This window comes from Urocampus carinirostris, chromosome 11, assembly GCF_059441175.1.
Source record: "Urocampus carinirostris isolate Australia breed hairy pipefish chromosome 11, RoL_Ucar_1.0, whole genome shotgun sequence".
NCBI classification, from domain to species: Eukaryota; Metazoa; Chordata; class Actinopteri; order Syngnathiformes; family Syngnathidae; genus Urocampus; species Urocampus carinirostris.
This window is the reverse complement of record NC_142359.1, coordinates 5,542,265-5,814,199: the sequence shown is the minus strand read 5'-3', so window position 1 is coordinate 5,814,199 and position 271,935 is coordinate 5,542,265. Positions and strand designations below refer to the sequence as shown.

The 271,935-nt window shown below is 41.5% G+C and overlaps 5 protein-coding genes across 15 annotated transcripts; all 5 read right to left on the bottom strand.

Moving 5' to 3' along the window:
• Window positions 1–4,571: 4,571 nt before the first annotated feature.
• ipo8 (importin 8) lies at window positions 4,572–40,864 on the bottom strand. 2 transcript variants are annotated; one of them, XM_088347820.1, is made up of 25 exons: window positions 40,522–40,864; window positions 38,715–38,796; window positions 36,657–36,813; window positions 36,427–36,585; window positions 33,211–33,367; window positions 33,051–33,140; window positions 32,891–32,985; window positions 30,609–30,693; window positions 30,397–30,531; window positions 28,848–28,947; window positions 28,700–28,776; window positions 27,861–27,977; window positions 27,434–27,523; window positions 26,217–26,382; window positions 24,073–24,233; window positions 22,546–22,671; window positions 19,950–20,016; window positions 19,755–19,880; window positions 19,593–19,690; window positions 18,442–18,537; window positions 16,031–16,251; window positions 12,789–12,991; window positions 10,275–10,493; window positions 6,684–6,858; window positions 4,572–4,981 (listed from the first exon to the last, which is right to left on the bottom strand). In XM_088347820.1, exons 1-24 carry the CDS (start codon window positions 40,603–40,605, stop codon window positions 6,728–6,730), a joined length of 3,042 nt encoding a protein of 1,013 aa, XP_088203946.1. In that variant the 5' UTR covers window positions 40,606–40,864; the 3' UTR covers window positions 4,572–4,981; window positions 6,684–6,727. The 2 variants fall into 2 exon arrangements, with proteins under 2 accessions (XP_088203946.1, XP_088203945.1); XM_088347819.1 differs by having other exon boundaries at window positions 19,755–20,016.
• Window positions 40,865–43,630: 2,766 nt separating this feature from the next.
• Window positions 43,631–68,227, bottom strand: caprin2 (caprin family member 2). Of its 4 annotated transcripts, none has more exons than XM_088348286.1 (19): window positions 68,005–68,227; window positions 67,868–67,930; window positions 65,815–65,901; window positions 65,507–65,745; window positions 63,193–63,275; window positions 63,055–63,132; window positions 61,624–61,661; window positions 59,991–60,134; window positions 59,877–59,909; window positions 57,526–57,687; window positions 57,370–57,454; window positions 54,576–54,616; window positions 51,075–51,173; window positions 50,925–51,002; window positions 50,673–50,849; window positions 49,157–49,244; window positions 46,771–46,832; window positions 46,610–46,664; window positions 43,631–44,495 (listed from the first exon to the last, which is right to left on the bottom strand). In XM_088348286.1, exons 1-19 carry the CDS (start codon window positions 68,224–68,226, stop codon window positions 43,921–43,923), a joined length of 2,409 nt encoding a protein of 802 aa, XP_088204412.1. In that variant the 5' UTR covers window position 68,227; the 3' UTR covers window positions 43,631–43,920. The 4 variants fall into 4 exon arrangements, with proteins under 4 accessions (XP_088204412.1, XP_088204413.1, XP_088204414.1 ...); XM_088348287.1 differs by having other exon boundaries at window positions 50,673–50,846; XM_088348288.1 differs by having other exon boundaries at window positions 50,673–50,843.
• An 8,097-nt stretch (window positions 68,228–76,324) lies between these two features.
• ndufa5 (NADH:ubiquinone oxidoreductase subunit A5) lies at window positions 76,325–84,595 on the bottom strand. Its single transcript, XM_088347402.1, has 5 exons — window positions 84,506–84,595; window positions 83,678–83,722; window positions 80,989–81,105; window positions 78,926–78,991; window positions 76,325–76,484 (listed from the first exon to the last, which is right to left on the bottom strand). Exons 1-5 carry the CDS (start codon window positions 84,524–84,526, stop codon window positions 76,383–76,385), a joined length of 351 nt encoding a protein of 116 aa, XP_088203528.1. The 5' UTR covers window positions 84,527–84,595; the 3' UTR covers window positions 76,325–76,382.
• A 6,629-nt stretch (window positions 84,596–91,224) lies between these two features.
• LOC148356277 (zinc finger protein aebp2-like) lies at window positions 91,225–115,519 on the bottom strand. The gene is made up of 8 exons (XM_088348173.1): window positions 114,965–115,519; window positions 109,497–109,719; window positions 104,981–105,088; window positions 101,312–101,498; window positions 99,345–99,469; window positions 94,980–95,047; window positions 92,255–92,368; window positions 91,225–92,177 (listed from the first exon to the last, which is right to left on the bottom strand). The coding sequence occupies exons 1-8, from the start codon at window positions 115,435–115,437 to the stop codon at window positions 92,165–92,167; spliced, it is 1,311 nt and encodes a 436-aa protein (XP_088204299.1). The 5' UTR covers window positions 115,438–115,519; the 3' UTR covers window positions 91,225–92,164.
• Window positions 115,520–119,594: 4,075 nt separating this feature from the next.
• On the bottom strand, window positions 119,595–265,258 carry LOC148356276 (pleckstrin homology domain-containing family A member 5-like). 7 transcript variants are annotated; one of them, XM_088346691.1, is made up of 32 exons: window positions 265,099–265,258; window positions 264,923–264,999; window positions 263,388–263,445; window positions 206,332–206,415; window positions 204,200–204,253; window positions 197,501–197,657; window positions 191,318–191,422; window positions 191,167–191,239; window positions 189,605–189,705; window positions 187,505–187,650; window positions 183,632–184,594; window positions 175,349–175,620; window positions 171,725–171,945; window positions 170,136–170,219; window positions 167,609–167,728; window positions 163,217–163,270; window positions 160,499–160,579; window positions 159,997–160,053; window positions 156,447–156,527; window positions 156,221–156,373; window positions 153,883–153,984; window positions 149,247–149,352; window positions 149,130–149,173; window positions 147,501–147,698; window positions 145,057–145,198; window positions 141,853–141,977; window positions 141,594–141,788; window positions 135,602–135,712; window positions 133,427–133,513; window positions 130,945–131,090; window positions 127,302–127,438; window positions 119,595–123,295 (listed from the first exon to the last, which is right to left on the bottom strand). In XM_088346691.1, exons 1-32 carry the CDS (start codon window positions 265,188–265,190, stop codon window positions 123,261–123,263), a joined length of 4,461 nt encoding a protein of 1,486 aa, XP_088202817.1. In that variant the 5' UTR covers window positions 265,191–265,258; the 3' UTR covers window positions 119,595–123,260. The 7 variants fall into 7 exon arrangements, with proteins under 7 accessions (XP_088202817.1, XP_088202822.1, XP_088202820.1 ...); XM_088346696.1 differs by lacking the exon at window positions 147,501–147,698; XM_088346694.1 differs by lacking the exon at window positions 160,499–160,579.
• Between the last annotated feature and the right edge of the window lie 6,677 nt (window positions 265,259–271,935).

Below are 271,935 nucleotides of genomic sequence, written 5' to 3'. Positions count from 1 at the left end.
GAAAAAGGGATAAAGAAATCAGAGAAAGAGGGAGGGAAAAGAAGAGAGGGCAGGACAAAGAAAGAGAGAGACAGAGAGGGAGAAAAAAAAGACAAAAATTCGTGAGAGAGGGGGAAAAGAAAGGGAGAGAAAGAAAGAAATCAAAAGAGAAATAGAAAGAGAGAAGGGGAGAAAAGAAAGCGTGAAGGGTATGAAGAAAGAAAGAGAGAAAGAAAGAGAGAAAGAAAGAGAGAAAGAAAGAGAGAAAGAAAGAGAGAAAGAAAGAGAGAAAGAGAGAGAGAAAGAAAGAAAGAAAGAGAGAGAGAGATAGATAAATAAATACAAGTACAGTGTCTCTGTGAGAGGCACCTGGCTTTGGCAACCTCAAGTTGACATATTTCAACCTGCTGCTTGTTTTTCTCTTGTGCTTCTCTGAGGGCCGGATTCAATCCCTCAGCGGGCCTGACTTGGCCCGCGGGCCGCCTGTTTGACACCTGTGCCTTATTACATCGAGTTTTCCAATGCAAATGATCAAATTTAGTGCTAAAAAAGGGAGGTATTATTTTGTTATTGCTCTTAAAGTTTTTTATTTGTCTCATCTCATCTCATTAGCTACACCGCTTATCCTCAGTAGGGTCGCGGGGGTGCTGGAGCCCATTTGTAAATTGATTTAATTATTTTTATATTTAGTGTGTTTTAAAACCAGTTGGGGGAAATGGTCCCATTATAAACAAAGAGACATTAAAACACAACTTGTGCACGCGTGAAAACAGTTCTTTGAAGGGTCTAAAGTTCTCTCTGATGGTGTTTGGTTGTCACTGATGCCTAGAAGTTTCCTGTAGCGTGGCATCTCCATGGTCTGGATTTTTTTCCAGTTTGGCTGTGAAAGTCCATGTTCTGCAAATGTAGAGAAAGCTATAAGTCTTGCATAAGTCTGATCTTTGATTTCACTGCTATGTTCTTGTCCCTCCAGATGGGTTTAGGTCAGGGGTGTCAAACTCATTTTAACTCGGGGGCCACACCATGGAACAAACATTCTCTCGGGGGCCGGACTAGAAGTTTAGAGAGAAAAAAAGGGAGAGAAAGAAATAAGAGGGAGAGGGGGAGAGAAAAAGAGAGGGGGTGGGACAAAGAAAGAGAGGAAGGGAGAAAGAGAGAGTGAGAATGTGAGACACAAAAGAGATAAAAGATAAATAGTGAAAGAGGGGCAAAGAAAGAAATCCAAAGAGAAATGGAGAGAAAGAGAGAGGGAGAGAGCGACAGAAGACAGAGAAAGGAAAAAAAGGAAGAGAGCAAAAGAATGTAAAAAGGCAGAGAGAGAGAGGGGGGAGGGAGGGAGAGAGAGAGAGAGACAGAAGACGGAGAAAAGAAAAAAAGGAAGAGAGCAAAAGAATGTTAAAAGGCAGAGAGAGAGAGAGACACAGAGAGAGAGACAGAGAAAAGAAAAAAAGGAAGAGAGAGACAGAAGACAGAGAAAAGAAAAAAAGGAGAGGGAGAGAGCGAGAGAGAGATACACAGCTTTTGAGAAGATAGACAGAGAGAGAGAAGAAAAAAAGGAAGAGAGCAAAAGAATGTAAAAAGACAGAGAGAGAGAGAGACACAGAAGACAGAGAAAAGAAAAAAAGGAAGAGAGAGAGAGAGAGATACACAGTTTTTGCGAGAGGCACCTGGCTTTGGCAACATCAAGTGGATGTATTTCAACCTGCAGCTCGTTTTTCTCTTGCGCTTCCCTCAGCGTTGTCTCACGGGCCGGATCCAATCCCTCAGCGGGCCTGATTTGGCCCGCGGGCCGCCTGTTTGACACCCTGGGTTTAGGTCTACTGTGGTTTGAGCTATCCTGGCCATAATTTCTGGTTCTGACCCCTCTTCAGTTATGGTGACAGGTTCTAGGTCTCTGTGGTTGATGGCGATACCTTGGGGATTTTTGGTCAAGACTTTAGCTTTTTCTGTGCTGATTTCCATCCCATACTGGCTTGAAGCTTAGTCCAGGCGATTGTCCAGATGAGTTCCTGTTCTTCTCCTGCCCATCCAGCAATATCATCAGCAAAACAGGTCCTTTAATACTGACTGTACCTTCATTTTGTTCCGGAGCTTCGGAATGGATCTTCTCCAGGAGGATGTTGAATAAAGTTGGATAAAGAATACAGGCTCGCCTCACACCGTCTGAGGTTCACTGTCGGCATTGGCACACAGTTGGTCAATGGTCTGGACTAGTTTCTGTCCCATGTTGTACTTCCGTGTGGTGGCCCACAGAGCAGATTGCTACACTCTGTCAAACGCCTTCTTGAAATCAACAAAAACGTGATAAAGGTTTCTCTGGTGTTGTCGAAACTTCTCACTTCAGGTTAAAAATCTGTTCTGTGGCGCTCATTCCCTCCCTGAAACCTGCATGTTATTCGGCTAAGATGTTTTCAGCCTGTGGTTTCAGTCTGATTAGTAGGACCTCAAGCATAACTTTACTGACATTGCTGAAGATACTGATGGTTTCTATAGTTGGTTTCCTTTCTTTGGTAGCATATTTGCTGGCGATTTTGTCCATGCCAATCTTTGTCAAAATCTCAATCGTTTGCTTACCACAGTTTCCTATGATATCTGATGGGATCTTGTGGATTCCTGGAGATTTTCCGTTCTTCAGTGAGTAATTGCTGCCTCCACCTCTTCTCTGAGGATAACGAAGTCATCACTTTCCACAGAGCCGAAATTTTTAAGGACAACGTGGTCTCTGTAAAGTAGGTTTAAACGTATTTGCTCAAGGTGTGCATGTCTAAACAGTTGATGTTCCTTTTGGCCGTCTCTTAGTCTTCCTGTCTTTGTTTAAAGGTGTCGGTGCTTCTCCATGGGGGCGGTCTTTTGTCTCGGTTTCAACATACCAGTACTTTTCCTATGTCTTGTGGTTTCAATAAAACACAAAGGCTGACGGGGGGTGACCCAGAGTGAGTGAGTGTGGACGAGCGAGTTGCTTGTCTTCCAGCTAGTCTCCCCGCTGCAGCTGGTTAAAAACATAAGTCTTTGCCTGATATTTCTTCCACCATTAGACAATTTATAGCTGTCCCACACGTCAGTGGTCTACTTCTTAGACCCCACAGTCTCTTTGTTTCAGGTGGTTGTAGAGTTTTGAGCAGTGTTCTGTCCATCTATTCATGATCTCTTCTTAAGTTCTTATTCTCTGCATGATCCTGAATGCTGCAGATTTTTGTTTGCGGGAGGTCTTTTACAATCTGGAATGCTTTCAAATTGTTCTTGTTGAGGCACTCTTCGAACTCCGAGCATTAGTCTTCGATCCATTTCTCCTTTGCTTCTCTCAAGCTTTTTCTAATTTCTTGTAGGCTGCTTTATACTTGGCTGCTCCTCCTGGGTTGTTTCCTCTCTTCTTTTTTTACTTTTACTTTTCGCACTGTTGGAGAATTTCGTTTGGAACCCAAGGCTTTATCTACTTTGAAGCAGCAAAATTTTTTTAGAAAACACAGTCATCGTCTCCGAGAACTTTGTGGTCAGGATTTCGACATCCATCACTATATACAGAAAAAATAAATACTGTATTTTCCGCACTATAAGGCGCACCTAAAAGTCTTAATTTTTTTCAAAAGCTGACCATGCGGCTTATAATACAGTGCGCCTTATATATGGATCAATATTAAGTCGCAAAGTCTTGCAACTAATGCAAAGCAGCCGCCGACTAGATTTTCCCCCGAAGGCGAAGTAGTCCGCGGTGTATGCTGGGATTTATATACCGGCGTTTCATTTCCTAACCAATGCGTCAATCATCATTTGAATCGATCACTATTGGCTAAAGTTATTCGGAGGTAAAGAGGGCGGATCCTTTTTATCATTTACAGGCTAGCATAGGCTAAAGGGGCAAAACAAAGCCAGCAATTGGCCGAAAAAGATGAATGTGAATAGCATGTTGGGTTGACGGCATAGAGAAAACAGTATTTTACTATTCTGTAGTGTATTTGTAAATATTTTACTCTCCTGGATTAACTACACTCACGGATATAAGAGGACCAGGGTTGCACATTATTATTAAACACAACGACTTCGGTGAGCTACTCCGGCTATATATTTTCCCAGTATCTTGTTTCAGAGTGATATCGATGTTTCTGTGATGGGTCTTTTTTTAAATTAAACTCAATTTCAAGTGTTTATTGTCATATGCACAGTAAAGTTGCGAGCGAAAAAGAAAATAGAAACTAAAGAATGGTTGGCATTTCTTGAATCCCAAGACTTTAACCTTCCGAATGATATTTGGAACGATGCATTTGAGTGACATCGTACGGACACAGCATCCGCACGTGTCTGAGACACGTATTTGCTTCTTTGCAAGCTTTCGGAATGTTAAGGGGGTAATAAGTTGGACTGAACTATCTGACTGTTTTGTTGACGTTCCCATTGTAGCGCCTTATAATCCGGTGCGCCTTATGTATGGAAGATATAGGACCAAAAACTATTTTTTGGGGGTGCGCCCTATAACCCGGTGCAACCATTTTTTTTCTCCGTCCCGGCAACAGCGCACATTTTTTGAAACCAATGCAGCAGGCGACTCAAAACAATAGCCGATTTCTGATCGAAACAGTCAAAAATTGGACAAAAAGAGGTGTTACCATTTTATGATTCACGATTGTTACGAGAAAACTTTTTTTAGTACACAAAACGAGAAACTTCAAACCAACGTTCGGTTTCCTCTTAGCAACGTCATCGTCGGACTGCAGACCTTTCTAAACCTATTTTGCCGACTAAAATCTTGACGGCTCAAATTGTAGACGATGGTATTCTTTTCAACGCCGACAGAGATCATAGGACACGCCAAGACATATTTCTGTACGTCACACACGCAAACACAGCAATTTGCTAACAATAAGAGAACGACTTTTTTTGAAATGTTCACAAAATAATATAAATACGGTCTGTCCTGGTGCATCGTCTAAATTGCATCATGTCCAGTTTTGATGAAGTCAGGACCAGATCTTCTTATCTAAAACACCTCCGATACTTCCTTGGAACTCTAAAAAAAGACAAAAAGTTTATCACCAGTGACACCTAAAACAAAGTACAGAAATCCCTCATTTTGGCGGTTTATTTTTGTTTCTGCAGCAGACAACACACAGCAAATGCTTTCACTAAGGCAGGTTGCGGGGGATGTGTGTGTGTTGAGTGGGCGTGACTGTGTGCTCGGCTGTGATAGGCTGGAGAGTCAAACAGCCAAAGTGTGCGAGTAAATGTACTCACCCGAAAAACTGCAATAGTATTTGAGCAGCTTGATACATTGAAAAAAAACCCTCATCATTTAAGTCAGACTGAAGAAAGTCAGAAGCGCGCAAAGAAATGCTGATCACCACCAGGTGCTCCGTGGATTGTTATTGGGTCCGGGAAGTGACAGAGGCGGCGTCAGGAGAGGAAGTAAAAGTGGGGTTGCAGGTCCGGCCTAATGCTGCGGCTAGGCTATTTTACAACTCTCACAAAAGCCACCCCTGCCAAGCAGATCCATTACCCAAGAAACGGGGGAAATATTTGTGACTGTTGTATTTTATTCATCACGGCCATGTGGCTCAATCAGAGGATCCTCGATGCAGCTAACCTGCTGCTCTCTACATTGCTGTCTTACACTGAAAGGAGAAGCCGTTCAATTTCATTACACTTTTGTATATCGACAATCTACAAGACCCCATTCATTTAACTGAAATTCTGTGTTTTTAATCGTAGATCTATAATTGCGAAGGACTTTATATTTTGTACGATCAAATACAAATTACATTTAATGCAAAAGATATTCACTGGCTGAGCTGTGGGGCAGGTCATTGCGACCTAGTGGAGGATGATTTTTTTCAACAGCAGGAACTGGGACAAGGGCTGACGCAAGAGAAGCCTCTGTGACGCAGGAAGGCAGCCATAGTTTGGAGAAGTTGTTCTGATAAGCTCTGCTGATATGAGTTTTTTAGACATAGCGACGCCCTTTGGCGAGGAGGTGGTGAAACTGGCACCTGGCGCGCCCATGGGAAGAGCCGACACGCCAGCTTGGGAGAGAGGCGTGGGCAGAGGAAGAACTTCAGAAGATCGAGGGACAATCGAGAGAGGAGGCTCGACGAAGACTAATTTGATGGAATTCACTTCGTTTATTATTTAAGAATTTAAATCTGCCCCCTAGTGGCCTTGGGGGTATGGCTGGGAGGTTGTGGTTCAAGCCTCGGCCGAGTCATACCTAAGACTTAAACCTTGGTACCCGTTGCCTCCCTGCTTTGCGTTCAGCATTAGGGGTTGGAATTGGGGGGTTTGGTCACCTAATGACTTTCAACACCTCAGTTGGGTTGAGCGAGGGGGCTGGGAATCCCCTCCTCTGAATCAATGTCCCAAAAAGAGTCAGAAATGACTCTAGCCACCTCCCAGTAGGGGGATATGGCTGTGGTATATATATATATATATATATATATATATATATATATATAAATATAAATCTGCCCCCGTGTGGAAATGCCGGTGTCTTGTTCATTTTTCCATAAAGAAACGAGCATACATTGTTAGGCGAATGTAAGTTGTGTTTGGTTAATGGAGTCAGATAACTAATTCGAACAATTTGGTAAACGCTACATTTTTAATAGTTTATTTCCTAACAATTGTTATTTTGTTACGGTCGTATATATTATCGGTCAAAGATATCTAATAATTAAATAAATGCAGGATTTCTTGCGAAAAACGAAGGATGACTGTACCTTGAAGTATGCAACAAGGTAACAGTGAGGTGAGATCTTCTTGACTATTTCCCCTTGGTGGCCGTGCTCCTCCTCTGCTGAGACACACTGTAAATCTCCTGAAGCTGCGATTTTTGGTCATCACTCAGAGGACCTGTCAAACGCTGGTACCAAGCCACATCTGTATTTTGGACCCCTAACAGGAAGCAGGAAAAAATGGATTTGCATTAAGAGAAACATGGTTGATGACCCTCAATTCCAGACTAAAGCAGCCGATTAAAAGCCGCAATCGCAAATATAAGGGAGAAACAGAACTTGTTTTTTGTATAAGCCGCACCAGATTATAAGCCGCAGTCTTAAACAGAAATAAAATTAGACGATTCACGTCCGTTTCTTACATTTTTTAAAAATCAGCGGGAAAATGTCTGGTCATGGGCAAATTCAAGCACTTTCAAGGCCGATCTTACAAATTTTCCAGTACCTTTAAAGGAAGAAATCCAGCCATGGTAGAAATACAGTTTTTTTGTTCTTGACTTTGCTTCTAGTATATTCTTTGTGCTATTTCTAAATGTTCTTATTTATGATCTTTTTGTGTCAACGGGCTGCTATAAACTGACATGAATTCTGCTACGTCACACTTGTTCACAAACACAAAAAGGCTCAATGGGTGTTGGGTAAAAATGGGATTCAATATAGAAAATGGTGTACTCATTTTAATGATATTGCTCCAAAGCAGAGCACATTTTATCTTTCGATCGAATCTTGATATTTTGCTTTTTTCATACTTATTGTAATCTCTATTGTTTGCCCATTTTTGGAGGATCTATGTCCGAATTCTAAATAGTTATTTTTTTGTGCATGTTATCATTTATCAATAGCACTGAAGAGTTAATATTTTTAATCTATATTTTATTGCTTGCAATTTCAGGGATTTTGTATTGTTTGTGTTGCTCAGTGTGTAAAAGCTAAAATTCTTTTGTATTTTAATCAACAATATATGTATTTACTGTATATTTCATTTGTTTTTATTAGGGACCCTCTCCAAATCTTTAAAATACTAATTGCTAAAAAAAAATGATGGATAATGTTTCATTAATATCGATAATAGTTAAAAAAAAAGTGAGAAGACGAAAGACCCAGCTCTCTCATTGAGCTGAACCAAAAAAGCGAGTGTTCTAAAAAGAGCTGTCCTCTTGGGTGTGACGAGTAGGGGGCAGTGATAGCCTCATTTTCACACACTTTAAAAAAAAATGTCATTATGTATTCCTTGGTCTAGAAAGTCAGACTGCCAAGAAACGCGGCAATGGCCACAATTTTAAGCACTTCACCAGAAATTCAAACATTTTCCTGACCTTGAAAACACAACATTAAAATGGAAGCATTTCAAAGATGTCACGCCCCTAAACAAACCCCGTCTAGTTCAGAAAAGTAACACATAGAGCTGTTTTTCAGACCGCTTCTGCAGCTGTCAATCTTGACATCAACCAGCGCAGAAATCTCAGAAGCCTGTACAATCACAACAGCCTGTACTCATGCTGAGCCATCGATCTTAAGCTCTCCCATCCCTCGCGCATGTGACAGAAGTGATAGAGGAGACGAAGTGTTCCTACATAAATAATCATTTTACACTAATGCTTGGAATCATTCTAACAAGTGGTGTCGGCTGATTGAGTGTTAGTGTGGTTGCAACTGTATTTTTCAGGTATGTTTTTCCTATCTGGGGGAAACCGGTGACATCATATGAGATAGATATATATAGATAGATAGAGATATATAGATAGAGAGAGAGGGATAGAGAGAGATAGAGAGACATATGAATAGAGATAGATAGATAGAGATAGAGAGAGAGCAATATAGATAGATAGAGACATAGAGATAGAAAGATAGATAGAGATAGAGGAATAGATATAGAGAGATAGAGCAAGAGAGAGAGAAAGATAGATAGAGATTAAGGGGGAAAGAGAGAGACAGATAGATAGAAAGAGATAGATAGATAGAGATGGATAGATAGATAGATAGAGAGAGAGATAGATAGAGATATATAGATAGGGATAGAGAGATAGAGATAGCTAGACAGATAGATACTTTATTTATCCCGTAGGGAAATCCACACTTCCAGCAGTATACTTGTCTAGAAAAAAAAATAATAAAATAAAAAATATAGAATACAAAAATACCCAATATAACGTGTTTATATAGAGTATTTCAATAGTGCTACGGAAAATACACACTGTCATAAAAATAGGGTAATACGCAAATGTGGGGGTGGGGTTGAATGTGGGCTTTTACTCGCCCGGGTGGAGTTAAAGAGCCTCATGGCATGAGGAAGAAATGATCTCCTCAGTCTGTCCATGGGACTGTTATACTGTTATCAGTCTGATGATTATGTGGTACCCCCTTCCTTATTAGCAACTAGTGTCTGCATGTATGATGACTTTTTTATGTAGTAGTAGCAATGGTTGGTCTCCTCTCTATAACTGTCATGTGTGCAAGGGATGGGAGAGCTTAAAATCAGACGCACGACTCAGTATGTGTACAGGGTGTTTTGATTGGACAGACTTTTTAATGTTAGTCAGAACAGTGCATTGAGTTTTGTTTTAAGAATGTTGTTGTCACACTCCTGCGTATCAAAGCGGCGCTGCCACGAGCGGCTGCCTTTTCCAGCAGCTGCCCTATTGTTTTATTGTCTGCTCCAACCTTCGGTGTTTTTTCTTCCCGTTTTGACAACTACACTATGGATTACTTTTATCCTATGGACATGGGTTTTAGCGCACAAAAATGCGTCTAATCAAGGAATCAACTCCTTGCCCTGAAGAATTCTCGTGCCGGCGTGATGAAGGGGCCTATCGTGGAAGAAGAGCCGGAGCTAGCTAAGCGGCTAGCGGCGTTATAAGTCTTCGGTACCATCCGTAATCATGGTAAATGCGAACTCACCACCAAATAAGATCATCGAGTGCTGGTGGAAAACATCGAAGCGCACAGGGAGCGCAGTTGCTGTGTTTTGCGGAAACGTGGCTCACGTTTAGCATTCCGGACGCTAACGTGTAGCCACCCGGAGCTATCCGGCTTCAACGCCGCTATACAGAGACACGAAAGCTGGGGGGAATCGGAGAGGAGGCGGACTTGCTAACACGAGGTGGTGTATCCCTGGATTTTCACAAAGAAAAGATTTCCATCTGCCACAGGGATGTTGAACTTTTGGACTAGCGTGACGTCATCCACTCCGCTACAAGCACCCCTAGGGCATCATGTTAATCTGTTAATAAACAACGGGGTAGACTGCTGGAAGTGTGAATTTCCCTACGGGGATGAATAAAGTATCTATCTATCTATCTATGTAAATCTATCCAATATTGACTGCTGCGTAATTGATTAAGATTGTCCTCTGCCGACAGATCCTGTAAACGAATGTCTTAATCATGGCACGACAAAATGTGTCACTTTTCTGTATTTGACGTTTCCCCGCTGATCAAAAATGTGAAAAAATGGATATAAATGAGGTCTTTTTTTGCTGTTCAAGCCAGAGGCTTAGAATCCGGGGTTGAAATTTGCGCATGCGGACGGAATTGGTATGACAAGCATAGAAAAAGAAAATTGAAAAATTGGACTCACTGAGTAGGGCAGCTGCAAAGAACTGATATTCATCGATGCCGTTGTCGTAATCCAGGGGTGTGCTGTACTCTTCCAGGGGTGTCCCTTCCAACCAATTCTCATCGTCCCAGTCGTCGTCTTCGTCGGTGCTCTCGTCTCCCTGGCCCATCGGTACGCCGGCTTGCTGCTGCTCGTGGCCGCGTTTCTCGTCCACCTCGTCCTCGTCACTCGGAATCTCCTCTGCGATTGCACAACAGTAGGGATTTGATGACGATGGCGGCGCGCACGGACGCAGAGGCTCACAGCTCTTCAGCTAATGTTCTGTTTATTACCGTTCTCTTGTACTTTGTGCTTTCTTTTCTGGACACGTTTGGCCAATAATACCGAGAGTCGGGAGGAACTTATAAAATTGGGTCTTCGTCTAAATGGACTTTTTGGGCACTTTTTATACCACCTTTGATATCCCGCAAGAAACACAAAGGCTTGCGGGATGTCCGTGGGTGGCCGACCCACTTACGGATCGGCGTAGGGATCGCAAACAAAAGCGGGGCTGTGGCTCAGGTCACGGTGCTAGGTCAAGGGAGCTACATCGGCGAAATGGCAGAGAAGTACACGAAGATGATGGAATTGTGTCTAATTCCACCAATATTTCTTCATCGATCTTGCCAGTCAATTGACGCCTGAGACTCAACACGCCCGAACGGCGACATCTTGTGACGATCTCTACAAAGACTTCAGCTAAGTTACCCCGATTTTAGCTAACCTGCATTGGCTCCCTGTTAGCTTAAGATGTGATTTGAAGGTTCTGTTGGTAGTAAACCAAATCATGCATGGAATTGCTCCCTCATTTCATTTACCCCTATGTTCCAGTCCGGAGCCTTCGCTCTGAAAACGCTGGTCTACTAGGGTATCCCAAGAGTCAAGAAGAGATCTTACATGAGTGTAATTTCCATTGAGAGTCGCTCAGGTGCAATAGTAAGTCTGTATCGTAAACATATGGCGCTTTTCCACCTTTCGCCTTGCCATTTTCGGTTTTCCATTATGAAAAAGTACCTAGTTCTAACTCCTCAGGTTTACGACCTTTATCGAGGCCCCAGGGGCTAAAACGTCACACGGGTCACTGTCGACCTTCCATTTGTCAGAAAGCATCTTCCCCGAGACCAGATCCAAAACAAATCGCCACCATTGTGTCGCGTTTCACCGTGACAAAAACGACTTTTCCGAGTTGTAACGACCTGTAATTCTACAGTTGGCGAGCTGCAGTCGATGGAACTAAATTGTAATGGTTCTGACTGCTGGGTATTAAGCTATAGGATAAGCTAACGTCCGTAGCCAATATAAGCATGTGTGCTCATCGATGGTAGACCATGAAAAAAAAAAAAATCACATAGCTGGTCTTGAAAATCAGCTTTTTGGTAAATTTAGGAAAGAAAAAATCTGATGAGCTGCAACTCGGGACTATTCGAAATCGAAAATAGTCGCTAGTTGCGGCTATGCACAACAGCAAGGAATCCGAAATGATGGATTGTTCCGTGCACATCAAACACATGGTAAGATGATGATTGCAAAACACCCTTTTAGAAATGCCTAGGGTACAGTGCTCTCTTTTTGTATTCTACAAACTCAAAATACGTTATATGTCGAAGTGTCCTTGGGCAAGACACTGAATCCCTAAGGCCCCCAATAAGCAGGTCGGCGCCTTGAATGGCTAACGCCCTATTGGTGTGTGAGTGTGTGTGTGAATGGGTAAGTGTGAAGCACATAGTAAAGCACTTCGGGAGGTCTTCATTGACTTGACAAGCGCTATAGAAATGCAGACCCTTTACCATTTCATTGTAATTGTGCAGTTTGTATTCTTCCTTGCTGTTGTACAGTGTGATGCTCAACAAACTAATTGTTCCCCAGTGATTAAGGATCTTGTATCAGATTGGTCACAGAAACGCTGCTCCCCGTCATTGCCGACGTCCGGCTCATCTACGAAGAGCGGGATGACGCTGTACACCGAAAAACAACGGCGACCAGACGATAAAGGTGCTGTATCTTCTCAAAGTTTCTTCATTTTCCTCATGTTGAGGTTTTTGAGTTTTTCCTTGCCCTCAAGTAGGTTTTAGATCAGGGGATGGTGTCATAATAGTCTGTAATAGTAGTGATTTGCAATAATCTGTGCAGCCCTTTCAGACTCTTTGTGATTAAGGGCTATACAAATAAACTTGACTTGTATCTCATTCAGATCAGGAGGCATCTCCTGCTAATGGAATGCATGGAAAACAGTACTATCTGCTACATGTGGGGGGAGCAACCCCCTAACCAAAAAACAGGCTGGAGACAGATGGGTGTACTTGCCCAAGACACACCACAGGAAGTGGCACCCCCCCCAATGACCCTGGCGGTTAAGGGATCTGTGAGCTTTGTAGCGCTTATATTTTGGCTGCACTACACAATATAACAACATCGCGTAGTCATTTATTACACAGTGTCTCTTTAAACTATCGTATTACGGCGAGGGCACCAAACTATCGACCGAGGGCAACTGACCGTTTTGATCCACGTCCGAGCCTTTGGTGTTGGCCAGTAGGTCGGGTTTGTTGTGATGGGAAGCGGAAAGGTGCTTCAGACCCAAGAAGAGAAGCAGAACAGAAGGAAGGATTTGGGCGGCCACGTCCTCCAGGGCTGCCGGCCGGTTCGGAAGCTCCATCAGCACGCTGAGGCCGATGATGCACATCTTGCGGTCGTGGATCCTAGAATTCAAAAATGGAAGAAAAGGGCAGGATTTCACTCAAGCTGCAACGATGAGTCAACTTTTCATGAATTCCATTGTCGACTGGGCACGTTTTCCCCACTGAGTAAGGCATCTCTGCTGAGAGTCAATCATGCGCAATAGTTTTACGAGTATACAGAAATGACGGTGTCAAAATCAAGTACTGTTGTGGATGGAGTCGCCTTGCATAAGGAACGCATTAGGATACAAAGAGGGTAAATTCCAGCTTGTTTATCCCGAGTGCAAATGTCGGCGAATGTTATTAATGATCGCCCTGGCCGGACAAAAGAATGGCGTTCGTCCTGCCAAGTTTTCTTGGCAGGGAACATGCCAGGTCGAACCGACACCAGCAACAACAGTTCCTAGAAATGTGGAGTCGAAGATTACAGAACATCTGTCCGGTAGCGTGCATGTACACGTGCAAGGGGGACGGGAAAAAGTAATACTCATGTTGTATTAGGATATAAAAAGCCACCTGTCTCTGAAGATGAAGAGAGACTTCGAGATTTGCTGACGAAGTTAAATAAACGAACTCTCCCTCCCACGCCAAGACTCCGTTGCACCTTGTTGTTCAAGTATTATGGGGCACATTGCTCGGGCTGTTTCCACAATAGTACGTGTACCAAAACTTCTAAAGTTTGGGAGCATTTTAGCCTTGACACACCCAATAAAAATAACTTCCAGCAAAGTTTGCAAAGCAGATGTTGCGTATTATGGCAGTACCTCAGTGACACACCAATATCAGACAGTTCAAAAAAGGAGTCTGACTCGCCTCGGTAAGATTCAAGTGACATTCAGGCCAATACGGTTTGGACGACATGCATTGTAAATTGTATACGGGTAAATTTGGTTATTAATGATAGCTTGAGCTTTAGGTCAGATTGTGCCTGATAAACATCCATCCATTCATTATCTGTATCACTTATCCTCAGTAGGGGGTGCTGGAGCCCATCCCAGCTATCTTAGGGCAGTGTGTAGGGGACACACTGAACAGGAATTTGATTTAAACCCATGACCTCAGAACTGTTCTGTGACTGTGCTAACCACTCATCTGCCGTGCCGCTCCCGTGACAAACATGTTTAAAATGAAATGCATGTAATATTTCGCTTTAATCAGATGCTGAAACGTTATAAAAAACGACAAACTTCAGTTGTTAAAGGCCTTCAATTTGCTGAGAATCGTTAGTTTTTTTTACAGGGTTTGCAGTTGACCACTAAATGTACTTTACAAAACGCATGTATTTGTTTCCCTACTGCCTTACTGCAGCCTATACTTGGTTTGCGACAGGAATCGAACCGGGATCGTGACAGGGAGGGCTCCTACACGATCCACATGACCACTAGTCACACAGATGACATAAGAGGCAATAGCGCTCATGTTATTATCACATTCACAACAGTGTGGTCTAATGTCTATACGTATGAAAAAGAGCCTGCATACTATTTTGTTGAAAGACTTTCTGTTTTGTTTCTGTCTTTCGCAAAATTATTGAGGTTCATGTGAAGAAGTGGAGAGACTGTTTAAGCCCAGGGTGTCAAACAGGCGGCCCGCGGGCCAAATCAGGCCCGCTGAGGGATTGAATCCGGCCCGTGAGACAACGCTGAGGGAAGCGCAAGAGAAAAACGAGCTGCAGGTTGAAATACGTCCACTTGATGTTGCCAAAGCCAGGTGCCTCTCGCAAAAACTGTGTATCTCTCTCTCTCTCTTCCTTTTTTTCTTTTCTCTGTCTTGTCTCTCTCTCTTCCTTTTTTTCTTTTCTCTGTCTTCTGTCTCTCTCTCTGTCTTTTTACATTCTTTTGCTCTCTTCCTTTTTTTCTTCTCTCTCTCTGTGTATCTTCTCAAAAGCTGTGTATCTCTCTCGCTCTCTCCCTCTCCTTTTTTTCTTTTCTCTGTCTTCTGTCTCTCTCTCTCTTCCTTTTTTTCTTTTCTCTGTCTTCTGTCTCTCTCTCTCTGTCTCTCTGCCTTTTGACATTCTTTTGCTCTCTTCCTTTTTTTCTTTTCTCCGTCTTCTGTCTCTCTCTCTCTCTCTCTCTCTCCCTCCCTCCCCCCTCTCTCTCTCTGCCTTTTTACATTCTTTTGCTCTCTTCCTTTTTTTCCTTTCTCTGTCTTCTGTCGCTCTCTCCCTCTCTCTCTCTTTCTCTCCATTTTGGATTTCTTTCTCTGCCCCTTTTTCACTATTTATCTTTTATCTCTTTTGTGTCTCACATTCTCGCTCTCTCTTTCTCCCTTCCTCTCTTTCTTTGTCCCACCCATTTTCTTTATCTCTCCCCCTCTCTCTTATTTCTTTCTCTCCCTTTTTTTCTCTCTAATCTTCTAGTCCGGCCCCCGAGAGAATGTTCGTTCCATGGTGTGGCCCCAGAGTTAAAATGAGTTTGACACCCGTGGTTTAAGCTATCAGAACGTACTATGCAAATCACAGAGTAAAAAGTGAGATAATGAGATAAGCTCTAGTGCCTTTTAGTACGTCACCCGTAACAATGGATGTCTAGTGGAAAAGTGTAGGTGCACTCACCACCACGATCGAGTTCCAATCCCTTCGCATAGAATAATGTTGAATTGATCAATCATGACTCAAATATTGTAACGCACACCTATGAATACTGTGTGCATTTCTGATCCTATCTATGAAATGATCTGCATTTCTATATCGCTTTTCAAGTCAATGACTTCCCAAAAGCGCTTTACAACCTGCTCCACATTTCCCAATAGCGGCCTTCTATTGCAGCCATGTAAGACGCTAACCTGCTTATTGGGGGTATTAGGGGTTCAGTGTCTTACCCAAGGACACTTTGACATGTGACACGGACGAGCCAGGATTCGAACTGGGATCCCTTGATCCCAAGACAAGCGCTCTACCTCCTGAGCTACTGCCGCCCCCTACTGTATTCTGCGGTATACAAGGCGCAATTTAAAATTTCTGGCCAAGAAAGTCGGCGAGGAGTCCACTATTGAGACAGCCCGACTATTCATACGGTTCACAATCGGGCACGCAAACACAAAAACGCTGTTGTTCCTGACCCGAGGAAGAACTCTGTGTCGTTCATCCACTGGTTGATGAAGTGTGCGGCGATGGTGTGCGGCTTGTTGGGGAATCGAACGTTGTCCAAGGTGTGCATGAGGACGGCCGGACTGTAGAAGAGGGCGGCGATGGCCACCTCCAAGCACATAACGCGAAGCTTGTTGGATTTGACGCCCCGAGTCAAACGCTCCAGCGCCGCCTCCACAAACAGAGGGATGCACTGCAGTTGGGACACGCAATAGCACAACCGACAGAGTCTTAAAGTCTCAAATAAATAAAAGGACAGATGATATTCAATTCTTTGATCTTAGTTTTTCCCTTTCAAGTCTTTCTTACATGGTTTACTCTTGCATACAATGGTTCACTACGTTGATATCAATGACAATAAAGACAATTCCATCCATCCATCATCTTGTTAGGAATTACCGTATTTTCCGCACTATAAGGCGCACCTAAAAGCCTTTATTTTTTTCAAAAGCTGACCGTGCGCCTTATAATACAGTGCGCCTTATATATGGATCAATATTAAGTCGCAAAGTCTTGCAACTAATGCAGGCAGCCGCCAACTAGATTTTCCCCCGAACGCGAAGTAGTCTGCGGTGTATGCTGGGATTTATATACCGGCGTTTCATTGGCTGGCCGATGTGTCAATCATCAGTTGAATCGATCACTATTGGCTAAAGTTATTCGAAGGTAAAGGGGGCGGATCCTTTTTATCATTTACAGGCTCGCATAGGCTGAAGGGGCAAAACAAAGCCTGCAATTGGCCGAAAAAGATGAATATGAATAGCTTGTTAGGTCGAACTACGGCATAAAGGAAACAGTATTTTACTATTCTGAACTGTATTTGTAAATATTTTACTCTCCTGGATTTACTACACTCACGGATATAAGAGGACCATGGTTGCACATTATTATTGAACACAACGACTTCGGTGAGGTACTCCGGCTATATATTTTCCCAGTATCTTGTTTCAGACTGAACTCGATGTTTCTGTGATAAGCGGTGCAGATAATGGATGGAATGGAGTGTCTACGTTTAAATTAAACTCAATTCCAAGTGTTTATTGTCATATGCACAGTAAAGTTGCGAGCGAAAAAGAAAATAGAAACTAAGGAATGGTTGGCATTTCTTGAATCCCAAGACTTTAACCTTCCGAATGATATTTGGAACGATGCATTTGAGTGATTGGTGACATCGTACAGACACTGTGTCCGTACATGTGTGAAACACGTATTTGCTTCTTTGCAAGCTTTGGGAATGTTAAGGGGGTAATAAGTTGGACTGAACTATCTGACTGTTTTGTCGACGTTCCCATTGTAGCGCCTTATAATCCGGTGCGCCATATGTATGTCAAATATAGGACCAAAAACTATTTTTTCGGGGTGCGCCTATAACCCAGTGCGCCTTATAGTGCGGAAAATTGTTCGAATTAGTTACCTGAATCCATTAACCAAACACAATCTAAATTCTCCTAACAATGCGTGCTCATTTCTTGATGGGAAAAGATGGACAAGAATAGCAGACAATTTCACACGGGGGCAGATTTAATCTCTTAAATAATTTAGCTAAGTGAACTCCATCGAATATATGGCCGAATTAGTGTCGCTCGAGTCTCTGTCAAGCCTCCTCTCTCGATCTTCTTTTTTTTCCCCCTGTGTCCACGTTTTTTTCCGCAAGCTGGTGTGCCGGCTTCTCCCATGGGCTTGCCAGGAAAGCCCCCTCGCCTCGATGTCTGAAATGGTCAAAACATCCCCGAGCGTTTCTACGTCACCAGGGCCGTCTGCGTCGAGAAGTGCTGATTATCTTATCAGCCCTTTGTCCCAGTTCCCCGTTGTTCCTGTAAACATCATTCTCTACTAGGTTGCTCAGCCAGTGAATATCTTTTGCATTTAAATGTAATTTGTATTTGATCGTACAAAATCCTTTATAGTCAAATGTATAAAATCCTTCACTATCCATCCATCATCTGCACCGCTTTTCCTCAGTAGGGTCGCGGGGGGGCTGGAGCCCATTCCAGCCATCTTTGGGCAGTGGTCTGGGGACACCCTGAACTGGTTGCCAGCCAGTCGCAGGGCACACAGAGACATACAACCCGCTCGCTAATTCACACATAGGGACAATTTGGAGCGTCCAATTGACCTGATATGCATGTTTTTGGAATGTGGGAGGAAACCCACACAAGCACTGGGAGAACATGCAAACTCCACACAGGAAAGTTCGATCTCATGACCGCAGAACTGTGCCGCACATGCGCTAACCACTGCTCCGCCGTGCTGCCCAATAAAGACAATTCCATTCACATCAAATTAACTCATCAGGTAACACTATTCAAAACACCAGGCTGTATTTCATTTGTGGAGTTCTCACAGCCTTTGGCGGTACTTTCAACACAGAAATGGTTCTGACCTGATCAATTCCTCGGTCTTTGCACTGCAGTATGATGACCTCCAGCAGTTTGGCGGCCTGACACTCTGCTTCTTCTCCGGAATCTGAGGTCAGCACCTGCCGAAGATCGACAGTTTTGCCGGAGTTTAAAGCCAGGAGAGAAAGCTTACCACGTGTTGTGGGTCATCATTTTATTCATATTTAGTTTATTTTGTCTTTTATTAGCATATTTGCTATTGGAGTAATCCAAAAGTAATTGAAAGTTATCAAGTTAAAGTAACCCTACCCAACCCTGAATATACGCATACAAAATGCATGTCATTAAAACCGTATTGAATGTTACTTACATTTTACTGAGGCGAGTCAGACTCTGTTTCAAACATTTGTGCATCGTGGAGGTACTGTCATGATACGCAAGATTTGCTTAGCAAACTTCGTCCAATTTCGTTGTCACAATATGTTAAACCCATTTTGTAACAATGATAATAAAGGTATATTCTATTCTAAGTGGTCTTATTTAATCGCCGTATCCAGGCTAAAATGCGCCCAAACCTTACAAATTTTGCTACGCGCACTTGATGTTGACGCCGTCATTTCTGTATGATACCGCTTGAGACAGCAACGCGCAAGAGCAACTCTCAGCAGAGATTATATCCATGACAAGATGCCTCACTCAGTCGGAAAAATGTGTCTAGCTACAATATGGCCATTAGACTGTTAAATGGTCAATCTCACACATAGTAAGCCTACACAGCTGCTAATCTGTACATCTATTTGTTTTTTTTGCACTACTGGCAGTTCTCTTATACCTAGCCACTCCTTTGCACATCTGTTCTCCTCTGCACTATCGTACTCCAGTGTTATTGTTATTGTATAGTGACTTGTTCACCTGACTGCCCATTTTGCACATCTGGTTAGCTGCTCCTCTTGCACTCTTTGCACTACTGTATAATACTATACATAGCTATAATTATTTAGTATATTATTAGTACTTCAATACTCCAACTCAATACAACATTTTATTTATATCTGTACATTCAAGGAAACTGTGCGGGTCAGATGTATCGACATTTCGTTCTGTATACACGTCTACAAGAATGACAATAAAGTATATCTGAATCTGAATATTCGACTATTTCTATCATCTATTTTTGCCGAAAACATCTAAAAACCTTTTTGCACATGTTGAAGATGATCTCCAGGTTTTTGGGGTTGGATAGGAAGACATCCGTATCCACGGTGACGTAGTTGTGCAAAAGCGGCATCATATCTGCACCACAAAATTAGGAGTTGGAAACAGGAACACTTAGGAGGTTTTTTCAGGTGAGTCCCACCTGTAAAATAGTCGAAGCAGTCGTGCTGAAAGACGTCATAGAGGACGCTCAGCAGCTGCCACATCTGAGGCGAGATGCTCTGGCATGTAAGCCCGAATGCTAGCGAGAGAATCTCCTCATAGAATTCTGGGAAAAGAATGAAAGAGTGAGTTAGCCAAACGGCAGAATGCTTTCTTGCTTGTGCAGCGAATCTACCTATGATGGGTTTCTGCAGGACCAGCCCGATCACCTGCAAACAAATGCCCTCCAGCTGTTGTGTGATCTGAAAGAGAAGATACAAATCTTGTTCCGTGGACAGACTGAGGAGATCATTTCTTCCTCATGCCATGAGGCTCTTTAACTCCACTCGGGGGATTAAAAGCCCACATTTGCATATTACCCTATTTTTATTACAGTGTGTATTTTCCATAGCACCATTTAAATATTCTATATCGACACGTTATATTGGGTATTTTTCTATCCTATATCTTCTATTTTATTATTTTATTTTTCAACACAAGAATACTGCTGGAAGTGTGAATTTCCCTACGGGGATGAATAAAGTATCTATCTATCTATCTCAAGAAGTCCATAACAGTCATCTAAGTCTTCAGCATCATATACAGTGATCCTTAGAGTTGACTGTCTGAAACAGGGGTGGGCAAAGTACTGTCCATGGGGCACAAATGCGGCCTATCAGGCTTTTGTATCCGGCCCGCCGAACTAAAATGTCATGACGATATACAAATTAGTATATAAAATACTACAAATGAAACAAGTTTTGAAGTTTGTTTTATGCTAGCTTTGACACTTAGTGTGTTCTACAAAAATATGACTCTAGAAATGCTTCAAAATGATTAAAAAACTAAATTAAGTTCCCCGAAACAGGGACCTTATATTTAAATGTGCCTTGATTCTGAAGAGAAATACTGCAGACAGACGGACAGACTGAGGAGATCATTTCTTCCTCATGCCATGAGGCTCTTTAACCCCACCCGGGGTAGTAAAAGCCCACATTAAACTCCACCCCTACACTTGCATATTACCCTATTTTTATTACACTGTGTATTTTCCGTAGCACTATTTAAATACTCAAAACGTCATATCGGGTATTTTTGTATTCTTTATCTTTTATTTTATTATTTTATTTTTCAACACAAGGATACTGCTGGAAGTGTGAATTTCCCTACGGGGATGAATAAAGTATCTATCTATCATCTATCTATCCACAGAAATGCTGGGAAAATACTACTATAATAGAAATATAATATAAAAATATTACTACAGAAATAACAATACAGAAATACTTTACCAGTAATACAAAAATACCACGAAATACGACTACAGCAATACTACAAAAATACTATAGAAATGTTACCGCAGAAACATTATTTGATGCCTTGTGGAGGGAATACCGTACTGTATATCCTGACCACTGAACCGAATTGCCCCGTTTTATTTTATTTTGTAAATTTGGAATAAAAGTCCTCAACTGAACTGCATTCTCCAGCTTCTTTGTCCGAATCCCAGAGGTTGAACACGTGGCGAGACACGGAATGTTAACGCCAACAATTACCGTATTTTCCGCACTATAAGGCGCACCGGGTTATAGGGCGCACCCCGAAAAAATAATTTTTGGTCCTATTTTTGACATACATAAGACGCACCGGATTATAAGGCGCTACAATGGGAACGTCGACAAAACAGTCAGATAGTTCAGTCCAACTTATTACCCCCTTAACATTCCCAAAGCTTGCAAAGACGCAAATATGTGTCGAGAACACGTGCGGATGCGGTGTCCGTACGATGTCACTCAAATGCATCGTTCCATCAATCGGAAGGTAAAAGTCTTAGGATTCAAGAAATGCCAACCATTCCTTAGTTTCTATTTTCTTTTTCGCTCGCAACTTTACTGTGCATATGACAATAAACACTTGGAATTGAGTTTAATTTAAAAATAGACACTCCATTCCATCCATTATCTGCACCGCTTATCACAGAAACATCGAGTTCAGTCTGAAACAAGATACAGGGACAATATAAAACCCGGAGTAGCTCACCGAAGTCGTTGTGTTCATAATAATGTGCAGCCAATGTCCTCTTATATCCGTGAGGGTAGTAAATCCAGGAGAATAAAATATTTACAAATACAGAATAGAAAAAAATGCTTTCTCTATGCCGTCAGCCACGTGCTATACACATTCATCTTTTTCGGCCAATTGCAGGCTTTGTTTTGACGTTTAAGCCAATGCCAGCCTGTAATTGATAAAAAGGATCCGCCCCTTGACCTCCGAATAACTTTAGCCAATAGTGATCGATTCAACTGATGAGTGACACATCTTTTTCGGCCAATTGCAGGCTGTTTTGCCGTTTAAGCCAATGCCAGCCTGTAAATGATAAAAAGGATCCGCCCCTTGACCTCCAAATAACTTTAGCCAATAGTGATCGATTCAAATGATGATTCACACATTGGTTAGCCAACGAAACACCGGTAAATAAATCCCAGCATACACCGCGTACTACTTGGCGTTCGGGGGAAAATCTAGTCCGCGGCTGCAAGTTAGTTGGAAAACTTTGCGATTTAATATTGAGCCATAAATAAGGCGCACTGTATTATAAGGCGCATGGTCCGCTTTTGAAAAAAATAAAGGCTTTTAGGTGCGCCTTATAGTGCGGAAAATACGGTACTATGTTTAGGCACTACAGGGGCGGAATAGCTAAGTTGACCGCAAATAATGTCTAACACAGCAACATCCTCCCCATGTGACTTCACCCTTGAGAAAATGGAGAAAAGTGTGAGGGCACGGGTCACCTCCTTGTGGTCCTCCATGACGGTAAGGATGGTGTCGATGGTGCTCAGGATGCCGAGCGCCATCACGGTCTTGTCCTCGTTCTCCTCGTATTCTTCGCTCTGAAGGACCCTGGTAAAGATTTCCGCCTGGAAAAGACACACAGTGCACTCACTGCACAATTATTACTCAATACTTTACTAGCCGTTAGTGAGTTAAAGCTTTAAAGCTGGTTTGAGTTAACACAACAGAACATGAAGGTTAACTTTACCGTAGGCCCTTTTCGGTCAGTTTAGACTATTTTTATCGTGTAAGCAGTGTCTGAAACTGAAAGTTAGCGGACACCCATTTTTCCCAACTTGAAACACAATAAGACGACTCATCGCAAAAAGAAAAAAAAAAAACATTGTTGCAAAGTATGAAGGATTGATAATCAGAATATATAACAGAACGACACTTTAAAATTAATTTTATCATAAATCTACTTTGAACATTCATTGCATGTATATGACATCACTATTTTCCATCTGCCATCAGTATGTACCTGTGTTGACTCATCTTCATTCATGAAATGTTTGCATTGCGTCGTCTGCTACAAGCCACGTGAACGCCTCTTCCCACCATGCTTTTAATATACGTTTACGTTTTGTAGCGACATCAATTTTGTTAGCTTCTTTTGAATCTTTCTTCTGGGGCTGAGGTTTTGGCTTGATTCCTAACCACTTATCGATTTTTCTCGTGTTCTCTGTGCGTCTACTTTGGAAAATGATATGCGAATGCGCGACCTGATAACGCTCGGGAAAGTCCGGAAGCACGAAGTTATTTGATGCGGGTTGCTGATTGGCTGCTGAGTATGCAAATTGCCAAACCCACCGAAATTCCGAAATCGAACGAAGATTTCGAAATCGGAATAAAGCAAACGTTTGATTTGGGAAAAAAATAGATAAAAACGAAATATTTTTTTTTTCTTTCTTGAAAAAGTTGTCGGCAGAGACATTGTGCAAATTGTACGCCCAAGGTAAAAGATGCACGCCCCGGGCGTCCGGGCAGACTTTATTTCAGACACTGGTGTAAGGCATTTTCCATGTTCGGGGCGGCATTTGTCTCCGTCTTGGGATCAAGAGATCGCAGGTTCAATTCCCGGCTCCTCCGTGTTATATGTCGAAGTGTCCTTGGGCAAGACACTGAATCCCTAAATGCCCCCAATAAGCAGGTCAGCGCCTTGCATGGCCGCTATTGGTGTGTGTGTGTGTGTGTGTGTGAATGGGTAAGTGTGAAGCACATTGTCAAGCGCTTTGGGAGGTCTTCATTGACTTGAAAAGCGCTATAGAAATGCAGTCCATTTACCATTTAGCATCTTGATTATCCTCAAAACGTTTGGAGGCTGACTACCTATTAGGCCTTTTAGTGTGTGTGTGAATGGGTAAGTGTGAAGTACATTATAAAGCGCATTGGGAGGTCTTCACTGACTTGAAAAGCGCTATATAAATGCAGACCATTTACCATGTTCCAAAATGGAAACGGAGTCCATTTGCGTCTGGGTGCCTTACCAGGTTCTGGGTCATGTCGACCGCGATGACGGCGACTTCTTCGTTGTACTCGCAGATCATTTTCTGGATGACGTTGGTCAAGTCGTCGTTTTCCGTCTCTTTGACCACGTGGAGCAGCTGCAGCATGACGGGGCGAATGTGCGGTCTGATGTACAGCTTTGCTGCAGGACACACGCAAAATACAAATGAAATGTTTACTTGATGACTTGATTCCCTCCAACCAAAACATATTCAGTGTTTCCCAAGTATAGGAAGAGTTCTGGTGGTCCGCCAGGGTTTCGTTGCTCCCGCCAGAGTCTCCTCTTTTTCTAGTGGGTAAGGTTTCAAAATACCTTTTAAAAATATATTTTCATATTTATATAAATGTGAAGTTACAGGGACAGTGTGTATCATTTAGGGAAAATAAGCGTCTGCTTCTTAATACCCCTTTTCGAACATGTTATGTTCATATTATTTTGTTGTTGAGTCAAAAGCCTGCAGCTGGTACAAAATTCTGCAGCGAGGCTTTTAACTAAGACAGTTTGATCACATGACCCTGATTTTAGCTAACTAGCATTGGCTCCTTGCTCAAGATGTGATTTTAAGGTTCTGTTGGTAGTATGCAAAATCATGCATGGACTTGCTCCCTCGTATCTTTCAGATTGAATTTCCCCCTATGGTCCGGTCCGGAGCCTTCGCTCTGAAAATGCTGGTCTACTAGTCATACCAAGAGCCAAGAAGAAATCTGCAGGTCAGAGTGTCTCCATTGGGTCCTGGTGCTGTAGAATTCTCTGAATTCTGATATTTGATCTGCAATCTCGGTGGAAATGTTTAAATCTATGCTTAAAACACACTTCTATTCTATAGCATATGAATAACCTATATTTTATGTTGACAATACCTGTGTATTATTTGCCCTGATGTAGGTTTTAGATCAGGGGATGGTGATCTAAATAGTCTGATCTGTGCAGCCCTTTGAGACTCTTTTGTTATTAAGGACGTCACAAATAAACATGACTTGACTTCAGTCATTGTTTTTGTCCTGTTTTTATTGTCTAATGTTCGAAATAAAGTTCAATTATATTTAGCGCCTCCTGGTGGTAAAAAAAACGTCATTTATGAAAACAAAACCAATACTGATTTCCTATAATGAATTCTTTGAAATACTTGGCGGTCGAGAAATTAGCATTTATTTGACATAAGAGGATCCTCAACTCAAGGGATCGGCCATGATCAGCCATCCAAGGCTACCCTCAAAAAAGTTTTTTTTTCAGTTTCTTTTGCACATATTTTTAATCATCCGGATTTTTTTTCCCCCAAAAAAGAGGAAAACAGTAAAAAAAACGTTCTCATGTAAGAACTTTTTTTTAAAACAAATTTTAAGTATTATTTTTGTTATTTTTCCTTTTCCCATTTTTCTGGCTTTTTTTATTCTCCTTTTAATTGTTTTTCTTTTTTTTAATTCAATTTTTCTCTTTTTTTGCTGTTTTTCCCTCTCCTTTTCCGTTTTTCATAGTTTTCTTTCTCTTTTCACCCATTCCTTTTCTTTAATCCTTTAGTTTAGCTTCATATTTTCTTCTTTTATACCTTATTTCCTTTTCGATTTTCCTTTTTTTCCTCCTTTGCAAAAGGCCCGGCAAAACAGTGAGGGAAAATAATTTTGTTGAGTCTCTGTCGTTTGTATTCTTTGTGCTTTCTCGCACTATTTTTCGGTAGCACAAAACCATAGAGAGACATCTAGTGGTCGGATAATACACACCCTACCTTTAATCAAAATTACTTCTTGATTACCTGTTAGATGGCAAACACCACAGTGTGTATTTATGCTTCTTAACTCTGTCAGTCAGAAGGAGTCTTGGTCAGTCAACCCCTGTAAGCTTCTCCATCCCTTGCTGTGTTATTGCCTTTCATAATTAGTGAATTCATGATTCGATCATTTACAAAGGCATACATTCATCATTGATTTTGCTCTAAAAACGCACCGGATCGATATGAATATATGAATTTAAATTGTACACCATTTTCCTCCAGGGGAGCATGCCCCCGAACCCACCTAGATTGTCCACCCGCAACATTCGAAGGGGAACACTGCAGTTGCATAGAAAACACTTTGCAACCTAAAGACAAACGGCATCTATATCAAGCGGTCACAATGGTCAACGTACCCTCTTCCTGATTGCTGACTAACATTTGCAAAGCGATGGCCGCCTCCACCTTGACCGGCATCTCGGTGTCCTCGACCAGGTCCTTCTTGACCAACTCTACCGCGTTCCTCAAAGCCAAAACGTCGCGGAAATGCAGCTGACTGAAGCAGTGGAGGACCCAGCATGACTGGTAGGAACACAAAAGCAGTCCAGTTGAATTGCTTTGGTCTTCACGGCAGGGGTCGGGAACCTAGATACGGCTCTTTTCATGAGTACATCTGGCTCAGAGATAAAATCGAGGCAACGGTTCTCTCTATAACTTTCCAATTTTAATGTATGTGAATCCAAAGCAATACAGCGAGCTGGTCGCTCGGTCCAGAATATATGGGACAAAATTTTAACTACAGTTTGGATTCGCAATGTTACACCAAAATCCCCTGATTTGGCTGCGTATCTCTATGGAATCCTTAATATGGAAGCTCATTAAACAAGCTATTTTCACTGTTGAGACACTTTATAATAAAAACCCACAGAACGAACGGTAAATACCGAAAAAACAGCCAAGCACCCAGAGCAATCGGTAGGAGTGGGTGGATCTTTGCACATATAGTGCACACCTTAAATATATGTGTATCCTTCCCATTTGCAGTTGTTGTGGACTGTGGATAATAACTAATGATAAGTATGTAGGCATCTGGTGAAGGTCGTGGGATAACGTTGTTGCAAGAGGTCACAAGCTGGTATAAGGAGGAAGACCTTCAGGAGATAGCTTAACTTTATTCAAGAACACTATAAAAAGCCAATGTTGGAACTTTGAACGTGTCCCGAATGCAATCAAGCGCGTTCCCTTTTCGCCATATCTCCTCTCTGCGTATTTTTTGGGGGGACGCCCAACGACGTTCTCTCCAAAACTGTAAACCTTATATGAATGCATTATCTGCTGATATCTTGGCTGGAATTAAAAAAAAACAGAAAAGAGCAAATTATGAGTGGAGATCTCTGAATTATTAGGGGGAACCAGTGACCATTTCACAATGTTTCAAATATTGCACCAGAAATTCCCACCGTTTCTGACAGTAATTAACCAAATTGCATAACAACATATACTTTTTTAAATCTCATCTTACATTTTGAATGAAAAAAATACAAAAATGCAGCACAGTTGTAGTGGTTGGAACTAAAATATTAAGAATTGACTTAGTTATCACACTCGAAGCACAATACCACCAGCCACTTACCCTTGCCCGCAAGTAACCCAATCGGGAGTTGAGCAAAGGGAAGACGTAGTTTTGCAGCATCAGCTCCATCTGTTCCATGTAAATCCGCTTCTGTGGATAAGACCAAAGAAAAGGAGATGTTCTACGTATAAGATTATACAGGTAACATACAACTAATGACCAGGATGGATTCCTGCCAATGTCCGTAAAGTCATTACAATGGCGCCAACTACTGTCCAGATTGTATCTACAGTAGTTACTGTACTAAATCTAGGGGTAAATTACTGTGGCCAGACATTAAATTTAATAAATGAGCATATGCTAGCTGCAGTCTTAAGCAGTGTTGAAACTAACGCGTTCCTTCGTAAAGCGTTTGCCGAACAGAATGACTTTTCTCTGTAACGAGTACCGTATCGCGTGACGTGGAAGCGTGGTTAAACAGAAATACCTTTAGAAGAAGCTCAGCCAGCGTTCCAATGCAGTGCAGCGCTCCATCTTTCTTTCGCGAGTCTGATGTTGGATCCACCAGAATCTGATGGCAGAACTCCATCATTTGAGGGAGAACCTTTGTGCCACAAAAGAATATTGATCGGATCAACTTCACAAATCAAACCCTAAAAAACAACATCGTTGTCAATCGAACGTTGACAAACAGAAGTGGAAAATGTAGTATTTTAAATAAAGTTGAAAGTTTGACCACATGACCCTGATTTTAGCTAAGCTGCATTGGCTCCCTGTTAGCTTAAGATGTGATTTTAAGGTTCTGTTGGTAGTATACAAAATCATGCATGGACTTGCTCCTTCATATTTTCCAGATTTAATTTCCCCCTATGTTTCGGTCCGGAGCCTTTGCTCTGAAAACACTGGTCTACTAGTGATCCCAAGAGCCAAGAAGAAATCCACAGGCTCAAGAGATTTCTCCATTCGGGCCCTGGTGCTGTGGAATGCTCTTCCCCCTATGATTCGATCTGCAACCTCAGTGGGAATGTTTAAATCTGGGCTTAAAACACACTTCTATTTGATACCTTATGAATTACCTATATTTTATGTTGATAATACCTGTGTATTAGTTCCCCTCACGTAGGTTTTAGATCAGGGGAAGGTGTCATAATAGTTCTGTAGTCTGCAATAGTCTTTGATCTGTGCAGCCCTTTGAGACTCTTTGTGATTAAGGGCTATACAAATAAACATGACTTGACTTGACTTCTTGCAGAATGACTAAATAAAAACCACGCATTACCCCCCCAAAAAAACAGTTTTTGAAAAAAAAAAGGCCCAGACAGTCACCTCCTTTCTCTTCCGCGCGGCGTTGCACAAAAGGCTCTGTGCAGCGGTTGCCGGAAGAGCGTGATCGTCATAAAGGTCTGTGGAGAAAAAGGAAAGTATCATTCGGAAAACCTTCCCTGACGGAAGAACGATGTTTCGGAATACACACAAAACTTCATGCGGATGTATTCAAAGGGGTCTTCCTGCCACAGACGCTCGTCCTCATCTTTGTAACACATGAGGGGGAAGATCACCTCCTGACAAAGGGTCTGCGAGGGACCAAAGGTAAATCACACAAAAACAAAGCAGTTCAGGGTTTTTTCTTTGCTTTGATGATAAGTCACAGTCTTGTTCCACGGACACTCAGGAGATCATTTCTTCCTCATGCCATGAGGCTCTTTAACTCCACCCGGGGGAGTAAAAGCCCACATTAAACCCCATCCCCACATTTGCATGTTACCCTATTCTTATTACAGTGTGTATTTTCCGTAGCACTATTTAAATACTCTATATCAACACGTTATATTGGGTATTTTTGTATTCTATATCTTTTATTTTATTATTTTATTTTTCAACACAAGGATACTGCTGGAAGTGTGAATTTCCCTACGGGGATGAATAAAGTATCTATCTATCTATCTATCTATCTATCTAAATCAATCAGACTGCTGAAGTGCTACTTAAAGGTGGGGTGCGTAGTTTGAGGTGTCCTTCGAACGTTTGAAATAAAATGTTCTTTCTTCTATTCCCAAATGAGTTCAAAGAGCCTTCATATTTTTTAGCTACTTTTTTTATACTCCTATCAATATTCTAGCCGCCGAGACTTGAGGAAAAGAGGCGGGTATTGAGAGTAAAACCCCGCGCGTGCTCGGGGTTTTCCTGAGCTGTAGGATGAAAATGGTGAAAATAAGAAAAGGACCGTTTCAATGACAGTCCAAACGCCGACCGGAAATTCCCCCACCCAAAAAAAGGATGAAAAATTTGCTTATCTGCTTTTTTATCTTACTTTCACTGTTCAGGGCGGAATACAGGAGAAAGGACGACGGGGGGATTGTGGTGAAGAGTGACTTCATGCTTGTCCTCACTTATTTTTTTGTTTCCATTTATTTGTGTACGACAAATGATTCATCAATTGCTCTTTATCATTGCACTCTTAAGTTATAACTTAGGCCAGTCTCTAAGCATTCATTTGTAAATACATATTGCCTATTTATCGTGACAGGGTCATTTGATTGTAAAAGCTGTAGGAAAACAATCATTTTATAGTAAAACATTCAGTTTCCCCAGATAGTTAGCGTAATTCATGTAAGCACTACAAAAAATACCCATATACCAGTAGTGCAGTAACACGTGCATTATTAGACTGAGCGAAAATGATGAAAATAAGAAAGCGATTTAATAAAATAGCAAGTATCTTATTTTGTAGGAGTTATATGCCAACTGGCCTTTGCACTTAGTAGCAATGCTGCTAGTTGTTTGTCAACATCAACGAATTTGCGGGCTCATCGTGAATGAGTTGACAGGGGCTGCAATGACGACAGCAACCAGGAGGTGGCGGCCAAGAGTAAAAACCTTTTCAAATTCCCAAAATTGACCAAACATTTGCACTCAACAGCATGCGAAGCACAACTGCGTGTTTGTGAGTTAAATTTAATGTGTCATGCTTTTGCTTTGAAAATTCCAAACCGCGTGGCGTCCGACCTGACGAGTCCCCCCACCTGCATGTGAGGTTTCATGTGTTTCCACGTGAGCGAATGGGAAAGTCCCTGGTTGAGGTAGTTGAGACACTGCTGCAGAACGCGAGGAGTCACGTACTGCTTGCGTCTGTGTTGGTCCACCACCTTCAACAGGACCTGGCCAGACAGAGACCACCAAAACAGAAGTCAGAGCGATATGGCTCACAGCTTAGATCCGTGGCCCCAAAACTTACTTGCTGTAACCCCACCGCGTAGGTCTTTAAGAAGAAATCAGCAAATTCCAAGTACTCTTTTGTCACGTTGCCTGGGCTCCCATATCTATAAGGGGAAAAAATGAATGGTAATACATAGGCTCTGAAAAAAACAGCTGAGGTACAGAAATTTGAGTTTTAAGTTTGAATTGAAAAAACACTAAACAATTCAACTTATGGTCAGGAGGGGAGACAAAACTTCACATTCTCCTTACTACACAGTGCTTAGCAAAGGTTTCCTCCCAATAACCTTTTGTCAGGATTCCAACTTAAAGCTAAAATATTTTCAAAGGATCAACAACATGCGAGACTCAATTGTAAAGTGGAACCAAAATATTTACAACAAAAAACTTAAAAGATGTTGAAAAAAAAACCCCGTTCCCTTGTTCACTTAGCGCAACTGACTTACTCCAGAAGCACCCAAATGACTTCTGAATGATCCAATGTAGACCAAAATGACTAACAGTTTAAATGCACCTTTTCTGTGATGGGTTCTGAGGTCAGAGAAAGCAAACACTGGAGAACAGACAGCATTATGAAGACAAAGAACACACCGGGCAGGTCAGGGAAAACTTCTAGGAAAGGTTTACAGCAGGAATGGCATACAAAAAAAATAAATGGAGAGAGAATAAATCCACTGAAAACCATCAAGACCTGGCCGTCCCTCTAATGTTTGGGCCAAAACAAGGAGAAAACCAATCAGAGAAAGAACTAATAGGCCCATGATCACATTGGAAGACCTGCAGGCATACACAGTTGAGATGGGATCGTCTGTGCATAAGACAACTATTAATCATACACAGAATGCATCTGCCCTATAAGGAAGAGTGGCAAGAAGAAAACCCTTTCTGGTCAGATGAGACGAAAATTGAGCTGAAAACAAAGCGTTATGATTGGCGTAAGAGTAACGCTGAACATCACCCTGAAAACACCATCCTCACTGTTAAACATGGTGGTGGGAGCATCATACTTTGGGGTTGCTTTTCTTCATCAAGGACTGGGGAGATGGCTAAATTGGTGGAAACAAATACAGGGTGATTCTTGCAGAACATCTGAGACCTAAAAATAGGGAACAGGTTCGCCTTTCTACAGGACAACGACTAAATATAAAGCAAAAGATACAACGGAATAGTTTAAAACTAAAAATATAAAGGTGTTAGAATGGCCAAGCCAAAGTCCTGACCTCAATTCTAAAAGCAGGGGCCTGGTACCTGTTTGACCCAAAGAGCCATAAAAGCCAGAATATTTAGATTTTCTTTTGGAGAGAACACACCATATATTTCAATACAAAATTTACCAAAACTACCAAACCTGTACTTGACAAAAGCCAATTCTTCTGAACATTTTCTTTCACTGTATGTGATGATTTGGTAAAATATAATAAATAATATTGCCAGAGCCTCTGTCCCATCCATCCATTATCCGCAATCTTCAGGCAGTGGGCAGGGGACACCCTGAACTGGTTGCCGGCCAGTCGCAGGGCACACAGGGACAGACAACTCGCTCATTCACACCTAGAGACAATTTGGATCGTCCAACTGACGTGCATGTTTTTGGAATGTGGGAGGAATAAACCCACGCTAGCATGGTGAGGACATGCACAGGAAGGCTGGTAACTGGATTTGAACCCATGACCCTAGACCAGTGCCGAAGACGAGCTACCCACTCAGCTGCGCTGCAGCCCGGTGTTCCATATGGATGGTAATATCTCATTATCTCATCTCATTAGCTGCTATCCTCAGTAGGGTCGCGGGGGGGGCTGCAGCCCATCCCAGCAATCATCGGGCAGTGAGCAGGGGACACCCTGAACTGGTTGCCAGCCAATCGCAGGGCACACAGGTACAGACAACTCGCTCGCTCATTCACACCTAGGGACAATTTGGACCGGCCAATAAACCGGAAATGCATGTCTTTGGAATGTGGGAGGAAACCGAAGTGCCCGGAGGAAACCCACGCAAGCACGGGGAGAACATGCAAACTCCGCACAGGAAGGCTGGTGGCTGGATTTGAACCCATGACCCTAGACCAGTGCCGAAGATGAGCTACCCCCCCAGCTGCCTTGCAGCCCGGTGTTCCATATGGATAGTAATATACCACTTCAAATTAATCTACCTACCGCAAAGCCTGTTGAGGCTCATTTTTGTCCGAAATAATGGGTGAGGAGTGCGAGGCACTGTAATAGGAGACATGTAGACTAGTGGTCCCTAAACTACGGTCCTCACAAAAGTAGGGTACAAGCGTTGCAAGAAATGGCCCAATCTCACCGCTTAAACATCCTGGTTATGATGCGCAGCGCCCACTTCTTGCACTTCCACCACGAGAGCTCAGGACGCTCGTCCTCATCCACCTCCAAAGTCTCCTAAAAATCAAAAGTATATGAATTACAACCCAAAACATCATGGAGCCGCGAGCGAGCCGTCTTACGGCAGGGACGTCCCGGTCCATGATGGAGCGAAAGATTTCCATCCATTGGGTCATCACCGTGGTGTTGATCAGCTGCAGCGGAAGGGAATACTGCGAGGAGAAGATAGGGATGGACATCAGCAGCAAGGAGAGAAGCTGAAGGCAAAGTCGGCCAAAGTACCAGGATGAGAGAGTGGAAGATCTTCAGGATCTGTTTCTGGATGAGGACCGACAAGACCGTGGCGTCGTTCAACAGCTGCATGATGAGCTGCTGAATCCTGGGCAGGAAAATTTGCATGGCGGCCAGAAGGGGCTCCCTCTCGTCCGCCTTCCTGTACCTGAAAGCAAATGCGGCATCAATCGCAGCACAAATAAATAAATACCGTAAATGCCAGACTACAAGGGGTACCTGCTCCATGCTCAAATATAAGAGCGAAACTCAATTTGGAGTTTGTATAAGCGACCTTGGATTTTAAGCCGTAGGCCCAAACAAGGTAAGAATGAACTCATTTACGTCAATTTCTTACTGTACCTGTAAAATTGGCCTCGAATCCCAATCCAAGATACTAAACATTCCATTTTACACATTTTACTAAGGATAGGTCTAGGCGTTTTCAAAAAGTGGCCATTTGAAAACTACCAGTTTACAGCCCTAAAAACTCTGCATTCATGTATCTTACTTTGGTTGATGTTTAGACATTGCAAAGGAGTTGTAAATGTTTGACTTCCCTTTCTAGATGTGAATCCATGATTGTGCACACTCGCGCGAAATAATGGTGCATAAAAATAAATCACGATTGGCTTTGCGCTCCTTTACCTTCGGCCCTGATTTGAATACACACAGTAAATGCGTACATATTTAGCCGAATTGGTCATGACGCTTTTTTTTTAATCCAGGCCCTCATAGGTGGTCACAGGCTTAGAACCATAAAAAAAGCTTGAAATTGGTAAAACGTGGTGTCAATCAAGAGGTCAGTGCCTAACGAAAGTATTGAAAATAATCTGACGAGTCTGTTTATTTTTAAAGGGGAGTCATGGAGCTAAACAGACGGATTTCAACAAAGATTGTCAAACAATGCAGGAATGCTTTTAGGCAGATTTTTTTTGTATATGTTGGAATTAAGGTGTGTTTTCGGTTAGTTTGAAATAGTCATAGTAACTTGAATCCCAAGAATTTAAGCTTTCCAATGATGTATAGCATGTTGTATTTCGGTGATTGGTGGTATTGTAAAGATACGAGGGGCTGGCAAAACATTGATAAACAAAGTTAAGGGGTCAAGCACCTATTTACTACTGCGCCACAAGTAAGTGAGAATGAGGGCTGTGTCGGGTAAAATGTGAGCCCTATAGACAACAGTGCCAGTGCCCTATAACATTCATTGCATGTAGATGACATGGCTGTTTTCCATCAGCCGTCAGTATGTACTCGTATTGACTCACCTTCATTCATGCCATGTTTGCGTTGCGTCGTCTGCTACAAGCCACGTGAACTCCTCTTTCCACGATTCTTTTAATGTACCGTTACGTTTTGTAGCATCATCAATTTTGTTGGCTTCTTTTGAATATTTCTTCTGGGGCTGAGGTTTTGGCTTGATTCTTAACCACTTCTCCATTTATCTTGTGTTCTCTGTGCGTCTACTTTGGAAAATGATATGCAAATGCACGACCTTATAAGGCTTAAGAAAGTCCGGAAGCACGAAGTTATTCGATGCAGGCTTCCGATTGGCTGCCGAGTATGCAAATTGCCAAATGAGATTTCCGAAATTTCGAAATGTCCACGCCGAACAAAGATTTCGAAATCGGAATAAAGCAAACGTTCGTTTTGAAAAGTTGTACGCCCGACGTAAAAGATGCACGCCCTATCGCTCAAGATTCAGGCCCCGGTGCTGTGGAATGCACTGCCCTCTGAGATAAGATCTGCAACTTCAGTAAAAATGTTTGAATCGAAACTTCTGACACACTTCTATTGAATAGCCTATGATCGATGCCAACCTCATATGTTTTCCGGTCTTTTCCGGCTGACTGGCTGGTGGCGGAGTGAGGGAGAAGGACTAACCGGAATGAGTCAGCGGACCAGAACCAAAACCTGACCTGAGACCAATGTTCCCTCTAATTTCCCAGGGGTCTGAGCGTTCACACAGCAGTTGGTTGAGAACCGGCTTCTTCAGCTCGGCTCACTAAAAGGAACCGGCTCTTTCGGGTCCTAAACGGCTCTTCGGGTTGTTTTTGCTTCTTTAATCCCAACATGACCAAATATTATGTAAAACTATGCACAAAATGACTTAAAAGAAGGGAGGAATAGAACAGCGCTTGAAACAACAGTGAGCAAACATAATCCCAAGTGTGGCAAGATAATTAATTATCAAACATATCCAAAACTTGACATCAAGTTACAGTTTCCGGCAATGAAAAAATATTTTTCTCTTTTGAATGAATTGACTCGTGTACTATTGCAAAGGTTGTACAGCCTAAAAATGTCGTTTGTTCTTACAATTCTTTCACAAGATACCCATTTTTAATTTCCTGATATATTTTGTCGCATAATATTAACATTTTGGGGGGCTTATTGAGTCGCTTGTAAGATACAGAACTGTACTTAATCACATTTTTTAGTGGAAGTACAATGTTGGCAACAAGATTGACTTGATAGAATTGGAAATTATTTGAATGCAACACAAACTTTTTTTTCTTTTCTACGTGTTTTTTTTCTACTTTTTTTTAAATACCTTTAAAAAAAAATCTCATTGTGTTTATTTTTTCCGAGCTGTTACTTTTTTGTTTTTGTTCTCTGTTTACTTTTTTCTTTTCTTTTTTTCTGGCTTTTTTTCTAAATTTTTCCTTCTTTTTTTCCTCTTCCTTTTGTTTCTTTTTTTTCTCAGCTTTTCACTACTTTTTCATTTTGGTATTTTTTTTGGTTCTATTTACCCCTTCTTTTAAGTCATTTTGTGCATAATTTTACTTAATATTTGGTCATGTTGGGATTAAAGAAGCAAAAACAACCTGAAGAGCCGTTTAGCACCCGAAAGAGCCGGTTCCTTTTAGTGAGCCGAGCCGAAGAAGCCGGTTCTCAACCAACTCTACTAACTTTACTCAACTTCATTCTACTCTGCTTCGACTTCAAAATACCGCATTTAGGACACGTCAGGGGAACCCTTGTATTTTGACCTTCATGCACTGTAACTTTGACTTGAGTTGCTTCTTAATTAGTAATTTTGAGCCCCCATTTTTGTGTGCTGGCTAGATTTTCTTGTGCGCAGAGAATATGCTTAGAGGGACCACTGCCTGAGACATGTCGCTTTATTAGACTTCTAAAAACAGTTTTACTGTTTATTGCTGATGATGACTTCATTTTTTTTTTATTACCAGAGTTCTTGTTAAACAACGATGGCCGACTTACTCGTAGGTTTTGACGAGTTGGTAGAGAGCCAGCAGGCTGCCGTACCAGCTGGCGCTGTTGTCGGACCGCAAGTACAAGCTCAGCTCGTCCACGATGGCCGTCCAACGTCCGGGGAAGTCGTACTTGATGATCGTTCGGAGACACACGGTGAGCTGGGCTCTGCGAGACATCCGGGGTTATTACGGCGTCGTATCTTTAAAATCGGGTTCGGAAGGCGAGAACGGTCGCACCGTATGGTCTCGGGACAGCGGATCACGGCCTCGGCGATGTGGCTTCGGATCTGCTGCCGGTCGATTTCATGAATGTTGAAGGGGAACGCCGCTTTTCCGACCGACGGCTCCCTGTCCTGCCAATACTGGCCGATCATGTTCTTTAGGTAGATTGCCGCTGTGGCCGTGTACATGCAAACAGAAAAGAAGATGGACGATGGGGCAACAAATACAGATTTATCTTAGCATACTGATATAAAGTAAAAAGAATCAGATAACATGTAGACCCTTGTTTGATAACTACTACAAAGAAAATAAGTGGAGTGATTTTTGGAGCAGTTTCGGACTTTTCTTTTGAATCATATTCTAAATCGATTTTTTCTACGAATTAAATATGAATGCTCTTGTTGGTGATAGAAAGGAGTGGAGAGGTGTTGTGAAAGGATAGTGGGTTTGTGGACGCGTTCTTAAGGATGGGCTGGGCACCCGTACGATGCGGCAGGGGTAAACCAGTGAAAGCTGTCGGACCCTGCTGTTGAACAAAAGAGTGTGTTGTGTCACCCCGACCCGAGTGACATGGCCGCTTTTCTTGTGCCCCTTTTCATCTGGAGGGACGAAAGCATGACCAACTTAGGTGCCGAGGTGCCTAACTTGTTTGGGTGTTTGGGCAATTGGGTTGGCCATGGTCCAAAAATCTTTGTGTGTGTTATTTTGCTATTTTTTCCCTTTTATTGTCTTTGTTATTGTATGTGTTTGTCTTGCTATCGGTCACCTCTCTTGAGGGATATGACCAAGGTAAATAGATGGATAGAAATATGAATGCATCCTTCCGATCTCCTCTTTCTTCCACTCAGTCGCTTTACTTCCACATCCTCTCACATTTAGTGACCCTATAACTAGGGTTTGCGAGACATTGGGCAGGGCACCCGTATGATGCGGCAGGGGTAAACCAGTGAAAGCTGTCGGGCCCTGCTGTTGAACAGAACAGTGTGTTGTGTCACCCTGACCCGAGTGACATGGCCGCTTTCTTGTGTCCCGTTTCATCTGGAGGGACGAAAGCATGACCGACTTGGGTGCCGAGGTGCTTCACTTGTTTGGGTTTTTGGGCATTTGGGTTGGCCATGGTCCAAAAAAATTTGTGTGTGTTTTTTTTGCTATTTTTTCCCTTTTATTGTCTTTGTTATTGTATGTGTTTGTCTTGCTATCGGTCACCTCTCTTGAGGGATATGACCAAGGTAAATAGATGGATAGAAATATGAATGCATCCTTCCGATCTCCTCTTTCTTCCACTCAGTCGCTTTACTTCCACATCCTCTCACATTTAGTGACCCTATAACTAGGGTTTGCGAGACATTGGGCAGGGCACCCGTATGATGCGGCAGGGGTAAACCAGTGAAAGCTGTCGGGCACTGCTGTTGAACAGAACAGTGTGTTGTGTCACCCTGACCCGAGTGACATGGCCGCTTTCTTGTGTCCCGTTTCATCTGGAGGGACGAAAGCATGACCGACTTGGGTGCCGAGGTGCTTCACTTGTTTGGGTTTTTGGGCATTTGGGTTGGCCATGGTCCAAAAAATTGTGTGTGTGTTTTTTGCTACTTTTTCCCTTTTTTAATTATTTTTTATTTTTGTGTATGTTTGTCTTGCTGTTTTAAGGGATATGACCAGGGTAGATAGAATGCTGATCAAAGGTGAGTTCATTGTCCAGTGTTACTCCTAAATATTCAATAACTACAATAATACCAATGCGTTCTTTTTCAAAGCGCTTTTCAGGACACCCAAGGTCACTGTACATAGAGTACAAAACAACAATAAAACCAGAAAAAAACAAGCAAAAGATAAATAGCAAATAAAAACAAAGAGTTAAAAAGGGTTGGTATGTGAAGCAGATGATCATGAATAGGCAAGGTGTCCACTGTTTCAACTGTTGGGGTAAAGAGGGGGGTTTTAACTAGATTTATTTTGTTTTACTGACATTAATTTCGAGGTGCGGGATTCTGTGAAATGTTATGGTAGTCCAATATGGATATGGAGTGTAACTTGGTCACTGAGACAACACCTGGATGTCCGAATTCAGCATACCTGCCTGCCGGACCGGGAACTCCACCTGCTCGGATACGATGATCTGAAGCAAAGTCGGTGCAAAGTTGATGATCTTGTAGGACTAAAACGGAAAAGAGCAGCCCGTCAGTCGATCTACAACCTGAAGTAGAATTTAGTTTTGTTAAAAGTCTTAAGTACACCGAGCTCCATGAACCAGACCCCTTGTGGACAACTTTATATCAAAAGGTCTTTACGCGCCCCTTAAAAAACCTTCAGAACTGTACAGAATTTGGAACTTTGTGACTCTCTGTTGCCATTTTTTTCATCATTGCAGCTTATGTCGAATTGTGTGTGCAAGTACTTACACATGCTCAAAAAAACTTTTTTCATTTTGCTTAGGATTCGGTCTCAACTTGAAGCAGACCTTTTTCTACATTTGTTATTCAGATGCTACACTGACAAATGGAAAACAAAACCTGCAGGGAAGAGCATGGCATTACACTCCAAGACTTCCATTGTCATACTTGTCAACCTGTACGTTTTTGCCGTGCATTATGCATATTAAGACGTGTACAAGAAAATCTGTACGGAAAAACGCAAATTTGTCAATTATGGGTACCATCCGGTATACACAGACTATCACGAAACGGCATATCAATCAAGTCAAACGAGTTTGCCGCGGTAGCCTCTATCTCGGTATCATTTTTGTTGTTGCAAACGAAGTGAGCGTTTGATGCTACTGTGCGCATGCATCTGCCGCCTCAGATTTCATGTGGTAGTTATGAAGTGAGAGGAAGTCCGTCTCTTTTAACCGGATTTTTCGGCTGAACTCATTAAAGAGAGCCGTCTCTCAAACGGCTCACTTGCTTTGATGCATTATATTACAAATGATGATGTAGCATAAAAAAGTTAAGAAAAAAGGAAGTATAAAAGGAGAAAATGAAATAAGGTTTGTGGTTATCCCTTTAATCAGTATATTACCAACAATACTTTAATGCAGAAAATGAATTCATAATTTGAATAAGAAAATTCTACTTAATTCTATTTGCATGTATTTTTTCCTTCTACAGTGAACGTCCAAGCTACTTCATTTTTGAACTTTTTTTTAATAATAAACCTCATTCATGTCGAGCAACTCGGTATCTCACAACAAAATGTTAACAATATATATGATATAACAAAACACATGTACAATAAAACATGTTAAACTACATAAATGAACACGTTTGAAAAAAAAATATGGTGTAAGATTATTTTGTATTTTGTAAGGGAAAAAACGGCAGTTTGTAAGGGCACGGAGCCCTGGAGCTTGACAGGTATGCATTGTCAAACCTAACTTGCTCCGCCCCAAACAGCTCTGCTAAAATAAAGATAAAGCAGATAGGCGCATTGGGAAATAAAACCAAAGGGCTCTTTGACCTGGCAGCACGGCGGAGCGGTGGATAGCACGTGTGCGGCACAGTTCTGAGGTAATGGGTTCGAATCCAACGACCAACCTTCCTGTGCGGAGTTTGCATGTTCTCCCTTTGCGTGGGTTTCCTCCCACATTCCAAAAACATTCATGTCAGGTTAATTGACCGGTCCAAATGGTCCCTAGGTGTGAATGAGTGAGCGAATTGTCTGTCCCCGTGTGCCCTGCGACTGGCTGGCAACCAGTTGAGGGTGTCCCCTGCCCACTGCCCGAAGATGGCTGGGATGGGCTCCAGCACCCCCGCGACCCTACTGAGGATAAGCGGTGCAGCTAATGAGATGAGATTTACCATTCAAATTTTAAAGAGAACTTTAAAGAATCACCCCACCTTTCACCTCTAATATTGCAACGAGGAGGAATAGTCTCAGCACCCACCTGATTGAGTTCATCTTCAGCCGCTCTTCTCAAATTTGGATCGATGGTCCCTCTCAGAGCTTGAATGATCCTGTTAGGATCCATCACTTTCACTTCCTTCCAAATCCGCTACATGCAAACAACATTGACGCTACACATTCTTTCAAAGGCCGTTGTAAATGTCCGTTAAATGTTGCTGGAGCCGTGACGAAATGTCACCCTTTGAACCGAAACCCGATGAAATACTTCTTTCGGCAAGAACGACTTTTGAGGATTCAGAAACGGAGCAATATCGTCGAGTTTTTCGGTTCCATTAAACGTTTTAACAACAAATCTTTGCCGGTGAGCAGATCGGCATGAAGGTACGGACAAATCACGACAGAAAAACCCGTTCTACGGCAGCTCCAATGTGCGGCTTTGGAAGTTTACTGCCATCTAGCGTCTTGGTGAGTTCCTACAAGAACTCGTTTATTTGATCGGTTTCCACTGTGAGTAAACATAACATCAATACAGTAATCCCTCGGTTGTCGCGGTTAGTGGGGCCCAAAACCACCCGCAAAAAGTGAAAATCCGCGAAGTAGCGACGCACCTTCAAAATGCTTAAAAAATATATATATATTTATTTTTATTATTTTATTTTATTATTTTTCAGACCCGGTTGATGGGTACCAAAACCACCCGCGAAAAGTGAAAATCTGCAAAGTAGCGACGCCCCTTCAAAAATGCTTGAAAAATATTTTTATTTTAAATTATTTTATTTCATTATTATTTTTTAGACCCGCAAAGCTCTGAACCCGCGACCGTGGAACCGCGAAGTAGCGAGGTCCCACTGTATATTTAAGAGTTTTAACAAAACAAGGTTTTGTACAAAAAGAGCACAATAGATGGAGGAAACAAAATAGCAGTTTCTGTCAGGCTCCGCCTATTGCTCCTTATTTATTGCAATAATAAAACTTGCAAAGATAATTCAGCACCTATTTACTCAAATTAGAACGGATTATGTCGAGTAAAAACAAAGACTTTGTGTAAACAAGATTGCTTACTAAATTAAACCAAAACTTAGCATTTTTACAGGATTTGTCTCCCTGTAAACCTCAGTGGAAATGTTTAAACCTAAGCCTAAAACACACTTCTATTCTATAGCATATGAATAACCTATATTTTATGTTGACAATATCTGTGTATTATTTGTCCTCATGTAGGTTTTAGATCAGGGGATAGTGTCATAATAGTCTGTGGTTTGCAATAATCTGTGGTCTGTGCAGCCCTTTGAGACTCTTTGTGATTAAGGGCCAAACAAATCAACATGACTTGACTCATCCTGAGGTTTTTGAGTTTTTCCTTACCCTCATGAAGGTTTTAGATCAGGGGATGGTGTCATAATAGTCTGGTTTGCAATAATCTGTGCAGCCCTTTGAGACTTTGTGATTAAGGGCCAAACAAATAAACATAACGACTTTTCCGGTATAAAATTGTTACACGGCGTACAGAATTTAAATGATCAAAGATCGTATGCAAAACGGGGAAACGTAACGATATACGTAATTTACGATTCAAACCAAATTTGATGTGAACAGAACAAAGTAGGGATGGCTGCAACAGAAACCAAATAATAGTGTGTTAAGGTTACTTCCTCCTACTTAATGCTTTCAAATTACCCATTTCTTTAAATTCAGGATTCTAACACTATATTTAGAAAAAAGGCCATGAAGTATACCTTTTGTGGCCAATGATATTCTAAAATCAGATTTTAATCAAAAAAGGCAGTTTTAATTTTTGAAAAGCTGGGCAGCTCCAAGTTCTGTGTTTTTCATAATAAAAAGGCTGTAGGAATTTATAATGCCTGAATTATTTTGAGTGTGTGGGTCATTTAGTCTCAGTATGACCCACACACAATGTACCATTTGATGTAAAGAATAGGCCGATAGTTTGTGTGCTTAACTGCCCACTACCGTATAGGACACGGACACATAAATATGGAAGCTGGATAAATTATTTTAAAATGCATTACTTTGATTGTAGCACAATTGCACTCAAATACTTGGTTCCCAGTCATGTTTGAGGTGACTTGTTATAAGAAAAATCCAATAAATTCATGTTTTTTTTTTTTTTTTTAATCATTTCAGTCTCGACATAATAGGTGTGCCTTACCTCACGTCAATTTCAGTTTTTAGTGTATTTTTATTGTTATCTCTTACATATGTCGTGTCCCAGTGTGAACCGTCCCCCTTTACTCTCCAAGTTCTATAGAAAACATGATGGCTTTTGATTTAGGCACTTAACTCTAATGTAACAAAATATTTGGAGGAAACCTATTCAAGGAGATAAGAGTGGGTACCACTCTAGAATCAACCTTATTTCCTTTAGTATGATCCATAACGTCTATCCCCTTGTGCTTATTTATAGTGGGAACCAATTTGTTGTCATTTTAATAATGTGGTTAATGAACATGTTCAAAATCTTAAACAATCATCGAATACGAGCTTTTTTTTTTTTTTTTAATTAATAATGACTGATTTAAGCTCTGTAACAGGGGACAGGTTTAGCCCTATGTCATGTGTGAAGTAATTCAAAAAATGTTTCAAAATTCTATCCTGAGCTACATTTCTTCATCCATTATCTGCACTACTTATCCCGAGTAGGGTTGCGCAAGGGCTGGAGCCCATCCCAGCTATCCTCGGGCAGTGGCCAGGGGACACCCTGAACTGGTTGCCAGCCAATCGCAGGGAACACAGGGACAGACAACTCACTCGCTAGGGACAATTTAAACAGACCAATTAACCCGACATGCATGTTTTTGAACATGGGAGGACACCAGAGTGCCCTTGAGGTAACCCACGCAAGCACGGGGAGAACATGTAAACTCCGCACAGCAGGTTCGATCTCATGACCTCAGAACTGTTGCGCACACACACTAACCACTGTGCCGCCTGAGTACATCACTTGTAGTATTTAATTCCCCGTTTCAGATGACATGTTGAAAACATTGAATATATACATTTTTTTAGAGTAAAGGTTACCATGTTGAAATGGAACCTAGTATGAAGTTTGACCCTTATAACAAAGTTTAAAATCAAAACATAATTATGACAATATAAACAGCCTCTAAATAAAATAAACAACACAAATATCACTGCTGATGCTTTATTAAGCCGTGTGAATAGACCAAACAGACCTTTTGAGTTTGGCTATTAGCCAAACATACCGGCCATTTGTGTTCATCACCATACCCACCACCAAGGCAGTATGCCTTCCATCAAAGCAAGTTTGATAGTGCACCCTTTATTGCTGCAGATATCGTCATTACGTTGTACAGAGGACAGTAAATCTGAATTTTACTGGTTTAAAGTGCCTTTGAAGGTGTGCAATCCGTAATATTTTTGCAGTGTGAGGGGAAAAAAATCTGCCGTTGCTCAACGCTCAGTCCTGGTAAAGCAGAAAGCCGGAAAAGGTGCTGTACTTCCAGGTGCTCCCATAAATGGCGCCGCGATGCAACCTGAGCCACACCTGATCTCCTTGAAAGAGAGGTAAAATAGCGTGGTTGCTCGCCGTCTCGTGGTCCGGCGCTCCGTCGTTGGCGTACGCAGACACCGTCACCTCCTCGTTGCACATGAGGTTGATGTAAAGCGGCACGTTGATGGCCAACTTAAGGATGTGGAACATGAAGACATAAACCCCGTTGACGGGGCAGGTAAAGCGGCCGATGTGGGTGTCGAACATCTCTCCGAGGTTGCTGTGCAACTGATCGAAAACGATGGGTTGGTCCAGGTTTCCCGGTGCGAAGTTAACGGTGCGGGAGGCGGTGAACGCCACCCGGAGCGGTTGGGACAGCGGGTAGAGTTGCATGGGGAGGAGAGAACCGTGATGGTGGTGGGATTGGGGGCTGTGGGAGACGTCCACCATGGAGACGGCTAGGGAATCGCCGTGGCCGGAATCCACCATCGTGAATTCGTCGGCGCGCTCTGGGCTGCTGACTCGGGACGACTCGCGCCAGGCTGAGGCGGAGACAGAAAAATATTTCAACGTTAGTATTTGGGCTGCAACGATTTGCCGATGTTGTGGGTGAAAATATTGGTAATAGAAATCTCATCTCTTTAGCTGCACCGCTTATCCTCAGTAGGGTCACAGGGGGTGCTGAAGCCCATCCCAGCAATCATCGGGCAGTGAGCAGGGGACACCCTGAACTGGTTGCCAGCCAATCGCAGGGCACACAGGGACAGACAACTCACTCATTGACACCTAGGGACAATTTGGACCGGCCAATCCACCTGAAATGCATGTCTTTGGAATGTGGGAGGAAACCGGAGTGCCTGGAGGGAACCCACGCAAGCACGGGGAGAACATACAAACTCCGCACAGGAAGTCCGGTAGCTGGATTTGAACCCACACAAGATGTTCCCAAGACCTTAGAACTGTGCCTGCACACGCGTTAACCACTGTGCCGCCGTGCTGCCCGTAATAGAAATAGTCGACGATAAATTCCGTTGTCAACTATTGTCGCCAGACACGTTTTTTCCAACATAGTTGTGAATTGTTAAGTATTTTCGTTACAGACTTGGCAGTTGACCACTGAGCACACTCGGGACATATCCTTACCAGGAATCGAGCCAAAACCTCAGCCCCAGAAGAAATATTCAAAAGAAGCTAACAAAATTGATGACGCTCCAAAACGTAAGTGTACATTAAAAGCATCGTGGAAAGAGGAGTTCACGTGGCTTGTAGCAGACGACGCAAACATTGCACGAATGAAGATGAGTAAATACAGTGGAAACTTGGTTTTCGAACGCCTCTCAGTTCGAACAAATCGGAGTTCGACCAAAAATTGAGAAATTCTTGCTTCGCTGTTGGGTCAAAAATTCGGAGTTCGAACGCCGGTAATGCGTGAGTGCGTACGCTAGGGTTTGATGCTGAGCGGCGTACGGGTGTAGATCGCCCCCACCCCTCGCGACCAACTGTTATCACATGCGCACTTGCCTCTTTGCTTTCGCTTTTAATATCAGTGAACGGAGTGTTTTAGCCCCTAACTATGCCTCCGAAGAAGGTCGGTGCAAGCAGGACAGGTGAAAAAAGAAAAGTTGTTCGTACAACTATTGCCTTTAAGAAAGACATAATAACTAAATATGAAAGAGGTGTGCGAGTTTCCGATCTTGCTAGGGAATACAGCAAGCGCCTTCTGCTGACCACCACAAAGGTAAGAAATCCTATTCATAATTCTTTTCTTTATCTTTTTTTTTTTTTTTACACGTTCGCGTTAGCATAATAATAATAATAATAATAATAATTTCCTTTGTATTGTCATTCTTTGTAACAATGTACACAGAACGAAATGTCGTTACACCTGACCCGTTGTAGCGAGTCGGTGCAGCCGCAGCCAGAGGGCGCCGCCATTATCTTTCGGACGGAAGATTACGATAACGCGAACGTACGATTAGCTTTATGATTACGTTGAACATTCAGGTAAACATTCAGGGTGTTGGAACTGAGCCCCCTTTCTAATGAAGCGCTAGGCACTTGTGGTGCTAAATGACTTGTAAACGACCTGATTTTTTTATTCTTACACGTTCATGTTAGCGTAACCTTTCGTACGGAAGATTACGATAACGCGAACGTACGATTAGCCTGGGTTAGCTTCATGTTTACGTTAAACATTCGTGGTAAACATTCAGGGTGTTGGAACGAATTAAAACGATTTACATCATTTCTAATGAGAAAAATGATTTCGGTGATTGAACAAATCGGTTCTCGAACGGATTATGGTCGAGAACCGAGGTTCCACTGTACAGGTACATACGGATGGAAAACAGCGATGTCATGTACATGCAATGAATGTTATAAGTAGATTTTTAACAAACTTAATTTTAAAGTGTTGTTCTGTTATATATTCTGATTATCAGTGATTAATACTTTGCAACAATGTTTTTTTTTTTTAGATGAGTCGTCTTATTGTGTTTCAAGTTGTGAAAAATGGGGCAGGCAACTTTATGCTGCTGTCCGCTAACTTTTTCTCACGAGTTTCAGAGAAAAATAGTCTTTAGTAGGAGCCCTAGTTCGTATTGAGACTGGGGATAAGGGTTGGGCACAAAAGGGAAGGAAAGAAAAAAAACCTTACCACCAAGATGATGCTGCTGCCCTCCACATGCACACACGTGTTGTGATCCAGAGTACTGCAAACACACAGAAACGGAGGTTTTATATTTCTCCAAAATCCAATTAGGTGAACATTGTGTATACAAGTAATGTTCAACTATGATCTCTTCGAGATTTACTTACTCTTGGAGCATCTAAGACAGGGCAGTAGTCCTTGAAATGATTCTGGAAAATGCATGTGCTGCCTGCCAAACAAATACCATGTGTTCGTATCAAATTTTCCTAAAGCGATAGAAGTACTTATTGAAAAAAGCTTTACTAAATATTTTTAGCAGTTTTGATTTTACAGGTAAAAAAACCTGAATATAAAAACACCAAAATATTTCTGAATCGCAAAATATAATATTCTGCATAGCAGAAAAAAATTGTGAAGGCACACATTTGTCCCGTAATTTCCGGACTATAAGCCGCTACTTTTTCCCCAAACTTTCAACCCTGCGGCTTATTCAGTGATGCGGCCAATTTATGTCATTTTTCTAACGGCCGCCAGCGGCGCTTGAGTACAAAAGGTAAGATTTAGACCGGTGGAATTTATGCGCCGAGGAAGACTGCAACTTCTTAGCTTGTGCACAAATTAAATTAGCGTAGACATATCCTCATCATGCAAATTGCAAAAAGAAAGGCACACGATGCAACTTTCAAGCTAAACTCAATCGAGCAGTCCGATAAAGAAGGAAACAGAGCTACTGCACGTAAATTTTACTTTGCGGGGGTGTTGCTAGCGTGTTTTGGGATAAGGGAGCGTGGGACGACGTCTATACGACAAAGTCTCTTTCCCATACTGAAGGAAGACGACTTTGAAGACGTCAGTTATAAGGTGGAAGAGATGAGGACGGTTTACCGTGGTTTCTTCATGTACGGTATGTTTTTTTAACAGATCCGTTTACTGTGTTGCTAGTAGCCTTTTGCTACCCTTCACAGGCACGGTTTGGGATGAAAGTTATAATAGTATTATTAAAGCTTTGAAAACTCTCTCGGTGTACCGTCTTTCTTTGTAAATATGTGTAACCATATATAATATGCATTTGTATATTTTTGTAATGCATTTATTTTAGAAACTTATTCTGATACGTATTGCATGAGCAAATGAGAAAGAAGGGGCGGGGCAAACGCGGGCTGACGGGAAGTGGAGTAAAGGTGAGACGTGTTTGTGGACGCGGCGGACAATAGTGGATATATATTTTTCCCACCCTTACCTTTGCAAATATACACTTTTTTCCTTGGATTACTCTTAACGGGCAACCGGACTCAGCAGGTCTGCATCAAACCTTAAGTACCGGTATCATTTTCCATTCATTATGCCGGCTGTTATTTTTGGACTGTGCTGTGTAAATATGCTTAATTGCCGTTAAGATTGTCGAGAAAAATTGTTCAAACCTCTCATTGTTTAGTTGCCGTTAGTAGTGTCAATAAAATTGTTCAAACCAAAAAAGATTTCGTGTTTGTGTTCCATTTTTTAATGTGGGCGCATGCGGCTAATATACAGGTGCGGCTTGTGTATGTACAAAATCGGTTTTCCTCCCGAAATGTGGTGGGTGCGGCTTATAGTCAGGTGCCCTCTATAGTCCGGAATTTACGGTAAGTACGATTGAATTCTTGTTAAAGACCGGGGTAAAAAGTAAATAAAATGCTGAAAAAAATGTTTGAAATATTTGCATTAAAAATAGCTATATTATTCTGTTTTTAAGATTAGACATCCACAAAAAGCAGATCGCATAAGATGCCAGTTCGTTATTCTGACTACTATTGCTTGATGTTAATTTGTGCTTTGACTATTATGTACTGTTTACATTCTTCCCCCTAACCGATTTTTACACCCTATACAGCAGATTTGCTTTTCTAAACTAGGACAGAGGTGTCAAACTCTTTAGCTTTGGGGCCACATGGTAGAAAAACAGACTCACGGAAGCCAGACTAATAGATTGAAAAGAGACTGAGTCAGAGAGAAGACTTAAAAAAAAAATGGACAAAGACAGAACTTAAGCGAAAAAGAGAAGGAGAGTGAGAACTAGAGAATTGGAAAGAGACAGAATGAGAGAGCGAGAACAAGAGAGTAAAAGAGAAGAAGAGAGAGAAAAGAAAAAGGGAAAAACAAAGAAATATGAAAGTAATATAGCCCCAGTTGCTTTGCGAGTGGAGCCTCGCCTTGTCAACATCAAGTGGACACATTTCAAACTGCAGCTCATTTTTCCCTTGTGCTTTTTTGGGTGTCGTCTCGCAGGTCGGATTCAATCCCTTGGCAAGCCTGATCCGGCCTACAAGCCGCATGTTTGACACCTGTGACCTTGGAGGTTTAGTAAAAAGGGTGCAGGGGAATGTTTTGCAATTTCTTATCTGAGGTTTGGCCTTCCCCCTGTTATCCTTGCAAGTTCAAAACCCATTGATGTCTCCTCTCCTGATTTCGATTGTTCTAAACTCTAGACTCATCAAAAAAGGTATGTGCAATAAACGAAAACAAACGGTGCGAACGCGGTTTTAGTTTCTTTTTTACAGGGCAGCATCGGCGTACCGGATGCGTGCGATCCGTCTTCGCAAGGTGCAAACTCGGGAGGCGTTTGTGTGCTGGAATTGCTGAACTTGTCGTCCCGGTTGAAGGCCTGCAAGAAGAACGCATTTTGCATTAGACTGAAACGCCGGATCGGATTTTCCATTTTGATGTCTACGTGACAGCAGCTGATTCTGGCAACACCACGACCAAAATTGCAGAGGTCATCATCGAAGCTGCAAAAAAAAAGCCCAAAATGGAAGTTTGGGGCGGGGGCTATAAGCTCTCACTTGGTCTTGTACGGCTCTCGTAACGCCCTCTTTGGTTCATGTCCAGAGATTGGAAATACTGCGTTTACAGCTATGGTTAACTTTGTTGTTATTGTTGCTATTCTTATATCATAACTGTTATTATTAATATTATTACTATTCAGGGTTGGGTAGGGTTACTTTAACTGGATTACTTTCAATTACTTTTGGATGACTCCAATACCAAATATGCTAAAAAAAAGACAAAAGAAACTAAATATGAATAAAATGATGACTCACAACACGTGGTAAGCTTTCTTTACTGGCTTTGATCTCCGGGAAAAACTAACATAAAATGCAACAGAAACAAAATGAAAATAAATCCAAACAGCTCGCTCCATGTATTCCGTTACTCCCCAAGCCTGCACAAAATTTAGTCATTTTATTCATATTTAGTTTCTTTTATTAGCATATTTGGTATTGGAGTAATCCAAAAGTAATTGAAAGTAATCCAGTTAAAGTAACTTTACCCAACCCTGTTACTATTGTTATTATCATTGGTGTATTTAATAGGGAAGATGTAGGAGTAGGGAATATAAGCATCTGCTTCTTACTGCCCTTTTTCGAACATATTATGTAACGTTATTTTGTTGTTGAGTTATTGTTTTTGTTCTGTTTTTATTTTGATGTTCGAATAAAGTTTTTCATAATTTGTTTATGTGATTGATAAACGTTTTGTGGACAGGTAAGACTTTGGCTTCAACTTCGGGTGATTTGTTCATTTTGCCATGTGATGTCTTTTGCAACATGATCGAAAAGGAAACGATAAACAGGGATGTGATTGAGGTGAGGAGAAAAAGTCTGAAACCTAGCCGGGGGTTTGGGGGCCCAGGGCAGAGCCCAGTGGGGGGGGGGCGATGCCCCCCCGAAGCTCCTGGGTTTTAAGCAATTTACTTGTCCAAAACCATGCTTAAATTAATAATTTAACATCTTTAGAAGATTTAAATAACAAAATAATTTGCCCACATACCTGATTTTTTTTGTAAATACTGCAAGGTCAGTTCAAATGCAGTTCAGACCCTGCAGCTTGTGCAAGGATGTGGCCAATTTATGGCCAATTTATGCAATTTTTCTAACGGCCACCAGGGTGCGCCAGAGCAATAAAGGAAAGAGTGAGACAGTCTGATTTGTTTGCTACGCAAGTGAAAAAGTCGGAATTCCGACTAAAAATCACATCCCTGGATAAACCAGCAAAGAAATGTTCCCGCTCAAGAAATAGTTGAAAGACTTACCGATGGGATCTCGTGAAACTGCACGGAGGTGACGGTTTGCCTCGCAGGCGGCGTTGGAAACGAGGGTTTCGGTGAGGGAATGGAGATGCCGCGCGTTACCCCGTTACAGGGGGACATTTTGCCCGCTTCGGCGGCCGGTGCCTTCGGAGCCACAAAAACACATTCACAGGACTGCTTCTTGGAATTTAGGAAAGAAGCACATATTAAAAGCGGAGCAAATGGATTAGCGGCATTTCTTTGATATGAACTCACACTGACGGAGACTGCAGACTTGGGCGTGCCGAACAACGGGGAAGAAAATGTCTTCGGCTCAGTCAAATGCAGAGGCTCCTGTGGAAATAAAAATACTAAAAGTTGCCATTTCAATAGAAGATGCAGCCAAACTGTCGTGCAGGATCTTACATTTGAGGAAAGGTCAAGCGGTCCAAAGTTTTGGAGGCAATCATCGGCGTTGCTCTGTCCAGTATTGCATTCCAGGAGTCTGTTAGGCAGTGGGGTGGACTGGAGGTGCAAAACATACATTCTATCCATCTATCTACTTTGGTCATATCCCTCGAGAGGGGTGACCGACAGCAAGACAAACACATACAAAAAAGAAAAGAAAAAAAGGGAAAAAGTAGCAAAAAACACACACAACATTTTTGGGGACCATGGCCAACCCAATTGCCCAAAAACCCAAACAAGAGAAGCATCTCGGCACCCAAGTTGGTCATGCTTTCGTCCCTCCAGATGAAATGGGACACCAGAAAGTGGCCATGTCACTCGGGTCAGGGTGACACAACACACTGTTCTGTTCAACAGCAGAGCCCGACAGCTTTCGCTGGTTTACCCCTGCCGCATCATACAGGTGCCCTGCCCATCCCTTAGAAAATCCCTTGGTCCTGTGGTGAGGGGCCCAGTGTTCTTGTTTGCCCGCGTCCCAGACGCATTATTTTTGCTGGGGACGCATCGTGTCAAATCAACGTGCGTCCCCGGTACGCAACTTTTTTGACACGAAATTGTCATTATCATTTTTTAACAAAGATTTACCGCACTCCAAACTTTGTCAGGCAGATCCGCCATTGTTGTTTTGGTCTCGCGGTTCGAGTTTTCGTCTGCACGCCGATCTCGAGTTGTGTAGTGAAAGTCCGTCTCTTTTTAGAGAACCGGCTTTTTCGGCCCAACTCATTAAAGAGCCGTCTCTCAAACGGCTCACTTGCTTTGATGCATTATATTACGAATGATGATGTTGTATAAAGAAGTTAAGAAAAAAAAGGAAGTATTAAAGGAAAAAAAAGACAGGTTTGTGGTGATCCCTTTTAATCAGTATATTACCAACAATATTTTAATGCAGAAAATGAATTCATAATTTGAATAAGAATATGTATTATTCTATTTAATTCTATTTGCATGTATTTTTTCCTTCTACAGTGAACGTCCAAGCTTTTTTATAATAAACCTCATTCATGTCGAGCAACTCAGTGTCTCACAACAAAATGTTCATTAACAATATATATGATATAAGGAAACACGTGTACAATATAACATGTTAAACTACATAAATAAAGATGTTTGAAAAAAAATAATAATATTTTTGTTGTATTTTGTAAGGGGAAAATACGACAGTTTGTAAGGGCACGGAGCACACTACATTTTGGGAAGCCATAGATCTCTGTTGGGACCCATCACTTTTCAGAAGTAAAATGAACACTGGGGGCCCTCTCCCTCTTGGGAGGTGTGAAAATTCTCCCACCGTGGTCCGCTGCGTGTCGTAAGAGGCGACTAAAATCCCCAATTTCCACGCTCCCTCCATCTCTACTCCCTAAGAAACAGCAAGGCAAAGAAAGGGGGGGCGGGAGATCTAAAGGTCTCGCAAACCCTAGTTATAGGGTCACTAAATGTGAGAGGATGTGGAAGTAAAGCGACTGAGTGGAAGAAAGAGGAGATCGGAAGGATGATGACGAAAAGGAAGGTTGATGTTTAGCCTTGAGTGAAACAAAACATACATGCAACATAGAAAAATTGGCATATTTTCTCATTTGGGCATATTTCTGAGGTACAAGACAAGACGCAGTTCAAAAGGACCACAGGACACATTTGCCCAACACGCCTTTTTTGAACATACTGCAGAGACAGAATTTTCACATAACCTCTCAATGAATCCAATCAAATATTTGTTTAAATGGTGAAAAAAAAACTTATTAACACCAGAAAAATCTTAAAACACAGTACGCACACCTTTAATGGCCAAATTCAAGCACCTTTTTAGGACTTAAGGCCAATTTCTCCAGTAACATTAAAAGAAGAAACTTGGTATGACTTGCACCGAGAGAGCTAACTGTGGTCATTGTGCTTGCTGTTTACGTTCCACCGGATGCTAACGTTAGCATAGCGCTAAATCTCCTGCCTGCTGCTATCAATAAACAGCAGCTTGCACACCCCAACGGAGCTTTTATCGTCGCCGGCGACTTTAATCGGGCATGTTTATGGACTGTACTTCCCAAATCCAGTCAATACGTGGACTGAGCAATTAGGGAAAAAAAAACACTGGACCGTGTGTACAGTAAGATCAAACATCTAGTTGGATCCGGCCATCTATGTCCCTCACCCCCTCCCTCCGGAGGAAAACAGCCTATACAACAAGGACAGTACAAACATCTTCTTTGTTCCTTCATCTCTTTGTTTTCCTTATATCCTCACTGTAAAATGTGGACCTGGAGTGCCACGTCCAATTTCGTTGTCACAATATATCCCATGTTGTAACAATGACAAAAGGTATATTCTATTCTATTTAGCAGATCCACAACTGTATCTGATTTACATACAACAATTTTAATCTTGCATCAAGACATATGATTTTAAGATCATGGGTAAATCGCAAATATATTTGTTTTTGAGACAATCTCGCTCGTTCTAGGGGTTGGGTATCAATGACATAATATGTAGCTTCAATTTTCAGGTTGCAGAACATTATTCCCATTACAATTTAACACTGGGAAAAGCTACCTCGATATTTTGCATAGCCCATAATAAATGTCCATCCTAATACACGTTACATAGAGCCCTGTCCCATAGGGGGCAGTGACACTTGATGGGATATCCATCCATTATCTGCACCGCTTATCCTCAGTAGGGTTGCGAGGGGGCTGGAGCCCATCCCAGCTATCTTCGGACAGTGGGCAAGGGACACCCTGAACTGGTTGCCAGCCAATCCACACCTAGGGACCATTTGGACCGGCCAATTCACCTAACATGCATGTTTTTGGAAAGTGGGAGGAAATCGGAGTGCTCGGAGGAAACCCACGCAAGCACGGGGAGAACATACAAACTCCACACAGGAAGTCCGGTAGCTGGATTTGAACCCGTGACCTCAGAACTGTGCCACACACGCGGTAACCACTGCGCCGCCGTGCTGCACTTGATAGAATTCTATACAAACTAATGCTAGCTGCCGTTAATGACGAGGGAAGAAATGCAATAGCATATAAAACCACCAGAGAGCAGTGTCAGTCATTTTTATGCAGACTTGTTGAGAACCGTTGGGACAGACTGAGGAGATCATTTCTTCCTCATGCCATGAGGCTCTTTAACTCCACCCGGGGGAGTAAAAGCCCAAATTTGCATATCGCCCTGTGTATTTTCCGTAGCACTATTGAAATGCTCTATAGCAAAACGTACTATTGGGTATTTTTGTATTCTATAGCTTTATTATTTTATTTTTCAACTCAAGGATAGTGCTGGAAGTGTGAATTTCCCTACGGGGATCATTTACAAGCACTTTACCCAAACATTTGAAGCACTTTTCCAATTCTTAATATCTCAATTCATGCATTTTCAAGGATTTCAAGCACCCGCAAGAACCCTGTAAAAAGGATGCAGTATGATTGTATAGTGTTAGTGTGTGAAGACAAAATGCGAGCTTACATGCATTTCTTTTGGGAGGGGGTCACTCGAGTTGCTGACAGCTGTTAGAAGAAATGATGATACAGTAGTCAATATTTGAGGGGGGGTGTAATGGGAAATGATGCTCTCAAACACTAAAAGGAGCAATTCCGTTTTAACATCTTATTTACGTTCAAGGCAGCTGAAAGAAGGCGTACGATTCTCCATCGAAAAGTATTTTTTTTTAAGAAAAAAAATAAGAAAATGACCTCATTGATCATTATTAAATGATCTCTCCTTGTTGACCATGTTATTTTATAACAATCTGTATCAATATCAATGTTAGAACGCAACTCCAATCCACGCTTAATATGTGGTATTAAAAAAAAAAAAGGGACAGTGGGTATTATTTAGAACACAGGTGTCAACAGGCGGCCCGCGAGCCAGATCGGGTCCGCTAAGGGATTGAATCCGGCCCGCGAGACAACACCCAGAGAAGTGCAAGAGAAAAACAAGCTGCAGGTTGAAATATGTCCACTTGATGTTGCCAAAGCCAGGTGCCTCTCACAAAGACACTGTACTTGTATTTATTTCTCTCTCTCTTTTCCACCAATTTTCTCCCACTCTGTCTCTTTTTCTCTTCCTTTGTTGCTCTTTGTCTCTTTTAACCTCTTTTGCTCCAACTTCCTTTTTTTCCTTTTCCATCTTCCTACCCTTTGCGCTCTTTTCTCTCCTTCTGTCTTTCTATTTCTCTTTGGATTTCTTTCTTCCTCTTCCTTTCTTTTCCCCCTCTCTCACAACTTTTAATATTTTGTTTCTCACGCCCCCAACCCCCTCTCTCCTTTCTTGGTCCTGCCCTCTCTCTTTCACTTATTTCTTTATCCCTTTAATCTACTAGTCCGGCCCCTGACAATGTTTGTTTTATTGTGTGGCCCCTGAGTTCAAATGAGTTTGACACCCCTGACTTAGAACTTCCAAGTGGTGAAAAATCCCACACACACGATAGAACAAACATTCTCTCGGGGGCCGGACGAGATTAGAGCAAAAGAAAGAGAGAAATAAATAAGAGAAAAAGAGATGGGGTGGGACAAAGAAAGAAATGTAATGTGAGAAACAAAAGATAAAAAGAAATAGTGAGGGAGGGGAAAAAAAAAGATAAAAGATATACAAAGAGCAACAGAAAGAGAAAAATGAGAGAAAATGAGATGGGGAGAAAGTGAGAAGAGGTAAGCGAGAGAGCGTGAGGGAAAAGGAAAAAAAGGAAGGGAAAGCAAAGGTTAAAAAGAGAGACAAAGAGGAACAGAGAAAAAGAGAGACAGAGGGTAAAATAGAGAGTGAGTGAGAGAAAAAGGGAGGGAGAGAGAGAAGGTGATAATCAGAAGAGATAGAGAAATAATGAGAGGAGGAAGAAAGAGAAAAAGAAAGAAATCCAAAGAGAAAGAGAGAAAGAGAAGAGAATGTGAGAAAGAGAAAATAATGAAGAGAAAGCAAAAGAAGGTAAAAGACAGAGAGAGAAAGAGACATAGAGGAACAAAGAAAGAGAGAGAAAGAGAAAGAAATATGAGTACATCGTTTGTGAGAGGTACCTGGATTTGGCAACATCAAGTGTACATATTTCAACCTGCAGCTCGTTTTTCTCTTTCGCTTCACTGAGCATTGTCTCGCGGGCCGGATTCAATCTCTTAGCAGGCCTGATCCGGCCCGCGGGCCACCTGTTTGACACCCCTGCCCTAGAAGGTGCTAGAATAATTGCTGCTACCGTAACCCAAACCTTGCAAATTGCATTATGACAAAAAAATATTGTACTAGACTCAATATTACAAAACTGAATTCATTCAGTTTTGAGAAAGTAATGATAGAAATAAAAAAAACATTTTTATTGAGGAAAATTTTGGCACCGCCCCACTGCCAATTTGCTCTACTTTTTGTCATATTTTAAATTAATATTCTAGAAAAAAAAAAAGAGTCATAAAAAAATGATCCTTCAAACTAAAAGATCTGCCATCGGACTTGTCATTTTTACTATAATTTTAAAAAAAAAAAATTCCCCTGGGAAAATGTCTTTAAATTAGTTTATGGTAAGAATTTTGTAATTTTGCTAATTTAAAGGATTTTTTATTATTTTATATTTTTCTTGTCCAGAGAAATCAAAAAATATTCTTTAATATAGGAGATCACTCATTTAGCGAAAAGACTTAATTTATACTAAAATTAGAATAAGTTATAATTAGATAAATTAAGGGAGAACTTCAGAAGATCGGAGAACGAGAGGGAAAAACGAGAGAAGAGGCTCGACGAAGACTTGAGCGACACTAATTCAGCTAATTCGATGGAATTCACTTAGTTTGTTATTTAAGAATTAAATCTGCCCCCGCGTGGAAATGCCGGTCTCTTGTCAGTCTTTTCACAAAAAGAAATGAGCATGCATTGTTAGGTGAATGAAGTCAGATAACTAATTCGAACAATTTGGTAAACGATACATTTTTTCATAGTTTATTTCCTAACGAGGGACATGTGAAGATCCTGGACGATATATCCATTGCCAGAAGTGATGGGCGAAAAAATATACGGTGCGGTTTGGTCACTGGGTTTCTGCAGTTTGTATTCTTCTCTGTGCTTTCTAGCGATCATTTTCAGTGGCACTACACAATCTAGTCTTCAAATCTACACCGTTCCTTTAAATACAGAACAACATCTCCAAGACAATGACATTGGTTTAATAGCCATTTTCCTTTCCCATTTTCTAGTTTAGAATTGCAATTAATAAACTACCAAAAGAGCTAGGAATTCCATTGGCACTTGGAGACTATCGTGGACATCATTCTGAATTCCTTACCCAGAGGTGATGACAAATCGAACGACCCCCTTTGAGAGCCGGGGCGTCCATTCCTCGGGGAGGACGCGACATCTAGAAGAGAATCCTGGACACGATTGTCAAAACTTAAAGCAGAATCCGTCGACGCTCGTTTCGGGTCCGATGGCTAAAACCCACCTGCATAAAGTTGAAGGTGCCGTGAATTTTGGCCATGAATTCTTCTAAGTGTTTTTTCCTTTTCGCGGGGTCTTTGGGCAAAGTCGGGGTGTCGAACTTCTCTTCAGGTAGAAGCTGCACAACGTCCTGCCGACCGGGCGTAGTGTTTAACTTTTTTTTCTCCTGTTTCCGGAAAAAAATGTACCATAGTTATACTGGAACAGGGGTGTGAAACTCAATATACAGAGGGCCAGAAGTCAAACCACACCTGGATATTTATTGAATACACTTTCCTTTTTAAAAATAAATACAAATAAATATGAATTTAAAACAGTCGGAAATATTATTCTAGAATAATCAAACTTAAACATGAAAAGTATTAAAAAACGGTGCTCTCCATAAAAATAACTAAATGAAAATATGAAAAAACTGAAAATATAAATAAAATTTGTGCTTTTCACTTTGGGAATTTGCTTTAGTGAAAAACATCTTCATATTCTTCTTGAACTCTTCAACTTTCTGTATCTTTTCTCTGGATTCAAGGTTTTTCAGCTTACTCTTAAGTTGTCTTGTAATGCTGTTTTACATAAAAAATTTTAATTACGGCCACAAAATCTCCACAAATAAGACACACGGGTTTACCGGCAATGTCAGTTAACATACTTTTCTCGGCCATTGTGGTTTATAGTATCCGAGTATAATTCGAAAGTTATCAGGGTTTCATAGACCCGGGCCATTATAGTAGATGTATATCAAAGGATTTCACGGGCCGGATATGATTGTACGCCGGGCCGGATGTGGCCCTCGGGCCGTGAGTTTGACACATGTGTACTAGAAGATGCATTTTATATATAAGACGTACTGGACTATAGGGTGAATGACATTTACTATAGTAAGTTCTACTGGACGTGTTTGTGTATAACCATTGCCCATTTTATACACTTACTGTATATATATTAGTGCAACGATGTTGCTGACCACAATCACATTGCATGCAAAGGGAATAGAACCCGGGTCGCGGCAGTGAGGGTGCCGAAATCTAACCGTGAGTTATTATCACACTATTTTTAGTCAGTTATGGTACCAGGGCCAAAATGTTAAAGACTGGAGAAAAACATTTTTATATTTAGTTTCTTTTGTCTTTTATTAGCATATTTGGCATTGGAGTAATCCAAAAGTACCGTATTTTCCGCACTATAAGGCGCAACCCAAAAAAATAGTTTTTGGTCCTATTTTTGACATACATAAGACGCACCGGATTATAAGGCGCTACAATGGGAACGTCGACAAAACAGTCAGATAGTTCAGTCCAACTGATTACCCCCTTAACATTCCCAAAGCTTGCAAAGACGCAAATACGTGTCGAGAACACGTGCGGATGCGGTGTCCGTACGATGTCACTCAAATGCATCGTTCCATCAAAGTCTTGGGATTCAAGAAATGCCAACCATTCCTTAGTTTCTATTTTCTTTTTCGCTCGCAACTTTACTGTATATATGACAATATACACTTGGAATTGAGTTTAATTTAAAAATAGACACTCCATTCCATCCATTATCTGCACCGCTTATCACAGAAACATCGAGTTCAGTCTGAAACAAGATACAGGGATAATATATATAGCCGGAGTAGCTCACCGAAGTCGTTGTGTTCATAATAATGTGCAGCCTTGGTCCTCTTATATCCGTGAGTTTAGTAAATTCAGGACAAATAAAATATTTACAAATACAAAATAGTAAAAAAATGCTTTCTGTATGCCGTCAGCCACGTGCTATACTCATTCATCTTTTTCGGCCAATTGCAGGCTTTGTTTTGCCGTTTAAGCCAATACCAGCTTGTAAATGATAAAAAGGATCCGCCCCTTGACCTCCGAATAACTTTAGCCAATAGTGATCGATTCAACTGATGATTGACACGTCTTTTTTGGCCAATTGCAGGCTTTGTTTTGCCGTTCAAGTCAATGCCAGCCTGTAAATGATAAAAAGGATCCTCCCCTTGACCTCCGAATAACTTTAGCCAATAGTGATCCATTCAAATGATGATTGACACATTGGTTAGCCAATGAAACGCCGGTAAATAAATCCCAGCATACACCGCGGACTACTTGGCCTTCGGGGGAAAATCGAGTCGGCGGCTGCAAGTTAGTTGGAAGACTTTGCGAATTAATATTGATCCATAAATAAGGCGCACTGTATTATAAGGCGCATGGTCAGCTTTTGAAAAAAATAAAGGCTTTTAGGTGCGCCTTATAGTGCGGAAAATACGGTAATTGAAAGTAATCCAGTTAAAGTAAACCTACCCAACCCTGTTTCCACTCTTGTACACCGTATTTTGTGGTATACAAAAGGCGCACCGGAAATTATGGTACTCACATTTTGCACTCGCTTAGCTTTCCTCTGGATTGCCTGCAAACAAATGAAACGTTTTAGCGATGTGGTCATGTAAAGTTGCATCCGGTTAGCTTTATCTTAAGTTCATTAGCTGACCTTCGCAGTTGCTGGTCTTTTGGCTGTCTTTTGTCCTTTAGGCATGAAAGCAGCTTGACGCAAGATGCCGCCATCTGAAGACTCCAGATCCCACCAGTCCAGAGGCTCATCCGCCCTTCCGACCCTCAAATCGTCATTACATTTCTAAGTGGACAAAAAAAAAAAAAAAAAGTCTCAGCAGTGGAAAAATAAAACCATGGAATTATAGAGCTCAAAGAAGGGTTGCAACCAAGCTGCGTGTATGCGCAATTGCGCACTGCCCTGAGCTTTTCCGCGCACAAGAAAATCTAGCCAGCTCACAAAAATCAGGGCTCGAAATTGCTAATTAAGAAGCCAATTAAGTCAAAGGAACAGTGCATGAAGGTAAAAATACAGGGGTTCCCCTGACACTGTGTTCCAAATGCGGTATTTTGAAGTCAAGGTCGAAGTAGAACAAAGTTGAGTAAAGTCAGTAGAGTTTTTCGAGAACCGGCTTTTTCGGCTCGACTCACTAAAAAGAACCGGCTCTTCAGGTTGTTTTTCTTCTTTAATCCCAACATGACCAAATATTAAGTAAAATTATACACAAAATGACTTAAAGGAAGGGGGGGAAATAGAGCAAAAAATAAAAATATACCAAAATGTGAAACTAGTGAAAAGTTAGAGAAAAAAAAGAGCAGGAAATATTCAGAAAAAAGCCAGAAGAAACGAAAGAAGGTAATAGAGAAAAAAAAAAAAAGAAAAAAAAAAGGAACAGCTCGGAAAAAATAAACACAACGACATGTTTTTAAAGGAATTAAAAAAAGGAAAGAAAAAGTTTGTGTTGCATTCAAATAATTTCCAATCAAGTCAATCTTGTTGCCAACATTGTACTCCCCCTAAAGAAATGTAATTAAATACAGTTCTGTATTGTGCAACCGACTAATTGCTCAGTCCACGTATTGACTGGATTTGGGAAGTACAGTCCATAAACATGCCCGATTAAAGTCGCCGGCGACTAAATAACCCCCTAAAAATGTTTGTAGACAAAAGATACCAGGAAAAAAAAAAGAAATGTAAATCTTGTGAAAGAATTGTAAGAAGAAATGACGTTAGTAGGCCGAACAACCTTTAGTACTAATAGTTCATGAGTCAATTCATTTAAAAGTGAAAAATGATTTTGCATTGCCGGAAACTCGGCAAAATGTAACTTGATGTCAAGTTTTGGACATGTTCGATATTGATTTAGTTGCCACACTTGGGATTGCTGTTGCTCACTGTTGTTTCAAGCGTTGCTCACCGACTTTGTGTGAACGCTCAGACTTGTGGAAAATTACAGGGAACATTGGTTGCAACTCACGATTATTTTAATAAATGAATCAGTGTTTTTTTTTTAATTTTTAATGTATTTCTTTATTCAGATATTGGCATTTTAGACAAATAGAAAATAGTGTACAAGACTATACAATATTTTATCATAAAAGACAAAAACGAAAAATCTAAGTGTTGGTCAAATAGTCCAAACAAATATCAGTCGTATTGGTTCACAATTTTCAAACTTTCGAAATTTAGGACATTTTAAAGCCAAATAACGCTTTAATTCAGGAATTTTCAAATTTGACTATAAAACTTAATTGGGACTTTTTAAAAAGCAGTATTCGGGATGAATCCTTACCACTGTTAAATCTTGCGAGTGCTTCAACTTGGATTTCGCTACCAAAGGGGAAAAAAAAAAACATGTCAGAAAATCTTCATAGTGAAGGATTTTATACATTTGACCACAAGGGAATTTGTACGATCAAATACAAATTACATCTATTGAATGCAATGAAGATGTTCACAGAGAAGGCTTAAGTTCAATGACAGGTCACGCCGTTCCGAATGCGAATGTTTTGCTTAGTTCTGTTGATAACAGGACTCTGACGGAGAAGGCCAGACGCCAGGCACTGATTTGATAAAAGTTCGGGGTTCAGACATCGAGGAGACGAGGTGGAGCCCACGTGGGGAGTCTGGCCCGCCCATGGGAGGAAAAAGCCGTGGGCCGGGAGAACTTCAGAAGATCGAGGGAGACTCGAGAGACACTAATTCGATGGAGTTCACCTAGTTAAATTATTCAAGAAATTAAATCTGCCCCTCGTGTGAAAATGCCGGTCCCTTGTCAGTCTTTCCGCAAAAAGAAACGAGCACGAATTGTTAGGACAGAATGCATGTTGTTTTTGGTTAATGGAGTCAGATAACTACCGTAAAATCCGGACTATAGAACGCACCTGATCCTAAGCCGCACGCACTACATATTACAGGCTTTACTGGTTTTGTCCTTACACAAGCCGCACCTCTATATAGGCCGCATGAGCCCACATTGAAAGAAGTAACACAGTCACAAGTTTATCCCGAATCTGGCTTGAGGTGCCGCGATCGTGACTACAGATATAGTACACAATGCAATCACCGCAGTCGGCAACATGAACAGAAAATGATACCGGTAGTTACAATTTAACGCAGACCTTTAAAGTCCGGGTCCTGTTAAAAGTAATCCAATGAAAAAAATGAATATTTCCAAAGTTAAGGGTGGGAAAAATAAATATCCATTATTGTCCGCTGTAACAACAAACAGATTTAACTCAGCTTCACCCCACTTCCCGTCAGCCCGCGTCTGCTCCGCCCCTTCTTTTTGATTCGACGGTAGAAAACATCACACCAAGTCTCTAAAATAAATACATGACAAAAATATACAGTTGCAAATACATATTATACATGGAAAAGCCGTGCCGCAATTGCGAAATTCACTGTAAACCGTCCTCATCTTTCTCCTTACAACTGTCGCCATCAAGGGCGTCTTCCTCATAGGAAAGAACCTTTGTCATACGTACAATTCGAACGTAAACTATGAGGATGCAGTCTACCTCGGCGCACTTATTCCACCGGTCTAAATCTTACCTTTAGAAAAATTTCATAAATCGGCCGCTTCACTGAATAAGCCGCAGGGCTGAACATTTGGGGGAAAAAGTAGCGGCTTATAGTCCGGAATTTACGGTAATTTGAACAATTTGGTAAACGACACATTATAACATTTATTCCCTAACATAGCAAAAGCATTTCAACGTACCAGGAATCGGTTTGGAGGAAAGACAAGAGAAGTACTTGCAGCTCAGTAACTTGCCGAGTTGTTCTTTAAGCAATTTGACTGAAAAACAGAAATAAAATGTCAATATCGGAGCTCCGGAGTCATTTCCATCGCACGTACACGTTGATCCGGCCACCGCTTTGTCTTCTCCCTCCAGGAGGTCCATGTAGATCCCGGACGCTTGCTCCGTCTGCTGCTCTAAACTTCAACACGAGTAAAACAAAAGCAAAACTTTGATCTACTCGAAGAATACCAAAATATACTACCATTCAAAAGTTTAGGGTTGCTTAGAAAGTTCCTTTGAAGGAAAACAGCATTCCTTTTCGATGAACAGAACATGAAAGTAATAAAAATACATTGTTTAGCTGAAAATGTCCGGGGGTTTTAGTGGGCTTCTTTGACGAAAGCAAAGTTTAGAGAAAATCATTTTTTTTTTTTCAAACAAGTAATAAAATTCTAATCACATGATGCCATGAGGCTCTTTAACTCCACCCGGGGGAGTAAAAGCCCACATTAAACCCCATCCCCACATTTGCATATTACCCTATTTCTATTACAGTGTGTATTTTCCGTAGCACTATTTAAATACTTTATATCAACACATATTGGGTATTTTTGTAATCTATATCTTTTATTATTTTATTTATCAACACAAGGATACTGCTGGAAGTGTGAATTTCCCCACAGGGATGAATTAAGCAGGGTTGGGTAGGGTTACTTTAACTGGATTCCTTTTAATTACTTTTGGATTACTCCTATACCAAATATGCTAATAAAAGACCAAAGAAACTAATTATGAATAAAATGATGACTCACAACACGTGGTAAGCCTTCTCTCCTGGCTTTGATCTCTTGCAAAACGAACATAAAATGCGACCAGGGTTGGGTAGGGTTACTTTAACTGGATTACTTTCAATGACTTTTGGATGACTCCAATACCAAATATGCTAATAAAAGACAAAAGAAACTAATTATGAATAAAATGATGACTCACAACACGTGGTAAGCTTTCTCTCCTGGCTTTGATCTCTTTGATCTCCGTCAAAACTAACATAAAATGTGACAGAAACAAAATGAGAATATATCCAAACAGCTTGCCGACATCATTTTTGCCGTCCCATGTGTTCCGTTACTCCCCAAGCCTGCACAAAATTGAGTCATTTTATTCATATTTAGTTTCTTTTGTCTTTTATTAGCATATTTGGTATTGGAGTCATCCAAAAGTAATTTAAGGTAATCCAGTTAAAGTAACCCTACCCAACCCTGGAATTAAGTATCTATCTAATCTTCTCAATGTCTTGACTATACTTTCCATTTATTTTGCGACTCAGTTAAATAAAAGTGTGACTTCTCACGGAAACTGCAAAATTGTCTGGGCGCCCATAAACTTATAAATGGTAGTTTGTCAATCAGAGGTAAGATCTTAAGCCTGAGCCCGACCGGACCCAAATGCAGAAAGGAGTTGGGCCTGCAATGTCAATCATTACGTTCGGGTTCTCTTTTCTTGTAAAAATGAATATATGTTGTATACTTGTGGAAACTAAAACGATCAAATAAAAAGCATTTAACAGGCAGTCATTGTTTTTCTCTGTCACTGCCTCTCTCTCAGTCCAAGTGCTGTGCTAGATTCTTAACGATTCCCCGCTGCGATCGTTTCTGGTCAAAATGACAGAGGGGCTTTAAATTTCCCGTCTACTCTTTAAAATTGACGGTTATTATAACCTCTGCAGATAAAGAAATAGAAAGATGTAAATCTTGTTTGAATTAGATTTGGTTTGTTGGAGTCTGCTCGACATAAGGAGAACGCATTAGGATATAAAAAGGGAAATTCCTGGCTTGTTTCTCCCAAGTGTAAATGTCAACGATTGTTATTAATGATCGCCTTGGGCTGCCAAGGAATGCCGTTCTTCTTTGCCAAGTCTTCTTGGTGGGGAACAAGCGGTCGAGCCTACCTCAGTTCTTGGAAATTGGGAGCCGAAAGAGGACAAAACATTCCGTCTGGTAGCGTGCATTTTGAGATAAACACGTGCATCATCGCGACGGGGACGGGCGAAAGTAATACGTCTAAGTAATAATCTTGTTTACATATTTTGGGGTATATTGCTCTGGCTGCTCCACGATAGCTTCCAAAAGACAGGCTTTATTTGGTTATCATGAATCGCCTCTCTTCTGGTGATTGGACCAGCTCAGTGGAGTTAAGGTTGAGGGCCTGCCCTGCGCTTAAGAGGTCACGGGTTTGATCCTTGGCCGAGTCAACCCTACCCATAGGACTTGCAGCATCTGTAACCATTTCCTCCCTGTTTGGTATTAGGAAGTCTGGCCACCTCAAGACTCTGGCTTTAATACCTGTGGACCTGGGTCCGGTCGGATTGCATTTTTCTCAGGCCTGATCTTAAACCTCTAACGACAATACGGCATTTTATTCCCTCTAAACCTGAGTGCGTGGTCCTGCCCCTCCTCGAGCAAAGCGGCCAGCCGGCTCAAACTGTCGAGGCTGTGCACGGGCAGGTAGGGCGCCTGGTTGAGACCGTGGAGCAGGTCTTTCCGAACCTGGACCTGTTGTAGACTCGCCAGGAGGCGCTGGACCTGGAGCACGGTGCTTAGCCGCTTCCTTTCCGCCTCCATCCTGACCGCCCGTTCCTTCTCGACCGCCTTCTTCTGCGACTTCAGCAGCTGCGTCGTGGTGGAGGGTCGAAAAAGAGTTTACTCTCCGGTCCCCAAAGGCAGGCGGACGGAACTTACGTTTTGCGTCAAGCCGTTTAGGGTTTTGTGGAGCTCCTTGGCCAACTCCAGGTGATGCACCACTTGCTCATAATTGTCGGTAGCAGCCTGAAGAAAGAAAAAAACAACACCTAGTCATGGGAGCTCCACGGACTTCAAATTCAGGGTTCAGACACATTTTTCATGGCCACGTTCAAGGCCAATTTGTCAATTCTTCCAGTATCTTCTGAGAAAGAAATCCAGCACTGACCAAAAGAACATTTGTTTTGTTGACTTATTGTGGAAAGTAGAAGCATTTGGAAGGTACGTGACTGACAGGACTTTGGCCGGGTCAGGACGTCTCCAACTATTTGCTTAACCAATAAGAATTTTACTGGGTCGGGGCGACTCTAATCAAGCGCTAAATGCCACTGTCGCCCAAACAAACTTTGGGACACGACTGAATGTTTGGATGAAATAAACGACGTGCTTCCCCTCTCATTTCGACTCTCTCTGCTCTCTAGTGTATGTTTTGGGGTGGTGCCGATATACGTCCTGCTCCAAGAGACTTTGATGAAGTCGCTATTAGGGCCATGAGCTAATTGCTCGCCATCTTGCTGCAAAACCATTGAAAGGCTTGGCAAGTAAATGGGAGGTATAATTGTGCATTTTGGTCACTTGGAGCCTCCATAGTTCAGATTCCAATTAGCACTGCACAATACAGCAACATCTAGAGGTTAAACAATACACGATGCCCCTTTAATGTAAATGCAAATTACGGATTAATTTATACTTCTTCACAGTAATTAATTTATAGTTTCACATTCATTATTAATGTTTTTTCATAGATTTTATTTTTTGTAGAAAAATTAAAAATATATTTCAACAACAGTAGAGTAGCAGTAGTTTTTTTATTAGAGGTTCTCTTGTGGAAAACCGGATTTGGCCCAGTTTCACCCGGACCCTGGCTCCAGAGCAGTTCTAGGAATTAAACGGACTGAACAATTTCAAGGCAGTGGGGTATTTCAAACGCTGCATTGTTTTGTTTTCCTTTTTTATCTCTCCTTTTTTTCATTTAACCTAATCCTGGTATCCATTAGATTTCTGTTGATTGTGCAGCCCTTGTCGCCATCTTGCTGCTAGCACATACTTTGAGCTGTTCCTATCTATAGTCATTTTTTGTGTATATTTTTGCCAGATTGAGCTCAAAACAGTCATTTTTGTATATATGTTTGCAATTATTTGATCTTTTTGTGTCAATAAGCTGCTATAAACTGACATGAATTCTGCCTCAACAATACTCGCGCAGCTTGGCTACGTCACACTTGTTCACAAAGAGAATGTGCTCTATAAGAGTTGGGTAGTAATTGAATTCATGTACAAAAAAAACCCAAAATGGAGCTAAATTTTGACTCATTTTAAGGCTTTTGATTGCTCTGAAGCAGATTGCGTTCAATATTTTTATCTTAATAACTGTTTTTTGTTTTACCAATTTTAATTTATCATTTTTTTGTGTGTTTTTCAGAAGATCAGTGTCTAAATGGGTTAGAATATGTTTGCATTTTCAGGGATGCTGTGTTTGACTTCAAATCTGGCCAGTGTGTCAAAAGCTACACTAGTTTTATTATTTTGCAAAAACTTTGGTAGATCTGTAAATATTTTAATTTATTTTACATGCATTTTTCTGGATAGCCTCAGGAAAAAAATGGATAATGTTCGATTATTATTGATAATATAATTATAATAAAAAATAAATCTGAGGAGCCGTTTGAGAGACGAAAAGTGCCTTCTCAGTGAGCTGAACCAAAAGAGCCAGTTTTCTAAATAAAGGTGTCCTCTTGGGTGCGACGAGTAAGGGGCGGTTGACGTGACAACACCATGACAGAGAGCGAGCGTGTGGGGGTCATTTCCACGCAAAATGTCTTCATTTATCGCGTGGTCTCAGACTGCTAAGAAAAAATAACAATGGCAACAATTTTAAGCAATTCACCCAAATTTCAAGCAATTTTCCTGACTTTAAAAAAACCCACATAAAATTCAAGCCTTTTCAAGGATATCAAGCACCCGTACAGGTATATGGAAAAGATGGGCTCACCTTTTGGTCCTTGTTCAAGGCCTCGCCCAAATCCAGGCATCTTTTATAGTGTTCCAGTTTCAGCTACAGCAAGGGAGTCCGAAAAACAAAAAACAAAAAAACTCATCGACCACCTTTCCACATTTTCCTCATCCTACCTTCTTTTTCTCCAAGTTGCGAACTTTGTGTTTGAGGCAGATCAGTCCGTCTTCGATATAGGTTTCGTAGTCGTGATAGGACGAGGGCAGGTCGGAAGAGCTCACGGCCGAGTCCCCGTTCGGGGTCCCGACGATCAAAACCGCCGTCGTCTTTTCTTTGCCCTCCGATTGGCTGCCGGAGAAGGTCACGCCCATCGTGGAGGGAGGCGGAAGTTGCACCATTGCAGAGGTCTGAAACCATCGATTATTTGAAGGTTCCAGCCCATCGCACGGTATACGGTTTAAAGCAGAGATGTCAAACTCAATTGCGCAAGGGGCCAAAATTCAAAACACACTTAAGGTCCCAGGCCAACCAGAATAAACATTTATTGAACACACTTAAACTGAATGTTTTTGGAGCATAAATATGAATAAAAACAGACAAGAATATTCAATTTAAACCTTAAATCACTTATACAGTATTTATTATTTTGCTGTAAATAAAAATATCTTGTTAAATTATACAACTTAGAACTTACCGTATTTTTCGCACTATAAGGCGCACCGGGTTATAGGGCGCACCCCCAAAAAATTGTTTTTGGTCCTATATTTTCCATACATAAGGCGCACCGGATTATAAGGCGCTACAATGGGAACGTGGACAAAACAGTCAGATAGTTCAGTCAAACTGATTACCCCCTTAACATTCCCAAAGCTTGCAAAGACGCAAATACGTGTCGAGAACACGTGCGGATGCGGTGTCCGTACGATGTCACTCAAATGCATCGTTCCATCATTCGGAAGGTTAAAGTCTTGGGATTCAAGAAATGCCAACCATTCCTTAGTTTCCATTTTCTTTTTCGCTCGCAACTTTACTGTGCATATGACAATAAACACTTGGAATTGAGTTGAATTTAAAAATAGACACTCCATTCCATCCATTATCTGCACCGCTTATCACAGAAACATCGAGTTCAGTCTGAAACAAGATACAGGGAAAATATATATAGCCAGAGTAGCTCACCGAAGTCGTTGTGTTCAATAATAATGTGCAGCCGTGGTCCTCTTATATCCGTGAGTTTAGTAAATCCAGGAGAATAAAATATTTACAAATACAGAATATTAAAAAAATACTTTCTGTATGCCGTCAACCACGTGCAATACGCATTCATCTTTTTCGGCCAATTGCAGGCTTTGTTTTGCCACTTCAGCCAATGCCAGCCTGTAAATGATAAAAAGGATCCGCCCCTTGACGTCCGAATAACTTTAGCCAATAGCGATCGATTTAAATGATGATTGACACATTGGTTAGCCAATGAAACGCCGGTAAATAAATCCCAGCATACACTGCGGACTACATGGCGTTCGGGGGAAATTCTAGTCGGCGGCTGCAAGTAAGTTGGAAGACTTTGCGATTTAATATTGATCCATAAATAAGGCGCACTGTATTATAAGGCGCATGGTCAGCTTTTGAAAAAAAATAAGACTTTTAGGTGCGCCTTATAGTGCGGAAAATACGGTAATTTAAACAACTTAGCATTGAAATAACATTCAAATTCCTTTGCTCCTATGTCAATGTATATGTTAAAAAAAACTTAAATATCCCAAAAGATTTTGCTCATCTTAATATATCTCCTGTCAAAAGTAGAAATATGAAAATGCTACACAAATTATTTTGTATAAACGTCACAACATTCTGAGAACAGGGAGCCTGATGTGCTTACCTTTGGCGCAGACGGAGTAGGGCGAGAGTTGGGAGGGAGTGCTAACACTTTTTGCATAGCTCCACCCATCCCTCCCACTCACCCAATCAAATAACAATTTGTTCCGTGGATTCATCAAAAAGTATCTGAACACAGATTATATGGTGAGCTTTTATATAAAGGATTCTTTAGCGTTGTACAGCCAAAACAAGTTTTTTTTTTATGTGACACCTTGACTGTAAATTGTAGTGAAAACGTGCCCAACATATTCTGAAAAGTACTGCTTTTTGGTTTGGCTTTGCGTGTATCTGAACAGGATCGATTGCTCAAGTTTTGAACGAGATGGAGAAAATTTGCATGCAATTAAATTTGTCTCTGAGCCATAGGTACTCATAGAAAGAGCCATATATGGCTCGCGAGCCATAGGTTCCCAACCCCTGGTGTATAGTATAGTATACGTCATATATGAAGGAATAGGTACAGTGACTAAAACGTCAGAATATGATGTCCAGGGATGAGAAGGCGTTGTTCATATTGACGGGCCATTAATAATAATGTAAAATGGTCTTGCGGGCCGGATATGATTACACGGCGGGCCGGACGTGGCCCGCGGGCCGGGAGTTTGACACATGTGGTTTAAACGGATTTCGAAAGAATGGAACGATCGTATAAAGTGGTAGACCCTTGAAACAACCTCTAAACACAAACAAAACGAAGGAAAATCCAGTTCATTAGCGATTCCAGAGACAGAGAAGGTGAGAGAGACAGAAACATGGAGAACAAATGAGGGAAAGAGAGATAGACAGACAGACGCGATAGACAGAAAGTGAGAAAAGAGGAGAGAAAGGAAAAAAAAAAGGAAAAAGACAGAAAAGAAAATTAAAGAGGAAAAATATGAGAAAGATCAAAAGAACAAGAAAAGGAGAAAAAGATGAAGAAAAAAAAGAGAATAATAGTGAGCATTAGGTAGAGAGTGAGGAAGAGTGAGACAAATTGAGAAAAAATAAGGAAAGAGCAAAATAGAAAAAAATGAGAAAAAGCGAGAGGGTGAGAAGAGAAAGTTAGAGAGAGAGAAAGAGAAAAACAAAGAGCAAGACAGAGAAAAACAACAGAGAAAAAAATGAGAGCGAGAGAAGATAATGAGGGAAAGAGAGTAAGAAGGAAAGAAAAAAAGCAAGAAAAGTAGAGCAAGATAGAGAAAGAAAAAAATGACAAAAATAAGAGAAATACTACTACAGATGCTTTGCTATTCAAACTACAGCTCATTTTTCTCTTGCGCTTCGCTCAGTGTCGTGTAGCGGGCCGGATTAAAATCCTCGGCGGGCCTGATTCGGCCCACGGGCCGCCTGTTTGACACTGTGACTTAAAGTCAAATTATTTTTTTTTAACCAGCCAGACACTCTCAACCTAAAATCGCCCCTGATCGAAATTCAAATTAAATGTTAATTTTTGTTTTGATAAAATCATTTTTATTCCCCTTTTTAATAGTTCTGGACATAGTGACTGTCAGTCTGTTTTTGACGTTCGAACCGTGAACTTTCAAACAGCCTGCAAAAAACACACCTAAGGATAAAACCCAGCCTTAAAATCTGAAGCACGTGCTCTTGCTTTTTAATCGTTTTCGTCAATTAACTCGCTTTAATCGCAGCGAAACGGGACGTAAACAACCTATCGCCGACAAACGACCTTTGACACAATTACAAACATCGAATTCCACCATTTTATGAAGGAGGATCAAATAATAAACTAAGTACTGACCTTGTAGTTGCGGTTGAGGACTAAAATCCCAAAATTGACGCTTCGACTCACTGACAGTTGGTAACTAGTTAGTGGTTAGTTAGCCTCAGTTAGCAGGGGACGCCTCCGAGGCCGCTTTGGATTTATAAGGCGCGCCCTTTCAAGCACTTCCGGGTCAATCGCAGGTAGACGCAGAATTGCACAGGGTCTAGAAATCAGTGGTGGGCCGCCAGGGCCTGCAAAGCCTTCTCTGCTGGCCTAAGAATACTTTGAATGAATGAAAACTTTATTTCGAATATTAAAATAAAAACGGGACAAAACAATGACTCAACAACAACATAATGTTATCATAGGGCTCCATGCCCTTACAAACTGTCGTATTTTCCCTTCAAAATACAAAAAATCTTACACCATGTTTTTTTTTCAAACGTGTTTATTTATGTAGATTAACATGTTATATTGTACATGTGTTTCCTTATACTATATATATTGCTAATTAACATTTTGTTGTGAAATCCTGAGTTGCTCGACATGAATGAGGTTTGAAAAAAAAAAAGTTTAAAAATAAGGTCGCTTGGACGTTCACTGTTGAAGGAAAAAATACATGCAAATAGAATTAAGTAGAATAATACATTTTCTTATTCAAATTATGAATTCATTTTCTGCATTAAATAATTGTTAATAATATACTGATTCAATGGATAACCACAAACCTGTCTTTTTTCATTTTCTCCTTGTATACTTCCTTTTTTTCTTAACTTCTTTATACAACATCATAATTCGTAATATGATGCATCAAAGCAAGTGAGCCGTTTGAGAGCCGGCTCTCGTTAATGAGTTGAGCCGAAAAAGCCGGTTCTCTAAAAAGAGACGGACTTCCTTTCACTACACAACTACCATGGAATGATGCATGATGGGAAATCCCCATGTGGCATACGCACAGTAGCATCAAACCGCTCACTTCGTTTGCAACGAAAAAAACATACCGAGATAGAGGCTACCGCGGCCAACTCGTTTGACTTGATTGATTTGCCGTTTTGTGATAATCGGTGTTTATCGGATGGTACCCACCATTGACAAATTTGCATTTTTCCGTACAGATTTTCGCGTACGTCGTACTCGTCTTAAAATGCATAAAGAACGTACTTTGTACGGCAAAACCGTACATGTTGAGAGCTATGATAATGCATCAAAGCAAGTGAGCCGTTGGAGAGCCGGCTCTCTTTAATGAGTTGAGCCAAAAAAGCCGGTTCTCTAAAAAGAGACGGAATTCCTTTCACTACACAACTACCACGGAATGATGCATGATGGAAAATCCCCAGGTGGCATACGCACAGTAGCATCAAACCGCTCACTTTGTTTGCAACGAAAAAAACATACGGAGATAGAGGCTACCGCGGCGAACTCGTTTGACTCGATTGATTTGCCGTTTCGTGATAGTCGGTGTTTACCGGATGGTACCCATAATTGACAAATTTGCGTTTTTCCGTACAGATTTTCTCGTACGTCGTACACGTCTTAAAACGCATAACAAACGTACTTTGTACGGCAAAAACGCACAGCTTGACAGGTGTGATAATGCATAAAAGCAAGTGAGCCGTTTGAGAGCCGGCTCTCTTTAATGAGTTGAGCCGAAAAAGCCGGTTCTATACAAAGAGACGGACTTCCTTTCACTACTTCGTACGGCAAAACTGTACAGCTTGACAGGTATGTAACATGTACGAAAAAGGGTAGTCAGAATATCTGAATCATGTCATGATATTTTGTCATTTAGGTGCCAGTTGTGGCTCACAAGCTGCATTGTTGACACCATACATATAATACATTGAGCAGTGTTTTTCAAGCGGAAAACTTTACTATTTAAACTACAGCTCATTTTTCTCTTGTGCTTCGCTCAGTGTTGTGTAGCGGGCCTGATTCGGCAAAAAAATAGTATTTAAATGATCTGCTTGTGGGCAGCACGGCGGAGCAGTGGTTAGCGCTTGTGCGGCACAGTTCATGTCATGGGAACCTGTCGTGGGTTCAAATCCAGCTCCAGACTTCCTGTGCAGAGTTTGTATGTTCTCCCCGTGCTTGCGTGGGTTTCCTCCGGGCATTCCGGTTTCCTTCCACGTTCCAAAGACATGCATTTCAGGTGAATTGGCCGGTCCAAATTGTCCCTAGGTGTGAATGGGCAAGCGAGTTGTCTGTCCCTGTGTGCCCTGCGATTGGCTGGCAACCAGTTCAGGGTGTCCCCTGCCCACTGCCTGGAGATGGCTGGGATGGGCTCCAGCCCCCCCGCGACCCTAATGAGGATAAGCGGTACGGCTAATGAGATGAGATGAGGAGATGATCTGCTTGTGAGGTAGTACAGAGAAAAAATATTTCTTTGGATTACATTTTTTACGATTTCACAGCAAAAAATAATAAATACATGAAATAAAGTTAAATTCTTGCACATACATTCACTGATTTCAATTGTTTTCTGATTTCACTTAACAGAAAAAAAGTCGGACGGTAGTAAATAACTTTTTTGTATTACTACCAAATATGTTTTGCTCATTTTAAGTCATAATTTTATTATTTTAACTAGAAAAAAAGATAGTAAGTCCTAGGTTATAGCAAAATCATGCAGTGGTTAGCACGTTCGCTTAACACACAGAGGGTCCCGAGTTCGAGACCGGGTGGAAACATATGTCGGTCTGGAGAAGGATGGGTGCCACCGGGCTGTAATTGCCCAAGACACACCACAGGAAATGGTGAAGGGATTCACCCACCACCATGAATAACATATTGAATATTTCCAAACTGTTTATTAGCGTCCTTTCATTGCTCGTCTTCTAAATGTCTACTTTTCGTTTAACCAATCACATTTCAGCCAGTAGTTGTTGCTAGGCGCTCAAATCTACCCAGAGGCCTTCACAATCAATTCTGAAGGACGTGAGAGATTTCGGTGAAGCTGTTGGTTTTAGCCAATCAAGTTTCGAGTTGGTGACGTCAAAACTTACTTCCAGGCGTAAAGGAACATCCGCTAGGGGGCGGTAATGCACCAAAGTCTAAAATCATAAAATTCTGCTAAATTATTCAAGCATTTATTGTTTTTCACTCAGCAGTCATTTTTAACTCATTTAATCGTTGGAACTTTCTTATACGAGGCAACTTTGATGTCAAGCAACTCAGAATATCTGAAAAACACAACACAATTAATTAAATTAAATTAATTAAAATTATTACCTTTTATAGTGGAATAACAAATCAACTTTGAATACAAGAAGTCACGGTTGCCATGGCGCCCAATTGGCCCCGCCCATGTGGCGCCAGCTGCAGCTCCTTGACAGATTGGCTTCCCTTCTATTTAAGCTCAGTGCTCTCACTCACCCTTTGTCAGTCCGTCATCGAACCTCTGTACCCGCAAGACGTGGGTTTTGACTCTGTCCGGTTTCCTGCTTGTGTTTCCTGTCCGGTATTGTTCCCGTCTATTTTGTCCTGTTTAATATTTGTCTCCAATTTCATTCCCGTCTTTTTTGTTCTGTTTAATATCAATCTCCAGTTTCGATCCCGGCTCTTTTGTTCTGTTTGATATCGATCTGCAGTGTCTGGTAGCGTTCCCGTCCTGTTTAATTCTGATATCCAGTGTCTGGTATCGTTTCGGTCCATCTCGTCCTGCTTGTTATCGGACTCCAGTCTCCAGTGCCTGATATTAATCCTGTCTGTCCCGTCCTGCCCGGTATCGACCCCATCTTCTACCCAACGGTCGCCGAATCACTGGCATTTGGGTTAACGTGCATGAGAAACGTCACGCATCTGGGTCCGCCTCCTGTTCTGGTTCTTGACACAATACAATTTTACACCTGTCTTGTAAAAAACATGATCCCGGAAAAACACAGAACACACGAATGAAAATATTTTCCGTTGTCTAAAAAAAAAAAAGTGTGATTTCATGCTTGTGCTCGCTGTTTTTGTGTAATTTTTCTTCTTTTTGTCATTGCTAAATTATTTCACTATTGCATGAAACTGAAATACATAACTCGTGAATTTTTTCATTAGTGCTGTTCAACATTATTACACTTACTTTTATTGCACTACTTTTACAATTATTGAATTATTTTAACTCTTCATGACATGTTTTACCGCTGCGTGCCATGTCTAATCTCGTGTTTCGCAATGTGAATATCAATGATGAAGGATTTTATACATTTGACTAATAAAGATTTTATACGATTGAATACAAGTTAGATTTATTGAGTGCAATGAAGATTTTCACAGAGTAGGCTTAAGTTCAAAGACAGGTCACGCTGATCCAAATGCGGAATGTTTTGTCTAGTTCTGTTGTTAACAGGACTCTGACGCAGGACGGCAGGCATTGTTTGGAGAAGTTGTTTTGGTTCATTCCAGACATCGGGACGCTTTTCTCCGAGATGGACGATCCCACCTGGGGGCACGCCCATGGGAGGAGCCGGCACACCAGCTTGCGGAAAACCGTGGGCCGAGAAGGAAGCAAGAAGATCGAGAGAGGAGGCTTGAAAGGGACTCGAGCGACATTAATTCGGCCATATTCGATTGAGTTCACTTAATTTGTTTAAGAAATTAAATCTGCCCCCGTGTGGAAATGCTCTTGTCCATCTTTTCCATCAAGAAAGGAGCGCGCATTGTTAGGTGACTGTAGGTTGTGTTTGGTTAATGGAGCCAGATAACTAATTCGAACAATTTGGTAAACGGTACATTTTAATATATTTAATTCCTAACAATGACTAGAAAGACAAATGTATTCTATTTGCATGAAAGTGATGAAAGTAAGAAGAGGACGGTTTCAAATACAGTTCAAATGCCAACAAAAGCCCCACTAAAAGAAAAAAAAAATTCATTTGAGCTCTTCTGAAAAATGCAGGTACATGCACGCGCCACACGAGCAGCTGCACATATTTAACGGATGATTCATTTTTATTAATAATATACACATGACAAGCTTTTCTTCTGTTTTCAGACGGGCCATTTCCATTGGTTCGGAGGGGCTTCCTCGATCAGGGGTTCCCAGGTTTTCCACTCGGCCATCTTCCTCGACAGAGCTAGCTCGCACTCGGCCTGGAAATAGAAAAGAAATTGTGTTAACAAAGGATCAGTGTCAAGAAACGAGATGATTCGAATTCTTTTCGTTGGTCGTTACAACGCCGTTACGGTTACCGAGTAAACCACAAAACACAAACTTTAAATATGCAGGGACACATAACCTGTGCTCGGTAACAATGTGGCATTATGGGTAATGGAGTCCTTATGTGATCAAGCCCGTAACACCACAGAGAGAGGGACTGGATAATCACTTTATATTGTTCCACTGTCAACAAAATATTGGAAGTACAGTAGCATGTCTGGGAATCACATTTCTCAGTACTGGATTGGTGGGTTCGTCAGGGAGCAGAATCTCGGATTCTAGATCTAGGATTCTAGAGTAGCAGTGTGGTTTTCGTCCGTGCCGCGGAACAGTAGACCAGCTCTACACACTCTGCAGGGTCCACAAGGGGGCGTTGTATTTTTTGCAGCATAACTGTAGTTGTTTTTTTTTGAAGTACTGCACTTCTGTTGAAATATATTTCTAGTATTTCTGTTGTAATATTTCTGTAGTAGTATTTTTGTATTCTGGTATTACTGTAGTGGCAGTTTGAAGTATTTCCAAGCTAATATCTCGGTAGTATTTTCTTTAGTGTTTCCATCGTAGTATTTTTTTACTCTGGTATTACTGTAATCGCGTGTTTGTTGTATTTCTATATACTTTCTTTTCAGAATGAAAGTAAAATCACTTATGAGGTCCCTGTTTTTAAGATTTTTTGTAATTTTGAAGTAGTATTGTAAAAATTTCCATATGACACTACTGATACTATTATATATATGTATGTATATCATTATATCTGGACTATTTGGATTTGGTGGTCCATATTAAAACGCCTGACTGACCGCATGAAGCTTGCGGGCCATAGTTAGCCTACCCCTGGGTTAAACAGTCTCTCTCATTACCTGAGTGCCAATCACGTTGCAGTTTGATATGTACACAAATGTAAAAGAGCTTGTCTAGTAAGTATTTTGTTTAAAGGTTTTGTTTTCTCATTTTTTTCACATTTATTTCTGGTACCGTGAATAAAAATAGTGCGATCATGAGATCAACGAATGCCTTTTCCAATGTCATCTGCACCTATAATCGATATGCTTTCTTGCAGTTTGTTTGCTTGCAATATGCAATAGGACACCGAACGAAACCACCGTAACTGAAGCTTTATTTCCCTTCTCTGGATGGTGAAAACCGCAAAAGTACAACCCAATGCATGAAAACCAATACGTTTGCGAAAATAAAGAGCATTTTGTTTGTGCATGTTTTGGAAACTTAGGGCTTGGATGGGGGTGGAGTCTTGTCAGTCGTTGTCTAAATTGAGCTGGCGGAGCCAGAAGTGACGCAAGAAACCCTGTAGTCGTACTATTCCGCGATATTTTTTAAATTATAGCTCAAATAAACACATCATATAAACGTAGAACACTTCTTGATGAACTTACATCCATTTTGAGCCTTGTATTATATTTCAAACACAGTAACTTATTTATCAAGAAACAAACTGTGGCCAGAAGGGGAAAACAGTACCACTGCTAGTCTAATAGTACCGTCGTTCTCGCCGCCACGACATGGGTTTGAATCCTGTCGGGTAGAATGTTTTGTGATTTTAGTCAGCGATATTTAATGATTGATCAATCATTGCACTAAAGGATTTTATACATTTGACTATAAAGGATTTTATACGATTGACTACAAGTTACATGTATTCAGTTTAATGTAATAAAGATATTTACTGTCTGTGCTTTAATTCAATGTACAATAAAAGGTCAGGGCAGGCTGTGTGGAATGCATAAGTGGCAGATGTTTTGTCTAAGACGACCCGTACTTCTGATAACAGAATGCGCGGGTGTGCTGACGCAGGAGACCAGACGTCGGGGCGCTGGTGTGTGAGATTGTTGAGCTCAGGCGGCTTCTTTGGCACGCCCATGGGAGGAGCCGACAAGCCATCATGCGGGGAGAAGACGACCAATAAGAGAAAGCTAAAGTTAGCTGCAGATGACACATAGCCAATAGGGGAATAGTAGGATGTCTTTGCTTTGTTTGTAGAAATGTATAAATGATCCTGGGCAACTTGGATGGGGGTCGTCTCCTGTGGGATACACTTAGATTTGCTGTTGTGAATAAACCCGCCCCCGTGTGGAAATGCCGGTCTCTTGTCCATCTTTTCCATCCAGAAACGAGCGTGCATTGTTGGATGAATGTAGGTTGTGTTTGGTTAATGGAGTCAGATAACTAATTCGAACAATTTGGTAAACGGAACATTTTTACGGTTTAAATTCCAACAGCACCAATACGGCAGTCTATCGTAAAACCTCAATCGATTCTGCGGTCTGCGAGGCGCAACAGGTTCTGGGTTTTGAGGTGCGCCTTATAGTCCCGGGAATAGTCCATTCACGTGACGACGGCGCGTGGCAGTGAATGTTACCTGGAAAATGACTTCTTCGATCTGTCCACAATTGATTTTCTTCTCCAACTTGTCAACGTCGGTCTCCTGCCGGAGTAGAGCACATTTCTACGTTATTAACAGCGTACCAAATGTGTGCCGGATTTTCAGGACCATAAGGCAAATCAAGTCAAGTCACATTTATTTGTGACACCCTTAATGACAAAAATGACTCAAAGGACTGCAAAGGATTACTATGACACCATCAGTTTTTTCTGGGTTAAGGCGCAAAAAAATTAAGTGACATCCATCTTTGAATCGCAGTAAGGAAAGCCTCCAGATTTCTACAACTTAACTGTCCAGTTGTCGCCAGTGGCAGACACAGTTGAGTGTCGTCTGAAAAGTAATGGAAACTTCAAATTTTTTTACAGCAAACGAATATCGGCTCCAAACATCGGCCTCCTCTTAAAACGAATAATCGGTAAAACCCAAATCAGTCGTTCCTTGGTCTGTAAGTCTGTGCAACCTTTTGAGACTTCTGAATAAGGGCGTCACAAATACACATGAAAAAAAACTATCTATGAAATGAAATGATCTGCATTTCTATAGCGCTTTTCAAGTCAATGACTTCCCAAAGCGCTTTACAATGCGCTCCACATTTCCCAATAGCGGCCTTGTATTGCAGCCACGTAAGACGCTAACCTGCTTATTGGGGGGATTGTTCTCAGCTCAGGATGCTGCTGGAAAAGTGAATTTCCCTTCGGGGATGAATAAAGTATCTATCTATCTATCTATCTATCTATCTATTAGGGGTTCAGTGTCTTACCCAGGGACACTTTGACATGTAACATGGACGAGCCGGGATTCAAACTGGGATCCCTTGATCCCAAGACGAGCGCTCTACCTCCTGAGCTACTGCCGCCTATCTATCTACCTTGGTCATATCCCTCAGGAGGGGTGACCGACAGCAAGACAAACACATAAAATAACTAAGAAAATAAAAAAAGGGAAAAAGTAGCAAATAAAACACACACAAAAATGTTTGGACCATGGCCAACCAAAATGCCCAACCACCCAAAGAAGTTAGATACCTCAGCACCTAAGTCGGTCATGCTTTTGTCCCTCCAGATAAGACGGGACACGAGAAAGCGGCCATGTCAGGTCAGGGTGACACAACACACTCTTCTGTTCGACAGCGGGGCCCGACAGCTTTCACTGGTTTACCCCTGCCGCATCATACAGGTGCCCTGCCCCATTCCTGAGAACGTGTCCAACATCCCACTATCCTTTCACACCTCTCCACTATATACTCTCACTATATACTCTCATCCATCCTCTTCATGTATCCACACACTTGCTCAGTTCCACTACTACTCCAGTTCTGTCTCTCACAATTTCACTTCTCAATCTATCCAATCTTGTCACTCCTAACCAGGGTTGGGTAGGGTTACTTTAACTGGATTACTTTCAATGACTTTTGGATGACTCCAATACCAAATATGCTAATAAAAGACAAAATAAACTAAATATGAATAAAATGATGACTCACAACACGTGGTAAGCTTTCTCTCCTGGCTTTGATCTCTGCAAAACTCACATAAAATGCGACGGAAACAAAATGAAAATATATCCAAACAGCTTGCCAACATCATTTTGGCCGTTCCATGTATTCCGTTACTCCCCAAGCCTGCACAAAATTTAGTCATTTTATTCATATTTAGTTTCTTTTGTCTTTTATTAGCATATTTGGTATTGGAGTCATCCAGAAGTAATTGAAAGTAATCCAGTTAAAGTAACCCTACCCAACCCTGCTCCTAACATACTCCTCAAACACTTCATCTAAAAAAAAAAAATTCAATTCCTTCTCAAATCTGCATTCAGGCTCCAAGTCTCTCACGAAAAAACAAACTCGTAATTCAAAATTCTCACATTCAAATGTGCTCCTATGAGAAGTTACCAGTGTACAATCATCCACACGGCCCACTTTAACATTCTAATGGCGCCCTCTACACACACACGCAGGATAAAATCAAACGCTTTTATGCGCCTTAGAGTCAGGAAAGTCATCAAATACACAATGCAATATGGAGAACATGCTCACTCACCGCTTTGACGTGGTCTAATCTCTCACTGACCAACTGTTGGGTATATTTCCTGTAGGCGGCGTCTTGCGGCATGCTTTCCACCACCGACAGGATTTTGGTGTACAGGATCCGCAAACGCTGAATACAGAAAGGGGGATTTTGAAAGAACATTAGGTTTTTAATGACGCTTACACTGCAAGAGTACATTTTTCTGATCTCATCAACATTTAACTGGATCTTGAGGAGCCGCATTGTACTAAACGAGGAAAAACAATTTAAAAAAGAAAAAGAGCGTTTTATTAGGAAATACTGAGATCCGGCTCATCTCTAAAGAGCGGGATGACACTGTATACCGAAAACAACAATGATCAGACGATGAAGGTGCTGTATAGGAGTCAGATCGGGAAGCTTCTCCTGCTACTGGTAACCATGGAAACCAGTACTGTCTGTTTCATGTGGGGGAGAATACCCCTACGCCAAAACCGATCTGGACAGGGATGGGTGCTTCCAGGCTGTACTTGAACAAGACACACCACAGGAAGTGGTGCCCCTACTACCCTAATGATTAAGGGATCCGTGAAAATACACACACACACACACACACACACACAACCACACACACACAGATGTCTAGAGAGATAAATGTCTAGTTAGATGTTTAGAGAGATACATAGATGTCTAGATAGATGTCTAGATAGACGTCTAGATAGATATCTAGATAGATAGATGTCTAGATAGGTAGATGTCTAGATAGATGTCTAGATAGAGAGATAGATGTCTAGAGAGATAGATGTCTAGAGAGATAGATGTCCAGATAGATGTCTAGAGAGATAGATAGATGTCCAGATAGATGTCTAGATAGATAGATGTCTAGAGAGATAGATATATGTCTAGATAGATAGATGTCTAGATAGATGTTTATATAGATGTCTAGATAGATAGATGTCTAGATAGATAAATAGATGTCTAGAGAGGTAGATAGATGTCTAGAGAGGTAGATAGATGTCTAGAGAGGTAGATAGATGTCTAGAGAGGTAGATAGATGTCTAGATAGATAAATAGATGTCTAGAGAGGTAGATAGATGTCTAGAGAGATAGATGTCCAGATAGATAAATAGATGTCTAGAGAGGTAGATAGATGTCTAGAGAGGTAGATAGATGTCTAGAGAGGTAGATAGATGTCTAGAGAGATAGATGTCTAGAGAGGTAGATAGATGTCTAGAGAGGTAGATAGATGTCTAGAGAGATAGATGTCCAGATAGATAAATAGATGTCTAGAGAGGTAGATAGATGTCTAGAGAGGTAGATAGATGTCTAGAGAGGTAGATAGATGTCTAGAGAGATAAATAGATGTCTAGAGAGATAGATAGATGTCTAGAGAGATAGATGTCCAGATAGATAAATAGATGTCTAGAGAGGTAGATAGATGTCTAGAGAGGTAGATAGATGTCTAGAGAGATAGATGTCTAGATAGATAAATAGATGTCTAGAGAGGTAGATAGATGTCTAGAGAGGTAGATAGTTCTCTAGAGAGGTAGATAGATGTCTAGAGAGATAGATGTCTAGAGAGATAGATGTCCAGATAGATGTCCAGATAGATGTCTAGATAGATAAATAGATGTCTAGAGAGATAGATGTCTAGATGGATAGATAGATTTTCAGATTTTTTTTTGCTTGCAGTGTACAGGACTGTCTCCCAAAATTAGAACACTGTAAAAAATTATTATTTGTTTTTTGTAATACCATTTTAAAAAGTCAGGTCATGTTTATTAGAAGTCTCAAAGGGCTGCGCTGACCAATGACTACTATTATACCCTCAATGATATTATTTATAACAAACCACAAAATACGATATAAATACTACTGCAGTAATATTACAACACGACTACATACATCCTACATTGTGGTTTCCTTACAAATCAACACAAATATTAAGGCATTTTATTATAAGTGATTACGTCTTACAGCCGACAAACGTACTTTTCATGATATTGTCATATTTTGAGATGTCATCTTGGAGCTTTTGGGATAATCAACAATATTAAAACTATAAATGGTAATGAAACCCGTTATCCCAGTCCTGTCTTCATTTCTTTTGTGTTTCCTGTAGTCACTCTGTTTACTTTTCCAAGTTAGGGCAAATGGAAATGAAGGCCAGGACATTCCCATACTTTTTTCTTACAGTTATGATAGAGCTTTATGAAGAAATTCTAAAAAGAAAAACAGAATCCATGTTTAATTTCACAAATAAGCAAATGTCCCCCCGCAACCCAGAGAGATAACCATTGCAGGAAATGAAGGAATGGATGAAATGCTCATTAGAAGCCCCATGTTATTATTATAGTATATACCAGAGCCATGTCTCCCTAGTGGGAGGTGGCTAGAGTCTTTTTCTGACTCTTTCTGGGAAATCGATACAGAGGAGGGGATTCCCAGCCCCCTCGCCCAACCCAACTTCTGTGTTGGGAGTCATTAGGTGACCAAACCCCCACAATTCCAACCACCAATGCCGAGCGCCAAGCAGGGAGGCAATGAGTACCAATGTTGTAAGTCTTAGGTATGACCCGGCCGAGGCTTGAACCAGCAACCTCCCAGTCTCAGGGCGGGCGCCCTACCCCAAGGCCACCAAGCTGAAGCCCCATGTCGCCTTAAAGAAAAACAATGCAGATCCTAAAAACATTTGGGGTCTTCTACAAAATGAAAAGTTTACCTCATGTGGATTGGCGGAGACCGCCAGGCCCACCAGCCCGGTTGTCTGCAAAAGAACATTTAAACCTTTTAAAAGATCGCAATTTGAATGGCATCACACTTCCAATATTTCTTCCAGTTTTCAGACAGAATTACTGAATTAGAATCGTAATATTGAAAAATCCTTACAATTATAATTACTGAATTAGACTGAATGATGATCAAACTGACTAGAAATCAATACTTTGTGCTGGATTTTGGTCTTTTCGTTTGTAAAATTATCTTTGCAATGCACCGTGCCTGGAAAAAAAATCTTGGACCATACCCCCAAATCATCGAGAAAATTTAGCCATTTCTAACTAGATAGCTCCTCAGAGAGTAACGCACTACTTTAGGGCGTGCAGACTGGTGAGGACGTTGGCGTTTTCTGTATTCACATAATATTGGTGGGGACAAAACAGTGATGACTCGATCTTAGTGGGGACACGTCCCCTCCGTGCATACCAATACTACGCCCTTGGTTCACACAGTACTGCATTTATCGATTGAATCAATTCAGATATCCACAGATAACGTTTTATCTAGCACCTCGGAAGTATTCCGTTGATTTAATGGAGTAAAATGCGCCATGAATGGAAAGCGAATTTTATCGTGACAATTAAGAAAATAAACAATCGTGTTGGACGGCTTACTAAAGGAGTTCAGCTGCGTTGTTTGAACCGTGCAAGCAAAACCAGTCAACGGAGTTACGAATGAAAAATCGTTGAACAGAATGTCTAAATTAATAATTTCAGGTAACACATTTATTTTGCTTTGTGGTTGATAAAACAACATTGACCTCTGCTTGTACCTTTTTCAGGAGTCCAGCCATTGCTTCAACACGGGAAGGTGTTCTTCAATTTCCGGCCACTGGTTATGACGTCACTCTCGTGGCGCAACGTGAGACCCCGGTTGCCATCTTGGCAGGGGCAACGCAACTCAAGTACATTCACTTCATCTCAAACTACAGTGGGACCTCGGTTATCGCGGTTAATGGGGACCAAAATTAGTTTATTATTATTATTATTTTTTAGGCCCGCGAAGCTCTGAATCCGCGAACGTCGAAGCGCGAAGTAGCGAGGTCCCACTGTATTGCATTCGGTTTCACTTTTATTGAAGGGACATTGTGTAATTTTTGACCATTAGATGTCGCTGTATTGCTTAGTGCAGGGGTCTCTAACCTTTTTCAATCTGATAACTACTTTTTGTAACAAATGGGCGCAACAGGCACTCTGCTTAATATGCATTTCTAAAATAATTTATTAATTGTGTATTACCAGGTTAATTATTGGAAGTGGGGTTAAATAGACTCAGTCAACCACTAAAAAATAGTATTCTACTAGAAAATCTCAATGGCCCAGCACTGATGAGCTATTTTCAGAACAGGTCCGCAAGCACCTCAGCTGTCCCTAGTGGGCACCACGTAGAAGACACCCTGGTGTAGCTCAACCGAAAATAAGCATTACAAAGTACAAGGAAAAATACAAACAAAATCAACAAATTTGAATCTAAATTGGTTGAAATGGATTTGCAAATAGTTTTTATTTTTCCTTTTATCATTCATTTATAGCACTGAACAGTTAAAGGTGGGGTACTTAGCTTGAGGTGAACGTTAAATATTTTCTCTATTAAGATTGTGTTAACAGTGCCCTACTGATTTCGACTTTTGTCAGGACTGTTCGGGGCGGAACAAACCCCCCAAAATATGAAAAAAGAAGAGTTAATTTGAATAAGTCTAAAAAATAAAAAGCGAAACCAGTTACTCTGCTGCTGTCTTCTGGCTTAAAGTCGTTATTGCAGACTCAAATTTCAAATGGGGTGACACGGTAGGAGAGTGGTACAGTTCTAAGGTCATAGGATCAAATCTAACAACCAGGCTTCCTGTGCGGAGTTTGCAAGTTCTCCCCGTGCTCACGTGGTTTTCCTCCTGGCAATTCGGTTTTATTGTTTTGCATTTTCAGGGATTTTGTGTTGTTCTTCAACTCCAAATATGTTCAGTGTGTAAAAAACTAAAATTCTTTAGTATTTTACAATTTTTTTGTAAATATGTGAATACTTAAATTTATATGACATGTGTTTTTCAGGGATCCCCTTCAAAACACAAGAAATCAGTTAATAGTTGGTGTTTTATTATTATTATTGATAATATATCATTAAAAAAACAACTAAGGAGCCGTTTGAGAATGGAGCCGAAAGAGCCTGTTTTCTAAATAGAGCCGTCTAAAAAAAATCTTCATTTATTGCATGGTCTATAGTCAGACTGCCAAGAAACATGGCGATGGCACCCATTTCCAAGCATTTTCCTGACCTATAAAACACAACGGGCAGCACGGTGGCGCAGTGGTTAGCGCAGTGGTTAGCGCGTGTGCGGCACAGTTCTAAGGTCTTGGGAACCTCCTGTGTGGGTTCAAATCCAGCTACCGGACCTACTGTGCGGAGTTTGTATGTTCTCCCCGTGCTTGCGTGGGTTTCCTCCGGGCACTCCGGTTTCCTCCCACGTTCCAAAAACATGCATTTCAGGTGGATTGGCCGATCCAAATTGTCCCTAGGTGTGACTTAGCGAGTGAGTTGTCTGTCCCTGTGTGCCCTGCGATTGGCTGGCAACCGGTTCAGGGTGTCCCCCTGCCCACTGCCCGATGATTGCTGGGATGGGCTCCAGCACCCCCGCGACCCTAGAGATGAGATAAGAAACAATAAAATTCAAACACCATTCAGGATTTCAAGCACCCGTACGAACCTTGATATTCAGATGAACCAATGGAAGCAAGACTCAATTTGAGAACTTTATATCAAAAAAACATCATAGAAGAAAAATACAGCAGCTGGACCAGTTGCTCTTCCTCTCTCCCTTTAGAAAGAAGGGCGTTTGGTTGCTCGACAGCCCTTCGCCCCCCCCAGGAAGAAAAAGACATTACAGCACTAAGTACATTTAAGGCAATGGGATCCTTCCTCACTAAAAACATGGAATTTCACTCCCACCGGGGCAACTATTTCACACGTTTCGGTAGAAATATACACACAGTGACAGCCAACTTTGAGAAATATCTAAAAAATAAAATAAAAAAAGGTACAAAAAACAAAAATATATTACAAATCTCAAGTATTTACAAAGACTGTTTCTCGCTACAAATGCGACTAAATGAGGCCTCTTTTCCACAATATCGGTTCTGCGTCGCTAGATTTGGTAGGTTTGGTCCTCCGACTCTTATTTTGAAAGTTTGAGTTGCCAATTTTGTACTTTTGGTATTGTCAACCCGGTAAACTCGTTGAGTCGCGCAGAAGCCGAGAATGAAATAGAACTTTTATGATGCGTTTCATTTTTTGTATATGCTGAGAAAGAAGAAGGGGCAGCACGGCAGCGCAGTGGTTAGCGCTCGTGCGGCACAGTTCATGTCATGGGAACCTGTTGTGGGAGTTTGTATGTTCTCCCCGTGCTTGCGTGGGTTTCCTCCGGGCACTCCGGTTTCCTCCCACGTTCCAGAAACATGCATTTCAGGTGAATCGGCCGGTCCAAATTGTCCCTAGGTGTGACTGAGCGAATGAGTTGTCTGTCCCCGTGTGCCCTGCGATTGGCTGGCAACCAGTTCAGGGTGTTCCTTGCCCACTGCCTGGAGATGGCTGAGATGGGCTCCAGCCCCCCCACGACCCTAATGAGGATAAGCGGTACGGCTAATGAGATGAGAAAGAAGAAGATCGTTAACAGGAGCCAATCTGTTTTTTCTCGTTTAAATGTATTTGCACGAGTTGTGTTTTGTTGTCGTATTTGTTAAAAAAGGGGACAATTTCCTCCAATTTATTTTGAAACCAACAAAATATGTTACTTTACAAAAAAAACTTGAATTAAGAGTAATATTTTCCTTTTTAAACACTAAAGAGCAGCTTCAGCGACAGACTGCTGTCACAGTCTTGTTCCACGGACAGACTGAGGAGATCATTTCTCCCTCATGCCATGAGGCTCTTTAACTCCACCCGTAGGAGTAAAAGCCTGCATTAAACCCCACCCCCACATTTACATATTACCCTATTTCTATTACAGTGTGTATTTTCCGTATCACTATTTAAATACTCTATAGCAAAACGTGATATTGGGTATTTTTGTATTCTATATCTTTTATTTTATGATTTTATTTTTCAAGTATCTATCTATCTAAATATATGGAAAAACTCAATCGGGCAGGGGTCAGGAACCTTTTTAACTCAAAGATAAACTACATATCTATGTTTTGTGATATAAATTTAAAATTTTCCAGCGCATTCGATTTTATTGTGTGAAATAGCCAATTTAATAACATTTATGAAATGAGTAAGAATGCCAGAGACTGTCTCTAATATCAACAAATACTGTGTAACACTACTACTTGACCACTAGATGGCGCTGTTGTCTAATGCGAAGGAAAACCAGTACCACAAGAAGCAGCAAGACTGAGGACAAATGTGACGGCGACTTAAGTAGGGATTCCACTATGTAAAAGGAATATAAATGTCTCAATTTATGATATATATTTTTATAAAAATGAACATTAGTATGATAGTTCATGAATTTTTGCCTAGATTTCAAAATAATGTTTTTTTTGTACCACTAGGAGGCACTATGTGTTACCCTTTAAATTGCTATCCCTCCCACAGTAACTTGAGATCGCAAAGGCTCATTTTGACCTCCAGTTTTTTTCCCCCATAAAAATAATAATTTTAAAACAAGTTAAAAGCAGAGTTTTCTGTAAAAATGTCACAAAAAGCTGCAAACAAAATATTTCAAAGCAGTGGGCGCGCGTGGAGAGAGGGGAGCAAGCTGTGTGTGGAGAGATCCACCATCTCAATCAAATTGCTCTGTGTGCTTTTCTGGCGTTTAGTGTTCGTTCTGTGGGTTTTTTTCTTAAAGTGTCAAAATTCGCATTTATTGTTCTTCTCATGAGTATGTTTGCCTCGGAGACGAGACTGATTCCGCGCAAATTTGCATGAAACCAAACCCCTGAGATCAATAATGGTATATATAGGACGCATTTTTGACTCCAGTTAACAGTCAAAGTCACACCCAAAAAACTCGTTTTGGCTGTACATTGCTAAGGAATCCTTTGTATGGAAGCTCATTAAATAATCAATTTCTTTGTTGAGACACGAAGAAAATCAACGGAACAAATTGTAAATACGCCAAAACCCTAGCAGAGCACCTAGAGCAATCTGATTGGTTGAGCAGTAGGGATGGGTGGAGCTATCCAAAGAACGCAACCTCTCCCTCCTGTCTCTTGTCCTGCGCCAAAGATAAATACCTCGGCATCCTGGTTTGCAGAATTTTGTGACATTTTTACAAGAGAACTTTGCTTGCACCATTATTGATGACGAAAATGAAGGTCTAAATGAGCCTTAAGACTAATTTTAAGTGGTGAATTTATATGGGACAAATGTTCTGGCATTATTATTATTTAATGAAATAAAATGGGTTATCCGAAGAGCGGGTTTAGCGTTTTTTTTTTTTTAATTTTGTCTCACAATATATGTTGGAATTGTATCTCCGAGCATCCCCATAAAAAAAGCGGGCCATAGGTTCCTGACCCCTTCCATAGGTCTACTTTAGAAATGTTTGATGGCATGCTCTGGCGACACACATTTTGTTTGACTAGAAGAGTCTCTTTTGTCTTTCTTATGCTTCTCTAAACAACGTCTCGCGGGCCAGATTTTGGTGACCCCTGTTGTAAACCGCTTTTTGACGATTGACCTAAATTCCAGTGGAGCATGAGGACAATTGGGGGAACCACGGTTTAAAAAAGGGGTTCTGTTAAGTCAGGACAGGAGGACGCAGAACCGGGACTGTGGAAAAGAGGAATTGAGATTCCCGTTTGGAATCCGATTACAGTAAGTGACGTATCCCTAAATATCACACGAAGAAGAAATCTATTCGTTATAGACTCTAATAGCACCAAACAGTCAGGGTTTCAGAAAACCTTGGCAGGAAGAAGTCTCCAAATCAGGGGTCTCAAACTCGCGGCCCCTGGAGCATATTTCCAGGCCCCGCCTTCACATGAAAGTTTCAAGTCTGATGTGGATGCTACCTCGATTCTAATTCGTTAACGAGGCTTGAAATCAGGACCGATTGGCTCCCAGATCGGGCCAAAATCATCGTGCAGTGTTTTGAAAGCGGTATTTGAAAGTCAGTGTTTGGTTGAACGCCGCAGTTCAAAGCACAGACCGATCTGCAAGATGATTGGCTAGTTTGGCTCATAACATATATACATATCTAAGCACAGCGCAGGGTATACTATCCAACACTTTAACTAATTGGACAAACGTACCGCTTTATTTTGCTCATCGCAAAATATTTGATTTGAATTGAGACGCAGAACGAAAGGCAACAGTGGGACGAGATAGTCGCTCCTGTTGAACTGAAGCTTAAAAGACTTCGGCTGCACCTTACAATCTAATCGCAAAATATTCGATTTAAATTGAGATGCAGAATAAAGGGAAACAGGGGACGGTCCAAAGGGAAGGGATAGTCGCTGCGGTTGAACTGAAGCTTAAAAGACAGAGGGCACATGTTACATTCTCATAGCAAAATATTTGATTTAAATTGAAATGCAGGATGAAGGGAAACCGAGGTCAATCCAGGAGGACGAGCTAGTCGCTGCGGTTGAACTGAAACTTAAAAGACAGAAGGCGCATCTTACATTCTAATCGCAAAATATTTGATTTAAATCGAGACGCAGAATGAAAGGCAACAGGGGACAATCCAAGGGGACGAGATAGTCACTGCTGTTGAACTGAAGCTTAAAAGACACTAGGCGCATCTTACATTCTAATAGCAAAATATTTCATTTGAATTGAAATGCAGGATGAAGGGAAACAGGGGACAATCCAGGGGGACGAGATAGTTGCTGCTGTTGAACTGAAGCTTAAAAGACTTTGGCTGCACTTTGCATTCTAATCGCAAAATATTTGAATTTAATTGAAATGCAGGATGAAGGGAAACAGGGGACGGTCCAGGGGGACAGGATAGTTGCTGCTGTTGAACTGAGTTTAAAAGACAGTGGCCCTACCTTGCAATCTAATCGCAAAATATTTGATTTAACACCCTGACACCTGGCGTTCACACGCTTGAACATAAATGCACATCCAACAAGAAGTTCGGGTCTTAGGAGGTTAGATTCAACACAGAATTATGGGGAACAGGGGACAGTTGAGGGGGACGAGAAAATCGCTGCTGTTGAACTGAAGCTTAAAGACTTTGGCTGCACCTTGCAACCTAATCGCAAAATATTTGATTTAAATTGAAATGCAGAATAAAGGGAAACAGGGGACGGTCCAGAGGGAAGGGATAGTCGCTGCTGTTGAACTGAAGCTTAAAAGACAGAGGGCACATGTTACATTCTCATAGCAGAATAATTGATTTAAATTGAAATGCAGGATGAAGGGAAACCGAGGTCAATCCAGGAGGACGAGCTAGTCGCTGCTGTTGAACTGAAGCTTAAAAGACAGAGGACGCATCTTACATTCTAATCGCAAAATATTTGATTTAAATTGAAATGCAGAATGAAGGGAAACAGGGGACGGTCCAGAGGGAAGGGATAGTCGCTGCTGTTGAACTGAAGCTTAAAAGACAGAGGGCACATGTTACATTCTCATAGCAGAATAATTGATTTAAATTGAAATGCAGGATGAAGGGAAACCGAGGTCAATCCAGGAGGACGAGCTAGTCACTGCTGTTGAACTGAAGCTTAAAAGACAGAGGACGCATCTTACATTCTAATCGCAAAATATTTGATTTAAATTGAAATGCAGGATGAAGGGAAACAGGGGACGGTCCAGGAAGACAGGATAGTTTCTGCTGTTGAACTGAAGCTTAAAGACTTTGGCTGCACCATGCAATCTAATCGCAAAATATTCGATTTAAATTTAAATTCAGGATGAAGGGAAACAGGGGACGGTCCAGGGGAAGCTGCTGTTGAACTGAAGCTTTCTTTGCTCAGCCTTTCACAAGGTTTTCAGTTTTTGGGGCTAACCGCAACACGGTGGACAATCAAGTCAGCTCCCTTTAGACCTATACATATTCAAAACAGCACGTTTATATGAGAGTTCCTATATTTCTGCCCGATATTCACATCAATGATTGTTTTCTAACCACTAGGAGGCGGTAACTACACCAAATGTGAGTCACTAAGTTGAGGCACGCGGGCCGGATGTGGCCCACAAGAACGTTTTCCATGGCCCCTGAGATCATCTCCATTCATTATGGTATCAAGTCTTCTTTCTTAAGTATTTAGCTCTCTGCTCAAAGTCCTTTTATTTGGTATATTATTATCGAATGCATTTTCTTCTTAAATCTATTTTCAATCAAAATTTTGTGTATAAAAATAAAAACTATGCATATATTTGAGAACAGTGGACCGCTTTTCGAGTGGGAAACCAGACCTGAGAGTTTGAGTTTGAGACCCCTGCTCCAAACTCTCTCGATATCTTTGCATATCTTTAGAAGAAGTCCTTAGAAGAACATCCTGTGTGTAGGGAAAAAAAACATAATTCCGAACATCAAACGGTGTATTTCAAAACAAAGAAAGTCCGTTTTATTCACCTGCAGACGTTGGGATCCATGAGGACGGCCGTGTCCGTCGGCAGCTTGGACAGATGCACGATTTTGGTCTTCTGCTGAGGTCGCTCGCTCTCGCTCACCCAAACGTCGGGCAGTCTGAAAGTTTAAGAGAAATTGGTCAAGTTAAAACTTATATAAACTCTATGTTGGCAGAATTAAACAAATAAAAACAAGCATTAAGGTAAATAAAATGTATTAGCATTGTCCGTGGCCCATCAGCCACACTACTCGCCCCCGTGTGTCTAGTTAACTTTAGTCACACAGGAAACAGATAAATACACCGGAAATGCAACTTCAAAATAAAAGAGTACAAAACTGATAAACGTACAAGAGATGCAATTAGACTGATTATAGAAACGTTACTTCATGTGTGTGTGTGTGTGTGTGAAAGATTGTTTTTATATTTAAGAATATAAAAACAAGTTATATTCACACAGTGAATTCTGAGAAATGTTACAACCAAAACGACCAACCTATCAGAAATCAATCCATTCTGTAAAGTAAATGACATTTAGTTATTTGTGTATTTCTCAGACACATATGTTACAAATAACTCTGATGAAATTAACTTGTTTTAATCTGTTTTTTTTTTAACTTCTGTTTTCTATTTTTATATACAGTGGAACCTCGGTTCTCGACCATAATCCGTACCAGAACCCTGTTCGAAAACCGATTTGTTCGATCACCGAAATCATTTTTCCCATTAAAAATAATGTAAATCGTTTTAATCCGTTCCGACACCCTGAATGTTTACCTTGAATGTTTAACGTAAACATAAAGCTAACCCAGGCTAATCGTACGTTCGCGTTATCGTAATCTTCCGTACGAAAGATTACGCTAACGTGAACGTGTAAAAATAAAAAAATCAGGTCGTTAACAAGTCATTTAGCACCCGGGTCTCCACAACAAGTGGGGAGTGGTTCATTGTAAAGTTGGGCTCCGTTTCAACACCCTGAATGGTTACCTTGAATGTTCAACGTAAACATAAAGCTAACCCAGGCTAATCGTACGTTCGCATTATCGTAATCTTATGAATAGGATTTCTTACCTTTGTGGTGGTCAGCAGAAGGCGCTCGCACACCTCCTTCATATTTGGCTATTATTTCTTTCTTAAATGCAATAGTTGTGCGCACTACTTTTCTTTTTTCACCTGTAGCAACTTTGCTGCTTGCACTGACTTTCTTCAAAGCCATAATAAGGGGCTAAAACACCCGTACGCCGCTCAGCATCGCACCCTAGCGTACGCACTCAGGGATTACCGGCGTTCGAAGTCCGATTTTTTGACCGAACAGCGGAGCAAGAATTTCTCGAAATTTTGGGTCGGACACCGATTTGTTCGAACTGAGAGGTTCCACTGTACGAGGAATCATTAAAATACACACACATAGTCTAATTAAAATACACACACGTTTCGGTTTTTCATTGTATGTGATAGAAAGCTCATGTGTAACTCCATTGTGACTTCCAAACCGGAAGTGGGCGAGAAAAAGATTCGGCCTAGCAAGGACGGATCGTTTTTTCCCTGCTGTACAGGAGTCCCTTAAAAACTCCAGATTTGCCTTTGCCTGATTTCTTTGGTCAGCCGTGGATTAATATCTTTATAATTTTCATATTTATTTGGTGCCGAAATGCTAGGCCGCGAACTCGTTCCTCAATCTTCAGCTATCTCGCCAGAAAATACATCATCCCGGGTTTTGGCACCAAATAAATGTGAGAATTATAAAGATATTAATCATGATGTTGTCAAGTGTCTGTGCTGTAAAAACTGGTGGTATTATAAATGATATTGTCATTACACATATTGTTCAGTGTCATTTTATAACATTTTTTGGTGAATGGTGTGCCGCGAAATTTTTCCAATGTTTTCCAAAGCGACCGGGGGCGGAGCCACTGAAACAGAGAGAATAACGTTACGGCGGAGTATTCAGCAGCGGCTCTGCAAACTCCCGACGCGCCTGTGAATCAAGATCGCTGATAAATTTGAGATTTTAAAAAGTTTGTGGTAAAAAAACCCAAACGTGTGGTTCAAATATACTGTAAAAAATGTAATGAACTTGTTTCAGGGAAGCACGTTGAGGTGCTGATCTATTAGCTCTTATCATAACATTAGCTGGTCAATCAAGCGTGTGTTTGTGATCGAGAGAGCATGAAAAGCACGCTAGAGTGGAAGGCGGAGTGATTGGCTATTACCATAACGTTAGTCAATCTGGATCTAAAACAGGAGTACCCAGTTTTCAATTTGTTTCAATTTAAATACTTTCAGCCGTTTTGTCTTTTTTAAATTATTTGTTGTATAAAAAAAAATCAGGGAGACATTTCAGTTTTTATGTACCTTTATAAGAGTCAATGCTAGGCCTCATTTTATTTCCCGCACTGTTAGTTTTTGAAGTAAAGGATTAGTCTTGTTAAAATTCCAATTAACTGTAGAAAGTGTCAGGGAGCTAATAAAGTTTGATTTGAATTTAAAACATTTTTGTTTCTTTTTGCATCATTGACAGTGACAGGGAGCTAATAAAGTTTTATTTGAATTGATAACATTTTTGTTTCTTTTTGCATTATTGACAATTTCCTACACTGAATTTGAAGCTTTTACGGCTCCAAATATCGGTTATGGGCCTCTCCTTAAAACTAATAATCGGTATCGACCCTGACAACCCATAATAAATTTGCGGTGACACCATTGCAAAAAAAAAATTGAAGAACTTACATGTCTTCAGGCGTCCAGTGCAAAAGGACTTTCACTTTCCCAGATTCTTCTTTCCTCTTCGCGATGACCTGAAAACACAAGAGAATATGTTCGAGTGTCGACAATTAGGGATAGGAAAAACTATCGTATTTATCTGTGTACTGTATAACGGGCGCTCGTGTATAATGCACACGAGGGATGCACAGTGAACTGAAATTGATTTTGTGTAATCGCAAGACACTGCGGTTTGAGAGTCTCGTGTGAGCGGATGGCTTTAACAAAAAAATTCGTAATTTCTATGTTGGTATGATTAACTCATGTGTTTTCTCAATTTCAAGAACTATTTTTTGTACTTTTTTCCTCCAGGTTACATGAAAAAGTGAAGAAAAACAACATTTCTGTTAGGACCAATCAGGGAAAAGGACAATTTTCAAGTCAATGAAGACCTCCCAAAGCGCTTTACAATGTGCTTCACACTTCTCCATTCACACACACTCTCACACACCGATAGGGAGTCAGCCATGCTTATTGGGGGCATCAGGGGTTTAGTGTCTTGCCCAAAGACACTGCGACATATAACAGGGAGGAGCCGGGAATCGAACCTGGGACCTCTTGATCCCAAGACAAGCGCTCAGGCAGGAAAGGGAGCCCTACAACTCATGATGTTAAGGGATCTGACCAACAGACATGAATAGATAGGGCTGCAATAACTCATGGATAAGACAGACTGAGGAGATCATTTCTTCCTCATGCCATGAGGCTCTTTAACTCCACCCGGGGGAGTAAAAGCCCAAATTAAACCCCAACCCGACATTTGCATATGACCCTATTTTTGATCACAGTGTGTATTTTCCTGTAGCATTATTTAAATACTCTATATCACAGGTGTCAAACAGGCGGCCCGCGGGCCAGATCAGGCCCGCTAAGGGATTGAATCCAGCCCGCGAGACAACACTCAGAGAAGCGCAAGAGAAAAACAAGCGTCAGGTTGAAATATGTCAACTTGATGTTGCCAAAGCCAGGTGCCTCTCACAAAGACACTGTACTTGTCTCTCTGTCTCTGTCTCTGTCTCTCTCTCTAACTCCATTTGCTCTAACTTCCTTTTTTCCTTTTCGCTTTCCCTCTTCCTACCTTTTGCGCTTTCTTTTCCCTTTTCTCTCCTTCTGTCTTTCTATTTCTTTTTGGATTTCTTTCTTCCTTTCCCTTTCTTTCCCCCTCTCTCACGGCTTCTCTTTTTATCGCTTTTGTTTCTCGCTCTCTCCTTCTCTCTCTTTTTCTTTCTATGTCCCGCCCTCTCTCCTTTTCCCTCCCTCTCTCTCTTATTTCTTTATCTCTCTTTTTCTTTCTCTTTAATCTACTCGTCTGGCCCCCGACAGAATGTTTGTTTTATCGTGTGGCCCCGAGTTTGACACGATATATCAACACGATATATTGGGTATTTTTGTATTCTATATCTTTTGTTATTTTATTTTTCAACACATTGATACTGCTGGAAGTGGGAATTTCTATCTATCGCTTACAACCAATTAGCTCCTCGATTCGTTGCATGACGTCATTTAAGAGCCATACATTTGTGACGCTGATAGTTGTAGTACCACTTTAGTCCGGCAGAGGGTACCATGACTTATTTTTATTAAAAAAAAAAAAAAGTTACTGTACATTTTTAAATCCTTTTTTTAATTGAACATGACATCATTACAAACTAAATTGGCACGAAATTTTCAACGGTGACTGCGTTGGACTGTTTCATTGTGAAACAAAACAAAGAGGAAAATAAAAATTGAAAATAAGTACCGTATTTTCCGCACTATAAGGCGCACAGGGTTATAGGGCGCACCCTGAAAAAATAGTTTTTGGTCCTATATTTGACATACATAAGGCGCACCGGATTATAAGGCGCTACAATGGGAACGTGGACAAAACAGTCAGATAGTTCAGTCCAACTGATTACCCCCTTAACATTCCCAAAGCTTGCAAAGAAGCAAATACGTGTCGAGAACACGTGCGGATGCAGTGTCCGTACGATGTCACTCAAATGCATCGTTCCATCATTCGGAAGGTTAAAGTCTTAGGATTCAAGAAATGCCAACCATTCCTTAGTTTCTATTTTCTTTTTCGCTCGTAACTTTACTGTGCATATGACAATAAACACTTGGAATTGAGTTTGATTTAAAAATAGACACTCCGTTCCATCCATTATCTGCACCGCTTATCACAGAAACATCGAGTTCAGTCTGAAACAAGCTACAGGGAAAATATATAGCCGGAGTAGCTCACCGAAGTCGTTGTGTTCATAATAATGTGCAGCCGTGGTCCTCTTATATCCGTGAGTTTAGTAAATCCAGGAGAATACAATATTTACAAATACAGAATAGAAAAAAATGCTTTCTCTACTGTCAGCCACATGCTATACACATTCATCTTTTTCGGCCAATTGCAGGCTTTGTTTTGCCGCTTTAGCCTATGCCAGCCTGTAAATGATAAAAAGGATCCGCCCCCTTGACCTCCGAATAACTTTAGCCAATAGTGATCGATTCAAATGATGATTGACACATTGGTTAGCCAATGAAACACCGGTAAATAAATCCCAGCATACACCACGGACTACTTGGCGTTCGGGGAAAATCGAGTCGGCGGCTGCTTGCCTTAGTTGCAAGACTTTGCGACTTAATATTGATCCATGTATAAGGCGCACTGTATTATAAGGCGCATGGTCAGCTTTTGAAAAAAATAAAGGCTTTTAGGTGCGCCTTATAGTGCGGAAAATACGGTAAATAAAATAAATCGGGTAAAAAGAAACTTGTTAATAATAATGACACAAGGGGGAGACTCTTGAGCATATTTCATATTGGGAACGTTGATCACATTCAAAGATTTAACCAAAAAATGACAACATTTTGAAAGGTGGGCTTACATTTTTGTATATTTCTTTGCAGATACATTAGTTTGCGACACATAAAATTTAAATATGATCTTGGTAGGAAGAGTATCATACATATTTGTAGATGTATGACATACATTTAGGTGTACTTTTGTTTATTCCCAAGTTAATTGACAAACACTTGTTTTTATTGTTTTATATTCCAGAATATTCTGTTGTTATGTGCACTCTTTTTCTATCCGTCTTCAATATTTGAATAAAGAGGACATTAAAAAAATGTCGTTAAGCAGTGTCTAAAACTCATGAGAAAAAGTGAGTTGCCTGCCACATTTTTCCCAACTTGAGACATAATAAGACAAATCGCAAAGAAAAACAATTGTGGCGAAGTATTAAGGTTTGATGATCAGAATATATAACAGGCCAACACTTTAAAATTAAGTTTATTATAAATCTACTTATAACATTCATTGCATGTACAGTTCCACTTTTGCGGGTTCAGAGCTTCGCGGGTCTAAAAAATATACCTTACCTTCTCAATAAATGCATTTATTGACTTGACGCCATTGAGCGCGAGCTTATGTCAACTGAGGACACGGTGTGGACACTCTTATTGTGAAGGGGAGGGGGAGGCCCTGACACAATGCTTAGTCATGGTGAGTTACTGCTTCGCTCACATCCCTCCTTTAACTCCTCCCACCTCACCCCCTTCGTATGTGGCGCTCAGTTTATCATGGAGGAACACGGCAACGCGACGTAAGTATATTCTCTTCTGTCACATTTCATCTCAAGTTTGACTTCATTATACCAAAAGCGAGCGGTTATTTGTACTACCTATTGTATACCTGTATATGTTTTTTAAAGCATTTTTGAAGGGGCGCCGCTACTTCGCGGATTTTCAGTTTTCGCGGGTGGTCTCGGTCCCCATTAACCGCGATAACCGAGGGATTACTGTATATGACATCGCCATCAGTATGTACCTGTATTGACTCATCTTCATTCATGCAATGTTTGCGTTGCGTCATCTGCTACAAACCACATGAACTCCTCTTTCCACGATGCTTTTAATGTACGTTTACGTTTTGGAGCGTCATCAATTTTGTTAGCTTCTTTTGAATTTTTCTCCTGGGGCTGAGGTTTTGGCTTGATTCCTAAGCACTTCTCAATTTTTCTTGTTTTCTCTGTGCGTCTATTTTGGAAAACGATATGCAAATGCAGGACCTTATAACGCTCGGGAAAGTCCGGAAGCAGGAAGTTATTCGATGCAGGCTTCTGATTGGTTGCGGAGTATGCAAATTGACAAACGAACCGAAATTTCCAAACCGAACGGAGATTTCGAAATCGGAATAAAGCAAAGGTTTGATTTGGAAAAAAAATCTTTTTTTTTTCTTGAAACGGAAACGTTTTGTAAGTTTAGACACTGCTTTAAGAAAAAACGTTCAATCCTTATTTGCAACTCTAAATTAAACCCCAAAACTGTTATTTTTTGCACCCTGCGCGTGCTTACCGTGCTGTGGAACACAACGCTGTGCCCGTTTCCGAGGCTTTCTATGTGCGTGGCCAGGTTGAGGCATATCGCTCGATGGCGGATGGCGTCCATGGTCTGGGCGTCGAAAAAATCGTGAGGACGGGCTGAAAAGAAAAACATGCACACAAAATAGAAATCAGATTCGTTTTAGTTTTAGTATTTTGGGCAAGAGAGTTCTACTCGGTGTCTAGACAGCATTTACTAGGAAAAAACTGAAAAATGAGATCATTTTTTTTGTATGACAAAGCAGTGATGTGCAGTACGGAGAGGCGGGTGAGGTTATGCATTATGAAATTTACAAATATAATAACGGTTATATGTATACTTTCTCATTTACAGTACTTCAAAATTTGGGGATTTTATTTCTTCCAAATCGCTGAATTTTCATACAATATGAACATTATTAAGAAAATGAGTATGTATTACTGTGCAGAGCAGATGTAGAGTGAGGCACGCAATTCTTTTGCCTGATGGCAGAGGGCGATACTGAGACCGAAGATTCTGATTTAGCGCACACTAATTTCATTCATTAAACAAATACATTAGCCTGTAACTGTTTTTTTCTCGAGTAATATTCTTCACTGCAATATTATCATTACAACTTAGGACAGTTTTTTTGTTTCACTCAAGGCCAACATATCAACCTTCCTTTTAGTCATCATCCTTCCGATCGCCTCTTTCTTCCACTCAGTCGCTTTACTTCCACATCCTCTCACATTGAGTGACCCTATAACTAGGGTTTGCGAGACCTTTCCCTTTTATTTTCCTTGTTTTTGTATGTTTGTCTTGAGGGATATGACCAAGGTAGATATAGATAGATAGGTGTATAGATAGATGTCTAAATGTCTAGATGTATAGATAGATAGATGTCTAGATAGATGGATAGATGTCTAGATAGATAGATAGGGATAGATTGAAATACATAGATGTCCAGATAGATAGAGATAGATGTATAGATCGATGTCTAGATGTATAGATAGATGTCTAGTTAGATGTATAGATGTCTACTTAGATGTATAGTTGTCTGGATAGATGTATAGTTGTCTGGATAGATAGATGTCTAGATAGATAGATGTTTAGATAGATGTATAGATGTCTAGATAGATAGATAAATAGAGATAGATGTCTATATAGATGTATAGATGTCTGGATAAATAGATGTCTAGATAGAGATAGATAGATAGATAGATACTTTATTCATCCCCGAAGGGAAATTCACTTTTCCAGCAGCATCCCTAAGCTGAGAACAATGTCTAGATAGATAGAGAGAGATGTCTAGATAGATAGAGATGTCTAGATAGATGTATAGATGTCTGGATAGATAGATGTCTAGATAGATAGATGTCTAGATAGATAGATGTCCAGATAGAAGTGATAGATGTCTACATGTATAGATCGATGTCTAGATAGATAGATGTCTAGATAGATAGATGTTTAGATAGATGTATAGATGTCTAGATAGATAAATAGAGATAGATGTCTAGATAGATGTCTATATAGATGTATAGATGTCTGGATAAATAGATGTCTAGATAGATAGATAGATGTCTAGATAGATAGATGCATAGAGATAGATGTCTAGATAGATGTCTATTAAGATGTATAGGTGTCTGGATAGATAGATGTCTAGATGTCTAGATAGATGTCTAGATAGATAGAGAGAGATGTCTAGATAGACGTCTATATAGATGTATAGATGTCTGGATAGATAGATGTCTAGATAGATAGAGATAGATAGATGTCCAGATAGATAGAGATAGATGTCTAGATAGAGATAGATAGAAAGGACAGTTTTTCTAAGCACTACGTTGCAATCATTTTGTTTTTGCCTATTCGTCCTGACAGTCTTATCTTTCTTTCTCTCCAAAGTTTTGACCCTGGAATCTTTTTGCATACGATGAGAAGAAATCGAATTGTAATTGCATGTGTGCGTGCCATGGACGTACGCAAGGAGCGCCTGTGCTTGTTCTTGAGCTTCCTCCTCTTGTTGAGGCCGGCCTTGGACGGCGACTCTTCTTTCAGTTTTCCCTGGTTGGACACTTTGGAGGAATTCTGGGAGCTGAAGTGAGTGGGGACGTGTCTTGCCAGCCCGCCCTGAGAAGCGAAGGTGGCGTTGCAGCCTCCGACCACGCACTGCAGATTCGGAAGAGTTATTGTCAAGAAAACGCAAAGATCCGCAGAATAAACACCCAGAATCGATATCCATAAAACCCATCCATCCATTATCTGCACCGCTTATCCTCGGTAAAGTCACGGGGGTGCTGGAGCCCATCCAAGCTATCTTCAGGCAGTGGGCAGGGGACACCCTGAACTGGTTGCCAGCCAGTCGCACCTAGGGACAATTTGGACCGACCAATTAACCTAACATGCATGTTTTAGGAATGTGGGAGGAAACCCAAGTGCCCGGAGGAAACCCACGCAAGCACAGGGAGAACATGCAAACTCCACACAGGAGGTTCGATCTCATGACCTCAGAACTGTGTCGCACACGCGCTAACCAATGCTCCACCGTGCTGCTCCATAAAACCCATGAATAACCCAATATAAACATTAAACTTCTATCTACCGAGAGAGCTAATTGTGGTCATTGTGATTGCGGTTTACGTTCCACCGGATGCTAACGTTAGCATAGCGCTAAATCTCCTGCTCGCTGCTATCAATAAACAGTAGCTTGCACACCCCGACGGAGCTTTTATCGTCGCCGGCGACTTTAATCAGGTATTCTTAAGGACTGTACTTCCCAAATTCATTCAATACGTGGACTCTGCAACCGTGTGTACAGTAACATCAAACATGCGTACAGAGCTTCCACCTCCCCCCACCTCGCTGGATCCGGCCATCTCTGTCTGTCCCTCACCCCCTTCTCATACACCCCCCTCCGGAGGAAAACAAGGCCTGCAACAAGGACAATACAAACATCTTATTTGTTCCTTTATCTTCTTTGTTTTCTTATATCCTCACTGTAAAATGTGAAACTGGAGCGCCACGTCCAATTTCGGTGTCACAATATGTTCAACCCATTTTGTAACAATGACAATAAAGGTATATTCTATTCTATTCAAAAGGTGCAGACATGGTGCCATGAAACGACGGGTTCGCAACGACGAGTCGACGTTATCGACAAGAATCATAGAAACGAATGAATTCCGTTGTGGATTTTTCTCGCCGGACCCGTTTTTCCGATTCTCGCACGATAAGAATCTCTGCCGGGTATCGCTCACGCGTCGTCGTGTCTGGGAGTATTTTGACCCAGGTACAGCTCATAAATCGCCTACTTGGAAAGCGTGCCAACTATTTAAAGACTGAGCTCACCAGAAGTGTCCTTGGGTAAGACACTGAACCCCTAATGCCCCCAATAATAATAGGTTAGCGCCTTACATGGCTGCACGGCCGCTATTGGGAAATGCGAAGCACACTGTAAAGCGCTTTGGGAAGTCTTGACTTGAAAAGCTATATAAATGCACATCATTTCATTTCCTTTCAGACAAAGAAAGTAAATAGAGTCTGACTCGCCTCGGTAAAATTCAAGTCACGTTCAAGCCGGTTTTGATGATATGCATTTAATTCGGACATACTTTGCCATCTCCGAGAGCTTGAGGGACAAACTTATTTGGAATAAAACGGATGCTTTCAAAACAACATTAGTTGTTAATCGTTAAAAACGACAAATGTCACTTGTTAAAACCGTTTCAAAATCGCACTGAATGTACTCCACCAATTGCGCATTGCGTTTCCTTTACTGTTCCACTGCTGCTAATAATCCGGCATGCTTAAGGACTGTACTTCCCAAATTCATTCAATACGTGGACTGAGCAATTAGGGGAAAAAAACACTGGACCAAGGGTACAGTAAGATCAAACATCTAGTTGGATCCGGCCATCTCTGTCTGTCCCTCACCCCCTCAAGAGGAAAACAAAGCCTATGCAACAAGGACAGTACAAACATCTTCTTTGTTCCTTTATCTCTTTGTTTTCCTTATCCTCACTGTAAAATGTGAGTACAGTAAGATCAAACATCTAGTGGGATCCGGCCATCTCTGTCTGTCCCTCACCCCCTCAAGAGGAAAACAAAGCCTATGCAACAAGGACAGTACAAACATCTTCTTTGTTCCTTTATCTCTTTGTTTTCCTTATCCTCACTGTAAAATGTGAGTACAGTAAGATCAAACATCTAGTGGGATCCGGCCATCTCTGTCTGTCCCTCACCCCTTCAAGAGGAAAACAAAGCCTATGCAACAAGGACAGTACAAACATCTTCTTTGTTCCTTTATCTCTTTGTTTTCCTTATCCTCCCTGTAAAATGTGGAACTGGAGTGCGAAACTTCCAGTTTCGTTGTAACAATGACAATAAAGGTATATTCTATTCTATTCTAATAAGTCTGTTGTCGGTTTAACAGGGAATAAAAATGCAGTCTGTTCAACGGGGTTCCTATCGCTTAAGGCACATTAAATTCAAGACTTGTTTTATTGCCTTTTAAAATCAAATTTAAGATCAAGTTACCAAAACCACAAATCTAATATTTTTTGCACACAAATCATTGTGCCTTGTTCAAAATGACCTGGCACAGATTTTAACAATGGCGAAAAATGTCCTTTGGACAGACACTTCTCATGAAATATCTACTTTAAGGGCATGGTCCAAAGTAAACGTCTCTGTCCACTTAAGATTGCCAAGTCTACTATGAAAGGCCCGACTGAAACTACACCACCGTTTTGGTGGTTCCATTATTGTGGTCACGCCATGTTGCCACCAATGTAAATCAGTGAAGTATTAAAAAAAGGACAATTGACAAATGTTAGGGCAGCACGGCGGCAGAGTTCTGAGGTCATGAAATCGAACCTCCTGTGTGGAGTTTGCATGTTCTCCCCCGTGCTAGGATGGGTTTCCTCCCACATTCCAAAAATATGCATGTCAGGTGAATTGGCCGGTCCAAATTGTCCCTAGGTGTGAATGAGCGGGTGAGTTGTCTGTCTCTATGTGCCCTCTGATTGGCTGGCAACCAGTTCAGGGTCTCTTTGATCTCCGGCAAAACTAACATAAAATGCAACCAGGGTTGGGTAGGGTTACTTTAACTGGATTACTTTCAATGACTTCAATACCAAATATGCTGTTCGTATTGCCGGAGATCAAAGAGATCAAAGCCAGGAGAGAAAGCTTACCACGTGTTGTGAGTCATCGTTTTATTCATATTTAGTTTCTTTTCTTTTATTAGCATATTTGCTATTGGAGTAATCCTAAAGTCATTGAAAGTAATCCAGTTAAAGTAACCCTACCCAACCCTGGTCGCATTTTATGTTCGTTTTGCCGGAGATCAAAGAGATCAAAGCCAGGAGAGAAAGCTTACCACGTGTTGCGAGTCATCATTTGATTCATATTTAGTTTCTTTTGTCTTTTATTAGCATATTTGGTATTGGAGTAATCCAAAAGTCATTGAAAGTAATCCAGTTAAAGTAACCCTACCCAACCCTGATGATTCGCCACGTAATTCATGCTAAAATCCAACAAAAAAATAGCCCATTATTCCACCAATCGTTTCAATGGTCGGGGACTCGTCGACTATTGGAGTCGTCTTCCAACTGGGACATTTGAGGACATCGTGTAAGCTGGTTTGTCACCTTGAAGGGTTTGTCTCCGCTGTGGGTCAACATGTGTCTCTGCAGCCAACTGTGACTTGTGGACGGAGTGTTGTAGACCTTGCAGCCCTTCCACAGACAGACGAACACCTGAAAGACAATCACAGGCATTCGTAAAGACAACCCATGAACACAAAGACCGTCGATTTCGGACTACGCGCTGCTCCTTTAAACCAGGGGTCAGGATTAGTGTTCCCTCTACATTCTTAGCAAGAAAATCTAGCCAGGGCACAAAAATGAGGGCTCAAAATTACTAATTAAGAAGCGACTTAAGTCAAAGTTACAGTGCATGAAGGTCAAAAATACACGGGTTCCCCTGACATTGTGTCCTAAATGTGGTATTTTGAAGTCGAGTAAAGTTGAGTAAAGTTAGTAGAGTTTGTCGAGAACCGGCTTCTTCGGCTCGGCTCACTAAAAAGGAACCGGCTCTTTCGGTCCTAAAATTATGCACAAATGACTAAAAAGAAGGGGCGAATAGAACAAAAAAGAAAAAAATACCAAAATGAAAAAGGAGTGAAAAGCTTAGAAAAAAAGGAAGAGAAAAACGAAGAAAAAAATCAGAAAAAAAAGCCAGAAAAAAAGTAAAGAAAGAAACAAAGGAAAAAAAGGAAATAGAGAACAAAAAGAAAAAAATAACAGCTAGGAAAAAATAAACACAATGAGATTGTTTTAAAGGAATTTAAAAAATGGAAAAAACAGAGAAAAGAAAAAATAGTTTGTGTTGCATTCAAATAATTTCCAATTATACCAAGTCAATCTTGTTGCCAACATTGTACTTCCACTAAAAACATGTGATTAAATACAGTTGTGTATTGTGCAACCGACCAATTTTTTCGCATTGCCGGAAACTCAGCAAAATATAACTTGATGTCAAGTTTTGGACATGTTTGATAATGACTTAGTTGCCACACTTGGGATTGCTGTTGCTCACTGTTGTTTCGAGCGTTGCTCACCGACTTTGTGTGAACGCTCAGACCCCTGGAAAATTACAGGGAACATTGGCGGGGAACCTTCGGCTCGCGAGCCATATACGGCTCCTTTCACGACGACGTAAGGCTCGGAGACCAAAAGGACACGTAGGAATTTTCACCGCGTCGTTCCAAATATTGTGCAGAAGTCTGATTCCAAAAGTTGACTCCAGCCCCTTTTTATCCTCCAAAAACGTGCAATAAGAACCATACACAGAGTAGGATCACAGGATCATACTCTTATTTTATTCCTTCAGTCCAAATGATGAAAATTAGATGATTTAGTAAATTTTTTCACTTCACAACTGCTATTTAAGGTCAACAAAAACATAGTGCCAGAAAACATCCAAAATTGATTCATTTGGAAAGAGGGAAATTATAATTTAAGGGTCTGTAGTAAATCCCAAAGGTGAGAACCACCAGGAAAAGTATGTGTGTGTCTGTGTGCGGAGTCAAACTTTGGAACAATTTACAAGACCAGATCAAACAATGTCCAACTATTCACATGTTCGAATTTAAATACAAAAAAACATTACTGGCGGAATACAGAGATGAAGAAAATGGGATATGAGTGATACTAGAGATTGGAAATACTGCATTTACAACGAGAGTTAACCTTTTTGTTATTGTTACTATTATTATATCATAACTGTTATTATTGCTATTGTTGTTATTATTGGTGTCTCAATGATATTTAGAGACTAGTAGCATTATAACCTTAATAGATGGGTACTACGATGATTAGTGTATAAAATGTGAGACTATTGTTATTATTATAATTATTGATATCCAACCTGGCAGCACGGCGGCGCAGTGGTTAGCGCTTGTGCGGCACAGTTCATGTCATGGGAACCTGTCATGGGTTCAAATCCAGCTCCAGACTTCCTGTGCGGAGTTTGTATGTTCTCCCCGTGCTTGCGTGGGTTTCCCCCGGGCACTCCGGTTTCCTCCCACGTTCCAAAAAACATGCATTTCAGGTGAATTGGCCGGTCCAAATTGTGCCTAGGTGTGAATGAGCGAATGAGTTGTCTGTCCCCGTGTGCCCTGCGATTGGCTGGCAACCAGTTCAGGGTGTCCCCTGCCCACTGCCCGGAGATGGCTGGGATGGGCTCCAGCCCCCCCGCGACCCTAATGAGGATAAGCGGTACGGCTAATGAGATGAGATATCCAACCTATGTAATATGTATACCCACGAGACTTTGTTATATTAGACACAAGAAGAGAAGAGCATCTGTAAAATGTATTTAATAGGGAAGATGAAGGGGTAGGGAAAATAAGCGTCTGCTTCATACTACCCCTTTTCCAACATGTTATGTTAACATGATTTTGTTACTGAGTCGTAGTTTTTGTCCTGTTTTTATTTTACAATGTTCGAAATAAAGTTCATTCATTCAATTTAAGACGATCGTAGTGCACGTAAGCCAAACCAGGGCAGGATTAAAAAATTACATGGTTTCAATTCGCAGTCCTTTGAGACATTTGTGATTAAGGGCCTCACAAATTAATGTGATTTGACTTTCACAAAAAAAGAAATGGACGTGAAGGAGTTCACATTTACGGCTGTTTAAAACAATGTCGACTTTCTTCTTTAAATCCGTGCATGCGGCTTTTAATCGGGTAGTCCAGAATTTACGGTACCATCAAAACTGTTGTAAATAGTTGTAAAAGGATAGTGGGATGTTTGGACGCATTCTAAGGGATGGGCAGGGCACCTGTATGATGCGGCGGGGGTAAACCAGCGAAAGCTGTTGAACAAGAGTGTGTTGTGTCACCCTGATTCGGGTGACATGGCCGCTTTCTTGTGTCCCGATTCATCTGGAGGGACGAAAGCGTGACCGACTTGGGTGCCGAGGTGCCCAACTTGTTTGGGTATTTGGGTTGGCCATGGTCCCCCAAAAATTCTTGTGTTTTTTTTGCTTCTTTTTCACTTTTTTATTTTCTTTGTTTTTGTCTTACTGTTGGGTCACCCCTCTTGAGGGATATGACCAAGATAGATAGATGTCTAGATGGATAGATGTCTATATATATAGACAAATGTCTAGATAGATGTCTAGATCAAAGCGGCGCTGCCACGAGCGGCTGCCTTTTCCAGCAGCTGCCCTATTGTTTTATTGTCTGCTCCTATCTTCGGTGTTTTTTCTTCCCGTTTTGACAACTACACTATGGATTACTTCTATCCTATGGACATGGGTTTTAACGCACAAGAAATGCGTGTATTCAAGGAATTTCAACTCCTTGCCCTGAAGAATTCTCGTGCCGGTGTGATGAAGGGGCCTATCGTGGAGGAAGAGCCGGAGCTAGCTAAGCGGCTAGCGGCGTTATAAGTCTTCGGTACCATCCGTAATCATGGTAAATGCGAACTCACGACCAAATAAGATCAACGAGTGCTGGTGGAAAACATCGAAGCGCACGGGGAGCGCAGTTGCTGTGTTTTGCGGAAACGTGGCTCACGTTTAGCATTCCGGACGCTAACGTGTAGCCACCCGGAGCAATCCGGCTTCAGCGTCGCTATACAGAGACACGAAAGCCTACGGGAATCGGAGAGGAGACGGACTCGCTAACACGAGGTGGTGTATCCCTGGACACAAAGAAAAAGATTTCCATCTGCCGCAGGGATGTCGAACTTTTGGACTAGCGTGTGACGTCATCCACATCGCTACAAGCACCCCTAGGGCATCATGTTCATCTGTTAATAAACAACGGGGTAGACTGCTGGAAGTGTGAATTTCCCTACGGGGATGAATAAAGTATCTATCTATCTATCTAGATATATAGACCTATGTTTTGTGTACCATTGCCCAATGTTAAATCTATTGCACTGGAAGGGGGATGACCACTTGTGAGACCCCTTCTTAAGATTTCCTCTATTCCTCATTTTGAGTGCTTCCTCACCCTCATGTCGGTTTAACATCAGGGGATGGTGTCCTTGTAACCTGTGCAGTCCTTTGAGACATTTGTGATTAAGGGGGTCACAAATAATGTGATTTCATCTCATCTCATCAGCCGTACCGCTTATCCTCATTAGGGTCGCGGGGGGGCCTGGAGCCCATCCCAGCCATCTCCGGGCAGTGGGCAGGGGACACCATGAACTGGTTGCCAGCCAATCGCAGGGCACACAGGGACAGACAACTCATTCGCTCATTCACACCTAGGGACAATTTGGACCGGCCAATTCACCTGAAATGCATGTTTTTGGAACGTGGGAGGAAACCGTAGTGCCCGGAGGAAACCCACGCAAGCACGGGGAGAACATACAAACTCCGCACAGGAAGTCTGGAGCTGGATTTGAACCCACGACAGGTTCCCATGACATGAACTGTGCCGCACAAGCGCTAACCACTGCGCCGCCGTGCTGCCCTAATGTGATTTGACTTTCCCAAAAAAGAAATGGACGGGAAGGAGTTCACATTTACGGCTGTTTAAATCCGTGCATGCGGCTTTTAATCAGGTAGTCCAGAATTTACGGAACTAAGGAAACTGAGAAAACGCGTATTTTCGAAAGCAAACCGGAAATAACGTGGAATACTGACTCCTCCTCTTTGTCCGTCCACGTGCGTGGCTCGGATGTGGTCGGCCAGGTCGGGGCTGCAAGGGAAGTGAGCCTGGCAGTGGTCCCAACAGCACGTGTAGCTTAGGGACTTGCCGTTGACGGCCACCGAGCCGTTCCCGACGGCCGAGGAGCCGGCCAACATGGCGGGGGTCGAACGCCCGCTCGACGCGATGCTCTCCATGTCCATGAGCGTGCTGCTGATGCTAAAACAACAAGGAAGAGAGAAAAAAAAAACGGTGTTATTTTTGGAAAGGTGTCAAACTCGTTTCACTTTTGGAGACAAACGGGGAAATCGGGAACGGACGGGTGGAAAACGGGTGAAAAACGGGACCGACGGGAGTCGGAGTCAAAAATGCTTGCCTTGTGAAAACAGAGGTTCGCTGATGGACTGACAACAGGCGAGTGAAAGGACGGAGCTTAAATAGGACGGGGAACCAATCAGCGAGCGGGCACAGGTGAAATGAATCAGTCGTCATGACACATTAGACTTCATGTGTTATTTCTTATTAATCAAATAAATATTGTTTTTTTACTGCAAGAGTCTTTTACTACTAGGAGGCGCTAAATAAAACACACTGCCCCCTTTAACGGCATTAAAATAAATGTTTACACTACAATAGTTTTTTGTCATTGTTAACGGTTTCTGAACAAAAGTGAGTAAAACCCCAAAAAGCAGCATGTAATTAAAATACACCTCGTCAAAAGAACGTTCTCATGGGGTCCCGACGACTCAATGAATGAGCGTGCCTCAAGCTGGAGGGGTGGCGGTCCTTTTGGAGGCTCACAGTTAAATTGTGATCATTGTAACGGTTTCTGAACAAAAGTGAGTAAAACCCCAAAAAGCAGCATGTAATTAAAATACACGTCGTCAAAAGAACGTTCTCATGGGGTCCCGACGACTCAATGAATGAGCGTGCCTTAAGCTGGAGGGGTGGCGATCCTTTTGGAGGATTACGCCGGGTAAGATATGATTATAAAACATTTTTTACTGAACAGATCCTTCACTAGGATTTATCTATTGTAGCGTTTAGCAACTATGCATTTTCAAAAAGAGAGAAAAGAAAAACAATTAAATTCATCTCCACTCGTTTATATAACTCAGGGACACCGTGCAGACTGATAAGTGACAACAATAGCATACAATATGTCACAAAAGGGAGTAAACCCCTTAAAATTCTGAAGAAATGTCACTATAATATTAACTAGAACACCGTCTGTGTAAACCTTATATAGCAAACTCAATGACTTTTCCCCTAAATACAAACTCAAAATATAGCCATCAATAACGAAACCTCTTTGCAACAAAAGTGAGTACACCCTAGAGTGAAAGTTCCTTAAGTGTATGGTCGGAGTACTTCCAGGCTGACCCACCACCCCTTCAATCTCTGCAGCAATGCTGACAGCACTTATGCACCTTCTTCTTTGGACAACAGCACAAGCTCTGTTGTGAGTGCAACCTTATTTTTTAAAACGCTAGAGGAATATGCCCACTGTACTTCAACTCCACTTCAGGGTGTTGTAAATCATCTTGTAGCCTTAACCACCCATATATACTGCCACAATTCGTGTTTTGAAGGTCCTTGGAGAGTTCCTTGCCATGGTGTTCCATATTGGGAGTTTCAGTGACCAGTATGACAGAGTGTACTACGAATTGAAGACAACTGCTACCTATTTAGACCCGAGACCTAGTAAGAGTAAGTAAAAAGTCACAGGGTATTTTGGAGTGAAAATAACAAGCAATACTTTGTTTAGACGTATTAGGGGTGTAGCACTTTTGGGGTATACTCACTTTTGTTGCTAGGGGTTTTGCTATATTTTGAGTTGCTTGATAAGCTTCACACTGACTTCTTTTCATTGTTTCTTCAGGGTTGTTGTAGTATGATGAAATCTCTGCAGAAATATGAGGGGTGTACTCACTTTTGTGACATACTGTATAAATACTCATTTAAATCCCGTTAGAATGTTTTTTTCGAGCATGTGGCCCCTGAGCTAAAATGAATTTGACTCCCCTGCCTAAAATGTAAACCAGATACATACAAGTCATGGTTGGCTGTAAAAAACGGCTATTTGGAAAACAAATGAGGATTCCAAACAGGAGCACTTTTGACATTAGCTACACTGCTTATCCTCAGTAGGGTCGCGGGGGTGCTGGAACCCATCCCAGCAATCATCGGGCAGTGGACAGGGGACACCCTGAACTGGTTGCCAGCCAATCGCAGGGTACACAGGAACAGACAACTTGCTCGTTCACACCTAGGGACAATTTGGACCGTCCAATTCACCTGAAATGCATGTTTTTGGAATGTTGGAGGAAACAGGAGTGCCCGGAGGAAACCCACGCAAGCACGGGGAGAACATACAAACTCCGCACAGGAAGTCTGGAGCTGGATTTGAACCCACGCAGGAGGTTCCCAAGACATGAACTGTGCCGCACATGCGCTAACCACTGCGCCGCCGTGCTGCCACTTTTGACATTAGTTTTACCCAAAACAATCTTTTTGTCTACAAGGACTTAACTGGAAACATATCGAGGTTACATACCTGTCAAGCTGTACGTTTTTGCCGTACAAAGTAAGTTTATCATGCGTTTTAAGACGTGTACGACGTACAAGAAAATCTGTACGGAAAATCGCAAATTTGTCAATGATGGGTACCATCCGGTATACACCGACTATAAAGAAACGGCAAATCAATCAAGTCAAACCAGTTCGCCGCAGTAGCCTCTATCTTGGTACTCGGTATGGTTTTTTCCATTGCAAACGAAGCGAGGGGTTTGATGCTACTGTGCACATGCGTCTGCCGCCTGGGGATTTCCCATCATGCATCATTCCGGGGTAGTTGTGTAGTGAAAGGAAGTCCGTCTCTTTTTAGAGAACCGGCTTTTTCGGCTCAATTTATTAAAGTGAGCCGGCTCTCAAACGGCTCACTTGCTTTGATGCATTATCATACCTGTCAACCAGTATGTTTTTGCTGTACAATGTACGTTTATTATGCATTTTAAGACGTGTACGACGTACAAGAAAATCTGTACGGAAAAAGGCAATTTTGTCAAATATGGGTACCATCGGGTAAACACCGACTATCACCAAACGGTAAATCAATCAAGTCAAACAAGTTCGCCATGGTAGCCTCTATCTCGGTATGGTTTTTTCTGTTGCAAACGAAGCGAGTGGTTTGATGTAGTGAAAGGAAGTCCGCCTCTTTTTTGAGAACCGGCTTTTTCGGCTCAACTCATTAAAGAGAGCCGGCTCTCAATCGGCTCACTTTCTTTGATGCATTATATTACAAATCATTATTGTTGTATAAAAGTTAAGAAAAAAAAGGAAATATAAAAGAAGAAAATGAAAAAAGACAGGTTTGTGGTTATCCCTTTTATCAGTATACAGTGGAACCTCGGTTTTCAAACGCCTCCCAGTTCGAACAAATCGGAGTCCGACCAAAAATTGAGAAATTCTTGCTTCGCTGTTCGGTCAAAAAAAATCGGAGTTCGAACGCCGGTAATGCGTGAGTGCGTACGCTAGGGTGTGATGCTGAGCGGCGTTTGGGTGTTTTAGCCCCTTATTATGCCTCCAAAGAAAGTCAGTGCAAGCAGCAAAGTTGCTACAGGGGGAAAAAGAAAAGTAGTGCGTACAACTATTGCATTCAAGAAAGAAATGATAGCCAAATATGAAGGAGGTGTGCGAGCGCCTTCTGCTGACCACCACAAAGGTGAGAAATCCTTATTCGTACGGAATATTACGATAACGCGAACGTACGATTAGCCTGGGTTCGCTTTAAATTTACGTTAAACATTCAAGTTAAACATTCAGGGTGTTGGAACAGAGCCCAACATTGAGGGTGTTGGAACGGAGCCCCATTTCCAATGAACCGCTCACCCTTTTGTTGTGGAGACCCGGGTGCTAAATGATGTGTAAACGACCTGATTTTTTTTTATTTTTACACGTCCACGTTAGCGTAACCTTTCGTACGGAAGATTACGATAACGCGGACGTACGATTAGCCTGGGTTAGCTTTATGTTTACGTTGAACTAACAAGGTAAAAATTCAGGGTGTTGGAACGGATTAAAATGATTAACATTATTTTTAATGGGAAAAATTATTTCGGTGATCCAACAAATCGGTTCTCGAACAGGGTTCTGGAACGGATTATGGTCGAGAACCGAGGTTCCACTGTATTACTAACAATAATTTAATGCCGAAAATAAGAAATGTATTATTCGACTTAATTCTATCTGCATGTATTTTTTCCTTCTACGGTGAATGTCCAAGCTACCGTATTTTCCGCACTATAAGACGCACCTAAAAGCCTTTTTTTTTGAAAAGCTGACCATGCGCCTTATAATACAGTGCGCCTTATATATGGCTCAATATTAAATTCGCAAGGTCTCGCAACTTACGCAACAGCCGCCGACTCAATTCCCCCCGAACGTGGAGTAGTCCGCGGTGTATGCTGGGATTTATATACCGGCGTTTCATTGGCTAACCAATGTGTCAATCATCATTTGAATCGATCACTATTGGCTAAAGTTATTCGGAGCCTCGGATAGGCTAGAGGGCCAAAACAAACCCTGCAATTGGCCGAGTTTAGCGATGGCGTAGCAAGCTTGCTAAAGTACGCCATAAAGAAACATGTTTCATTAGTCTGTATTTGCAAATAATTTACTCTCCTGGATTTACTTCACTCACGGTTGTAAGAAAACCATGATTGCGTATCATTATTGAACGTGAGAACTTAGGTGAGCTACGCGGCTTTATATTTTCCCGGTATCTTGTTTTAGAACGATCTTGATGTTGCTGTGATGAGTTGAGTGAATTCAACTCAATTCCAAGTGTTCATTGTCAAATGCACAGTAAAGTTGCGAGCGAAAAAGAAAATAGAAACTAAGGAATGGTTGGCATTTCTTGAATCCCAAGACTTTAACCTTCCGAATGATATTTGAAAGGATGCATTTGAGTGACATCGTACGGACACCGCATCCGCACGTGTCTACGACACGTATTTGCTTCTTTGCAAGCTTTGGGAATGTTAAGGGGGTAATCAGTTGGACTGAACCATCTGACTGTTTTGTCCACGTTCCCATTGTAGCGCCTTTTAATCCGGTGCGCCTTAGCTATGGAAGATATGACCAAAAACTATTTTTGGGGGGTGCGCCCTATAACCCGGTGCGCCCTATAGTGCGGAAAATACGGTAAACACGTTTGAAAAAAAAAAAAAGATTATTTTGTATTTTGTAAGGGAAAATACGACAGTTTGGAGCTTGGTTTTACCAAAAACAATGTTCTTTCGTTTTTAAGGATTAAACTGAAAATATATCGATGTTATTTCGCCAGGGAAGAACAAACTTAAAGATAGATTTTGGGCGAAATCTCGAAGATCAATGGGGGGCAACCTGTTGCCCCCGAATAAGGAGCAACGGCGGCCGCCATGCTTGCGGAGCTTTTCCGAACCTGTCTTCGGAATCCATCCGACTGAGCGGCTCCCCGTCCGAGGAAGCCACTTCCAGGCTGGCTCTCCTTTTCACGGCGCCGGCGGCGGCGGCCTCGTTTTTGTCCTTCGCGGGACAAGCGTTGCCCGCTTCCCTTTGTTCCTGCTTCAGCACCCGGGAGCCCTCTTGGGCGGACTCGGTACTGCTAGCCAGGCTGCCCCGTGCGGGACTCTTAGCCGCCGGTTCGGAGACTTTCCCGTCCCCGCCGTAGTCGCCTCTCTCGCCGGCCGGGGAAGCGGTGGCTTCGACGTCCGCCGGCGGGGAGTCGCGGTGTTCGGTTGCCGCTCCGGCACCGGCGTCCATTCCTGCCGCTCCGGTATTGTTATCCGGTTCCTGTTTGGAGTCCGCGCCGGCGTCGTCGCTTTGGCCGTTTTCGTGATGCTCCGCCGTGGACGGAGGGTCTTTGCGGGCTCCTTGGGATTTCATTTGGGCCATTTTGTTGGGGGACCTCCGCGGATGTGGACGTTGTTTTGATTCCGGAGGAGAAAAAGTTGTCGTTTGGCGACGCTTCTTTTTGCTCACTTCTATTCAATAGGGACGTGTCGTTCGCGGACGAAGCGGATTTATTAGCCGGCTCTTTACATTTAATTGCGAGAACCGGCTCCCTTCAACAGGGGGGATTCAGTGTCTTGCCCTTCATATCTCTCTCTCTCTCTCTCTCTCTCTTTCAATCTGCTTTTCTCTCACTCTCTCTCTTTCATTCTGCTTCTCTCTCTCTCTCTCTCTCTGATTCCATCTTTCTCTTTCTTACTTTCTTTCACTCTTCATATCTTTCACTTGTTATCTCTTTCTGTTATGTCTATCTCTCCCTTCCCTACTCATTCTTTTTGTCTTTCTCTTTCTCTCACTATCTCGTCCTCACTCTTTCTTTCGCTCTTCATTTCCCTCCCACTCATTATATCTGTCGTTCTCACTTTCACTCACTTTTTCTCTTTCTCATCCTCAGTTCTTCTGTTTCTTTCTCTTTCTCTCTCTTGCTTTTTCTCTCTCCCATTTGTTTTATCTGTCTCTTTCTCACCCTCCTTTTCTTCATAACTTTCACTCTATCTTTTTCTGTTTTGTCTTTCTCTGACTTTCTCACTCACACGTTTTCTCTCTCTCTCTATCTCTCTCTCTCTCATTGATTCCATCTTTCTTACCTTCTTTCGCTCTTTATATCTTTCACTTGCTATCTCTTTCTCTTATGTCTATCTCTCCCTTCCTTACTCACTCTTTTTGTCTCTCTCTTTCTCTCACTCTCTATCTCGTCCTCACTCTTTCTTTCTCTCTTCATTTCCCTCCCACTCATTATATCTGTCGTTCTCACTTTCACTCACTTTTTCTCTTTCTCATCCTCGGTTCTTCTGTTTCTTTCTGTCTCTTTCACTTTCTTTCTCTCTCCCATTTGTTTTATCTGTCTCTTCCTCACACTCTTTTTCTTTATATCTTTCACTCTATCTTTTTCTGTTTTGTCTTTCTCTCACTTTCTCACTCACACGTTTTCTCTTTCTCTCTCACTAGCTCATCCTCACGCTTTCTTTAATTCTCTATTCGTCACCCTCTCTTCCTCTCACACTCGTTATAACTGTCGTTCTCACTTTCACTTACTTTTTCTCTTTCTCATCTTCACTTCTTCTGTTTCCTTCTCTCTCTCTTTCACTTTCTTTCTATCTTCCACTTGTTAGATCTGTATTTCTCACTTTCACTCACTTTTTCTGTCTTTCTCTCTCACTATCCGCACTCTCTCTTTAATTCTCTATTCAGCCCCCTCTCTTACTCTCCCACTCGTTATGTCGTTCTCATTCACTTACTTTCTCTCTTCTCATCCTCACTTCTTGTTTTTTTTCTCTCTCTCTTTTTCATTTTCTTTCTCTCTCCCACTTGTTATATCTGTCTTTTTCGCTTTCACTCACTCTTTTTCTCTTCCTCTATCACTATCTCATCCTCACACTTTCTTTAATTCTCTATTGATCCCCCTCTTCCTCTCACTCTCGTTATATCTGTCGTTCTCACGTTCACTCACTTTTTCTCCTTCTCTCTTTCTCATTCTCACTTTTTCTTTCTCTCATTTGTTACATCTGTCTTTTTCTCGCGTATTTCGCTCTTTCTTTTTCTGTTTTGTCTTTCTTTCATTTTCTCACTAACTCTTATCCGCCCTCTCTCTCGTTATCTCATTCTCACTCTTTATCTCAGTCTCTTACCCTCTTCTTCACTCACTTTCTCTCTCTCTCTCTCTTTTACTTTCTTTATCTTTCACACTTGTTATATCTCTCTTTCTCGCACTCTTTCTTTATATCTTTCACTTTTTATCTTTTTCTGCTTTGTCTTTCTCTCACTTTCTCACTAACTCTGATTCCTTCTCACTCTCGTTATCTCAGTCGCTTACTCTTACCCTCTTCTTCACGCACACTTTCTCTATTTCACTCTCGTTCACTTTCTTTCTCTCTCCCACTTGTTATTTCTGTCTCCTTCTCGTTTTATCTTTCTCGCATTAACTCATTTCCTCACTCACTCTGCTCTCTCACTCTCACTTATCCTTCATTTCAATCTCTTCCTCTTACGCTCTTCTTCTCTCACACTTTATCTCCATTTCACTCTCCCAGTCACTTTCTCTCTCTTTCACTCTTTTCTCTCGCCTTTTTCTCTTGCTTTCTCTCTCCCTGCCTCTCTCACAATGTTCCTATTTCTCTTGCTTTATCTCCATGTCTCATCCTATTTCTCTCCATCTTTCTCTTTTTACGTGCTCTCGCTTTCTCTCGTCGTCTTGAAGGGGCAGGTGACTGTGCAATTCGAGTCTCGTCATCTCTTTGTGTAGTTTGCTTCGTACAACTTGAAATGAGGTAACAAAATGTATCATTAGAAACAAAACAATCCCAAAAAATCTGAAGCTGAGCCGACTCTTTTCAGTGAGCTGAGCCCAAAAATCCACTCCTACAAAAAGAGCCGGAACCCCATCACTTCATTGAAGCATTAAACGCAGCAGGCGTCTATGTGGACGTCACGACTCCTCGTGGTCCAAGATCGTAAAAATGCGAGTCAATCACTCTCCAACTGTAACTTTCATTACCCTCAATCTTTGGACTTCCACAATAGCATGCGTAATACGTGTACATGCAACAATTCGGGCGATGCCATATCTGAGACTGCGGCTTATCGCAGTTACGTGGCGAACAATTGAAGTTCAACTAGAAATCCTTGAACGCCACTTTGGTATTTAGGAGTGGCTTGTTAAATCGAAATAGACAATCTTTGGTATTGTAGTCGAATACCCCCACGTGTTCCAGCAAACAGTTTCTTTTTTTTCTTTTTCTTAAATAAAACTATCATTCTGCAAGTTTGCTGCATGTATATTATGCTTAAACCACGTGAAGGGAAAATGTATATTATTTAGCGCGTACTAGCCGTTAAACAACAATTTAAAAACCATCAATTTATATGTTCGAGCATTTTATTCTACAATATGGGTGGAGAAAATTAAAATCCACTGAATATAATATTGCCCACCATCTTGCAGCTGCAAGTACAGTGGAACCTCGGTTCTCGAGCATAATCCGTTCCAGAACCGATTTGTTCCATCACCGAATTTTTTTTTCCCATTAAAAATAATGTAAATCGTTTTAATCCGTTCCAACACCCTGAATGTTTAACGTAAACATGAAGCTAACCCAGGCTAATCGTACGTTCGCGTAATCGAAATATTCCGTACGAAAGATTACGCTAACATGAACGTGTAAAAATAAAAAAATCAGGTCGTTTACAAGTCATTTAGCACCCGGGTCTCCACAACAAGTGGTGAGCGGTTCATTGGAAAGGGGGCTCCGTTCCAACACCCTCAATGTTTACCTTGAATGTTCAACGTAAACATAAAGCTAACCCAGGCTAATCGTACGTTCGCGTTATCGTAATCATCCGTACGAAAGATTACGCTAACATGAACGTGTAAAAATTAAAAAAAAGGATAAAGAAAAGAATTATGAATAGGATTTCTTACCTTTGTGGTGGTCAGCAGAAGGCGCAGGTGGACGGTGGGGTATTCCCTAGCAAGATCAGACACTCCACCTCCTTCATATTTTGCTATTATTTCTTTCTTAAATGCAATAGTTGTACGCACTACTTTTCCTTTTTCACCTGTAGCAACTTTGCTGCTTGCACTGACTTTCTTCGGAGGCATAATAAGGGGCTAAAACACCCGTACGCCGCTCAGCATCGCACCCTTGTGTACGCACTCACGCATTACCAGCGTTCGAACTCCGATTTTTTTGACCGAACAGCGAAGCAAGAATTTCTGGAAATTTTTGGTCGGACTCCGATTTGTTCGAACCGAGAGGCGTTCGAAAACCGAGGTTCCGCTGTACCTCGAAACGGCTGCACCAAATTTTGCATTTTGGTCACGTTGAGGCTCAGTCGTATTCGTCCTTGTGCTTTGTAGCACTCGTCTGTAACTGCAGTACACCATACAGCGACATCAAGTGGTCGAATACCAAACACAGATCCTTTCCATTATGTTGCATCCAAGTTGTACAATCGTGCAGGCTGACTCTCGAAGTTGAAGTTCTCGATAAGGAGTTTGAGATAAAAGAATAAAAGGAAAAGCACACGCATTCAATCCCGAGCAAGTTTGTATGAACATTTATTCCACAATATAAAACACAAAGGGTATGAACGTTTTGCATATTGGACCTAATAACATGAGTCATCCCTAGAATATATTCACTATTTTTCTTAAAACATGTACATAAATGACTTCTTTAAATACAGATTTTAAACCACTTCCGTTCCTTTTACGATCTCAAGTCCGACTTATTGCTTCGTACGTGTGCTATTCTCCGATTCTTCATTTCCTAAAAGAAATCACAACTTTGTTTTTATTTCCGTTCTGGCTGGCCCTGAAGGGAATAAACGAAAGCGGATTCGATCCGGATCAGTGTAAATGGCAGTGTGATCGGAAAGCAGGAGTTGAAGTGAAGCACTGCATGAACTGTACTTTGGTGCAGTTCACCATTTGGACTTAGTACACGGTTCTTTATATACGGCGGCACACTTCGACATCAACAATACCTTCATGGTTCAAGGATGTACAATGCAGAATTTAGATGATATTGCAATTTTAATCCAAAAATATTGACCGAATATCCGAATGTATCGTATTTTGCGGACTATACGGTGCACCTCATAATCCCAAATTGTTCAGAAATTTGAAAGTGCGCTTTATAACCCAGGGCGCCTTAAATGCAGATACCATGTGTTAGGAATTAAATATCAAAAAATGTATCGTTTACCAAATTCCACTATGCATTGCCGGCTCCTCCCATGGGCGTGTCGGGAGAGCCCCCTCGCCTCGATGTCTGGACCCCGAGCGTCTCTGCGTCACCAGGGCCCCTCTTGCGGCGGGAAGTAACGATTATCATATCAACCTATGTCCCAGTTCCCGTTGTTTCTGTAAACATCATTCTTCACAAGGTTGCATTGACCTCGCCCCACAGCTCAGCCAGTGAATATATTTTGCATTTAAATGTAATTTGTATTTGATCGTACAAAATCTTTTATAGTCAAATGTATAGAATCCTTCACATCGGAAATGCATATTGACAATGTAATGATACTGCATATGGTAACTGCTCTGCCTTTGAGAAACAGTCAAGTGCCCTCTTGTGTTTAAAAAGTTAAATCTTTGTTCCTTTTAGTGGTGAGACCAGATGTAATTTTAATTTATGTTTTATGAGATACATCCCTCCATCCATCCATCATCTGCACCGCTTATCCTCAGTAGGGTCGCGGGGTGCTGGAGCCCATCCCAGCTGTCTTTGGGCAGTGGGCAGGGGACACCCTGGACCGGTTGCCAGCCAGTCGCAGGTAACACAGAGACAGATAACTCACTAGGGACAAATTGGACAAACCGATTAACCTGACATGCATGTTGTAGCCATGTTTCTCTTCAGTCTGACTCGATAGAGTCGATTAAGCAGACTTTAGGTTTTATATCAGGGGATGGTGTAGTCTGTGATTTGCAATAATCTGTGGTCTGTGCAGCCCTTTGAGACTCTTTGTGATTAAGGGCCAAACAAATAAACATGACTTGAGGTTTTTGAGTTTTTCCTTGTCCTCATGTAGGTTTTAGATCAGGGGATGGTGTCATAATAGTCTGTAATTTGCAATAATCTGTGGTCTGTGCAGCTCCTTTAAGAATCCTTGTGATAAAGTGCGTAACAAATAAACATGACTTGACTCATGTTGAGGTTTTTGAGTTTTTCCTTGCCCTCATGTAGGTTTTATAATAGTCTGTAGTTTGCAATAATCTGTGGTCTGTGCAGTCCTTTGAGACTATTTGTGATTAAGGGATAAACAAATAAATATGACTTGAGGTTTTTGAGTTTTTCCTTGCCCTCATGTAGGGTTTAGATCAGGGGATGGTGTCATAATAGTCTGTGGTTTGCAATAATCTGTGGTCTGTGCAGCCCTTTGAGACTCTTTGTGATTAAGGGCCAAACAAATAAACATGACTTGAGGTTTTTGAGTTTTTCCTTGCCCTCATGTAGGTTTTAGATCAGGGGATGATGTCATAATAGTCTGTGGTTTGCAATAATCTGTGGTCTGTGCAGCCCTTTGAGACTCTTTGTGATTAAGGGCCAGACAAATAAACATGACTTGAGGTTTTTGAGTTTTTCCTTGCCCTCATCTAGGTTTTAGATCAGGGGATGGTGTCATAATAGTCCGTGGTTTGCAATAATCTGTGGTCTGTGCAGCCATTTGAGACTCTTTGTGATTAAGGGCAAAACACATAAATATGACTTGAGGTTTTTGAGTTTTTCCTTGCCCTCATGTAGGTTTTAGATCAGGGGATGGTTTCATAATAGTCTGTGGTTTGCAATAATCTGTGCAGCCCTTTGAGACTCTTTGTGATTAAGGGCCAAACAAATAAACATGACTTGAGGTTTTTGAGTTTTTACTTGTCCCCATGTAGGTTTTAGATCAGGGAATAGTGTCATAATAGTCTGTGGTTTGCAATAATCTGTGGTCTGTGCAGCCCTTTGAGACTCTTTGTGATTAAGGCCATCACAAATAAACCTGACTTGACTCATCCTGAGGTTTTAGTTTTTCCTTGCCCTCATGTAGGTTTTAGATCAGGGGATGGTGTCATAATAGTCTGTGGTTTGCAATAATCTGTGGTCCGTGCAGCCCTTTGAGACTCCTTGTAAATAAGGGCGTCACAAATAACCATGACTTGAAAAGACTAGTTTTGGGGAGTATGCCTTATAATCCGGTGCACCTTATAGTACGTAAAATGCGGTACTTTTATTGTTGTTCAGAGGTAAAACTTCATAGTTATTGTCGATCTTTTACCCACAAAAGTGACAATGAGAAATTGGATTTATCCGCTATTAGCAATTCTTTCAAGACAGAGACAATAGTTGTTTTTCCTTACTTCGACTTTTTATATTTTTTTGTGAGTCATCGGTCGACGAAGCAAAATGTACCTTGAGGCTTTGTTGCCGGCCGCAAAGAACAGACGGGCGCTAAGAAAATTGAGCAGAAGAAAAACAATCATTTCTCATTATTGTTATTTTTGTACTGAGACAAAAAAGGCGTGGCAGAAAGCAGCAGAATCACCATGGATTTTCTCAAAATGCGAAGACGGGACGTCTCCGAGCAGCACGGAAGCAGAAGTTTGCAACATTCGCGAGGACTCCATTCATGAATAAGTTAATAAATATCCGTTTTAGTCACGTTCATATCTCGTGTGCAAACAGGTTAGAAAATTCTTCGTACGTTTTCTCAATCGAGGGACGTAGAAACTAAAGCGAAAGAAGCTCATTTACAAGACTTATAGTTCCATTTGCATTTGTCCACACAGGACAAATAGAATATAATTTTTTGTTTGTTTTAGACATATCTAATATGAATATATTTGGCTGCATCTCAAAAGTCTGACCACTGAATTCCAGTTCACTTGTTTTTGGTCCTTGAATTCAAAAAGTGAAACTATTCTCCTTCTTGTAGTTCTGACATAAATACCAGCTTCACTTTGTGAAGCCAATCGCTTCCAAAATGGAGTTCACCACAACTTCTTGAGATGCACATGTACACCATATATATATGTATATATCTATATAGGATATACACACACATACTGTATAGAAAACCTTTGGGATCGGACACATGGATCTGAGGTCCCGGCCGGCAGCCGTCTTTTCCACGTCCTTCTTTGTTGTGGGAAGCTGCGGACCATCATCTTTCTTTGCAACTTGCTACATTTAGGAATGGCGGACGTCCCTTGTTGCTCACGTGTCGTTGCTCACCAGAGAGAGTATTTGTGCTGCCGGGTTTAAAACAAGGACAGAGTTAACAGTACAAAGAGCCACATTTCCGAAGAAATTCAACTATGTTTTTGAGTGTAACAGGTGTAATAATAACTTTTGGTTTGTTGAAATTCCTGCTGAAATATGTGGCAAGTCGGTGGACTGAATTGGGCGGCAGTAGCTCAGGAGGTAGAGCGCTCGTCTTGGGATCAAGGGATCCCAGTTCGAATCCCGGCTTGTCCGTGTTACATGCCGAAGTGTCCTTGGGTAAGACACTGAACCCCTAAGACCCCCAATAAGCAGGTTAGCGCCTTACATGGCTGCACGGCCGCTATTGGGAAATGTGAAGCACATTGTAAAGCGCTTTGGGAAGTCATTGACTTGAAAAGCGCTATAGAAATGCAGATCATTTCATTTCATTTCATAATACGATTTTTTCTCAAAAAGGATAACAGACTAAAATTTCTAACAGTAAAATGTAGATTTCAAAGTCTGTGTGTGATCTAAAACATAAATGTCAAGATAACAAGTGTGTCTTAAAGGCTAGGTTTACGCAGCAGGGAAATCTGGATTCGATCGACGCTCAAGTTCATTTGTTGGCCTGGAGAGGGATGGGCGCCACCCGGCTGTACTTGCCCAAGACACACCACAGGAAACTGTGCGCCAACCACCCGTGTGATTAAGGGATCAGAACCAGAATCCTCTAATGGTAGTTAACAATATTTACATTCAAATCACACCGCAATCAACATTTTATTCATTTTCCTCATGTTGAAGTTTTTGAGTTTTTCCTTGCCCTCATGTGGGTTTTAGATCAGGGGATGGTGTCATAATAGTCTGAGGTTTGCAGTCATCTGTGGTCTGTGCAGCCCTTTGAGACTCCTTGTGATTAAGGGCAGTACAAATAAATATGACTTTACATGACCGCAGAGATAGCATCCAATGGATGAAAAGCAATATTTTGGATTTAATTATCAATAAAGGGGACCACGCTCCGCCGATAACATCAATAAGTACTACCGCAAACATGAGCCTATTGTGTGTGACGTTATGTGTCCTCTTCTGCGCCTGCAGGGCACTTATGGCGTTCAGACAGGAGATGAAGTCGCATTTATTTGGAATAACATCGGATTTCACCCAAAAATAGGAATTGAGCATTAATCTCTGTAGTGTGAACCTAGCCTATGTGTTAGATGGTACAGGAGAGATTTTCTGTACAAATGCAGGGTTTGATTACCCGCAAATATATATATATATATGTAACGGGTGTAATAATAACTTTTGTTTTGTTGAAATTCCTGCTGAAATATGTTTGTATAGTTTGTGTATAAGTGTCCTGCAATGACGAGTCCAACAGTGCCACCTGCTGGTATGGAGTAAGATTTAGTTTAACCTCTGATTTAATGACCGGAAGGCGGATATTGTTAGCAGTCTCCAGCGCGCTGCTAACGGCAAGCCACGATCTTTTTGGTGCTCCGCAAAAAGTTAATTGACAACATTAAAACCACAACTGACAAATCTTGCAAAATACACAGTAATGTAATCGATGTTGTCAAGCTATTTGGATTTATTTTCGTTTTGTTTCTGTCTCCATTTATGTTAGTTTTGCCATACGCTGTACTCGACTGAAATGTTAATTTTCCTCATAGATGTTGAGAACCAGCGGAGGTGATAATCACATGGTGTGTGTATGCTGTGTCCCTCATTGCAGTCTCCGGCGCGCTGCTAACGTTTTTACACTCGTTATTGTAATTATTTCTGTTTTCACAAATATATTAAAGGGATGATGTCGGTAAAAATTATTGTAATGGTTGATTTTCTAAACTGGATTGTATGTCAACAGAAAAGAAAACTATTTGTTTGATATGCTTTGAGCAGTCTCCAGCGCGCAATGTTGAGAACCAGCGGAGGTGCTAACCACATGGTGTGTGTATGTTGTGTCGCTCATTGCAGTCTCCAGCACCATGCTAACGTAACTGAAATAAAAGCCTCATCATCCAGTCCAGCCTGACTGTGGATCCTTGGTGGGACGGGTACACCGCAGTTACACAAGCCGCAATGGATTTCAAGTCAAATGCTTAAACACCCATAAAAATGATCTCATTCACATCCATCTCATCTCATTTCATTAGCCGTACTGCTTATCCTCAGTAGGGTCGCGGGGGGCTGGAGCCCATCCCAGCAATCATCGGGCAGTGGGCAGGGGACACCCTGAACGGGTTGCCAGCCAATCGCAGGGCACACAGGGACAGACAACTCATTCGCTCATTCACACCTAGGGACAATTTGGACCGGCCAATTCACCTGAAATGCATGTCTTTGGAATGTGGGAGGAAACCGGAGTGCCCGGAGGAAACCCACGCAAGCACGGGGAGAACATACAAACTCCGCACAGAAAGTCTGGAGCTGGATTTGAACCCACGACAGGTTCCCATGACATGAACTGTGCCACACAAGCGCTAACCACTGCGCCGCCGTGCTGCCCCACATCCATCTCTTACTTTAAAAAAAAAATATTAAAAAGCTTTCCCATTCCTTGCGCAAAGTGATAGAGGAGACCAAGTATTACTATCTATCTATCTATCTATCTACGTCATATCCCTCAAGAGGGGTGACCGACAGCAAGACAAACACATACAATAACAAAGAAAATAAAAAGGGGAAAAATAGCAAAAAACACACACAAACATTTTTGGACCATGGCCAACCCAAATGCCAAAACACCCAAACAAGTTAAGCACCTCGGCACCTAAGTTGGTCATGCTTTCGTCCCTCCAGATGAAAAGGGACACAAGAAAGCGGCCATGTCACTCGGGTCGGGGTGACACAACACACTCTTTTGTTCAACAGCAGGGCCCGACAGCTTTCACTGGTTTACCCCTGCCACATCATACAGGTGCCCTGCCCTTCCCTTAGAACGCGTCCAAACATCCCACTATCCTTTTACAACACCTTGCCCTGTGGTGAGGGGCCCTCTCCTCGTGAGAGGTAAGAGAATTCTCCCACCTGTGGTCCGCTGCGTGTCGTAAGAGGCGACTAAAGTGGTGGGAGCGAAGGGCCTGGGGATCTTCTCCTCTCTACTCCCTAAGAGACAGCAAGGCAAAGAAAGGGGGGCGGGAGACCAGAAGGTCTCGCAAACCCTAGTTATAGGGTCACCAAATGTGAGAGGATGTGGAGGTAAAGCGACTGAGTGGAAGAAAGTGTTACTACATTCCCCCTCCAAAAATTCATGACATATAAATGCTTGCAGTCTTTCTAATGACTAGTGTCAGCTGTTTGAGTATTTTAGTGTATTTTACTTATTGGGTATATTTTTCCTATCGGGTTGAAAACTGTGACATCATATTAAACTGTTATCAGTCCGATAGTCTGATCATTATTGTGTACCCCTCCTTGGTTAGTAACTAGTGCGGCATGTATACTGTATTTTTTATACAGTAGTCGAAATACTTGGGTTTTCCCAATCATTATGTCTTGTGTGCATGGGATGGGAGAGCTTAAGATCCGCACGGAAGCCCAGAACTTCCTCTCCTAAGCCACTTCCTCCAGCTCATATGACTGGATCCAGAGGCGTTCCCAGGCCGGCTTGGAGACGGTGTCTCTCCAGCTTGTCCAAGGGCCTCCTGCTGGTGGGACATGTCTGGAACACCTCCCAAGGGAGGTGTCCAGGGGGTACTCTTATCAGATGCCCGAGCCACCTCAGCTAGCTCCTCACATTCTGAGAGGTGGTTCTAAATGGAGTCCACCATGGATGACTGAGCTTCTTACCCTTTAAGGGAGAACCCAGCCACCCTGCGGAGATAATACAGTTCAGCCACCCCAGGATCTTCTTCTTATGACCATAGGTGAGGGTAGGAACCACAAAGAAATGACAACAATGCAAAATTCATGCTTGAGTGAGAATGAATGTGAATTTTGAGGACTTTAGTCACTTTGGGTTTATGGATTGGATGAGCTTGGCCCCCACCACAGAATCAGTGTATTGGCTAGGGGTATCTCTACTTGTTTTTGTTCCAAACTCACAAGTCAATAAGTTGTTATTATTGTGTTTCTTGTCGCTTGCTGGTAGCTGCTTGTAGGATTCAAAGTGCTTCTCCAAGCTCTCCTCACTGGCGTCTTTAGGCTCTGGGCTCGGCGTCTCCGGATCGGGACTTTGGAAGCTAAAAGACACAGAAGTAGACTCACGGAATAAAAAAATCACAATCTCGTCCACCAGTAAGAACTATTGACTATTTTACTAAATCTCTGGCCATTTTTAGGGACCGTCAAATAGATAATACATTAAAAGGGGAGTACAGTGGAATCTCGCTAGTTGGCGGTTCCACTTTTGCGGGTTCTGAGCTTCGCGGGTCTAAAAAATATACCTTACCTTCTCAATAAAAGCATTTATTGACTTGACGCCATTGAGCGCGAGCTTATGTCAACTGAGGACACGGTGTGGACACTCTTATTGTGAAGGGGAGGGGGAGGCCCTGACACAATGCTTAGTCATGGTAAGTTACCGCTTCGCTCACCCCCCCCTCCTTTAACTCCTCCCACCTCACCCCCTTCTTGTGTTGTGCTCAGTTTATAATGGAGGAACTGGGCGACGCGACCTAAGTATATTCTCTTCTGTCACATTTCATCTCAAGTTTGACTTTATTATACCAAAAGCGAGCGGTTATTTGTACTACCTAAACCCGGCTAATTGTGTGTGGTTTCGTGTATTTGTTGTAAAAGCCGTTCGATGCCGCTAGCTAAAGTATGTTGTTATTGTCAGAAGGTAGCTCTTTCACTTTCATTCAAATGAACACAGACCATTTTTTTTAACTGTTGTTTCCCAAAACGCTTCACAAACACTCATCAAATATCACTGTTTTTATTTTCAATATGTAACCGGTAGTGTTAACAAGCGAAATAAACTGCGATGGCTGCATGTGGTTGAGAGCGGTAATACAATCATACTGAATGCTTCGTAGTGGTTTCGCCGCAGTCCTATTCCGTGTACATACAACATATTTTACAGGTTTTTTTTGTTATAACATGAATTTCACTCTCTCTCTCTACCCGTATTCTGTATGGTGAACTGTATACAGGGGGAGTATAGTGTATACCTGTATACGTTTTTTAAGTATTTTTGAAGGGGCGCCGCTACTTCGCGGATTTTCAGTTTTCGCGGGTGGTCTTGGTCCCCATTAACCGCGATAACGGAGGGATTACTGTAAACCGTTTTGAATCCATGGACACCTTAAACATGCTCATTAGCGGCAGTAGTACAGTAAATCAAATATGAAGTGAGGTATAATCGTGGTCTAATGTGAAATCTGTAACTAAAGTACTTTACAATTCAAACGCCTTTAACAACTGACGTTTCCTGTTTGGGCTGCAAGCATTTAATTCATATACTATACGCGTATGAAATGTACAATGCTCGTCATCAAAACCGTATTTACTTATACCTTACTGGAATCTTACTGAGGCGAGTCAGACTCCGTTTTGTTCAACTGGCCGACATACTTTCCCTTTAAATGTTCATGCATCACTAAAGATACCGCCATGATAAGAAAGATTTACTTGGCAAACTTAAAGTAGTCCTTTATTGGCTGTTTCAGGCTAAAATACTCCCAAACGTTACAAGTTTTTGTCATGATCACCGATGTGAATCACCTGTGCCCGCTCCTTTGGCGCCGACTGCCTCGGACTCTGATTGGCTCCCTGTCCCTATTCAAACACACTCCTCTCTGTCACCTGTTGTCTGTCCGTCTGCGAACCTCAGTTTACACTAAGCAAGCTTTTTTTCCGACCCTGACTCCAACTTGTTTTTTGCTCCTGTCTGTTCCCTGGCTTCGACCCGTTTTGATCCCGATCACGTCTACTCTCCCGTCCCCGCTTCCGAAATCTTTTTGGTCCTCAACCACGTCTACTCTCCTTTCCTGGCTTACGACCCGCTTACGGCCATGTTTTTGCTCTCCTGTCCTGGCTATTGACCCGTTTTTCCGTTCCCGACACCGCCATCGCTCGCCACGGAGCGACCTGATTCCTGCGCCCAGCGATCACCAGATTGTGGGGCAACCCTTTCCTTTTTTTCTCATAAAACTTGTGAGAAACGTAACGCAAGTGGGTTCTGTCTCCGTTCTGGCCCTGAAAGTTTTGGTATTTGCTGTTGTTATTTCTGTATGTTACCGCTCGAGACAGAGACGCGACTGCGCGTGAGTGTCTCTCAGCAGAGATGATCACGTAAGATGCCTGGCTCTGTAGGAAAAACCCGTCTGGTGACAATGGTCCACAATGGAATTCATTGTCAACTATTTCTGATATCGCTGTTTTTCGTCGACAAAATCAACCAATCCTTGCAGCCCTATACGAAAGTTGAACTTCTAGAACAGTAAATGCCACTGACTAGGCTAACTGTGTGAATTCATGTCCACTTAGATCAGGGGTTGGCAACCTATGACACGCGTGCCATCAGTGGCACGGCAAAATAATGATTATGTTTTAAAAATGCGCATTTTTACCTGAAATGTAGACATTTTCATTTGCGCGCCGTGTTTACGGGAGCGCCGCTCCTTTTCTGTTTCGTGTGTGAGTGCGTGTCTGCGCCGCGCCTCGCAGAGGTGAGCTCCGTGTTTTAACCCAGCCAACAAAACACAGGCGCGCGATAAATGATCAAATCACGACAGCTCCTCCAGCAAAAAAAATCTCTTTCTTTTCAGCCAGCATGGACAGAGGACTGAGGCTTTGTGTTAAAAATGACCGTGCTGTTTGTGTATTATGCCTCGAGAGCGTTGTACCTCGCACAGCAAGTGTTAAACGTCGTTACGAGACGAAACATGAATATGAATTCAAGGATGAGTCAAGGATGTATTAGATTTGTGTGTTAGGAATAAATCCACTCGTGTGTGAAACGCCGGCTTCCTGATACCTTTCTATTGCAGAACGAGCGCGCGTATTGTTGGATGAGTGGCGTTTGGGTAAGGTCAGAAATTGGAGTCAGATTACTAATGTGTGTATTGATAAAGTAATAATTCCAACACTAGGCAGAGACATTAAAACACGGTGTGTCCAGGTACGGCCAACAAACACAGACCCTGAAGACCTTTGTCACAGCTAAAAACGCCACCACTGAAGCAAGCTATCACATTGCTCACTGCATAGCAAAGCACAGAAAGCCATTTACTGATGGCGAATACTTTGAACAAGCGTGCGTGCCTTCTGCTTTGCTGTTATTTCAAGTTTTCATATTTTCTGCAACAAGAGATCATTGATGAATGGTATGGTAGCTGTCCATAGCACTTGTTTTTTGATTGTAATTCATTGTTGATGAAGAATGGTTGATTCTGGTTAATTCTTGTGGATAAAACGTAGAAGTCATGGATGTCTCCAGGCCTTTCCACTTGTTATTCACATTCATTTTTTAGTTTATTGATGAACAAGAATAGTGGAAGATAAATTGGTCAGTTATACGATTTCAATGTATATCCATGTTGTATATTTGGACTGGTGTAAAATGACAGCTCTGTCGGATATTAAAAAAATGTTGTGCAAGTCCTTAATCTTGGTGTGGCACACTGATTTACAAGGAAATTTGAAAGTGGCACTCTACACCGAAAAGGTTGCTGACCCCTGACCTAGATGATCTAAAAGAGCATCATTATGAATTTTGAGTTGAAACCTGCCGGCTGCGCACCTATTTTCGGCCGAGGTGATGATTTCCCCACCGGCGGCGTCTTCTCCGCTTTTGTCGTCATCTTCGAAGGGCTGAAAGTCGACAATCTCCACATGCTGAGTCTCGACCAGAGAGTCCAAAATCACAGCCGTCTGCGTCTCGCACAACTGATGAATGAAACGCCGATGAGAGATTGTAAGGTCTTCAAATACAGTGGGACCTCTTCAAACCAGCTTCATTCAGCCTTAATTCATTCATAGCTTCAATTGCTTGTGTATTGAGCACATTTTCCAGATATGAAATCATTGAAAAGGAATGGGTCCGTTCCAGTCCTCTCAAAAGTATCCCAGGGGACCCTAAATAGCTCTAAAGCACATCTTCCTGATCACTAAAACACATTCAAATAGTAATCTATCCACCCATCTATCTATCTATCGCGCTCTCTCTCTCTGTATCTATCTATCTTTCTCTCTCACGCTCACTTTCCATCTCTCTCTCTCACGCTCACTTTCCATCTTTCTCTCTCTCTCTCTCACGCTCACTTTCCATCTTTCTCTCTCTCTCTCTCACGCTCACTTTCCATCTTTCTCTCTCTCTCTCTCACGCTCACTTTCCATCTTTCTCTCTCTCTCTCTCACGCTCACTTTCCATCTTTCTCTCTCTCTCACGCTCACTTTCCATCTCTCTCTCTCTCTCTCACGCTCACTTTCCATCTCTCTCTCTCTCTCTCTCTCTCTCTCTCTCTCTCTCTCTCTCTCTCTCTCTCTCCTTCCTTGTCTCTTTCTCTCTCTCTCCTTCCTTGTCTTTTTCTCTCTCTCTATCTACCCTAGTCATATCCCTCAAGAGGGATGACCGACAGCAAGACAAACACGTATACAAAAACAAAGAAAACTAAAAAAAAAAAAAAAAAGGAAAAATCACACATACAAAAGGTTTTGGACCATGGCAAACCCAAATGCCAAAACACCTCGGCACCCAAGTCGGTCATGCGTTCGTCCCTCCAGATGAAACGGGACACAAGAGAAGCGGCAATGTTACTTGGGTCAGGGTGACGCAACACACTCTTCTGTTCAACAGCAGGGCCCGACGGCTTTCGCTGGTTTACCCCTGCCGCATCATACGAGTGCCTTGCCCATCCCTTAGAACGCGTCTAAGCAATAACAATTTTACACAGGAATCAAAAAAATTAAAAAGACCAATCTTGTCTGGCCCATTTGGACTCTAATCCGCATGGTTTTGGCACGGGTAGCAGGCGACATCACCATCCAAGATTGCTAAAACTAGGTTCCCCCAGGATTTTTCCATTCAAATTTAAGACTTTTAAAGACCACATCCTATGAATTTTAAGACCAATTTCGAACCCTATACTGACATAAGGACACAATAGGCAGGCACCAACTCGTGACGCCACCGGGCCTCGACAGCAGGGACTTTACAGCAACGCCTTGCGTGGAAGGAGCAGGGAAGATTAGACTGTTTAATTGTTTAGCCCTTAATCACAAAGAGTCTTAAAGGGCTGCAAAGACAGATTATTGCAAACCACAGACTATTATGACACTATTCCCTGAGCTAAAACCTGCATGAGGGCAGGGGAAAAACTCAAAAACCTCAGGATGAGTCAAGTCAAGTCATGTTTATTTGTGACGCCCTTTATCACAAGAAGTCTCAAAGGGCTGCACAGACCACAGACTATTATGACACCATCCCCTGATCTAAAACCTACATGAGGACAAGGAAAAACTCAAAAACATCAAGATGAGTCGAGTCATGTTTATTTGTGACGCCCTTAATCACAAGGAGTCTCAAAGGGCTGCACAGACCACAGACTATTATTACACAATCCCCTGATCCAAAACCTACATGAGGGCAAGGAAAAACTCAAAAACCTCAAGAAGAGTCAAGTCAAGTCATGTTGATTTGTGACGCCCTTTATCACAAGACCATAGGTTATTGAAAACCACAGACTGTTATGACACATCCCCTGATCCAAAACCTACATGAGGGCAAGGAAAAACTCAAAAACCTCAACATGAGGAAAATGGAAAAGGTTAAGAAAAATAAAACTAGCTGGAGAGCCACTAGCCGCTGAACTCATGCATGCCGCCGTCTATCCCATTCTAAGATATCGCGTACGTGTTGGCTTTGTACACTTTGGTTTGCGAGGGCGGTTGGACCGCACTGGCACAGAAGGGGGGACTGGACGCGGCCATGCCTGGACTAAGGGTAGGACTGAGGCTGCTGTGAGCAAGACTGCCTTTGAGAGGATAGGACCAGGTACGTGGGTCCAGGAACGCTAACCCCCTCAATCCCATACTAGCTGACTCTGGCTGTAAGCAGTCACGAGCAGTCTCTAGTGGTAGCCTCTGGGACTGCTCGTGAACTGGATTTTCCTTCTACGAGCGAGCAAGAAACTCATATACCGAAATCCTTGTGTTTAGAGGCGCTCGTATAAAGAGGTACCACTGTTCACACGTTTCTTGGTGCCCAATGTTAATACACAAACCTCATTTTCAGAGTTGCTGGTGTCGGTTTGCGGCGAAGGCCCATGATGCGAGGTCATTTCGCTGTCCGGCCACACGTCTTTGCAGAACTGTTCGTTGAAGCAAATCGGAACACGTGAAATCAGGATCAAATTGAACTGAGTTTACATGCAGAGAATGGGTACGACTGGGATCGGAAGTCTAATGATTGGAGCAAAGTGTTAAAGCCTAGAGAGAAACATAGAACCTTGTATACATGCAGGAGCAATGCCATTATGCAAGCAGACGTAGTTTCTGCATTTAACTTTTGACATTGAATGAATGAAAACTTTATTTCGAACATTAACATAAAAACAGGACAAATACAATGAGTCAACAACAAAATAATGTTACATAGCATGTTCGAAAAGGGGTAGTCAGAAGCAGATGCTTATTTTCCCTACCCCTTCATCTTCCCTATTAAATACATTCTATAGATACCTGCTCTTTTGTGTCTAATATAATAACATCTCATGGATATACTTATTACATAGGTCAGATATCAATAATTATAATATTACAATAATCACATATTTTATACACTAATCTTCATAATACCCATCCCTCAACGTCATAATGCCACTAGTTACCAAATATCACTGCGGGACCAATAATAACAACAATAAAAATAAACATAATATTTATAATAACAGTTATGATATAATAATAGCAACAAGGACAAAAAAGTTAACCATAGTTTTAAACGCAGTATTTCCAATCTCACTCATATCCCATTTTCTTCATCCCTGTATTTCGCCAGTAATGTTTTTTTGTATTTAAATTTGAACACATGAATAGTTGGACATTGTTTGTAAATTATTCCAAAGTTTGACTCCACACACAGACACACACATACTTTTCCTGGTGGTTCTCACCTTTGGGATTTTGAATTTACGACAGCCCCTCAAATTATAATTTCCCTCTTTCCGAATGAATCAATTTTGGATGTTTTCTGGCACCATGTTTTTGTTGACCTTAAATAACAGTTGTGAAGTGAAACATTTTATTAAATCATCCAATTTTAATAATTTGGACTGCAGGAATAAAATATGAGTACGATCCCGATACCCTACCATGTTTATGGTTCTTATTGCACGTTTTTGAAGGATAAAAAGGGGCTTTAGTGAACTTTTGTAAATATTGCCCCAGACTTCTGCACAATATGTGAAGTATGGCAGAACTAGAGAACAATATAATAAATACAATGCATTATAGTTTAAAAGGAATTTGGCTTTATTAATTATTCAAACGCTTTTAGATACCTTAGTTTGCATGTGTCTGATGTGTGTTTTCCAAATTAATTTATTGTCTATTATGACCCCTAAAAACTTAATTTCTGACACAGTGTCTATTGCAGCACCATCCATTTTTACTTCTAAATCTTGATTTGCCTTGCGATTACCAAAGAATACAATATATATATACATAATATAATATATACATTAGAGGATGAGTTCATTAATGTCACAGACCAATTATTTACCTAAAAAATGAGCGAGAGTAAACGAGGAAAAGATTGCTATAGGAATTAGAGGAACTACTTTCTGCATACCACTTCACATCACTTTGAACTGTATTGATTGCGTCTTAACTCATACTACAATTGTTCATTCTTTTTTGGTGCTTTTTGTTTTCATTTCAATTCAAAACAGCAACATTGAAAGGGGGAAAATAAACTGCAGTGTTTAACTTGCAAAATAAATATGTATATCTCTGGACATGTACTGCACTGCACGCTTGTTTATTCTTCCTCATCTTCTTATCAACACCCGGCGTTTTCTTTATCTGGCATCGTCCTCTGTATGAATGAACGTTCCATAACACAACACAAAATAAACACATGTAAATGGTTCAGTCCTTCCCACGATTGCTTTCAGTTAGGTATTAATGCCGCGGAGGGGTGTTTCTTGAGAGCTATGGCAATCATAAGCTGACTTAGTGAAACAGACTTGTATCCCTCACTTTTCCACCTTGCTTTAGGTTTTCTGGAGGTTTGGGACTTGCTTACTCTCATTGTGAACACATTTTCTAGATTAAGGGGTACAATTGAGGGTAGGTGGAGTCATCTGAATGAGTCTATGTGCCTCCACTAGTCTAAACGCAACATTCCGACAAATATTGTGTTTGCTCATGGAAACATTTCTGGAAATTCCATTTACCTGTGATGTCGTCGGCACTCTGTGCTCATCTTGAGACATCTTGACTTGCTCCAGGGCTGCTTCAAGCTTTGTTGGGTCTGCACCGTCAGCTCCCTCTACGTGGGCCCGAATCTGAAGCACACATTTAAATATCAGATAGATAGACTCTTTATTCATCCCCGTAGGGAAATTCACACTTACAACAGTATCCTTGTGTTGAAAAATAAAATAATAAAATAGAGATATAGAATACAAAAATACCCAATATAACGTGTTGATATAGAGTATTTCAAAAGTGCTACAGAAAATACACACTGTAATAAAAATAGGTTAATATGCAAATGTGGGGGTGGGGTTTAATGCGGGCTTTTACTCCCCCGGGTGGAGTTAAAGAGCTTCATGGCATGAGGAAGAAATGATCTCCTCAGTCTGTCCGTGGAACAAGACTGTGACAGCAGTCTGTCGATGAAGCTGCTCTTCTGTTTGGAGATGATGCTGTGTATCAAGCCATCAAATAGAACAGGGGTGTCAAACTCAATTATACAGAGGGCCAAAACTCAAAACACACCTTTGGTCGCGGGCCAAACAGGATAAATATGTATATGTAAATACGTATAAATAAATATAAATTTAAAACAGTCAGGAATATTATTCCAGAATATCAAACTTAATCATTAAATGAATTAAAAATCGTTGTTCTCCATGAAAATATCTCCTGTCAGAACTATAAAAATGAAAATATGAAAAAACGGAAAATATAAAGAAAATTTGTGCTTTTCACTTTAGGAATTTGCTTTAGTGAAAAACATCTTCATATTCTTCTTGAACTCTTCAACTTTCTGTATCTTTTCTCTGGATTCAAGGTTTTTCAGCTTACTCTGAAGTTTTGTCTTGTAGTGCCGTTTTACATGAAATTCCTAAATTACGACCACCAGATCTCCACAAATAAGACACACGGGTTTACAGGCAATGTCAGTTAACATTATTTTCTTGGCCATTGTGGTTTTTAGTATCCGAGTATAATTTGAAAGTTATCAGGGTTTCATAGACCCGGGCCATTATAGTAGATGTATATAAAAGAATTTCACGGGCCGGATATAATTGTACGCCGGGCCGGATGTGGCCCGCGGGCCGTGAGTTTGACACCCGTGAAATAGAACGATGAATACACTACCTTTCAAAAGTTTGGGTCACCCCGGACAATTTTGTGTTTTCCATGAAAAAGTAACACTCTTATTCAGCAAACGAAAGGTCCAAAGTCGGTGTTGCCTGTTGTGCTATTGGTGGCCTGTCTCAGATACAGGCTCTTTCTTTGCCACACTGCCTTGGAGGCCTGCATCTCGGAGTCACCTCTCATTGACACTGGTGTTTCACGGGTACTATTTAAAAAAACTGCTAGCTAAGGACCTGGAAGCAATGTTCCCTCTAAGCTGCGTGTATGCGCAATTGCGCACTGCCCAGAGCTTTTCTGCACACAAGAAAATCTAGCCATCTTACAAAAATCAGGGCTCGAAATTGCTAATTAAGAAGCGAATTAAGTCAAAGTTACGGTCCATGAAGGTAAAAATACACGGGTTCCCCTGACGCTGTGTTCTAAATACGGTATCTTGAAGCCAAGGTCGAAGTAGAACGAAGTTGAGTGAAGTCAGTAGAGTTTTTCGAGAACCGACTTCTTCGGCTCGGCTCACTAAAAGGAACCGGCTCTTTCGGGTCCTAAACGGCTCTTCAGGTTGTTTTTGCCTCTTTAATCCCCAAATACCAAATATTATGTAAAATTATGCACAAAATGACTTAAAGGAAGGGGGGAATAGAACAAAAAAGAAAAAAATACCAAAATGAAAAAGTAGTGAAAAGCTGAGAAAAAAGAAACAAAAGGAAGAGGAAAAAAAGATGGAAAAATTCAGAAAAAAACCCAGAAAAAAAAAAAAAGAAAAACAAAAAGAAAATAGTAACAGCTAGGAAAAAATAAACACAATGAGATTTTTTTAAAGGAATTTTAAAAAAAGGAGAAAAAAAACACGGAAAAAAGAAGAAAAAGTTTGTGTTGCATTCCAATAATTTCCAATTCTATCAAGTGAATCGTGTTGCCAACATTGTACTTCCACAAAAAAAAGGTGATTAAATACAGTTGTGTATCGTGCAACCGTCTAAAAATGTTACTATTATGCGACAAAAGTTACCAGGAAAAAAAAGAAACGGAAATCTTGTGAAAGAATTGTTGTGAAAACAAATGACGTTTGTAGGCCGTACAAGCTTTGCAATAGTACATGAGTCAATTCCTTCAAAAGTGAAAAATAATTTTGCATTGCCGGAAACTCAGCTATATGTAAGTTGATGTCAAGTTTTGGACATGTTTGATAATGAATTATCTTGCCACACTTGGGATTATGGTTGCTCACTGTTGTTTCAAGCGTTGCTCACCGACTTTGTGTCAACGCTCAGACCCGTAAGGAAAATTACAGGGAACATTGCCTGGAAGATGTCCATTCCTCAAACTAGAGACTAATGTACTTGCCCTCTTGCTTGGTTGTGCAGCGAGGCCTCTCACTTCTCATTCTACTCTGGTTAGACCTTGTTTGTGCTATTCTCCAAGAAACAGAGATGACGTCTAACGTGAGGGAGGTGGAACGAGGAAGGCGCGCTCCCTTTACCCCAACAACAATGAAGACAATTTCCTTGGATTTAGTGATTATGAGTAAAACCGATAGATTGGTAATTATCTTCTCTAAATAATAAGTTGAGACATTTGTATTTATTGTACAGTGTAATTAATCCCTAGATGTTCCCTGTAATTTTCCACGGGTCTGAGCGTCGGTGAGCAACGCTTGAAATAACAGTGAGCAACCATAATCCCAAGTGTGGCAAGATAATTAATCATCAAACATGTCCAAAACTTGACATCAAGTTACATTTTGCATTTTTGAGTTTCCGGCAATGCAAAAAAATGTTTCACTTTTAAATGAATTGACTCATGTACTATTGCAAAGGTTGTACGGCCTACAAACGTCGTTTGTTCTTACAATTCTTTCACAAGATATCCATTTCTTTTTATTTCCTGACATATTTTGTCGCATAATATTAACATTTTTGGGGGCTTATTGAGTCGGTTGTAAGATACAGAACTGTACTTAATCACATTTTTAGTGGAAGTACAATGTTGGCAACAAGATTCACTTGATAGAATTGGAAATAATTTGAATGCAACACAAACTTTATCTTATTTTTTCTGTGTTTTTTCAACTTTTTTTTTAAATTCCTTTAAAAAAATCTCATTGTGTTTATTCTTTCTGAGCTGTTTCCTTTGTTTCTTTTTCTTTTCTTTTTTTCTGTTTTTTTTTCTAAATTTTTCATTCTGTTTTCTCTTCCTTTTGTTTCTTTTTTTTCCTCAGCTTTTCACTACTTTTTCATTTTGGTATTTTTTTCTTTTTTGTTGTATTCCCCCCTTCCTTTAAGTCATTTTGTCCATAATTTTACATAATATTTGGTCATGTTTGGATTAAAGAAGCAAAAACAACCTGAGAATGTGTGAGCAGTGCGCAATTGCGCACACGCGCAGCTTAGAGGGTCGCCACCATGTTGGTCTGGTGTCTTGCGAACGATAACCAGTGGCACGGAGCACAGCGTAGCAGCATTGGACAATAGTGCCATCTAGCAATCAATTATTACTCACTGGGACTTTAAAAAAGACAAAAAGTAACCTAAATGAATGAAATATCTCATTAAATTATCATTTTTAATGCTATTAATATAGGAAGAGTTTCAAATTTAATGCCATCTAATAATGAGGGACTAAAATAATTGATCCTTGGGCAAGACACTGAATCCCTAATGCCCCCAATAAGCAGGTAGGGGCCTTGAATGGCTGACTCCCTCTTGGTGTGTGAGTATGTGTGTGAATGGGTAAGTGTGAAGCAGATTGTAAAGCGCTTTGGGAGGTCTTCATTGACTTGAAAAGCGCTATATAAATGCAGACCATTTACCATATTTACCATTCACTAAAGGGAGCAGTACACCATGTTGAAGGAGATCTGTAGTTTCTTGGTTATCTCTAGCATAGAATAGGCTTCATTTCTTTGAACAACAATAGACTGTCAAGTTTGACACAGAAGTTCTCATTTTTCGGCCATTATGAAAGTGGAATCACACCCACGAATGTGTTGCTCCAGATACTTGACTAGCGCAAATGGTGGTTCGTTTTATAGCTTCTCTAGTCAGCTAAAATGTTTTCAGTTATGCTAACATCATGACACAAGCGTTTCTAATAATTCATTTGCCTTCTAATGCAATTAACAGACAGAATGTAGTATTAGAACACTGGAGAGCTTGTTCCTGGAAATGGGCCTTTATACACATATGGAGCTATTGCATTATAAACAGATGGTAAATGGTCTGCATTTCTATAGCGGCAGTGGCTAAGGAGGTAGAGCACTCGTCTTGGGATCAAGAGATCGCAGTTCGAATCCCGGCTCCTCCGTGTTAGATGTCGAAGTGTCCTTGGGTAAGACACTGAACCCCTAAAATACCCCCAATAAGCAGGTTAGCGCCTTACATGGCTGCACGGCTGCTATTGGGAAATGTGAAGCACACTGTTAAGCGCTTTGGGAAGTCATTGACTTGAAAAGCGCAATATAAATGCAGATAATTTCATTTTCATTTCAAGGCAATGAAGACCTCCCAAAGCACTTTACACTGAAGGATTTTATACATTTTACTATAAAGGATTTCATACGATTAAATACAAGTTACATTTATCGAGTGCAATGAAGATTTTCCCTGAGTTGGCTTCAGGTCACGCTTTTCCAAATGCGGAATGTTTTGGCTGGGGAATTTTGATAACAGGACTTTGACGAAGGACGTCAGGCATTGTTTTGATAAATGCTCTGCTATTTTGAGTTTCCCCAGACATCGAGGCGAGGGGCTGGATCCCACGTGGGGGCTTTCCTGGCACGCCCATGGGAGGAGCTGGCACACCAGCTTGCGGAAAAAACGTGGGCCGAGAGAAAGAAGACACTAGAGACACTAATTCGGCTAATTCGGCCATATATTCGATGGCGTTCACTTAGTTAAATTGTTTAAGAAATCAAATCTGCCTCCGTATGGAAATGCCGGTCTCTTGTTCATCTTTCCATCAAGAAACAAACGCGCATTGTTAGGTTAATGTAGGTTGTGTTTGGTTAATGGAGTCAGATAACTAATTCGAACAATTTGGTAAACAGCACTTTGTAATATTAAATTCCTAACAACACACAAACTCACACACCAATAGCGGCCATGCAGCCATGCAAGGCGCCGACCTGCTTATTGTGGGCATTATATTATATATATATTATATCTAGCAGTATCGTTCTGACCCTTCTATGTACCGGGAGAGTTAACTGTGGTATTTGTGTTTGCTGTTTACTTTCCACCGCTAACCGTTTCACCGGATGCTAACGTTAGCATAGCGCTAAATCTCCTGCCCGCTGCTATCAATAAACAGCAGCTTGCACACCCCAACGGAGCTTTATCGTCGACGGCGACTTTAATCGGGCATGTTTATGGACTGTACTCCCAAATCCATTCAATTGTGGACTGAGCAATTCGGAAAAACACTGGACTATGAGTAATGTAAGATCAAAATATTATTTTTCTTCTTTTTTCCCTTCCCTTTTCTTTTTTTCAATTTCCCCCCAATTTCTTCCTTTCTTTCCTAGCTTATTACTTCTTTTTCCCGCTTTATTTTCTTTGTTTGTTCTTCATTTTTCTGTTTTCTTTTTTTCTCCTTTTGTTACATTTTTCCTACATTCGCTTTTCTTGGGGTGGGCAGAGCGTATCTGTGGGTGGGCACTGCACCCCTCTTTCTCTGAGAACCCCCCCTGACAGGAAATATTTGTTAGTTGTTTGTCTCACATATTTTTCTCTGAGTTCTGATTCTTTTTCTGTTATCTTCAGTGAAAAAAACAGAACTTTTCCTTAACAAATAAAGACATTTCCAGGCGACCCTTAACGTTTGAAGTAGTCTAGTAGGTAATACCTGCGTCATAACGAAGGGGTCGTCCCTATTAAAGGAGTGCGAGCGGGACAGAGCTTCTCTTCTCTTCTCTCGCTGAGATGAAGCCTCCTGATGTCTTCTCATCCTTTCCATCTGCTCCTCCACGCTCATCCTGGGCCGACCCACTTCTCTCTCCCCGGACCCCATCAGGTCCAGGAGCACGCTTCTGGGACGATCCTGCCAAGAGCAAAAAAGCTATGGAGACGTTTTCTTGGAAGCTGAAGCTCCGAGAGATACTGACCGTTTTGGGTTCGGGCTTTTTCGTCTTCCTCAGCGTGACGTAAGAGGCGATTGTCGAGGACTCGGGAGGGCTGAGGGGGGGTTTGGTCCTCGGGGGAACAACGCCCACTGGGTAGACTGGTACCGCTGAGTGAAGAAAAACCCTCACCGTAAATTCCGAACTGTTAACATTTCAAACAAGTTAAGCACCTTGGAACCTAAGTTGGTCATGCTTTCGTCCCTCCAGATGAAACGGGACACAAGAAAACGACCGTGTCACTCGGGTCAGGGTGACACAACACACTCTTCTGTTCAACAGCAGGGCCCGACAGCTTACGCTGGTTTACCCCTGCTGCATCATACGGGTGTCCTGCCCATCCCTTGGAACAGGGCTTTCAAACTAATTTTAACTCAGGGGCCACACGATAGAACAAACATTCCGTCGGGGGCCGGACTAGTAGATTAAAGAGAAAGAAAAAGAGAGATAAAGAAAGAGGGAGGGAAAATTAGAGAGGGCGGCACAAAGAAAGAAAAAGAGAGAGAAGGAGAGAGCATGAGAAACAAAAGATAAAAAGTCGTGAGAGAGGGGGAAAAGAAAGGGAGAGGAAGAAAGAAATCCAAAGAGAAATAGAAAGACAGAAGGAGAGAAAGGAGAAAAGAAAGCGCGAAGGGTTGGAAGAGACAAAGAGAAAAGGAAAAAAAGTTCTAGCAAAAGAGGTTAAAAGACACAGAGAGAGAAAGAGACAAAGAGCAACAAAGGAAGAGAAAAAGAGAGACACAGAGAGTGAAAGAGAGAGTGGGAGAAAAGGAGTGGAAGAGAGAGAGAGAGAGAGAGAGAGAGAGAGAGAGAGAGAGAGAGAGAGACAGAGAGAGAAAAAATAAATACAAGTACAGTGTCTTTGTTCAAGGCACCTGGCTTTGGCAACATTAAGTTGAAATAATTCAACCTGCAGCTTGTTTTTCTCTTGCGCTTCTCTGAGTGTTGTCTCGCGGGCCGGATTCAATCCCTTAGCGGGCCTGATCCGGCCCACGGGCCTCCTGTTTGACACCTGTGCCTTAGAACTTCGAAAACAATAACAGTTTTATATAGGAATTAAAAAAATTAGAAAGACCAATCTTGTCCGGCCCCTTTGGACTCTAATCTGCATGGTTTTGGTCACAGGTAGCAGACGACATCATCATCCTAGATTACTAATACAGGGTTTCCCCCCAGGATTTTTCTGAACTGTGTACCTTTCGAAAACTGCATCTTACGTAGTTTACAATACAATGTAGATTATTCTTTTTTTTCCACGAGGTTAACGGTCTCGATTGCGCCGGCCGGTTCTCCTAACGGGCCCTATCAACACTTTAAACCTTAATCAAAAAACATATCAATCAATATGAATTAAATCGTCATTAACATATTCGCAGAAGTGCAACTAAAACATTCTCAAAACAAAACTCAAAGCGCTGCATTGACTAAAATTCAGAAGCCTGTACAAATGACCGTACACTTGGTGAGCCATGTGACTGATCTTAAGCTCTCCCATCCCTTGTGCACATGACAAAGTGATAGGAGACTAAGTATTGCTCCATGAACAGGGTTGGGTAGGGTTACTTTAACTGGATTACTTTCAATGACTTTTGGATGACTCCAATACCAAATATGCTCATAAAAGACAAAAGAAACTAAATATGAATCAAATGATGACTCACAACACGTGGTAAGCTTTCTCTCCTGGCTTTGATCTCTTTGATCTCCGGCAAAACGAACATAAAATGCGACAGAAACAAAATGAAAATAAATCCAAACAGCTTGCCAAGATCATTTTTGCCGTTCCATGTATTCCGTTACTCCCCAAGCCTGCACAAAATTTAGTCATTTTATCCATATTTAGTTTCTTTTGTCTTTTATTAGCATATTTGGTAAAAAACCCAATATAACGTTTTGCTCTGGAGTATTTAAATAGTGCTATGGAATATACACACTCTAATAAGAATAGGGTAATATGCAAATGTGGGGCTGGGGTTTAATGTATCTTTTACTCCCCCGGGTGGAGTTAAAGAGCCTCATGGCATGAGTATATGTTCATTTCATTTTAATTCAGATTGACGACTGTGCTAGTTGATGAAGATTGACAGCTGCGGACACAGAATGTCTTGATCGCGGCAGAATGTGTTACTTTTCTGTACTAGACATTTTCCCGTAGATTTTTTAAAAATTTAAGAAACAGACATGAGTGAGTTCATATTTATGGCTGTTTACACCCGTCCTTTAAAATCTGAAACGGCTTGTACAAAAACATACTTGGGTTTCTTTGAATTGGGCGCGCTCTGTAGTTTGGAATTCCAGCTATAAATCAAGTGAACGACATCGGACCCCTTTAGTGTTACTTGTGGTGTTCCGCAGGGTTCAGTACTTGGCCCCCTACTTTTCAGCATTTACATGCTTCTAATAGGTGATATTATTCGCAGGTATAATATCAGTTTCCATTGCTACGCAGATGACACTCAACTATATCTTCCTATGGAGGAATCTGCCACACTAAACTGAGAAATTTGGAGGCCTGCCTCACTGAGATAAGATCTGCAACCTCAGTGGAAATGTTTAAATCTAAACTTAAAACACACTTCTACTCTATAGCACAAGAATAACCAGGGTTGAGTAGGGTTACTTTAACTGGATTGCTTTCAATTACTTTTGGATGACTCCAATACCAAATATGCTAATAAAAGACAAAAGAAAGTAAATATGAATAAAATGATGACTCACAACACGTGGTAAGCTTTCTCTCCTGGCTTTGATCTCTTTGATCTCCGGCAAAACGAACATAAAATGCGACAGAAACAAAATGAAAATAAATCCAAACAGCTTGTCAACATCATTTTTGCCGTTCCATGTGTTCCGTTACTCCCCAAGCCTGCTCAAAATTTAGTCATTTTATCCATATTAATTTCTTTTGTCTTTTATTAGCATATTTGGTATTGGAGTAATCCAAAAGTCATTGAAAGTAATCCAGTTAAAGTAACCCTACCCAACCCTGAGAATAACCTATATTTTATGTTGATAATGTGTGTGTTATTTGCCCTCATGTAGGTTTTAGATGAGGGGATGGTGTCATAATAGTCTGTAGTTTGCAATAATCTATGATCTGTGCAACCCTTTGAGACTCTTTGTGATTAAGGGCGTCACAAATAAACATGACTTGACTTGAATCAAAAAGATCTTTGTGAAATGAAGTACCTTTCGTCGCTACAATCTCAATACTCTCCGCTGCAGTTTCCGTCTTCTCCTTGTCTTTGTCCTCGCAGATGACTTCGTCCCCTTCCTCTTTGACGGTGGTCAGTTCAGGTTCGCTTTTATACAAGCGGTAATCTGGACCTTGCTGTGAGGGTCGGGAAGCAACAAACAGTATTAAGACTGATCTTCTGAAGTATTCACGTCTGATGGGAACGAAGGGAGATCGTCGTGGGGACTATTGAGGAATTCTCATAGCCCGATCGATGCATTCATAGAGACGACATGAATGCATGCAGAACCCACATCACAACGCATGCAAATATTTGGAGGAGGCAAACTGGCATGGTTGATGTTCAATGAATGATCTGAGCAGATTGTAGCTTTCTCTTAACTATGTATTCATCATTACAATCTAAATGCTACACAATGTGTAAAAACTGGATTGCAAAAATGGCAACAACATAAGAAAGAAAAACCACTACAAGCAGAATTTTCCAGCAATTGGAACCACGTTTTCTTCTTGGAAGTGTCAAAATTGATTATACTATGAACTGACTGCGTATAAAAAAAAATCAATTGCCTATTTTTATACTTGAGTAATCATTTTCTTGTTCCAGTCTTGTTCCACGGACAGACTGAGGAGATCATTTCTTCCTCATGCCATGAGGCTCTTTAACTCCACCCGAGGGAGCAAAAGCCCACATTAACCCCCACCTCCACATTTGCATATTACCCTATTTTTATTACAGTGTGTATTTTCCGTAGCACTATTTAAATACTCTATATTAACACGTTATATTGGGTCTTTTTGTATTCTATATGATATCTTTTATTTTAGTTTATCTTTCAACACAAGGATACTGCTGGAAGTGTGAATTTCCCTATGAGGATGAATAAAGTATCTATCTATCTATCTATCTATCATTTAGATCAAAAATATGAGCTATCCTCAAATTCTACTTTCTCAATGCTATTAATTCTACTACCGCCTTAATACATTGAGAATAAATTATCAACTCAGTTGTCAATTCATTTTGCTGTGGGCTTCATGTTCTGTGTCAGGTTGGAAAGAGCAAAGGGATATGACTTTTGTATATAGATAGATAGAATGAATAAATTGGCTGCCTTTTGGATTAAATATCACAATTTTTTAATCTTATAGACCAATTCTATCTAAGTTTTATCATTTTTCTAATTGATTTTGTGGCAAATTTATAATATGTCACCACTTGATGAATTTTATATCAAAAAATCCTGAATAAACGTTTGCTGGTTTTATTTAAAAAAATGTTTTCCCAAGATTGAATGAAGGCTGGATGATTTTAGGACTTAGACGAGCAGTTTCTTTTATCTTAGACCAAACTGTTGATCCTTTATTACCTATTTCTTTCAGGTACAGAGTTAAATTACTTATGTGTTAACTCATTCACGGACGACTGAAGTAAATTTATGACGTCTATGATCATCAATGGTTCTTTCTTTTTAAGCTATAGTAACTTGATCCTTGTAGAATACAGTGACAGAAATAAAATACAGTGGAACCTCGGTTTTCAAACGCCTCTCAGTTCGAACAAATCGGTGTCCGACCAAAAATTTCCAGAAATTCTTGCTTCGCTGTTCGGTCAAAAAAATCGGAGTTCGAACGCCAGTAATGCGTGAGTGCGTACGCTAGGGTGCGATGCTGAGCGGCGTACGGGTGTTTTAGCCCCTTATTATGCCTCCAAAGAAAGTAAGTGCAAGCAGCAAAGTTGCTACAGGTGATAAAAGAAAAGTAGTGCGTACAACTATTGCATTTAAGAAAGAAATAATAGCCAAACATGAAGGAGGTGTGCGAGCGCCTTCTGCTGACCACCACAAAAGTAAGAAATCCTATTCATAAGATTACGATAACGCGAACGTACGATTAGCCTGGGTTAGGTTTATGTTTACGTTAAACATTCAAGGTAAACATTCAGGGTGTTGGAACGGATTAAAACGATTTATATTTTTAATGGGAAAAATGATTCAGGTGATCGAACAAATCGGTTTTCGAACAGGGTTCTGGAACGGATTATGGTCGAGAACCGAGGTTCCACTGTAGTTTAATTCTTTGTTTACAGCGGTGGTCCAGAACAGGGGGTTGAATCCCTTATCTGAAGGCTTCCACCACTGTCCTCCTTGCAAATAATCCATGTCTTCTCTCCTTATCATGAACGTCTACTCAAGTTTAGACTCGACGGGAGTTGTGTTCTGAAGTCAGTTCAGTTTAGAATCGCCGGATGAATAAACCAAATCATCGTCAGAATAACGAAACATCAAACTAATTGTTTCCTGCAGCCCTGGAAACCAACCGAGGCAAAGCGAGATGAGAATGGAGATCACAACGAGAACAGAAAATCTCCCGAAAGGATGTCACAAAGACAGATTGCGGGATGAGCAGGCAGCGGCCGATTTCCTTTTGCCCTTACGCTGTGCGCGCCATTCCGAGTTGGGTTTTTCCGGTCCTCGGGCCGCGTTGCGTAAGGCGGCAGGCGGCTGCTGGCGTTCGGATGGTGGGAGGTTATTTGAGGGGGGTGTTCGGATGAATAGTAGTACTGTGGAAGAGGCGGACGGGGGGGCGCCACGTTTCCCGTCTTGATCGGGCTCATTGGCTGCAATGGGACTTTCTGTTAAAGGTGAGCAGATTTGGTCTCAAACCAGGACAATATCCGGCGTCTCTGATGAGTTGCAGGGTTCAGCGCGATAATTCTACATGAGTGGACCTGATTTACAGTGTTTATCGCACCATAAGGCACACCGGATTGATTATAAGGCAAACCACAAAAAAATATCATGAGATAAGCTCTAATGCAGGGATGTCAAACTCAATTGCACAAGGGGCCAAAATTCAAAACACACTTAAGGTCGCGGGCCAACCAGAATAAACATTTATTGAACACACTTAAACTGAACGTTTTTGGAACATAAATATGAATAAAAACAGACAAGAATATTACATTTAAACTTTAAATCACTTATACAGTATTTATTATTTTGCTGTAAATAAAAATATCTTGTTAAATTATACAACTTAGAACTTAACTAAAACAACTTAACATTAAAATAACATTCAAATTCCTTTGCTCCTATGTCAATGTATATATTAAAAAAAACTTAAATATCCCAAAAGATTTTGCTCTCTTTAATATATCTCCTGTCAAAAGTAGAAATACGAAAATGCTACACAAATTATTTTGTAAAAAACGTCACAACATTCTAAGAACAGGGAGCCTGATGTGCTCTCCTTTGGCGCAGACGGAGTAGGGCGAGAGATGGGAGGGAGTGCTTGCACTTTTTGCATTGCTAATGAATCCTTTATATAAAAGATCACTATATAATCTGTGTTCAGATACCTTATGATGAAATCCACAGAACAAACTGTAAATCCGCCAAAACACCGGAAGAGAACTTAAAGTTATTTGATTGGGTGAGTGGGAGGGATGGGTGGAGCTATGCAAAAAAGTGCAAGCACTCCCTCCAATCTCTCGCCCTACGCCGTCTGCGCCAAAGGTAAGCACATTAGTCTCCCTGTTTTCAGAATGTTGTGACGTCTTTACAAAATAACTGCTTGCATCTGGTTTTGAAACCAATATGTATGAAAAAAAGGGTCAAAATGAGTTCAACCGATCTTGAGTCATTACAAGAAAGAGACAAGTTTAAAGTGGTATGTTTGTTGATTTTGGGACACGGGCTCTGGCATTATTCTCTTTTCATAATGTTTATCAAATCATCAAAAATAAATGTGCTGAAGACTAAGCTTTTGTCTGGGGCGAGGGTTTAGCAATTTAGTACATTTGTCTCATAATATATGGTGTGGCTCTTTCCCAAAATAAAATTAATATATTTTGCTTTTATGGCTCTTTAAGTCAAAAAAGCTTCCCGACCCCTGCTCTAATTCCTAGTTCTTGAATGTCAAAACGGTAACAAGAAGGAGGTTGAGTACTCATGCTATCGCCACTGGTACTGATGCATGTTATCAGTACTCACCCATCCATGAAATAATAAGAATCGATTTTAATAAAGGAAACGGGACAATTAGTAATGGGGTTCAAACTTACTTCATTCTTTTGTGAGCTGGAAAGTGGTTTGGACTCAGAAAAACCTGCAGAAATAAAATCCTGTCACAAGACTGGGATTGCTGAGGTTTTTATTGCACTTGAACCATTGACACGCACCCTCTATGCTGCGTTGCGGTTTATTTTTACTCAGCGCCTCCATCACATCTTGAATCCTCCACAGCTCCTTCTGGATCTGAATGTGCCGCTGGCTTGGCGGCTCTGTCTGGAAACACGCAACACACATAGGAGTACTTTATTTCAAAGACTACAAGGCACAACTAAAAACCTGAACTTGGCCAGAAATTTAAAGAGGGGCCCTACATACCACAGAATACGGTAGATACGATACTACACTAGGTTTTACGGTACGTGGGCAAAAAACATTTCTTAAAGGATGTCGAAAAATATCGGGACATTGCTGTTAGATTTTGTATTGTGTGCACCTTTTTCCCGAGTACAGGACGGCACTGTAGTGCTTCTTTCCGCCACTACCAGGGTGTGGCGCTGTGAGAGCTCACCCAGCATCCACCTCGAAGAAGAAATCCGCTTCCTCTTCCTAGTTCGTGTGTAAACATTCTATACTGTATCTCCAGACTTTGACATTTTTATTGTTTAATATCTAGTGCATCCATACAATATGGTTGGTGTAAAGTGTAAAAAAGAGGCGGGCCGTTTCATTTGAAAGGAAAGTGGAATAAGAAAGCCGGATGCGGTTGAGAAAATGGTCGCAACGCTATTTTTCGACCACTTTTTACCACTGAGGAGGACCTCTTAAAGCTCATCTTCCAGAAGTAAGTTATACTTCACTTTATTTATCTTTATAGAACATATTATTTTCTGCAATGTTTATTTTTGAGTAAAAAAACAAAACAGGTTACTTATACAAGCCCTAAACATACTCATATAAACCTTAAACATACAAGATATAGTACTGAAGCAACTTGCTAACAAATTCAACTTATGAGTGAACGCCCAGAACCTTCGTAATTAGGGCAGCGTCTGTATATCGTATGTGACGATGTTTGAACTTGGGTCAGCTGACATTTGAAAAGGCTTTAAAGCTTATTCTATTATCAAAAAAAAATTCTTACGGCGCCAGCAACATTGATTTGCCTCGTGCATTTTGTTCTGCATTTTGATAGTTTAAACCAGTGGTCCCCAAACTACGGCCCGCGGGCCGGATACGGCCCGCCTCCACATTTGGTCCGGCCCCCTGAACAATACCAGAAAGCATTTTGATTTTTTTTTCATATATGTGTATTTGTATTTGATAATAAAGTTGGACTTTTGCAATAAAATGTTCCTTAGTTATGAACTATTTTGATTATCAACTATTATTTAGTAACTATTTTATACGGCGCAACAAGGGTTGCTGACTAGTTAAAATGTTATACAGGATTTTGGTGTTGTTTTGTAAAGCAGACAAAGTGAAGTACCAGTATATCACCACTAGATGACATTGTCTCACAGGTCAGAGAAGGGTGTTTGGGGCAAGTTTCACGGGACCTCACGTGATTTAATGAGACTTGTTTAAATCACTCTTAATGTCAACAAGTAAACGGTGTCGTCTATTTTGCAGGTGAGACGTTTATAGTGGTAAGACACTTACTGTGAGGAAGATAATATGTGAAAATATGTTTGTAAAGGTTGTTTGTGATGTCTGTAAAGTTTACAAAAAGTGAAATAGTACGAGTGAGTCGTCCGTTAGCATAAGCATTGTGGCTTTCTGGAAAACAATATTTTTTTACATTTAGGCACTCCTGCAATCATCACACTTTTTCTTTTACAAACTGACACTGGCCCCTCATCAGAGAAGGGAAAAGTTATGTGGCCCTCACAGGAAAAAATTTGGGGACTCCTGGTTTAAACAGTCTCTCCACTTCTTCTCATGTGCAACAGAAGTTCAAAATAATACTATCCAAGCTTTTTTACGTACGTATAACCGCAACGTTATTGACGCACAGGTGAAGAGGAAAAACTGTTTAACTTATCAAAATGCACTATGCAAATCGGAGTTTCTGGCAACGCGAGTAAAAATAGTGTGATGATAAGAAAGTCTAATGCCTTTTCGTATACTATTTGACACTGAACTACGGACTCGTCCTTACACTATAGGTAACAACTAGTTGCGCTAGTTGTTACCTATAGTGACTGGAACTTGTCAAGGTGGCCGTTTTGGATGTAAATCTCTCAGGAATTCTGTCTAGTGAAAATAACTTGTTTTTATATTCCTAAATACAAAAACAATCTTTCTCTCACACACACACACACACACAGACACACACACACACACACATAACACGTTTCAATAATCAGTCCAATTATATCTCTTGTACGTTTATCAATCTTATATTCTTTTATTGTGAAGTCGTGCTCATGTGTGTGCTGTTTTCACTGACGCATAATAAACCACGCCCGCCCTTTGGGCTCGCTCTCTTCCCTTTTTTTCAACCAACATGGAAGCCTATTGTGAGTACTTCTGCCGCTATCACGATGTAGTTTTTAACAATATATGTATTTTATCTGTGTAAATACAGCCAACAAAGAATCTTAATAATGACTATCTCTGACAAACTACTTACTGATTTAAAGTGATCTAAAGTAACAACGCTTAGAACGGTTTTCAGGTTAACTAAAACAATCATCTTTATTCTACTTAAAGTCCGTTAATATAAGCCGATTGCGAAAGACTATCTATCTATCTATCTACCTTGGTCATATCCCTCAAGAGGGGTGACTGACAGCAAGACAACACATACAGTAACAAAGAAAATAAAAGGGAAAAAAAAAACAAAAAAAAAACACATGTTTGGACCACGGCCAACTGATTGCCCAAACACCCAAACAAGTTATGCACCTCGGCACCTAAGTTGGTCATGCTTTCGTCCCTCCAGATGAAACGGGACACCAGGAAGCGGCCATGTCACTCGGGTCAGGGTGACACAACACACTCTTTTGTTCAACAGCAGGGCCCGACAGCTTTCACTGGTTTACCCCTGCCGCATCATACGGGTGCCCAGCCCATCCTTAAGAACGCGTCCACAATCCCACTATCCTTTCACAACACCTCTCCACTCCTTTCTATCACCAACAAGAGCTCTAGTTTCCATTATATTTAGCTTCCTTTTAGTCATCATCCTTCCGATCTCCTCTTTCTTCCACTTAGTCGCTTTACTTCCACATCCTCTCACATTTAGTAACCCTATAACAAAGGTTTGCGAGACCTTTCGGTCTCCCGCCCCCCTTTCTTTGCCTTGCTGTCTCTTAGGGAGTAGAGATAGAGAGGAGAGGATCCCCAGTCCCCTGGCTCCCTCCACTTTAGTCGCCTCTTACGACACACAGCGGACCATGGTGGGAGAATTCTCTTACCTCTCACAAGGAGAGGGCCCCTCACCACACATGAGCCAAATGGAAAACAATAAGCCAGCTTCCGCGTTAGGGTAGATCAGCGGTCAAAACACTTTGTTCTTCCGGGCAGAAAACACCAGCCTTGCTACCTTTGCACCTCTAAATTAACCTGCGCCACCCCAAAGACCAGACAAAAATAATAAACAATGACACACATACAGTACATTTTGTGTCCTACATCATTTGTACCACTGGTGGTCTAGTGGGGAAGTGTTGAGCTTTCATGGCCGCAAACCAGGTTTGATTCCTGTTGCAAATCATGTTTTGCGATCTTTGTTTTGCGACTGTTCAATTGTAGAATATAGAGCAGAATATACCTTTATTGTCATTGTTACAAAATGGGTTAACATATTGTCACAACGAAATTGGGCATGACACTCCAGTTTCACACATTCACAGTGAGGTAAAAAACCCAATAAAATGAAGGAACAGAGAAGATAAGGTTATAAAACAAGGAGGATAAGGTTATAGTTATAATTTACACAAGAAATGTCAGCATGTCGGATGTTACATATAGTTTGGTATAGTAAAAAAGGGAATCCAGTATATGTTTCCACCTGGTTTCGAACCAGGGACCTATCGCGTGTGAGGCGAGCGTGATAACCACTAAACTATGGAAACAGCTGTATGCCGTTAGTGTATGTTTATACATGAATAAACAAAATTGGAGCAGCACGGTGGCGCAGTGGTTAGCGCGTGTGCGGCACAGTTCTGAGGTCATGAGATCCAACCTCTTGTGTGGAGTTTGCATGTTCTCCCACATTCCAAAAACATGCATGTCAGGTTAATTGGCCGGTCCATATTGTCCATAGCTGTGAATGAGTTGCTTGTCTCTGTATGCCCTGCGATTGGCTGTCAACCAGTTCAGGGTGTCCCCTGCCCACTGCCCAAAGATAGCTGAGATGGGCTCCAGCACCCCCGCGACCCTAATGAGGATAAGCGGTGCAGATAATGGATGGATGGATAAACACAATTGCTCTTACTGTACTATTAATTGTACGCCTCTATAGACCGACGTGCTTTTGTATGAAAACTATATGACGAAGGACTATTTTTACCAATGCCCCTTTCACCATTTCATTTGAAACGAAAGTGGAATAAGAAAGCTTGATGCGGTTGAGAAAATGGTCAGAACGCTTTTTTTCGGCCACTTTTTACCACCGAGGAGGACCTCTTAAAACTCATCTTCCAAAAGTAAGTTAAACTTCACTTTATTTATCTTTATAGAACATATTATTTTCTGCAATGTTTATTTTTGAGTAAAAAACAATACAGTTGCACCTTTAAGTGCGGAAAATGGAGTAAGTGCAAAAATGTGACTAGGTTCCTATTGAAGATGTGTCACCTGTGGGCTTCCCAGGGCTTCCAGTTCCTCCAGTAAGTTGGACTTTGACAGAGTGACGTCTCCTTCCAACCTGTCGTACTCCCTCCACGAGCGCTCCAGCTCCTGAAAAAATATACAACTTTCATGTAACACAAGGATTGAAAAGCAAAAGCGGTATTTTCCAAAGTATAGAAAAGCAACTATAGAGCGGAACTGATTATAAGCCTCAGGCTCAAAATTAGGAAAGAAGTTCAATTTTGTCTTTGTACAAGCCTCCCCAGATTTAAAGCAGCAGGCTTAAACATGAACTAATTCACGTCCATTTAAAGCCCGGCACACACTTGGCGCCAACTGCCTGGTGAAATTGGTGTCAATGCCAAAATGTATAACTGACCAATTTATCTTCCACTATTCTTGTTCATCAATAAACTAAAATATAAATGTGAGCAACATGTGGAAACGCCTGCAGACAACCATGACTTCAACCATTCTTCATCAACGAAGAACTACAATTAAAAAACAAGTCATTTGGACAGCTCCCGTAGCATTCATCAATAAATTCTTATTTTAGAAACTATGAAACTTGAAACACACACACACACACACAAACATACCTTTAATATATTCGCCATCAGTAAATGGTTTTCCGTGCTTTGCCATGCAGTGAGCAATGTGATAGCTTGCTTCAGCGGTGGCGTTTTTAGCAGTGACAAATGTTTTCAGGGTATGTTTTTGTTTACCCTACCTGGACACAGTGCGTTTTAATGTCGCTGCCTTGAATTCATGATCATGTTTCGTCTCGTAATGACACTTAACACTTGACGTGCGAGGTACAACGCTCTCGAGGCATAATGCACAAACAAGCACGGTCGTTTTTTGCACAAAGACTCAGTCGTCTGTCCACGCTGGCTGAAAAGAACGAGATTTTTTTCGCTGAAGGAGCTGTCGTGATTTGTTCATTCATCGCGCGCCGGTGTTTCTGTGGCTGGGTTAAAACACGGATCTTTCCTCTTTTTGCGAGGCGCGGCGCAGACATACACGAAGTAGAGGAGGAAGGGCTACCGTAAAGCCTCTAAATAACACAGCGTCCAACTGAAAATGACTACATTTCACATAAAAATGCGCATTTAAAAAAAATCATTATCTTGCCATGCGCTCGCGTGCCACCGGTGAACCCGTCGCATGGCACTGCTGGCACGTGTGCCATAGGTTGCCGACCGCTGGTCTAGATTACGTGTTTTCGGATCATAGTGACTGTGCCTAAATAAAAGCGGCTTCTTTCGTTAAATGATCATGTTATGTGGATTTCTAAATTTGATTTTTAAATTGTGATTGTGTGATTAGGGTGGGATAGTTGGTTCTGAAGTCAGACCAGTTGACAACCACTGGTTTCAAGCAAAGCGATATAAATGCTGAAAGTCGAGTTAAGTTCAAGTGTGCCCAGTGTTCATTTTACCTGTGAAAAGTGATGGGTCCTGGGGACTCGCATGCTCAAAAATCTATGGGTCACAACCGAGATCTATGGCTCCCCAAAATTTAGTGTTATCGGGGTTGAAATTGTAAATCGGCGACAAATATATAATATAAATCTATATATTCATTCAGTTTTAATCATCACAGTTTATTGGTAATACAAATCAGTTATAACTTCAAGATTTTTCAGTTCATATATTCTTTGTGGTTTGCTGTCCCGCCACAGTTGTAATGCCTTCTCAAGGTCCAACCCATTATCATCCTACTCATAATGTAACCGGGATTATAATTTCGTCAATTTTGGCAGAAAAGTCCTTTTCTTGCTAGGAGATTTCTTTTGTTTATTTTCTTTCGTCGACTCGTTCGCTTCAACACACGTGTTTTCCTTGCCTCCGCGATCTTCCGAAGAATTTCTCCGCCATTTTTTCGTGCCGGAATTATTGCCGTTGTTATCACTTTCTGCATTAAGTTTTGACTTATTACTGACACTGAAGAAATTACCAATTTTGTGTTGATTTTCACTTAATAATAACTTTTTTCGGAGGCATACTTAGCCTTCACCTTCCCTCGACGACAACCACCACAACAATGACGTAATCTCGAAACCTACGAGATCTTGCAGACGAAAACTCGAACCGCGAGACCAAAACAACAATGGCGCATCTGCCTGACGAAAAGTTTGGAGTGCGGGAAATCTTTGTTTAAAAAAAAAATGTAATCGGGTAAAAATGACAATTCTGTGTCAAAAAAGTTGCGTCTCAGGGACGCACGTTGACTTGACACAATGCGTCCCCAGCAAAAATGATGCGTCTAGGACGCAGGGACGCGGGCAAACCAGAACACTGTGTGCCGTGTAAGAACGTATATATTGAAAACTTGTGCTCACTGAATTGACTCTGGAAAGCTCTCTGCAGGTGCTAAGCAGGCCGTTTTGAAGGACATCTCTCTGCTGGACCAGGTTTTGTGTAGCCAAAGTGGAAGGATTATTCTGGTCACTCAACTCCTGGCTGGCAGACAGCAATGCCGTCTCCAAGGTGTGCTAAGAGGGAACAAAGTAGTTAGCCCCAAACAACCGATTTCACCTCAAACGATGACGCGCTTGAAAAGTTCACCTTCTCTCTGTGGAGTTGTTGTACTTTCTCCTCTTGCGTCCTTACCAACTTGTCCTGCTCGCAAAATTTACTCAGTTTGGTCTGGAAAAGCAAATCAGAGAGGATACATTGCTTTAACGCTGCTTTGAATCAGAAATAAGAGGTCGGGAACGTATGGCTTGTGGGCCAGATATGGGTCTTTTCATGAGTACATTTGGCTCAGAGATAAAATAAGGGCCATAGTAATCTTCTCCGTGATTTTCCAATGTGTGTGCAAAGCCGAAGCTACACAATTCGTTCGATACAAAGTATAAAGAGAAAACCCTTAACTACAATTTACACTCACGGTGTAATCCTGTATATGGAAGTTCAATAAAAATATATATATATTCACTGTCGAGACACTTTATGACGAAAAACCACAGAACAAACTGTAAACACATGAAAACGGCAGCTAAGCACCCAGAGCAATTGAATTAGGTGGGCGGATCTCTGCACTCATAGCGCACTCCCTTAAATACATCAGAATGCTTCTTGTTTGCAGTATTTTTTGACATTAATATTAAAGATCTCTGCTCGCACCTTATTTTAAAACCGTTATTAATAACAAAAATGACTCTCAACGATTTTAAGTAACTGCAATAGAAACAAAATTTTACGAGGTATATTTGTTTGTATGAGACACAAGCGCTGGCATTATTATTATTTGATATATTTGATCAAATCATTAAGTGTCACACAGTGAAATAAAATGCGCTTTTGTCTGGATTTTTTTTTTTTAATTGATCTAATGCAGGGGTGGCAAACTCATTTTAACACGGGGGCCACATGATAGAACAAATATTCTGTCGGGGCCGGACTAGTATATATTAGTAGATTAAAGAGAAAGAAAAAGAGAGATAAAGAAATGAGAGAAAGAGGTAGGGAAAAGGAGAGAGGGCGGGACAAAGAAAGAAAAAGAGAGAGAGGGAGACAGCGTGAGAAACAAAAGATAAAAAGTCGTGAGAGAGGGGGAAAGAAAGGGAGAAGAAGAAAGAAATCCAAAGAGAAATAGAAAGACAGAAGGAGAAGAAAGAGAAAAGAAAGCGCGAAGGGTATGAAGAGAGAAAGAAAAAAGAGAGAAAAGGAAAAAAGGAAGTTAGAGCAAAAGAGGTTAAAAGACACAGAGAGAGAAAGAGACAAAGAGCAATAAAGGAAGAGAAAAATAGAGACACAGAGATCTAAAAAGATTATAATGACTCTCCGCCATTGATGGGAAACAACCCTTTTTGATACAATCTCAGAGAGTGGGAGACCTTTTTTTAAAATGGCGGGTCAACATTTTATTTTGAAAAATATAAAACAATTTTTTGGGTTTTATTTATTCATCTACGACAGTATTGCTGCAGTGTGTTGTAATGGGGGTAGGAACCTTTGTGAGGTATCTGTTCACCGGTGTGCTTTACGGCTTGTGTCACCTGTGCCCAAAACAAATCAGCGAAGGGATTCAAGAAGAGTGGTTCACTCAGCCTTGTTGCTGCAGAAACTTTCTTTATTTGACAGGTTAGTGTGTTGTTTCCACACGAATGATTCACACCATAAGTATTGGCATGTGTGCGTTAATATTTCAGAGCGTTTAGGAGGTTTAAAATACCTCGGTGGGTTCTGAAGTTATATACTATTTCATACACTGTTTTATCTTACGTAAAGTCAAATATACTTGTTCTAAAATCTGACTTCAATCTTTGAGGGCAAACTATGAGAGAAGGTTTGTCGTGAACCGCACTTTGCCTTGGAGTGTGCCTTTTCTTCCATTCTGTGCAGATAACAATGACTTATAATCTGGCCTGGAGAGTGGGAGTATGTGCCTGGCACGTCCTATCACCCCTCCTCCCATTCTTCAATCATCGTTGGGAAATTTGCCTCGATGACGGCGCGGACCAATCAGCCAGAGGCTTGGTCATGGGGCGTGAACATTTCATCGGTATTAATTATAACAGAGGAAGACCCGGAAACCCCCTCGTCTTTCTACACACGATTGTAATTGGCAAAGAAGAAAGATCCGATGTGTTCGACTCTTTGATTTGGCTAAATAAATTAATATGTGGACTATATTCGGCACAATAACTTCTCCGGCTTCTGGACATGCTCCAACTGTTCAGTATCACCTAAGTGATGCAGAGTGTGTCCTTTTATCCTTGTGTTACTTTGTAGTTGAGCGTTAAAGGAGTAAATATGGAAGATATATTTTATTGAACACCTGTAATATGATAAAACGCATGTGGAACTTTACAAAGGGAGAACTGTGTATTTTGTTTAGGGCTACTTTGTCTGGATATTTGACTTGTCTTTGGAGAAAGTTTTTTATAAATGATTGTAAATAAAATGAGATCAGTGAATGGATTCAATTACCGTATTTTCCGCACTATAAGGCGCACCTAAAAGCCTTTATCTTTTTCAAAAGCTGACCATGCGCCTTATAATACAGTGCGCCTTATATATGGATTAATATTAAGTCACAAAGTCTTGCAACTAAGGCAAGCAGCCGCCGACTAGATTTCCCCCCGAACGCCAAGTAGTCTGCGGTGTATGCTGGGATTTATTTACCGGCGTTTCATTTCCTAACCAATGTGTCAATCATCAGTTGAATCGATGACTATTGGCTAAAGTTATTCAGAGGTCAAGGGGCGGATCCTTTTTATCATTTACAGGCTGGCATTGGCTTAAACGGCAAAACAAAGCCTGCAATTGGCCGAAAAAGATGAATGCGTATAGCACGTGGCTGACGGCATACAGAAAGCATTTTTTTTACTATTTTGTATTTGTAAATATTTTATTCTCCTGGATTTACTAAACTCACGGATATAAGAGGACCACGGCTGCACATTATTATGAACACAACGACTTCTGTGAGCTACTCTGGCTATATATATTATCCCTGTATCTTGTTTCAGACTGAACTCGATGTTTCTGTGATAAGCGGTGCAGATAATGGATGGAATGGAGTGTCTATTTTTAAATTAAACTCAATTCCAAGTGTTTATTGTCATATATACAGTAAAGTTGCGAGCGAAAAAGAAAATAGAAACTAAGGAATGGTTGGCATTTCTTGAATCCCAAGACTTTAACCTTCCGAATGATGGAACGATGCATTTGAGTGACATCGTACGGACACCGCATCCGCACGTGTTCTCGACACGCATTTGCGTCTTTGCAAGCTTTCGGAATGTTAAGGGGGTGATAAGTTTGACTGAACTATCTGACTGTTTTGTCGACGTTCCCATTGTAGCGCCTTATAATCCGGTGCGTCTTATGTATGTCAAAAATAGGACCAAAAACTATTTTTTCGGGGTGCGCCCTATAACCCGGTGCACCTTATAGTGCGGAAAATACGGTAGATTGGTTCACACACCCTTATCTCAGAACTATTTTACAGAAGCCCTGTGGGTAAGGCCTAGGCCACTTCAAATCGGTATTGTTGTGTGGTACCCTGGGTCATCTGGGACGCTTTAATATGTAAGTTTAACGAAACCTTTTGTTTTTTCCCTTTCAGTTCAACAGAAAATGTTTGAAATAAAAAAAAAAAACTTACATCAATATCCTCAGTAGGTTTGATCGCAGGGAAGTCTTTGTATTCATCTGGAGGGATCTATTAGAAAAACGAAAACATCGAAAATTATTTCTTTTAAACCATGCGGGAAAAAAATATGAACTCAATGTGGTGAAATGCAGACACCTTATAATCAGGGTTTGTACAGCATTTTTATGGCGAAAGAGACTCTTTGTGATTAAGGGCAATACAAATAAACATGACTTGAGTTGACTTGACATGACCACGACTGTCTAATTTTGCCATGTTCAACAGACATCCATCGAAAACGTTTGCCAATGATGCACACATAAATGAAGATGTTCTCCTGCAGATGTGATGAACTGATGGCATGACGAGGTGGAGGACATGGAGGAACGTCACGGCAAATGGCAGAAGGCGAAGGTCTGGCTTGAGGTAAGTCTTATTTACGAAAGAGTCATTTTCAGGACTCATTGCAGGCAAGATGTTGGCGACTCAAGCCAGAACTCGCCTCGGGTCTTACTTGCTGGTAGAGTTGCGGCCGCGGCGCCGAATTCTCGATCATAGCGTGAATCATGAAGATAAGAGGTTCGTTCTCCTTTTTCTAGCAAAGTGTTGAGGAAAAACAGGACACAAATCCGTCATCGCTCTCAAAAGCCGAAGCGTTGGGACCGAAATGGCAAAATATATCAAAAACGAATAAGTAAAAACTCAATTTCCGAACAGGGGAAGACATTTTTGATTGGATAATCAATATCACCTAGAAAGCATGATGACTTCTTTTCCAACTGATAACCCATTGAATCCTGCTTCATATGCAAGAACAGATCACTAAAACTGGTTCCAACAATAAACTGTAGTGCAGGGGTTTTCAACCTTGGTGACCGCAAGCGCGCCCCTGAGGACAGCTGAGGTGCCCGCTGATGTCACAAGCCAGAAACAGAGACAGGACCCAATAGCGTTCGTTTAACTCAGTTTTATTGAAAAAGAGAGCAGTGCTTGCAATCCGATGATCGTCTGACACGGGTAGCTGATGGCAGGAACGCGGCGAGCGAGGATAGTCGCGGGCGGCGGGAAAGCTGGTCGATAGCCGGGACGGGGGAGCAAGAACGGTAACGAGTCCAGAAAAAAGGTCGGCAACAAGTATCAGGCAGGGCAAAACGGGTCGATGGCCGGGACGGAAGAGTAGGGCAGAAACGGGTCCAGACACAGGTCGGCAACAGGTAACAGGCAGGAGAAAACGCGGCAGGAGATTGTCGGAGGATAAGGAGCTTGCCGAGCAAAAGCGTAGGTTCGCAGGACGGTCTGACAGCTTGCTCTTGGAAGCCGGGGGTTTAAAAAAGTCCATGAACCAATCAGGGCTCAAGGCTGTTGGCGCCAATGGGGCATTTGCAGGTGCCCCGAATCAGCAATCATGACAGCTGACCAGTTGTGAAAATACCGCACCGGTCGGTGCTGGGTCATTGTGATTTTCTAATAAAATTATGTTTTTGGGGGGGGGGGTTGACTAAGTAAAATAAAACCTACATCCTACTTAATTTTCTTCTTTCTTTCTTTCCTTCTTTCTGTCCTATTTTTTTCTCTTTCTTTTTCTCTTTCTCACTCTCACCTTCTTTCATCTTTCCATCTCCCTTTCTACCTCTTTCTTTTTTTCCTTTCACTTTTTGCCTTTCTTTTTCTCTTCCTTTTCTCTCTCACTCTGTCCCTTTTAATCTTTCTCTTTTCTTCAATTTCTTCCCTCTACGTTCAATAACAACACAGTAAGTAGTACAAGACAAGTTGTTATTTTAGAAATGCTAATCAATTTAGGTGCCCTTAGCACCAAGTAGCAAAAAGGAGCTCGATGCTTGTAAAAGGTTGGAGCCCCCTGCTGGTGTGTCTAACTTGCAAAAGAAATAAGAACGCCGCCAGACGCTTCACTCTTGTTAATCCTTCCTCATTTTCCCCACCTCTCCTGTGCCTCTATGCTTTTCCTTGTCCTGCAGCACCTTCATGAAAACACCATCAACACAAAATATTTATTTATTCCTACCAGGATTTCTTTCAGCTTATCGGCAATACTGATGGGACATGGCTAAGAAGAAGCGAGGGACCTCTCAAGCTTACTCAAACGGGATGAGTTGAACGAATCGGATCTTTCTTCCTTGCCAATTACAATCGTGTGCAGGAGACGACGAAGTTCCGGGGTCTCCCTATCTTATCACCCATGCCGATGAAATGTTCATGCCCCATGATCAAGCCTCTGGCTGATTGGTCCTCGCCGTGTCGATGCAAATTTCCCAATAGTCCTTTGAAGCTTGGGAGAAGGGTGATAGGTCATTGCCTTCCGGACAGAATGGGACAGGACTCACACATTCTAACCCCCCAGGCGAGGTGATAAGTCATTGTTATCTGCGCAGACTGAAACCAAAGACACGTTCCAAAGCAAAGGTGGTTTCCCTTCTAAAAGGTTGCACTCAAGGCTGAGGTCAAACTTAGGACAAGTGTTTTCGAGTATAAGTGGAACAAAACAGCGTATTAAATAGTATATAACAGGCCACACATATTCAACAATGTCACCAACAATGCTTAGTTTGAGCTGAGAAGTGAAGCAAAATTGTATACCGAATTTTCATCACATATTTTGACATTTCCAACGAGATTCCATAAGAGAAAATCTAATGCCTTTTTAGTTTTCGTCTGTATATTTAATGGTACAATCAAGCACTTTCCCGATCCCGGTTCGATCCTTACTGCATCCAATGTCAGTGTCCCTAGCGGCCTGGGGGTTAGGATTGGGTGCTCGACTATCTACTATTGGTATCTGTTTCGATCGCCGTTGCCACCATTGTTATGCAATTGTGGTCAGCGATAATATTTGGACTGCTCACATTGTGCAAATATGATAATAGATTTCCAATTTTGTAGGCATATAAGCTGCACCGGATTACAAGGCGCAAGTTCAATTGTTTAATGATACTTTACTAAAAAACAAATCTAAAATAGGTATATATGAGAAAACTTTGAGGAAAAACTGCAGGTCTTCCCACAGTCTAACAAGGTTTTGTTGATTTTTGAAAGTTGTTTTTGCTGGAATACAAAACGGGATACACTGCTAAACACACGAGTAGGGTTATAATTGGAGAACCTTCTCCTATGCCAGTTGAAAACCAATTGCCGAAGCATGCATGAAGAAGAAAAATCCATGCGTTTCTATATTTCAAAAGCAGCCCAGAAAGAGGAAAATTCAGGTTGTCCTCACCTGGTTGTCCAGGTAAACAAGGTTCCTCTGAAGATGATGGGAAAGAACATCGGTCTGCAGCGACAGCAGGAAAACGAAAGGAAAGAAGAAGAAGAAAGCCAGCTAGGTTTGGTGAGACCATTCTACTGCTCTCATCATTGGGAAGAAAGGAAAAGTAGCTTCAATTCCACATGCACGCTGGCTTGGTTTTTTCAAAATCAGAGAAGAAATGGTCACATTTATTTTCTTTAATTGTCCAAGTCATCAGCAATCTCTTTGTCTTTGGATTTGATGGGGCTTCATTTTCATTTTTGATATTCAATATGCGGTTGAGATGCAATCTGCTGAAATCAGCTCGAGAGAGCACTCAAATGTACTGCCAATCACAAAAAAGAACGCACAAGTCATAATTAGTATGCCATTCCAGAGCAAGAACTACTCATGATAAAAGTGCTGTCCGGAATTTGAAACTTTGTTACTCTCTGCCGCCATCTCCTGGCTTGGAGTCCTGGTTGCAGCATCAGTCAGCTTGTTCGTAATGCGTGTGCAACTACGTGCATTTCTTCTACGCATTCAAATAAACTCTTAATTTTTTCATTTTATTTTAAGGTTTGTGTTTTTACCTTTTCTTATTTTCACCATTTTCATGCGACACGAACAGAAAACTGCAATGACAAGCATCCCCTACCCCTTTCATCTTACCTAAGGTGTTGTGCGTTGCTAAAGGTAAGATAGAAGCAGATAAACGTAGTTGGAAAAAATATATAAAGACTCTTTGAACTCAGTTGGGTATAATTAATACAGAGAAAATATTCTACTTTCAACTTTTCAACGGCCACGAGCTAACAGAAACAACCGTACACTATATTATCAATGAATAGGGTCATACTCACTAAAAATACAGTAAAATATGTCATAAATGTCATGGTTGCCGCGGCGCCCAATTGTCCCCGCCCGAGTGGCGCCAGCTGCAGCTTGTTGACAGATTGGCTCCCTGTCATTAATTAAACTCTGTCCTGTCAGTCCCCTTTTGTCGGTCTGTCTGCAAAGCTTTTTTTACACGGCAAACCCTTTTTTCGCCTGTCCTGTGTTTTTCCTCTAATTTTTCTCCCGCTACGATCTGTTTGAGCTCGACCACATCTGCTCTCCTCTCCTGGTTTTCAACTTTTTTCCGTTCCAGACACCGCCATCGCTCGCCACGGTAGTCCCACCTCCGCGTCTGAGCAACCTACTCCCCGCGACCAGCGATCCCCGGATCTTGTGTGCGCTCCTTTCCCTTCTCCCCAATAAAACTGTGGGTAACGTTACGCGAGTGGGTCCTGTTTCCTGTTCTGGTCCTGACATTTTCAAACTATAAGAGAAATGTATTGGTCCATCTCAAGAAATGATTCCGTAACATTTCTTTTTTTTTTTAAGCAATGACTTCACACATAACAAATCCCAAATGCGTCCCCTGTAAAAGTGCAAAGGCGTAACATGGGGAAATTGTATGCTTAAATTAGCCGTTACTACTACGATGATTAATGTAAAAGATTTTTCACATATTTATTAATCATATTATAAGAATTTGAAAAGAATATCGTTTCCCAGTATAGATAAGCGTAACAGGGTGGACATGCTATGCTTTTCTTCACTAGTAAATGTAATGTAGTCTAAAATGTACTTGCTCAAAAGTGCGTATTTCTAATCATATTGTATGGCCCTTTTTGGCGTCTCCGAGGGGGGAGGCTCAGAGGGACCTTCTTTTCCTCTTTGTCTCAGTACTTTTCCACCCTTGTGACTTTAATAAAACACAGCGCAGAGGGGGAAGGTTTTCAGAAGGAGTTTTTGGCCAGTGTCAAAAGCTCCCTTCTCCAACTGCAGTTGTCTAGAAAACTCAAAAAGTTTTTGCCTGAATTTCCTTCTACGATTAGACAATATTTTTTTAGCTCTCTCACACGTAAGTGGTCGTTTTAGACCCAACAGTAAACCATAATAAAACATTGAAAAAGGTCAATTCTCTTCTTCTTCTCCTTGATTTTTTCCCCTCCAAACATATTATTAGGCTCTCAGATTTTTTCCCCTCCAAACATATTATTACATCAGAGAGTCATGTGACTAAAATGATATCCAGAACAGGTTTTAGAACTCTTAACAGAGTAACAGGGGAGGACAGTTCACACTGGGACACAACATATTTTAGGGATTTTAAACTTCAAAAGGGCACTAATAATGAAATCGACATTAATTGAGGAATATTACAATGAATGTAAGACAGAAATGATAAAAAAAAAAACCATAAAATAATTAGATTCTTCTCAAACACGACTGGGGACATAGCGTTTAGTGTACTTTTACTACCAAATTATATTTAAAATTAATTTATCTTGCATACATATCAGTGTGTACTCTGGTCCAGGGCAGATAAGAATACAGTACAAGAAAATAATTTTAAAAAGGTATGAGCCCATTTTTACAGAAAATATACCATTTTAAGTCACTTGGACTCAAATGGAGCAGAATAACAGGAAATGACCCAAATATATTCGCATATTAGCCTACATGCCATATAAGCTGACCCCTTAACACTTCATTAAAATACACAAATATTAGAAATATGTACACAAAATATTAATGAAACCTGTACCTAAAAGAACGATAATGATTTAATTGCATAGAAGTTAAATATAGTGGTAATCGATTATTTCTAATACATAGTCACAACCCTTATATGTATGTTCTGAGACCGGAAAGTGTAAAGTGGGCTTAAACGTATTTGCTCAAAGGTGTGTATTTCTAAATCAGTTTCATGTTCACTTTTGGCGTTACCTAGTCTTCCTGTCTTTGTTTCTCACCACCCCCACGGCTGTCCAGGGGGGATGGTCTTATTCTCTTTGTCTCAGTACTTTTCCACCCTTGTGACTTCAATAAAACACAGAAAGGGGGAGGGTCAGAAAGGGTTGGGCTAGCGAGCTGAAAGCAGGTAAAGCCCTTGCTCATCCGACCCTCTTCTTTCTCCAACTGCAGTTGTCAAGAAAACTCAAAAAGTCTCATGCCTGGTGTATTTTATAGCGTTAGCCAATTTTTATAGCTCTCCCACATGTAAATGGTCGTTTTAGACTCAACAGAAAGTCATGCTCAAAACATTCACACATTCAATCCCAACTCCAACACACCACAAGAAAATCACCAACACCAATGCAATCCAATATGAAACCGATTTTGGCGTATTCAAAATTACATAAAAATTCTTAAGCTTCCTACTCTCTTGGCCATCATGCCGAAACATTCAATTTGATTCAGCACCATTATGAATAATTAATGGTTGTATCAACTACCAAAGTACAGTGGCCCCTTTATGTACTGTCGTTTTAGAAACGAGATATGCCGACATACAAAAGAAAGAAATTCCAGACGCTACCACTAGAGACTGCTCCGTTAGCATTCGCCGACTTTCTCCGTGGTAAGAAATTCTAATAAACTCGTTTTTTATTTTTTCCAATATTCTTATTTAGCTTATTACTGTATTTTTATGTTCAAAAGCTATTTGAATGTATTTTAGTGTCAAGACCAGAACGGAAAAAGGACCCAATTGCGTTACGTTTCTAGCAAGTTTTATTAAAGGAAAGAGGAAGGGCTGCGGTGTTCGCTAGGCTCGGGAAGCAAGTCGCTCTTGTACTCGGATTGTGATCCGAACACGGAAGTGTAACTTCCGTAGCGAGCGATGGCGGTGTCAAGGACGAAAAAACAGGTCGATAGCCAAGACAGGAGAGCAAAAACCTGGTCGGGGTCAGAAACCGGTCGTAAGTCGGGACGGGAGAGTAGACGTGGACGGGATCAAAAACGGGTCGTAAGTCGGGACGGGAGAGCAGACGTGGTCGGGATCAAAAACGGGTCGTAAGTCGGAACGGGAGAGCAGACGTGGTCAGGATCAAAACGGGTTGTAGCCAGAGACAGACGGGAGCAAAAACGGGGCAGGTGTGAGTCAGGGTCAAGAAAGGCTTGCGTAGAATACACTGAGGTTCGCAGACGGACTGACAACAGGGGACTGACAGGACTGGGTTCAAATAGTGACAGGCAGCCAATCAGAAAGCCCGCAGCGGGCACAGGTGATTCCAATTGGTAATCATGACATTTTAGTGAACAGGAAGATGTGTTTAATAGCTATTAAGGGTTAACTTGGAACAGATTAATTGATTTTCAGTTCATTCCTAAGGAGAACATTTGTTCGAAATAAGAGACGAATAAACCTCATGTGTAGAGGGGGCCACTGTATTTCAGGTAAAATTCCACCAAATTCAATTTCATATTGATCCACATGCAAACCACCCGGAAATACATGCATCCTGCTTCGGCAGATGCATGGTTTGGACGGCAAAAACAGGCCGGACGGCAAAGTCCCCGTTCCCCACACCAGTAACACTCAGTGCTGACCTTGGGGTTGGGGCCCTCTATTCCTAGGGCCATGAGCTGGGATAGCGTGTGCTCCCGCATACTGTTGAGCTCCGCTTGCTGCCGGCGGAGCTTGATGAGCATCAGTGTGAGTTCCTCAGGCTAAGTGAAGCATCACACAGACGAACAACACGTTGGAAACGACACAGCCCTTATCATCAGGGGGCCACCGACATTTGCAACACCCAGAAATCGGAATCAGCAAATACCCAAGATAATGCACAAATAATGAAATGAATGCGGTCTGTTAGGCTTGACATAGGACCTTAACCAGTTCAGAACTGAGGTAAGACCTGAGCCCCTCCCGAATTTTGGTTGGGGTCTGGCTTAAAATGTCACTCATTACGTTCGGGTCACACACAGGTGCGCTCTCTCGTTGTTAGTCATTTAGGTCGACGTTGGATCATTCAGAAGTCATCAGGGAACTTCTGAAGTCAGTTAGCCGAACTGAGCGAATAGGGCGCCGATATCTATTTATTTTTTCCGCTGTAAATATAAAATGTTGAAATAATTTGGTTCAACTTTACGATTGTCTCTCACATGGCGTTTTTTATTTGTTTAATGTTATGTCTTAACGCTTCCTTAGACGAGCAGCTATGCTATACTGACTCTTAAAGTCAGATAGAAAGATAGATAGATAAAGAGAGCGAGGGAGACAGAGATGGATAGAGATAGATAGATGGATAGATACATAGATAGATAGATAGATAGATAGATAGATAGATAGATAGATAGATAGATAGATAGATAGATGGATAGATGACAGATAGAGAGCGAGGGAGACAGAGATAGATAGATAGATAGATAAAGAGAGCGAGCGAGACAGAGATGGATAGAGATAGATGGATAGATAAATAGTTAGATAGAGAGCGAGAAAGCGAGGGAGACAGAGATGGATAAATAGATAAATAAATAAATAGATAGATTGATAGATGGATGGATAGATAGCAGCTTTAGCGACAGACTGCTGTCACTGTCTTGTACCACGGACAGACTGAAGAGATCTTTTCTTCCTCATGCCATGAGGCTCTTTAACTCTACCCAGCAGAGTAAAAGCCCACATTAAACCACACCACCTACATTGCATATTACCAAATTTTATTGCAATATGTATTCTGTGTAGCACTATTTAGATATTCTATACAACACACCACAGTGGGTATTAGCACGTCACATTGGGTATTTGTATATTGTATTCCTTTTGCTTTATTATTGTATTGTTCTCAGCGAAGGGATGCTGCTGGAAATGTGGGGATGAATTAAGTATCTATCTATCTAGATGGATAGATAGATAGAAAGAGCAAGGGAGACGGAGCTAGATAGATAGATAGATAGATAGATAGAGCGAGAGAGACGGACATAGATCGATAGATAGATAGATAGAGAGATAGATAGATTTAAATAGTGTTACGAGAAATACACACTGTAATAAAATTGGGTAATATGCAAATGTACGGTTGGGGTTTGAAGTGGGCTTTTACTCCCCAGGGTGGAGTTAAAGAGCCTCATGGCATGAGGAAGAAATTATCTCATAGTTCAGATAAGGAAAGTAAGGAAAATAATCTCTTTCTATGTTTATACTATTTTGTTTCTGGCGTGAGACAAATTGGCAATAGACTTTAAAACATTTCTTTTTTACAAAGACTACAATGCTTAGAATAGGTTGTGAAAATGATGTCTGGCTATATTTGTACAGTCCTGTACATCTATAGCTATAGATGACTCTATGCCATTTCTGTACATCCATTGTTTTGTTGTCCCGTTTAATTTAAAATCATACTGCAAATTAAAGGGAGCCTTCTCTTTATAAATTCATGAATTTGGAACTACAGTAGTTACTTTCAGAATAAGGCATTGATTTTTGGTGTTAGTATTCAGGCGGGTAACTAAATTACGGCAACTAATCACTGTACCTAATTAGATAGATAGTTAGATAGATAGATAGATGGATACTTTATTCATCCCCGCAGGCAAATTCTCACTTCCAGCAGTATCCTTTTGTTAATTATTAACAGATTAACAGGATGGCCTCGGGGTGCTGTGTTGTAGTTTAGCAACAGCGGAGTGGATGACTTCAGACGCTAGGCCAAAAGTTCGACGTCCATGCAGCAGATGGAAATCTTTGTGCTCAGGGTTACACCACCTCGATTCACGTAGATAGCGAGTCCGCCTCCTTTCCGCTTCCCGCAGGCTTTTTTGTATCTGTCCCTAACAGCGCTGAAGCCGGGTAGCTGCAGATAGCTCCGTGTAGTAATTACATGTTTTAAGTAATACTGTTTATGGGCAAAGGATCCTAAAACATTGATACCATTGAAAAATGAGTCATGGCACAATCTAATATTGAAATCTACCTCAAATAAGAAAAGTTTGGTTGAGTCAGGGGGAAAAAAAAAAAGACCAATTTTTGTGAAACCGTAAAAACTACCACCAGCTATTACAAGCCTCAGTGAGAAAAACTGAAGGCTGAAAAAGGTTTATCTTAACCGTAAAAGTGGAGTAGCGGACTCACCGTTTTGCCTTGCAGCGATTGAGGAGTAATGGGCTGCGAAGGAACACCGGCGACCACAGAACGCCGTTCGAGTGTGCTTCCCAACTGAGGAGAGAAAAAAATGATTTGAGGGAAATACGGTTTCGAAATGAGGCTCTCAGTCGGCTCCTCGCATCCAGCTGCGTAAAATTGAAATGTGATATGAGCTGGTAAATTTGAAAGAAGGGGAATGAAAACAGGATGTATTTCAATGTCAGGATCGTTTTTGCTCCAACTATTGGATGGTCAACTATCTGCTTTTTCAATGACCACAGAGACCGAATCCAACAAATGTACAGCTGCGCAGAAAATTGACCCACAGATTTCAAAGTTGGCCTGACATCTAACCGCTCCTACGACACTGCTGCCAAAATGGAATTCCTTAGTTGGGCATTCAGGAGAATCGCTTTGGAGTACCACAGGGTTCTATCCTAGGTCCAAAGTTATTTAATTTATATATTAACGATATTTTTAATGTTTCAAAACTATTGAAAATAGTAATATTTAAAATGAATTTTACTGTATTCTCCAACACTTTAAAATGAAGTTTTTTATAAATTTACTTATTATATTCTTTGGATGTATATGACTGGCTGTTTGTACCTGTATTGACTGATCTTCTTTCATGCAATGTTTGCGTTGCGTCGTCTGCTACAAGCCACGTGAACTCCTCTTTCTACAATGCTTTTAATGTACATTTACGTTTTGTAGCGTCATTAATTTTGTTAGCTTCTTTTGAATATTTCTTCTGGGGCTGAGGTTTTGGCTTGATTCCTAACCACGTATCAATTTTTTTTTTAGTTCTCTGTGCGTCTACTTTGGAAAATGATATGCAAATTCACGACCTTATAACGCTCAGGAAAGTCCGGAAGTTATTCGATGCAGGCTTCTGATTGGCTGCCGAGTATGCAAATTGCTAAACGAACCGAAATTTCCAAACCGAACGAAGATTTCTAAATCGGAATAAATCTTTCGTTTTTTTCGTATTTATTTTTTTTTCTTTTCTTGAAAAAGTTGTCGGCCACCCGGGCGGAGACATTTTGTAAGTTGTACACACGACGTAAAAGATGCACGCCCCAGGCGTCCGGGCAGACGTTATTTCAGACACTGGTGTTGCTCTTAAATTTTTGGAAACCTTGTTTACCAGAGGAAAAAAATTAGAATGTCAATAAATTAATCAATCAACTGCTGCATGGAAAAGAAGAGTAAGCGCTATTGACGTCTATGGATGTGGAATATCCACTTCATTGTATGGTTAGGCACAGGGCCAGCAACCCAAAATGTGAAGGCCCTATTGGCTCAAAATGAAATGATCTGATTTTCTATAGCGCTTTTCAAGTCAATGACTTCCCAAAGCGCTTTACAATGTGCTCCACATTTCCCTAATACCCCCAATAACCTGCTTATTGGGGGTATTAGGGGGTTCAGTGTCTTACCCAAGGACACTTCGGCATGTAACACGGACGAGCCGGGATTCGAACTGGGATCCCTTGATCCCAAGACGAGCGCTCTACCTCCTGAGCCACTGCCGCCCCGAACAAAAACAGCGAATCTAGCGACAGATCTTTTACCTTGGCAGGGTGTTTCCTGTGCAAACGGTCAAGTGTCCCATCTTCTGGAAAGACAGCTGATGACACTTCAGATTTGGAGCTGCCGCCTTGATGGGAGGAAGTGGGCAAGGTGTTGTAGAGGCCTAAAGAGCCATGGGATGGCGACGTTGGGATGGAATGTACCGCGGCGTGTTCTGCTATGTTGCCCATCGTCTTTGTGCTAGGAAGGGTCCCATAATGACCTACAGAGAAACACATACAATCCTATCAATCTATCTATCGACCTTGGTCATATCCCTCAAGAGCAGTGATCGACAGCAAGACAAACACATACAATAACAAACAAAATAAAAAAGGAAAAGCAATAGCAAAAAAACACACACAAACATTTTGGACTATGGAAGTCACTAAATGTGAGAGGATATGGAAGTAAAGCGACCGAGTGGAAGAAAGAGGAGATCGGAAGGATGATGACTTAAAGGAAGGTTGATGTGTTGGCCTTGAGTGAAACATACAATCCAAAGATCCATTTCTGACTAGGACTGCAGGTCATGATTATCTTTTTTCGGTAATTTCAGCATGAAGTTGATTTAATGATGTGGCAAAGGATTACTAAAAACAAGAACAGAGGGACAATAAAAAATACATCTTTTAATGAAAATACAGAGCCTGATCGCGACTTCGCATTTCATTAGTCGCCCGTTTACTCCTTCGCAGATTTTTCATTAAATCGATTTTGTCTTTATTGTCATTGATACCATTGTAATGTGCATTGTGTTTCTAGACAAATTAAGGGACAGATTAGGGAGTGCGTCCTGTGTTGAGAAAGTGTGACTGTCTGTGTGCCCAACTGTGATTGGCTGGGGTATGCTGTCAATCAAACAGCCGGGGTGGGCATGTGCAGTCAATGTCTCCAAATTAAAAATAAAATGGGAAGCACACATCAGACACATACAAACTAAGGTATCTAAAAGCATTTCAAGAATTCATAAAGCCAAATTCATTTTAAACTATAATGCATTGTATTTATTATATTGTTCTCTAGTTCTGCCATACTGAACATATTGTGCAGAATTCTGGGGCCCCTTTTTATCCTCCAAAAACGTGCAATTGGAACCATACACAGGGTAGAATATTAGGATCATACTAATATTTTAGTCCTGCAGTCCAAATGATTAAAACTGGACGATTTAGTAAATTTTTTTACTTCAGAACTGCTATTTAAGGTCAACAAAATCAGAGTACCAGAAAACATCCAAAAATGATTCACTCGGAAAAAAGGAAGTTATAACTTAAAGGGTCTGTCGTAAATTCTAAATCCGAAGGTGAGAACCACCAGGAAAAGTATGTGTGTGTCTGTGTGCGGAGTCAAACTTTGGAACAATTTACAACACGAGATCAAACAATGTCCAACTATTCACGTGCTCAAATTTAAAAACAAAAAAACATTACTGGCGGAATACAGAGATGAAGAAAATGGGGTAGGAATGATACTAGAGATTGGAAATACTGCGTTTACAACTATAGTTAACCTTGATGTTATTGTTACTACTATTATATCATAACTTATTATTCCTATTGTTGTTATTATCATTGGTGTCACAGTGATATTTAGTGACTAGTAGCATCATAACGTTAAAAGAGCTAGCTTTTTACTACCTTTTTAGCCATTAAGCAAGCTATCCAACTAGCTTTTTACATTTTTTTGTGCATGCTACCTAGCTAATATTTTAACTTCTTTGCAAGTGATTAAGCTAAATGTTGGCCTCCTTTCAAGCTAGTGAGCCCAACATTTTTTTTAGCTTTCATTCTGGCTATTTAGTTGGCTTTTTTCTCTTTTAGGCTAGCTATCCTTTTAGTTTTTTACTTTTTTCTAGCAAACTATCAATCTAATTTTTAGCCATTTAGCAAGCCTTCTAGCTAAATTTCTATTTTAGAAATTTGTATCAAACCAGGTGCTCTTTGCGCTAATTGCTAACAGAAAGAAGCTTGACACTCGAACAAAAGTTGGGGACCCCTTGATGTAAGGATACCCAGTGTTCTGGTTTGCCCGCGTCCCTGCGTCCTAGACGCATCATTTTCGCTGGGGACGCATAGTCTCAAATCAACGTGCGTCCCCGGGACGCAACTTTATTGACACTAAATTGTCCTTATTACCCGATTACATTTTTTTTAAACAAAGATTTACCGCACTCCAAACTTTTCGTCAGGCAGATCCAGCAGATGTTGTTTTGGTCTCGCGGTTCGAGTTTTCGTCTGCACGCCGATCTCGAGTTGTGTGTTGAAAAGTCCGTCTCTTTTTAGAGAGCCTGCTTTTTCGGCTCAACTCATTCAAGAGAGCCGGCTCTCCAACGGCTCACTTGCATTGATGCATCATATTACGAATTCTTATGTTGTATCGCGGGTGGTTTTGGTCCCCATTAACCGCGATAACCGAGGTCCCACTGTATTACCAACAATAATTTGATGCAGAAAATGAATTCATAATTTGATGATTAAAACTGAATGAATATATAGATTTATATTATATATTTGTCGCCGATTTACGATTTTAACCTCGATAACACTAAATGTTGGGGACCCCTAGATCTCTGTTGGGACCCATAGATTTTTCAGCATGCGAGTCCCCAGGACCCATCACTTTTCACAGGCAAAATGAACACTGGATACCTCACTCAGTTGGAAAGTCGACATTAGAATCTGTTGTTGACTACAGTGGAACCTCGGTTTTCGAACGCCTCTCAGTTCGAACAAATCGGAGTCCGACCAAAAATTTCGAGAAATTCTTGCTTCGCTGTTCGGTCAAAAAATCGGAGTTTGAACGCCGGTAATACGTGAGTGCGTACGCTAGGGTGCGATGCTGAGCGGTGTACGAAGTGTTTTAGCCCTTAATTATGCCTCCGAAGAAAGTCAGTGCAAGCAGCAAAGTTGCTACAGGTGAAAAAAGAAAAGTAGTGCGTACAACTATTGCATTTAAGAAAGAAATAATAGCAAAATATGAAAGAGGTGTGCGAGTGTCTGATCTTGCCTGCGCCTTCTGCTGACCACCACAAAGGTAAGAAATCCTATGCATGATTCTTTTCTTTATCAGTTTTTTAAATCTTTTACACGTTCATGTTAGCGTAATCTTTCGTACGGAAGATTACGATAACGCGAAAGTACGATTAGCCTGGGTTAGCTTTATGATTACGTTGAATATTCAGGTAAACATTAAGGGTGTTGGAACGGAGCCCAACATTCAGGGTGTTGGAACACAGCCCCCTTTCCAATGAACCGCTCACCACTTGTTGTGGATACCCGGGTGCTAAATGACTTGTAAACGACCTGATTTTTTTATTTTTACACGTTCATGTTAGCGTAATCTTCCGTACGGAAGATTACGATAACGCGAACGTACGATTAGCCTGGGTTAGCTTCATGTTTACGTCAAACATTCAAGGTAAACATTCAGGGCGTTGGAACGGATTAAAACGATTTACATTATTTTTAATGGGAAAAATTATTTCGGTGATTGAACAAATCGGTTTTTGAACAGGGTTCTGGAACGGATTATGGTCGAGAACTGAGGTTCCACTGTATTTCGGTTACCAATTTTTGCCGACTTTGCAGCGATTGAATTAATCGGCGAGAAAGGGTCAGAGCTACCTGTTGGTTGAGCCAGACTTTGCCTGGAGAAGGCTTGCCTCTGCTGCCATTCATAGAGCTGCCACATGGTGTCGTCCCTCATAGATCTTCTCTTTTCGGCGGCGGTGGTGGAGGCGGGTCGAAGAGCCCGATCGTACGTGGAACCCGCCACGCTGCAGATGCTGTCGGGCCTCACGTTTCGGGGTAGCGTGCGGTAACCCTCGGGGTATCTGGGAACAAGCTGCGGATGGTGGCTGGGCATGTTTCTGGGTAACGTCTGGTAGGATGAAACACTGGAAAACACAAAAAGAATGGGGAAGACTGGTTTCTTAATGAAGTACTTTTGGGATCAACAGGTCGTAGGTTCGATTCCCGGCTACTCCGTGTTATCCGTCGAAGTGTCCTTGGGCAAGACACTGAATCCCTAATGTCCCCGATAATCAGGTAGGCGCCTTGCATGGCTGACTCCCGATTGGTGTGTGAGTGAATGGGTAAGTGTGAAACACATTGTAAAGCGCTTTGGGAGGTCTTCATTGACTTGAAAAGCGCTATAGAAATGCAGTCCATTTACCATTTAGCATCTTGATTATCCTCAAAACGTTTGGAGGCTGACTCCCTATTGGTGTGTGAGTGTGAGCGTGAATTAATATAGGAAGGGTTTCAAATTTAAGCCATCTAATAATGAAGGACTAAAATAATTGATCCTTGGGCAAGACACTGAATCCCTAATGCCCCCAATAATCAGGTAGGCGGCTTGCATGGCTGACTCCTTATTGGTGTGTGAGTGTGTGTGTGAATGGGTAAGTGTGAAGCATATTGTAAAGCGCTTTGGGAGGTCTTCATTGACTTGAAAAGGGCTATATCAATGCAGAACATTTACCATTTAGCATTTGGATTATCCTCAAAACGTTTGGAGGCCGACTTCCTATTGGTGTGTGAGTGTGTGTATGAATGGGTAAGTGTGAAGCACATTGTAAAGCGCTATGGGAGGTCTTCATTGACTTGACAAGCGCTGTATCAATGCAGACCCATTTACCATTTCAAAGATTCCTGAAACAAAGTATCTTTTAGGTTCTTCTCAACAAGTGTGTAGTGGTACTACAGTGTGTAACTTTTCTAATAACTGCTGAAAACATAATAATTAATTGCCAAAAGGGTGGTGGTGTTAAATTTCCGTGGCGCACTCCAATTACATCCGGTTCATCTGAATTAAACCCCTAACTCTAGCAAATGAGGGTTAGAAAGTCCAAATCCTCCCAAAAAAGTAGAGTGAGTAGAAGAGAGAGGGACACATATCCCGTTTAATAAAGTCAGCTTGGGTGCGCCCTAGCTTCTCTATAGCCATGCTCCATTGGCATTACTGTTCAGCTGAAAGCAAATTACAAGGGGGAATAAAAACATTGTATGTGTACATGTGGTTTTATGTATACCTACAGAGGGCGCTGCGGGACAAGGAAAAGCAGGAGGAGTGATTGTGGGAAAGATGAGGCTGAATAAACAATAGTTCTTTAAACACGACAGTTTATTGTTGTAATCCTCCATACATCCATCCATTATCTGCACCGCTTATCCTCAGTAGGGTCGCGTGGTAGCTGGAGCCCATCCCAGCCATCTTCGGGCAGTGGGCAGGGGACACCCTGAACTGGTTGCCAGCCAATCGCAGGGCACACAGAGACAAGCAACTCATTCACACCTAGGGACAAGTAGGACCGGCCAATTAACCTGACATGCATGTTTTTGGAATGTGGAAGGAAACCGGAGTGCATGGAGGAAACCCACACTAGCACGGGGTGAACATGCAAACTCCACAAAGGAGGTTCGATCTCATGACCTCAGAACTGTGCCGCACACGCGCTAACCACTGCTCCGTCGTGCTTCCCTTGTTGTAATCAGTTCCAATATTAATGTTTTGAGGTGAGTGAAATTAATAGCCAAGGCAAAATGGTACTGTGTTGCAGGTTCAATTCCCATTGCATAAAATACAGAGCAAATGAGATTGGCGAATATTTGTCAACGAATCAACTATTGTTCAATTATAGAATAGAATAGAATATACCTTTATTGTCATTGTTACAACATGGTTTGAATATATTGTGACAATTGGACATGGCACTCCAGTTCCACGTTTTACAGTAAGGATAAAGAAAACAAAGAAGATAAAGGAACAAAGAAGATGTTTGTACTGTCCTTATACAATTATGGTGATATACTACTGTAAACCTTGGAACAATGTTCACTGGGTGAAAAAAATGGAATACGGTACAAGCAAAAAGTGAAGAAACTTGTTCTTTGAGTGCAGCCCGGTACCGAACGACCCACGGGCCGGAGGTTGCCGACCACTGATCTAAAGCATTTGAAACGATAATACAGTAAATGTCAGTATTACTGATGCGAAGCACCTGAGTCGGCTCCTTTGGCGCCAACTGCCTCGGACGTTGATCGGCTGCTTATCTCTTTTCAAACCCCCGTCTTCCTGTCACCGTTTGTCAGCCCGTCTGCGAACCTAAGCCAACGCTAGGCAAGCCCTTTTCGACCCTGACTTTCTCTTGTCCTGATTCCTGTGTGATTTCCGTCTCCGACCCGGTTTCTGAACTCTATTACGTTTTTTCTCCCCCGTCCCGGCCATCGATCTGCTTTTCCCCGTTCTCGACACTGCCTTCGCTCGCCACGGAAATGCCACTTCCCCGTTCTGAGCGATCTGCCACCCGTGACCGACGATCACCGGATCGTGGGTGCAAGCCTTTTCCTCCTTCTAAATAAAGCTGGGAAAAAAACGAACGCAAGTGGGTCCTGTCTCCGTTTCTGGTCTCTGACAGTAAAAGTTTTTTCACCTCGATGAAATAGTGTGCCTTGAGTTACTAAACGTCGAGAAACCCTGGTTTAGAGATTGTTCCTTAATAGAATAGAATACAACAGAATAGAATACACCTTTATTGTCATTGTTAAAAAATGGGTTGAACATATTGTGACAACGAAATTGGACGTGGCGCTCCAGTTTCACATTTAACAATGAGGATAGAAGAAATTAAATTACCGTATTTTCCGCACTATAAGGCGCACCTAAAAGCCTTTATTTTTTTCAAAAGCTGACCATGCGCCTTATAATACAGTGCGCCTTATTTATGGATCAATATTAAGTCGCAAAGTCTTGCAACTAAAGTAAGCAGCCGCCGACTCGATTTTCCCCTGAAAGCGAAGTCGTCCGCAGTGTATGCTGGGATTTATATACCGGCGTTTCATTTCCAATGTGTCAATCATCATTTGAATCAGTCACTATTGGCTAAAGTTATTCGGAGGTAAAGAGGGCGGATCCTTTTTATCATTTACAGGCTAGCATAGGCTAAAGGGGCAAAACAAAGCCTGCAATTGGCCGAAAAAGATGAATGTGAATCACATGTTGGGTTGCACTACGGCAGAGAGAAAACATGTTTTACTATTCTGTATTTGTAAATATTTTACTCTCCCGGATTGACTACACTCACGGTTGAAAGAAGACCATGGTTACGTATCATTATTGAACGTGATGGCTGCAAGAGAACTAAGGTGAGCTATGCGGATTTATATTTTCCTTGTTTAAGAACGATCTTGATGTTTCTGTGATGAGTCTATTTAACAAAATTTAATTCAAAGTGTTTATTGTCATATGCACAGTAAAGAACCCCGTTTCCCTGCACGATAAAATTCTTACTTTGCTGTCCACACAGTTGCCAGCAAAAAATAAAATGGAAACTAAGAAATGTTTGTTTGGTGACATCGTACGGACACCGCATCCGCACGTGTCATAGACACATATTTGCTTCTTTGCAAGCTTTGGGAATGTTAAGGGGGTAATAAGTTGGACTGAACTATCTGACTGTTTTGTCCACGTTCCCATTGTAGCGCCTTATAATCCGGTGCGCCTTATGTATGGAAAATATAGGACCAAAAACTATTTTTTGGGGGTGCGCCCTATAACCCGGTGCGCCTTACAGTGCCGAAAATAGGGTAAATTAAATTGAATTTTATATGGTTAACAGTGAGATGATAATATTTAAGGTGAGAAAAATCATTGATCTCACGAAACATCAAATTTATATTCACACTGCAGTCACTGACCATTCTTTTCGAGCACCGCGACTAAAACGCTTCTGTATTTCTGACGAAAATTGTAGCGAAGCAGCAACCCAACAGAGATTCACTTGAAAATTGACACAACAAGCTTTTAGTCCCTCTTCTGGATGACAAGGCCAGAGCAAGGACAAAGGAGTATATACAAAGAGAGAGTAGGCGGAAAAGCTTTTAAGTCTTAATGTGGGTTGGTGCACACCGCGCATCCTTGCAGCATGACGGCGATCAAAGTTAATAACTCGTTACCAGGTTTTTTTTGTACCTTGATCAGAATTGGAGTAAAAAAAAATCACAAATGGGGTTATGCAAAAGCAGTTGGCGTTTGGGTCAATTTGCAGCTTTTGAAAATATAGAAATATTAGAAATGCTAGAAATGATATCAGGTGTTCATATTGATAGCCGTATTACAATAAAAGACCGATATTAGGGTCAAGGCCCGTTGTCATGATTACCGATGTGAATCACCTACTGCTTCGGACCCTGATTGGCTCCCGATCGGTACTTGTACCCACTCCTGTCTGTCCCCTTTTGTCAGTCCGTCAGTGAACCTCAGTTTACACTAAGCTCTTTTTGACCCTGACTCCCACCTGTTTTTTGCTCTCGTCTGTTCCCCGACTTCGACTTGTTATTGATCCTGACCACGACTGCTCTCCCGTCCTGGCTTTCGACCTCTTTTTGTCCCCGACCACGTCTGCTCTCCTTTCCTGGCTTTCGACTCGCTTCCGACCCCGACCACGTTTTTGCTCTCCTGTCCCGACTACTGACCCGTTTTTCGTTCCCGACACCGCCATCGCTCGCCACTTCCCTGGATAGTATCTTCATCGAACGAACTAGACAACGGACACTAAAAATGATAGACGATCCCAGTCACCCTGCTTGCAGGTACTTTGATTACCTGCCGTCAGGTCGCCGTCTTCGCTCCATTGCGAGCAAGACTACACGTCTTAAAGAGAGTTTTTACCCTTCCGCTATTCGCATTTTCAACAAGAAATGACTTAGGTTATTATGTATAGTATTAGCCAACAACGTTCCTCCGACCTATTCTACTCTAGTCTTGTTATTTACGTATTCTTTATTTTTAAACTATTCTAAAAAATTACTTTGTATTATCCACAATATTTTTATTACTCTATTCTTTTACATCTATTATATCATCATTATTGAGAGTTTGCGTGTCAAATGATTTCTTGTATAGATCATGTTTATGGTTTATACTGGCTGAATACAAATAAATAAAAATAAAAATACCGTAAATTCCGGACTATAGGCCGCTACTTTTTTCCTAAACTTTCAACCCTGCGGCTTATTCAGTGATGTGACCAGTTTATGTAATTTTTCTAACGGCCGCCAGTGGCGCTCGAGTACAAAAGATAAGATTTAGACCGGTGGAATATATGCGCAGAGGAAGACTGCAACTTCTTGGCTTAGCATAAACATACCCTCATCATGCAAAATGCAAAAAGAAAGGCACATCAAAAAATCCACCATCACCAACGGGTTCCGAAAAGCCGGTCTGCTGCGTGACGGAGAGAAGGGCAAAGAATCAGGAGTGGATTAGAGTTCAAGCAACAGTGACGGCGCGAGTGAGGCTGCGGGAGCGTGGGACGACGTGTATATGACAAAGTTTCTTTCCGACACTGAGGAAGACGACTTTGATGGCTTCAGTTCTAAGGAGGAAGATGAGGACGGTTTACCGTGATTTTTACAAGTACGGTATGATTTTTTAAAAGACCCGTTTACTGTGTTGCGAGCGTGTTGCTAGCGTGTTGCTACCATTCACTGCCCTGTCACAGGCACCGTTTGGGATGAAAGTTATATTATTATTATCAAAGCTTTGAAAACTCTCTCGGTGTACCGTCTTTCTTTGTAAATATGTGTAACCATGTATAATATGTATTTTCAACTGTATATTTTCGTAACGTATTTATTTTAGACACTTATTCTGATATGTTTTGCACGGGCGAATGAAAAAGAAGGGGGGCAACAAACGCGGAGTGTGGAGTAAAGGTGAGACCTGTTTGTGGACATGGCGGACAATAGTGGATATATATTTTTCCCACACTTACTTTTGGAAATATACTTTTCCTTGGATTACTTTCAACGGGACCCGGACTCTGCAGGTCTGCATCAAACCTTAAGTACCGGTATCATTTTCCGTTCATCTTGCCGGCTGTGACTTTTGGACTGTGTATTTTAATGAATGACATTCAGTTTCAATCGCGGGACTTAATGTCGGGTTTGGGTTAATTTTGTGTTTGTGTTACATTTTTTAAATGTGGGCGCATGCAGCTTATATAAAGGTGCGGCTTGTGTAAGTAAAGAATCGGTTTTCCTCTTAAAATATGGTGGGTGCGGCTAATAATCAGGTGCGCTGTATAGTCCGGAATTTACGGTACTTCCATGTTCAGAGCGACCTGGTTCCCGCGTCCAGCAATCACCGGATCGTGGGTGCAACCCTTTCTCTTTCTTCCAATAAAACTAGTGAGAAACGCAACGCAAGTGGGTCCTGTCTCTGTTCTGGTCTAGACATCTGTGGGCCACATCCGGCCCGCGTGAAGGTTGTCTGTGGCCCCTGAGACAGGAATCGTTGATGGTTTTTTTTTTCACTCTCATTTTTTTTTTCGTGAAGGAGGTGTTGTTCATTTAATACATTCTTGCACTTGATTTTATTTCATTTCAATCCACATTTTAAGACTTTCGACATTACATTTAAGACATTTTAATGCCCATTTGGTCCAGAGTTTTTGGAATAATGAATTCAATGCCTTTCAAGAGTTTTCAAGGACCAGCAGGAACTCTGTTTGGAAAAATATTTCGGTTGAGTGAATGATGGAAAAAAAAAAATCATTTTTTTTCACCTATAAGTCAATATGCGCAGCACGGCAGCGCAGTGGTTCGCGCTTGTGCGGCACAGTTCATGTCATGGGAACCTGTCGTGGGTTCAAATCCAGCTCAAGACTTCCTGTGCGGAGTTTGTATGTTCTCCCCGTGCTTGCGTGGGTTTCCTCCGGGCACTCCGGTTTCCTCCCGCGTTCCAAAAACATGCATTTCAGGTGAATTGGCCGGTCCAAATTGTCCCTAGGTGTGAATGAGCGAATGAGTTGTCTGTCCCTGTGTGCCCTGCGATTGGCTGGCAACCAGTTCAGGGTGCCCCCTGCCCACTGCCCGGAGATGGCTGGGATGGGCTCCAGCCCCCCCCGCGACCCTAATGAGGATAAGCGGTACGGCTAATGAGATGAGATGAGAAGTCAATATGCAAACCACTTTTGCTAAAGAACAGACTTAAGTCTTCTGATGGTGCCGGAATGATATCAACTTCTTTAATTTAAAAAAACAGTAGTATTTTACTTCGCTTGTGGTAAAAAAAACGTACTTCATCCCCCCAAAATTATATCTATCTATCTAGATCTCTATATTTCTCTCTATCTCTATATCTATCCTATCTATATTTTTCTCTATCTCTCTCTCTCTCTCGCTCCCTCTTGGGGCGGCAGTGGCTCAGGAGGTAGAGCGCTCCTCTTGGGATCAAGAGATCGCAGTTCGAATCCCGGCTCCTCCGTGTTACATGTCGAAGTGTCCTTGGGTAAGACACTGAACCCCCAATACGCAAGTTAGTGCCTTACATGGCTGCACAGCCGCTATTGGGAAATGTGAAGCACACTGTAAAGCGCTTTGGGAAGTCTTGACTTGAAAAGCGCTATATAAATGCAGATCATTTCATTCTCTCTCTCTCTCTCTCTAAAATGAATAAATAAAATATGGATTCAAATAATAATAAGGGAATCAATCATATTTGCCAACCATGTTGCTGCTGCGGGTACCTAAAAACCACAAACCTTGCTAAAGGTTAGGTAGAAAAAAATGTTGTGGTCTGGTCACTTTGAGTTTAGTTTGAGTTAGTTTGTATTCTTCCTCATGCTTTTTAGTACAGTGCTCGTTTTCCGTTGCGCTCAACAATACAATGACATCTAGTGGTGAAATTATACACACTGCTTTTGGAATGAGCCCGGAGGAAAGCACAGGGAGAACATGCAAACTCCACACAGGAGGTTTGATCTCATGATGTGGTGCACGAAAAAAAATACTACTTATTGGAGGTGTGTCTTATAATTTAGGAGTGCCTTAAAGTGTGGTAGTAAATTGTTCCCATGATGCATTGCGCAAGACATAACCCCGCCGCAGTCAATCTTATCTTACCTTCTGTCTTCTTCCGGGCGAGTTCTGCGACTCAATTGCTCCAACTGCTGAATGGAACCGGTCCTGGACAGCCCCCGGTCGGGTTCCTGGACGGGAATGGCCGAAACCCTGGCCCGGTTTTGGTTTTCTGGATCGAGATGGTCCCCCGCCGCCGAGACGTCCACCGTGGCGACATTCGGAGAAGCGAGCCCGGCGGCGCCCGCAGCTTGCAGTTTTCCGATTTGAGCGTGAGACATTGGAGCGTTAGCATCATGTTGGAAACGGCGTTTATCCGCATGGCAAAGGGTGGCGTACTTTTCCAAATCTCGTAGGGTGGCGTATTTGTCCCCTTCGCGGAGCGTACTGTACTTCCTCACTTCCTTCAAAGTGTTGTATTTGTCCACAATTTGTAACGTTCCGTATCTACTTTGAGTTTCTTTCAATGAAAGTTGCCTCCTCACTTCCCTCTGAGGGACGTATTTGGGAGTTTCATCGGCGAGGGTGGGAGAAACTCCCATTTTTTGCAGAATTGTGTCCTCCTCTTTTGACAAAAAACATTGGTGTCCAACGGTAGCCGGAGCGCATTTTTCGTCCGTGTTCCTGTTTTTGTCGTCCGCTTTCCCAAACGAAGACTTGTCCGAGTCCCTCCGAATGGAGTATTTTTCCCCATCCTTCTGCAGCATGTACTTTTCACCCCCCCGATGGAGGAGAAACTTGTCGCCATCCTTTTGGAGCATGTAGCTCACGCAGTCTTGCTGCAAGCAATACCTGCCCCCGTCTTTCTGCAAAGTGTAGTACTCCCGCTCCTTCCGAGCTTTATCTCCGTCCCTCGGCCGCTTCTCGTCCATCCTCGATAGGGAATGTTGGCGAGCGGGGACGCGATTCCGCTCGTTGTTTTGGATCTCGGGTCGGCTGGAAATTCGATTGTTCAACATGTTGTTCGTCTCCTGGGACGCCAGTTGTTCAAGTTTCAACTTATCCAACCTGGGAGAGAAACAGAAGATGGAATACTGTACAAGCGAAAACCATTTGTGGGTGATATACAGTCAAAATTGAGTGTACTTATTATTTTCAAGATTTAATTCATAACCAAAATAAGTTCAAGTAGGTAAACTGCATCGATTGTCCAGGGTGTTGGAGGGCTTCCCTTTTTTAAGGCACTTTCTGTCACAGTTGCCATGGCGCCCAATTGGCCCCGCCCGGCTTCCCGTCTGTTTATGCTCAGTGCTCTCACTCTCCCTCTGTCAGTCCGTCAACGAACCTCTGCCCCGCAAGACGTAGGTTTTGACTCGGTCCGGTTTCCCATTGGTATTCCCTGTCCAGTATTGTTCCAGTTTATTTTTGTCCTGTTTAACATTGATTTCCAGTTTTGTTCCCGTCTATTTTTGTCCTGTTTATTATTCTCTCCACCAGCTCGGTGGCCTTGGGGGAAGGGCGCTCGACCCGAGACTGGGATATTGCTGGTTCAAGCCTCGGCCAAGTCATACCTAAGACTTATAACATTGGTGCTCATTGCCTCCCCGCTTGGCGCTTTGCATTAGGGTTTGGAATCTGGGGTTTGGTCACCTAATGACTGGGAATCCCCTCCTCTGTATCAATCTCCCAGAAAGAGTCAGAAATGACTCTAACCACCTCCCACTAGGGGGATATGGCTCTGGTATGTATATATAATATATATATAACATTATTCTCTCCAGTTTTCGTTCCCGTCTAGTTTGTCCTGTTTTATTTCGAATTCCTGTTTCATTATCTATCCTGTCTGTCCGTCCCGTCGGGTATCGTCCTCATCTGTCCGATATCTACTCGGGCAATTGGTATCGATCTCGCCGGTTTCTGGCTTCTGATCATTTCACGCCAGACTGCTGCCTAACGTGCATGACTTCGCATTTCCCGTAAAACGAAAGGCTTGTGTAAGTAACGTCACACGTTTGGGTCCTGATCCAGTTCTAGTCCATGACACTTTCAGTTGTGGTTTATAAACAAAAACATACTCTTTTTAATCCCTTGCATTCATTACCAATCAGAGTGAATATGTATCAATAATGGGTATCGTAGCTGGCTGATACCAAGCCTTTCATAAAAGTAGCAAAAAATTCAAATATAAATTACAAAAAAGGCATTAACTTCCTGCAAATCAAATGAAAAAAATTTTTTTTTTTAAAGGTTCTTGGGGTGAGGAAAAATTCCTTTTGAATTACTAATTGGCTTTGGTGTCAGTTACTACAGGTAACATCCGACTTTCTCCCTACCCAACTTACATACGAACGTGCTTCCGACCATGGCCAGCAGGGGCTGATTTGTTTTCAAGCAAGATGCTTCATCTCATCTCATCAGCCTCGCGCTTATCCTCATTAGGGTCGCGGGGGGGCTGGAGCCCATCCCAGCCATCTCCGGGCAGTGGGCAGGGGACACCCTGAATTGGTTGCCAGCCAATCGCAGGGCACACAGGGACAGACAACTCATTCGCTCATTCACACCTAGGGACAATCTGGACCGGCCAATTCACCTGAAATGCATGTTTTTGGAACGTGGGAGGAAACCGGAGTGCCCGGAGGAAACCCACGCAAGCACGGGGAGAACATACAAACTCCGCACAGGAAGTCTGGAGCTGGATTTGAACCCACGACAGGTTCCCATGACATGAACTGTGCCGCACAAGCGCTAACCACTGCGCCGCCGTGCTGCCCAGCAAGATGCTTATTATTGGTAATTCAAAGCCTGGCACCGAAAAACGTAGCAGCCCGGCAGGGTGTACGATCATTTTGGCAGCCAGCCGGCACAGCAATCCATCACTATACTACAGTAACTAAATGCAATCCTGACAGTAGGTTGCCCCATTGCCTCCGATTTATGACCGGTTGGTCCAATGTTATCTCTAATTATTCAAGAGTCAAGTTATCATTCATTACTTTTCTTCTATTTATATGAAGTGAATCTATTCCCATTATTATTTTCATCATTGTCATCATCATTAGGGATCGGCGAGTACTGATACCAAATATGACTTTAGTCGACGATACCGACCTTTTCTAAGGAATTGGATCTCGCAGCAATCAAAAACTACAAATTAGAGAAATGATAACTCGTTACGAGGTTTTTTTTGTACCTTGATCAGAAAGGGAGTAAAAAAAAGTCACAAATGGGGGAATGAAGTAGGCAGTTTTGAGGGTTCTACAAAAACAATTGCCGTTTGGGTCCATTTGTAGTATTTGGGAATATATAAATATTAGGAAGGCTAGAAATGATATCAGGTGTTTGTATTGATAGCCGTATTACAATAAAAGACTGATAAGATGTCTGGGAACCTCAGTTAACACTAGGCAAGCCTTTTTCGACCCCGACTCCCACCTGTCCCGTTCTCTTGCTCCTGTCTGTCACCCGGCTTCGACCCGTTTTTGTTCCTGACCATGTCTGCTCTCCCGTCCCGGCTTTCGACCTCTTTTTGTCCCAGACCACGTCTGCTCTTCTTTCCTGGCTTTCGACTCGCTTCGGACCCCGACCATGTTTCTGCTCTCCTGTCTTGGCTACTGACCCGTTTTCCATTCCCGACATGCCATCGCTCGCTTTCAGAGCGACCTGCTTCCCGCGTCCAGCAATCACCGGATTGCGGGCGCAACCCTTTCCCTTTCTTCCAATAAAACTGGTGAGAAACGCAACGCAAGTGGGTCCTGTCTGAATACGGAACAACAACTACAAATTAGAGAAATGATTGATAGAAATTAAATTCAAATGAGGGAAAAATATCTAGAGACATTTTTTTAAAGATGTAAACCACTTTTATGCTTCAATGTCTCGTTTCAAATCAATATCGGACTAGAAAATGTCGTATTAAGCAACCTTATTGGAATGTTTGTTCCAGGATTTAGAAAATATCTACACAAAATGGAAACTGACATTTCTATCTGAGGGCATTTAAGTGAAGAGTTTCTGATGGGTCCACTGTGGACAAGGGCGGCGTCCGTCATAACTCTCATCCAGCACTCCATTTCTTTGGCGGTCTCGGTGCAGAAATAGTAGGTCCTCATATTGGGGTGAGTTGCCTACAGAGAAAACAGAAAGAGGATCAAAAAGATGATCTTCTTATGATCCACTTCACATCTCTAAATGATCCTGATCAAGCTTACAACAACTACCACACCAAATACTTGAACTCTCACTGCTTATTTCTATCTTTTAAGTCTTTTTTTACATGTTTACCCTAGAGCAGGGGTTGGCAACCTATGGCACTGCAAAATAATAATGATTTTTTTTTTTAATGAGCATTTTTACCTGAAATTTAGACATTTTCAGTTGCCGTGTTGTTTAGAGGCTTTACGGTAGCGCCGCTCCTCTTCTGCTCCGTGTGCGAGCCTTGTTAGGAATTAAATATCAAAATAACCCGTTTACCAAATTGTTCAAATTAGTTATCTGACTCCCTTAACCAAACACAACCAACATTCGCCGAACAATTCGCGCTCGTTTCTTGATGGAAAAGAGACCGGCATTTCCACACGGGGGCAGATTTAATTTCTTCAACAATTTAACTAAGTGAACTCCATTGAATATGGCCGAATTAGCCGAATTAGTGTCGCTCAAGTCTCTGTCAAGCCTACTCTCTCTCGTTCCCTGCCCACGTTTTCCGCAAGCTGGTGGGCCGGCTCCTTCCATGGGCGTGCCAGGGAAGTCCCCATGTGGGCTCCACCATCTCGGAGAAGAGCGTCCTGATGTCTGGACCAACCAAAACAACTCCTCCAAACAATGCCTGCCGTACTCCGAGAGTCCTGTTATCAACAGAACTAGACAAAATATTCTGCACTCGGATCAGCGTAACCAGTCATTGAACTTAAGCCTACTCGGTGAAAATCTTCATTGCACTCAATAAATGTAACTTGTATTCAATCGTATAAAATATTTCATAGTCAAATGTATAAAATCCTTCAGTCTACACAGCGACCCGCAGAAGAGGAAAAAATCCGTGTTTTGACTTAGCCACCAAAACACTGGCGCACGATAAATGAATGAATAATGACAGCTCCTTGAGCGGTAAATATCTCGTTCTTTGACTGACGACTGCAGGCTTGTGCAAAAAAATGACTGTGCTGTTCGTGCATTATGCCTCGAGAGCGTTGTGCCTCGCGCATCATGTGTTAAATCTTTCCTGATTTAGTGATCTGTCACTTGAAAATCTTAAACACACTTCTACTCCAAAGCATATGAATAACCTATATTTTTTGTTGACAATATCTGTGTATTATTTGTTATTGCAACATCCATTGCAGCCTGGTCATCCTGAAAGGGGGATTACCACATGTGCGGTCCCTTCTCAAGGTTTCTTCATTTTCCTCATGTTGAGACTTTGAGTTTTTCCTTGCCCTCATGTTGGTTTCAGATCAGGGGATGGTGTCATAATAGTCTGTGCAATAACCTGTGCAGCCCTTTGAGACTCTTTGTGATTAAGGGCTATACAAATAAAAATGACTTGACTTGACTTAAACGTCATTACGAGACGAAACACTAATTCAAGCCGTAGACATCAACACGCACTGTGTCCAGGTACGGCCAACAAACACAAACCCTAAAAACCTTTGTCACTGCTAAAAACACCACCACTGAAGCAAGTTATCACATTGCTCACTGCATAGCAAAGCACAGAAAACCATTTACATCTGCGACCAAATCAGCTGTTATTTCTGTTGCACTTATTTTCAAGTAGCCTTCTGCCTTGTTGCTGTAAAATGACAGCTCTTTCGGATATAAAAAAAAATGTTGTATGAGTCATTGATCTTGGTGTGGCACACTGATTTACAAGGAAATTTGAAAGTGGCACTCCACATCGAAAATGTTGCTGACCCCTGCCCTAGTGTGACATGTTTCATCTTGTTGCAAACAATGGTCACGATATTATCAATAACAAAGACAATTCAATCAAATTGTATCAGGGCCTAAAGGAAAAGTGTTACAGTGTCAAAATAATCATCAGTCATCTGTCAATTTCTTTTTTTTTTTTTTTTTTACCTTAAAGGCGTATTTTCTGCTAATGTGGTCATCCACTGACAACATGGAGATGTGGAAGCTAGGGAGCAGGATACTACCGAGGATGCTGTCTTCTTTTTCATCTACAACAAATTATATTGAAAAGATAACAGAAAATCATCAATATTTCACTGTATATAGTTAAATGTTCTAGGTTTTTATCATTACACTGTATATCATGCTAGGTATACGTTTTTAATCAAATTTCATATGATTTTTTGCTAAAACATTTCAATAAAAACATTCAAAAATCAACACAATGTTAATTTTCAGCCTACTGTGCGTATTTCCTTGCTTAAAAACATGCTGTGCTTTTAAGAGTATCATAACCAGCACACAGGATAGACCCAATCGCGTAACGTTTTCTCACAATTTTATTGAAAGAAAGAGGAAGGGCCTGCGATCCAATGCTCGCTGGACACGGGAAGCAAGTCGCTCTCGCGATCGGATTGTGTTCCGAATACTGAAGTGGATCTTCTGTAGCGGGCAACGGCGGTGTCAGGAATGGAAAAACAGGTCGATAGCCAGGACAGGAGAGCAAAAACGTGGTCGCGGTCAGAAACGGGTCGGAAGCCGGGACGGGAGAGCAGACGTGGTCAGGATCAAAAATGGGTTGTAAGTCGGGACGGTAGAGCAGATGTGGTCGGGATCAAAACGGGTCGTAGCCGGAGACAAACGGGAGCAAAAACGGGACAGGCGAGAGTCAGGGTAAAAAAAGGCTAGCCTTGTATTAACTCAGGTTCGCAGACGGACTGACAACAGGGGATTGACAGGACTGGGTATAACTGGGGACAGGGAGCCAATCAGAGCCCGCAGCAGTTGGCGCCAAATGAGTGGGCACAGCCGATTCCAATCAGTATTCATGACAAAGAGACAACTTGATAAAGTGAGTGCTGTTTCCTTTAGACAAGAGCATTCTTCAGTCATGCGGAAGTCGTAACCCGAGCGCGAAAATATGTCTCGGATTCATAATCATGAAGGAATAAGAACTGCAATGGTCAGGTCAAGCCACCAGAGACCTCTCTCTGTCTCTCTCTCTCTCTCTCTCTCTCGCTCTCACCTCACTTTGTCTCTTTTTCTCCTGCTGACTCTTTTTCTTTCTGTCATTTCACTTCTCTTATTCTTTTTAGCTCTCTTTTTTTCACTTTATTTTTCTCTCTATATTAATTTCCCCCTTCTTCTCCATTCATATCTCTATTCTGCTCTCTCTTTTTCTCTCACTGTTACTCTGTCTACCTTGATCTCTCTATCTGTTTATCGCTCTCTTTCCCTCCCTCCCTTTCTGTCTTTTTCTCCCTTTCTCTTAAACTTATTAGTTCGGCCCCCGTGAGATAAAACGAGTTTGACACCCCTGATTTAAGCAAACTTGTTGAGAAGTCGAGCATTTACAAGCACTTCACCCAAAAATGAAGCACTTTTGAAATATGCTTGAATACTAATGTCGTTTTCAAGGATTTCAAGCATCCGTATGAACCCTACATATAGCACACTTTACAGTAAAGTTGACAATCAACAATAAAAATGGATATTTGGGAGGAGCTTACCTCGGTAGTAGAAAAGGCACATGTCTGACAGAACAAACCACCTCTTCTTCCATAGCTTCATGCCCGTACTATCCTTTAGAGTGAAAATTCAGAAGAAAAACCATCAATATTGACTCCTGCTGATTTAAAGATTTCAAGTGCTCTACCTTACCTGCTTGTAAAGCCAGTTGCTTTTGACCACAGGGGCATTTGTGTTTCGCTTGATGGAGTTGGACCTCTTACCAAAATTGTGAACTTTCTTGGAAGATCTGGAGGGCTGGAAATATAGAAATGCAAAGAGAAAAACACTTTTATCATAAAAACGGTATGCAAAGCACGCACTGTCATTCGATGTTTATTTTATCAGAACAGCAATGCAACTTAATTGCATTTAAGACTTAACAGCCGACGGCAGAAAATGGGATTTCAAAGGGACAATTACCTTGTGTATTATTTAGCGCCACTGGGTGGTAAAAGAAAAAAAAAATTAAAACCCAAACAATTTTGATTTGATTAAAATAATAATAAGAATATAGGAACTATGTCAAAAATGTTGTATTTATTCTACATAACATAAGGCTTATACCCTCAAAAAAAAAAAAAACTTTCTGAAAGGTTGGGCAAAAAAATAACAACAAATTATACTTTTTGGTGACTCTGAGTTTCCATGGTTTTTTTCTTGTTCTTTTTTTGGTTGCACGACACAATACAGCGGCATCTAGTGGTCAGATATTAATGTCATGATTACTGATGTGACTCAGCTGTGCCTCCTCATTTGTTACCAACCGCCGCGAGTTCAAATTTGCTCCCTGTCACTATTTGAACCTGCTCCTGTCTGTCCCCTGTTGTCAGTCCGTCTGCGAACCTCGGTGTATACTAGGCAAGCCTTTTTTCGACCCTGACTCCCACCTGTCCTGTTTTTGCTCCCGTCTGTCTCGGGCTTTGACCGGTTTTGATTCTGACCACGTCTGCTCTCCCGTTCCGGCTTACGACCTCTTTTTGTCCCCGAAAACGTCTACTCGCCTTTCCTGGCTTACAACTCGTTTCCGACCCCGACCACGCCTTGCTCTCCCAGTCCCGGCTACCGACCTGTTTTTCCGTTCTTGACACCCCCATCGCTCGCTACGGAAGATCCACTTCCGTGTTCGAAGAGAAAAAGAGACGCTACGCAATTGGGTCTACCCTTTGTTCTGGACGTGACAATTACATTGTGTCCCTTTAAGATTTTACCCTCCCCCTTTTTTCACTATATTTTTTGCACCCTGTTTTCTAAACTATGTAAAAATGTATCTTCAGACCTAATCATAAGTATTCTTTTTTTAAATGTAGGTAGAAAACAAGTCCCTACTATGAAAAAATAGCTACTTACCCTATTGCTCATTTTAAAGAAATCCAAAAATAGTAAAAACACTCCCCAAAATGAGCAATATTTCCTGCTAAGAATTTTTTGGGGCACTATAATTATAAAAAGCACCCCATAGATGCGTTTTTTAAAATAAAATAAAATGAATCAGATTCTTTGTTCTCGCCTGAAAAGGGAGCATCGATTTTAAAGTCTGCAATGCAGGTTTCTCCTGATTAGGGGTATCTAAGCAATCATTTCCGATTATTCCGATTTTTCTTTCATTGGCCAAGTAAAACGCGTGAGGAATTAGTCTTTGGTATTCAAAACGGCTTTACTACACTAGTAAACAAGCCACTCAAGTCTTTCATTAATGACTATAAAGTGTTCACTGCCGGCAATGTGCTTTTACTGATACAATGTTGGGTCTAAAGCGACCATTTATATTCAGATTCAGATTCAGATTCAGATCTACTTTATTGTCATTCTAGTACACGTGTATACAGAACGAAATGTCGATGGATCTGACTCCCACAGTTTCCCTCAGTGTCCTTCAGTGTACAGGTATAAATAAAGCTGTATTGTGTTATTTACCATAGTGCCGATAGTGCAAGAAGAGACGCTAACCAGATGTGCAAGATGGGCAGTCAGGTTAACAAGTCAGGTACACAGTACCATTATATTGTAAACAATAACACTGTAAGTAATAACACTGTAAGTAACAATAGTGCAGAGATCAAATGTGCAAGGAGTGGCAAGCTATAAAAAAAACTGCCACTAGTGCAAAAGTCAAATTAGCAGCCGTTTAGATTTAAGTTAACTATATGTTAGATTGACCATTTAACAGTCTAATGGCCAGGGGGACTAGACTATTGCGGAGCCTGGTGGTCCTGCACCGCACACTGCAGTACCTCTTCCCAGAGGCTAGCAGAGTGAATAGTCCATGATGGGGGTGAGAGGGGTCCCCGGTAATGTTCTTAGCATGGGATAAGCAGCGCTTCTGGCCAATGTCCTGAATGGAGGGAAGTGTAGTCCCGATTATTTTCTCCGCTGTCCTCGTTACCCTCCTCACACTACCCCAGTCGGTAGCGCTGCAGCCTCCACACCACACAGAGATACAGCTGGTCAGGATACTCTCTATGGTGCCCCTGTAGAATGTGATGAGGGATGGTGGGGGCAGGTGGGCTCTCCTCATCTTCCGCAGGAAGTACAGGCGCTGCTGTGCCCTCTTAACCAGAGATGCAGTGTTCACGGACCAGGTGAGTTTGTTTGTGATGTGCACCCCTAGGAACTTGATACTGCTGACAACCTCCACAGCCTTGTTGTTGATGCAAAGTGGGGCATGGTTGGGCTGGTTTTTCCTAAAGTCGACAATGATCTCTTTAGTCTTGTCAACATTCAGGACCAGGCTGTTGTCCTTGCACCAGCCCACCATCTGCTCCACTTCCTCTCTGTAGGCCAGGTCGTTGTCATCCCTGATGAGGCCCACCACCGTTGTGTCGTCAGCATACTTCACGATGTGGTTTGTGGCGGACCTAGGGGCGCAGTCGTGTGTCATCAAGGTGAACAGCAAGGGGCTTAGGACGCAGCCTTGGGGGGAGCCCGTGCTGAGGTAGATGACATCTGAACTGTTCTGACCTATCCGCACAGATTGGGGTCTGTCACAGAGGAAGTCCAGCAGCCAGTTCCGCAGGGGGGTGTTGAAACCCAGAAGCCCCATTTTGTCTACCAGATGTTGTGGGATGATGGTGTTGAATGCTGAACTGAAGTCCAGGAACAGCATCCGCACATGGGTGTTCTTCTCCTCTAGGTGTGTCAGGCTCAGGTGAAGCGCAGAGGAGATGGCATCCCTGGTGGAGCGGTTTGTCCTGTAGGCAAACTGAAAGGGGTCGAATGAAGAGGGGAGACTGGAGGTGATGTGCTCTTTAACCAGTCTCTCGAAGCACTTCATTATGATAGGAGTCAGTGCAACGGGCCGGTAATCGTTGAGTGATAAGATCTGGGTTTTCTTTGGCACTGGGATGATGTTGGCAAATTTGAAGCATGATGGTACTTTGGCTTGGTCTAGCGAGGTGTTGAAAATGTCTGTTAGTACACAAGCCAGCTGATCGGCGCACTCCCTAAGTACCCGCCCCGGAATGTTGTCCGGGCCTGGAGCCTTCCTTGTGTTGACCCTTCTCAGGGTCTTCCTCACGTCAGATGAGTCCAGGTGGAGTGCTCTTTCGTCCTGATTTGGAGCCGCTTTCACTGCAGGGGTGCTGTGGGAGAGCTAATAAAATATTGACTAATCGTAGGAGGAAATTCAGGCAAAGACTTTTTTGACTTTTTAGCTGCAGCTGGAGGAAGATTGCTTTCGTCTCGACGATTGCCCTCTTTCTGGGCCCTGTACTTTTTTGAAGTCACATCGGGTCGGACAAAGAAACAGGAGAAAAGAAACTCCATCTGCCCCTGGGACGGTACCAACATTTTTAAACAAAGAAACAGGATACAATCTGATGAGAAATACGCACTTTTGAGCAAATACGTTTAAGCCTACTTTGGATACAACTACCAAGTGTGTAAATAATGCAGAATTTTCAAAACAAGATTGTGCTCACTCGTGCAAAAAGAGAAGACCTGTTAACTGCTGGCGTGCATTATTTCAGCTGATTTCTTTTTCCTGTCACAAAGGCTACAAACGAATTTAGAAGCAAATAGATTATTTATAAAGTTTGTCCAAAACGGGATCTCGTTTTTCTTCTCCAGATGTTCACTGACCTACGCATGTTTAAAGGATAAATAATGACTCATGAATGAATCATGAATACATAATGACGGAATGTGAGATAGAATATTTTTTTCCTGCTAGTTTTTCAACCAGGAACCATTATTCATAACTGCCTCAAGACTCTGATTTGAATTTCATCAGCACATTTATAGAACAGACGACTGCTGCTCGTGCATCAGCGTTTTTTCCAACAAACCGCATGAAGTCCTTTGCAGAAACACTTTTCACAAATGGAACGTTAAAGATCGGCCATGTCCTCCAAAACCCCTATCAGAAATGGTTTTATACATCGAAAAGAAGATAACGTTTCCAGCCATTGAAAACGAACACAGTCAACTTAGTTCTAAAGCTTCAGCGACAGACTGATGTCACAGTCTTGTTCCACAGACAGACTGAGGAGATCATTTCTTCCTCATGCCATGAGGCTCTTTAACTCCACCCGGGGGAGTAAAAGCCCACATTAAACCCACATTTGCATATTACCCTATTCTTATTATAGTGTGTATTTTCCGTGGCACTATTTAAATACTCTATCAACAGTTTATATTGGGTATTTTTGTATTCTATATCTTTTATTGTATTATTTCATTTTTCAACACAAGTGTGAATTTCCCTACGGGGATGAATCAAGTATCTATCTATCTATCTATCTATCTATCTAAAGAGCTGTGCATAACTAGCAAAGTGCAAAATCAGGCTGCTTCAAATTCTGCATAACAATTGCGTCACAATTTAGACCTGTATTGAGCTGATTTCAGGGTTCCTACAGCTGAAGGCAAGTTCAATTCAATACTTTTTAAGAATGCTCTTGTGTGGAATGCTCTTCCCCCTGAGATTCGATCTGCAACCTCAGTGGAAATGTTTAAATCCAAGCTTAAAACACACGTCTATTCTATAGCATATGAATAACCTATATTTTATGTTGACAATATCTGAGTATTATTTGCCCTCATGTAGGTTTTAGATCAGGGGATGGTGTCATAATAGTCTGTGGTTTGCAATAATCTGTGGTCTGTGCAGCCCTTTGAGAGTCTTTGTGATTAACAGGGTTGGGTAGGGTTACTTTAACTGGATTACTTTTAATTACTTTTGGATTACTCCAATACCAAATATGCTAATAAAAGACAAAAAACACTAAATATGAATAAAACCACTAAATTTTGTGCAGGCTTGGGGAGTAACGGAATACACGGAACGGCAAAAACGATGTTGGCAAGCTGTTTGGATTTATTTTCATTTTGTTTCTGTGGCATTTTATGTTCGTTTTGCCGGAAATCAAAGCCAGGAGAGAAAGCTTACCACGTGTTGTGAGTCATCATTTTATTCATATTTAGTTGCTTTTGTCTTTTATTAGCATATTTGGTATTGGAGTAATCCAAAAGTAATTGAAAGTAATCCAGTAAAAGTAACCCTACCCAACCCTGGTGATTAAGGGCCAAAGAAATAAACATGACTTGTCTTGATTAAAGTGATTCTACCAGAGAGCAGTGTCAGTTTCATTTCAAACAGACTTCATGAGACACAGTGCAACAATTTCAAGCATTCACAAGCAGCTCACCCCAAAAATCAAGCGCTTTTCAATCCTTGAAAACACCACATTCTAAATCCAAGCATTTTCGAGGATTTTAAGCACCCGTAAGAACCCTACTGGAATGTCAAGTTTACTCTGTAGGAATAAGTTGTCACTTTGAAAGAAGCCAAGGATGTTACACTCCCTAAAACCCAGGAAATTTCAATCACCACACCCAAAAGGTGATAAAAGGAAGAGGAAGTAGTACTGACAAGCAGCTGTAACCAGGACAACACACGAGAAAGGAAAAGCCTCATTAAGCTGGACCGCAGGGATACCACTGATGGGCTAAAATAGTCATATCTTCTTACAGTCAGATTTCAGCTAGCTTCCTATGGTAATGCTAGCCTTGCTATCTGCTAACTCTAGAATAGAATAGAATATACCTTTATTGTCATTGTTAGAAAATGGGTTGAACATATTGTGACAACAAAATTGGACGTGGCACTCCAGTATCACATTTTACAGTGAGGATAGAAGAAAACAAAGAAGATAAAGGAACAAAGAAGATGTTTGTATTGTCCTTGTTGCACTCTTTGTTTTTCTCCGGAGGGGGGTGTATGAGGGGGTGAGGGACAGACGGAGATGGCCGAATGGATGGATGGAGAGTAGTTATGGTACTTTTGTTCAATAGTCGTGAGTCGCGGCCTTACTAACCACATCGTAGTCTATTTACCCGAGTGAATGAAGAGGAGTGAGTCAAAGTGGTGGCAGGGCTGCTGGTGAAGTTACTGTTGTCCGAGCCACCGGTGTAGTTGGACGCTTCGCTCATGGTGCTCATGGGACGATCGATTTTACTGCCACTGTTCTCCTGTTCCGTCTTTGGAGCTGGCCTGCCACAAGGTGAGAAACACAGAGAATGACATAAGTGGCGCATTTAACCAATGTTCTCTCTGAGCACTGCCCAGACCTTTTAAGCACCAAAAAATAAAATAAAAATCTATCCCTTACACAAAATTCTCGTGCCGCGTGATGAGGGGGCCCTATCGTGGATGCAGAGCCGGAGCTAGCTAAGCGGCTAGAGGCGTTATAAGCCTTCGGTACTGTCCGTAATCATGGGAAATGTGAACTCTCTACCAAATAAGACCGACGAACTGGCTGTGCTGGTGAAAACCATCAAAGCGTACAAGGAGTGCAGTTTGCTGTGTTTTACAGACGCTAACGTGGAGCTACACAGCTTCAGCACTGTTAGGACAGACAGACACACAAAAGCCTGCGGGAAGCGAAAAAGGAGGCTGACTCGCTATCTACGTGAACACAAGGTGGTGTAACCCTGGGCACAAAGATTTCCATCTGCTGCAGGGACGTCGAACTTTTGGACTAGCGTGTGACGTCACCCACTCCCCTGTTGCTAGACTACAACACAGCACCCCGAGGCCATCCTGTTAATCTGTTAATTATTCACACAAGGATACTGCTGGAAGTATGAATTTCCCTACAGGGATGAATAAAGTATCTATTTATCTATCTACCTAAGATTTTAGAATGAACGCATAATTATCTCACACCGTTTTACCCAATTCTTCATGCACCCATCATCCGATTGACAAAATCGGTGCTAAGTCTCATCCTATCGTAAGACCGATTTTGGGGACGCTTTCCCCGAATCGCTGATACAAAAACACGATCAAAGATGCAAAACTGTGATACAAATAATACAAAAGAGTACATTAGAATCACAATGAATGTGCCTGGGTACCATTTTCAGCTGAGATTGAATAGGTAAAGCCTATAATAACATGGTTCACTTAATGTCTGTCCCAATATACATTTTAATGAGTCTCAGAGATACAAAATGAAAAGAAGAGTTTGAGATAGTGGCCACATTTACGTCACTTTTATTAAAAAAGAGATAAAGTACTGAACTCCTATTATACTAGGTACATTCAAATTCAAATTTCAGACTTAATTGTTACTTAATTCTTGAGTCAGTGTCTGAAATAACGTCTGCCCGGACACCCGGGGCGTACAACTTACACAACGTCCCCGCCCGGGTGGCCGAAAACTTTTTCAAGAAAAAAGTAAAACAAAATCAATAAAACTGAAAGTTTTTTTTCACATCAAATGTTTGATTTTGAAATCCTCATTCGGTTTGGAAATTTCGGTTCGTTTGGCAATTTGCATACTCGGCAGCCAATCAGAAGCCTGCATCGAATAACTTAAGGTCGCGCATTTGGATTTCATTTTTCAAAGTAGACGCACAGAGAACGCATCGAAAATCGATAAGTGGTTTGGAATCAAGCCAAAACCTCAGCCCCATAAGGACGATTCAAAAGAAGCTAACAAACTTGATGACGCTACAAAGTGTAAACGTACATTAAAAGCATGGTGGAAAGAGGAGTTCACGTGGCTTGGAGCAGACGAAGCAACACAAACATTGCATGAATGAAGAGGAGTAAATGGAAAACAGCGATTTCATGTACGTGCAATGAATGTTATAAGTAGATTTATTTTGTTGTTCTGTTAAATATTCTGATTATCAATCCCTAATACTTTGCAACAATGTTTTCTTTCACGATGAGTCGTCGTACTTTTCAGAGTTGCCTTTAAAAAAGCTTCCAGTTGCTTCACCTTTACACAGAGTTCGTTCCCAGTTAACTCTTTCTAGTCTGGCAGTGCCTCTTGATTTAGTATTCTTTGAAAAGAGTGGCAAATTAGGCAGACGCAGTTGTTTAGGATTTAGATGAAAAAAACCCTCCAATTTCCACTTGTCCTGGAAGAGGCGGCCCTCACAGTCAACTTTCCTTTTTTTATTTACATATCGCTATTTCTGTAGCACGGCGGCGCAGTGGTTAGCGCGTGTGCGGCACAGTTCTGAGGTCATGGGTTCAAGTCCAGCTACCAACCTTCCTGTGTGGAGTTTGCATGTTCTCCCCGTGCTTGCGTGGATTTCCTCAGGGCACTCCGGTTTCCTCCCCACATTCCAAAAACATAAATGTCAGGTTAATTGGCCGGTCCAAATTGTCCCTAGGTGTGAATGAGCGAGCGAATTGTCTGTCCCTGTGTGCCCAGCGACTGGCTGGCAACCAGTTCAAGGTGTCCCCTGCCCACTGCCTGAAGATGGCTGGGATGGGCTCCAGCACCCCCGTGACCCTACTGAGGATAAGCGGTGCAGATAATGGATGGAGGGATGGATGGATATTGCCATATCGGCCTCACAGTCAACTTTCCTTTTTGAATTTACATATCGCCATATCGGAAATGACCCAGGCTAAAATTCTCAAAAAAGCCAAGGGCAAAGCGGCCAAAGAGCTACTGCCATCATCTGGTGATTTTTTTTTTTTTTTGTACAAATGTATTTTATATTGCAGTCTATTACATACACTTCTAATCAGTGCTAACTTTGCAGCCACTCAAACAGTGACTGTAGCCTACAACCAGGAAAAGATGTCATGCACCTTGTGATGAAACCATTATTTAGGACAGAAATGAGTCTAAACCTCAACACTCTTAAGTAACTGCAGGAGGGAGACTTATTTGAAGTGGTGTATTAAAATAGATATGGGACACAGGCTCTGGCATAGTTTGCATTGTCTGGAAAGTGGGTTTGGTGGTTTTGTTGGATTTTCTTTTCTAAAAATATATGGTGTGGTGGGCAGCACGGCGGCGCAGTGGTTAGCGCTTGTGCGGCACAGTTCATGTCATGGGAACCTGTCGTGGGTTCAAATCCAGCTCCAGACTTCCTGTGCGGAGTTTGTATGTTCTCCCCGTGCTTGCGTGGGTTTCCTCCGGGCACTCCGGTTTCCTCCCACATTCCAAAGACATGCATTTCAGGTGGATTGGCCGGTCCAAATTGTCCCTAGGTGTGAATGAGCGAATGAGTTGTCTGTCCCTGTGTGCCCTGCGATTGGCCGGCAACCAGTTCAGGGTGTCCCCTGCCCACTGCCCGGAGATGGCTGGGATGGGCTCCAGCCCCCCCGCGACCCTAATGAGGATAAGCGGTACGGTTAATGAGATGAGATGAGATATGGTGTGGTCAAATACAAAAAAAAAATCAATATATTTTAGTAGTCATGGCTCTTTGGGTCTAAAAGGTTCCCAACCTCTGCTCTACCCAAACTAGCTCTAAGCAACATAGCAACCTCTCCTTTTAGCGGCTAATTCCTATAACCGGCTGGTTTTCTATGCTACCGAGGCCCGACAACTTGTTTATTCCGTTCGAAATGACAAAAAATGTCTCGGAGAACAAAGTCTTGAAAGATTTACGCAACAAAATAACAACGGTGCCTCAAGCGAGCGGGATTTTACAGAAAAAAATAATCGAGCGATAACGATGAGGCTAATTTTAAAAACAGACCAGTCTAGAGCATACAGATGGGAACAAGAACATGCGTCAACACAATAATGTCTTATCTTGACTTTGTTCTCATCTAAATCGTTATCTTTCGCAACCAACTTTGTAACCTGCCGTTATCAACGAAAATCATAGTTTTAGAACAGGGTTTCTTAACTAGTGGGTTGGGAGCCAAAAAAGGGACCCGTTTTCAGGGGGTCGGGGGCCTTTCTTGTGGCAAAATAATGCTAAGGAGGAGAAGAAAACAGAGAGTCAATTAACATTAGTTGGCTATGATGCCTGGCTCAATCTCTTTATGAGAGGGAACACAACTCATTTTATTGTGATTTTGTTGGTTCCATTTCTTTTTATTTTTGTATGTGGATATTTTTAGAGCAGTTTTAGTTGGTGGCTTATATTTCTTGTGGCAAAATAATGCTAAGAAGGAGAAGAAAACAGAGAAAATTACACTCCTTAACATTAGTTGGCGATGTTGTCTTGCTCAATCTCTTTTTGAGAGGGAACACAACTCATGTTATTGTGATTTTGTTGGTTCCATTTCTTTTTCTTTATGTATGTGGCTATTTTTAGAGCAGTTTTAGTTGGTGGCTAATATTTCTTGTGGCAAAATAATGCTAAGAAGGAGAAGAAAACAGAGTCAATTACACTCCTTAACATTAGTGGGTGATGATGCCTGGCTCAATCTCTTCTTGAGAGCGAACACATCTCATGTTATTGTGATTTTGTTGGTTCCGTTTCTTTTTCTTTATGTATGTGGCTATTTTTAGAGCAGTTTTAGTTGGTGGCTTATATTTGTTGTGGCAAAATAATGCTAAGGAGAAGAAAACAGAGTAAATTACACTCCTTAACATTAGTTGGCGATGTTGCCTTGCTCAATCTCTTTTTGAGAGGGAACACAACTCATGTTATTGTGATTTTGTTGGTTCCATTTCTTTTTCTTTATGTATGTGGCTATTTTTAGAGCAGTTTTAGTTGGTGGCTAATATTTCTTGTGGCAAAATAATGCTAAGAAGGAGAAGAAAACAGAGTCAATTACACTCCTTAACATTAGTTGGCGATGATGCCTGGCTCAATCTCTTCTTGAGAGGAACACATCTCATGTTATTGTGATTTTGTTGGTTCCATTTCTTTTTCTTTTTGTATGTGGCTATTTTTAGAGCAGTTTTAGTTGGTGGCTTATATTTCTTGTGGCAAAATAATGCTAAGAAGGAGAAGAAAACAGAGTCAATTACAATCCTTAACATTAGTTGGCGATGTTGCCTTGCTCAATCTCTTCTTGAGAGGGAATACATCTCATGTTATTGTGATTTTGTTGGTTCCATTTCTTTTTCTTTTTGTATGTGACTATTTTAAAGCAATTTTAGGGGGTGGCTTGTTTTCGATTATTTGCCAGAACATACAGTGTTCAAAGTACTTTTCGTTTTGCGGAAAAAGGTGAATATTTTGCACTATATCTGCTTTAAATGGCGCAATTTCAGAAGCGGACATTTTTTCTGATCTGGGTTTCGGCTTGCCATTTAGGGTGTGATGGAGGCTCCTGAAATCAGACACGTTGAGAACCACTGCTTTAGAGTATCAAATTATTAAATGTTACGCGTGGTTGAAATCTTTGAAACACATAGAGATGGCTGATTGAGGATTAAAGTGTGCTGCCAGGTAAATAATGATGGTCTCTTTTATTGGGTCTTTTTCTCCGTTTGTCTGCGGCTCTGACCTGTTTAGTTCCCGACTACGTCTACTCTTCCGTTCTGGCTTACGACTCGTTTCCGACCCCGATCACGTCTTGCTCTCCCAGTACCGGCTACCCACCAGTTTTCCGCCCCTGACACAGCCATCGCTCACAACGGAAGATCCCCTTCCGTGTTCGGATCATAATCCGAGTAAGAGAGCGACTTGCTCCCCGCGCCCAGCGAACACCGGATCGTGCGCGCTGCCCTTCCTTTCTCTTTCAATAAAACTTGTGGTAAACGTCACGCAAGTGGGTTCTGTTTCCCTTCTGGTCCTAACATCAAGTACATCTGTGAATTAAATATGCAATTTTTTTAGGGCGTGTGCATTTATCAAGGCATACCATTTTTAGATCCTGAGTATTTTGAGAAAATACGTGTGTAAAAGTTTTTGAGACAAATCTCTCCCCATGTAGGTGTTGGGTTGGTATAGTAATATGTAGTTTACAATTTCAATTGGAGGAAGTTCTTCCCGTTACAATTTACTATTGGGAAACGCTCCCTTCATTTTTTACATGGCTCATAATATATGTCCGTGAAGCTTCATAGGACAATGCCATACAAACCAATGCCAGTTTCGGAGCAGGACGTATATTGGCCCCGCCCCAAAACATACACAAAAGAGCAGAGATAGTTGAAATGAGAGAAGACACGTTGTTCATTTCATCCAAACATTCAGTCGTGTTGGAACACGACACGTTGTCCGGGCGACAGTGGCATTTATACTGTGTTCGGTCAACGATGACGTGTTGTTTTTCTCTAGCCCGGCGCTTGATTCGAGTTGCCCTGACCCAGCCAAATTCTTATCAGTTAAGCAAATAGTTGGAGTCACCCTGACCCGGCCAAAGTCCTGTCAGTTACGCACCTTCCAAATGTTTCTATTTTTAGTCCACAATACCAGCTGCCATTAATCATGAGTCCAGAAGAAATGCAATGGCTTGGCAAAGCCACCAGAGAGCAGTGTGGGCATCATTTTAAGAGGAATTGTAGAGAAACAATGCGAATTTTCAAGCACTTAAAAGCCAAAATTCAAGCACTTTTCAATACTTGAACACATTAATTAATTCAATCATATAAGGATTTCAAGCACCCGTACGAACCCTATCACCCTCTTTGGTCCCCACAAAACTAGAGTTGATGCTGAACTTATCGGAACACAATTCCAAAAGTAAGTAAGTAAGCGAGCTAACGACAAAGAAATCTTCTAATTATTCTCTAAAGGCAATCAAATAATTGCTTTTTTTTAAATAACAACATCTAATCATTACTTTGAATCCCCCTTTGATGAAGTGCATTCGGAGAGCAAGCGGCGTTTAAATGATTAGGTTGTTGAGTCATTTTGAGGGTTTATTACCTGGTGTCAGCCTCTAGGGGCTTGTCAGGATGGACAACTTTTCCATATTTGGCACTAAAAGAACAGGAGTGAGACAAGATGACAAAATGAAGAGAATGCAAATAAAAAAACAATGACAAATGACATAAAAGCATATAAACAGGAATGAAAATGGCTGCCCTGTTATCATGTCTACATAACAAAATGAATGAACAAATGATACAGTGTACTCAAGATTCCTTAAAGGGTCGGTGTGTATTATCTGACCACTAGATGTAGCAGTGATGTGTAGTGTTGTGCAAAGAGAGATAGTTCTAAAATGGACAGTGTGTGGTATTTAGTGCCTCCTAGTGGTAAAAAAAACTTTCATTGAAAAAAGAAGAATTCATTTGAATACTTGGCAGAAATACATGAACTATCATACTAAAGTTAATTTTTATGAACAAAAAAGTATATAGTTCGAGAAATTTACATTTCCTCATGTTGAAGTTTTTGAGTTTTTCCTTGCCCTCATGTTGGTTTCAGATCAGGGGATGGTGTCAAAATAGTCTGTAGTTTGCAATATTCTGTGGTCTGTGCGTCTCTTTGAGACTCCCTGTGATTAAGGGCCAAACAAATAAACAGGACTAGACTTAACTCATCCTGAGGTTTTTGAGTTTTTCCTCGCCCTCATGTAGGTTTTAGATCAGGGCATGGTGTCATAATAGTCTGTGGTTTGCAATGATCTTTGATCTGTGCAGCGCTTTGAGACTCTTTGTGATTAAGGGCGTCACAAATAAATATGACTTGACTTGACTTTGACATAGTGAAATCCTTACCTAGAAGTCGCTGCCATGTTTTGCTGCCACCTTGCTGCTTGCATTAGACATAACACAGATTATGGCAAACTACAGACCATTATGACAGTAGCCCCTGATCTAAAACCGACATGAAACCACGCTCCAATGCAGGAGCTTCTCCATTTGGATTTTGACGTGTGGCAGTAGGCTACAATCCAGGGTGTCGCCATATGCAGGCAATACACAAAGAGGTAAGTATTAGTTTCAGGAGCGAGCAGCAGCAAGTCAACTGCAGGAGAGAGAGTGGGAAAGGTGAGATGGCACAACATTCAGGTAACTTAAAATTAGTTTTACCTGGTTATTTCAGTATGAGAAATTATTTTCCCCCCATTTTCCACTTATTGAAACATAAATATTTTGTTTGTTTGTTTGTACATGATTCAAATTGAATCTTTTCTTCCGGCGCCGTCACGAATGGCAGCCACTCCAGCAGCTCCCGTGTTATTTTCGATTGTTCTCAGCTCAGGGATGCTGCTGGAAATGTGAATTTCCCTTCGGGGATGAACAAAGTATCTATCTATCTATCTATCTATCTATCTAACAGTGTCATCTAGTGGTCAAATATTACACACCGGGGCTTTAAAACAAAGGAAAAATTCAAACTATGGAAAATCAAAGTGAACAAACCGCACCTTTTTTCTTAATATGATTTGCCTTTCACGAGGTATTTGGTTACCAGCAAGATGTCGGACAAATCTGTCAGCTCCCTCTAGGTGTGGTTCATGTAATGTAAAATGAATAATTTCTCAACCTACCAGTATTTTTAAAAAAAACAATTTTTTTAGATAGTTCATGTATGTTTGCTTATTATTCAAATAGATACGTTTTTTCTTTCACAAGTTCCATCGTTTACCACTCGAAGGTGCTAAAAAATACACACTGTCCCTTTTAGTGACAAAAAAGCAATAATTATAAATCCAATTCAAATCCTTCCCAGGTTTTTAACAACTGTATCAATTTTTTATATCCTAAAATTTGTAAACCACATACAACAAAACAGAACAAGAATCCACTGTTCAGGTTACATAGGATTATGAACACCAACACCTCATCCGGATGGACTCTGAAGTGAACCTTTGAATTCCATGGAGATTCCCTTCATCAGTCTTTATACCACACTACACTAAAGCTTTACTGTGTTTCCAACAATTTGTGAGGTCATCGTTTGATTTCTGACGACTTAAAGTCGAAACATTCACAAGTGGGATTTTTTTCCCAGAGTGTGCAGAGTAAAAACTGATCCCTAAAACACAAAAATAATGTAACCCTCATGACTTCCATGAATATCACTAGAAATCCTAAAAAGGGACTTACTGTTCATTCACGACAAAGATGCAGTTGTCCTGGGACGGAGCTCCTGATACAGGGTGCTTGCACGTCACCTTTCGCTCATTGTGGCTGGAAAAGAAAATGAAAAGTGTTGAAAAACAGACAATATATCTTGCAAAAAAACATCGGAAACAATGATTGTATGACATATTGGGCTATGCCTAGACTAGAGCGTTTGCAAAATGGAAGAAGATTTCATAGCTTATAAATCATACTTAGAAGTGTATTCTACAATCCCAATCGATATGTCAAAAGAGAGCCACAAGGATAATCCATCGTGCCGGTTACAAAGATAACACCTATGCACTTTTCTGGAAAATCATTTTATTAAAATTTACCGATCTGGTTCACCTTAAGACTGTCATGGTTACCAATGTGAATCACCCGCTCATTTGGCTCCCTGTCCCTATTTAAACCCAGTCCTGTCACTCTCCTGTTGTCAGTCCATCTGCGGACCTCTGTTGATACAAGGCAAGCCTTTTTGGACCCTGACTGTCCCGTTTTTGCACTCGTTTTTACACCTGCCCGTTCCTGATCTCCCCGTTTGTCTCCGGCTACGACCTGTTTTTGATCCCGACCACCTCTAGAGCAGAAGTGGTCGGCTTCCAACCCGTTTTTGATCCCGACTACGTCTACTCTCCCGTCCTGTCTTACGACTTGTTTCCTACCCCGACCATGTTTTTGCTCTCCCTACCGACCTGTTTTTCCGTCCCTGACACAGCCATCGCTCGCTACGGAAGATCCACTTCCGTATTCGGATCACAATCCAATTGCGAGAGCGACTTGCTTTCCGCGTCCAGCGAGCACCGGATCGTGGGCGCAGCCCTTCCTCTTTCTTTCAATAAAACTTGTGGTAAACATTACGTTATTGGGTCCTGATTCCGTTCTGGTTGTGACATAAAACAACCAATCATGTACAAGGCAATAAATAATCCCCTTCCTGGTCTCATTCAAAAACTGCTTTTGAACAGAGATGGGGAGAAGGGTTTTTACTTTCTATATGTAGAATAAAACTGTGGAAGGGGTTCAGGCAACGTCCACGCATATCTCATTTCAAAAAGCGCTTGGTAATAAATGGCGACAAAAACAATCTGAAGAGCTGACTAAGAAATGGAAACTATCGAGGCAACGTTGAGTAGTCGCGTAGGTAAGAAAGGTCACTTAGTAGTCCTGCCAGTTCCCTTTTGTTGGTCTGTCTGTGAATCTCTGTCTTTACACGGCAAGCCCTTTTTCGCCTGTCCTGTTTTTTGCTCCCGTTTGTCTCCCGCTACGCCCGGTTTTGATCTCGACCACGTCTGCTCTCCCGTCCCGAATTACGACCTGTTTTGATCTCGACCACGTCTGTTCTCCCGTCCCGAATAACGATCCGTTTTTTATCTCGACCACGTCTACTCTCCTCTCCTGGCTTTCGACTTGTTTCAGACTCCGACCACGTTTTTGCTCTTCTATCCGGCCTTGGCAACAGGCTAAGCAGGCATGGTGCCAGTCACTGTGTATTTTTCTTCGACACAAATTATGAATTCAGTCACTGCACACAAACGTAAAATATTGAAAAAAAGAGCAGCCGGCTGTGGACTCACCGCAAGAATTGCAGAAGGTGTAAAAAGGAAGGAAAAGGAGCTTGGAGGATGGGCTTTCCTCTGAGTGACTGCAAAAGTGATGCTAATGAAAGTAGCCGCTCAACAAAACGGCCTGCCTTTCTCTCCTCTTTTCTGTGATTCATCTCTGCACAGCAGTGCTTCTCTATTATCTCTCACTGCCCCCCTCGGAAGAAGAAATCCCCCCACCCCCTAAGATCGATCTTTTTGAAGTGATCGCGTAATATTCTATTATCTATCTACCTTGGTCATATCCCTCAAGAGGGTAGACAGACAGCAAGACAAACACATACAAAAACAAAGAAAATAAAAAAGGGATAAAGTAGAAAAAAACACTCACGAAATGTTTTGGACCATGGCCAACCCAAATGCTCAAACACCCAAAAGGGTTAAGCACCTCGACATTCAAGTTGGTCATTCTTTCGTCCCTCCAGATGAAAGGGGACACGAGAAAGCGGCCGTGTCAGGGTGACACAACACACTCTTCTGTTCAACAGCAGGGCCCGACAGCTTTCACTGGTTTACCCCTGCCGCATCATACAGGTGCCCTGCCCATCCCTTAGAACGCGTCCAAACATCCCACTATCCTTTTACAACACCTCTCCACTGAAGGATTTTATACATTTGACTATAAGGGATTTTATACAATTGAATACAAGTTACATTTATTGAATGCAATGAAGATTTTCACTGAGTGAGCTTCAGGTCTCGCTGATCCGAATGAGGAATGTTTAGTTTAGTTCTGTTGATAACAGAACTCTGACGCAGGACGGCAGGCACTGTTTGGAGAAGTTGTTTTGATAAGCGCTCTGCGGTTATGAGTTTTTCAGACATCAGGACGCTCTTCTCCGAGGTGTTTGGAGCCACGTGGGGGCTTTCCTGGCACGCCCATGGGAGGAGCTGGCACACCAGCTTGCGGAAAAAACGTTGGCCGAGAGGAGAAGCAAGGAGATCGAGAGAGGAGGCTTGACGGAGACTCGAGCGACACTAATTCGGCCATATTCGATGGAGTTCACTTAGTTAAATTGTTTAAGAAATTAAATCTGCCCCCGTGTGAAAATGCCGGTCTCTTGTTTATGTTTCCATCAAGAAACGAGAGCGCATTGTAAGGTGAATATAGGTTGTGTTTGGTTAATGGAGTCAGATAACGAATTCGAACAATTTGGTAAACGGTACATTTTAATATAATTAATTCCTAACACTACACAATCCGGGCAGCACGGCGGCGCAGTGGGTAGTGCATGTGCAGCACAGTTCTAAGGTCTTGGGAACGTCCTGTGTGGGTTCAAATCCAGCTACCGGACTTCCTGTGCGGAGTTTGTATGTTCTCCCCGTGCTTGCGTGGGTTTCCTCCGACATTCCAATGACATGCATTTCAGGTGGATTGGCCGGTCCAAATTGTCCCTAGGTGTGAATGAGCGAGTTGTCTGTCCCTGGTGTCCCCTGCCCACTGCCTGATGATTGCTGGGATGGGCTCCAGCACCCCCGCGACCCTACTGAGGATAAGCGGTGCAGGTAATGAGATGAGATGAGAGACTACACAATCCTTTCATCGGACACATTTGAGAAGTCGAATGCTTGTCATTAGGGTGGAATGGTGGCTCCTCAAGTCAAACAGTTGAGAACCACTGTTCTAGGGGTCATACGAAGGAATGGACATAACAATGAAAACTTGGATCAAGTCCCAAAAAGTGCCATCAATTCCGTGTCTGCATTTTGTTCACAGAGCAAACGGCGCTTGCCGTGGCGCAGCGGAGCACTCCAGGTGAATGTCAAGCAGCGATCCCAAACAACGACTGAATGCAGAACGCAACAGCACGACGCCGTGAAGACGCTTTCAAGGTTTTCCTAAAACGGTACAAGGGGAGCTAATCAAGAGTCTCCTCCGCCCTCGCTGAATATTCAAAACGACAAATGATCTCGCGTCTGTGACAAATCGACGCTCCGTTGCCGTGTCCTTCCACAAATACGAGCATCCGTCGTAAAGTCAAGTCAAGTCATGTTTATTTGTTTGGCCCTTAATCACAAAGAGTCTCAAAGGGCTGCACAGACCACAGATTATTGTAAACCACAGACTATTATAACACCATCCCCTGATCTAAAACCGTCATGAAGGCAAGGAAAACTCAAAAACCTTAAGATGAGTCGAGTAAAGTTAAGTCATGTTTATTTGTTACGCACTTTATCACAAGGATTCTTAAAAGGGCCACACAGACCACAAATTATTGCAAACCACAGACTATTATGACTCCATCCCCTGATCTAAAACCTACATGAGGGCAAGGAAAAAGTCAAAAACCGCAACATAAGTCAAGTCATGTTTTTTTGTGACGCCCTTTATCTCAAGGAGTCTCAAAGGGCTGCACAGAGCAAAGTTTATTATGACACTATCCCCTGATCTAAGACCGACATGAGGGCAAGGAAAAACTCAAAAACTTCACGATGAGTCAAGTCAAGTCAAGTCATGTTTATATGTGACGCCCTTAATCACAATGAGTCTCAAAGGGCTGCACAGACCACAGATTATTGCAAACTACAGACCATTATGACACAATCCCCTGATCTAAAACCTATATGAGGGCAAAGAAAAACTCAAAAACCTCAGTCAAGTCAAGTCATGTTTATTTGTTTGGCCCTTAATCACAAAGAGTCTCAAAGGGCTGCACAGACCACAGATTATTGCAAACTACAGACTATTATGACACCATCCCCTAATCTAAAACCTACATGAGGGCAAGGAAAAACTCAACCTTAAGATGAGTCGAGTCAAGTTAAGTAATGTTTATTTGTTACGCACTTTATCACAAGGATTCTTAAAAGGGCTGCACAGACCACAGATTATTGCAAACTACAGACTATTATGACACCATCCCCTGATCTAAAACCTACATGACAGCAAGGAAAAACTCAAAAACCTCATTCAGGTCAAGTCATGTTTATTTGTGATGCCCTTAATCACAAAGAGTCTCAAAGGGCTGCACAGACCAGAGATTATTGCAAACTACAGACTATTATGACAACATCCCCTGATCTAAAACATACATGAGGGCAAAAAAAAACTCAAAAAACCTCAACATGAGGTAAATCTCATGACCAGAACGGAATCAGGACCCAATTGTGTAACGTCTACCACAAGTTTTATTGAAAGAAAAAGGAAGGGTGTTCCCACGATCCGGTGTTCGCTGGTCACGGGAAGCAAGTCGCTCTCGTACTCCGATTGGGATCCGAACACGGAAGTGGATCTTCCGTAGCGAGCGATAGCGGTGTCAGGGACGGAAAAACAGATCAGTAGCCGGGACAGGGTGAGCCAAGACGTGGTCGGGGTCGGAAAGGAGTCGTAAGCCAGGACGGGAGAGCAAACGTGGTCAGGATCAAAACGGGGTGTACCCGGAGACAGACGGGAGCAAAAACGGGATAGGTGGGAGTCAGGGTCAAAAAAGGCTTGCCTAGTATACACTGAGGTTTGCAGACGGACTGACAACAGGGGATGACAGGACTGGGTTCAAATAGTGACAGGGAGCAAATCAGAACACATGGTAAGCTTTCTCTCCTGCTTTGATCTCTTTGATCTCCGGCAAAACGAACATAAAATGCGACCAGGGTTGGGTAGGGTTACTTTAACTGGATTACTTTCAATTACTTTTGGATGACTCCAATACCAAATATGCTAATGAAAGACAAAAGAAACTAAATATGAATAAAATGATGACTCACAACACGTGGTAAGCTTTCTCTCCTGCTTTGATCTCTTTGATCTCCGGCAAAACGAACATAAAATGCGACAGAAACAAAATGAAAATAAATCCAAACAGCTTGCCAACATCATTTTTGCCGTTCCATGTATTCCGTTACTCCTCAAGCCTGCAAAAAATTTAGTCATTTTATTCATATTTAGATTATTTTGTCTTTTATTAGCATATTTGGCATTGGAGTAATCCAAAAGTAATTGAAAGTAATCCAGTTAAAGTAACCCTACCCAACCCTGACTATACATTTGTGGCTATGCCAGACACACTGGATCTGTTGATATTATTCAATGACAGTTATTCATCAGATTTCCACGTTTTTGGCACATGAGGTGAAGATAGTTCACGTCCGCAAAGCATTCGTTCATTCAGAATGAGAAAAAGATGAGAGTATGCGGCAGGGTGAAGATGAAACGAAGAGAGGAGCGAGGGCTGAATCTTTCAAAAAAGAGAGGGGGGCACTGTGCTGCACCCACAGCCACCCTATTCCTGCTTGGGGCTGCAGTTGTCATGGTTACCCATCTGCAGACGCAAATGGATGTGCCTCTGTCACACATAACCTAGCATCTTCTCACACCCACGTTCGGCTAACCCCTATACACAAAAGCAGACAACCGGTGCATAGCGTGCATGTCGATGGTAATTGCGTGACAAAAGACAAATCGATTTATCAGGGATGTTCATTCTCCAGTACACAAAGATCCCATTTATACCGTATTTCACAGACAACGAGGCAAACCCAACAAAACCCAAATTGGCCAGGTTTCTGAACGTGCGCCTTATAGTCCAGTGCGCCTTATGTGTAGACAAAATCAGAAATGGGTGATGATCGATTCATTTCATCGCTGACCACAATTGCAAGTACCGTAAATTCCAGACTATAGAGCGCACCTGATTATAAGCCGCACCCACCACATTTTAAGAGGAAAACCGATTTTGTACATACACAAGCTGCACCTGTATATAAGCCGCATAAGGTTTGATGCAGACCTGCAGAGTCCGGGTCCCTTTGAAAGTAATCGAAGGAAAAAAAGTGTATATTTTCAAAGGAAATATAGTCCGGAATTTACGGTATTTGAACATCCTGCTATTTTGCCATTTCTCCCACTTAGAAATCATGGAGGGGTCTGAAATTGTCATTGTAGGTGCATGTCCAGTGTGAAAAAGAATAGAGTGATTCATAATCCTACTTTCGATTGTCTGCTCTGCCCCGGAGTAACACGCGTGATCACTTTATGTGTAACGGGTGTAATAATAACTTTTGTTTTGTTGAAATTCCAGCTGAGATAGCTTGAACAGTTTGTGTATAAGTGTCCTGCGACGACCAGTCCAACAGTGCCACCTGCTGGTATGGGGTAAGGTTTAGTTTAGCCTCTGATTTTATAACCGGAATGCAGATATTGTTAGCAGCCACGATCTTTTGGTGCTCGGCAAAAAGTTAATTGACAATATACAAAAAACAACTGACAAATCTTGCAACATACACAGTAATGTAATCGATGTTGTCAAGCTGTTTGGATTTATTTTCGTTTTGTTTCTGTCCCCATTTATGTTAGTTTTGCCGTACATTGTACTCGACTGAAAGGCTAATTTCCCTCATCGGCGGCAGTGGCTCGTCTTGGGATCAAGAGATCGCAGTTCGAATCCCGGCTACTCCGTGTTACATGTCTAAGTGTCTTTGGGTAAGACACTGAACCCCTAATGCCCCCAATAAGCAGGTTAGCGCCTTACATGGCTAAAAGGCCGCTATTGGAAATGTAAAGCACATTGTAAAGCGCTTTGGGAAGTCTCGACTTGAAAAGCGCTATATAATCGCAGATCATTTCATTTCATAGATGTTGAGAACCGGCGGAGGTGCTAACCACATGGTGTGTGTATGTTGTGTCGCTCATTGCAGGTAAATTGTTCCCGTTTTTTTTATACTCGTTATTGTAATTATTTCTATTTTCACAAAAATATCAAAAGGATGATGTTGGTTAAAATTCAGTTTAAAAAATATGTCGAGTTGAATTCATTGTACAACTTAAAACCACTATACGATCACTTGTTAAAAGTATCTTGTTAAAATGTATGTAAAAATTATTGTAATGGTTGATTTTCTGAACTGTATTGTATGTCAACTAAAAGAAAACTGTTTGATATACTTTGAGCAGTCTCCAGCGCGCTGCTAACGATGTTGAGAACCAGCGTAGGTGCTAACCACATGGTGTGTGTGTATGTGTCTTGTGGACACTGATGAATGTGACATGAAGTGATAATCATGTAGAATATTCTATATGATGTTTGTGCATTTCCTCCAAAACGAATGAAAAAGAACCCAATTTAGCACAGGCTACACGCTTTTTTTGAGAGTAACTAAATCAAAACAAAAGTTGGTCACACTTCCCAAGCATAATTGGCTGAAAACGAAAATTGGAGAAAATGAGAAATTGGAGATAATGGACAAACAATGAACATAATGTTCTTGCTCTAAAATGACGGTCCGGTGTGTTCATTAAATTAGTAAATTCACAATTTCCGTATTGTTTTATGATAACAGCAGTTTTACTTGGAACAAATCAAGGAAGACAACGAAAATGCAAAGTGAGGAAAATGAGATTGGAACAATTGGAGGAGTCAGTGTGTATTATTTAGCGCCGCTTAGTGGTAAAACAAGTCATTCGTTAAGAAAAAAATAATAATAAAAAAAACCAATAACAATATTTATTTGAATCATAAGCAAAGGTAAAATATCATAAATATGCAAAATTTCTTTTTGAAATAAACGCAGGTCAAGGAGTTTGCAATTATTTGACATAACATCCATCCATCCGTCCATTATCTGCACCACATATCCTCAGCAGGGTCGCGGGAGTGCTGGAGCCCATCCCAGCTATCTTCAGGCAGAGGGCAGGGGACACCCTGAACTGGTTGCCAGCCAGTCTCAGAGACCGACAATTCACTCGCTCATTCTCACCTAGGGACAATTTGGGCCAACCAATTAACATGCATGTCCGGAGGAAACCTACGCAAGCACGGGGAGAACATGCAAACTCCACACAGGACGTTCGATCTTATGACCTCAGAACTGTGCCTCACACGCGCTAACCACTGCCGTGCTGCCCTTGACATAACATGAGCCCCCCAAAAACAAGTCTTTTTTCACTTCTTTTTTTAGTCATGTATTACTTTTTTTAACTTTCTTTTATCATTTTACTTCTTGTTTTTTCTCATTTTTTTCTTTTTCCTTTTGGTGCATTGACATTTCTTTTCATTTTGTTTTATTTATTTCCCTTTTTTCCCCATTGTATTTCCTTTTTTTATTTTTTTGCTCGTTTCCTCAAAGCGGTAGTGTTGGTTAGTACGGTAAAAGGAGGTAAAAGCAGTTTTATGCTAATTCAAATTTTCCCGATGACGTCCACTAGATGGCGACAAAGTAGATAGATGTCTATATGTCTAGATAGATAGATAGATGTCTAGATAGATAGATGTCTAGATAGATAGATGTCTAGATAGATAGATAGATAGATAGATAGATAGATAGATAGATAGATAGATAGATAGATAGATAGATAGATAGATAGATAGATAGATATCTAGATGGTTAGATAGATGTCTAGATAGATACATGTCTAGATATATAAATGTCTAGATAGAAAAATGTCTAAATAGATAGAAAAATGTCTAAATAGATAGATAGATGTCTAGATAGATAGATGTCTAGATTGAGAGATAGATAGATGTCTAGATAAATAGATAGATGTCTGGATAGATGGATGTCTAGATAGATAGATGTCTATATATATATATATATATATATAGATATATGATTAGATAGATGTCTAGATAGATACATGTGTAGATAAAAAGATGTCTAGATCGAGAGATAGATAGATGTCTAGATAGATGGATGTCTAGCTCGAGAGATAGATGGACAGATAGATAGATAGATGTCTAGATAGATAGATGTCTAGATAGATTGATAGAGATAGATAGATCGAAAGATCGAGAGATAGATAGATGTCTAGATCGAGAGATGGATAGATGTCTAGAATGATAGATGTCTAGATAGGTGGATGTCTAGATGTCTAGATAGATAGATAGATAGATGTCTAGATAGATAGTTAGATAGATAGATTGATAAATAGATACATTGATAAATAGATACTTTATTCATTCCCGTACGGAAATTTACACTTCCAGCAGTATCCTTGTGTTAAAAAATAAAAATAAAAGACATGGATATAGAATACAAAAATTCCCAATACAGCGTGTTAATAAAGTATCACCTAAAGCAGGGATAGTGTCCTGAAATCATTAAAAATCTTTTAACGGTACAATGCAATACAGTATAGAAGAAATATTATTTTTAAAATTATAATTTGACTTTACGTAAATTATTCATTTAAAAAATTATAGAATAAAGTCTTTATATTTGTTTACTAGGTTTGTTTTTTCTGTTAGCAATGCATAATAATATGAAAATAAATAAATAAAGGTTTCCACTTGCTGGGTTTTAACAATTTCGGGACCTTTTTGGAACTTGAAGCCCCGCGGAAAACCCCGGATTACTGAAACTGTAATTGATAAATAACACCCAGCAAAAATAATCCATTCAGTCCCCACCGTTTGAGATTTGGAAGTGTTTCACGGCTAATTTTGAGTTGTCTGCTTTCCTTGAACTGCAATTGTTTCACCGACCTGGATAACGGAGCTTAAAAGGCTGATTGACACAATTCCATAATTCGAGTACGGCAAAGAGATTTCCTCGTTGTGACAGGGGTAGGATTTAGCACTCGCGAGCCTCACAGAGCTGAATTATTAATTCCTTCATTGAAGTATGACTGAGTTCCGTTGAGAAATGAAGGCTGGATTCAAAAGAAGCGCTCCCGTTAAACCGCGGAGTCATGCAATAAAAATATTACAGGAACAAGTGATGTACCGCCCTTCTTCAGCGCAAGCTTCGTTTCCTTCTCGTTTGTTGACTCTAAGACTATGTTTACGGAGTCCGCCAGACCTGAAAAGTGCTATATAAATGCAGAAGATTTACATTTACGATAAACCACAGAGAAAGTTCGTACCCAGGCATACGTGACAATGTCCCTAGTAAGTGTTTTATAATGTTCACAGTTCACGGGTCCTTTAACCAACAGGGATTTCAGGGTACCGCTTCCTGGGGTGTGTATTGTGCAAGTACAGCATGACGGCCAATGTCCCTTTCCAGGTCGCTGTTTGGGTTTATGAAACAGTACTGGTTTCCATGTTTACCAGTAGCAGGAGAAGGTTCTTGATCTGACTCTGATACAGCAACTTCATCTGGTCACTGTTTTTTTTTCATCTGTTTAAAGTGCTCTTAACCCCTTTACATTCAGGCCGTCATACTCAATTTGTAGAAACACCTTGCAGAGTTGTTGTTTATTTATCTAGCAATAAAGATGCCAGACGAGCTATCTTGCGACTTAGCTTTGCATGGAAATTTGTTTTGGGGAGCTCCTGCACAGAGATTTAAAGGTTATGACCATCTTCTGCTTGGTCCTTTTCCAATCCGAAACACAGAAGCCACATGACAAGAATATCGTGAGCGGGATGACCATTTAAGGATGGTTCAACTGGCGGGACTCCATTTCCTTGCTGCATTATGTCTTAGCAGACATCTGGCAGAAAGGGGCCAGCAGTCTTGCTCTCGTACGCTCGAAGGTATGCTTTTGTACAAGCACGGTAGCATGCTATGGCATCACCTTTTGAAGGCTATTACAATATGTTAAAGCCAAAGTCCATTACCTGCACCGCTTATCCGGCTAGCTTGGTGTGATAGCTTGCTGAAATTTAAAGTAGCTCTTGCCTCAGCTAAGGCATCGTTTTTCTCTAAGGGGTTCCAGAATGACCAGGCCAAAATGTCAGGGCCAGAACGGAAACAGGACCCACTCGCGTAACGTTTCTCACAAATTTTATTGGGAAGAAGGGAAAGGATTGCACACACGATCCGGTGATCGCTGGTCGCGGGGAGCAGGTTCTGTGGCGAGCGATAGCGGTGTTGGGAGTGGGAAAAAACATGTCAGGAGAGCAAAAAAAACGTGGTCGGGATCGGAAACAAGTCGAAAGCCAGGAGAGGAGAGTAGACGTGGTCGAGATAAAAAATGGATCGTTATTTGGGATGGGAGAACAGACGTGGTCGAGATCAAAACAGGTCGTAATTCGAGACGGGGGAACAGACGTGGCCGAGATCAAAACAGATCGTAGCGGGAGACAAACAGGAGCCAAAACGGGACGAGCGAAAAAGGGCTTGCTGTGCAAAAACAGAAATTCGCAAAGGACCGACAAAAGGGGACTGACAGGCCAGAATTCAAATACTGACAAGGGAGCCAATCACTCAAAAAGATGCAGCTGGCGCCACACGGGCGCGGCCAATTGGGCGCCATGGCAACCGTGACACAAAATGGATGTTGCATTGGGTATCAACAGACAATACGCAGTCAACATTGACAATAAATAGGAGTAGTAACTGGAGTTGTGCAAAATGTCCACTTGACAGCAACAAAAAAAGTGAAAATAATGCACAATTTGATGCAAGACTCTAGAAAAGCCATAAAGTCACTAAAATCAACTCTTATTTTATCTCCTAAAGGTCGTTTAACCTCAAAAACCGCCTCTAAATGGTCAGCAAATGCTACATTTTTTTGCATAGAAAGCAAAAAAAAACATTCCAAAGCATGTCATCCGACATTTCCAAACACCCTTCTTAAGAAATGCACTCAAACTTAGGACAAGTATTTTTGAGTATTAGTGGAATACAAAAGCGTATAAAATAGTATATAACTTCACTCCATCCCTTATCTTAAATAACGACAACCTCGAGAAGATCTTGTATTACATCCTGACAAGATTTTATCAGGAGCTCTTTAGTCATCGTTGGAGAAATCACAAAAATGTTGAGCGGCCAGATAACGCTGACAAACTGCGCTCTATTACGAGCTAAAGTGAACTCGTGGTGATAAACACATTTTGTGCGATAAATGATACTTGAAATAACAAAACACTGCCTACGTCTTATTTTCATAGTCAAATGAAAAAACTAATACAATTTAGATTTTTTTTTTTTACATATTACTGGAAAATAAATCTCAAAATTGAAAATGTTTATTGTTTGTTATGTCACACATAATTTTGCTCATTTTAAGGTTGTTCATATTAAAACACAGACAGAAGTAAAAAATATATACAAACTGTCACGGTTGCCATGGCGCCCAATTGGCCCCGCCCGTGTGGCGCCGGCTGCAGCCTATTGACAGATTGGCTTTCCCACTATTTAAACCCTGTCCTGTCAATCCCCTTGTGTCAGTCTGTCTGCGAATCTCCGTGTGTTCAAGGCAAGCCTTTTTTGACCCTGACCCCCGCCTGTCTGTTTTGCTCCAGTTTGTCTTCGGCTACAACCCATTTTGATCCCGATCACGTCTGCTCTCCCGTCTTGGCTTACGACTCGTTTCCAACCCCGTTCAAGTCTGCTCTCCCGTGGCTTATGACTCGTTTACAACCCCGACCACGTCTTGGTCTCCCGTCCCGGCTACCGACCCGGTTTTTTCCGTCCCCTACACCGCCAACGCTCGCCACGGAGGATCCATTTCCGTGTTTGGATCACAAGCAGAGTACGAGAGCTCATGGGCGCACCCCTTCCTCGTTCCATCAATAAAACTTGTGGTAAACGTTACGCGAGTGGATCCTGATCCTGTTCTGGGTCCTGACACAAATAAGAAATATGAAACTTATATAGGTCGGGTAGGGTTAGATTTTCTTTTGTGGTGCAAAACAATATAATCAAGTATTTCATTTTATAAGGTTGTGAAGTTATTTCTTACCATGATAAATGTATAGTAATTCATATTCAGTTACAGTTACAAATGAACGTTAAAAACTAATATGAAATGCAGTCAATGGTCATTTTATCTCATTTGGTTGAATTAGATAGATAGATAGATAGATAGATAGATGTCTAGATAGATGTCTAGATGTCTAGATAGATAGATGTCTAGATAGATGTCTAGATGGATAGATGTCTAGATAGATGTCTAGATGTCTAAATAGCTAGCTAGATAGATGTCTAGATAGATGTCTAGATAGATGTCTAGCTAGATAGATAGATAGATGTCTAGCTAGATAGATGTCTAGATAGATGTCTAGATAGCTAGCTAGATAGATAGATAGATGTCTAGATAGATAGATGTCTAGATAGATAGATAGATAGATGTCTAGATAGATAGGCGTCTAGTTGTCTAGATAGATAGATACTTTATTCATTCCCTTCGGGAAATTCACATTTCCAGCAGTATCCTTGTGTTGAAAAATAAAATAATAAATTAAAAGATATAGAATACAAAAATACCCAATATAGCGTGTTGATACAGAGTATTTAAATAGTGCTACGGAAAATACACACTGTCATAAGAATAGGGTAATATGCAAAAGTGGGGGTGGGGTTTAATGTGGGCTTTTACTCCCCGAGGTGGAGTTAAAGAGCCTCATGGCATGAGGAGAAAATAATCTCTTCAGTCTGTCCGTGGAAAGAGACTGTGACAGCAACAAAGTGAACTGGTACAGAAAATCAATCATAAACAGGTTTTTAAAGAAACTTAACCCGCCGGCAGGTCGTCATACTGTCGATAAACAAAGTCCTGTCTGTACCATGTCAGCAGTCACTGAAATATGTCATGCCACCTAACATTGGAAAGGGCAAACTCTTGGGATTCAAGACTCATCTACTCATCACAGAAACATCGCCATCAGTACGAAATAAGATAGCCCAAAACTATAAAGCCAATCAATATAACTCACCCCAAAATCCATTCATGAAACGATTATACACAAACATGATCTAGTTACCAGCACGGCGGGGTAGTGTTTAGCGCGTGTGCGATACAGTTCTGAGGTCATGGGATCGAATCCTCCTGTGCGGAGTTTGCATGTTCTCCCCGTGCTTGCGTGGGTTTCCTCCAGGCACTCCGGTTTCCTCACACATTCCCAAAAACAAGCAAGTCAGGTTAATTGGCCGGTCCATTTTCTCCCTAGTGAGTTGGGCTGGCAAGCAGTTGAGGGTGTCCCCTGCCCACTGCCCGAAAATAGCTGGGATGGGCTCCAGCACCCCCGCGACCCTACTGACCCTCTCTAGTACGTGCCACCTTGAACTTAAACCGACAAAATGATGCGATCATATATTAAGGAGCCGGCCCACGTCTGAATTGCGCTTGACAGTAAAACAAGATTGAGCACAAAAGAACAGATGCACCTCGTGAGACCAGGGCAACCCTTATCTTGCATTTGAGCTCGTTAGCTTAGATTTATAGCCTTGCTACAGAGGAATTGCCGTTTCCAGTGATGAATGAAGACCTCTGAGCCATTTCAACAGAATGAATTTGTAGAGCGAGACAATTAAGCCACGCAGTGCCCGTGCCAAGCTTGGCAAATGGAAAGCATTGTTGAGTTAAAGCCTTCCTGAACCCTGCAGGTGAAGCCCCCCCCCCGACACCCTCCCTTCATGCGACAAATTACCGTAAATTCCGGACTATAAGCCGCTACTTTTTTCCAAAATGTTCAGCCCTGCGGCTTATTCAGTGAAGCGGCCAATTTATGTAATTTTTCTAACTGCCACCAGCGGCACTCGAGTACAAAAGGTAAGATTTAGACCGGTGGAATAAGTGCGCCGAGGTAGACGGCATTCTCTTAGTTTGCGTACGAATTTTCAGTCTGACAAAGGTTCTATCCGATAATGAGGAGGTCGCCCTTGATGGCGGCAGTTATAAGGAGAAAGATGAGGACGGTTAACCGTGAATTTCGCAATTGCGGTATGGCTTTTTTAACAGATACGCATGATGCGTTGCGAGCGTGTTATTAGTAGCGCGTTGGTACCTTTCACAGGCACGGTTTGGGATGAAAATGATATTATTATTATCAAAGCTTTGAAAACTCTCTCGGTGTACCGTCTTTCTTTGTAAATATGTGTAACCATGTATAATATGTATTTGCAACTGTATATTTTTGTAATGTATTTATTTTAGAGACTTATTGTGATATGTTTTCTACGAGCGAATCAAAAAGAAGGGGCGGAGCAAACGCGGGCTGACGGGAAGTGGGATGAAGCTGAGTTAAATCTGTTTGTTGTTGCAGCGGACAATAGTGGATACCGGTATATATTTTTCCCACCCTTAACTTTGGAAATATACTTTTTTTTTCATTGGATTACTTTCAACGGGACCCGGACTTTAAAGGTCTGCATTAAATTCTAATTACAGGTATCATTTTCCATTCATGTTGCCGAGTGTGGTGTTTGGATTGTATACTATATTTATAGTTACAATCGCGGCACCTAGTCAAATTTGGGATAAGCTTTTGACTTTACTACATGTTTCAATGAGGGCGCATGCGGCTTATATACAGGTGCGGCTTGTATAAGGACAAAACCAATAATGCCCATAAAATGTAGTGCGTGCGGCTTATAATAAGGTGCGCTCTATAATATGGATTTTACGGTAAATCGTTTTGTAATTCTTGTTGTGTTAACCAGAACCATCAAATGCAGGGATCAGAATTTTCCGCGGATCCGCGGATTTCCGCTGTTTTTGAACCCCAAAAGCATTCCGACTTTTTCACTTTTTCTCTTGCGTAGCAAACAAATTCTAAATCCGACTGTCTCACTCTTTCCTTTATTGCTCTGGCGCACCGTGGCGGCCGTTAGAAAAATTGGCCGCATTGTTGCCCTGCTTTATTCCTGGACCCTGGCTATTTCAGCTGAAAATGAAAATCTCCATTCTGATCCCTGCAAATGAGAGGCAGAAACCTAGAGGAAAGGCTGAATGAAGAACTACACATACAGGGTTCCTACATGCCAAATTCAAGCCCTTTTTAAGGACTTTCAAGGCCAAACTTCTAATTTCTCCATTAAAAGTAGCTCAGGAGGTGGATCGTCCGTCTTGGCACCAAAGTGTCCTTAAGAAAGACACTGAACCCCCTATTTGCATTAGTGAATGGTATTAGTGTGTGTGAATGAACAAAGTGTGAAGTGTATTGTAAAGCACTTTGGAGGTCCTCAGTGACTGGTCAAGGGCTATATGAATGCAGTCCTTTTACCATATATCTGTGATTTTATTTTAGGATATTGAATAAATAGCAGGTATATTTTTTAAGAGGAATATTTCCTTACGTACCAAAATGTCAGTAATATGTAGTGAAGTTATATTCTATTTTATAGGCTGTTTTATTCCACTTATACTCAACAATACTTGTCCTAGGTTTGACCTCAGCCTTGAGTGCATTTCTTAAGAAGGGTGTCTAAACCCCTTTGCTTTGTCTTTTTTTTCCGTCTGTGCGGATAAGTCATTGTTATCACCTCGCCTTGGGGGGGTAGGGCGATGACCTATTACCCTCCTCCCATTCTTCATCCATGGTTGGGAAATTTGCATCGACAACGGCGCGGACCAATCAGCCAGAGGCTTGGTCATGGGGTGTGAACATTTGATAGGCATGAATTATAACAGAGGAACACCCGGAAACCCCCTCGTCTTTCTACACACGATTGTAATTGGCAAGGAAGAAAGATCTGATGCGTTCAACTCTTTGATTCGGCTAATAAATTAATATGTGGACTATACTCGGCTCAATAACTTCTCCGACTTTTGGGCATGCTCCAACTGTAAAGGTTTGGACAAGACACGTGAAGTGTCTTCGTAGGCAGATTTCAGTTTAATAAATACTAGAACCTTACAGTTGCTTACATTTTCAGTTGCAGGAAGTTTCTTTCCATTATAATTTACACTGTTAAACACTACCTAGGGTTCGTACAGATTTTTTGTAGCCTAACAAGCACTATTTAAGGACTTTCAAATCCAATTATTCAATTCTCTAGCATTATTAATAGAAGAATTTTTTTGTAAATCATGTATTTTGCAGGTCCATGAATATATCTGCGGGTTACAGATGTGATTTTTGATATTGTGTGGGCATTTATGAAGACATATGATTTTTCGATTTTGAGTAAAATTGCGAATATATTTGTGGATATGAACACTAAGTGTGTAAATATTTTTGAGACAAATCTCTCCCCATATAGTGTCAGGACCAGAATAGAGACAGGACCCACTTGCGTCAAGTTTCTCTCAGTTTTATTGGACAAAAAGGAAAGAGTTGCACCCACGTTTCGGTGATCGCTGGGCACGGGAAGCAGGTTGCTCTGAACGCGGAAGTGGGACTTCTGTGGCGAGCGATGCCGGTGTCGGGAAAGGAAAAACGGGTCAGTAGCCAGAACAGTAGAGCAGAAACGTGGTCAGGATCAAAAAAGGGGTCGAAGCCGGGGAACAGACAGGAGCAAAAAAAACAGGTGGGAGTCAGGGTCGAAAAAGGCTTACCTAGAGTAAACTGAGGTTCGCAGATGGACTGACAAAAGGGGACAGACAGGAGTGGGTTTAAATAGGGACAGGGAGCCAATCAGAGTCCGAGGCAGTTGGCGCCAAAGGAGCGTGAACAGGTCATGACATATAGGTGTTGGGTAAAATGACAGTAATATGTAGCATATATTTTCAGTTGCAGGAAGTTTTTCCCATGACAATTTACCAATGGGAAATGCAACATTAATTTTTGGCATGGCCCAAAACAAATGTCCATCATTGATACATAAACCTTGCTCAAAAATAAGGGTGGCGAACAGTGTAATATCACGTGCTCATGCTCGCTGTTTTCTTTTATTCCAGGATGAAAATGGTTACAATAAGAAAAAGACTTTTTCAAATATAGGGCAGCACGGCGGCGCAGTGGTTAGCGCGTGTGCAGCACAGTTCTGAGATCATGAGATTGAACCTCCTGTGTGGAGTTTGCATGTTCTCCCCGTGCATTTTAGGTTGATTGGCCGGTCCAAATTGTCCCTAGGAGTGAATGAGCGAGCAAATTGTCTGTCCCTGTGAGCCTTGTGATTGGCTGGCAACCAGTTCAGGGTGTCCCCCTGCCCGAGGATGGCTGAGATGGGCTCCAGCACCCCCAGACCCTACTGAGGATAAGTAGTGCAGATAATGGATGGATGTATGGATGTTTCAAATACGTTCCAAATACCAAAAGATAGTTTATTCAGGCTCATCCAAGAATTAATCGTTTTCAAACTTGGACGTGAAACACACAAAAGCACAAGCAGCCCGCATTGAGGTGTTTGAATGCTAATTGTGATAACGGATTAGGATTGCCCTCGTCTTTGTTCTTGTCCTTGCTTGCTCTCCACAGGGAGCCGCGTCTACGCTGACCCATGCAAACAAAAATAGACTTTGTGTTTCGTCTTAAGAAGAAGAAGCAGCACAAAGTGTCATGTTGTTTGCTCCATATGCATATCTATTATATCCATGATGAAGGGATAGGGCAGGGGTCTCCAACGTACTGCCTGCTGGCACCTGAGTGCCCCCTAGGGACAGTTGAGGTGCCGGTGGTCCTGTTCTGAAAATAGCTCATCGCCCTAACCCCGCCTTGCATGGCTGACTCCCTATTGGTGTGTGAGTGTGTGTGTGAATGGGTACTGACAAAATTAAGTACTCGTAAAAACTAGCATAGAAAATGCCTGAGACAACTGCTCAAGTAGACCTATGCTACTGTACTTCAAATATGTTATTAGAAAAAGAAAATCTATGGCTGTGTCCTTGTGTCACAATAATTGCTAATTCCTGATGATAAAATGTTTAGTTGGGACATTTACCGACATGTGTACCGAAAAGAAAATCAAGCATTGTTTTCTGTTGGTCAATCACATCCAACTTCTGCGTGCAATAATGCTTGTCTGCACTTACTGCAAGAACAAACACTGATCACTTTATCATTTGATTAAAAATATTTGTTAACATTTGCCACAGTTGCCTTTATAAAATTGGATGCAGTGAAATTAAATTAAATTAGATTATGACTCACTTAACTTTTTTCTAACATATTCAGAAAATAACAAATTGCTTAATACAAACCAAAACAAGTCACGTTTTTATCCAAGTAGTTTGAGAATAAAGTTTTCTTTTTAATAAATATAAAATAAGGATTTGTTTTGATGAAAAAAAAGAAGGTAATTTAGATTGACTGCAAGAATGTATTTGAACCCAAAACAGACTATTGAAATTATCGACATAAGGAAGGAAAAGACAAACTAGCAAATTGCAACAAACAACAAATTTATCATTCATGCTGCTCTGTGGTACTTTATAACTTGTGGGTTAACTATAAAGTGCCACTCTGTGTGCACCAAATAATTAAAGAGACACCTCTCTGCTTCGTGCTTCTGTTATCACTGGTTCACTGCTTCGCAAGTTTTGTGATAGAAGCATCTTTCTGTTTTTAGCCTATCACCAACAAAGTTGGACCTCATGACCCGCTAAACTTGCTCAGGAGCCAAATGCGTGTCTTTGGTGCTCCCTAGTGGCTCCCTGACGCAGTAGGACAGAATTGAAAGGTAAATGTAGTTTTCCATAACCGCCAAAGTGAAGCAGATCAGGTCCATAAAGGTATGTTGTGTCATTTTTGACCACAAGATAGCACTGTATTGTCTAATGCAAATAAAAACCACGGCCAAATGAGCACAGTAAGATGCCAGAAAAACACGGCGACTACTAGATATGGATTCTGCTATGTAAAGTTTTTGTTTTTCACCGAATGATTTTTTTGTACCACTAGGAGGCCATCAATATCACACATCGTCCCTTTAACATTATTTTTAAAGTTATATGACAGAAAAGTGTTGTGAAGAAAAAAAACTTGAAAGTACAGTACTTTTATTTATTAAACAAATACTTGCACCTGTAGGAAATAAATAATTTAATAATTAAATGTCACGGTTGCCATGGCGCCCATTTAGCCCCGCCCGTGTGGCGCCAGCTGCGGCTGGTTGACAGATTGGTTTTCTGTCTATTTAAGCTTAGTGCTCTCACTCTACCTTTGTCAGTCCGTGTGCCCTGCGACTGGTCAGCAAGGAGTTGAGGGTGTCCCCTGCCCACTGCTCGAGGATAGCTGGGATGGGCTCCAGCACCCCCGCGACCCTACTGAGGATAAGCGGTGCAGATAGTGGATGAATGAATGAACTTCCTCCCCCTTCATTAACTCTGCAAGCTTGTGTCAAAAATGTTCCTTATTCTTTTGTTTGATTACATTTTCCTTGTCAAGGAAATAAAACGTAGTTTGTTAGAATCATAATTTTTATGAATAAATACTGTTTCCTATCCCCATGAACAGCGAAAACCAAGGGGATCTCTGCATCCTCTACATAGCTCATGTCCGTTGGGGTACGGGTGCAGTGTTCATTTTACCTCTGAAAAGTGATGGGTCCCGGGGACTCGCATGCTCAAAAATCTATGGGTCCCAACAGAGATGTATGGGTCCCCAAAATTTAGTGTTATCGAGGTTTAAATTGTAAATCGGCGACAAATATATACTATAAATCTATATATTCATTCAGTTTTAATCAACAGTTTATTGGAATTACAAATCAGTTATCACTTCAAAATCTTTCAGTTCACAACAATATTGTACGTTATACAAAATAGTATTGCTGAAATAATTATATTAATCTATATTTTCATTCAGTTTTAATCGTCACAGTTAATTGGTAATACAAAGCAAGTTATCACTTCAGATTTTTCAGTTCATATATTCTTCGTGGTTTGCTGTCTCGCCACAGTTGTAATGCCTTCTCAGGATCCAATCCATTATCCTCATAGCGTAACCAGGTATATAATTTAGTCCATTTTGGCAGAAAAGTCCTTTTCTTGCAAGGAGTATTTTTTTGTTTATTTTCTTTCGTCGAATTGTTCGCTTCAACACATGTGTTTTCCTTGCCTCCGCGATCTTCCAAAGAATTTCTCCGCCGTTTTTTTGTGCCGGAATTATTGCCGTTGTTATCACTTTCTGCATTAAGTTTCGACTTATTACTGACACTGAAGAAATTACCAATTTTGTGTTGATTTTCACCTAGTACTAACTGTTTTTTCGGAGGCATACTTAAACTTCACCTTCACCTTCACGACAATCACAACAATGACGTCATCTCGAAGCAGCGAGATTTCGTTTGCCGAGATCGGTGTGCGGACCAAAACAACAATGGCGGATCTGCCTGACGAAAAGTTTGAAGTGCGGTAAATCTTTGAAGGCTTTTATACATTTGACTATAAAGGATTATGTACGATCAAATACAAATTACATTTAAATGCAAAAGATATTCACTGGCTGAGCTGTGGGGCGAGGTCAATGCAACCTTGTGAAGGACGATGTTTACAGAAACAACGGGAACTGGGACAAAGGCTGATATGATAATCAGCACTTCCCGGCGCAAGAGGGGCCCTGGTGACGCAGAGACGCTCGGGGTCCAGACGTCGAGGCGAGGGGGCTTTTCTGGCATGCCCATGGGAGGAGCCGGCAAAACAGCTGGCGGAGAGACGTGGGTCACGAGAAGAACTTAAGAAGATCGAGAGAGGAGGCTTGACGGAGACTCAAGCAGACTAATTTGGTTAATTCGATGGATTGCACTTAGTAAAATTATTTAAGGAATTAAATCTGCCCCCGTGTGGAAATGCCGGTCTCTTGTCCATCTTTTTACGTCAAGAAACGAGCACGCACTGTTATGTGAAAGAAGGTTGTGTTTGGTTAATGGAGTCATATAACCAATTCGAACAGTTAGGTAAACGGTACATTTTAATATTAGTTCCTAACACTTTGTTAAAAAAAAAAAGTAATCGGGTAATAATGACAATTTTGTGTCAAAAAAAGTTGCGTCCCGGGAGGCATGTTGATTTGACACTATGCGTCCCCAGCAAAAATGATGAGTCTAGGACGCAGGGACGCTGGGACACTGGGGTGTGTCGCCTGCGCTGAATTTCAAACAATAAGCAAGCTAGTTCTTTAGAGTTGGCAGCTAGTTTGGCAGTGTAGGGCCGCGTTTTACACCGTGCGACGGCTAACCAGTCGGTGGCAGTTACAGTATCTCGATCTTGTCCCACAGAGTTGGCAGCCCTAATCTCAGATCTCGGCATAACACACACACACACACACACCAAACAGCTTTGGTGCAGACGACACCCAGCAGCCCGGATTATCGCTAGCGAGTTAATCTGTCTTGTTTCTGTGTTCGAGCGGCGAAGAGCAAAGAATTTCTCTCGCCTCTTGTTTTACTGAAGAACGTGACACCCGTCCGTGATTGTGGATGGAGATCCAAACTCATTTAGCTTTACCCTGCTTAAATTCTAATTCCTCTGCTGCAAAATCGTGAAGGATTTTATACATTTCACTATAAAGGTTTTTATACGATTAAATAAAAGTTAACTTTATCGAGTACAATGAAGATTTTCACTGAGTGGGCACGTACTATACTTAAAATGACTACATTTTGTGCAGGCTCGGGAGTAACGGAATACATGGAACGGCAAAAATGATGTTGGCAAGCTGTTTGGATTGATTTTCATTTTGTTTCTGTCGCATTTTATGTTCGTTTTGCCGGAGATCAAAGCCAGGAGAGAAAGCTTACCACGTGTTGCGAGTCATCATTTTATTCATATTTAGTTTCTTTTGTCTTTTATTAGCATATTTGGTATTGGAGTAAACCAAAAGTAATTGAAAGTAATCCAGTTAAAGTAACCCTGCCCAACCCTGCTCCCGAGCCATAGGTTCCCTACCCCTGGTGTACTAGTTTGCATACAAATGCAATATCTATTCTCTCTTCCACAACGTCACCTCTCGTGATTGAACCCAGCTTCCTACTTGAATATTGAAACCACTTAGAGCGGCCCCGATTCATAAACCCGTGCAGCACTTCCGTCTGAAAAGAACATATGCTCAAAAAATGAATAAAATAACAACCTGCGTGGGATATAGAGAATATAGAGTGGGTGTTGTTTGGACTGCGAGATGAGAAGCTAAAGATGAAGAAGCATTAAAACGAAGCTGACAGAAGAACACGATCGGCCTCACACATTTAAAAAGATTTTTTCTTTATTCCCCGTGAGCCGGAGCCCTTTTTATCTTCCGCGTCCTCCTCTCGCCATTATAGACCATGAGCATCGTTCATCCGAAACCTGTAGCATTGTCAGCAAGCCGTAAAAACGTTTTCTAGGCCGCGTCAAAAGAATGTTTGCTAAAGTTGAGGTGAATTGCGTTAAAACATCATATTGCAGAATTCCACGCAACATTTATTTTGTATGACTCCAAGACGGGTCTCCAATCTTTATCAGGGGGGCACACAGTTTGATATCCTTATCCACTTATCTTGTTTACTACAGCGCCTTTTTATCCTCCAAAAACGTGCAATTAGAACCATACACAGGGTAGGATATCGGGATCATACCAATATTTTATTCCTGCGAATGTGCCTTTAAAAAAGTGCAGGAAACCACGGTCCAAGCCAGGGACCTCCAACATTTTTCAAGCTGACAGCTATTTTTTGTTACTAATTCGTGCAAAGGGCACCCACTTTGATATACTGATCATATTATTACTATGTTGTTACTATGCTATTACCAGGTTAATTATTGGAAGTAGGGTTACATAAACTAAAAATAACAATGTCCCAACACTGGTGATGTCATGATTACCGATGTGACTCAGCTGTGCCTGCTCATTTGGCGCCAAGCGCCGCGGACTCTGATTGGCTACCTGTCCCGATTTGAACCCAGTCCTGTCAATCCCTTGTTGTCAGTCCGTCTGCGAACCTCTGTTTATACAAAGCAAGACTTTTTCGACCCCGACTCCCACCTGTCCCATTTTTGCTTCCGTTTGTCTCTGGCTACGACCTGTTTTGATCCCGACCACGTCTGCTCTCCCGTCCCGGCTTACGACCCATTTTTGATCCCGACTACGTCTACTCTCCCGTTCTGACTTAGGACTCGCTTCCGACCCCGACCACGCTTTGCTCTCCCAGTCCCGGCCACCGACCCGTTTTTCCGTCCCTGACACCGCCCTCGCTCGCTACAGAAGGTCCACTTCCGTGTTCGGATCACAGTCCGAGTGCGAGAGCGACTTGCTTCCCGCGTCCAGCGAATACTGGATCTTGGGCGCAGCCCTTCCTCTTTCTTCAGATAAAACTTGTGGTAAACGTCACGCAATTGGGTCCTGTTTCCGTTCTGGTCCTGACAGGTGAGCTAATTTCAGAACAGGGCATCTCATTCGTCTTAGTGCCTGCGGGGACCACGTTGGAGACCCCTGGTCTCACCACACTCACTACTTTTGAATACCGTTTTTTTCCAGGGTTCACCTCCATTACTGCAGTATTAGCAACATAAATAATGCGTGGAAGGGAATGTTTTCAACAATTAAATCAAAGTGAATGTGTGCTGTTGAAAATAAAAACCTGAAACAAACAAAACAAATAACATGGCAATATAATTGGAATTCACAAGCCTTTGAGGAACGTTTAACACTGATGATATTGACTCATACCAAGGTGTTACAATTTCAGGAATGTGAATAAAGTATCTATCTATCTATCTATCTATCTATCTATTTGCACATTCATCACCAACATTAACTGGCTATTCATTTGGCGGTCTGTGGGCTAACTCACAAAAACGCGCTTGGCTATGAAGGATTTTATACATTTGACTATAAAGGATTTTGTACGATCGAATACAAATTACATTTTATGCAAAAGATATCCACTGGCGGGGCTGTGGTGCGAGGTCAGTGCAACCTAGTGGAGAATAGTGTTTACAGGAATGGCGGGAACGAGACGTGAGGCTGATAAGATAATCAGCGCATCCAGACGCGGAGGGGCCCTAATGACGGAGGACGGCAGGCAATGTTTTGAGAAACGCTCTGCTGTTTTGAATTTTCCAGACATCGCGGCAAGGTGGAGGAGCCCACGTGGGGCTTCCCTGGCACGCCCATGGGAGGAGCCGGGACACCATCTTGCGGAAAGATGTGGGCCGAGAGGAAAAGCGAGAGGACTTGAAGAAAAGGGTTGAAAAAAGGCTTGCCTTGTACACACGGAGATTCGCAGACGGACTGACAAAAGGGGACAGACAGGACTGGGTTCAAATACTGACAGGGAACCGATCAGAACCCGCAGAGGTTGGCGCCAAATGAGCAGGCACTGCTGAATCACAGCAGTAGTCACAGTCCTTTTAACTTTCATATGAAGGCGGGTGCCTCAAACGATCACCCTGGGGGCGAGGAGTTGGAGACCCCGGTTTATTGTCAAATATGCTACCCACACAACATACAGCATAGACAAAAGGACTTTTTCACGCCATAAGACAAAAAATACAAATAATAAATAACAATTACGTAAAAAAGTAAGCCTAAAGAATTCAAATAAGGATTAGAATTCTCTGTGTAAGATTGCCCTTCCTCATTTTATCCCCATTACCGTGCTGCGAGAGTTTGCTCATATTGTTGCCAGGACAGTGCTCCATTGTTAGAAGGGCCGGCAATGATGTCAAAGACCACATTGATAAGATTTTACTGGCTTTCAATATTGTAATTAAATGAAGAATCCTCAGGAAGTCATTTACGTTTTTTGCTGAGGAGAAAGAATATGGAGAGGGATGGGCGCCACCAGGCTGTACTTGCCGGAGACACGCCACAGGAAATGGTGCCCCTACCACATTAGTGGTTAAGGGGACCAACCAACCAGTGCAGTGGTTAGCATATTCGCCTCACATGCGAAAAGTCCCCGGTTCAGGACCGGGTGGAAATATATGTTGGCCTGGGCGGGGATGGGCGGGATGGGTGCTGCCAGGCTGTACTTGCCCAAGTAACACCAAAAGGAATGGAGCCCTTACAACTCCAGTGCTTAAGGGATACAACCAACAGCGTTTCCATATTGCAGTGGTTAACACCTTCACCTCTCGCACGTGAGGTCCCCGGTTCGAGATCGTGTGGAAACATGTTAGCCTGAAGAGGGATGGGCACCACCAGGCTGTACTTGCCCAAGACACACCACAGGAAATGGTGCCCCTACCACACAGTGGTTAAGGGGCCAACCAACCAGTGCATATTCGCCTCACATGTGAAAGGTCCCCGGGTTCGAGACGGGGTGGAAATATAACATATTTCTGGGGGATGGGTGCTGCCAGGCTGTACTTGCCCAAGAAACACCAAAAGGAATGGAGCCCCTACAACTCCAGTGCTTGAGGGATACAACCAACAACATTTCCGTATTGCAGTTAGGAAAGAGGAAGAAACGCATCTTCTACCGGTGTATGAATAAAAGTTTCTTTGAATTTGGTGATTTTAAGTTAAGTTAAACTGGTTCTTTATGGTAGTTATCTGAATACTATAACTTCAGCTGTCACGGTTGCCATGGCACCCAATTGGCCCCGCCCGTCTGGCGCCAGCTGCGGCTCGTTGACAGATTGGCTTCCCTTCTGTTTAAGCTCAGTGCTCTCACTCTTCCTTTGTCAGTCCGTCAACGAACCTCTGTCCCGCAAGACGTGGGTTTTGACTCTGTCCGGTTTCCTGCCCGTGTTTCCTGTCCAGTATCATTCCCGTCTATTTTTGTACTTTTTGTTATTGATCTCCAGTTTCGTTCCCGTCTAGTTTGCCCTGATTTCGATATCTTGTTTTGATATCAATCCTCTGTCCCATCCTGTCCGGTATCGACCCCATCCGTCCGATATCGGCTCGGGCAATTGATTTCGATCTCGTCTGCCTCTGGCTTCCTGTCATTCCACGCCAGTCTGCTGCCTAACGTGCATGACTCCCCATTTCCCGTAAAATAAAAGGCTTGTGTGAGAAACGTCACGCATTAGGGTTCTCCTCCTGTTCCGGTTCATGACATCAACGCCAAATTGCGCATTTCGGTGATGAACTGCACCGTTAAGTAAAAGTACTGTTACTTCAGAAAAAGAGCACTCAAGAAGAAGTAAAAAGCTGTCATGATTACCGATGTGATTCACCTGTGCCCGCTCATTTAGCGTCAACCGCTGCGGGCTCTGATTGGCTCCCTGTCCCGATTTAGACCCTGTCCCGTCAATCCCCTGTCCGTCTGCTAACCTCTGTTTATACAAGGCAAGCCTTTTTCGACCCTGACTCCCGAATGTCCCGTTTTTGCTCTCGTTTGTCTCCGGCTACGACCTGTTTTGATCCCGACCACGTCTGCTCTCCCGTCCCGGCTTACGACCCGTTTCTACCCTCTATTTGGCACCTAGCGCGTGGCTATTCAAACTTCTTCCACTCCTGCCCTCTAACTCAAGGCCGTCACTCTACTGAGAAAAATAATTTGTGATGACTCAATCACCAGTGATTCAAGTTTCGCAAGAGCAGAGTCGGAATGAATATTACATGAAAAGTGAAGCTTTCATCTCACAGCCTTTCAAAACTTTGCATTCAAAATTCTCTGGCTCCTTCATCTGGTAGCGCGGCGCACTATTTCTTCCATTATCCTTGTCGCTCTAGTCCAGGTTTCCTCAATCCAATAAAGCAGAAACAACATTAGAGCCGGCGTAAATGGGAAGTCGTGGCGGTCGGACACCTATCTGCAGAGCCCAGAGGGAGAACAGTGGTGCTTTACTGCTCAGCTAACTTGTCTGATTTAGGGCTTCGCTGTAACTGTCGGGACCGGAACGGAAACAGGACCCAATTGCGTTATGTTTCCCACAAGTTTTATTGGAGGAAAGAGAAGGGGCTGCGCCCACGGTCCGGTGTTCGCTGGGCGCGGGAAGCAAGTCGCTCTTGTACTCGGATTGTGATCCGAATGCGGGAGTGGATCTTCTGTAGCGAGCGATGATAAAACGGGTTGGTAGCGGGGACAGGAAGAGCAAAGCGTGGTCGGGGTCGTAAGTGAGTCGTAAGCCAGAGCGGGAGAGTAGACGTGGTTGGGGACAGAATGAAGTCGTAAGCAGGGACGGGAGAACAGACGTGGTCAGGAGTAAAACAGGTCATAGCCGAGGACAGACGGGAGCAAAAACGGGACAGGTGGGACTCGGGGTCGAAAAAAGGCTTGCCTAGTATTCACTGAGGTTCAGGGGACAGACAGGACTGGGTTCAAATAGTGACAGGGAGCCAATCGGAACCCACGGCGGTTGGCGCCAAATGAGCGGGCGTAGGTGATTCCCATCAGTAGTCATGACAGTAACGACAGGTATAGCTTCCTTCAACGGGACGCTCTATACCAGAGGTGTCAAACTCATTTTAACTCGGGGGCCACACGATAGAACAAACATTCTGTCGGGGGCCAGACTAGTAGATTAAAGAGAAAGAAAAAGAGAGAGAAAGAAATAAGAGGAAGAGGGAGGGGAAAGGAGAGAGGGCGGGACAAAGAAAGAAAAAGAGAGGGAGAGAGTGTTAGAAACAAAAGATAAAAAGTCATGAGAGAGGGGGAGAAGAAAGGGAGGGGAAGAAAGAAATCCAAAGAAAAAAAAGAAAGACAAGGACAGAAAAGAAAAAAGAAAGCGTGAAGGGTAGGAAGAGAGAAAGAGAAAAGAGAGAAAATGAAAAAAGGAAGTTAGAGCAAAAGAGGTTAAAAGACACAGAGAGAGAAAGAGACAAAGAGCAACAAAGGAAGAGAAAAAGAGAGACACAGAGAGTGAAAAAGAGAGACAGTGGGAGAAAAGGGGTGGAAAAGAAAGAGAGAGAGAAACAAATACAAGTACAGTGTCAGACACCTGGCTTTAGCGGGCCGGATTCAATCCCTTAGCGGGCCTGATCTGGCCCGCGGACCGCCTGTTTGACACCTGTGCTCTATACCATGGGGTCAGCAACCTTTTAGGTGTGGCGTGCCACTTATAAATGTCCTTGTAAATCAGTGTGCCACACCAAGATTAATGACTCTCAAAACATGTTTTTATATCCAACAGAGCTGTCATTTTTCACCATTCCAAATATACAACATGTGGAAAGGTCTGTAGACATCCATGACCTAATTTTTTTCCCACAAGAATCAACCATTCTTCATCAACAATGAACTATAATCAAAAAACAAGTGATATGGACAGCTACCATACGATTCACCAATGAAATCTTATAGCAGAAAATGTCCAAACTTGAATCGCACACACGCTTCTTTAATGTATTCGTCATCATTAAATGGTTTTCCGTGCTTTGCCATGCAATGAGCAGTATGATAGCATGCTTCAGTGGTGGTGTTTTTAGCAGTGAGAAAGGTTTTCAGGGTCCGTGTTTGTTTGCCGTACCTTGACACAGCGTGTTCTAATGTCTCCGCCTCGTCAGACTCATCCTTGAATTCATGTTCAGGTTCCGTTTTGTAATGATGTTAAACACTCTGTGCGAGGTACAACGCTCTCGAGGCATAATGCACCAACAGCAAGGTGATTTTTTTTTTTTTGCACAATGCCCCAGTCATCTATCCGAGCTGGCTGAAAAGGACAAGATTTTTTCACTGGAGGAGCTGACGTGATTCATTCATTTATCGGGCGCCTGTGTTTTGTTGGCTGGGCTAAATCACGGTTCTCTCCTCCACTTTAATCGGGCAAGTTTATGGACTGTACTCCCAAATCCATTGTGGACTGAGCTATTCGGAAAAACACTGGACTATGTGTAATGTGTAATGTAAGATCAAACATCAAACATTCCGGTTGTATCCAGCAACTCTGTTTGACCCTCACCCCCCTCAAAGTCAGTTAGTTCTTAATTCCTTTATCTCTTTGTTTCATTTTCCTCACTGTAAATGTGGAACTGGAGTTGTCCAATTTCGTTGTCACAGCATATCCCATGTTGTAACAATGACAATAAAGGCATATTCTATTCTATTCTATTCTATTCACTCCTTGGTGCAGCGCAGACACCCTCACACACAGAGCAGAGGAGGGGCGCTACCGTAAAGCCTCCAAACAACACGGTGCGCAACTGATAATGTCTAAATTTCAGGTAAAAATGCGCATTTAAAAAAAAAAAAGAATCATTATTATTCTGAAGACCACTGGTATAAGGTAGGTGCCAAATTCTTGATTTTAATGTATACAGATGAGCCAAGTTTTACAGAAGTTTTGTTTGTGCATGAATTTGTTGCTTTTAAATCCATAATCATAAACCAGGAATAAGCCTCCTATTGATTCCAGAGAAGCGGGATCACCTCAAAATCCTATTCATCTCGTCCATTCGTTTGTTTTTTGCACAAATGCTCGCCGTGTGCACGATGCCAAAAGGATTTACGGGCTTTTAGCTCCACTCTTCGAAAAACAGATTGGAAACACGAACATACTGCAAACACCCAATCAGCAACTGGACTGCATCAAGAGAGTTTCATAAACTTGGCAGGGCCGGGACCGGATCCCCTTGATCATTGTAATCCTGGCTAGCTTCAGTAGTAGATTATCTATTCATTCTGTGAAGAGATGCGAAAGCAGAAACGAGGAAGCTCCGATTCACCAGACTTATCCTCCGCCCCCGAGAGATGAGTGCAAGCGCAAAAAGGGGCAGGCATCAGACAAAAACATGAAATCTATGCAGTTACATCTTGTTTTAGTGGATGGGGGGATCCCATGTTCTAGACCAGGGGTGTCAAACTCATTTCAACTTGGGGGCCACAACATTCTGTTGGGGGCCAGACTAGTAGATTAAAGGGAAGGAAAAAGAGATGAAGAAATAAGAGAAAGAGGGAGGGAAAATGAGAGAGGGCGGGACAAAGAAAGAAAAAGAGAGAGAGGGAAAGAGCGTGAGAAACAAAAGATAAAAAGTCGCGAGAGAGGGGGAAAAGAAAGGGAGAGGAAGAAAGAAATCCAAAGAGAAATAGAAGGACAGAAGGAGAGAAAAGACAAAAGAAAGCACAAAGGGTATGAAAAGAGAGAAAAGAGAGAAAAGGAAAAAAGGAAGTTAGACAAACAATTGGCGATTTTTCATACCTGAATTGGAAATTTCATGGAATTTTCAATCTTAAAAGATAAGTGCATTTCTGTGCTAGTTTTCTTTTTCATGAGAACTTAATCATAGTGAGATGACGTCATTACTGACCGAGAGTATAAGACTAACAAAATAACGTGTCATGATTACTGTTGTGACTCAGCTGTGCCGGCTCATTTGGCGCCAACCGCCACGGGCTCTGATTGGCTCCTTGTCCCTACTTTAACGCTGTCCTGTCAATCCCCTGTTGTCAGTCCGTCTGCGAACCTCAGTTAACACTAGGCAAGCATTTTTCAACCCTGACTCCCACCTGTCCAGTTTTTGCTCCCGTCTGTCTCCAGCTACGACCTGTTTTGATCCTGACCACGTCTGCTCTCCCGCCCCGGCTTACGACCTCTTTTTGTCCCCGACTACGTCTACTCTCCCGTTCTGGCTTACGACTCGTTTCCGACCCCGACCATGCTTTGATCTCCCAGTCACCAACCAGTTTTTTTTCTGACACCGCCATCGCTTGCAACGGAAGATCCACTTCCGTGTTTGGATCACAGTCCGAATCCGAGAGCGACTTGCTTCCCACGTCCAGCCAACACCGGATCGTGAGCGCAGCCCTTCCTCTTTCTTTCAATAAAACTTGCGGTAAACGTCACGCAATTGGGTCCTGTTTCCGTTCTGGTCCTGACAAAACAATAGATTGACAAATGAAAAAAGAATTTCAAAATGAGAATGCAATTTAGAGAGCTGCATTGGAAACCAGTACTATCGGTTGCAGTGGGGGAGTAAACTTCGACCACAAAAATAACGCCTCGAGAGGGATGGGCACTGCCGGGCTGTACTTTCCCAAGACACACAACGGGAAGTGGTGTTCTGACGATTGCTGAAAGGTGAATAAAAAGACATCTCAATCACTTCTACACACTCACTGTCAGGACCAGAATGGAGACTGCGTTTCTCACAGGTTTTATTGGAAGAAATAGAAAGGGTTACCCCCACGATCCGGGAAGGAGGTCGCTCTGAACGCGGAAGTGGATCTTCCGTGTCGAGCGATGGCGGTGTCGGGAACGGAAAAACGGGTCAGTAGCCGGGACAGGAGAGCAAAAACGGGGTCAGGGTCGGAAGCGAGTCGTAAGCCAGGAAAGGAGAACAGACGTGGTCAGGGACAAAAAAAAGTCGAAAGCCGGGACGGGAGAGTAGACGTGGTCAGGACCAAAAACGGGTCGAAGCCGGGGGACAGACAAGGCAGGAAAAATGTCTGAAAGTGGGAGCATGCCTAGCTGGGAGCATCGGTTCGCAACGATTTGGCGGTGTTCTCTTGAAAGCCGGGGGTTTAAAAAAAAGAGTCTCTTAGCCAATCAGCTCTCAGGGCTGTTGGCGCCAATCGGGCAGTCACAGGTGCCTTGAATCGGCAGTGAAGAACAAAAAACAGATGGGAGTCAGGGTCGAAAACGGCTTGCGTAGTGTTAACTGAGGTTCGCAGACGGACTGACAAACGGGGACAGATAGGAGTGGGTTTAAATAGGGATAGGGTCCGAGGTAGTTGGAGCGGGTACAGTGATTCACATCTGTAATCATGACACTCACTTTGAATAAGATTCCAAACAAACCATTTCTTGATTCATGTATAAAAAAAATAGTTGGACAAATATTCCTTCAAAGTAAGAATATTTTTCTCCAAAGCGGAGATACGAGTAATTAAATGGGCGGGGACACTGCGGCAAACAGTAAAACAATCAATCATCCACTTCAAAGATTAGCAATCGTCAACAGACGCAGAAAACGAGTTTTTTTTCTGTAGGATATCTGTTAAACTGCAAGACAAGTGCTAACCGCTAATTACGGTTGCCTTCTCTTTTACCGATAATTTGCTGTCGTCTCCTTGAGCTGATGCGTTTAGCAGCCGACCTCCATTTTGGAGTCATTATTGTTGGAGGGCATCTATAAATGTAAAAGGGAAAGCGCAACCATAAACATACGTCGTAACGCTACTGCACGAGAATACTGGGGAGGTCATTCAAAGTCATGCCCTTCTTTTATCTCTTTAATTTCTCGCCTGTTTTTTTTTTTCAGAGCTACCTAACTATTAATCAATGTCTTTCTAACAATGTCCATTTAACAAGGTTAGGTAGGGTTACTTTAACTTGATTACTTTCAATTACTTTTGGATGACTCCAATACCAAATATGGTAATAAAAAACAAAAGAACCTAAATATGAATAAAATGACCCAATTTTGTGCAGTAACGGAATACATGGAACGGCAAAAATGATGTTGGCCAGCTGTTTGGATTTATTTTCATTTTGTTTCTGTTGCATTTTATGTTAGTTTTGCCGGAGATCAAAGAGATCAAAGCCAGGAGAGAAAGCTTACCACGTGTTGTGAGTCATCATTTTATTCATATTGAGTTTCTTTTGTCTTTTATTAGCATATTCGGTATTGGAGTAATCCAAAAGTAATTGAAAGTAATCCAGTTAAAGTAACCCTACCCAACCCTGGTCGCATTTGATGTTAGTTTTGCCGGAGATCAAAGAGATCAAAGCCAGGAGAGAAAGCTTACCGCGTGTTGTGAGTCATCATTTTATTCATATTTAGTTTATTTTGTCTTCTATTAGCATATTTGGTATTGGAGTCATCCAAAAGTAATTGAAAGTAATCCAGTTAAAGTAACCCTACCCAACCCTGGTCGCATTTGATGTTAGTTTTGACGGAGATCAAAGAGATCAAAGCCAGGAGAGAAAGCTTACCACGTGTTGTGAGTCATCATTATATTCATATTTAGTTTCTTTTGTCTTTTATCAGCATATTTGGTATTGGAGTAATCCAAAAGTAATTGAAAGTAATCAAGTTAAAGTAACCTACCCAACCCTGCTATTTAACAACAGTACTCATTAAGGGATATTTCTTTCGACAAGTTTTAGTCTTTTTATCATCTTCTTTTTAGCAAAAGTCTGTTTTTTACAAATTGCTTCTCTTACTGTACTTTGGTATATCGAAAGGATTGTTGTAAAGGGCTGTCTGAATAAAGTATCTATCTACCTTGGTTATATCCCTCAGGAGGGGTGACCGAAAGCAAGACAAACACATACAAAACCAAAGAAAAGAAAAAAAGGGGAAAAGTAGCAAAAAACACACACAAAATGTTTGGGCCATGGCCAACCCAAATGCCCAAAAACCCAAAAAAGTTAAGCACCGCGGCACCTAAGTTGGTCATGCTTTCGTCCCTCCAGATGAAACGGGAGACAAGCAAGCGGCCATGTCGCTTGGGTCAGGGTGACACAACACACTCTTCCTTTAAACAGCAGGGCCCGACAGCTTTCGCTGGTTTACCCCTGCCGCATCATACGGGTGTCCTGCCCATCCCTTAGAACACCATCAATCCACGTAAATTGCGGCCTTCCTCTTGGTCTCCTTCCATTGACTTCTGCTCTGTAGATCCTCTTCAACATTCGCTCCTCATCCATCCTCTCCATGTGTCCAAACCAACCGAGTACTCTCTTATCCACAGGCTTGCTCAGTTCCACTACTACTCCAGTTCTGTCTCTCACAATTTCTGACAGATTCTCAATCTATCCAATCTTGTCACTCCTAACATACCCCTCAAACACTTCATCTCAAAAACATTTAAAGCAAGGTAAATAAAAGTACCCTTACAAACAATCATTGACCATCTTGGAGAGGCTTCTTTTTGTTGACTGGACTCAAACAATGACCAATCACGTTTCACCTCAGGGCTTTAGCAAAGACCAATATTAGTTAGTTTGGTCGTTATTTGTAACTTATCAAATAATTGATCACCAGGAAGATTTTTCTTGAAAAAGTCTTAATGACAAAATTGCACCGAGGGCAGCACAGCAGCGCAGTGGTTAGCGCGTGTGTGGCACAGTTCTGAGGTCATGAGATCGAAGTTTGCATGTTCTCCCTGTGCTTGCGTGGGTTTCCTCCGGGCACTTTGGTTTCCTTCCACATTCCAAAAACATGCATGTCAGGTTAATTGGTCGGTCCAAATTGTCCCTAGGTGTGAATGAGCGAGCGAATTGTCTGTCCCTGTGTGCCCTGCGCCTGGCTGGCAACCAGTTCAGGGTGTCCCCTGCCCACTGCCCAATGACGGCTGGGATGGGCTCCAGCACCCCCGCGACCCTACTGAGGATAAGCGGTGCAGATAATGGATAGATGAATGAAAATTACACATAGATGTTGACATTTTTCTTACTTTTTCAACGTTCTGAAATGATAAATAACAATACAAGTCTAAGGTATAAAGAAATACATCGTTCAAAGTAATATAAAAATTGGTATCAATTGCAGCTTAGAAAATATCCTGCTGTTTGGAAAATCAGCACTTGTTGAACATCTCTGGGAAAATTCAGTTCCCGAGAGTATAATTTCATTGTTTTTCTTTAACGTGAATAAAAATATTATAGAGAAATCAAACGTTCTTCACAAGCATTAATGTTAGATAGATAGATAGATATATAGATGTCTAGATAGATGTCTAGATAGATACTTTATTCATCCCTGTAGGGAAATTCACCCTTCCAGCAGTATCCTTGTGTTGAAAAATAAAATAAAAGAGATTGAATACAAAAATACCCAATATAACGTGTTGATATAGAGTATTTAAATAGTGCTACGGAAAATACACACTGTCATGAAAATAGGGTAATATGCAAATGTGTGGGTGGGGTTTAATGTGGGCTTTTACCCCCCCGGGTGGAGTTAAAGAGCCTCATGGCATGAGGAGGAAATGATCTCCTCAGTCTGTCCGTGAAACAAGACTGTGACAGCAGTCTGTCGCTGAAGCTGCTCTTCTGTTTGGAGATGATGCTGTGTAGTGGATGTCGGTGACAACAATACGCAATTATTTTCATAAACAGAATGATTAGCATGTATTTAGACATTTAACTAGGGGTTTTCCTGGACATTGTATTTATCAACAAAGTGAACAGGTACAGAAAATCAAACATAAACAGGTTTTTAAATAAACTTAACCCGCCGGCAGGTCGTCATACTGTCGATAGACAAAGTCGTGTCTGTACCATGTCAGCAGTCAGTGAAATATGCCATGACACCTAACATTGGAAAGGGCAAACTCAAGACTCATAAAGAGTATTTAAATAGTGTTACGAAAAATACACACTGTAATAAAAATAGGGTAATATGCAAATGTGGGGGTGAGGTTGAATGTGGGCCTTTACTCTCCCGGGTGGAGTTAAAGAGCCTCGTGGCATGAGGAAGAAATTATCTCCTCAGTCTGTCTGTGGAACAAGACTGCTCTTCTGTTTGGAGATGATGCTGTGTAGTGGATGTAATGAATTGTCCATGATTGACATAATTACATTATGTTATAATGTTTCTAAAAGACCTTGACCTCTAAAAATGGCCCTCTTTCATAAAGTAGACAGGAAAAAGTTGGGATTGAGGGCCAGAAGTTGTAGCACCACCAGGTGTCTATCTGCGCAGCCCACTGCAACTCAAGTGTTTGTATAGCCCGTTCCGACATATGAATTGAATTTCACCTTGCAGGATTCACACAAAAAAACAAATAAGACACAGAAACACACACACAGGCATTGCAGAAATGACTTCAGATGCCCATGAAAACATCATCAGTGAAACCGATGGTCTTTCCTGACCCGCTTTCCCCGAGTCTTGAATGACTAACATCATCAAAAAGTGTTTTTGCAAAACACTAAATCTGGCAAGTGGAAAATTCGAAGGAGCCAAACACGCACTCGATAGCGATCTCTGTACAAGTGAGACTGGAATAACATGCAAACATCAGAGAGCGGGTGTGTAGATTGTACAGGAAATCATTAAGGAGATCTGCTCCACATGACTAATGAGCCATTTTGCAATTATTTGTATACCCCAAAAAAGAAAACAAGAAAGTACAGCTGTCTAAGACACAGCTACCCATCATGAATAGAATTATGATAACTACAATAAATAATAATTAATAGTATGTGGTGCCCTTAAGGATATTTACTTTCATCGTCTGCAACGAGGAGTACAGTCAGTGCTGTTTCTTTAGAGCAGGGGTATCAAACTCATTTTAACTCGGGGGCCACACCATAGAACAAACATTCTGTCGGGGGCCGGACTTGTAGATTAAAGAGTAAGAAAAAGAGAGATAAAGAAAAAAGAGAAAGAGGGAGGGAAAATGAGAGAGGGCGGGACAAAGAAAGAAAAAGAGAGAGAGGGAGAAACAAAAGATAAAAAGTCGCGAGAGGGGGGGAAAAGAAAGGGAGAGGAAGAAAGAAATCCAAAGAGAAATAGAATGATAGAAGGAGAGAAAAGAGAAAAGAAAGCGAAAAGGGTATGAAGAGAGAAAGAGAAAAGGAAAAAAGGAGGTTAGAGCAAGAGGTTAAAATACACAGAAAGAGACAAAGAGCAACAAAGGAAGAGAAAAAGAGAGACACAGAGAGTGAAAGAGATAGTGACAGAGTGGGAGAAAATGGGTGGACAAGAAAGAAAGAGAAAGAGAAAGAGAGAGAAAGAGAGAAATAGAGAGAAATACAAGTACAGTGTCTTTGTGAGGGGCACCTGGCTTTGGCAACATCAAGTTGACATACTTCAACCTGCAGCTTGTTTTTCTCTTGCGCTTGTTTTTCCCTTGCGCTTCTCTGTGTGTTGTCTCGCGGGCCAGATTCAAACCCTTAGCAGGCCAGATCTGGCCCGCGGGCCGCCTGCTTGACACCTGTGCTTTAGAGCGAGCGCCAAATGACCTCTTGACGCACCTGGTATTCCCAAGGGGTCTCCCAAGTACTAACCAGGTCCCACCCTGCTTAGCTTCCCGAGATCGGGCCTTCTCAGGCCGGAATGGTCGGAAAAAGGAATGTCATTTTGAACCGACACCAAAAACGTCTTCCACAACAAGTTCAACGACAAGTTTGAGGTCCAAAATGGAAACGACTGACCAACTAGACTGGATTCATCAGATCAAGATTGACTTTTGGCTCTTCTCGAAGAAATGAAACAAATACCAAATGAACTTCAAAACACTAAAAAATGAGGGGGGAATGTCAAGGCGAGGAGATCATTTCTTCCTCATGCCATGAGGCTCTTTAACTCCACCTGGGGGAGTAAAAGCCCACATTAAATCTCACCCCCACATTTGCATATTACCCTATTTTTATTGCAGTGTGCATTTTACGTAACACTATTCAAATACTTATATTGGGTATTTTTGTATTCTATATCTTTTATTTCATCATTTTATTTTTCAACACAAAGATACTGCTGGAAGGGTGAATTTTCCTACGGGGATGAATAAAGTGTCTATCTATCTATCTATCTAAAATGGACATATTACGCTAAACATGATTATGCTGATCGAGCTTTTACGAACGTGATTATTTCACTTGTCTGATAATGAGATGTGATTTATGTTCCTCAAAATGCCTTGTTATAAAAATCTGATTACATGACTAGAATAATGTGAAAAGTGTTTTGGTTGTCAAGGGGACAGGACCAAGATTAGCTCCGTCTTTTTCTTGTCAACTGTCTAACAAAGCTGTTCATTTTCAATCTATTTTAACCTTGTATTTGATGACCAAAATCCATCCATCCATCTATTATCTGCACCGCTTATCCTCAGTAGGGTCGCGGAGGTGCTGGAGCCCATCTCAGCTATCTTCCGGCAGTGGGCTCATTCTTACCTAGGGACTATTGGGGCCGACCAATTAACATGCATGTTTTTGGAATGTGGGAGGCAACCGGAGTGCCCGGAGGAAACCCACGCAAGCACGGGGAGAACATGCAAACTCCACACAGGAGGTTCCATCTCATGACCTCAGAACTGTGCCGCACACGCGCTAACCACTGAGCCGCCGTAATGCCCATGACTAGTCAAGTCAAGTCACATTTATTTATATAGCCCTTAATCACAAAAATGTCTAAAAGGACTGCACAGGATGACAATTACACCATAACCTGATCTTAAACCAACATGCAGGCAAGGAAAAACTCAAAACCTCAGCATGAGGAAAAAAGAAACCATGAGAAGGGGCCTCACAAGTGATAATACCCCTTCCAGGATGACCAGGGTGAAATAGATTTAGCATTGAGTTACAGTACACAAACATAGTAAACACTAGGTAACATGTTGAAAAATCTCAGACTATTCTAAACTCCATTTTGTATCATTTCGAAAACACTAATCCAATCAAAAGAACATTATTTAGGACATCTCACTTTTCTCTAAATGCATCAAAAATTCCACCTTCTAAAACTGCCCCAAAACAATCAAAAAACAATCACTCAAAAGGATTGAATTGATAAAAAATGACTTTAATCCTTCCAAAATGTGGATTTAAGGATTTGTCGACACATCACTTTGTCGTACTGAATTAACATTGGCGAATAATTCAGTCCACGGGATTTTTGGTTTCAGCCTTAAGTCATCTCGAAAGCTTAATGAGCCCCCGCCAAGTACATTAATCAGTGGGACAGCCTGTACCACTTTCCAAAAAATCGTGTACTCTTACTCGAGTTTATTGTACAATCAAATTTTGAAAGAATGAATGAATAATGACAACTTTATTCGAACATTAAAATAAAAACAGAACAAAAACAATAACTCAACAACAACAAAATATTACATAATATGTTCGAAAAGGGCCCCCCCCTTCATCTTCCCTATTAAACACACCAATTACATAACAACAATTGTAATACTATTAATAATAACAGTTATGATATAACAAGAGCAACAATACCATCATACCTTCTAAATTGTATGTGAAATTACGTGATGACCTCAGTTTTCCCGTTTCGATTTGTAATTGGATTTTGGATTTTTTGCTCGAACGTCATCAAGTTGTGAAAATTGGTAATCATACCTCGAAAGATCTTGTTCTAAACACCGGTACCCCACAAGGATGTGTTTTATCACCTTGTCTTTATTCCATATTTACGTATGATTGCAGATCCATTGATGATAACAATCTAGTTGTCAAATTTGCTGACGACACTACTGTTTCTGGTTACATTATGAACAATGATGAGAGCGCATACAGACGGCAGGTGGATAACATCGTGGAATGGTGCAATGGAAATGATTTGACATTGAATCTGGACAAAACCAAAGAAATGATTATTGACTTTCGGACGAAAAACAAAAACCAGAAGGAACCTTTACTTATCAATGGCAAAAGAGTCGAGCAGGTGGAACATTTCAAACTTCTCGGGACTTTTATTTCAGAAGATCTAAGCTGGGCACTGAACTCGGAGAAAATTCTAAAGAAGGCACGCCAAAGAACTTTCTTCCTAAGGAAGTTGAACTCCTATGATGTTCATCAGGAAGTACTAGTCAATTTTTATCGTGCGATTATTGAAAGTGTTTTAGCAAATTCTATTATTGTTTGGTTTGGTCGAATCACAAAGAAAGATCTGTCGAAGTTCAATTCTGTAATGCGCACAGCGGAAAAGATTGTGGGCACCGGTCTGCCATCCCTGGAATCTATATATAATGATAGAGTTTTAAAACGTACCTCAAATATTCTTAAGGATGAGAGTCATCCTGGTAATGATCATTTTCATCTGTTACGGAACGCTAGACGCTTGAAGTCATTCAAGGGTAAATGAAATGAAATGAAATTGGTACTAAAAGGTTTACAAACAGTTTTTACCCGAGTGCTGTCCGAATTTTTAATAATTGTAAATTGTAATTTCTGTTTTTTGTTTTATATTCGGAATGTTGAATGTTGTTAAATTTTAAAATTCTCACTGAGCCGAGACAACGAGACGATTTCTGATGATTTTTATGTGAAGATTATTGGTTGAATAAACTAACTAACTATAACACAAAGTTATCTATTCCCAATCTCTCATATCACTCATACCCCATTTTCTTCATCTCTGTATTCCGCCAGGAATGTTTTTTTGTATTTAAATTTGAACGAGTGAATAGTTGGACATGGTTTGATCTCGTCTTGTAAATTGTTCCAAAGTTTGACTCCGCACACAGACACACGCATACTTTTCCTGGTGGTTCTCACCTTTGGGATTATGAATTTACTACAGCCCCTTAAATTATAATTTCCTTCTTTCCGAATGAATAATTCATGGATGTTTTCTGGCACTATGTTTTTAGACCCAAATAAAGGTACAGTGGAACTTCGGTTTTCGAACGCCTCTCAGTTCGGACAAATCGGTGTTCGACCAAAAATTTCGAGAAATTCTTGCTTCGCTGTTCGGTCAAAAAATTCGTAGTTCGAACGCCGGTAATGCGTGAGTGCGTACGCTAGGGTGCGATGCTGAGGGGCGTACGGGTGTTTTAGCCCCTAATTATGCCTCTGAAGAAGGTCGTTGCAAGCAGCAACGTTGCTACAGGTGAAAAAAGAAAAGTTGTTCGTCCAACTATTGCCTTTAAGAAAGACATAATAGCTAAATATGAAAGAGGTGTACGAGTTTCCGATCTTGGGAATACAGCATGGCTAAATCTACTATCAGTACGATAGTAAAGAATAAGGAGGCTGTGAAATCGAGTGATGTGGCTAAGGAAGTTAGTGCTATAAGCAAGCAACTGCCGCAAGTTTTGGAAGAGGTTGAAAAACTTTTGATGATTTTTCTCTCCCCAACGTCCACCGCAAAGGTAAGAAATCCTATTCATAATCCTTTTTTTTATTTTTACACGTTCATGTTAGCGTAACGTACGATTAGCCTGGGTTAGCTTCATGTTTACGTTCATGGTAAACATTCAGGGTGTTGGAACGGATTAAAACGATTTACATTACTTTTAATGGGAAAAACGATTTCGGTGATTGAACAAATCGGTTTTCGAACAGGGTTCTGGAACGGATTATGGTCGAGAGCCGAGGTTCCACTGTACTTCTTCAAACAGCTAAAGTGGGGAAGTCAAAAAAAAAGGCAGCACTGAATCAATGATTCTTCAAAAGAAAGAGTCTTGTGTCTTTATTCGATTGGATGGGACCCAAGTGCAGTGGAAGCTCTTGTCACGACTCTGTGTGCACACTTAACTCATGACAACAGTTGTTGTTGCTTTTAGGCTTCTTTTACTGCGACAGTACTTTAAACGTGCAGTTAGTGTCATGTACTGGGAAGGTAGTTGGTGCGGAGTGTTTTATATTTTCGTGCTGAAGGCTCCCTGCCCTGTGAGGGGGCTTATTTCCGGCTAATGTATAGTGGCTGGTGAAAGCAGTGCCTTTAATATATGCCCTAGATAATAAAAAACGTATAAAGGCAAAAAAGCTGCAAGGATTCGTTTGTAGTTTTGACTCACAGCCAGCCAATATAACGCAAATGGACTTTGGGCGTCAAAAGCCAATGAATGATTTAATAAAATAAAGAAAAGGCGTGACAACCGATCAAATTTGTTATATTTGCAAACGACACTAACATTTTCTATTCAGATGATAACTATATTGATTTGGTAACCTGCATTAATCATAATTTAATTAACCTAAAAGTATGGATGGATATAAATAAATTATCTTTAAATTTAAATAAAACCAAAGTAATATTCTTTGGTAATCGCAAGGCAAATCAAGATTTGGTGCTGCAATAGACGCTGTATCAGAAATTAAGTTTTTAGGGGTCATAATAGACAATAAATTAAGTTGGAAAACACACATGAGACACATACAAACTAAGGTATCTAAAAGCATTTCAATGATTAATAAAACCAAATTAATTTTAAACTATAATGCATTGTATTTATTATATTGTTCTCTAGTTCTGACATACTGAACATATTGTGCAGAAGTCTGGGGCAATAATTACAAAAGTTCACTCCAGCTCCTTTTATCCTCCAAAAACGTGCAATTAGAACCATACAGAGGGTAGGATATCAAGATCATACTAATATTTTATTCCTGCAGTCCAAATTATTAAAATTGGATGATTTAGCAAAATTTTTCACTTCACGACTGCTATTTAAGGTCAACAAAAACCCAGTGCCAGAAAACATCCATAAATTATTCATTCTGAAAGAGGGAAATTATAATTTAGGGGCTGTGGTAAATTCATAATCCCAAAGGTGAGAACCACCAGGAAAAGTATGTGTGTGTCTGTGTGCGGAGTCAAACTTTGGAACAATTTACAAGACGAGATCAAACCATGTCCAACTATTCACGTGTTCAAATTTAAATACTAAAAAAAACATTACTAGCGGAATACAGAGAAAATGGGATATGAGTGATACGGCAGATTGGAAATACTGCGTTTAAAACTATGGTTAACTTTGTGGTTATTGTTGCTATTATATCATAACTGTTATTATTAATATTATTGCTATTGTTGTTATTATCACTGGTGTCTCAATGATGTTTGGCTAATAGTGGCATTATGAGGTTGCGGGATGGGTATTACGATGATTAGTGTATAAAATATGTGACAATTATTGTTATTATAATAATTATTGATACCTGACCTTTGTAATGTGTGTATCCTTGAGATTGTGTTGTATTTAGACACAAAAGAGGAGCTATTATCTATAGAATGTCATTAAAAGGGAAGATTGAGGGGTAGGGAAAATAAGCGTCTGCTTCATACTGCCCCTTTTCGAACATGTTATGTAACATTATTTGTTGTTGAGTCATTGTTTTTGTCCTGTTTTTATTTTAGTGTTCGAAATAAAGTTTTCATTCATTTATTCATTCATAATTATTCACGTGGTGTTCGATTCGCTGTTTCGACCTAACAACGTACTGAACAAGGTTCACGGTTTGGAAACAAATTGAAGTCAACAAGAAGATCAGGCCAAACTTGTGAGCTGTTGACACACGCTGCAGGTCACATTAAACAGGAAGTTTTGATGTTCAAGTAAAATTAAGTGACAGCTTGAACTGCATATCAACAAAACTGTCCTTTTCTCAGCATGATTCATCTGATTTGCTACCTAAAGGCAGTGTCGGAAATAACGTCTGCCCGGACGCCCGGGGCGTGCATCTTTTACGTGGGGCGTACAACTTACAAAACGTCTCTGCCGACAACTTTTTCAAGAAAGAAAAAAAGAAATCTTTCGTGTTTATTTTTATTTTTCTTTCAAATCAAACGTTTGCTTTATTCCGATTTCAAAATCTTCGTTCGGTCTGGAAATTTCGGAATTTCTGTTCGTTTGGCAATTTGCATCCTCGGCAGCCAATCAGAAGCCTGCATCGAATAACTTCCGGATTTTCCTGAGCGTTATAAGCTCCTGCATTTGCATATCATTATCCAAAGTAGACGCACAGAGAACACAAGTAAAACCGATAAGTGGTTAGGAATCAAGCCAAAACCTCAGCCCCAGAAGAAAGATTCAAAAGAAGCTATAAAAAATGATGATGCTACAAAACGTAAACGAACATTAAAAGTGTCGTGGAAAGAGGGGTTCACGTGGCTTGTAGCAGACGACGCAACGCAAACATGACATGAATGAAGATGAGTCAATACAGGTACATACGGATGGCTGATGGAAAACACCCATGTCATGTACATGCAATGAATGTTATAATTAGATTTATAATAAACTTAATTTTAAAGTGTTGTTCTGTTATAAATTCCGATTATAAATCCTTAATCCATTACACAAATCCTTAATCCATTTTTTGCAATTAGTCGTCTTATTGTGTTTCAAGTTGGGAAAAATGGGGTAGGCAACTTAATGGCTGGGCAGGCAACTTTTCAGAGTTGTCTGCCCTGGTGTCCGCTAACTTTTTCTCATGAGTTTCAGACACTGCTAAAAGGGAATTCAGCTGTTAATAACTCTCTTCTTATTTAATTTTTTTGCCTTATCCTCTGCATATATTTTCGAGCGAAATTGTGTTGTTTATGTCAAAAGTTTATCTGGTCAATCGCCTGCACAAAAGCATCAACATGGTATGGAATGGAAATCAGCACATAAAAAACAAAAGTAATGAGAAAAAACCTTCGGGTGACCACCACAAACATCACTTTAAACCAGCTCATCCTCTATGTCTGGTCAAAGAGCTTCAACCTGTCACCGGATTTAAATATCTTGGAGCTGTCATTTAAGAACGGAAAGGGCCAAAAATGATAGCCAGCATAGCACAAACCACATATTAATTTATTAGCCGAATCAAAGACTTAACACATCGGATCTTTCTTCCTTGCCAAATACAATCGTGTGTAGAAAGACGACGGGGGCTTCCGGGTTGCCCACTTTTATGACACATGGCGATGAAATGTTCACGCCCCCAAGACCAAGCTGCTGTGATTGGTCCGCGCCGTCGTCGATGCAAATTTCCCAACCATGATTGAAGAATGGGAGAAGGGTGATAGGACATCACCCTCCGAACAGAATGGGGCACGACACACACATTCCAACCCCTCCAGGCGAGGTGATAAGTAAACCAAAGAAAACATTCCAAAGCACAGGCGTTTTACGACATCCTTCTCTCATAGTTAGCCCTCAAAGACTGAAGTCAGATTTTAGAACAAGTATATTTGACGCAAAATCAAACAGTGTATAAAATAGAATATAACTTCGTTACGTAGATTTCTTATTCATTTTTTATCCACGAACAACCACGGAAATCACAGTTGTTGTACACCTTAGCTTAATAATAGAAAAATACTTGTCTGATGACTGGAAATGATGAGGTATTTGTACCTTAAAAGGTCGAAGTTCTTATTAAGGAGAGTGTGAGGAGCATGGAAGAGAGGTTTTTGATCACTCGCCATAAAACGCAAAACTCAAATCGCTTCTACAAGGTCAGGCCAAGTCTGCTGGGCGATAAAGGGCCTGCCCAGAACAGATTGAAAGGTTACCATCTTGGCAGTCAGTGATACATGCAGATTTGTATCAGTTAAAAATCCACAATCCAATTTGTAAAGCGTTTGAACTCACCCCACAAAATAAACAAATGACAACTCATTAAAAAGGGATTTTGATGCAGATGTCTCCAAACAGACCGCGAGACGCTTTTCAAAAGAAAACGTGCCGAGACTTTTATCACATCTTGGGACGTACCTCAATAATGAAATGCACCCCAAAGGAGGGGGACGCCGGGGCCCGTGAAGCACTTTAATGAGTTGTTGTTGATTTGCTGATAGTGTGCCACGATGGGCTGCAGCTTTTGCAGTGAAAGCAGTGCCATTGTTTGCCGCCACGTCGGGGACAATGGGGCTACATTAGTGTTACTCTGTTTATTTTGCAAGATCCCGAAAGCATTCGGTAGCACACACATGCAAGTCGTACACACACGGACTTGCTCCTTCGAACGATGAGTCAATTCTACAGCTATTCTCGCACCGGATCTGTTCTCGCACCTATGCGGTTTGAACGCGGCAACGTTCACACTGCGGCACTGAGATGTTCCACACGCCAAATGGGTTTGGGGCTTGTTTGCATAAACGCTGTTCACTCGGATTGATAGATCCTGTAGGGAAAGTCAGCCCGGTTCCTCCTATAACCGTCTTTTCCTAGCACGTCTTTGTCTTAAATATGTAAAGCAAATATCATCATGGATGATTTCCTAATCTCCTAATCGTGACACCATCTAGGACAGGGGTGCCGATCTCCTTTTAGCTTGGGGGCCACATGACAGAAAAGAAAGTCTCTCGTCGGACAGGTAGATTAAAGACAAAGAGAAAGAGACAGCGGGAGAAAGGGGGAAAAAAAGATATAACTCAAGAAAGAAAGTGAGAACGAAAATGATAGAGAGGACAAGAGAAAGAGAACTAGAGAAAGAGAACAAGTGAAAATGAACCAGAGAGAGGACAAGAGAAAGAGAAAGAGAGAAACAGATGGACACTGACTGACAGACAGACAAACAGAGAGTGAGAAAGAGAAAGCAGGAGGCGTATAGAATGTGAGGAAAAGAGAACCCGGAACAAATGAAAATGAACAAGAGAGAGGACAAGAGAAAGAGAGAGAAACAGATGGACACTGACAGACAGACAGACAGACAGACAGACAGTGAGAAAGAGAAAGCAGGGGCGTATAGAATGTGAGAAAAAGAGAACCCAGAACAAGTGAAAATCAACAAGAGAGAGGACAAGAGAAAGAGAGAGAAACAGATGGACACAGACAGACAGACAGACAGAGAGAGTGAGAGTGAGAAAGAGAAAGCAGGGGTAGTATATAATGTGAGAAAAAGACAACCCGGAACAAATGAAAATGAACAAGAGAGAGGACAAGAGAAAGAGAGAGAAACAGATGGACACTGACAGACAGACAGACAGACAGAGAGACGGACGGACGGACGGACGGAGAGAGTGAAGAAGAGAAAGCAGGGGTAGTATATAATGTGAGAAAAAGAGAACTCATTTAAACAGATGGACTGACAGATACAGACAGACAGACAGAGAGAGTGAGAGTAAGAAAGAGAAAGCAAGGGGAGTATAGAATGTGAGAAAAAGACAACCCGGAAACAAAACAAATGAAAATGAACAAAAGAGAGGACAAGAAAAAGAGAGAGAAAAATATGGACACTGACTGACAGACAGACAGACAGACACAAAGTGAAAGAGAAAGCAGGGGTAGTATATGTGAGAAAAAGAGAACTCATTTAGACAGGCAGACAGACAGACAGTGAGAGTGAGAAAGAGAAAGCAGGGGGGAGCATAGAATGTGAGAAAAAGAGAACCAGAAATGAGTAATTAATCTTGGGCATGTCAATGCCAAAATAAACATTCCAACTCGGGTTGGTCCAAAAACAAATCGCACTCAAGACATCTTCACAACCTCGCAGACATTTGGAATTGAACCAACTCTTGCAAGGCAACATACAAGGTTTGTGTCAGGGTTGTATCTATATTTTGAATAATTGCAGTACCGCAGCAATAAATGCATGAAATGCTGCTTGAGGAACATTGCGACAAACTCCAGCACACGAAACCTCCTGTCGGTGCTTGAAGTTGCAAGAAATAATTCAGCCGTGCTGAGCCTCAAACCAGTCAAAGGGCTTCACAATTTTGGCAGTCCAAATAATATCAGTGGAAGACCCGATGTACTCATAAAACATTGAGCGCAAAAGGAAACGTTCAAGAGGAGTAAACAAATTGTTGTGGCTTTTAATCACATTGCCATCATCACCAGACAAAGAGGATGCAGTAGATCAATTGTTTCAAGTCAAGTCATGTTGATTTGTGACGCCCTTAATCACAAAGAGTCTCAAAGGGCTGCACAGATAAAAGACTATTGCAAACTACAGACTATTTTGACACTTATATTGTCAACATAAAATAATAATAATAATAATAATTTCCTTTGTATTGTCATTCTTTGTAACAATGTACACAGAACGAAATGTCGATACACCTGACCCGTTGTAGCAAGTCGGTGCAGCCGCAGCCAGAGGGCGCCGCCATTATACCAATTAGGTATGTCTCGGTCGAGGCGCGAACCAGCGACCTCCCAGTCTCAAAGCCGGCACACTACCATCTAGGCTACTGAGCTGGTATATAGGTTATTCATATGCTATAGAATAGAAGTGTGTTTAAGCTTAGATTTAAACAGTTCCACTGAGGTTGCAGATCGGATCCCAGGGGGAAGAGCATTCCATGGCACCGGGGCCCGAATGGAGAACGCTCTCGAACCTGCGGATTTCTTCTTGACTCTTGGGATCCCCTAGTAGACGAGCATTTTCAGAGCGAAGGCTCTGGACCGGAACATAGGGCGAAATTAAATCTGAAAGATATGAGGGAGCAAGTCCATGCATGATTTTGTATACGACCAACAGAACCTCAAAATCACATCTTAAGCTAACAGGGAACCAATGCAGGTTAGCTAAAATCGGGGTCATGTGATCAAACTTTCTTGTCTTCATTCAAAGCCTCGCTGCAGCATTTTGTACCAGCTGAAGGCTCTTGATTTTGGACTTCGGGAGAGTAGGGCATTACAGTCAACAAACGGCTGAATTATAGTCGCAGCCGTCAGCATAGGGCGAATTTTTGCAATGTTGCAAAGATGGAAAAAAGCTGTTCTAGTAAAATTGTTGAGGGTGTCCCCTGCCCACTGCCCGGAGATGGCTGGGATGGGCTCCAGCCCCCCCGCGACCCTAATGAAGATAAGCGGTACAGCTAATGAGATGAGATGAGATCAAGCCAATATTGTTGCCAACATTGTACTTCTACTAAAAAAAATGTAATTAAATAGAGTTGTGTAATGTGCAACCGACTAAATAAGCCCCCAAAAATGTTAGTATTGTGCAACAAAAGATGGGACTAAAACAAATGGAAATCTTGTGAAAGAATTGTAAAAACAAATGACGTTTGTAGGCCGTACAACCTTTGCAATCGTACATGAGTCAATTCATTCAAAAGAGAAAAATAATTTTGCATTGCCGGAAACTCCGCAAAATGTAACTTGATGTCAAGTTTTGGACATGTTTGATAATGACTTAGTTGCCACACTTGGGATTGCTGTTGCTCACTGTTGTTTCCAGCGTTGCTCACCGACTTTGTGTGAACACTCAGACCTGTGGAAAATTACAGGGAACATTGACCCCAGCTAAAAATGGCCTTATTATCAAATAACTTTAGGATGACACAATCATTTAAAGCACCCAGACACACGCAAACCAACATTAGCAAAACAGTACAAGTACAAGCAAGGCTACTTTGTAGTAATTAGCTAGGAGCGAAAAGGAAATGATCTGGTACATTCCAATCACAGCTTGACAGAGGTGTCGATTTTGTGTTTTTAACAAGAATGTTGCATTCAAGAACAGTGGGAATACAGATCTACCTTACTTGGATTTTCCCAGTTATGACCTCGAACATTTAAGGAAGAATGAAAACACCAAAAAAGCCTGAGTGAGATTGCTTGTTGTTGGGTTAGTGCAGTCAACATTAGGGCTGTGACTGACAATTATTTTCTTTCGATTGAATGAATGAATGAAAAGTTTTTTTAGAACATTAAAATAAAATTAAAAAATAATAACTCAAAAACAAAAATAATGTTACATAACATGTTGGAAAAGGAGTAGTAAGAAGCAGACGCTACCCCTTCATCTTCCCTATTAATTACATTTTACAGCTCTTCTTTTGTGTCTAAATACAACACAATATCAAGGATACACACATTACATAGGTCAGATATCAATAATTATATTAATAGTCACATATTTCATACACTAATCATCGTAGTACCCATCTATTAATGTTATAATGCTACTTGTCACTAAATATCATTGTGATACCAAAAATAATAACAACAATAGCAATAACAACAGTTATGATATAATAATAGCAACAATAACACAAAGTTAACCATAGTTCTAGACGCAGTATTTCCAATCTCTCGTATCACTCATACCCCATTTTCTTCATCTCTGTATTCAGCCAGTAATGTTTTTTTTGTAATTATAATTGAACACGTGAATAGTTGCACATTTTTGATCTCGTGTTGTAAATTGTTCCAAAGTTTGACTCCGCACACAGACACACACATACTTTTCCTGGTGGTTCTCACCTTTGGGAGTTTGAATTTACTATAGCCCCTTAAGTTATAACTTCCCTCTTTCCGAAAGAATCATTTTTGGATGTTTTCTGGCACTGGGTTTTTGTTGACCTTAAATAGCAGTTGTGAAGTGAAAAAAATGACTAAATCATCCAATTTCAATCATTTGGATTCTTCGATTAATCCGATTTTCTTTTTAAGACTCATTTTTTGTCACGGAACGGACCGGGAGGCAGGAAGTGTGAACTCATTTTGCGTGTACGTTCTGTCACTTTAATTTAGAAAATAAAAGTTGTCCAACAAGCATGGACCAAAGACAAAACAAAACAGGCTTAAAGGCAATTAAAATTACAAACTAGGTATACTCAGGTCAAACGGGCATGAACAGGTCTTTTCTCAAGTTAAGCAATGGTCTGGCAACGGGCAGTCCCAAGAGGAGCGCTTAAGTATCCCACACGCAATCAAGTCAATGTGTCTCAGCCGGTGTCAAGGGGCGGGACCAGCTGGGTGCCATGACGACCGTGCAGGACATGACATTTTTGTTTTCCTCCTGTATTAAAATATAAGTTTTGGACAGATACCATGTACAAAACTAAGAAATATTCTACACTCTAAAACAACTAAAAAATCCAACTGTTTGTCAAATAACTTGTATACTAATGTATGCTATACACCCGCAAATGTGTAAGACACTCTTTTCCTTCCACCTTATCCAAAGATCGTATTATACTTAGACTTTAATACGAAACAAAAACAAAGAAAGATCAATAAATGAAATTTGATGCGTAGCAAACTTTTTATCTGACAAAAAACAATCAAATGAACTTGGTTGAATATTATGAACAATGTGTGAATGACATCTAAAATTCTTAAAAATCTGCCTCGTGTCGAGATGAAATGAAATGATCTGCATTTCTATAGCGCTTTTCAAGTCAATGACTTCCCAAAGCGCTTTACAATGTGCTCCACATTTCCAAATAGCGGCCTTGCAGCCATGTAAGGCGCTAACCTGCTTATTGGGGGTGTTAGGGGTTCAGTGTCTTACCCAAGGACACTTCAACATGTAACACAGACGAGCCTGGATTCGAACTGGGATCCCTTGATCCCAAGACGAGCGCTCTACCTCCTGAGCTACTGCCGCCCCCCAAAAAAATGAAATGATCTGCATTTATATAGCACTTTTCAAGTCAATGACTTCCCAAAGCGCTTTACAATGTGCTCCACATTTCCCAATAGCGGCCTTGCAGCCATGTAAGGCACTAACCTGCTTATTGGGGGTATTAGGGGTTCAGTGTCTTACCCAAGGACACTTCGACATGTAACACGGAGGAGCCGGGATTTGAACTGCGATCTCTTGATCCCAAGACGAGCGCTCTACCTCCTGAGCCACTGCCGCCCCCGAGATAAACATGTCATCGTTATTACTTTTCTAGGGTTAAGGTATTTTATGAATTCGTTTTCTAAATGTTTCTGTGTGTTTTTACAGCACTTTCGGTTCCCTTGAAAATTGTGAAAATTTGTAGTGTTTGACTGTTGCCGATTTTCTTTGTAATTATGCAATGTTGGATGAATAAAATTGATTAAAAAAAGTAAGATTTTCTTTTTAAAAAAACTGTCTCAAGGTGCCCTCTGTCAGCCCACAGTGGTACTACCACCCGAAAACTTCATAACGAAATCCAATGCATTTGCATTGATTGAACGTGCTTAGTGGCTCATTAGTAAGAACTGCTTTTAATGATCCAATTGTAAACAATTCTATCGATTCATTGTTGCAGCCCTGGTCTTAATCAAGATTATATTTTACTCTTTACTGCTGCCATAATCAAACGAAGTCAGTATCCTCACTTATTTAGATTGAACATAGCATAGCAACTCAGAGAATCCAATTCAAACGGCCCTTCATGTGCATACTTCCTGTTTTAAAATTCAAGAGTAGAGTTCCCAGCGCCCTTGAGCATAGCATGAATTCACATATAGAAGGGGTGTCAAAGTCAAACTGATGAAAGGACCGTATAAAAAATTGAGCTATGAGCCGAGGGCCGGACTGAACAAAAATATACAGTATAAAGAGTAAAAAATAGAAAAATATTAAGTTTCCAGCTGTCAGGACCAGAACAGAAACAGGACCCACTGGCGTAGCGTTTCTCATGAGTTTTATTAGAAGAAAGAGAAAGGATTGCGCCCATGATCCGGGGATCGCTGGATGCGGGAAGCAGGTCGCTCTGAACGTGGAAGAGGGACTTCCGTGACGAGCGATGGCGGTGTCGGAAACGGAAAAAACAGGTCAGTAGCCGGGATAGAAGAGCAAAAACGTGGTCAGAATCAGAAACGAGTCAAAAGCCAGGAGAGGAGAGTGGACGTGGTCGAGATAAAAAACGGATCGTTATTCGGGACGGGAGAGCAGACATGGTCGAGATCAAAACAGATCGTAGCGGGAGACAAACAGGAGCAGAAAAACGGGACGTGCGAAAAACGGCTTGCCGTGTAAAAAAACAGAGATTCTCAGACGGACCGACTACCGGGGTATTGACAGGACAGGATTTAAATAGTGGGGAAACCAATCCGTCAACAAGCTGCAGCTGGCGCCACACGCGCGGAGCCAATTGGGCGCCATGGCAACCGTGACACCACCTCTAACTTAAAGTTATTAAAATTAAAATAAAAACTATACACAACTGGGATATTGCACTTAGAACCCGGATATTGCACTGTACCCAAGTCCACGCAACAACTGAAATAACTTCGATTCGCACAATATTTTGGAACAAAGTCAAAGTGTGAATAAAGTAAACAATAGAACGCAAAAACATTTCACGGTACAGAAATAAAATATTTTTCCTACGACAGTCAAGAATATCTGAAGTAAAAAACTATAGACAAGCAGGATATTGCACTTAAAACCGGGGTATAGTACTTGAAAACTGCGTTTCACGTCCTTTTTTGGACCGCAACCCTGTGAAAAACGAAGGATTACTGTATATAGCTAGTAAACTCTCCAATTTCTATTCCCTCCAGGTTCTATCATGGTCTGCATTCTTAGCCTCCCGTGAAAGCAATGATACCTTTCTGCATGCGCGATGCATACGATATTCACCTGTCTGTGTGCCAGAACGCACGCCTTTGTGCATTCGACATGCATTCATACATACCGATGAGCAGCGCCTCCTGCCCTATTTTTAGAGCAGCTATATCAGCTCGCCGTATGTGTCGGCTGCTGTTCTCTAAATGGCCACAGACCCCGTGAAGCAAAACGAGGCCAAAAATTCACCCGACGAATGGATCCATAACTGATGAGCAAGAGAGGGAGAGCGAGTCAGATGAAGAGAGAGAGAGAGAGAGAGAGAGAGAGAGAGAGAGAGAGAGAGAGATGATGAGAGAGAGAGAGAGAGAGAGAGAGAGAGAGAGGGACAGGTGACAAGAGAGGTAGAGAGAGCGAGCGACAGATGACGAGAGAGAGAGAGAGCGACAGATGACAAGAGAGAGAGAGAGAGCGACAGATGACGAGAGGGAGAGAGAAAGAGAGAGCGGCAGATGACAAGAGAGAGAGAGAGGTAGAGACAGATGAAAATAGAGAGAGAGAGCAACAGATGACAAGAGAGAGAGACACAGAGAGAGAACGAATGATGGAGAGGGAGGGAGAGAAAGCGACAGGTGAAGAGAGGTAGAGAGAGAGAGAACGACAGATGACAAGAGAGAGAGAGAGAGAGTGAGAGAGAGAGAGAGAGAGAGAGAGAGAGAGACAGATAACGAGAGAGCGACAGATGACGAGAGAGAGAGAGCGACAGGTGACAAGCGAGGTAGAGAGAGCAAGCGACAGATGACGAGAGAGAGCGACAGATGACAAGAGAGAGAGAGAGAGAGAGCGACAGATGACGAGAGGGAGAGAGAAAGAGAGAGCGACAGATGAGAAGAGAGATAGAGAGAGGTAGAGACAGATGAAAATAGAGAGAGAGAGCGACAGGTGACGAGAGAGGTAGAGAGAGAGAGCAACAGATGACAAGAGAGAGAGACACAGAGAGAGAAAGAAAGATGAAGAGGGAGGGAGAGAGAGAAAGCGACAGGTGAAGGGAGGTAGAGAGAGAGAACGACAGATGACAAGAGAGAGAGAGAGAGAGAGAGAGAGTGAGAGAGAGAGAGCGACAGATGACGAGAGAGAGAGAGCGACAGGTGACAAGCGAGGTAGAGAGAGCAAGCGACAGATGACGAGAGAGAGCGACAGATGACAAGAGAGAGAGAGAGAGAGAGAGCGACAGATGACGAGAGGGAGAGAGAAAGAGAGAGCGACAGATGACAAGAGAGATAGAGAGAGGTAGAGACAGATGAAAATAGAGAGAGAGAGCGACAGGTGACAAGAGAGGTAGAGAGAGAGAGCAACAGATGACAAGAGAGAGAGACACAGAGAGAGAAAGAAAGATGAAGAGAGAGTGAGATGGAGAGAAAGTGACAGGTGAAGAGAGGTAGAGAGAGAGAGAACGACAGATGACAAGAGAGAGAGAGAGAGAGAGAGTGAGAAAAAAAGAGAGAGAGAGAGAGAGCGACAGATGACAATAGAGAGAGAGAGCGACAGGTGACGAGAGAGGTAGAGAGAGAGAGAGAGCAACAGATGACAAGAGAGAAAGAGAGAGAGAGAGAAAGAGCGACAGATGACGATAGAGAGAGAGAGAGAGCGACAGGTGACGAGAGAGAAAGAGAGAGAGCAACAGATGACAATAGAGAGAGAGAGAGAGAGAAAGAAAGATGAAGAGGGAGGGAGAGAGAGAGAGCGACAAATGACAAGAGAGAGAGCCAGAGAGAGACAGAGAGAGCGTTAATTTTGCTGTCAAACACTCCCGCTAAATATACAAGTAAATGCACTGTAATGAGTCCAGTCAGGAATCGCACACAAGCATTCATGCAAACCAGGGACACCAACAAGTAGAGCCAGTTTGGCTTCAGCCAAGCTCTGAGTCACACTCGCTCGACAAACGTGCAGCTGACTGACAGTTCAGGAAACTCGTACACGACGGACAAAATGCACCCAACGCCATCACACAACCGTGTTTACCGGGCGTGCAAAATTTGCCATCGCTACCTATGCATCACCCCGAGTCCATGTTTGATATGCTAATGAGCAAGGGTAGCGCTCATGTTTTATTCGGGATTTAATGACCGTATTTTCCCGACTATTAGTCGCTCCGGAGTATAAGTCGCGGAATGACAATTGTGAGATGTAGTGGTCTACTTCACTTTGTCTAAGATTCAATTTAAGCGATATATTAATCCAACACAGGTGTGCGCAGTCAATTTCGGGTGTTACCTGTGGAATTCAATTAAGCTTTCCCAAAACTGTGGTTAGTCACTGTTACTTTGCCAAGGGGGGTATACGACTTTTTCATTTAAGGCCGGATGACCTCGATTGTTTTTGTTCCTTTATCAATGGAATGTTTTGACGCGTTCTAAGGAATGGCCAGGGCACCTGTATGATGCGGCAGGGGTAAACCAGCAAAAGCTGTCGGGCCCTGCTGTCGAACAGAAGAGTGTGTTGTGTCACCATGACCCGAATGAATGAGAAAGATATATGTCTAGATAGATAGATGGAAAGATGTCTATATAGATAGATAGATAGATGGAAAGATGTCTAGATAGATAGATAGATAGATAGATAGATAGATAGATAGATAGATAGATAGGATAGATAGATAGATAGATAGATAGATAGATAGATAGATAGATAGATAGATAGATAGATAGATAGATAGATAGATAGATAGATAGATAGATAGATAGATAGATAGATAGATAGATAGATAGATAGATAGATAGATAGATAGATAGATAGATGTCTAGTGTCTAGATGGATAGATGTCTGGATAGATAGATGTCTGGATAGATGGATGTCTAGATAGATAGATGTCTGGATAGATAGTTGTCTAGATAGACAGATGTCTGGATAGATAGTTGTCTAGATAGATAGTTGTCTAGATAGATAGGTGTCTAAATAGATAGATGTCTAGATAGATGTCCAGATGTCTAGATAGATGTCCAGATGTCTAGATAGATGGATGTCTAGATGTATAGATGTCTAGATAGATGTCTAGATAGCGAGATGCCTAGATAAATAGATGTCTAGATAGATGTCTGGATAGATAGATGTCTAGATAAATGTCTAGATGTCTAAATAGATAGGTGTCTAGATAGATGTCTAGTAGATAAATGCCTAGATAGATAGAAGTATAGATGTCTTGATGTCTAGATGTAGATAGATGCCAAAATGTCTAGATAGACATATGCCAAGATGTCTAGATAGATATATGCCAAGATGTCTAGAGAGATAGATGTCTAGAGAGATAGATGTCTAGATAGGTAGATAGACAGGTAGGTAGGCTCTGTGTCATATTAAAATTGGTTTGATGAATTTTAAACCTTCGGACAAAAAAACAGAATTCAGGAAGGGGCAAATCCTTTTTCACAGCACTGTATTTCTCCATCGGAGGATCTTTCGGTGGTCGGCGAAAACAAGGAAAGGCAAAACTCGGCACGTCTCCTTAACAAAGGCCGAAGCTTCCGATACAATACGTGAACCACTCGATTTGCACTCACTTGATGAAGCAGCGGGCTCCCTCGAAGGTGTAGCCTTCCTCCCATCCTGTCGGCAAATCTGCAAAAGGACGGAATAGAGTTACGGCCGTGCGAGGGGAGACGCCGCCAACACGCTCGCAATTTAAAGCGTTGGAGATCCGATTTGGCTTGTGGCTCCTGTTAGGAATTAAATATTAAAATGTACCGTTTACCAAATTGTTCGAATTAGTTATCTGACTCCATTAACCAAACACAACCTACATTCACCTAACAATGCGTGCTCATTTCTTTAGGGAAAAATGAACAACGGGGGCAGTTTTAATTTCTTAAATAATTTAGCGAAGTGAACTCCATCGAATATAGAAGAAGAATTTACTCTTATTGTCATTCTTTGTAACCATGCACACAGAACGAAATTTTGATACACCTGACCCATACAGTTAAACTGTAGCGAGCCGATGCAGCCGCAGCCAAAAAGGGCGCAGCCATTTGAGTCATTAGGTGACCAAAACCCCCAGGGAGGCAATGAGTACCAATAGTGTAAGTCTTAGGTATGACTCGGCCGAGGCTTGAACCAGCGACCTCCCAGTCTCGGAGCGGGCGCCCTACCATCTAGGCTACCGAGCTGGAATGTATGGCCGAATTAGCCAAATTAGTGTCCGTCAAGCCTCCTCCCTCGATCTTCCCTTTTTTTTTTTCTCTACCCACGTGTCTCCGCAAGCTGATGTGCCGGCTCCTCCCATGGGCGTGCCAGACACCCCCACGTGGGTTCCACCCCCTCGCCTCGATGTCTGGAGAAACTCAAAACAGCAGAGCGTTTATCAAAACAATGCCAGACGTCCTTCGTCAGAGTCCCATTATCAAAATACCCCAGCCAAAACATTCCGCATTTGGAACAGCGTGACCTGAAGCCCACTCAGTGAAAATCTTCATTGCACATCGCTTTTTTTGTTCCGAGTGCCGCTGAGCACATCTGCGAGCGGGAAGTGCGTTTGTGTGTTGAAAAAAAAAACAAAAAAAACACACAAATATGTTTGAAGAGAAATTATGAAGATTAAGAAAGAGGAAAAAATAAAAGAGAGAGCATAGAAAAAGAGAGAATGAAAAAAGAGAGAGACTAAGAAAAATAGATGATTAAGAAGAAAAGATATTGAAAAAAAGGGAGCATAGAAAAAGAGAGAACAAAAAGAGAGAGAGAGACCAAGAAAAAGATATATAGCAACAGAGTGAAGAAGTCACTTTGGCGACTGGCTTTGACGTCATTTTTCCTCGCAGGCCGAATTCAAAACCCTCGGCGGGCCATATCCGCCCCGCCACCCGCACGCTTGACACCAGCGACTGGGGATCCCCTAAGTGTCGGTGCAACGGAATTTTCTTCCGGAAAGAACGCCAACCCGACGGAACTTTTCTAAAGTGTCGCAAAGTGAAGTGTCCGGGAGGGGAGGACTACGGACGCCGAGAGGGGAAGAAGGGGGGCTTGTTGCTCTCTGCTCCATTATCCCCCCCCTCGGACCATTATCTCCCCTCCTCTTCCATTTCAGGAGAAGAAGACTCGCCTGGAGTTTTGGCGTGTCCCGTGACGACAGCCTCCCCGCTAAGCGGCTCCAGCCATGTTGTGCTCTTGGCTTCTTCGCTACAAGAAAAAAATGGAGGGAACGGGAAAAGAAAGACAAGGTTGGTCAGTCAGAAGTCGAAACCACAGGGCCCGCGTCCACCTCGTCCGTTTATTTACTTGATAAAGAATATCCTTCCGTCCTGGGTGACGCCGTAACTCCAAGAACGGGGGAGACGGGAGAGCCAGTCGGCTTTGGGCTCCGCCGCCATTTCTCCGTGGAAAGAAAAATGGGGGGGAGAAGAGCTGTCGCTACCCCGGCTTGACAGTAGAGCGTTTGCTGGGGAACGGAGGTGTCGTTCGCGAGCGACGCGGCGCTAGGAGCCGACTCTCTTTCTTAACTTGAGGACGCTCGTTTCCCCCCCACCTTCTCTTTATATCCGTCTCCCTCTTTCTCCTTCTTTTTCTGGTCCTTGTATTTCTATCTGTTTCTTTTTACTCTTTTGCCTGCCATTTATTTCTCTTTCTCCTTATCTTTTCCTCTAGCTATTTCTGTTTTTCTCTCCTTTTTCCCTTTTCACTATTTCTTGTTTCGCTCTCTTTCTCATTCTTTCTCTTTACCTCTATTTAATTCTCTCCCCTTCTCTTTCTCAGTTTCTCTTTCTCTCACATGCTCTTTCTTTCCCGTTCTCAGTTTTTTATCTGTCTTTCTCTCTCCTTCCATTCACTCTTTCCTTCTCCATCTCTCTTTCTCTCTCTCTCTCTCTCTCTCTCTCCCTTTTACTCTCCATCTTACTCTCCCTTCCACTCCTCCCCTATCTTATTCATTCTTATTTTCTTGTTTTCTTTCTTTGTTTCTCTTTCTCTCGCCCTCTCTCTCTCTCTCTCTCTCTCTCTCTATCATTCTCTCTCTCCCTCTCTCTCTTGTTGTCTCTCATGGCGTCATCTCTGTATGTCTATTCTGTGTCTTTCTTTCTTTTTATCTTTGCCTTCCATTCACTCTTTCCTTCTCTCTCTTTCTCTCTCTCTTTCTCTCTCTCCCTTTTACTCTCCCTTCCACTCCTCCCCTATCTCAGTTATTCTTATTTTTTGTTTTCTTTCTCTATTTCTCTCTCTCTCTCTCTCTCCCCCATAGTCTCTCGTGGCGTCATCTCTGTATTTTTTCTATCTTTTTTTCCTTATCTCTCTCTCCCATTATCTCATGTTTTTTTCTTTCTTCTCTCCCTCTCTTTCTCTCTTTCTATTTGTGCCTCTATCTTTCTTTCTCTCTTTTTCTCTAGGTCTATGTTTTATCCCTTAGGTTCTCTGTCTCCCTCTCTCTCTCTCCGTTTACTTCTCTCTCTCTCTCTCTCTCTCTCTCTCTCTCTCTCTCTCTCTTTTTCTTTTTTAAAGTCTGTTTCTTTTTTCCCCTTTTTAAAGTCTGTATCTCTCTCCTTTTCTCTTTTTTTAAAGTCTGTTTCTCTCTCTGTTTCTCTCTTTCTCTCTCTTTTTGGTCCTCCCCTTCCCGCTCTCTTTTTTTATCTTTCCCCCTCGCCTAAGTTTTTCTCTCTTGTCATCTTACTCTCCCTTCCACTCTTCCTTCCTTTCTTTTTTTTCTTTCCTTCTTTCTTTCTTTTTTTCTTTCTTTCTTTCTTTATTTCTTTATTTTGTTGTTTCTTTCGATATTTCTTTCAATGTTTCTTTCAATGTTTCTTTTTCTCTTTCCTTTTATCTTTGTCTTTTTTCTTTCTTTCTCTTTCTTTTCATCCTTTTTTCTCTTTTCTCTCTAATACTCTTATGTGGCATCATCTCTGTGTTGTTTATATATATGACTTTCTGTTGTTCATTTTCTCTCCGTTTCCCTGTTTCTCTCTCTTTATCTTCTCTCTATATATTCTCTCCCTCTCTCATTATCTCTAATCCTCTGTTGTCTCTTCATCCCGCTCTTTCTTTCTTTCCCTCCATCCATTTTTCTTATTTCCTCTCTCTTTCCTCTTTTACTCCTTCTCTTCTACCTCTCTTTCATTTCCTCTCTTACTCTCTCTCTTTTGCCCCCTTTCTCTCTTAATATATTGCTTCTCTATCTTTTTGTATTTCTCATTCCTCTCTCTCTTGCTTTCTTTCTCATTTGAATCCACCCCTCCTTCTCTTTTTTTCTCCTACTCGCTCTTTCTCCTTTCTCCTTTCTCCCTCTTTTCTTTTGTGTCTCCCTCTTACAAGTAGCGTCATTTCTGTGTTGTTTTCAGAGTAAAAACAATTTGAAAGTTCAAATTTGGTAAAAGAAAATAAAATATTTACATAGAAACAACAAGGGCTATTATAATCTAGATATCTTAATCCATTTTCGCGATAAATTACAAAAAAAAAAACAAAGAAAAAAAACTGGAGATTCGCCCGGGAGCCGAAAGAGTCGGTTCCTTTCTAGTGAGCCGAGCCGAAAAAGCCACATCTCCAAAAGGAGCCGGAATGGCCATCACTAGTGGGGAGAGCGCGGCGGCGCGCGCGCCCGCCCGAAGCAATCAGGCGAGAACGCGCATCGGAATGCACACAACAGCAAATGATTTGTTGCAAAAGGAGGAAACATTTGGCGATGACGTCAGGATTCATTTGTCGTCTTTAAAATCTTCGAAGTACAATAAATCCCTTGATATTCTTCTCCGGCTGCAGCAAATTGGCCACTTAAAGGGACAGTGTGTATGATTAAGCGCCACTTAGTGGTTAGAAAAAAACGTTTCGTTCATTAAAGACAACAATTCCCGAAACTGTCTTCTCTCTCTTTCTCTCACATATTTTCTCTTTTCCTCTCACGTCCATTCATTTGCTGTATATATATATATATATATCTTTTTTTCTCTTTCTGTTTTTCTTTTTGTCTCTTTTTCTTTCTCTCAATCGCTTTTCGCTCTCTGTCTTTTGAATAGCGCGAATGTATCTCTAAAATAAGAACTTAACTTGTACTAATTACTATGCTGTTACTATGTTATAGAAAGAGAAGAGAAAAAAAACGGGAGGAAAGAAATATGGACAGAGAAAGAGAAAGAAAATAAAGTGAGAGAGAGAGATAGGGAAAAAAGAAGAAAAGGGAGAAAAAAAAAGAGAGGGAGCAAAATAGATAGAGCGATATAGAGAGAGAAGGAAGAAAGAACAAAAGGGAGAAAAAGAAAGACAATGGAAGAAAATGAAAGATGGGCCGAAAGAGAGGAAGATTAAAGATTAGAGGGTGAACTAAAAATATAGAAAGACAAAGAAAGTGAGAAAGAAAAAAATGCAAAAAACTGAGAAAGAAAAGTGAGAAAAAGAAAGGGGGAGAAATAAAGAGAGTGAGTAAGAGAGAAAGAGAGGAAGATTAAAAGAGAGGGTGAACAAAAAGATAGAAATAAAGGGATGGCGACAAAGAAAGTGAGAAAGAATAAAATGAAAAAAAAAATCAAGAAAGAAAAGGGAGAAAAAGAAAAAGGGAGAAATAAAGAGAGAGTGAGTAAGAGAAAGAGGTGAAGATTGAAAGAGAGGGTGGACAAAAAAGATGGAAAGAAAGGGATGAAGACAAAGAAAGTGAGAAAAAAAAACCAAGAAAGAATAGTGAGAAAAAGAAAGAGGGAGAAATAAAGAGAGAGTGAGTAAGAGAGGGAAAGAGATGAAGATTAAAAGAAAGGGTGAAGAAAAAAGATAGAAAGAAAGGAATGAAGACAAAGAAAGTGAGAAAGAAAAAAATTCAAAAAAAAAATCAAGAATGAAAAGGAAAGAGGGAGAAGTAAAGAGAGAGTGAGTAATAGAGAGAAAGAGATGAAGATTAAAAGAAAGGGTGAAAAAAAAAGATAGAAAGAAAGGGATGAAGACAAAGAAAGCGAGGAAGAATAAAATGCCAAAACAAATCTAGAAAGAAAAGTGAGAAAAAGAAAGAGGGAGAAATAAAGAGAGAGCAAGATAGAGAGAGAGAGAGACAAAGAAAAAAAGAACAAAAGGGAGAAAAAGAAAGAAAATGGAAGAAAATGAAAGATGGACCAAAAAAGAGAGTGAGTAAGAGGGAGAAAGAGAGGAAGATTAAAAGAGAGGGTGAACAAAAAAGATAGAAAGAAAGGAATGAAGACAAAGAAAGTGAGAAAGAAAAAAATGCAAAAAATCAAGAAAGAAAAGTGAGAAAAAGAAAGAGGGAGAAATTAAGGGAGAGAGAAAGAGAAGATATGAAGGAATGCAGGAAGGAAGGAAAGAGAACGAAAGCAAGAGAAATTAGTAGGAAGTAGGCATAATTTGACTCCGTCAACCAAATAAAAAAATCATTTGAGAAGAAAATCGCAATGACCCAGCACTGGTGAGCTATTTTAACAACAGGCCCACGGTCACCACAGCGGGGCCACCCTAGTGCCCGCGGGCACCACGTTGGAGACCCCTGGTAAAGAATGATGACCTTAAAAATGTCCCTTATTATATTAAATCATAAAATATACATACTAAATGTGTTATAAAAATACAAAAGAAGATGAATATATGAAAAGTTTTGAAATGTCGTTTGTTGACTCTGGGACTATGTTTACGGAGTCCGCCATGACACTCAATGAGCTCACACGGTGGGTGCAGGGTTGGGTAGGGTTACTTTAACTGGATTACTTTCAATTACTTTTGGATTACTCCAATACTAAAAATATGCTAATAAAAGACAAAAGAAACTAAATAGGAATAAAATGACTAGATTTTGGCTTGGGGAGTAACGGAATACATGGAACGGCAAAAATGATGTTGGAAAGCTGTTTGGATTTATTTTCATTTGGTTTCTGTCGCATTTTATGTTCGTTTTGCCGGAGATCAAAGAGATCAAAGCCAGGAGAGAAAGCTTACCACGTGTTGTGAGTCATCATTTTATTCATATTTAGTTTCTTTTGTCTTTTATTAGCATATTCGGTATTGGAGTCATCCAAAAGTCATTGAAAGTAATCCAGTTAAAGTAACCCTACCCAACCCTGGTCGCATTTTATGTTAGTTCTGCCGGACATCAAAGAGATCAAAGCCAGGAGAGAAAGCTTACCACGTGTTGTGAGTCATCATTTTATTCCTATTTAGTTTCTATTGTCTTTTATTAGCATATTTGCTATTGGAGTCATCCAAAAATAATTGAAAGTAATCCAGTTAAAGTAACCCTACCCAACCCTGGGTGGGTGTGACATAGTGGCAAACTTTGAATGGCGTTTATTGGCTTGTGCTATTATGAAAACTTGCCTCTGATTGGTCAGCGCTTTTAGATTTCGAACATTAACAATTGTGGTTGGCCAAAACTCCATCATTCACTACAAAACCTCAAAACCTTGATGAGCAGGTAGGCGCCTTGCATGGCTGACTCCCTATTGGTGTGTGAGTGTGTGTGTGAAGCACATTTTAAAGCGCTTTGGGAGGTCTTCATTGACTTGAAAAGCACTATATAAATGCAGAACATTTACAATTTTGTTTGTTTTCTAATTTTCCATTTCTCGTCATGATTTTGAATACGCATATATTTAGATGTATATATTATATCGATTATATATAGAGAGTGTTAGAAATTAAATATCAATTTCTACCAAATTGTTTGAATTAGTTACCTGACTCCATTAACCAAACACAACCTACATTCTTCTAACAATGCGCGCTCGTTTTTTGATGGGAAAAGATGGACAAGAGACCAGCATTTCCACACGGGGGCAGATTTAATTTCTTAAATAATTTAACTAAGTGAACTCCATCGAATTAGCCGAATTAGTGTCGCCCGAGTCTCCGTCAAGCCTCCTCTCTCGATCTTCTGCTTTTTTCTTCTCGACCCGCGTCTCTCCGCAAGCTGGTGTGCCGGCTCCTCCCATGGGCGTGCCAGGAAAAACCCCCACGTGGGGTCCACCCCCTCGCTTCAATGACTGGAGAAACCTAAAACAGGAGAGCGTTTCTACGCTATCGGGGCCTTGTTCTCAAAACATCGCCTGCCGTCCTCCGTCAGAGTCCTGTTATCAAAATTCCCCAGCCAAAACATTCCACATTCGGATCAGCGTGACCTGTCATTGAACTTCAGCCCACTCAGAGAAAATCTTCATTGCACTCGATAAATGTAACTTGTATTTAATCGGATAAAATCCTTTATAGTAAAATGTATAAAATCCTTCAAGAGCAAAAATGAATGTTTTTTTCCACGAAACATCGGGACACTCAGCATTTCTCCAAGGTGTCGCAGACAGACTAATCCTCAATCCTCTCTTGCCCGACTAATGCGGGCTAAGGACGGAGCTGAAGCTCGCTAATGAGAAAGATCGCTCCATCCCGGGACAAACAAACAAACAGAAAGAAAGAGAGAGAGAAAAAAGAAAGATTGAAAGAAAGATAAAAGAGAAAGAAAGAAAAAGAGAAAAAGTTGCAATTAAAGAGAGAAGAGGGGAAGAAAGAAAAGGGAGAAAAAGCCTTCTCCCTCCCTCAATTTTAGTGCTCTGCAGGGGTTGGACCCAAACGGGGGAGGTAGCGTATGGTCTTGGGTCATTCTGATCAGTTTTAATGGTGGTGGACCCAAGTGAAGGCAAAGCAGGGACTGAGGCAGGGATGCTCAAAATAGGAAAGGCTTTTATGAACAAAACCAGGAACAAAGTAACAAACAAACAAAAGGACACTGTTAGGAAATGAATATTAAAATGTACCGTTTACCAAAATTTAACATCATATGATCTGGATTTTTTTCTAGTCCAGCAGAGAAGGCCTTGCAGGCCCTGACGGCCTACTTTTGCATTTCAGAACAGAATCTCAATACAAACACAGAACGAGGCCCCAAACTCATTTTAGCTGCTAAGGGGCCACATGCTAGAAAGAAAGTCTCACAGGGGCCACCTAGGAGATTTAATAGAGAGAGAGAGAGAGAGAGAGAGAGAGAGAGAGAAAGAAAAAGTGAGAAAAGGAGAGGAAAGAAGAGATGTCAATAGAGAGAAAGAAGTAAAGAGTGAAAAAAGTGAGAAAATTAGAGAAAAAAAGATAGTGTGAGAAAAGAAAAAGAGAGATTCAAATGAGACAACGAGAAGAAAGAGAGCGAAAGATCAATGG

What these genes read in the sequence shown, in the direction of transcription:
- ndufa5 (XM_088347402.1), bottom strand. Translation starts at nt 84,526, where the DNA reads ATGGCTGGACTCCTGAAAAAG. An exon ending in TGGCTGGACTCCTGAAAAAG is followed by an intron (nt 83,723 to 84,505) that starts GTACAAGCAGAG and finishes GTTCTTTTGCAG; the next exon opens with ACAACCGGGCTGGTGGGCCT. An exon ending in TCGAAGAAGTCATTTTCCAG is followed by an intron (nt 76,485 to 78,925) that starts GTAACATTCACT and finishes TTCTATTTCCAG; the next exon opens with GCCGAGTGCGAGCTAGCTCT.
- LOC148356277 (XM_088348173.1), bottom strand. Translation starts at nt 115,437, where the DNA reads ATGGCCCAAATGAAATCCCAAGGAGCCCGCAAAGACCCTCCGTCCACG. An exon ending in TGGACGGACAAAGAGGAGGA is followed by an intron (nt 105,089 to 109,496) that starts GTCAGTATTCCA and finishes ATTGTCTTTCAG; the next exon opens with GTGTTCGTCTGTCTGTGGAA. An exon ending in CACTGGACGCCTGAAGACAT is followed by an intron (nt 92,369 to 94,979) that starts GTAAGTTCTTCA and finishes TTAAACTTTCAG; the next exon opens with ACTGCCCGACGTTTGGGTGA.
- ipo8 (XM_088347819.1), bottom strand. Translation starts at nt 40,605, where the DNA reads ATGGATCCTAACAGGATCATTCAAGCTCTGAGAGGGACCATCGATCCA. An exon ending in ATAACCAGGATGTTTAAGCG is followed by an intron (nt 30,694 to 32,890) that starts GTGAGATTGGGC and finishes TTCCCCTTATAG; the next exon opens with ATATGGGAGCCCAGGCAACG. An exon ending in CTCGGACGTGGATCAAAACG is followed by an intron (nt 10,494 to 12,788) that starts GTCAGTTGCCCT and finishes GTGCAATCGCAG; the next exon opens with AGGAGATTCCGAGTGACGAG.
- caprin2 (XM_088348286.1), bottom strand. Translation starts at nt 68,226, where the DNA reads ATGGTGCAACTTCCGCCTCCCTCCACGATGGGCGTGACCTTCTCCGGC. An exon ending in CCTTGAACAAGGACCAAAAG is followed by an intron (nt 65,902 to 67,867) that starts GTGAGCCCATCT and finishes TTCTTTCTTCAG; the next exon opens with GCTGCTACCGACAATTATGA. An exon ending in CTGTCTTAGATGCTCCAAGA is followed by an intron (nt 46,665 to 46,770) that starts GTAAGTAAATCT and finishes GTGTGTTTGCAG; the next exon opens with TACTCTGGATCACAACACGT.
- LOC148356276 (XM_088346691.1), bottom strand. Translation starts at nt 265,190, where the DNA reads ATGGCGGCGGAGCCCAAAGCCGACTGGCTCTCCCGTCTCCCCCGTTCT. An exon ending in GGAAGGATATTCTTTATCAA is followed by an intron (nt 265,000 to 265,098) that starts GTAAATAAACGG and finishes TTTTTCTTGTAG; the next exon opens with CGAAGAAGCCAAGAGCACAA. An exon ending in ACCGCAACGCAGCATAGAGG is followed by an intron (nt 149,174 to 149,246) that starts GTGCGTGTCAAT and finishes TTATTTCTGCAG; the next exon opens with GTTTTTCTGAGTCCAAACCA.